This window comes from Pelobates fuscus, chromosome 1 (assembly GCF_036172605.1).
Source record: "Pelobates fuscus isolate aPelFus1 chromosome 1, aPelFus1.pri, whole genome shotgun sequence".
NCBI lineage: Eukaryota > Metazoa > Chordata > Amphibia > Anura > Pelobatidae > Pelobates > Pelobates fuscus.
The window spans coordinates 416,660,438-416,935,012 of NC_086317.1; the positions used below are offsets into that span (position 1 = coordinate 416,660,438).

Sequence of the window (274,575 nt, forward strand, 5' to 3'; positions counted from 1 at the left end):
CATATTCTGCAACACTGTACAATAGGTAAACAAGGCAAACATTTAATTTTGACAAAACATGTATGATGCACTGGAACAGTAGATGAAGAGGGCTCTGACCAAGCTGGCTTAGAATCTAAAGAGACAAATACAAAAAGGGACCTGAAAAAAATCAAGTGATTTGAAAGAACCTGATAAGGCAGGCCGAAAACTAGCCAGGAAAAGGTACATGTATGAGTGAGGGGAGTGTAGTATTAGAGCAGAGAAGGTCTTTAGTATGCATGGGGGGGTGGAGCCCTGTTTAAGGGGTGGTGATTATATATATAGGTGGCCATTTTCTATAAAGGGTTCAGCCATCTTAATAATCACAGCTTGGAACAGCTTCCCTCCCTCCCTCCCTCCCTCCCTCTCTTTGTTTTATGGTTTGTGTTTGTTTTCTAACGTATGTTTCTTGTCACAGCCTTCGGCGGAAAAGGTCCCTTGTCAATCAGGGTAGGACCAGCGGTCCAGTGGAAACATGATTGGGGCTGATCCCTCCCCTAATCTCTGAGATGTTTATGGGTAGGGTACGTGCCCACTGAGCCAGAGGCAGACCTGTGGTTAGCATGGAAGTTAATGTTAGGCCAATTGTAAGGCCAGTTGGTGTATAAGGACGAGGAGGAAAGGCAAGTGCCAAGGATCAGCAGGAATTGGGTTAAATAATGTGTTTTTATGGATCACAGTGGTACTACAGTAGGTAGTGGTAATACAACAAGCAGTAAGATAATTAATATAATAAATCATAAGCTGTAGTGGTATGTCAATTGAACAGGAGCAGAGCAGCAGTACTACTAGATCCCCATTTTACATTTTCAAGCAGAAGCAGGTCTACAGAAAAATTGAAAAGTGTGGGATAATTTTAATAATGTGGGAGATGGGTATTTGACAAAATGGAGGCTCTGTGGCAAGGAGGTTAGCAAGGAAATGTTTGGGGACCTTTGACAAGCGCAGAAATGAACAATCATCTCCACACACATCACAAGGCTGTTCTGTTGCAGGAGGAGAAAGAAGGTTCAGCAGCAGCACCCTCTGCTCACGACCGTCTTTAAAGCCAGGCAAACGGGGCAGCTGCCCTGGGTCCCATTACTTCTGGGGGGCCCAAAGCAGCTACCCCGTGGGCTCCGCTTTCGGCCCCAAAAATGTTTATTCTCCCATGGGCTGCCGGTGCTGCGGCTGCACCGGGAGCCCACACACTAAGAGGGCCCAGTCGGCCCTCTTAACAGTGCGCCTGGGCCCCCTTTTTTCACGGCAGCAGGCTGGGAGGAAGTGACTGCCATGAGTAACTTCCTCCCAGATTGAATGAAGCCGTGCGGGATGGAGGAGAAGTCCGTCAGGAGGGAGCTGGAGTGCCAGAGCCTCACACTCACAACTACCTCAGCCTGCCACTGGACCCCAGGGAACCACCCTCCTGAACCCATAAGGTAGGGCTGGAGGGTTGCTTTATAAATGTAAACTTTGGATGTGTGTCAGTATGTATGTGTGTGTGTCAGTATTTCTGTGAGTCAGTATGTCTGTGTGTCTTAGTATGTGTGTGAGTATGTCTGTCAGGGTGTCTCTGTGTGTGTGTCAATATGTCTGTGTGTGTGTGTCAGTATGTCTGTGTGTGTTACTATGTCTGTGCGTCAGTATGTCTGTCAGGGCGTATGTGTGTGTGGCAGTATGTATGTGTCAATATGTCTGTGTGTGTCAGCATGTGTTTCAGTGTGTGTGTGTGTGTGTGTATGTGTGGCAGTGAATGTGGACATGTGCATACATCTCATCATTCAAATCACCAACATTACATACAAGTACACCCCTGCATTTAAACTTCAACACTTCAGTATGCCTGTCAGGGCGTATGTGTGTGTGTCACTATGTTTGTGTGTCAGTATGTCTCTGTGTGTGTCAGTATTTCTGTCAGTGTGTAAAAATTTAAACTTTGAGTGTGTGTCAGTATATCTGTGTGTGTCTTGGTATGTCTGTGTGTGAGTATGTCTGTCAGGGTGTCTGTGTGTGTGTCACTATTTCTCTGTGTGTGTGCATATCAGTATGTCTGTCAGTGTGTGTCACTGTATCAGTATGTCTATCAGTTTGTATCTCTATGTTGTCAGTATGTATATCTGTGTGTGTGTCAGTGTTTATATCCGTATTTAATATATCTATGTTCTCTATGTGGTCTGTGTGTATCTGTATCTGCATGTGTGTCAGGTTGTGTATCTGCGTGTCTGTATGTGTCAGTGTGTGTATCTGTATGTTATAATTGTATGTTTTTGTGTATCTGTATGTTGTCAGTGTGTGTACCTGCATGTGTATGTCTGTGTGTGCATCTGTATATAGTCAGTGTTTAAATCTGTGTATCTGCATGTGTGTCAGTATATGCATCAGTGTGTCTTAGTATCCATCCATCTATCTACACAAACATTCTGTATTCACAGTACACACACTACGGGCCAGGGGGAGGTGGGGGGGGGTGGGGTAGAGGAGGAGGGGGTTCCAGACCTTGTGCTTTGTCAGGGGCCCCAAAATTTCTGGTGGCAGCTCTGCTACAAAAAAAAACTCTGCTAAAAAAAAACTACACACAGATGCATTCAAACACCAACACAACATACAAAACACATCCCTACATTTACACATACATATTCCACACAAAAAACATGCTTCCATTCAAACACACAAACACAGCTCAGTGCTAAATACAGCTCTGTAAGCATGGGAAAATGGTTCCGCTACTGCATTGGGAAGTGGAGAGCGTGATTGCATGTCAGGGAGTAGGGGTCATGGGGCCCCATCGAATGAATGCCCAGGGCCCAATCAATATTAAAAACGGCCCTGCCTCTGCAAAACATGAGGAGGAAGCTCAAGTTACTCAACAGAGACAGGAGGAAATAAAACAACAATGCCATCAGCTGACCCTTGAAGAATTTGGTGCTGTACATATAAGGAACATCTAAAAAAAAAAAAAAAAAGCAGTCGAATTAGGTGACAAGATTGATAGGCCAGCTTGTTGCTGTTGGGGGAGCTTCTTTGCCATAGTAGAAGGGAGGCCATTCAAAAATCTGATACAAATCCTAACTCCCGATTGCCACCTGCCTTTCCAAACAAAATTTTACAGGAAAGTACCCTCTCTATGCCACTTGTGTGTAACACACACAAAGTTGGAGTTGTCTAGGGAGGTGGACACATGTGCACTTCACCACAGACATATGGAGTGCACCTAATGTGAAGCACGCTCTCTTGTACACATTTGTGGAAGCAAAACATACCTTGTGCAGCAACAGGCACATCAGTTGACAAAAGCCAACACAGTATAGGGATCAGATCTTTTCTGAGATTATGGATCAGCAGCAATGCTAGAATTGGACAGACAACAGGCAAAGCAATACATAAAGCAATGACATTGTAGTGAGTGGTGCCCAGAACCATCTTAAAAGCATTATATACCTCCGGGCAAACAGTGGAGACTCTAGGAATAATATATAGGGGGAGCACATAAGATTCCACAGTCAAAATTGGGGGTGGGGGTGGGTGGGGGGCACTAATAACTTCCACCACTAAATTATACAACTATAAAAAGAGAAGTGTGTGTCTGTAAGCAGTGACAATGTGTGTTTAGGGGGTGACAGTGTGTGTAGGGGAAGGCAATGTCTGTATAGAGGGTGACAGTGTGTGTGTGTGTAAGGGGTGACATTGTGTGTGTAGGTGGTGACAGTGTGTGTATGTTTAGGGGGTTGACCATGTGTGTGTAGGGAGGTGACAGTGTGTGTGTGTATGTGTGTGGGTGACAATGAGTTGGGGGATGATTGTGTGTGTAGAGGGGTGACAGTGTAATTGTGTGTGTGGGGGTTAACAGTGTGTATGTGTGTGTAGGGGGGGCTGTCATTGTGTGTGACAGGTTAGGGGTGTGCGTGTGTGTGGGGGGTGATAATGTGTGATATGGCAGGTGCAAGGGGGTGACAAGTGGGAGGAGGGTAACACTACAGTTTTGGGGAGGCTGTTTCAGTGAGCAGCCTCCCCACACTAAAATACCTTCTTCTTTTTTTAACCCCTTAAGGACACATGACATGTGTGACATGTCATGATTCCCTTTTATTCCAGAAGTTTGGTCCTTAAGGGGTTAAAGAAATCCGTTCCCTGGTGTCCCAGTGGCCATGATTTTCAGTCTGCAGTTCTGCCGGGTGCAGGACTGCAGACCATGTGTCTCGCCAGGGACAATGCAGGCTGGCTGCTGTGGCTGGTTGGCGGGCAGGCTGGCTGCTGTGGCTAGCCAGCTGGCTTCCGCTGACAGCTGTAGATGACTGGCAGGCCTCTTTCTTCAGCCAACAGGTGTCTGGTTCTAGCCCCAATCCCTTTGTGTGTCTCTTTTCCCCCCAGCCCTTTGTGAATCTGTTTCTCCCTCAACTTCTTTGTGTGTATCTTTTCCCCTTCCTTAGCCATTCTGTGTGTCTCTTCCCACCCCCCCCAGTGCTTCTAGGTTTCTCTTTGTCCCACCAGCCCATCTGTGTGTCTCTTTGTGCCCCCAGCCCCTCTGTATGTCTATGTGACCACCAGCCCCTCTGTGTGTCTTTGTCTCCCCTCAGCCCCAAACACTCGATTGGTCACACACAACTTTTATGCATAACCCTGTGCAAGGGGTTTCCCACACAAACAGACAAGGTCACATCCCAAGATCCTCCCCCTCCCTGGGACCCTAGCGTGGGAATGGAGTTTATTCCTTTTGTCGCCAAAGCCCGTCACTGTGAACACAGGGTTTCCCACACTAGCGGCCAGGGGGTCCTCTGTGCCTGGGAGTTCAGGCGTGGGAAAGAGGGACCTTTGTCTCCCAGGCATAGAAAAGCCCGCCCGTGGGAAAAGAGCTGGTCTCTTTGTCCCTGCAGGCACCGACAAGCCTGCCAACCTAGCCAGTATCCCATGAGTGTCCACACCAACCTCAGGGGACCTCGCAGCAGTGCCTTCTTTGACCAGGCTCCACTCGCAAGGTCTCTGCGTGAAACCCGGCAAGGGAAGCATCTCCATACGGGATACGTTCTAACCTAACATTCTAAATGAGATATTGGGGTGGTGCCCGTTCGGGAGGTGAATGGATTCCGTTCATGGAAGACCTCCTGAACAGGGAGCGGGCACAATAAATTAAAGAATGGGGAGAACACACATAATATAGAGAAAGGCAATTCACTGATAGGCAGTGGTTCCGCCACAGCCTTCTGTGCCCTCTTTAGCCCCTCTCCCCTCCTGTAGCCCCCCTTTCTTCCTCTGCTCTTCAGTAACCCTATCCCCTCCTGTGCCCTTATGTAGCCCCCTTCCCTCCTGTGCTCTTCTTTAGCCCCTCCCTCCTGTGCCCTATTTAGCCTCTCTCCCCTGAGCCCTTATGTACCCCCTCCCGTTTTCTTCTTTTCTAGCCCCTCCTCTCCTGTGCCCTTTTGCCTCTTCCTTTGCCACTCTTTTGTCCCATCCTCTTCCTGTGGCCTCTTTAGCCCACCACCCCTCCTGTGCCCTTCTTAGCCCTCCTCCTCTCCTGTGCCCTTATGTAGCTCTCCTCCCCTGTGTCTGCTCACCTGCTTCAAGCCCAGCCAGCCTTCCAGGAGCTCGGAGGGCTGTCAGGAAGGGGGTGGGGCTTTAAAAGGAGGACGTGGCTCAGTACGTCAGGCAGAGCCTATGACCGTAATGCGCCTCTACTCATGGAGGTCAGTAAGACATTTAAATTGGGGGGGGACAAAATAATGTAGGAGGGGCACTGCCTACACAACCACTCACAGTCAATTTCCTCCCAAGAATCTGTTACAATATTTAAACATTCTGCTAACAAATTACTTATCACATCTGGACGGTTATCCTATACTTGTAACTGTTTATATGGAGTATATTTAAATTTGGTTTTGATTTTATGTTTTTTGCTGTAGTTTTAAATCTCGTGTACCCTGTGAACCACTTATTTTTTCTGTAGGAGTATTATGTGAGATGTAGTCTACAAAATCTAGAGTGCTAAAGGTTGCCTTCCCCTGTTTTAAATGTTGCAGATTAAAGTCAAACTACCTTAGTCACCTGTTCTAGGACATACACTCATCCAGTTCTGCACTCCATGAATGGAGTTTCTAGATACACTGATACACAAAGAACGAGATGAAGTGGCCATATGGAGTTGGCCATTTTTATGTTTACACTGCATTCTTCACATATTGTTAAACTGACAATCTGAAATATCATTATAAATACTTGTAATTTACTCGTGCATTTTTAAGCAACTCTATCATGTTTTGGTTTATGCCCCCAATTCCTTTTTTTTTCTATGCATATTTGGAGTAGTAACAAGACTGTTTTGATTGATCACCCCAGGTATCCCATTAGAAATAATCACATAAAAGCATACATGTGAAGGTCCAATTGAAGCTGTTAAATTAGTACTTTTTCAATGCAGACTGCCTTTGTCAAAGACTATGATTAAAGTTTCCCGGTCGCAGGATACAGAGGCGTGTATTTCTAGAATTAATTCTTTCACACCTCACAAATACATAATATTAAAAATACTGGATAGTAACAGTCCCTCTTTAACATATATATATATATATATGTACGACAAGTTATATAATAAGATTTAATTTGTAGTTTAGTAAAATAAAAAATAAATAACCAGGGGCGTGGCCGAGCGGCGGACCAGAATGGCGGCTTATACCTTGTGCTCCTCCAATCCCAAACTGCCTGTCCTGCGATCGCAACCACAGAGCACACAATGGGGAAGAACTACAAAGCAACGGGTACCCCCAAACCTGCGGGGCCCTGTCATCCTTGCTTCACTCCTCTTTGAGGCAATATTTAGCCATGCCGGTGGGCATCGCCTCCCAGGCGCTGTTTGAGGCCTGCCTCTGCTCAGAGGCCTCAATGTCGCACTCGACCTCACTGGGCCGAGATGAGCCCCAGCCTCATCATCACTGGACTGGCTTGCTCTATTCAAGTCGCTGCCTACCCGGGCGGACCTCAAGGAGGCGACGTCAAAGCTGCATGCCTCCATCCGGGTGAACCTCAAGCTGATTAGGTCAGATCTTCAACACGTCCCAGGTTGAAGCTGACCATGACAACTTCCTGGCTGCCCAAACTGCCACTACATCAACCCTGGACTTCCTGGCAGCCCAGCTACAACTCGTGGTGCGGCACATTGAAGACCTTGAAAACCGAGGCAGCAGACAAAACCTGAGGGTCAGGGGCCTACCAGAATGTGAGGAGACCGTCAACCAACTTAAAGGCTTACTCACTTCAATCTTTAATGGCCTCCTACAACACCTATATTGAGTATATTGAGGCCCTCCTGAAATTCCCGAGATGTGATCTGTTGCCTGACCCTATATCCCCTTAAAGAAGAAATATTGCAGGCCATATAGGTGCAGGTGGCATGCAGAGCGGGCGACATTGCCCACAAAGGACACTCCATCCAACTATTCCATGACCTATGCCCGGCTGCATTGGGCTACCGCAAGGCCATCAACCATCTTACCCACTCCCTGGTGGCTCAGAAAGTGCATATAGATGGACATTCCCGATGGGACTAGTAGCCTTAACTACCGGGGGCCTCAGGCAGGTTCACAACCAACAGGACCTCCTGGATCTATCAGAGGAACTGCAACTACCAGCCTCCACCTAAATTGGTTCGATTCCTTGGACTTTTACAAGTTCCCCACACCGTAACCGATGGCACCAAGCCCATCCCAGAGAAGGAACTGGACCAGAATGGAGACGAGACTTGCTTTCACAGCACATTTACCAATCTGCTACGGCACTCGACAAGGTTGACCCTTGTGGTCTTTGTCCTTGCCCTCAAAACCATTCTGAACGCGATTTGGAGCAACCCTGATATTTCGGTCTGCAGGAGGGGAGGCAATTGGTTGCGGCACATGCAGATGATTTATTATTTTTCATCACCAGTCCCGAAACCTCCCTACCGGTCATTATGGCAGAATTCGTGTAATATGGTTCATTGTCTAACTTTAAAATGAACTACACAAAATCAACCATCCTCAACGTATCCATTCCACAAGTAAGGGGCACAGGCCCTTAAACAAAGATTTACTTTCCTATGGTCTGACATAGCCCTGAAATACCTGGGCATTGTGATCACCAGAGACCTTATCTAGCTGTATTAATACAATTTTCAACCACTTCTGACCATACTCCGTAAAGACCTTGAGGAGTGTTCTAGGCTTCGGCTCTCCTGGTTTGGCAGGGTGGGAGTCATAAAAGTGAACATCCTACCAAGGATCGTGTATCTGTACCAGATATTACCCATCACCATACCAAAGGCATTTTTTACCGCACTCCACTCACTAACCCTTCGATTTATTCGGCATAAACTCAAGGCACAAATTAAACACAATACCCTCACGCTGCCAAATAACGGGGGAGGCCTGGCTTTGACAGGCTTTTGGGTACACCACAGAGCGACACACAGGAATGGAGGGTGGAATCTTCAAAGACCTACTGGGGCAGGAGCTGCTCCAGATCTGCCATGCCCATAATGAAGGAAAAATTAAGCCACTGTAAAATTTTGCGCCGATCTAAAGGTCGCACTGCATGCTACGCTTTAGACATTGGCAACTTTCAGAATTCATATCCTCTATCGTCCCAGAAAACTCCACCTCGAGAAACCTCACAGAATTAGAATCACTATGTATTGACCCTAACCTGCTGGTAAGGGGCCTGTCCATCCTCTACGGCATGCTCCTGAGACTGAAGAGAACACCGCCACCGGGCTTCATGGTAAAGTGGAAAGAAGCACTAGATACCACTTTCTCACCTACATAGTGGTCCAAAATCTGCAAACCTTACATTACATTGTGCGCCCTCTCGCGGGGTAAAGGAAACTGCCTATAAATTGCTTGCACTCTGATATCGGACACTACAAAACATGCAAGCCTATGACCCCTCTGCAGACGACAAGTGCTGGAGCTGTGGTGGGGAAACGGGTACCTTTATACACTTATGGTGGGAATGCTCACTGATGCGACCATACTAGACAGACATCCACAAACGTATCCAACGGTTCTTGGATGACCCGCCACCACTGAAACCAGCGCCATTTCTTTTGCACCACACCAAAATACGCTCCTCGGCTTATAAACAGTCATTAACAAGTAGAATCCTCAATGTAGCTAAAAGCCCGATTCCACTTTACTGAAGAAAAAAAAACAGGCACCCCAGCCAATAACCTTATGGTACCAATGAATGGAGGAGCTCCGAGCACTAGAGGAACTCTCCTTACAGGCAGAGGGGAGATCACAAACATGCATGACAATTTGGACACACTGGATCGTCTCCACCGACGAGGCTGATTTCCAAGCCCTTATTCATAAAGCAGGGGGTCCCCTACAAGACTGGCACTAGGGAATACAGGGAGGGACATTGACCATCTGTACCCTAGACCAGACAACCTCTCTTCAACACATTATTTAATTTTTTAAAATTGGCCACGACTGCCTACAGCTTGACTAATCAACTCTTACTCACTGTGCGATAAACATGGGCCTAGCCTGGGTGACACACAATCTTCAAAATTGACAGGTACCCCTCTTGTTCAAGACACCGTGACATGAGGAACAGGAATTAATACAACCAGGGGACCCCTGGTACTGCCTGGTTCACATAGGACCCCTGACTGGTTTACAGCTAAGACATGCCCAGTGGAAGGACCAGAGGTGCCACACCAATTAGGGAGACAAAGGGCATTACACGGACTAGGTCCCGACGGCAACTATCCCTTGTTCACTGTACCCTACCTGACTCTCAAGAACAGCAGAACACGCCGCTTGAGACACTGCACCAGAGGGGTTGCTAGGGTTCCTACCAGGCTGGCCCTCTGCAACATCACCATGCACAATCCTCCCCACCACCAGTACCACCCTGAGATGCAGTCACATTAATGAACAGGCAACGCGACACCACTCCCCCCTTTTTGCTTTATTTTCCTTTTTTCTTGCTCTCTCCCTCCCCACCAGCATTATACTGGTTAATATATTTATGGCACCCGATATAACCCGAGTAACAACACAATTCGCCATGCCATACAAGCCAACAGCCTTTCTTTTCGATCCGACCACCACTACAGCCGGGAAGGTGTACCGCATACCTCGGCTCGCTATCGCTGTACATCACTCATGATCTCAGAACATAGCCAATGTACTTCTAAGGTTAATAAGACATAACCCCCGCATAGGGGACCATAACCTAACACTCCAATTAGCCTTTTTTGTCAGCGCTGTATCGGAGACCTGTGTGCCTCCATCTACTTATACCGGATCTGCGTATCCAACCTTTTACTTACCTGCATGTAGCACTTTGCTCCATGCCCACGTTACATTTCTTGGATTGTTACCGAATGGTAAAAATTTTACATTTTATGAAATGTACAAATAAAAAAAACCTACTAGTAATTTTACTCTAAAAAGGGAAACAATCATTAAAGTATCAAAAACACAAGTTTATTTAAATATTCTAACCACAGTTGCAAGAAGGGAAAGAAAAGAAAATATAACTGTACAGTGTTTAAAAAAACAAGCAAAAGAAATACATACAATTCTGCCTCTCTGCTCAAAACAACATTTTGGAGAAATATATATATATAAAATAAATCTTAATATCCCCAGATTTATAACGTGGTCATTTTTTTCCAAAGTTAATTGAAGGAGTTTCTGATTTTTTTTTTAACTGGGGATCTTTTTCTGAGAAATCATACAGAAGTTTTACTTTAAAGCTGCAGTTCACCAGATTTAATTGGCAGTGGTGTTACAGATCTAGGCGAAACACATATGCAATTAAACAAATATCCAAGCACCATAACCACTAGAGCACACTGTGTGTCCTAGCGTCCCCCTGATGTAAGTAATCAAACTATTTAGTAACGATTTAACTGTTGGTCTCCACGGCTCTGATCCACACTCTGCCGGCAGTTGAGCTATAGACACCTGATCACTCTCGGCCAAAGTAGAAAGCTTCCAGCAGAGAGGAGGTGTGCAGCAGCACCTGGCAAAAACCCAAATAAGAAGTCAAACTATTACAAAACTATTCGGCTTGTTACATTTGGGGATAAGGAGCAAGGCACTCTTGGCACCATAACCACTATAGCATGCTGTAGTGGATATGGTGTTTAGAATGTTCCTTTATGTAGTAATAAACAGACACATACCCAACATTGACTTTTGGCCAATCCCTGGGTTCATCTACCTCTGCAGAAGACAGAAATTAGTTGGTGCCAGCAGCCAATCTCTAGGCTCCAAACGGAATTTATGGGAGTAGCACTCGCAAGCATGTGTTGCTTCCTCCTTTTTAAGCATCGACTGCTTGTATTTATGCAGTACACCAGCAATGGTTTCTGCTGAACTGAATGGAAGCCAGTTGCAGAGATGCCGTCTGCCTGCCATTAATTTCAGTGTGAAAAATGTTCACATCTGCTATAGTGAGCGCACAGTTGTACTCTCACTACATATGCTCTTATAAAGGGAAACCTTTTTTTTTCTTCTTTCACAAAATTTACTGGCATGCGAAATTATCTTGATTACTTATTCCAAGATGGTTTATATTGGCTAGTAATAAGTGTACCCAACACACTTTAAGAGTATTTTTGTGCTTTGGTAATTGATGCAAAAGGTTTATTTTTTTCAATAGAATTTTTTTTATTTTTTTACTTTCCTAGTGGAAGGACTTTTTCACTGCCAAGCATCGTGGTTAATCCAAGTGTCACTGACTGTTACACAGTGAGTAACTTTTATATAGAACTGACAGATATAACCTGAGCACGTGATCTAACAATTAAGTGATTTTTTCAATGACTTCCAGTGCTGATTGGCCAAGATGTACACTTGTGTAGTCGTCACATACCTACAGATAAGCTGTAATGCAGAGCAGGACAACTGACATACTTGTCACCATGTGCCTATTGATTAAAATGGGACAATAGTGAAACACAAGTATGAAAATAGACCATGTTTATTAAAAATATTTGGTAACAGTTAAATTTCATATGCGACTAAAACTAGACTTAAAGTTTGCCTATAGTGACTTGGTTTCATTTTAAAGAGCATTAAATGCCATCCATACATAGTGCTAGACAAATGACTAGCAAATATGTTGATGTAGCCTGTCATTTTACTTACTGCATATTCTTTTAACAGCAGTATTCACAAGTGGGTATTTGCCCCACTTTAGTTTAAGAAGCGGCTGGACTTAGGTTTTATTTTTTAATCTCCCAGGTCCAGAGGAGTAGTACCTGTCCATCAGCCAAGGTAAGATCTATGAAGCAAATACTTAATTGTTAAGTACCAACGCGATTATGCTTGGGAAAAAAATATTTATAAGTGTTTTGCTCATTTTAATTTCTGGGATACACCACTATGCAATCAGCATAGCACATTAGAAATTGTGGTATTCTAAATTAGAATGGAGTACCATGCTGTTTATGAAAGAAGCGAATCTCAGACAAGTATACATTTGTATCTATACATTTGATGGTAATTTTACAAGCATAATGTATATTCCTACCTGATGTTTCCACAAAATTTCTGGAAGACAAGTTCACTTCAAGAAAAATTCATTGAGGGACTTAAAACGCAGTAACTTTGGCTAAGAAAAGGGAAAAATATGTGTATCTCAGCAAGATGCCAAGAATTACATCCAAAATAACTGGCTCATGATTCAGGGAACTGAAAGGCAGTTAACTAGTAGTTAAAAAATTATGTACAAGCATATTGAACTGTGTGGTACTAAAATAAACAAAATAAAAAAACAATGACTTTAGATAAATCCATTCAACATTTCCATCTAGCTTATCTCATAACATGTATTACACAACTACACATCTTATAAGATAGACAATTGGTTTGGATTTCTTTAAATCAAATTAAAAATGTTAATTGAATTATAATAATAATGCACTAAAAAATTCAATGTGTTAATTTTACAAATCAGTTAAAAAGGTGGGCAACAATATTTTCCATATTTTTCAGGACTCTTCTATAATTTCTACAGAAAAAAAAAGTTGCCTTTTAGATTTCGGTTTGTGGGGTTAGTAAACTCATATAACAAACATATTCATAGGTTAGTTAAAAATGCAATTGCAATTATTTTATGATATATATATATATATGAGAGACACTATTTATGACACCTTACAATCCATATGCAACATAATCTGGAAATGCATATGTTGGAGCTTTTCAAATACAATTTCCAGGAGCTCTCCCCAATGGGATCAGAAAGAGGTTGGGGGCAATAAGACAGGGTACCTTAAAAGGGATGGTACAGCTTGTAAATCAGGTGAGATTTCATGGTTTTCGGCTGAAGTACACAGGCTTCTCTCACTCTCAGAGAAAATAGATTTTCATGGAAACCCTCAGATAGATTTTCTTTTAAACTAAGCAATATTTTCTAGAAGGGAAAAAGGTAACAGGACTTTTTTTTTTATTATTATTTGTGATGAACTGCTTCTTTCAAAGTATAGTTAAAAATATTATGTAAAAAAACTGTACAGTAAAATGCATTTTGACTCCTCAGGAAATCCTCAGAATGATGCCATCGTGAACACCCCGACCCACCTACCCACACACACACCAAGGACAATACATATAGCTGTTGACAGAACCATCCTGGGTGCCTGAGTATCAAGGTGTTGAGATTAAATGTTGCTTTCTTGAAAGATGTTGAGTTGTCCACGTGGCTAGATCTTCTGTAGACGAGAAGTAGTCCATCAAAAGAAAACAGTCTTCTTTTGCGAGAGTCATGAAATGTTGAGAAATGTTCAAACTTGGGGTCAATCAATTCTAAGGGATAGAGATGGGTTGCTGGATGTGCACCTGCAAATATTCCCAATTCACGCCACATATTCTGTCTTCACAATTTTGGAGTGGCAACCTTGGCACATTCGTTTATGCCTCAGAAGTCTGTCAGTCCGTGAAAAGGCCTAAAAAAAATAATCAAAACAGTAATGCACAGCAATTAAAACTTAACTTTTAGTTCATTTATTTAGCACAATTAAAAACTATTCCCAAAATATGAAGGGAGCATATCACAATTTTTTTTTTTTAAGGAACAATATAGGATCTGGAACACAAACATGTATTCCTGACCCTATAGTGTTGTAAACACCATCCATCCCCTTCGACCCCCCCCCCCCCCCGCCCCCATAATATCGCAAAACCGTACCCTTTATTTCAGTCTGCTGCTGCTGGCTTTGACCCTGATCTGCCTGCATGGCTGACATCATCAGAAGTGGTGTTCTGAGACAATCAAAATTCTTTCACATAGGAGTCCAGCGCCGATGTCTCGATGCTGACTCGGACTCTGCCTCCGGTCCTTCCCCACCAACAGCAGCCAACAACTATTCCCATGGGACATGCTTTCCTATGAGGTTTAGGGTGACACTGGACATCCTCATGCATAGCGTGAGGATGCCCAGAGTCACATAGGCGACCAAAAGTTGCCTAGAGACCCGGACGTCCCTCTAGTGGCCTGGGAAATGCACCCAAACCACTTCAATGAGCTGCAGTGGTCTGGGTGCCAATGGAGTACCTTTAAACATGGATATAAAACAGTGGGTTAAGTGCTAATACTGAGGTCTCTGGCACAAAACTGCTTTAAGATTTAAACACAGACAAGCTTACTTAATAAAATGTGTTCTTCGTTACAAATCCCAGATTAGTTTGTTCTGGGCCAGGTGACAAATGTATGTAGGTGGGTAGATATTATAAGAGGAACAAAAAATTTGCATATTACATTAGCCAAGATCTCATCATGGGCAAATAACAGAATATTAAGAGTGACGGTTACATTTCTTACACTGTAATATTTTTCAATGAGCTGAAGTGGTCTGGGTGCCTACAGTGTCGCTTTAATTGATGTTTGATGAGAATAACTTTTCATCATAAACAAACAAATCTGCAAAAAAAAAAAGTCTGTGACAATAATTACCTGCTGGCATCGTTCACACTGGTAAGGTTTTTCCCCACTGTGGACCCGTTTGTGTCTGTCCAAGTGATACTTTTGGATAAACTTCATGTCACACATGTCACACTCGTATGGTCTTTCTCCTAGGAGATAAGGAATAGATATGATTTGATGTCCACCATTTTCATTCATGTGTCTGTTAAAGAGATAGGCAACTTGTTATGAACTCCAGTTCCCACCGATGATCTTTCAAGTAGAAGAACATGGAAAGTGTAATCCAAAGACATAAGAGACTGCATAAAGTTAGACATTTACTCTTTACTTACAAGTGAACCTATAGGTGCTAACTACCCATTCCTTAATGGAACACTCTGAACACCCTAAGAACTCCATGTGAATTAAGATGTTACAGTGATATGAGGTACTCGGGCATCGGCCTACCTTAAAGGGGCTAAACCATTAACAAATGGCATAACCTAAAGTCTTCAATCTTGTGCCGTTCAGCTCTGCCCCTGAACTTTCTTTGCAGCCAACAGCCAACACTCTCAGTAGTTTCCCAATAACAAAATTGAGCAACAAAAGGTACGCATCTTTTTCACTACATATTGTGAATGGGGAGCTATTGATGGGAAACGAGCGTCAGCTGAAGCACTCAGACTATCAGCGTCTCCTAGTTCGAGATCTTCTGATTCAAGCATTGGATTGTATTTGAATTAGCTGAGCAGAGTTAACAGGAGCTGGATTTAAGCCTTTAAAAGGAGGACTGGTTTAATCCCTTGAGGAAAGATTGTGCCCAAGGACCTTCTTGCACCATAGCAACTTCATTCTGCTGACATGGTTATGGTGCCTGAAGTGTCATTTTAAGGATGTCCTGTCATCTATAAAGCTTGTTTAAGATAGGTCATAAAATATAATCTATATACTTTTCTAACTGAATTGCTGTATAATATACAGATTTAAGGGACACTATAGTCATTTAAAAAAAAAAACTTCAGCTTAATGAAGTATAGTTTGTGTATAGATCATGTCTCTGATGTCTCACTGCTATATAGGAGTTAAATCACTTTTGTTTCTGTTTATGCAGCCCTAGCCAGTCCCCTGACTGTGACTGACACAGCCTACATGAAAAAAATAAATGGTTTAATTTTCAATCTTAATTTAAAACTTTTTACCTCCTACTCTGTAAATTGAACTTACATACAGGGTCTTGCAAGTTTTCAACAGTGCAGGAGATAAGACACTCTAAATTAAACAGAATATGCAACAAAGGAAATGCAAACATTAGGTCTCACTTTACAGGAAGTGTTTAGGAAGGCTGTGCAAGTTACATGCACGGAGGTATGACAATTGCTGCATAAACAAAGTGATTTAACTCCTAAATGGCAGATAATTGAGCAGTGAGACTGCACGGGCATGATCTATACACCAAAACTACTTAATTAAACTAAAGTTGTTTTGGTGACTATAGTGTCCTTTTAACCCCTTAAGGACCAAACTTCTGGAATAAAAGGGAATCATGACGTGTCACACACGTCATGTGTCCTTAAGGGGTTAAAGAAATACTAAAAAGTTTGGATCTGGGTATGTGCTCTCAGGTGCTGTATTCAGCATGGTGAGAGCATTCAGATTAGAATGCAACCCACAGCAACCAACATTTTTGGGAGCAACAGAAATAAACATATAAAAATAATATATCTTACAATTTTATGTTTAACACAAAACGTCTAGAAAAGAATACAAATCAAATATGACCTGATTTCAAAGAATAACTATTTATCGAATAGGGAGTATAATATAAACGGAAATTCTTTAACAAATGACTAAACTTATGAAAGGGGTTGGTGTAGTTATGAAGGATGTGACGGAGGGCAGGAGTTTGGTTATGTTGGGAGGGAGGTATGGCTTTTGGGAAATTTGCGATGATGGAAAGGTTTCAATTACCCCCATTGCACAGCGCTACGTAATCTGATGGCGCTACATAAATAACAAAATAAATATAATAATCAAATTCCTACTTTCCAGCCTTTTCTCGATAAATACCACTTCTGTATTCCATCATTTAGTATTTTAAAAATGCTACTTAGCAGAACGTAGCATTCCCTTCCAGAGGGAAAAAAATATATAAAATACATCAATGCTTTTTAAAACTATTTGCCCATGATGGAAAACATTGGTCTTTTGTACAGAACAAGTTATTTTTTTTACTGTTTCTTTACCTGTGTGGATATACAAATGCCTCTTGAGGTGATAGCTACTCCTGAAGGCCCCAAAACAATGTTCACATATAAAATTCTTGGGTATGCCAAGAGAAAATGAATCGTTCTCCAATGGAAGGACAGCCTGGAAAACAGAAATTTTACTCAGCCATGGAAGAAATAATGCTATGAAATACAGGACAAGTGCAATGCTCCATCCATACCTTTTTATGGCTTTTACTGGCCTGGGAGAGCAAGGAAACTTTCTCTATTTCTTTCTGTTGACTCTGCAACAAACACACATGACTCTAAAATATTTAAAATGTTAAAGCAGAAAATGAGAATGGACATAATACAGTTTATATTTTACATGGTTTAACAAACTGAATTCACGTTACAAAGTAACATGGGTATTGATTTAGGTGATATGAAAACTCAAAACACTTGTGATTCTAAATTGGATCCCGTATGGAGGGATCATTTTCCAAGTGTGCAATGTCTCCTTCAGATAAGTTATGTAAGTTTAAAAGGAACATGCATCATTTTGTGACAACTGTCTCTTTCTAAAGCTTTAGCTGTGAATGAGACAGCTGCCATAGTCCACAGCCTGAAAAAAGAAACAGGTACATATGATTTTTTTTTTCATAGTTACCTGCTTCTTCTTTCTTTTGCTTCCCACACCCACTCCAGGTGGGACATTAATCTAACCTATCAGTGTCCTATCCCTAGGAATGCTGGAAAAGTGCATTGGGCATGCCTGACAAATTTACACATGTGCACTGGAAAAATCTCTTCATTTTGCAGCATCCTGACAGGGGGAGAAAACAGGGAGTCTGATCAGTGTGATTCATGCAAAGAAGGCTCTGGTTTCGGGTTTTATCTCTCCGGCTGCTGCACAATGATGCCCTGTTTCTGTCATTACTTGACTGGTCTGAAACTGAAATAGGCGGGTAAAGGGGAGAGCTGAAGAAACTCCCCTGAGATACTAATGCAATCAGATTAAGTTTATACAGTTTATTACACCCTTTTCAAAGTTTTTATTGCTTTATTTTGGTTTGTATATCTGTTTAAAAGTGTTTGTTAAAAACACGATTGTCAAGTGATGCATGTCTCTTTAACCCATCGTATGTGCTAGAGGAGAACTGTAACATTTCTGGCAAGAGCACCACAGACTAAAACCTTGCAAATCACCAAAACTAAAGATATAAAAATTGTCATTGTGATCGTACTCAGAAGGCATGGGAGAAGTCAAGATATTGTTTCTGTATGTCTTCCTTGTCATTATTTTCACCTCCGTGGAGATATGTGATGCACTTTATGGGGAGGGCTCTATATTGATCGACAAATGTTGAGGTTGTTTTTAATTTTTTAAATTACAGAAAAGGGCAGAGCTTTTAGCAGTGCTTGATATGTTGCCAAGATGAGACACTATGTTCCCTGACATAGGTAGGCACAATAGAGTAAACATTTCCACAACTAACTTTCTTTTTCAGATTTCAAAAATACCTACTTCTTAACTGTAGCGCATAAGTAAATAGAATATGAAAAACCCTAGGTTTCAATTGTAGAAGTTTACATATATCTCAGCATAGCTATAGTCTATACCAGCCCACAAATGTCTAAATCTCAGACTGAAGCTTTGTCTACATCAAAATGTCAGTAGAATAGATACCTGTAAAGCTTCTATGTTTTCTCATGTTAAAATGATTTGGCTAGAAGAATTCATTAAAGCGGTCATGTTTTTTTTATTTTGGTTTTCCATTTGTTAAATGTATATAGATTAAAGGGACTCTCCAGTGCCAGGAAACAAACCGTTTTCCTGGCACTGCAGGTCCCCTCTCCCTCCCACCCCCGGTTGCTGAAGGTGTTAAAACCTCTTCAGTGACTTACCTGTATCCAGCGCCAATGTCCCTCAGCGCTGGTTCAGGGTCCGCCCATACTCCTCCCCCGCCGACGTCATCAGTGGGGGAGACCTATTGCGCATGCCCGGCATGCGCGGCAATGACGAGCACGCACATTAGACCTCCCCATAGGAAAGCATTAAAAATGCTTTCAATGCTTTCTTATGGGGATTTCAGCGACACTGGAGGTCCTCACATAGCGTGAGGACGTCCAGCGACGCTATAGCACAGAAAATCTGTGCTATAAACCTGGAAGTGCCCTCTAGTGGCTGTCTAGTAGACAGCCACTAGAGGAGGAGTTACCGTAACGCTGCAAGGTAAATATTGAAGTTTGTGAAAGGTTGGGTGCCTGGAGTGTCCCTTTAAGTATGTTTTCTTTCACTTTTGCGTGATTGGTAGAATCACACATCTTCCTTCTCTGAAATGCTGCATGCAGCATCCCCAACAATACCTAGGTGTCTGTCCATATTTACATGCCATTAGGTAAGTATTGAGAATCTTTCAGAGATGATATGCCAAAGACAATTTTATTTTTAAACTTGCCTTATGATATATTTGACAACATTACACTAATCAGTAAGGATTTTTTATTTCTTACCATAAATGTGTTAGCTTGATTTTGACAAAATACATTATACCAATTATATAACTGCCAAATGAGAGTATGGGGAGCTGAGGTTTAACCCCTTAAGGACAAACTTCTGGAATAAAAGGGAATCATGGCATGTCACACATGTCATGTGTCCTTAAGGGGTTAAACAGCTGTTCATGCCAGATAGCCCTATTAAAGGGACACTCCAGACCCTAATGCACTTTAACTTGCTTAAAAGCCTTACGAGTGAAGACTGTGACCTATTTTTTCCATTTAGCAAAAAGTCCACGTTTCAATAGAATAAAAATGCATAATTAAATGCATTCAAGGTTTTATTTGTTGTGTATCTATGAAACTGCATTTTATTTATTTTGTATTTGGGCAGTGGAGTGTCCCTTTCAGAACAATTTGAGAAGACTCTTACCACATGTGATGTGCCCTGTTGCCATCTGTCAAAATTGCACTTTACAATTTTCTGGTATTTTCTCTTGCGTTTCAGAGTGCTGAGATAGAAAAATAACCTAAAGATGTTGAGATAGGGATCCAAAATCAGGGCCGTCCAGCTATATCTGGGACATTACTGATGTTTTCAGTAAACCCTTTTTAATAGGGGACATATCTATGCAATAATATAAGAAGTATTGGAAAAGAAATGAATGTAGCTTTCCTCAAATCCAAAAACAAGAAAAAACAAAATGAAAACATATTGCTCGCCCCATACACTGTATTTTTAACTGCAAGTCTAGCCCATTGGTAAGATGTAATGTAGTGTCTGGTAATTGCCTCAAAGGTCTGGAGGACAAATGCAATCATACCAAAGTGTTGCAACTCGGACTTTGGGATATCCCCACATCCCCTACTTCTTCTACTTCATCGTCATCATCGTCGTCACTGTCATCATCATCATCTTCAATATCTTCCTCCTCTGGTTCTTGATTTTGCAAACTACGGGAAAGGCGAGCACTTAACATCTCCAGCTTTTTGCTTGCTGCAGTCTGCAGAAGTCCTAACCCAGAAATAGGACTGCAGCCAAGGAGACGGCGCTGCTACAAAATGAGATAAATGCAAATATTAGTGGAAATAACCTAACACGTAAAAAATATACACTACAAATAAGGACACAGATAAAACATTGAAATGCACAGTGCTTCTCATTTTAATATATTAATCATTTAATCCTTACATTGTACTAGCAGTTTGTCAAGCAAGAGTATGGATGAACAAATATAAATATTTTTCCTGTCTTTGTTAGTAATTTAAGATCTTCCAAGACCCGCTCCTGATATGATGATGAGGATGCTACATGTCTGGGATACACTGAAAAGGATGCTATGATAACATGATATTTAGGGTGTTTTTTTTTTTTTTTAAATACAACCCATGTAATTAATTGTTTACTTTAAAAGAATACTCTAAGCACAAAAACATGTTTAGCTTAATAAAGCAGTTTTATTGACCCTGCAGTATCACTACTCAATTCTCAGTAATATAGGAATTAAATACCATTGAATTCTGTTTATACAGCCCTAGCCACACCTCCCCTGGCTGTGACTCACACAGCCTACATGAAAACAATTATTAAATTTTCAATCAGATGTGAGAGCACAGTGTGTTTACTTCAGAATTATTATTTTTTTTTTATCTCCCTTTGATTGAACTTTAGTCACACACAGAAGACCCCTGCAGGCTCCAGCAGGCAATTAACAGAACAAGAGATACGATATTCTAAATTAACCTAATTGTGCAATAAAATAAGTTTGAACATTAATTCCCTCTCTACAGAAGTGTGCAGGGAGGCTGTGTGAGTTACAGCCAGGGTATGTGTGGCTAGGACTGCATAAACAGATAAAAGTGATTTAACTCCTAAATGACAGACTTTAGCAGTTATCTCCACACCAAAACCACTCAATTAAGCTAAAGTTTTTTTGAAGTCTAGAGTGTCCTTTTAATTAAACAATGTTAATTGTATGGGTTATATTTGTAAATGAACACATACCCTGATGTTTAAAGGAACACTATAGGGTTAAACTTATTTATGCAGTACTAAACACACCTCCCTTGGCTGAGACTCACAAAGCCTACCTACACACCTTATAAATAAATAAAAAGCTTAATAGTAACTTTATCTCTTGCTATTTTAATTGTCTGGTAGAGTCTACAGCACCCTCCTGTGTGTGATTTAAGTTAAATTAATGGGAGATAAAAACTTGTAAAGTAAATGCACTGAGCAGAAAAAAATGAAACCCTTTTTCATACAGAAGATTAATTAGAAATGTTACAGCAGTAATGAGTCAGTGCTCTTGAAAATATGGTATGAGAGATGAAGGCTATATGAGTAGAGATACATTAACGCAGGGGGTACTGACTGTGTTGCTGTGTACATGAGCCATTCTTTTGTCACTCATCAATGTCCTATGCAGGGAGGGAGAAGGCCACAAGTTTCTGTCCTTCCGCTTCTCGCCACGATCATTCATGAATCCACCTGAAACAAAAATACAGGGCTGAGGGTGAATTAGCGGTCTGCCATACAATTACTAATAAAACAGCTTCGTATGCTGCCATGCTGTACAATATAAGCAAAGTTTAAGCGGGGAAAAAGTGGTCAGGGTAGGGACTGCAAAGACAGCTTATGATAGAAAATTAAATTGACGTGTTTCTGCTGATTGACAGAATAACACACACCTAGACTGTACATATACTCTTGGCTGTCACAGGTCATATCAGACAAAGCTGATCAGTAATTCAAAAATGAATATAAATGGCCAGCCAGTTGAATAGCTTGTCACAGTACTCAAAACTGCCACACAAAATGTATATTTTTAGACCGAATAAACCACAGAAATATTAGTTTGGGTAATGTGAAACTTTTCATGCTGCCATTTTATTGTCAATCTCTTTCAACATGCGCAGTAAAATTTGGTTTGTGTTTCGCTTACACATATAAATTGCATCATTGGTATGACTGGGTTCAAACACAGGACAAATCTGCATTTGCCTCATATAGAGTTTTGTGGTTTTAAAAAAATTAGAAACATTTCTATTCCAGTTTTCAATTATTGCATCTTGAAAGATTCCTTTGCTGTCTGTTCTGTCAAGACAATTTAGCAACCAACCAATTCAAATGACCTCTACAAAAATATAGACGTTTAAAAGTAGACAATCCAAAAGGTATTTGACATGCCATATTTCAAAATAGTTTTTTTATGGCCATTTCGACATTTTCTGACAAAATGTGGGATGATCTTTTTATTTGAGGAGTTTTCACAGGCAAGGACAGGTTTAGAGGTGTAGCCTACTTACTATGCGGCTTACTGCAACTGCAAACTGTTAATCAACAAAAACCATTGTCAAGAATGTAAACCCAATCTTGGTGGGCTAAAACATTTTTATGCAGGAGATGAAAGAGACATTTATCAGAATTTCTTGCAAATGTATAGATCTTTCTAAATTATTAAGTAAATATTACTCCTTTTCTCATCTTTCAATCATTCCTCTGCATGAGTTCTTTAAGCATGTTGAAAGGTTGTGGCATCAGACGTTATATTATTCACAACTTGGTGTGCTTCCAACAAAGCCTGCATGTCTTCGCCCGAGATCGAGAAGTGCACCCTACTTCGGGAAGCCTAGCTTTGATACGGTCTGAAATTTGATAAGTTCGAAGAAGAGTTAAAGAAACTCCATAGGCTGGCAGTGTCTTACAAAGAACCACAATGAGGGCCCACCCTACAGAATACATTCACCTCCAACCAAACCTTACGACAGCAGGGTTCAAATGACCCAAACTGCTTACTTTCAAGAAACAAAAGAGAGGGAAGGCATTCTCTGTAGTTTGAGAAAGGGCAGCTATTATGACTCCACATCCCTAAGCCTTCATCATAAGGTTCCTCTACACAAAAGTACACATTTACCTATTCATTTTCCCACTCCAACTTTATACTGACTCCCGTATCTTATGCCTAGCACATAGAAACATGAATATCCCTGTTTAAAAACTTGATAAATACACACAGAAGACATGGCACCAGTCTCATGAATAGTAAAACAGCAAAGGCAAAAGAGGAGAGAAAACAAACCAGATGAGTAGAAATAAATTAATAGCAACCATATGGTGTTTTTTAGCCTTTTGACCATTTTGTGTACACAGTTGTAAATTGTGAGTGTGTGTCCATACATGCACGGCTCAGGCACTCTCACAGACCCAGTTATAGAGGTGGGTGCTGGCTATACAAATATTTGTATGAGCAGATAAAAAATGTATAGTTTCCTCCTCTCATGTCTGGGGCATGCAGCAAATCCTGTAAATTGTTGCAGTTATAAAAGAAAACTGTGGGCAAGGAGGCATATCATTTCCCTGCAACATAACTTGTGCAATGAGCATAAAATATGGTGATATAAATTTCACTTAAGAAAAAAATTGTCACTTCTTCACTTTTAACACAACCAAAAAAACAACTATATGTAGCTATTGGCTATGCGAAAAGTATACTTTTTTGTAAAATAATTTTCTCTCTCCTTTTTGAAAGTGGCACTGTTACCATCTGGGGACTTTGCAGAACTCGCAAAAAAACCCAATGGTAGCATCATCGCTGCAGTCCAGCTGGCAGGTAAAGGTGAGATTTAATTGCCGGAACTTGTCTCTCACGAGCGCGGCCATCTTCCTCCAGACTGGTGCTCTTCAGCAGGAGCCGACATCACTGCTGCACATGCATGAGGGTACAGCATTGAGAACTATGGAGAATCCTGCAAAATCCTCCACAGACAAAGCCAGTTCCCTGCAGCCGTCACTGGTGACTGTTGTCGGGACTGACACTGTAGCGCCACTCAGTGTCTAAGAAAATCAGGTGGAGGCAATACACAGAAACATAGTAGTCTTGCATACTTCATGACTGGCTTGGAATTTCAGTGAAATTCCAACACAGTCAACATGAGTATTTCATAAAGATTCTATATTTACAAAATACTAAATTTTCAGAGGAGGTGACAGTGCCGCTTTAACTTCCATATTTTGACGGCCAAAGCATGTGAATTAGTTAATTCTATATGTACTGTACACAAAATGTATGCATGTATCCAGCAATGTAAGAGAGAATACCAAGCGTGCATGCATGCATACAGAATTTGGTCAGGACTCTTTATTAACTCTAACGTATCCATAGAGCGAGGTTAACTGAAAGGTCATTCCATTGGCCCTTTCTAGCTGGCTGGTTATCTGGGGGAAACATTCGATTTATTCACATATTTATAAATTAAAGGGTTACTCCAAGCTCAATGTCCAGTGTTACACTCTCTGGATTGTAAGCTTGTTTGAGCAGATTGCTCATCAACCTATTGTTCCTGTAACATTTTTAAACTCATTTATGGTTAAAATTTCCCCTTTGCAATACTGTAAACTGCTGCGGAATATGTTGGTGCTACAAAACCACCAACAATAATAATGTCATCAATTTGGCACTATATAGATGCCAATAACAATGTAAATTCTTTGCATAGAGGGCTGACTCTCTCCGCCAATGAATTAGCAGCAGGATTGGAACCTGGCTTCTACAAAAGTTGGACGCATGTTATTTGGCAAGATAAAAGGCTCAGTGCCCATCACAACCCAGGTAAGGGGGCAAACTGTTAGAAACTCGTGGGATTAGCACCAAGGGTAGTCCTGGTATCTTACAGGACCACTATAGGCACCCAGACCACTTCAGCTTAATGAAGTGTTCTGGGTGCCAGGTCCATCTAGGATTAACCCTTTCTGCTGTAAACATAGCAGTTTTAGAGAAACTGCTATGTTTACCTATGGGTTAATTCAGCCTCTAGTGGCTGTCTCATTGACAGCCGCTAGAGGTGCTTCTCACTGTGATTTTCACAGTGAGAAGACGCCAGCGTCCATAGGAAAGCATTGAGAATGCTTTCCTATGAGACTGGCTGAATGAGCGCGCGGCTCTTGCCGCGCATGCGCATTCAGCCGATGACGGCGAAAAGGAGGAGGAGAGTTCCCCGCACCGATGGGGGAAAACAGGTCAAATTTAACCCCTTCCTCACCCTAGAGCCCGGCGGGAGGGGTAACCTTGAGACCCTATAGTGCCAGGAAAATGAGTATGTTTTCCTAGCACTATAGTGGTCCTTTAAACGACCACTCTAGGCACCCAGACCACTTCAGCTTAATGAGGTGGTCTGGGTGCCAGGTCCTTCTAGGGTTAACCCATTTTTTCATAAACATAGCAGTTTCAGAGAAACTGCTATGTTTATGAATGGGTTAAGCCTTCCCCCTATGTCCTCTAGTGGCTGTCTCATTGACAGCCGCTAGAGGCGCTTGCGTGCTTCTCACTGTGATTTTCACAGTGAGAGCACGCCAGCGTCCATAGGAAAGCATTATGAATGCTTTCCTATGTGACCGGCTGAATGCGCGCGCAGCTCTTGCCGCGCGTGCGCATTCAGCCGACGGGGAGGAGAAGAGGAGGATCGGAGGAGGAGAGCAGGAGTAGATCTCTCCACCCAGCGCTGGAAAAAGGTAAGATTTAACCCCTTTCCCCTTTCCAGAGCCGGGCGGGAGGGGGTCCCTGAGGGTGGGGGCACCCTCAGGGCACTCTAGTGCCAGGAAAACGAGTATGTTTTCCTGGCACTAGAGTGGTCCTTTAACCATTTCAGTGTGCTGTAGTGGTTATAATGCTTGATTCAAACCTTTCAATCCAAACTGACATTCAATTTAATAACATGTGTGCAGTGCACGGCTGCTATATTATTATACGACTAACCAACTGAATTGTATTCATTTTATCAAATTCATTAAGATACCAATGCAGCAAATACATATTCCTTGTTGCATTGGGCAAGAAACATCGTAAACATTTATCAACATGTGGCCTCAGTAGAAAATAAATAAATAAATAAAAACTGGAATGAGTTGCTCCCAGAGTCAATTACTTTAAACTGAGACTAGTACTCTCAGCAAGCACCATGAGTAAATAATGTATACAATGCAGAGGAAAAAAAAGAAAAAGAGATAATGTGCTGTCTCTTTACCCTATCAGTTATTAGGACTACAAGAAAATATTAACAAAAATTAAAACAAACAATTCCAGGGAAGCAAATCTATAAACCTTTCTGCATTTTTGTTTTTTCTGAACCTGGCCTGCAACACATTGATACTATCACAGGGATAGATGTGGATTGGACACCATCTAAACAAACCCTTAGTTTACATCTGACTGTCTATGGGGGGTGGAGGGGTGCACACAATGAACCAGTCCCTTTAACAAGTTGGGGGGAGGGTATTCACTCCTACAAGGCACTTTCAGGGAGGGTCAAGAGAAGTTTTAGGAAGAGTGCAAGTACCGGTAAAGTAGGTTAAAATGTTGCCTGTGTTGCACGCAGACTGGAGGCAGGGGATTTAAACCAATATGTTAGGAGACTGCCTATGGGGGGAGGCATGTTTACTGCTCCAGCCCATCTCTAGTGATTAGAGCTCTTCAGGCATTAAAGGGGAAAATGTATATTTATGGTAAATTGTGCAGAAAGTACCCCATTTTTTTTTTTTTTTTTTTAGCACAGGCCCTCAGACCCTCTCTTTATATACCTGTCCTGCCGCTGCCTGCTTCGTACCCTACTTCTCGCGCTGCTCCGGAATCTTTTCGTCCATCACTTCCGGTCGCTGTGCGCATGCGCTCAGCGTTGCTGTCCGGTTCTCGACGCCATCTTACTAGAGGCAGCTCTCGGAAGGAAACTAAACTAACAAAGGTTTTAAGTAGAAACGTCAGAGTACACGGGCAGTAATGCTGTAGATTAAAGTACTGAGGGTTATGGGGATTAAACAATAATAAACAATGTAAAAAAAAAAAAAAGTGGAAGAAGTGGGGTTATTAGATGCATCACATTTTTATGGACTCCCATTATTTTCTTTACAGGGCAATAGGGGGCTCATGGACTTTAAGCTAAGCTCATCTCAGCCAAACGTTAATTAAACCGTTAAATAATTGCTTCCAGGCTAAAGTGCCTAGACTGGAAACATAGGTTGGAGATATTCTGGAGATAAACTGGAGGTAATCTGAGGTATTCAGGAGGATAAATAAAAAAGTTAATATTCTTTTGATTTAAATAATTGATCTCATTGGAATGGCAGACTTAGTTCAGTGTAATAGTTGCAATGCATTTGTTTCGCGTTCCACTTTTTGGAGGTTTAGTTGTTGTCTAATCTGTAGACAGTTCTCTATCTTGCGGCAGGAGATTGTATTTTTGAAGTCTGAGATTTGTAAATTATCTGGTAAACAAACTCAGACTGGAACTGCTGCAAAGCCACTGCCACAGAGACATACTAGGAATGGCAGATGGATTACTGTAGGATCTGGTAGACTTAGAGTTGTGGATAAAAGGCATATTGCACAGTCTGTTGTTCTACATAATTCATTTTCGGCACTTTCAGAGTGTAATGGTGTCATGGAGACAGGCACTGAGGCTAGTGGTGTTGTGCAGAGAGGCACTGAGGCTAGTGGTGTTGTGCAGAGAGGTACTGAGGCTAGTGGTGTTGTGCAGAGAGGCACTGAGGCTAGTGGTGTTGTGCAGAGAGGCACTGAGGCTAGTGGTGTTGTGCAGAGAGGCACTGAGGCTAGAGGTGTTGTGGAGAGAGGCACTGAGGCTAGAGGTGTTGTGGAGAGAGGCACTGAGGCTAGTGCTGTTGTGGAGAGAGGCATTGAGGCCAGTGGTGTTGTGAAGAGAGGCACTGAGGCTAGTGGTATTGTGCAGAGAGGCTTGAAGACTATGGTGAGGCCTAATAGAAAGCAGTTGTTGTTGGGGGATTCCATCATAAGAGGTGTGGAGATGGACAATGGTGGTCTTGTGAGGTGTCTTCCCGGAGCTACTGCTCACAGAGACAGGAGACGTATCTGTAATATTGTTAAGCAAGCAAAGCAGGAAGGGGAATTGGATGTACTTGTCCATTTAGGGACAAATGGCTTGGCTTGCAATGAGGTTTCAGAGGTTAAGGAAGTTTTTAGTGTTTTTGCCAATGATATACGGCAGGTTGCTTCCACACTGTCATTCTCTGAAGTTCTGCCTGTGCATAACACTCAGAATGATAGGCGGATGCGTATTAGGGACTTTAACTTGTGGCTTGGTGAATGGTGTCGGGAGCAAGGATTTGGCTTTATTGCTCATGGTAGCTCTGTTTGGAATGGAAATAAACTGTACAAAAAAGATGGTTTGCATCTTTCTCAAAAGGGAACAAATGTTCTCAGTGAGCAGTTCAGAGGTTTTGCTAAGATGTATTTAAACTAGGAGGGGGGGGGGCAAAAGGGTGATAAAACATCAATCCAATTGTCCCCCAAAACAAGGACAGAAGGTGCCTGTAGCAAGTGTGTTAAAAAATGATAAGCTTAGAGTCATGTCTACAAATGCTCGCAGTTTAGGGAATAAGATCCATGAACTTGTGGCAATAATGGCAACTGATAGTGTAGATTTAGTCGCTGTTACTGAGACATGGTATAATGAAAAAAATGACTGGGACATAGCAATACCAGGGTACTCTTTATATAGAAAAGACAGGGAAGGCAAGAAAGGGGGAGGGGTGGCCCTGTATGTGAAGGATAGCATAAAATCTAGCCTAATAAAGGTTAGTGAGACGAACATAGAGTCCATTTGGGTTACGTTAGAATTTGGTAAACACACAGTAATTCGTGTAGGTGTGATTTATAGGCCCCCAGGACAAATTGAAGAGTTAGATAATCTACTAGTTGAAGAAATAGCTAAAATGACAATGAAGGGGGAAGTTATCACCATGGGTGACTTTAATCTTCCTGATGTGAATTGGAAAACAAAAATAGCTACTTCTGCCAGAAGCACACATATTCTAAACTCCCTACTGGGATTGTCTCTAAAACAAGTCGTTGAGGAGCCAACTCGTAAAGAGGCCATATTAGATTTAGTGTTAACAAATGGAGATTTGGTATCAGATATTACTGTAGGTGAAAGTTTAGGATCCAGTGATCATCAGTCAGTGTGGTTTAATATAAGAACAGTGACTGAGTCACACCACACAAAAACAAAGTTTTAGACTTTAGAAAAACAGACTTTTCTAAAATTAGAATATGTGTAAAGGAGTCATTATCAGACTGGAGCAACTTAAATGGAGTCCAAAAGAAATGGGATAATTTAAAAGCTGCACTACTGAAGGCAACAGAAAATTGCATTAGGCTTGTCAGTAAAAGCAAAAAATTCAAGAAACCACTGTGGTACTCCGCAGATGTGGCCAAAATAGTAAAAAACAAAAAGTTAGCATTTAGTAATTATAAAAAAACCCAGAGTGAGGAAGACAGAATGACCTATAAGATTAGGCAGAAAGAGGCTAAGCAAGTTATAAGAGCTTCCAAATCACACACAGAAGAGAAAATAGCACAGTCAGTAAAAAAGGGGGACAAAACTTTTTTTAGATACATAAATGAGAAAAGAAAAGTAAAACAAGGATTAGTTAGATTAAAAACAAAAGAAGGAAGGTATGTAGATGAGGATAAAGGTCTAGCTGACTGCCTCAATGAATATTTTTGTTTGGTATTTACAGCTGAAAATGAAGGAAAGGGACCTCTGTTAAAAAAAAGGATAAATGAGTCATTTATTACACGTGAGTTTACAGAGGAAGAGGTTCTATTTCAACTGTCAAAAGTAAAGACAAATAAGTCAATGGGACCTGATGGAATACACCCAAAGCTATTAAAAGAGCTTAGTGGTGTACTAGCAAAACCATTAACAGATTTATTTAACCAATCATTGTTAACAGGAGTAGTCCCAGAAGATTGGAAGTTAGCGAATGTTGTGCCCATTCACAAGAAAGGTAATAGGGAGGAGTCGGGCAACTATAGGCCAGTAAGCCTTACTTCAGTAGTGGGGAAAGTGATGGAAACCATGTTAAAGGATAGGATTGTTGAACATCTAAAAACACATGGATTTCAAGATCAGAGACAACATGGGTTTACTTCAGGGAGATCATGCCAAACTAATCTTATTGATTTTTTTGATTAGGTAACTAAAATTATAGATCAGGGTGGTGCAGTAGACATTGCTTACCTAGATTTCAGTAAGGCTTTTGACACTGTTGCACATAGAAGGCTTATCAATAAACTGCAATCTTTGAGTTTGGATTCCAATATTGTTGAATGGGTAAGGCAGTGGCTGAGTGACAGGCAACAGAGGGTTGTAGTCAATGGAGTATATTCGAAGCTTGGGCTTGTCACCAGTGGGGTACCTCAGGGATCTGTACTTGGACCCATTCTCTTTAATATTTTTATTAGTGATATTGCAGAAGGTCTTGATGGTAAGGTGTGTGTTTTTGCGGATGATACTAAGATATGTAACAGGGTTGATGTTCCAGGAGGGATAAGCCAAATGGCAAATGATTTAGGTAAACTAGAAAAATGGTCAGAGTTGTGGCAACTGACATTTAATGTGGATAAGTGCAAGATAATGCATCTTGGACGTAAAAACCCAAGGGCAGAGTACAGAATATTTGATAGAGTCCTAACCTCAACATCTGAGAAAAGGGATTTAGGGGTGATTATTTCTGAGGACTTAAAGGTAGGCAGACAATGTAATAGAGCAGCAGGAAATGCTAGCAGAATGCTTGGTTGTATAGGGAGAGGTATTAGCAGTAGAAAGAGGGAAGTGCTCATGCCATTGTACAGAACACTGGTGAGACCTCACTTGGAGTATAGTACGCAGTACTGGAGACCCTATCTTCAGAAGGATATTGATACCTTAGAGAGAGTTCAAAGAAGGGCTACTAAACTGGTTCATGGATTGCAGGATAAAACTTACCAGGAAAGGTTAAAGGATCTTAACATGTATAGCTTGGAGGAAAGACGAGACAGGGGGGATATGATAGAAACATTTAAATACATAAAGGGAATCAACACAGTAAAGGAGGAGACTATATTTAAAAGAAGAAAAACTACCACAACAAGAGGACATAGTCTTAAATTAGAGGGACAAAGGTTTAAAAATAATATCAGGAAGTATTACTTTACTGAGAGGGTAGTGGATGCATGGAATAGCCTTCCAGCTGAAGTGGTAGAGGTTAACACAGTAAAGGAGTTTAAGCATGCGTGGGATAGGCATAAGGCTATCCTAACTATAAGATAATGCCAGGGACTAATGAAAGTATTTAGAAAACTGGGCAGACTAGATGGGCCGAATGGTTCTTATCTGCCGTCACATTCTATGTTTCTATGTTTCTATAGGTAGCTTGATTTTCCCTGTTTAGCTATATTGATTATATAGGCCTGTGCCTCACACCAAAATGCAGGTTCTAGCATTCCTAGGTACTATAGGAAGTTTATCCCCAATTCACCTGACAGGTCCTCCAAATGTGATGCAACCTTCTAACATTTAACGATTGCTATTACCCAAGCCCCAGTACTAGCCTCTCCTGACCCTTTAAATGTTTTGTTGTCCATACAGATGTCTCCATGTTTTGGGTTACGAGCGGTGCTGAGCCAAGTGCCAGATGATGGAGGAGGACACCCAGTAGCCCACCTTAGCCACAAGCTACAACGCTGAGAGGTTGGTTACGCAGCAGTCGAAAATAAATGCCCTGGTGTGGGCACTGAAGAAGCTTCAACCATACCTTTATGGTCGCTCTTTTATTGTGCTCACTGACCACAACTCCCTTGTATGGCTTAACCGGGTGTATGGGGACAATGGACGTTTGTTGCGCTGGAGCTTGGCTCTGCAGCCCTATAATTTTACAGTACAGTATCAGCCTGGCAGACACACAGCAACGCGGATGGCCTATCGGAACATGAGGGGTAACTTGTGCACCTGGACAGCCACAGGCTGACCCGTTAGGATTTGACCCGGTATGCTGGACTATAGGTCAGGAGGGATGCAGTGCAACGGAACCCTATTCCAACACGGACTAAAAAGGGCTATTATCACTATGGAAAGGGGGATGGAGAGCACCTGGATGCTTATTCTGCTTCCCAGCTGGAAATGGGGACCTCTGGTGATTGCCCACATTCAGGGCCTGACACAGAAATACTCTGGAACTGTTTGCAGGATCAAGACTGTGCTGTGATCCAGTGAATCTTTGATCAGATATCTCTCGATCAGGCACTCAATACTCTCCTTCCCTAGTGATAATAGCCCTGTTTACTCCATATTGGAATGATGTTCCATGACAATATCTCATAAATTAAATAACAAATTCAGTTTTGTTATAACTTTATTACGCCACATGAGGTAGATAGTATTACTTCAGTGCAGCATATAGGAGAGTTGAACAAATAAAGGAAGTGGGTAAAAAATTTAAAATATATATATAGTCATTATTATTATTACTGGCATTTATAAAGCGCCAACAAATTCCACAGCGCTGTACAATTGGGAAAAAGACAAACACAATAAGAACAGACCGATACAACAGGTAGAGGGCCCTGCCCGTGAGCTTACAATCTAAAGTCATGTGAAAGGTCTAATAAAGAGTAAAGCTGCAATTTGCCATCAGAACAACTTCAGTCATTTTTGGAGTGTTATCCTGAATTGTGTTCAGTGGTTAAGAATCATCATTCACAAATATATAAGTCCAGTACTTTAATGGAACACTCCAGGTACCAATACAACTTAAAGGAACGCAGAGTCTCTCTGCCTCCGCACCCCCCAGCCTTGAAAAGGTTAAAAACCCTTTTAATCACTTACCTGGTTCCAGCGTCGAGGCCTCTTGGCACTGAATTGCATTTTGACAACAACGACAGCACATGCACAGCATGTTGACTTAATCCTTAATGAGGACGTCCACAGTCATTTCATGCAGTTAAACTCTGTGAAACTGCAGGAAGCGCCTCTAGTGGTTGTCTGGTAGACAGCCTCTAGGGGCAGTCTTAACCATGGAATGTAAACAGTTTCTCTAAAACATAGTCACTGCACAAAGACCACTTCAATGAGAGAAGGTGATTTGCTTACCTATAGTGTCCATTTAAGTGCATTTCACATGTAATTACCTCACAATCATGCTGTATTTTTATCCATGTTCAAATCTTTATATTTTTGGTAAAAAAAAAATTAAGGTTTTCCAGATTTATGTAGCATAACCCCACCGTTTTAGCCACACTTTCCATTTTCACAAAATTTGTTCCTGATTGACATCAACTTCAGAGTGCTAACATAGGTCCGAAAATGAGAGAGATCAGTGTGAGCTTAGCTGTTAATATAATTCTGTCCCACAGCCAATCACTGTCCTCCTATTATCTTTAGAACTCTGAAGATGGCTTTGAAATATCTTTCTTCATTCATAAAATAGTAAATGTTTCTCAAATGCAAACTGCTAACGCTAATTGGCAATCTATATCTATCTTATGATTTAACTTTGCATCTATGTTATTGTAATTGAGTTACCTAAAACTTAAGTTCCTTGCGCATGTTGTGTTCTGTCTAGTATCATAATGCCATATCAAATATATTCCCTAACTGGTTGCTATATTTTCTATATAATTAATAAATTAACACAAAAATAATTGTTGGAAATGCTAAGACTAATTTTAAAGATTCTCTCCCAGTCTTTCTATTTCATTTAAGAAGAAGTCCAGGTCTTCTTTAGTGGTCTCTGGATTAACCACTATCTGTCTGAAGAAATTCACTTGATTTTCATGAGGCTGGTAACCAATCATCATTGATCCTTTCTTTATCATCCTCTCTTTTAGTATCGGTGCCACCTATTGAGATATTAATTAAGCACATTACTCATATTTTCGAGCAAAGCATTTCAGAAAGTAAATATATATTACACTTCTTAATAAAACAAATTCGTATTGACGATAATGTGTGCTAGCAGGGCCAACTTTAAAGGGACACTCCAGGCACCCAGACCACTTCTGCCCATTTAAGTGGTCTGGGTACCAACTCCCATCACCCTTTTATAAACTGCAATAATTACCTTGCAGGGTTAAGTCCTCCTCTAGTGGCTTGTGCATTAGGTCACCCCCGCCGGCTGATGTCGGCAGGGGAGGAGCGTGGGCAGAGCCTGACACAGCGCTGAGGGACATCAGCGCTGGATTAAGGTAAGTCACTGAAGTGGTTTTAACCCCTTCAGCAACACGGGATAGGGGGTGGGAGGGAATGGGGCACTGCAGGATTCCGCAGTGCCAGGAACACTGATTTGTTTTCCTGGCACTGGAGATTCCCTTTAAAATCATTGCAGCCCTGAGCAAACCTTCATTAGCACACACTTCTGAAAGGATTCCCTCACAGTAATGACATACATACAATTGCTAAAGTTACAGTTACAGAATAGATTAACACACACATTATTTAAAACATTTTTGTTAATTGGCTTTCTTGTCTTGGGATGTCTGGGCAGAGGTGGTGTGGAGGACAAATGGGATGGGTCGAAAGGGTGGGGGTTTGTCCGAGAATTTAATTATTGTATGAAGACTTCCCAATATCAATGGGCATTCCCACTATGTTTGTAAGAATGTGCCTGTGCAGAGTGGCATTGCAAGCAGTCACTGTCCAGACTGGGGTTAATAGTCTTGAGAAGTTGTGGTGGTTTATCGTTTCAAGTGTTCATACCTGAGTTTGTGTAGGAACATGTCCAAGGTGCCCTCAAGAATGCTTCTTAGTGGTTGCGTTCTACTCCCTCCACCATATAGGAAATCTGTAGGTTAGCCTGGGAAAGAAGGCCTACATATCTCCAGTCCTGGTCAGAATTCAGTCAAGAGATATAGGGGTGAGAGAAGGAGCAGAGGCCCCTGCCTAGTGCCAGCTTGTGCCAAGCCTTAAGGGTGGCACATACAAAAGGCTGTAGAGCCACCAATCTCCAGCTTTCTGCAGGGTTCATCCATATCAGTGATCCATTTGTCTGGGTTTGCTCAGTTCCCACTTCCAGAGTTTATTCACTCTTTCTTTAGCCATTCAATAAGTGCAAGTGGGAGGAGTGGACCAGTCCCCCCTCTGAGTTTGGCCTCATTAGAATGTGATATTGTAGTCTTGTTTTTTTTTTTTTTTTAAAGAACTCTATATGTATCTAATTTTATGTCAAGACACGGAGGCTCATATTTCTTAACCCTTTCTTTACTGTCCACCAATAGCAGCAAAGTATATTAACAGTAAGAAAAAACAGTAACCATAGAGATAGGACACTCCCATATCCAATCCCAGTATAATAGGCAGCACCTCCTCCTCCAATTCCTCTTTCTTTGCTGCTACCAGACAGATAAGTACCTCACTAATTATTTTTCTCTGCTGACATTTTGTACCATTTTCTGTTAATGTATGATGGTATAAACTCGCCTCCGTGTCTTTTATAAAATCATGACTTTTCGTCATGAAATAGCAAAATCATGTAATTAACACTGATCAGAGTGATGCAAAATATGCTGCTGGGATCTGTACTGGTAGATCTTGGAAAAGGTAAAGGATGTGCAACAATAGGTTCATCTTTGCCACTGCAATGTGGCCCAACCAGGATATGTGGGGCACTCTGCCAAATTCTTTCTGAAGGTGATGAGCATGGGGAGAAAGTTGGCTTGCTATAGTTGGGAGAGGTCTCTCGTGGGCCACATCCCTAAATACATTATTGCCCTGTTCAACCGTTGGACTAGATTGTGTCTAGTCTCTTATTTGGCATGGACAAAATTAAACATGCTTAATATCAACATGCCAACTAAGAGACAAGCTTATTTCTAGTCTCTTAGATGGCATGTTGATATTAAGCATGTTTGATTTTGAGTAATTTATGCTAAAATTAGAGAGCCCTCCGTATTTTTAGAACTCCCTCATTACATTGGGGAGGGTCGTTTCCAACTAAGATAAAGAATGTTAAGTAATCTGGGTAGACAGCCACCTTATTCATAGTATGCCGTACCTGCATTGGGGGGGCAAGGACAAAGACCAATGGCGACAGGAGGCAGCCCTGTCTGGTCCTGTTGTGTATAGTGAAGGGCTCAGTAAAAACTCTGCTAATGCATACCTTGCTGTAAGGGTAGTGTACAATTATTTTATGACAAAGGCTTCTCTGCCTCAGTAGACAACAGGGAGAATACCCTTGTTACTTCTTTGTAATTATTGCAGTTTTTATAAACTGCAATAATTACAAAGAAGTAGTGTTATCTCTGGCCTCTCAATGTGGAATAAACTCCACTTGGTTGGTTTGTATGAGGGTGGTGGCTAGGTAGTTTAGTAATCTGGAGGCCAGGATTTTTGTAAATAATTTTTGAGTTGCCATTAAAGAGAGCAGTGTGCCAACTTCAGAACTATTTCTCTAAGTTTTTGCCCTCTTTGGGTATTAGGGCTATATTGGCCTCCAAAGTGTGAGTGGGTATTGTGATGGACCGCCTGGCACCCCGACCGGGTACCTCCGTCAATCGCTGCTTCCTAGTAATACTTCTGTAAAATAAGCACCGCACCGGACACCATAACCACCGTAAGCCCACAAACAGCTGTAGCTTGGTTGGGGTCTCGCTGTCCTCCACCCACCCTGGACCCAAGACCAGGATCCAGTGGGGTTAGACCTCTCCTAGTCCAGAGTATGAAGCAAGTTGCTCTTACAAGAATAAGTGTTGTGATCCAAGGGAGTATAGTGATTATAGCAATCCCCAGAGTATATATAGCTCTCCAATCCCCAAAACATGAGTCTAGACTTCATGAAAGGTAAAATTAATCTGTTTAATGGCAGCCACAACTGGCCTTATATGCAGGTCCCTATGCAAGGGGCACTCCTCCCTGGACCTGAGAGTAAACTACAGTAAAAAACACACAAAAAACAGTAAAAACACACAAATACATTGGCTCTCAGGTCCAGGATACTCCCAAACAAAATAGGTCAATCCCTCCCCTGTGCTTTGGAGATAATTGAGTCAAGCACTGTATTAAACTTAATTATCTCCAGGCACAAAAAACACACATTTCCCAAATAGTGATGTCCCGGACGGTTCGCTGGCGAATAGTTCCCGGCGAACATAGCGTGTTCGCGGCGGCGGGCGAACATATGCGATGTTCGGTCCGCCCCCTATTCGTCATCATTGAGTGAACTTTGACCCTGTACCTCACATTCAGCAGACGCATTCCAGCCAATCAACAGCAGACCCTCCCTTCCAGACCCTCCCACCTCCTGGACAGCATCCATTTAAGATTCATTTGGAAGCTGCATTAATTTTTTATTTTTTTTTCAATTTATTATTTATTTATTTATTTTTATTTTTCAGTGCATATAAATGTTACAAGCAGATACTCCCCCCAGACACTCTGTATTACTGCAGATACTCCCCCCAGACACTCTGTATTACTGCAGATACTCCCCCCAGAGACTCTGTGTTACTGCAGATACTCCCTCCAGACACTCTGTGTTACTGCAGATACTCCCCCCAGCAGGCCCGGACTGGCCATCGGACTGGCCATCTCCCCTGCCGGTCGAGCGCCGGCCCCGCTGTGTGCCATGACCGGGTGGTGGGGAGATCAAAGATCTCCCTCACCGGCCCACTTAAATAGACCTGCGGCACATGCGGCTGGGGAGGGAGGGAGAGGACCCGGCGGAGCTCTATCTTGCAGCTCCGCCGGGTTCCTCTCGCGAGATCCGGTGCGTTGCCATGCCAACGACCTGATCTCGCGAGAGTTCACTCACCCACTGGACCACCAGGGAAGGTGTCACCGTGCCGGTCCCCCCTCCCACTCACCACCATGCCGGACCCCCCCTCCCCTCCCAGGCTAAAGGTAAGAAGGGAGAGGGGGGGGGGGAGTATAATGCATGCTTATTAGATTTTTTCTTTTTTCCCAACACAAAATCCCTTTTAACATTCACTCTCAGCACCCTCACACACATCACTCTCAGCACTCTCACCCACATCACACTCAGCACCCTCACACACATCACACTCAGCACCCTCACACACATCACTCTCAGCACCCTCACACACATCACACTCAGCACTCTCACACACATCACACTCAGCACTCTCACCCACATCACACTCAGCACCCTCACCCACATCACACACATCACACTCAGCACCATCACACTCAGCACCCTCACACTCAGCACCCTCACACTCAGCACCCTCACACACATCACACTCATCACCCTCACACACATCACACTCAGCACCCTCACACACATCACACTCAGCACCCTCACACACATCACACTCAGCACCCTCACACACATCACACTCAGCACTCTCACCCACATCACACTCAGCACCCTCACACACATCACACTCAGCACCCTCACACACATCACTCTCAGCACCCTCACACACATCACTCTCAGCACCCTCACACACATCACACTCAGCACCCCCACACACATCACTCTCACACACATCACTCGCAGCACTACCACACACAGCACTCTCACACACATCACACTCAGCACCGTCACACACATCACACTCAGCACCGTCACACACATCACACTCAGCACCGTCACACACATCACACTCAGCACCATCACACACATCACACTCAGCACCCTCACACACATCACACAGCACCCTCACACACGTCACACTCAGCACCCTCACACACGTCACACTCAGCACCCTCACACACATCACTCTCAGCACCCTCACACACATCACTCTCAGCACCCTCACACACATCACTCTCACACACATCACTCTCACACACATCACTCGCAGCACTCTCACACACAGCACTCTCACACACAGCACTCTCACACACAGCACACTCAGCACCGTCACACGCATCACACTCAGCACCGTCACACACATCACACTCAGCACCCTCACACACATCACACTCAGCACCCTCACACACATCACACATCACTCTCAGCACTCTCACCCACATCACGCTCAGCACCCTCACACACATCACTCTCACACACATCACTCGCAGCACTATCACACACATCACACTCGGCACCGTCACACAAATCACACACAGCACCCACACACACCTCACACACAGTACACTCTCACACATCACCCACACACACAAATCACACACAGCACCCCCACAAATCACACAGCACCCTCACACACAAAACACACACACAGCACCCTCACAAATCACACATAGGACCCTCACACACACAGCACCCTCAAACACAACACCCTCACACACAGCACCCTCACACACAGCACCCTCACACACAGCACCCTTAAACACATCACACACAGCACCCCCACACACATACAGATACACGGCACCCTCACACACATACACAGCATCATCACACACAGCACCCCCCAAACACAGCACCCTCAAACACAGCATCCATCACAAACACATACTGCACCCTTCACGTACACACCACACCCCTCACAGACACTCATTGCACCTCTCACACATACACACAGAACCCCAACACACTGCATCAAACACACACACAATACTTTCAAACATATTTATATATTATATATATATATATATATATATATATATACACACACTACAGCACCCCTCACACACATATTGCACCCCTAAACACATTACATTCCAGACACACACTAGATCCCTTACCCAACTCTGGATCATATACACACACTAGATCCCTATATACACTCTGATTCCGTTATATACACACACTCACTAGATCTCCTATACATTCTGGGTCCTTCAAACACACACTAGACTCCTGTATACACACACACACACACACTGCACCACCTACACACACACACTACATTCCTAACATACACACTCTGGATCCCTTATACACACACTAGATTCCTTGTAAACAAACACATGCTACACCCCTAAACACACACTCTCTACAACCACTACATCACCTATACACACACACACTATAGCCTGTATGCACACACTTACTACATCCCCTATACACACATTCTCTACAGCCCCTAGGCACATATGCATTACATTACACCACAAACACAACACGACTAAAACCGACCTTATTACACAATACCACACCACAATCAACTCACTCTACACACACACAATCCCACAAGCAGGCTCCAAACACATGCACAATACTCTTTCCTGGCCCTTTTATCTCCTGGTATCCATTTATAGAGACACCGGCGACAAGTTGCAAGGAAACTCAGTGCAAATGTCCTTGCACTGTGCAGAACAAATACAGGTTTTTTTTTTTCTCGTGCTAGAGCTCTTTAGCAGAGCTCTGCCCTGGAAGATGATTGACCTAACGCTCACTTTGAGAGGGGGCGTGTTTGTCATTGGTGATGACGAAACACACCCTCTCTGCCCAGCCCCCTTCTTAGTGGGCCACTGTGCTAAAAAAATGCCCGGGCCTAATTTTTCTCCCTGTCCGGCCCTGCCCCCCAGACACTGTGTTACTGCAGATACTCCCCCCAGACACTCTGTGTTACTGCAGATACTCCCCCAGACACTCTGTGTTACTGCAGATACTCCCCCCAGACACTCTGTGTTACTGCAGATACTCCCCCCAGACACTCTGTGTTACTGCAGATACTCCCTCCAGACACTCTGTGTTACTGCAGATACTCCCTCCAGACACTGACACAGAGCAGAATAGGGACTGTTCCTCCTACATAGGGTCACTTGGCAGATATGGATTGACACCTATCCTAAGGATCCCTGATACACACTGACACAGAGCAGAATAGGGACTGTTCCCCCTACATAGGGTCACTTGGCAGATATGGATTGACACCTATCCTAAGGATACCTGATACAAACTGACACAGAGCAGAATAGGGACTGTTTCCCCTACATAGGGTCACTTGGCAGATATGGATTGACACCTATCCTAAGTATCCCTGATACACACTGACACAGAGCAGAATAGGGACTGTTCCCCCTACATAGGGTCACTTGGCAGATATGGATTGACACCTATCCTAAGGATACCTGATACAAACTGACACAGAGCAGAATAGGGACTGTTTCCCCTACATAGGGTCACTTGGCAGATATGGATTGACACCTATCCTAAGTATCCCTGATACACACTGACACAGAGCAGAATAGGGACTGTTCCCCCTACATAGGGTCATTTGGCAGATATGGATTGACACCTATCCTAAGGATCCCTGATACACACTGACACAGAGCATAATAGGGACTGTTCCCCCTACATAGGGTCACTTGGCAGATATGGATTGACACCTATCCTAAGGATCCCTGATAGGGGGCCATAAAAATAATGAGGGGGGGGACCTACAGCCCTCTGACACTCTGTGTTACTGCAGATACTCCCTCCAGACACTGACACAGAGCAGAATAGGGACTGTTCCTCCTACATAGGGTCACTTGGCAGATATGGATTGACACCTATCCTAAGGATCCCTGATACACACTGACACAGAGCAGAATAGGGACTGTTCCCCCTACATAGGGTCACTTGGCAGATATGGATTGACACCTATCCTAAGGATACCTGATACAAACTGACACAGAGCAGAATAGGGACTGTTTCCCCTACATAGGGTCACTTGGCAGATATGGATTGACACCTATCCTAAGTATCCCTGATACACACTGACACAGAGCAGAATAGGGACTGTTCCCCCTACATAGGGTCATTTGGCAAATATGGATTGACACCTATCCTAAGGATCCCTGATACACACTGACACAGAGCATAATAGGGACTGTTCCCCCTACATAGGGTCACTTGGCAGATATGGATTGACACCTATCCTAAGGATCCCTGATAGGGGGCCATAAAAATAATGAGGGGGGGGGACCTACAGCCCCCACCCACCACGCAGGGGTGGGGGCCATAAAAATAATGAGGGGGGACCCCCCTGGCCCCCACCCACCCCTGCGCGGTGGGTGGGCGCCATAAAAATAATGAGGGGGCGACCTACTGTCCTCCCCCCTGGCCCCCACCCCTGCGCGGTGGGTGGGGGCCATGAAAATAATGAGGGGGGACCTACTGTCCTCTCCCCGGCCCCCACCCCTGCGCGGTGGGTGGGGGCTGTAAAGGATCCTGCTATCCGTGCAGCGCTGATGCTTGTAGCGTCTCCCGAAATCCAAGCTGAAAAGAGTGAAGTAGTGATTATAGCTCCCAATCCCCCAAACATGAGTCGAGACTTCATGAAGGGGTAAAACAAATGTGTTTATTGATGGCCAAAATCCGCCCTTTTATGATGGTCTCCCAGCAAGGGAACTCCCACATGGGACCTTGTGGAAGACTGTAACAATATATGCAGAACCAATCAGTATACAGTACAATTCTTATACACACCCACAGGAAGAGTGTAACCCCTCCTCTGTATCCTGGAGATAATTAACTTACCCCTCCTCTCTATCCTGGAGATAATTAACTTAAGTGGTTGCAGAGAACCTAATTATCTCCGGGCAGAGAGAAACATGTGCTTTTTACCTTTTAACAAAACTGTATTAAAATCAATAACTCATGTTTCGCTGAACGAAGTCCCCATGTTCCACACACCCCCAGATAGCTTGGATCTGAGCGCATATTATAGGCGAATAGCGCTCAGATCCCACAAACACAGTTCTCAATAACGTCGTGTAAAGTTTAAGTTCACCAGCTGTAATGGAAGTTAAACTGCACGAACCCACATACGAGTGTAACAGGGGAAATGTACAATCCAAGCAAGTAAGGCGAATGATGTGATCCAGAGACAGAGGGCTCTGTCCCAAGTGCCTTAAGACCCCATGACTTAACGGGCCAGCATCCCAGGGTAAGAGGCTAGCAATCCGGCTCCTCCAAGAGATAGGGGGGCAGGGCAGTTTGTCACATGCAGACCCAGTGACAAAAGCCATTTTGTCACAGGGGCCATAAAAATAATGAGGGGGGGACCTACTGTTCTCCCCTCCAAAGAACTTTCCCATGCTGTGTAAACTGACACAGAGCACTGTGATTGGTGGGCTTGGAATCTAACCAATCAGAGTGCTCTGTGTCGTTTTACACAGCGTGGGAAAGCTCTTTAAAATTTCCCCAAGCTGTGTAAAATGACAAAGAGCACTCTGATTGGCTTAAACCAGCCAATCAGAGTGTTCTTAGCCTAATTGCAGGGCGTGGCAAGGCTTTATAAGCCTTCCCCCGCCCTGCAGAGCTCAGTCTGCGCGGAGCCCTCAATGGGTGAAGATGGATTATTTTTTTTTTGCACTCTGTTTTTTTTTTTTTAATTTGCAGTAGGTCCTCCCCCCATTGTGATTTATGGCCCCCACCCACCGCACAGGGATGGGGGCTGGGGGGAGGACAAGAGGCCCCCCTCATTATTTTTATGGCCCCCACCCACAGCGCAGGGCTGGGGGCCAGGGGGAAGGACAGTAGGATCCCCCCTCATTATTTTTATGGCCCCCACCCACCACGCAGGGGTGGGGGTGGGGGGAGGACAGTAGGTCCTCCCCCCATTGTGATTCATGGCCCCTACCCACCGCGCAGGGGTGGGTGCCGGGGGGGAGGACAGTAGGTCCCCCCCTCATTATTTTTATGGCCCCCACCCACCGCGCAGGGGTGGGGGCCGGGGTGGGGAGGACAGTAGGTCCCCCCTCATTTTTTTTATGGCCCCCACCCAACGCTCACGGGTGGGGGTGGAGGGGAGGACAGTAGGTCCCCCCCCAGTGTGTATCAGGGTCTCTGAGGACAGGTGTCAATCCATATCTTCCAAGTGACCCTATGTAGGGGGAACAGTCTCTATTCTGCTCTGTGTCAGTGTGTATCAGGGTCTCTGAGGACAGGTGTCAATCCATATCTGCCAAGTGACCCTATGTAGGGGGAACAGTCCCTATTCTGCTCTGTGTCAGTGTGTATCAGGGATCCTTAGGGTGGGGGCCATGAAAATAATGAGGGGGGACCTACTGTCCTCTCCCCGGCCCCCACCCCTGCGCGGTGGGTGGGGGCTGTAAAGGATCCTGCTATCCGTGCAGCGCTGATGCTTGTAGCGTCTCCCGAAATCCAAGCTGAAAAGAGTGAAGTAGTGATTATAGTTCCCAATCCCCCAAACATGAGTCGAGACTTCATGAAGGGGTAAAACAAATGTGTTTATTGATGGCCAAAATCAGCCCTTTTATGATGGTCTCCCAGCAAGGGAACTCCCACATGGGACCTTGTGGAAGACTGTAACAATATATGCAGAACCAATCAGTATACAGTACAATTCTTATACACACCCACAGGAAGAGTGTAACCCCTCCTCTGTATCCTGGAGATAATTAACTTACCCCTCCTCTCTATCCTGGAGATAATTAACTTAAGTGGTTGCAGAGAACCTAATTATCTCCGGGCAGAGAGAAACATGTGCTTTTTACCTTTTAACAAAACTGTATTAAAATCAATAACTCATGTTTCGCTGAACGAAGTCCCCATGTTCCACACACCCCCAGATAGCTTGGATCTGAGCGCATATTATAGGCGAATAGCGCTCAGATCCCACAAACACAGTTCTCAATAACGTCGTGTAAAGTTTAAGTTCACCAGCTGTAATGGAAGTTAAACTGCACGAACCCACATACGAGTGTAACAGGGGAAATGTACAATCCAAGCAAGTAAGGCGAATGATGTGATCCAGAGACAGAGGGCTCTGTCCCAAATGCCTTAAGACCCCATGACTTAACGGGCCAGCATCCCAGGGTAAGAGGCTAGCAATCCGGCTCCTCCAAGAGATAGGGGGGCAGGGCAGTTTGTCACATGCAGACCCAGTGACAAAAGCCATTTTGTCACAGGGGCCATAAAAATAATGAGGGGGGGACCTACTGTCCTCCCCTCCAAAGAACTTTCCCATGCTGTGTAAACTGACACAGAGCACTGTGATTGGTGGGCTTGGAATCTAACCAATCAGAGTGCTCTGTGTCGTTTTACACAGCGTGGGAAAGCTCTTTAAAATTTCCCCAAGCTGTGTAAAATGACAAAGAGCACTCTGATTGGCTTAAACCAGCCAATCAGAGTGTTCTTAGCCTAATTGCAGGGCGTGGCAAGGCTTTATAAGCCTTCCCCCGCCCTGCAGAGCTCAGTCTGCGCGGAGCCCTCAATGGGTGAAGATGGATTATTTTTTTTTTGCACTCTGTTTTTTTTTTTTTAAATTGCAGTAGGTCCTCCCCCCATTGTGATTTATGGCCCCCACCCACCGCACAGGGATGGGGGCTGGGGGGAGGACAAGAGGCCCCCCTCATTATTTTTATGGCCCCCACCCACAGCGCAGGGCTGGGGGCCAGGGGGAAGGACAGTAGGATCCCCCCTCATTATTTTTATGGCCCCCACCCACCACGCAGGGGTGGGGGTGGGGGGAGGACAGTAGGTCCTCCCCCCATTGTGATTCATGGCCCCTACCCACCGCGCAGGGGTGGGTGCCGGGGGGGAGGACAGTAGGTCCCCCCCTCATTACTTTTATGGCCCCCACCCACCGCGCAGGGGTGGGGGCCGGGGTGGGGAGGACAGTAGGTCCCCCCTCATTTTTTTTATGGCCCCCACCCAACGCTCACGGGTGGGGGTGGAGGGGAGGACAGTAGGTCCCCCCCCAGTGTGTATCAGGGTCTCTGAGGACAGGTGTCAATCCATATCTTCCAAGTGACCCTATGTAGGGGGAACAGTCTCTATTCTGCTCTGTGTCAGTGTGTATCAGGGTCTCTGAGGACAGGTGTCAATCCATATCTGCCAAGTGACCCTATGTAGGGGGAACAGTCCCTATTCTGCTCTGTGTCAGTGTGTATCAGGGATCCTTAGGATAGGTGTCAATCCATATCTGCCAAGTGACCCTATGTAGGGGGAACAGTCCCTATTCTGCTCTGTGTCAGTGTGTATCAGGGATCCTTAGGATAGGGGTCAATCCATATCTGCCAAGTGACCCTATGTAGGGGGAACAGTCCCTATTCTGCTCTGTGTCAGTGTGTATCAGGGTCCCTGAGGACAGGTGTCAATCCATATCTGCCAAGTGACCCTATGTAGGGGGAACAGCCACTATTCTGCTCTGTGTCAGTGTGTATCAGGGTCTCTGAGGACAGGTGTCAATCCATATCTGCCAAGTGACCCTATGTAGGGGGAATAGTCCCTATTCTGCTCTGTGTCAGTGTGTATCAGGGATCCTTAGGATAGGTGTCAATCCATATCTGCCAAGTGACCCTATGTAGGGGGAACAGTCCCTATTCTGCTCTGTGTCAGTTTGTAACAGGGTCTCTGAGGACAGGTGTCAATCCATATGTCAAGGTGTCAATATGTCATATGTCAGGTGTCAATCCATGTCCATTGTGATTTAGGAATGTTAGGTGATTTATGCCCTTTATGGATTAAAACCAGACTCTTCATCAACTGTGTAATTTTCCATGGGAGTTTTGCCATGGATCCCCCTCCGGCATGCCACAGTCCAGGTGTTAGTCCCCTTGAAACAACTTTTCCATCACTATTGTGGCCAGAAAGAGTCCCTGTGGGTTTTAAAATTCGCCTGCCCATTGAAGTCTATGGCGGTTTCCCTGGTTCGCCAGTTCGCGAACGTTTGCGGAAGTTCGCGTTCGCCATTCGCGAACCGAAAATTTTATGTTCGCGACATCACTATTCCCAAACACCCCAAATGTACCTAAAAATACATTTAAAACCCCCCACAAATGTTACATTCCCTGATAGCCCCGATCTGGCTGAACAACATATCCAAAAATCACCCAGATCGATTCAGGGGTTCAGGATTTTCCTGGGAGTCATAATTTGACCGACCGCACGCATGGTTCCCATGCCGAAAATAGTTCCATATAATCGCAGCTAAGTGCCGCTGGGGACCGACCGGAAACGGCAAAGTCTTCATGCGGAAAATAGCTCCATAGAATCGCGGCTATGTCCCGCTGGGGACCAACCGGGAACCGCAAAGTCTTCATGCCAAAAATAGTTCCAGGGCATTCGCGGCTAAGCCCCCCTGAAGTCTATTCGCGGTTTTGGTCCAAGCAAACGGCTGCCAGGGAGCTAGTGTTCGGTTCTATGCACATGAATGGAAAGTGCTGAAACAGGGGGAATAAAATATGGGTCTTTACAGTCGCTGACCTGGCCCATATTGAAGTTGGCCAGCAGGCCCCTCCAAGAACACGTGACGAGGCTCAGTTCATCACAGGTATTGCCTGGCCCTGAGTGTGAGTTGTTGGAAAATGTAGATATAAAATGTTGCGTATTTTTTTGTAGTAGTGAATTGGGAGTCCATCTGAGAAAGGGCTATTGCCTGTTTTTGTCATTTTAACAGTGCTAGCTAGATCCCCCATCGTCAGGGAGCCTCCAATGCCTCCAGTGCATCACATGGCCGTTTCAAGTGGATATAAGACTCCAACTAGTCCTGGATAGTTACGTTCATCAATGTGTTGGGTGAGGATGAGGAGTGCATCTTTGATCAGTATACGTTTTTGTAGTAGTTGTGCAGCTTGAGCTATATGGTCTGGCATGTGTTGTCAGTGTCTGTGGGAATCAGACATACATGTGATGTATGTTTTTGGTAATCGTGAGAGCAAGTAGTCGCTTTTTGTGTAGAAATATGTTTTGGTGTGTGTTAATGACTTTTGGTAGTGTCTAAAACAGTTTGGATAATTTGCTTCTCTGCTCTGCTAGTTCTTGGAAGGTGGTTAGGTTTGAATTTGCTTCTGTGTTTTATGTATTTATATATCTTCAGTGAGCCTACATATATCTGCCACATGTGATTTTTTTTTTTTGAGAGCTGCCTCTTTTGCATTTAAAAAAAAAAAACCCTCATTACGCATTTATGAGCCTCCCATATCACTTGGACAGCGATATCGGACATTGTATCTTCATTAAAGTAGTGTGTCAGAGTAGTTGCTGTAAGTGTAGTGGGTTTCTCAAGAGTGTCTTGTTGAGTAGCCAGTTGGTGGTCCTTGGTTTGTTAAGGGGGGAGGTTAAGCTCATGGTCAATGGGGTGTGGTCTGTCCAGGTCACTGTGCCCATTTCAATCTTTAGAATTGTGGTCAGGTAATAGTATGTTACAAAGAAATAATAAAAGCAAGAGTAACTGGTGTGGGGTATAGAATAGTGGGAATAGTGCCTATTAGTTTGGTGCATGGCTTACCAACAGTCAGTAAAGTGGTGGGTATGGAAAAGCTTTCAGGTCATTTGAAGGATGTTGTCAGGATCTGCAGAGGTGACCAAATAAGTGATACCTGTGGGTTGAGGACCCCCTACTCCCCAGAGTCAGGTAACCTTCCATGAATTGTAGTCTTCAGGAATTTCATTTGTCGTGCTTTGGGGCATAGATGTTTGCCAGGGTGTATGTCTATCCTAAGTTAGCATTGATTTATGGATGACGATTGCCATCTTCTTCGATTCACTCTCTAGGTTGTTACCACAATAGCCTTGTTTATAGATGTGATTGTTCAATTTTGGTGTGCTGCTATCTCTAAAGTGTTTTTCTTTTATATAGATTATGTGAGGTCTATGAGCCTTAAAGTCTCTCAGAGCAATGGAGCATTTTTCAGGGGTGTTAAGTCCTCTGGCGTTTTATAGAGAGGAGTTTCAGGTCAGCCGGGGAGAAAGGTGTGGTCTGTCATTTCTGTTTACCTTCTAAAAGTCATTATCGTCCGAGCCATGAAACAGGTCCCAAGTCACTGGGTGTATTGAGCCCACAAGTCATCAGACACTGCTTGAACACCTAATAATAATAAGAAAAAAAACCTTTTTACAGTATAAAAGAGAGAGGAAATGTGTAATAGTAGCTTCAGATATTTTGGCAAAGAGAGTATCCGAACGTCCTGTCCCAATATTAAGTGGACCAGGGAGAATCGGTCCAGTAGTTAGTAGGTGGTTTAGTGCCTATCGTGCTGTCTTAGTTCAGCCTAGGGTTGTTGTTTGTCACTATCCTCCTGTTATATCCTGGTCAATAGTTAAAGGGTTGCAGGAGCCGAGTGCTGCATGAATGCGACCAAGTCGGTTGGGTTGTCTCTGAGCTCTTGTGAGTGGCCAGTAGGAAAGGGAAGTCACAGTGTTAGAGTCGGGTCTACATGGTTAATTCTTCACAGCAGTCCCTCCAGATCCTTGTGATGGCCCCTTTTGGGGATAAGTAATAAATTTCTCCCTCCTTGCTTCCTCCTCCCCTTCTCTCAGGTGTCACTGGAAATATTGAGCAGTCCATACCTATTGGTGAGCAGCCCTCTGTGTATGGTAAATAAGCAGGTTCCCATATGTAGCAAATTAAGCAAATTAACCACTTATAAAATAGAGGAACCTAAAATAAGCGTATTACTAAAATAAACTCTCGTAGTTGTGCTCTGTGGTGCTGTCTGTCTTCAGGAGTCTGCTGGGCGAGCAGTTACTCCAGTAATTCCATGTTGATGTATACTGTGCAGTCCGGTGCAGTAGTTTCTAGTGCTAGGTATTGAGTGGGTTCTGATGTGGTTCTCCTGTGTACACTGTAAAAAAGCAGTTCCCTACTCCATTCTAACTCCTGAGAGAGTAGGTAAATAGGTTACAACAATGTCTTGGTGGGCTGCAAAGCAGTTTGCTGTCCTCTGTCTTGCCTGCTGGGTGCATATGTGTTTGTAGAACTCTTTCCTATACTAACTATAACGGAATCACCCGTACTCCGACCAGGTACCTTCCATTGATGGACACTTCCTAGCTTGCGCTGAGGACCACAAGCACCGCACCAGACACCACAACTACCGCAGACTCCACAACCACCGTAGCTTAACTGGTAGTCTCGCCGTCTTCCTTCCACCCTGGATCAGCCTCTGTCCTCCAGGACCGTGTGGGAAAGACCTCTCTTTCAGGAGAGCGTATCAGGAACAGCTCTTAAAAGAGCTAAGTGATTAAAGCTCAGGGGAGTATACAAGGTATAGCAATCCCCAGTGTGATTATAGCAGTTCCCCTCCAATCACGAGACAAGACTACGTGTTGAGGGTCAAACAGGAACAGAACTGGTTAATGAGCACCAAAGGACTTTCTTTTATGCAGGTTTTCCCACAAGGTTACCACCCATGTGGACCTAGTGGTACACAGGACATGCAATTACAATAGCCAATCAAAACATTACAGTACAGTCAGACACTCCCAGCCAAGGCACACAACCCCCCCCCCCTCTGCCTGTGATATAATTACTGAACACAATGGGTTAACTCAATTATCACAGGCAGGAAAATATACCGTTTTATACAATATTCATAACTTCCAAACCATACATGCAATTCACATATTCTGAACCAGCATAAGCAGTATACAAACATATTTCAAAATCATACAAATTGGTCCAGTGGTTCAAAAGTTAGGTGGCAGTCCTATTTGACCGACTGCAAACATGGCTTTCCTGTCTAAAACAGTTCCACAGATTTAGGCTGTGCAGCCGGTCTATCTTCTCCTCTATCCTGGAGATAATTGGCTTAAGTGGGTGTGGTAACTTAATTATCTCCAGTAACAGGGAATATCTCCATTTACAACAACAGTAAAAATACCTAAAATACAAAATTCCTATTATACTGAACACAACCCCCACATTCAACCTATCCCCAGATAGCTTGGATCTGAGCGCTCAATATATCCGAACAGCGCTCAGATCCCACAAACAGAATAAAATCACCATGCAGTTAAAGTTTAGCAAGGGCTGATGAGAGATTGAGGAGGGACAAAGCAGCCAGTTTCAACTCGTCTGGCAGTGTCCCTGGGACAACACCCTGCTGGAGAACAATGGGACAGGAAAGAGGGAGGGGAAGAGGCACATTCTCCCATGGAATCAAAGGGGCAGAAAAGTGTTTTCAAAATCCAATAAGCCCAAATAATGTTTTTAAAGGGCAAACTCTCCCAGGGGCCATAGTCACCAGGCAAGAGGCTGGCAAGTAGGCCTCTCCAAGACCAAGTGGCAAAGGGCACTTCGTCACACCATCTGCATTTTATAACTGACCCAACATACAAACAGCCCTGACACACATATTATAATGCACATACAGTACAGCATAGTCAACTGGCACATTGTATCAGAATTATATCTCTCTGTGTTACATGCATGAGCTCAAATGCATACGCACATGTTCAATCACAATCAAGTATAGTCATACACATATAACAACCTATACACATACTCTACAACACAGCCAGAAAAGCATATATAAACTCATACACAAAAATAAGAAGAGTCAGGCACACATAGTACACAGACATCACACACAAATACATTCTCAATCAAAATAACATGCACAAGCATGGCAAATTCACAAAGCGTTTGGAAACACAAATATAACTCCTGTACCCCCATTTTAACTTCCAATCTACAATGGAGAAGCACTGTAGCTTGGGGATGCAGGCTAACCAGGGGAGGATGCAATCATGTCTCTCTTTGGATGTCCTGAATATTATCCTTAGCTGCCTTGTATCTAACACTCTCTTCTTTGGTCCTAGCTTACCTGTATGCCAGTAACATAGACAGGTATAAAGGGCCCAAGGAACAGTTGGTGTGGGCACTTGAAGAATGGCCCAGAGCACATTTTACCTTCTGTTAAATACAACTAAAGTACGTGGATCTTATGTCAGAAAACTGTTGAAACAAACTATGAAGATGAAATTACCGTCAAAGTTATTGATGAAATGCTTTGTCCCTGGATACAGGAGCACATGCTATCTCCTAAGAGATGCCAGGGGCTTTGGACAAGTGTGTGGCTAATCAAGTTAACTTGGGAATGAGTGGAACAGTATATAAGACTGGTGGTTTGGAGACTTCCTGGAATATATTGCCTGGGGTTGTGAATTTAACTGGGCAGGACAAGCAGACCGGGAAACCTCTGGCTTTGAGTATGTTGGCCAGAAGGCTCATACCACCCAATACATGTACAGTTTGTATATTTAAAGGCATACTATCAAATACAGTTTATGTTTTAAATAATTCTAATGATAGATATAATGACATAAAAAAATATTACCTTTCCAAGCTTTTCCCAGAAATCTGGAGAATGCTTTTGAGCCCGAAGACTTGGTGGCACATACCAAAAGCATAAATTCACAAATTCTGGCTGTGAAAATTAGATGTAATTAGGAAATGATGCGAAAAACAATGAACATTTTAGAGCAATGAGGTAAATAAACAAGCTGATTTTTTTTTTTAATTATGTATGGAGATTGTGTGAGCCAGAGGAGGTGTGGCTGAGGCTGCATTAACACTGTGATATAACCCATGAATCTGCAGATGACTGCATGGTCTATACACAAAAACTGCTTAATTAAGCTGAAGTTGTTTTGGTATTTAGTGTCTCTTATAGTAAGGTGTCAAAAGCCTATGGATTTCCCGGGGGCGGGGCCGAGCGGCCATGCCGACAGGCTGCACATCACACGGGCTCCCGATCCTACAGAGGAAATTGGGGAATATACCCACACTACCAGGCTTTTACAGACCCGGGGGTCCGTGGTACCAAGCTCTGGAGTGTCCCGGTGTAGCTGGGGCACCCGCTGCAGGGTGACCCTGGGTCCTGGTATGAGACTCTGGGGCTCGAAGATTGAGGCCTACCCGGGAGGGGAGAGGGGCGGACGGCCGCTGCCTCGCTCTCCACCCTGACTACGGCAAACCAACACCTACCTAGTGCCTTCCTGGTCCCGTTTCCCCCCCCCCCTGTGGGCCGGGGGGGTCATCCCAGTCCCCACCAGGCGGGCTACCACCTAAAAATCCCACTTGGATGGCCCAAAGCCGGAGGAGTGAGACTCCCACGCGGTCTCATTAAAATGGCCGCCGGCTGCACAGCAACTGCTCCAGCTGAGACGGTGATCCCTCACAAACTGAGCTGCTATCATGGATGTCCCTGAGGGCCCTCAAGCCGACACGTAACGACTTTGGAACACACAAGCTGACAGGCGAGAACCATCACAGCCAGCACATCCTCTACATGCCCATATCAAAGCGGCAACCCCAGTATTGCAATCTACAGGCAAGCTCCACTACTGACCAGGGCTGGAAGAACAAGCAGGACAACCAGCTTCACCAACTGACCGCACGTTGCTACAACCTTCGACAGCTCACCAAGGCAAGGCAAACTTACCCAGCAACCGGGAAGACACAGTGGGACATTAGGACCCAGTGGAACTCAAGGGGTAATCTCAAGGGACTCTCCACACGCATGGGCATGGAACACGACCCCACTGCCTCAAGCTTTGCACGGGGATGGAGCTGGCAGTGACCCCAGCCGTTCATAGCACACAATGTTCACAATGTATGGCATACCATGAATAGACACACCATATATCACTGTAGTTGCAGTCATTGAATAAGGTGCACATCCTCTGCATATGACCTTGTATGTAGTTAATCTTTATTGGAGCTTTATATGTATAGAAGGAAATAGCGGAATGTATACTGCTTTGCCTGGTGGCACCCTGCTTTACTGAGAATCTTAGCTAAGCTGGAAACCCTAATAGCTTGTTAGACAGCACTGCATAATCTACCATAACCTGAAATGCAAACTTACTGTCTCATCTACTGCATGTCATGACTACTTAGACCAGCTGTTATTGTACTAAATGTATGTCCCTCATTTAAGCATAGTCAAATGTAACCATGTCAATGTCTAGATATTGAAGCGATGTCAGGCGACATAAATATTAACCCTAAGCTACATAGCCTATAATTTACCAATCGTCTACTCTTGTAATTACTACTCAACTAAGCATGACCAGCTCAGATATAATTGTTTTATATATCTCTAGCTAGCGACTAACAAACATAAGAAAAATCCCACTGTAATAAATGCTGAAACGTATTCATCGTATATTATAAAAATGTGCATTGACATAATAGCCATGTTTTAAATTTCTACTGAAAAATGTGAACGTGAGCTGTTGTGGCTAAGTTTACAACGATGTTAACCATGTGCACGCAAAAAATAAAGAATTTAAAAAAAAAAAAGCCTATGGCTTTCAATCAATGCATATGCATTAACGCTTATGACAAAACTTGTACCTCATTAATGTTGCTATGTATAGTGCCTATTTTGGGCCCAAATCCACATGATCCTATTTTCTATCCTATTTCCCTCTTTGTACAAGCTCCATATTGTTGGTGTGTCTGAGTGTATAACAGAGCTCCACAGCAATAAACATATGGTAATGTGTCTTTCTGCTACAATAATTGTATTTAGAAATCAGTATGTGTAAACAATACTTGTTCTAAATTACATTTTAGTTGCATAAATTGCATTTAGTAAGTTGCTGAATTAAAAAAAAATAAAAATCCACCTTTAACCATCCCCCCCCCTCACATATATTCTATCTTTATGAGATACTCATTTTTCAGGGTGGGAGGTGACAATGCCGCTTTAACATATTTTAGCAGGTGTAAAAGCATTTTAAAAGATAACAAAGAATTGCTAAATTCCCAGTAATGTCATCATAAGGTTGTAATGCCAAACAAAGGCAGCAATTATGCTCACAGTGGTATGTTTAATGCATCTAGTCGTTAATCCCTTCACTCCAAAATTCTGTATGTATGGTTTTACATTAATTTACTGGAAAACAAACTTTAGTCGATTAAATCTCACTCCCCTTCATTTATACACCAAGATTTATTACCAGCCTGTGTAGAGGAACACATTTCTCTGTAAGAACCTCATTCCACTTGTTTATTGTCTGCAAATTTGCTGAAAATGTCAGCTCTCCTCTCCTTCCGAACAATGAAGGACTTTTTAGTCGATCATACTATTATTTATGGTAGGATGTGGAACTGCACTCTATCCCTTTAAGCAGTATGTAGCTGGGTGCACTCAGACAGTCTCAGTACCAGAGACCAAAATGCTGAATAACAAAATAGAAAAGTCGAGGCACTCCAAGGTACAAATCAGGCAATTTTATTGAACCCACTCCATCGCAACGTTTCGACCTACACGGTCGACAAAGACCGTGTAGGTCGAAACGTTGCGATGGAGTGGGTTCAATAAAATTGCCTGATTAGTACCTTGGAGTGCCTCGACTTTTCTATTTTGTTATTGATCATACTATTATTGTCACTACCACATTGCCTAAATTATAAAGTATTATCTGATAAAGTTCTAAAACAGTAGCCTCTCTACGTAGGACACAATTTTCATTACAGATAAAAAAAAGTTCCTTACCTCCATGACAAGGATGAATCCATCTCTCGTCTTCATCTCCTCAACCAGATACCTTACACAAATAAAGGACAAACTTGTAATTTTTCATACAACACCAAAATCAATGTAGTAAAGTGGGCACTCTCAATAATAAATGTGCAAATATTAAATACCGTATTTATCGGCGTATAACACGCACCGGCGTATAACACGCACCTCATTTTTAGAAAGAAATTCCAGGAAATTTCCCCCCCTCCCATAGTATTCCCCCCCCTCATCCCATAGTATTCCCCCCTCATCCCATAGTGTCCCCCCCCCTTTCCATAGTATTCTCCCCCCCTCCCCTACCATAGTATTCTCCCCCCCTCCACTCCCATAGTATTCTCCCCCCCTCCCCTCCCATAGTATTCTCCCCCCCTCCCCTCCCATAGTATTCTCCCCCCTCCCCTCCCATAGAAATTCTCCCCCCCTCCCCTCCCATAGTATTCTCCCCCCTCCCCTCCCATAGTATTCTCCCCCCCTCCCCTCCCATAGTATTCTCCCCCCCTCCCCTCCCATAGTATTTCCCCCCATCCCCTCCCATAGTATTTCCCCCCATCCCCTCCCATAGTATTTCCCCCCATCCCCTCCCATAGTATTTCCCCCCATCCCCTCCCATAGTATTTCCCCCCCTCCCCTCCCATAGTATTTCCCCCCCTCCCCTCCCATAGTATTTCCCCCCCTCCCCTCCCATAGTATTTCCCCCCCCTCCCCTCCCATAGTGTACTTCCCCCCCTCCCCTCCCATAGTGTACTTTCCCCCCTCCCCTCCCATAGTGTACTTCCCCCTCCTCCCCTCCCATAGTGTACTTCTTCCCCCCCTCCCCTCCCATAGTGTACTTTCCTCCCCCTCACCTCCCATAGTGTACTTCCCCCCCCTCCCCTCCCATAGTGTACTTTCCTCCCCCTCCCCTCCCCTCCCATAGTGTACTTTCCTCCCCCTCCCCTCCCATAGTGTACTTTCCTCCCCTCCCATAATTACTTACCTGTCCTGAAGCGTGGGCCGGCTTCACAGCGCGCACCGCGGTACAGGAACTTTAATTTCAGGTTCCGGTTTCCGGCGGGACTGAAAGGAAGTGTGCACACTATTGTGCACACTTCCTTTCAGTCCCGCCGGAAACCGGAACCTGAAATTAAAGTTCCTGTACCGCGGTGCGCGCTGTGAAGCCGGCCCACGCTTCAGGACAGGTAAGTAATTATGGGATATCGGCGTATAACACGCACCCACGATTTTTCCCCTATTTTCAGGGGAAAAAAGTGCGTGTTATACGCCGATAAATACGGTAAATACAAGAGTGAAGTTAGATCACCAGTGAAATAAATCACTCAAATTTCACCACCATTACAATAAAAATATAGGATAATATAAGTTCTAGCTGCACTTTTGTAATATATATATTACAAAATACTCTGGTATTTTGGCATCTAATATATATATATATATATGTATATATAAAAGATGCAAAAATACCAGAGTATTGCAGTATGCAATGATACATTTTTTATTAGACTAACATAATATTTGAAAGACAAGCTTTCAGGTGGTTTCCGGTCTTCCTCAGGTCTGAAGCAATACTGATCAATCTGATAGTTTAACACTTAAAACAACTGATGTTAGAGAAGAGGAGGGAGGGGGAGGGGGGTGTCATAAATATCAGATGTGCCTGAAAGTGAAATGTGCAGATTGGCTGAGAATAGCCAGAAAAGGTAAATAAACAGAGGAGAGTAAATAAGCTAGTTGAAAAGAAAAAACAAACAAGAAAACAGCGAGTAGGGCATGCACATATATAGTTGCATATATGCATGTATATAAATTGATCCAATAGAGGTGAAACGAGAATATTGAAAAAGTACTATATAAGACATTGAGATGTGTGTGTGTGTGTATATATATATATATATATATTTATTTATTTATTTATTTTTAACTAAAATTAGAATTATGGGGAACTGACAGACATTGTGCCTAAAAAAAAAAGCTGATTCCCTTTTGATAATCCCAATTATATTTATGCAAAGTCCTTGAAATAAACTATATGCTTCACATCAGGAAAATGTGTTAATTTGTCAACATATTTACTAAAGGAAGTTTAAACATTAGATCTCTCTTTTCAGGAAGTGTTTAGGAAGGCTGTGCAAGTCACATGCAGGGAGGTGTGACTAGGGCTGTTTAAACAAGGTAACTTAAAGTCTACATGGCACAGAATGGAACAGTGAGACTGCAGAGGCATGATCTATACATCAAAACCTCTCCATTAAGCTAAATTTGTTTTGATGTCTATAGTGTCTCTTTAATGGATTATTCCAAGTTTTAGATTTACTTTTTTCTGATGCTTAGATGCATGGCCCTGAATTTGAATGCAAACATAAAATAAACTATTGAGAAAAGATATTAAAAGAAAACCTGAAAAAAGGTGGAGATATTTAGTGAGACAGCTGCTCAGATTAAGATTATAGTACCAGCTAACGTTTAAAGCGCAACTTTAAATAGCTTTTAGATGAAATGGATACTTTACTTTTTTGAAAAGTAAGAATTGCTGAGAAATTGAATTGAATTTCAAATTTAAGGCCAAAATAGCCAAATTTAAAACAGAAGTGACTTGGATGTTTGTTTGTTTTTTATTTAATTGGCTATTTTGGTTAAACTTTCAAATTCACTTTGAATTCCCAGCAGTTCTCACTTTAGTGAATAACCCTGTCTGAGTAAAGGCTTACCTTGTGTTTAGTGATTAATATGTTGTGAGTAATGAAAACTTAAAGAGTGCCAGTTACTAGTGATGTCCCGAACGGTTCGCAGGCGAATAGTTCCTGGCGAACATAGCATGTTCGTGTCCGCCACCGTGGGCGAACACATGCGGTGTTCGGTCCGCCCCCTATTCGTCATCATTGAGTAAACTTTGACCCTGTACCTCACAGTCAGCAGACACATTACAGCCAATCAGCAGCACACCCTCCCTAGCAGACCCTCCCACCTACTGGACAGCATCCATTTTAGATTAATTCTGAAGCTGCAACCATTTTTTTTTCAATTTATTATTATTTTTTAATTATTTTTTTTTTAGTGCATATAAATGTTACAAGCAGATACTCCCCCCAGACACTCTGTATTACTGCAGATACTCCCTCCAGACACCATGTGTTACTGCAGATACTCCCTCCAGACACCCTGTGTTACTGCAGATACTCCCCCCAGACACTCTGTGTTACTGCAGATACTCCCTCCAGACACTGACACAGAGCAGAATAGGGACTGTTCCCCCTACAAAGGGTCACTTGGCAGATATGGATTGACACCTATCCTAAGGATCCCTGATAAACACTGACACGGAGCACTCCATGGGTGAAGATGGATTAATTTTTTTTTGCGCTCGGGTTTTTTATTTTATTTTTAAGTTCGACGGGTATGATGGCTTTTTATTTGGCCTTTTTTGGGGCTGAAAAATGAAGATTTTAGAAAAAAGAAGACGTTGAATAGTGTGAAGAAATGACTATATTGTTCGGTATTTTTTTTGCATAGTTCCTGCTTTTTTGTGTATTTTTCATTCGGCAGATGGGACTGCCGAACAGAGACCACCCCTGGCTCACTTAACTTCAAAGCCGGCATCACTTTCACCCTCTATGTGTGCGGTCAGCGTTCGTACTGTCGAACGCCACGTGGCAGAGAAAACCGCGGCCATCTTTTTTTCGTCAAACAAAGGCAGCGGGACTTGGTCGTCGAGTGTCTGGAACTAAAATCGGACACTCGCCTTCCCAAACACCGGTCTCCATCATACGAACGCTGGAACTAGTGATACCGATTAGCTAGGAGAGCGCTATTCGGTACAAATATGCACACGAATGAGGGGAACAATCGCTGCTAGGAGCCAGGGGAATTCATTCGGTACTTTTATTCATTTTTCCCTTTTTCTCAAGTGACCGGCAAAACCACACGAACCTCTGGAACTATTCTGGGCAGTCCACCCACAGTGAACCGGTCACAAAGGACTTCCATACTTTTTGAGAACCCCTGAACCGATCCGGGTGAAATTTGGATATGTTGGTCCCCCGGATCGGGGCTATCAGGGGACATAGGATTTGTGGGGATACCCCAGGTATAAAGGGGTGTTCCAGAAATTGGGGAAAATAGTGAATTTGCAGCCTGGAGATAATTAGGTTGTTACTATATCAGACCTGATTATCTCCAGGACTAGGGGAGGGAATTGCCTGTTTGTATTGGGTGTGTTTTATATTTTTACTGTTCGGGATTGGATAAATGTTACTCCTCCCTGTGGGATGTCCCCTTGCATGGGGACCTGCATAAAAAGCCATGTGTGTGAATAAACGTTAGTTCTGCTTGTATCCTGAACCTGGACTCTGACTGTTATTTGGAATTCGTATGCTGTAACAAGGGAATTATCTTATGCAGCTGTTATATTCCATATGGATTTCGTTCCTGTAACTACCGAACCGGACTCTCGCTACCTTAGGCTCTGACTGTCCGGGAGGAAACTACCGAACTCGGTTTGGTTAAACTTGGTTTCCTTACAACTGGTGGCAAGCGGAGGGATTCGAATCCCGAATGGACATTGCAAACCAAGCAAGGGAATGAATGGCTCAGCAGTACCAGCTACTTAAAAGAACCACACTAAAGGATTTACTGGAAGCTCGAGGCAGAGTGGCAAGTAACAAGACAAAAGCCACGTTAATTGCAGAATTAATACAGAGCGATAATACCAGCAATACAGAAATGGATCAAGAGGAAGAAAACGTGATGCAAAAGGACATCCGATGGATGCTCAGTCTGTTGGGACCCAACCCAACTACAGAGGCGGTTCTGCAGGTCATGGCACAAGCCAGACAATCGCAAAAAGAGCGAGAGGACCGGGACAGACCGTCACAGGGAGATTTACTACACTCCCCGGGAAGTACTGGGGAAATACCAAAGAAAGTAAATTATGCAGCCTTTAAATCTTTTAATGACAATGAGATGGAAATTGACAGTTACTTGCAAGACTTTGAACGCCAATGTGCACTGGAGGGATTAGACTCCACGAAATGGGCTGCAGTCATTAGCAGTAAATTGTCAGGTAGAGCAGCCGAGGCGCTGCGAGCAGTACCTGAGGGGGACATACATAATTATGAAAAAATAAAAGACATTTTGTTGGCCAGATATGCTGTAACTCCGGAGGCATACCGGAAAAAGTTTAGAGATCTGAGGAAGACTGGGAGAGATTCCCATACGGAATGGGCGTTTCGGCTACAACGGGCGGCCCGCAATTGGATGAAGGGCTGCCAAGCAACCACCCTGGAGGATGCTTTGCAACTGAAAAAATAAACAACAGGCTGGAAAAACCAGACTAGTTGAATATGTTACTGGAAATAATGATAATCGCTATACAAACTGAAACAGTAGTAACGTAGAAAACAAATAGAGTAGATAGAATCACATCTAATTCAAAGTGCAGTCTTGCCTTAGTGGCTCACCTCCAAATGTGTCTCTCTAATGGATACCGCTATCCCACTAGACCCAACGCTAGCTACTGTCTAATGACTTTATTAAAAGCTAAGTGCAGTGTCAAGACTAGTGGCTTGTGGGTCTATTAGTAGGTCAAACGTCATGCAACTGACGTGGGTATTTAGCATAAGGTTACACTCGGTCCTATAAAACTTACTCCGAGCTATAGCTGGTTAGAGTATTGAATAATCTGTAAAAATTGCAGATTGAACCGTCCTAAGTTCAAGCTAGCGACTAAGTGGAACGGCATATACAGGATAGCTAGGATAAATGCATATATCCCTCTCAATTTGTCGCTGTGGAGGTTAATGATATGCTTATCAGAGCTAAAGCCAGACAGTTATAACTTAAGGCATAGAAATTGTGCCCATTTAGCGAGGGCAAAAAAGATATGCAAGTACGCTGGGTATCTTTATATACCCCCTAACAGATAAGTTGGGGATAATATATATGTAATATCCAGAGTGAGGTATTTAGCCACTATAGAGGGCAAACAGGTACCTCTGGAAATATACCTCTCTCTATACTTGGACTTCCACAAAATATAGGGAATAAACTGCGAGTTAGCAGCTAATTTACATATATACAAAGTTATTCAAATAGGCATATCAAGTGTAACCAACAAGAGAGAAGGTGGAGGTGAAAAAATAAATAAATAAAGTTTAGAGTGCCTCTATGTGCAGAACCATACTTAGAATGTTGGTTGCCTGCACATAGTGATAGATAACCTAGTGAGGAAAGCACACAGTGAAAAGAAAAATGAGCCCAAAAGAGCCCGACGCGCGTTTCGGTGCTGGGATGCACCTTCGTCAGGGGCTAACTGGAGACTGCGTCTCGATCTCCTTTTAAGAGGGTTTAGGTCCCAGTGTCTCAAATTCTGTCCTATCAGAGGGTTGCTGTCATGCGCACTACGGGTCCCGGCCATCACGTGGTTATTATGCAAATAATGGTATTGAATGGGCTTGTATGAGCCGTTTTAACCGGCTCGGCGCTGGCAAACTTCGAGCACGTCCTTAAACCTCCGTAAACTAAGGGGGTAAGGACTGTTTGCGTACCGCCAGGGTACAAAGTATCGTGAGGATACGCCGTGGTAACGGCTTTAGTTAACTCATTACGTGCTGGGAAGAAGACTGAGCGGCTAATGTACACATTTTGGGGCTTAGCGTAGGTAGCGATCATGCCCTGTATTTGGCTCATGTCTATCCACAAATTGGGATATCCCTAGTTTGGTAGTAAGTTTAGGTATCCTGACCACGGAGAATTGGTAATTTAGGATAGTAGTAGGTTTGGGTATCCTGACCACGGAGAATTAATATTAGGGATGGAATCGAACATGGATGTTGGATAATAGGACAGAGGATCCATATACCCATAGGGACTTAATGTAGGAAAAAGGATCAATAAATAAATCGAAAAGGGAAAAAGGGAACTAAAAAAAGATACAGATTCTATATATACATATTAACATATTTACAAAAATGTACAGTTTGCATGTAATGCTTAATGCAAAAATGAGGTAACGCTTGCTCGAATGTGTATGGCATTAATCAATTGTATTCTTGAGGGGGAAACCATCCCCAAATCATAATAATTGTGACTAGAGGGATGTGGTACACGCTATAAATCATAGAGACAGGTTATAGCTCTTTAATGAATAAAGAAACTAATGTTGTTTAGGTTGGTTTATATGAACGAAGTATAGGAGAATCCTTCATTAAGGCCAGAAGGGGAAAGGGTTTTTAATGTAAAAATCCAATAACTCTCTCTTTGGAGTAGTTTAGTATCTATATCACCCTTCCTCGGGCCTAATTTCATTTTTTCGATCCCATTAAACCTTATACCCTGGGCTGTGCCTCCATGTTTAAGTTTAAGATGTCTCGAAATGACAGTGTCTAAGTGTCTGGAGGGATTTACCGAATTTACGTGTTCAAGAATTCTTTTCTTGAACGGCCTAAAGGTCTTACCCACATACATGAGGCCACAGCTGCAGGTTAGGAGATAAATAAGACCTGTTGTTTGGCAATTAAAGAAGGTATTGACTTCATGTGTCTGTGTATTGGTGGAATTTGAAAATATTTTGGATTTCCTCCGAATATACCTGCATGCCTTACAGCGGCCACATTGAAATGTGCCTACTGCTGGTGTTCTTAGCCACGTGTTGTCTACTTTGGGTGATGAAAGATGACTAGGTACCAGTAGATCTTTTAGATTACGGCCTCTCCTGGCTGTGAGTGATACGCTTGGTGACAGGACTTCCCTAAGGTGCTGATCTTGGTAGATCAGTGGCCAGTATCTATTCAGAATGCCCTTGACTGGGTCCCAGCCTGCATCGAACGTGCCAATGCATCTAATCAGGTTTGGGGTCTTGTCCCTGAGAGGGTTGTCTTCTAGTAGGTCTTTACGCTCAGTCGTAAGTGCTCTTGAGTATGCCGCTTTAAGACATCTATTTGAGTATCCCTTGACCTTGAACTGCGATCTTAATAGCTTGGCTTTAATTTTAAATTCCTCAATGGTGGAACAATTTCTTCTAACGCGGAGATATTGTCCCACCGGGATTCCATATTTTAATGGTGTTGGATGGTGGCTTTGCCAGTTTAATAAATTGTTGGTCGCTGTGGGCTTCCTGAAAAGAGTGGTGGAGATATGTTTATTGTCACTTTCCATGATTTGTAAAGTCAAATCCAAAAAGTTAATTTTGTTATCTCCCACCTCATGAGTCAATTTCAGGTTTTGGTCATTCAAATTAAGAGCCTTGACGAAATCTTCAAACACCTCAGTTGGTCCTGTCCACACAATCAGTACGTCATCTATATAACGTTTCCAGAGACTGATATAGTCCTGATAGGCGGCAAATTTGGAACTAAATACTACATTTTGTTCCCACCACCCCAGGTGGAGGTTGGCGTATGATGGGGCACAAGTCGTCCCCATCGCATTCCCTCTCACCTGGTGGTAGTGGGTGCCCTCAAAGAGGAAATAGTTATGTGTTAAAACGAATTGTAGTAATTGCAGCACAAACTGATTATGGTCATGGAGGGATATGTCCCGTGTTTGAAGGAACCATCTAATATTGTTGAGACCTATCTCGTGGGGTATAGAGCTGTATAAACCCTCTACGTCGAGACTACATAGTTTAGCCCCAATGGGTATTGTCAGGTCGTCCAGTATTTTCAAAATTTGCTTTGTATCCCTGACGTACGAGGGAAGTGCCCTAACCAGGCCATTCAAGATTTGTTCCACATACATACTGCAATTTTGGGTAAGATTGTTGTTCCCTGATACTATAGGCCTCCCTGTTAGTATTTTCTGTTGCTTATGTATCTTGGGCAGCGAGTAGAAGGTAGCGATGGTGGGTCTCTTGTTGAACATATACTTATATTCATCAATGCTAATCAGGTTGGTTTGGAATGCCTGATCCAGAATCTTTTTGAGCTCAAGTAGGAATCTGTTAGTGGGATCTGAGGGGAGTGCCACATAGGTGTCCTTATCTTCAAGTGTGATGTTCACCATTTGGACATACTTGTCCCTATCTAGTATTACTAGGTTCCCCCCTTTGTCCGAAGGCTTTATGATAATTGTCTCATTGGCCCTCAGTTTAGCCAGTGCTCTGTTCTCTTGTGCCTTCAAGTTATTTGGATGGAACCCAGGCTCTGAGTTAATATCCATTGCTTCAATTTCTTTGCACGATAATTCGACAAATAGGTCAATGTATTTGTATTCAGGTATGTGTGGAGTGAACTTGCTTTTAGGTTTTAACTTGGTGAATGGAGCTACTTGAGTGTTAGATGGATCATTACAGCCAAGTAGTTCCACCAAATTGTCAAGTAGATTCATGTCCCTGGCTTCTAGACCCAATCTAAGTGCTTGCTTAGTTTTTTGAATGCAATGGTATTTGTGCAGAGCCAGCTTCCTGGCGAATAGGTGAATGTCCTTTGTCCACCCAAACTTGTCAAATTTGGGTGTAGGGACAAAGGACAAGCCCCTCCTGAGAAGCTGAGTTTCTGAAGTGGTGAGTTGATAGGAGGAAAGATTAATAATTTGACTCTCTGTAGTTAGTATGCTTTCCTCCGTTGGAAACCTCTTGTGGATTTGCTCCTCGTATTTCTCTGGGGTCTTGCTTCTTGGTTCGCCTTGGCTAAAAAATTGATTCCCTTTTTTAAGATACTTCTGGGATTCGGTTCAGGTAGGGTGGAGGCGTTATCTGAACCAAGTTCTGGGTCAGAGCCACTCGTATCGTATTCCGATGTGGAGAACTGATCGAATTCTACCCTCCTGCTCTGTTTGGACCTCTGGTATATATTGCCTGTTTGGAAGTCCTTTGTGTCTCGTAGAAATTTAGAGTGTTTCCTAGATTTAATTGAGGATTGAAATCTCTCTAATTGACTTTTTAATTTTATTTCAAGTTGTGCGAAATTACTCTCTGTCTTGAAAACCTCAATTTTCTCTATTTCGTCATCGACTTCTTTATTAATTTTGTCGAGTCTCTGTTTCTCGGATCTAGTTAAGATGTTCATAAACTTCCGGGAACAAGTGCTTGCTGCCTCTTCCCACTCCTTTATGAATTCTGTTCCTTCAATGTGGGGACCCGGGATATTCTGAACTCTAAGGCCCCTTGGTATTAGTTCTTTGCTCAAATATTTTTCGAGTGAAGCAACTTCCCAACCAGCTTTAATCTGTTGTTTGAACAGGTATGTAAGGTGGTTAAATGCAGCGTTAATGTTAGTGTATGTTACGCTCTCATTGAGGTGACCCTCTGAGAACACTGAGTCAATGTCCGTATACCAAGCATCCCTAGTAGCTTTATCGGATAGAAAACCGGCCATATCCGAGCAATGTTTAAAGGTGATGGGTACTAAAACCCGGATTAGACAAACAAAACGGAAGAATTGCCACTTATGAAAATAGGCCCAAAAAGATGGGACTATCTCACTGGTGGAAATACACCTTAATGGACACTCCAGAGGATGTCCTGGGGCTTTGCAACTGATGTTACTGGAGCAGTTTTTTAATCACTCTGCAGAGGACATAAAAGACTGGGTTAAAGACAGAAAACCAAAAACTGTGGAGGAAGCCGCCAGGCTAGCGGATGAGTACCAGGATAACAGGAGGAAGGAGCAAGGGGTGAGCAGACCACCTTTTAAGCCTCACTACACCGCTCCAATAACCCCTACTCCTCCTAGACCCTCCATGAGTAACCCCTCACCGAACCCAGCAAACACACCTCGACCCCCTGCAGTGTGCCATTATTGCAAGCAACCAGGACATTATAAGAATCAGTGCCCTCGCTTAAACCGGGGAAGCTGGGAAAGGCAACCCCCACAACAACCCAAGGCAGCTGCTCATTGTGTGCAGCAAGAAAGCACAACCAGTGTCCCTAACCAAGAAGAACAGTGGAGTGTGTTACACGAGGTCAACCCAGTGCAAGCTGGGGGTGACAACCGGGACCACCACCGCCAATGGATTACCGTAGATGGCGTGGGGGCCCGGGCTCTGAGAGACTCTGGGGCTACTTTGACTGTGGTGCAACCTCACACGATCAGAGCGCAAGCTCGCACCGGACGCACAGTCGCTGTGAGGGTGGCTGGGGGCGCTATCCACAAACTGCCCACCGCCAATATCCTTGTTGATTGGGGTTCTGGGTCCAAACAGCTGGAGGTTGGGATTATGCAAGAACTACCCGCCGAGGTTTTGTTGGGAAATGATGTGGGATGCTTAACCTCCCAACTAGCCCGAGACCCCCCTGCCGAGGCATACCCGGTTACCACCCGAGCTCAAGCCAGACTGGAAGCTCCGCTGCACTCTGAGGAAAACCAGGTAAGAGTCGAAATACCCCCCTTACCCGATCCTCCCTGTCCCTTCTGGGATACCCCCCAGGGGTTTGAACAAGAACAGCGTACCGACCCCACATTAGAGGGTTATAGGAAGGCAGCGACCGTTACCCCAGGGAACAACCCGCACGAAAAGTTTGAGTGGTATAAGGGATTGCTGTATAGAGTGACCGAGGGGGTGGGACAGGGGGCCACCCAGGTCATCAAAAGACAGTTAATTGTACCCCGTAAATTCCGGGCTGAGTTGTTAAAGCTCAGTCATGACATTCCCCTAGCAGGACATTTAGGGGTTAAAAAGACAAGGGACAGGTTAACCCAAACATTCTTCTGGCCCAGGGTCACCCAGGACCTCAAGTATTATTGCAGGACGTGCGACGTCTGCCAAAGGGTAGGGAAAAGGGGAGACCTTCGGAAGGCCAAACTTCACCCATTGCCCATTATAGAACAGCCCTTTCACCGAGTAGCGGTAGATTTAATAGGACCCCTCAGCCGACCCAGCCAGTCGGGCAAAAAGTTCATACTAACCGTGGTCGACTACGCCACTAGATACCCGGAGGCAGTCGCCCTCCCCAATATAGAGGCAGAAACCGTGGCAGAGGCCCTTATTCAAATATTCACCCGAGTAGGTTTCCCACAGGAGATCCTTTCCGATCGGGGAACTCAGTTCACGGCTACCCTGACACAACAATTGTGGCAGAGCTGTGGAGTGAAACCCCTGTTCAGCGCCCCGTACCATCCCCAGACTAACGGGCTCTGTGAACGTTTCAATGGCACTCTAAAACAGATGCTAAAAACCTTTACGGAGTCCCACAAGAATTGGGAAAAGTTCCTTCCCCACCTTCTGTTTGCCTACCGTGAGGTGCCCCAGGCCTCCACTGGGTTTTCCCCCTTCGAACTCCTGTACGGGAGAAAAGTTCGGGGCCCACTGGAGCTCGTACGGGAACACTGGGAGGGCAATACAGATGAGGGGGGAGTCCCTATCGTCCAGTATGTCCTGGAGTTCCGGGACCGTCTGCGGGCGCTCACCGCATCGGTTCGGGAGAACCTGCAGACGGCCCAGGAGGACCAGAGGAAATGGTACGATAGGGGAGCCCAAGATAGAGTGCTGGAATTAGGGCAGAAGGTATTGGCTTTGAGACCAGTTAAAAAGGATAAGCTGCAAGCAGCCTGGCAGGGACCATTCAAGGTAGTAGAACGGGTTAGCGAGACTACCTACATCGTGAGCAAATGCTCAGATGAAAGGCTGACCAAAGCCTTCCATGTGAATATGCTCAAACCATATTTTGAGAGAACAGAAGATGTGGGCGCCGTGTGTGCCCCCGCCACGGAAGATAGTGAGGGACTACCCCTCCCAGATTTACTAGACACCGCCCCCTGTACTATTGACCAAGTAAGCTTGGGTCAAAATTTAAACCCCCTAGAGAAGGGTGAGGCCACGCAACTGCTGCAGAGATACCGAGAGATGTTTTCAGCCACCCCCGGCTATACCTCCGCTGCGGTACACCGCGTGGAAACCCAGGGAGAGACGCCACTGCGGCAACAACCATATCGAATCCCAGAAGCAGTGCGTGAGGGTATGCTCACCGAGTTAAGGGATATGTTACAGTTAGGGGTAATAGAACCCTCGCAAAGTCCTTGGGCCTCCCCGGTAGTACTAGCACCACGCGCTTCTGTGTAGACTATCGGAGGCTTAACGATCGTACCATAACAGACGCCTACCCCATGCCCAGAATAGATGAGCTCTTAGACCGTATGGCGGGGGGGAACTACTTGACTACCCTGGACCTGTGCAAAGGTTATTGGCAGATCCCCTTGGAGCCTGCGGCCATCCCCAAGTCGGCATTCGTCACCCCTTTCGGGCTATACCAATTCAAGGTTATGCCCTTTGGGATGAAGAATGCCCCGGCTACGTTTCAGAGGATGGCCGATAGGCTCCTGGAGGGGTTTCAGGACTTCGCATGCGCGTATCTAGATGACATTGCCGTCTACAGCCGCACATGGGGAGACCATCTGGGTCATGTGTCCAGGGTACTCCAACGAATTCACCTCGCAGGGCTCACGTTACATTTTTTATTAGACTAACATAATATTTGAAAGACAAGCTTTCAGGTGGTTTCCGGTCTTCCTCAGGTCTGAAGCAATACTGATCAATCTGATAGTTTAACACTTAAAACAACTGATGTTAGAGAAGAGGAGGGAGGGGGAGGGGGGTGTCATAAATATCAGATGTGCCTGAAAGTGAAATGTGCAGATTGGCTGAGAATAGCCAGAAAAGGTAAATAAACAGAGGAGAGTAAATAAGCTAGTTGAAAAGAAAAAACAAACAAGAAAACAGCGAGTAGGGCATGCACATATATAGTTGCATATATGCATGTATATAAATTGATCCAATAGAGGTGAAACGAGAATATTGAAAAAGTACTATATAAGACATTGAGATGTGTGTGTGTGTGTATATATATATATATATATATATATATATTTATTTATTTATTTATTTTTAACTAAAATTAGAATTATGGGGAACTGACAGACATTGTGCCTAAAAAAAAAAGCTGATTCCCTTTTGATAATCCCAATTATATTTATGCAAAGTCCTTGAAATAAACTATATGCTTCACATCAGGAAAATGTGTTAATTTGTCAACATATTTACTAAAGGAAGTTTAAACATTAGATCTCTCTTTTCAGGAAGTGTTTAGGAAGGCTGTGCAAGTCACATGCAGGGAGGTGTGACTAGGGCTGTTTAAACAAGGTAACTTAAAGTCTACATGGCACAGAATGGAACAGTGAGACTGCAGAGGCATGATCTATACATCAAAACCTCTCCATTAAGCTAAATTTGTTTTGATGTCTATAGTGTCTCTTTAATGGATTATTCCAAGTTTTAGATTTACTTTTTTCTGATGCTTAGATGCATGGCCCTGAATTTGAATGCAAACATAAAATAAACTATTGAGAAAAGATATTAAAAGAAAACCTGAAAAAAGGTGGAGGTATTTAGTGAGACAGCTGCTCAGATTAAGATTATAGTACCAGCTAACGTTTAAAGCGCAACTTTAAATAGCTTTTAGATGAAATGGATACTTTACTTTTTTGAAAAGTAAGAATTGCTGAGAAATTGAAGTGAATTTCAAATTTAAGGCCAAAATAGCCAAATTTAAAACAGAAGTGACTTGGATGTTTGTTTGTTTTTTATTTAATTGGCTATTTTGGTTAAACTTTCAAATTCACTTTGAATTCCCAGCAGTTCTCACTTTAGTGAATAACCCTGTCTGAGTAAAGGCTTACCTTGTGTTTAGTGATTAATATGTTGTGAGTAATGAAAACTTAAAGAGTGCCAGTTACTAGTGATGTCCCGAACGGTTCGCAGGCGAATAGTTCCTGGCGAACATAGCATGTTCGTGTCCGCCACCGTGGGCGAACACATGCGGTGTTCGGTCCGCCCCCTATTCGTCATCATTGAGTAAACTTTGACCCTGTACCTCACAGTCAGCAGACACATTACAGCCAATCAGCAGCACACCCTCCCTAGCAGACCCTCCCACCTACTGGACAGCATCCATTTTAGATTAATTCTGAAGCTGCAACCATTTTTTTTTCAATTTATTATTATTTTTTAATTATTTTTTTTTAGTGCATATAAATGTTACAAGCAGATACTCCCCCCAGACACTCTGTATTACTGCAGATACTCCCTCCAGACACCATGTGTTACTGCAGATACTCCCTCCAGACACCCTGTGTTACTGCAGATACTCCCCCCAGACACTCTGTGTTACTGCAGATACTCCCTCCAGACACTGACACAGAGCAGAATAGGGACTGTTCCCCCTACAAAGGGTCACTTGGCAGATATGGATTGACACCTATCCTAAGGATCCCTGATAAACACTGACACGGAGCACTCCATGGGTGAAGATGGATTAATTTTTTTTTGCGCTCGGGTTTTTTATTTTATTTTAAAGTTTGACGGGTATGATGGCTTTTTATTTGGCCTTTTTTGGGGCTGAAAAATGAAGATTTTAGAAAAAAAGAAGACGTTGAATAGTGTGAAGAAATGACTATATTGTTCGGTATTTTTTTTGCATAGTTCCTGCTTTTTTGTGTATTTTTCATTCGGCAGATGGGACTGCCGAACAGAGACCACCCCTGGCTCACTTAACTTCAAAGCCGGCATCACTTTCACCCTCTATGTGTGCGGTCAGCGTTCGTACTGTCGAACGCCACGTGGCAGAGAAAACCGCGGCCATCTTTTTTTCGTCAAACAAAGGCAGCGGGACTTGGTCGTCGAGTGTCTGGAACTAAAATCGGACACTCGCCTTCCCAAACACCGGTCTCCATCATACGAACGCTGGAACTAGTGATACCGATTAGCTAGGAGAGCGCTATTCGGTACAAATATGCACACGAATGAGGGGAACAATCGCTGCTAGGAGCCAGGGGAATTCATTCGGTACTTTTATTCATTTTTCCCTTTTTCTCAAGTGACCGGCAAAACCACACGAACCTCTGGAACTATTCTGGGCAGTCCACCCACAGTGAACCGGTCACAAAGGACTTCCATACTTTTTGCGAACCCCTGAACCGATCCGGGTGAAATTTGGATATGTTGGTCCCCCGGATCGGGGCTATCAGGGGACATAGGATTTGTGGGGATACCCCAGGTATAAAGGGGTGTTCCAGAAATTGGGGAAAATAGTGAATTTGCAGCCTGGAGATAATTAGGTTGTTACTATATCAGACCTGATTATCTCCAGGACTAGGGGAGGGAATTGCCTGTTTGTATTGGGTGTGTTTTATATTTTTACTGTTCGGGATTGGATAAATGTTACTCCTCCCTGTGGGATGTCCCCTTGCATGGGGACCTGCATAAAAAGCCATGTGTGTGAATAAACGTTAGTTCTGCTTGTATCCTGAACCTGGACTCTGACTGTTATTTGGAATTCGTATGCTGTAACAAGGGAATTATCTTATGCAGCTGTTATATTCCATATGGATTTCGTTCCTGTAACTACCGAACCGGACTCTCGCTACCTTAGGCTCTGACTGTCCGGGAGGAAACTACCGAACTCGGTTTGGTTAAACTTGGTTTCCTTACAACTGGTGGCAAGCGGAGGGATTCGAATCCCGAATGGACATTGCAAACCAAGCAAGGGAATGAATGGCTCAGCAGTACCAGCTACTTAAAAGAACCACACTAAAGGATTTACTGGAAGCTCGAGGCAGAGTGGCAAGTAACAAGACAAAAGCCACGTTAATTGCAGAATTAATACAGAGCGATAATACCAGCAATACAGAAATGGATCAAGAGGAAGAAAACGTGATGCAAAAGGACATCCGATGGATGCTCAGTCTGTTGGGACCCAACCCAACTACAGAGGCGGTTCTGCAGGTCATGGCACAAGCCAGACAATCGCAAAAAGAGCGAGAGGACCGGGACAGACCGTCACAGGGAGATTTACTACACTCCCCGGGAAGTACTGGGGAAATACCAAAGAAGGTAAATTATGCAGCCTTTAAATCTTTTAATGACAATGAGATGGAAATTGACAGTTACTTGCAAGACTTTGAACGCCAATGTGCACTGGAGGGATTAGACTCCACGAAATGGGCTGCAGTCATTAGCAGTAAATTGTCAGGTAGAGCAGCCGAGGCGCTGCGAGCAGTACCTGAGGGGGACATACATAATTATGAAAAAATAAAAGACATTTTGTTGGCCAGATATGCTGTAACTCCGGAGGCATACCGGAAAAAGTTTAGAGATCTGAGGAAGACTGGGAGAGATTCCCATACGGAATGGGCGTTTCGGCTACAACGGGCGGCCCGCAATTGGATGAAGGGCTGCCAAGCAACCACCCTGGAGGATGCTTTGCAACTGATGTTACTGGAGCAGTTTTTTAATCACTCTGCAGAGGACATAAAAGACTGGGTTAAAGACAGAAAACCAAAAACTGTGGAGGAAGCCGCCAGGCTAGCGGATGAGTACCAGGATAACAGGAGGAAGGAGCAAGGGGTGAGCAGACCACCTTTTAAGCCTCACTACACCGCTCCAATAACCCCTACTCCTCCTAGACCCTCCATGAGTAACCCCTCACCGAACCCAGCAAACACACCTCGACCCCCTGCAGTGTGCCATTATTGCAAGCAACCAGGACATTATAAGAATCAGTGCCCTCGCTTAAACCGGGGAAGCTGGGAAAGGCAACCCCCACAACAACCCAAGGCAGCTGCTCATTGTGTGCAGCAAGAAAGCACAACCAGTGTCCCTAACCAAGAAGAACAGTGGAGTGTGTTACACGAGGTCAACCCAGTGCAAGCTGGGGGTGACAACCGGGACCACCACCGCCAATGGATTACCGTAGATGGCGTGGGGGCCCGGGCTCTGAGAGACTCTGGGGCTACTTTGACTGTGGTGCAACCTCACACGATCAGAGCGCAAGCTCGCACCGGACGCACAGTCGCTGTGAGGGTGGCTGGGGGCGCTATCCACAAACTGCCCACCGCCAATATCCTTGTTGATTGGGGTTCTGGGTCCAAACAGCTGGAGGTTGGGATTATGCAAGAACTACCCGCCGAGGTTTTGTTGGGAAATGATGTGGGATGCTTAACCTCCCAACTAGCCCGAGACCCCCCTGCCGAGGCATACCCGGTTACCACCCGAGCTCAAGCCAGACTGGAAGCTCCGCTGCACTCTGAGGAAAACCAGGTAAGAGTCGAAATACCCCCCTTACCCGATCCTCCCTGTCCCTTCTGGGATACCCCCCAGGGGTTTGAACAAGAACAGCGTACCGACCCCACATTAGAGGGTTATAGGAAGGCAGCGACCGTTACCCCAGGGAACAACCCGCACGAAAAGTTTGAGTGGTATAAGGGATTGCTGTATAGAGTGACCGAGGGGGTGGGACAGGGGGCCACCCAGGTCATCAAAAGACAGTTAATTGTACCCCGTAAATTCCGGGCTGAGTTGTTAAAGCTCAGTCATGACATTCCCCTAGCAGGACATTTAGGGGTTAAAAAGACAAGGGACAGGTTAACCCAAACATTCTTCTGGCCCAGGGTCACCCAGGACCTCAAGTATTATTGCAGGACGTGCGACGTCTGCCAAAGGGTAGGGAAAAGGGGAGACCTTCGGAAGGCCAAACTTCACCCATTGCCCATTATAGAACAGCCCTTTCACCGAGTAGCGGTAGATTTAATAGGACCCCTCAGCCGACCCAGCCAGTCGGGCAAAAAGTTCATACTAACCGTGGTCGACTACGCCACTAGATACCCGGAGGCAGTCGCCCTCCCCAATATAGAGGCAGAAACCGTGGCAGAGGCCCTTATTCAAATATTCACCCGAGTAGGTTTCCCACAGGAGATCCTTTCCGATCGGGGAACTCAGTTCACGGCTACCCTGACACAACAATTGTGGCAGAGCTGTGGAGTGAAACCCCTGTTCAGCGCCCCGTACCATCCCCAGACTAACGGGCTCTGTGAACGTTTCAATGGCACTCTAAAACAGATGCTAAAAACCTTTACGGAGTCCCACAAGAATTGGGAAAAGTTCCTTCCCCACCTTCTGTTTGCCTACCGTGAGGTGCCCCAGGCCTCCACTGGGTTTTCCCCCTTCGAACTCCTGTACGGGAGAAAAGTTCGGGGCCCACTGGAGCTCGTACGGGAACACTGGGAGGGCAATACAGATGAGGGGGGAGTCCCTATCGTCCAGTATGTCCTGGAGTTCCGGGACCGTCTGCGGGCGCTCACCGCATCGGTTCGGGAGAACCTGCAGACGGCCCAGGAGGACCAGAGGAAATGGTACGATAGGGGAGCCCAAGATAGAGTGCTGGAATTAGGGCAGAAGGTATTGGCTTTGAGACCAGTTAAAAAGGATAAGCTGCAAGCAGCCTGGCAGGGACCATTCAAGGTAGTAGAACGGGTTAGCGAGACTACCTACATCGTGAGCAAATGCTCAGATGAAAGGCTGACCAAAGCCTTCCATGTGAATATGCTCAAACCATATTTTGAGAGAACAGAAGATGTGGGCGCCGTGTGTGCCCCCGCCACGGAAGATAGTGAGGGACTACCCCTCCCAGATTTACTAGACACCGCCCCCTGTACTATTGACCAAGTAAGCTTGGGTCAAAATTTAAACCCCCTAGAGAAGGGTGAGGCCACGCAACTGCTGCAGAGATACCGAGAGATGTTTTCAGCCACCCCCGGCTATACCTCCGCTGCGGTACACCGCGTGGAAACCCAGGGAGAGACGCCACTGCGGCAACAACCATATCGAATCCCGGAAGCAGTGCGTGAGGGTATGCTCACCGAGTTAAGGGATATGTTACAGTTAGGGGTAATAGAACCCTCGCAAAGTCCTTGGGCCTCCCCGGTAGTACTAGCACCACGCGCTTCTGTGTAGACTATCGGAGGCTTAACGATCGTACCATAACAGACGCCTACCCCATGCCCAGAATAGATGAGCTCTTAGACCGTATGGCGGGGGGGAACTACTTGACTACCCTGGACCTGTGCAAAGGTTATTGGCAGATCCCCTTGGAGCCTGCGGCCATCCCCAAGTCGGCATTCGTCACCCCTTTCGGGCTATACCAATTCAAGGTTATGCCCTTTGGGATGAAGAATGCCCCGGCTACGTTTCAGAGGATGGCCGATAGGCTCCTGGAGGGGTTTCAGGACTTCGCATGCGCGTATCTAGATGACATTGCCGTCTACAGCCGCACATGGGGAGACCATCTGGGTCATGTGTCCAGGGTACTCCAACGAATTCACCTCGCAGGGCTCACGTTAAAACCCGACAAATGTCACGTAGGACTAGCCGAGGTGCAGTATCTCGGCCACTGGGTGGGCTCCGGTAGACAGCGTCCAGAACCAGCTAAGGTAGAGGCCATAGCGAACTGGCCCCAACCTCGGACCAAAACCCAGGTACTAGCCTTCTTAGGGACGGCCGGTTATTATAGAAAGTTTGTCCCAGAGTACAGCGCCCTGGCCAAACCCCTCACCGACCTGACCAAGAAGGCCCTTCCCAAACAGGTTTCCTGGACCCCAGAGTGCACGGATGCTTTCCAGAAGCTTAAAGCGGCATTGAGTGAGGCTCCTGTGTTGGCAGCACCCGACTACACTAAACAATTTCTTGTACACACAGATGCCTCCATGTTCGGACTGGGAGCCGTGCTAAGCCAAGTGGGAACAGACGGCATGGAGCACCCGGTGGCATACCTCAGTCGTAAACTGTTACCCCGAGAAGTCAGCTATGCCACCGTAGAAAAAGAATGCTTGGCCCTCGTGTGGGCACTCAAGAAGCTACAGCCCTATTTGTATGGGCGGGCATTTACCCTTATGACTGACCACAACCCCCTGGTATGGCTTAACCGGGTAGCTGGAGACAATCCCAGGCTATTGCGGTGGAGCCTAGCTCTTCAACCTTATAATTTTACTATGCAGTACCGGCCCGGCAAACAAAATGGTAATGCGGATGGCCTGTCACGCCAGACCGAACTGGACTCCTAAACCTCTACTTTTCTCGGACATCCCCAAGCCAACCCGACAGGGTCTAGGCGGGTATGCCGACTTATGGACTTATAGGGGAGCAGTGTGAAGAAATGACTATATTGTTCGGTATTTTTTTTGCATAGTTCCTGCTTTTTTGTGTATTTTTCATTCGGCAGATGGGACTGCCGAACAGAGACCACACCTGGCTCACTTAACTTCAAAGCCGGCATCACTTTCACCCTCTATGTGTGCGGTCAGCGTTCGTACTGTCGAACGCCACGTGGCAGAGAAAACCGCGGCCATCTTTTTTTCGTCAAACAAAGGCAGCGGGACTTGGTCGTCGAGTGTCTGGAACTAAAATCGGACACTCGACTTCCCAAACACCGGTCTCCATCATACGAACGCTGGAACTAGTGATACCGATTAGCTAGGAGAGCGCTATTCGGTACAAATATGCACACGAATGAGGGGAACAATCGCTGCTAGGAGCCAGGGGAATTCATTCGGTACTTTTATTCATTTTTCCCTTTTTCTCAAGTGACCGGCAAAACCACACGAACCTCTGGAACTATTCTGGGCAGTCCACCCACAGTGAACCGGTCACAAAGGACTTCCATACTTTTTGCGAACCCCTGAACCGATCCGGGTGAAATTTGGATATGTTGGTCCCCCGGATCGGGGCTATCAGGGGACATAGGATTTGTGGGGATACCCCAGGTATAAAGGGGTGTTCCAGAAATTGGGGAAAATAGTGAATTTGCAGCCTGGAGATAATTAGGTTGTTACTATATCAGACCTGATTATCTCCAGGACTAGGGGAGGGAATTGCCTGTTTGTATTGGGTGTGTTTTATATTTTTACTGTTCGGGATTGGATAAATGTTACTCCTCCCTGTGGGATGTCCCCTTGCATGGGGACCTGCATAAAAAGCCATGTGTGTGAATAAACGTTAGTTCTGCTTGTATCCTGAACCTGGACTCTGACTGTTATTTGGAATTCGTATACTGTAACAAGGGAATTATCTTATGCAGCTGTTATATTCCGTATGGATTTCGTTCCTGTAACTACCGAACCGGACTCTCGCTACCTTAGGCTCTGACTGTCCGGGAGGAAACTACCAAACTCGGTTTGGTTAAACTTGGTTTCCTTACAAATAGTAAGTTGAATTTTACTTTACAGGGTAGTAATTTTATTCCCCCCTCACTATTTTTTAGGGTAGGTAGGGGCTTTTTTATTTGGTTGTGTGACTAGGGGCTCTCGTCACCTTTGATGTGGGAGGGGGAATTTTCATTTAGGGCCCCCACACATTGCACACACTATGCACACACATTGCATACACTATGCACACACATTGCATACACTATGCACACTCTACACACACTGCATACACACTGCATACACTATACACACACTGCACACACTGCACACACACTGCATACACTACACACACTGCATACACACTATACACACACTGCATACACACTATACACACACTGCATACACTATACACACACTGCACTAACTATACACACACTACACACACTATACACACACTGCATACACTATGCACACACTGCACACACTCTACACACACTGCATACACTATACACACTCTACACACACTGCATACACACTGCACACACTGCATACACTATACACACACTGCATACACCCTATACACACACTGCATACACCCTATACACACACTGCATACACACTATATCCACACTATACACACACTGCACACACTATAAACACACACTGTGCACACTATACACATACTGTACACACTGCATACACTATGCACACACTATACACACACACTACACACACTGCATACACACTGCACACAATATACACACACTACACACACTGCACATACTATACACACTGCACACACTATACACACACTGCACACACTATACACACACTGCACACACTGCACACACACTGCATACACTATACACACTCTACACACACTGCACACACTGCATACACTATACACACACTGCACACACTAGACACACACTGCATACACCCTATACACACACTGCATACACACTATATACACACTATACACACTGCACACACTATACACACACTATACACACACTGCACACACTATGCACACACACTGTACACACTATACACACACTGTACACACTATGCACACACTGTACACACACTGAACACACTGCACACACAATATACCCACACTGTACACACTATACACACACTACATAAACATACATTTAAAAAAATTGCAGTTGTTTTTTACATTTCAAAGTTGGGGAGGGGGGTGCCAAATAAAGGATCCGCCCCGGGTGCCAAATGCTCCAGGTACGCCCCTGTATAGAGGGGAGCCATGTTTACACGGTATATAGAGAGGAGCCATGTTTACACTGTTTATAGAGGGAGCCATGTTATTCTGTATATAGAGGGAGCCATGTTTACACTGTATATAGAGGGAAGCCATGTTACTTTGTATATAGAGAGGAGCCATGTTTACTCTGTATATAGAGGGAGCCATGTTACTATCTGAGGTGGTTAACTATGATTGGCCCTGGCATGTTTGTTAGTCTGGCCTGCATGGTTGTATGGCATGAATAAAAGTAGCATGTTTCAACTATATTAGTAGTTAGACTAGTTTGCACTAAAACATGTGCAAATGGAGTTTGCGGTTGTGCAAATGGACTGTTTGCGGTTGTTTACGGTGCGTTAATCGGGGAGTTTGGTCTGTCACTGTGAAGCGGGCGTAACCCTTACACTACCTGATCGATACAACATCATACCTGATGTTTTAAAGCACGTTATTCCAAACAATTTAGGAATGTTAGGTGATTTCTGCCCTTTATGGATTAAAACCAGACTCTGCATCAACTGTGTAATTTTCCATGGGAGTTTTGCCATGGATCCCCCTCCGGCATGCCACAGTCAAGGTGTTAGTCCCCTTGAAACAACTTTTCCATCACTTTTGTGGCCAGAAACAGTCCCTGTGGGTTTTAAAATTCGCCTGCCCATTGAAGACTATGGCGGTTCGCCCGGTTCGCCGGTTCGCGAACCGAAAATTTCGTGTTCGCGACATCACTACCAGTTACCAATTAAATTGAATTGAATTGTGCAACAGTGAAAGTTTCTTTATATATGTTATGTTGATAGTTAAAGGAAAACGCTAAGCTACAAAACAGTTCAATTAAGTGGGTTTGGTGTAAAGATCATGCCTCTGCAGCCTAAATGCTCAGTTTTCAGTTTGTAATTTGCAACAAAGGAGCCGGGAGGTGAACTAAGATGGCCGTTGCGTCATTTCGGATGCCGATAGTGATGAGATAGCCTAACAGCTTAGATATGGCTGATAGAGCTGTTCCGGCGGAACCCGGAAATGACACGGTACACCCATAAGGTATACCAACATGGCCTCGATACCTTGTGGATGGAATCGGAAGTGACATGATAGATGACCTCTGCCCCCTGGCGGAAACCGGAAGAGGAAGGTACACCTCCGGTGTATCAAGATGACTTCAAAATCAGGACAACGAAACCGGATGTGACATCAATTTATGGGTAATCAGCAGTTTTGGCACCAATTTCGCCGTTTTAAAAAGTAGATGGGTACAGTACCAAGTATACTCCACCTGAGGAAGACGCAGATTGTGTCAAAACGCGTTGTGCTAAGACTGAAGACTTTCTATGGCACCATATCAAATAGAATGTAAGATTTTTATATTTATTATGTAATAAAAGGTAATCTTTTATCTTACAACTGGTGCCTCTCTCTGATATTTTATCCTGAGAGTGAAAGCTCCTACAAATAAGATCATGTGAGACCTTGGGAGGTCATTCTACATATCACACTCTACTTACCTGAGCCAGTTTTGCATACAGGCTCTGGAAAATGTGAGTGTGATATCTACACGTGTTTTTTTATATATATTCACTTATTTTACTAGCTATATTGCCTTATGAGATTATATGTCTGATTTTTCCTAGGGAATACCCAGGAACCTCCATAGGGTATACACCTCTTTTTTATTGTAGTAACACTATTTGTGGTACACTGTTACTTTTTATTGCGCTGTTCATGTTAACATTTAAAGTAAACACACTGTGCTGTAAGATACAATTGAAAATTAAACTTTTTTAAAAGTAGATTTTCAGTGCAAAATATAATTGGACCTGCTCGGGAACTAATTATGTGATAGCACGTGTCTAAACCATCTATTTCTTGTGTATGGCCTGGGGCAATATAAAAAGAGAAAAGAGAGAGAGTTCAGAAATATTCCTGCACTGGGTCTCATTGCAAGCTTGCGCTGCCATTTATGTAGGTTACTGTAATAGAAAATTATAGGAATCATGAAATTTCTTATTTGGAAATTCCTGGTAGCTGGTAGAAGTTTATCAGATTCCTTTCAGCAAGTCTGGCAGAAAATGACAAACACTGAAACAGCAGTTAAGATAATATTTTCTGTTGTCTCATACATTCTTGTCCTTTGGTGGGTATGACAAACCTTGTATGTGCCAATGCGTCATCCACTCGTCTCTCTAGCCCTTCAGATCCAAGCGCCTTCCACATCAGCCAAAGTTTCAAACAATCCACCCTTTGACCACATTGAATGGATTTGTCTCCTGTATCGTATTTCACACTGTAGAATTTGTCGGTTTGGAATAGATAAGTAGCATTGGCTGCATGGCATTGTTTTAGCAATCCCTATAGGAAAGATTTCACTGTAAGGCCATTTATTTTTAGCTATAGTATTTGGCATGGTTGAATGACCTTATCACCACCCTTACATCTTACCCAAGAACAGTCAACAGACATTCAAGACCAGAATGATCTAGATTTTCAACAGTATATCACTTTGGGTTTGAATGGAACATTAAAGCTTACCTAAATCATATACTTTATACTATTATGCCCAAGAAACCATGGAAAAGACCAAGAAGACAAACAGCCAATGGTATTTAGATCACATGCCTTTGTAAGTTGTAATTTATACAATTTTAGTCCACCTTTGACTATACAAAGACGCAGGATTACCATTGCACTTTTCTTAATGGATAGGACATGTTTAAAATAATAGAACTTAGTAACATAATATAACAATTGTATTTTTTGTACTCATGGGCTTTGCTAGGTGCAAAACGACCATGACCATATTGTCCCTTTGTCTGTTTGGGGTTGGGCATGCTCAGTCTCATGGAGCAGAAACACCACTTAGACATGGACAAGCACTCTACCCAGATGAGCAGTGCCTATGAGTCCCTATAAGTTAGCACTGGAAGACCAGGCTGTAGATGTGACCTGTGTTTATGATTCCTAGTAGGGTCCATTTAAGACGCTCTTAAAGCTGAAATGATTATGGTTCCAAGAAGGTCCCTATAATGTACCACCCTAGTTGCATTACATATTTTACAACAACATTATCCTGTAGTCCCTCAAATTCTGAATATGTATTTTACATTGTATAATCTTTTCAAATAACACGCTTAGATTAAATGTTTTAATCTACTTCTATTTTTTTTATCACCAAATCAACTTACAGTTGTGTCTTTAAGGAGGAAAGCTGAACACTGCAGACCGACCCCTAGCATTTTATGTGGATTCCATGTGACAGAATCTGCCCTAAAACGAGAACACATTGTATTTACAAAGGCCTCAGAAGCTGTCATCAGTTTGTTGTTCATTTAACAGTAACTAGCTGTGTATTGGCAGAGGAACCCAAAACTGGAAAATTCTCTAACTCAGCTGTATTGTTCAACTTTGGCATTTTGGTTTATAGGAGCACTATAGTCACCCTAAATTACTTTAGCTAAATAAAGCAGTTTTAGTGTATAGATCATTCCCCTGCAATTTCACTGCTCAATTCATTGTCATTTAGGAGTTAAATCACTTTTTCTGTTTATGCAGCCCTAGCCACACCTCCCCTGGCTATGATTGACAGAGCCTGCATGAAAAAAAAAACTGGTTTCACTTTCAAACAGATGTATTTTACCTTAAATAATTGTATCTCAATCTCTAAATTGAACTTTAATCACATACAGGAGGCTCTTGCAGGGTCTAGCAAGCTATTAACATAGCAGGGGATAAGAAAATCTTAATTAACCCCTTAAGGACCAAAACTTCTGGAATAAAAGGGAATCATGACATGTCACACATGTCATGTGTCCTTAAGGGGTTAAACAGAACTTGCAATAAAGAAAGCCTAAATAGGGCTCTATTTACAGGAAGTGATTATGGAAGGCTGTGCAAGTCACATGCAGGGAGGTGTGACTAGGGTTCATAAACAAAGGGACTTAACTCCTAAATGGCAGAGGATTGAGCAGTGAGGCTGCAGGGGCATGTTCTATACACCAAAACTGCTTCATTAAGCTAAAGTTGTTCAAGTGACTATGGTGTCCCTTTAAATGGATCAACTGGATTCTCAATTCACTACAAGTTACTGTTTAGTGAATAAAGCATCAAATATTTCGTCCCTGTGATAAAACTATATAAGAAAGCAAAAGCTAATCAGTGAAGACTATCGGTGGCAATCTGTTTTCTTTTGATAAACCTGTTAGTTGATTGAACATCATTAAAGTTATTATCCAGAGCGAAATCTAATGTCACTTGTTCTATAGAATCAAAATTATTCAATTATTTTAGATAGCACACTATAAGTAGTGGCATTCACAGAAAATTATGACCAACTTTTTGTAACTTTTTTTAAATTGAGCTTTTACATGGAGAGATACATCAGACATAAGTATTACATTCTGATACATAATAGCATATTAGGGTAATCAGATTTGCATTAAAACATTCAGTTTTTAACAACTAACAAGAGTGGAGAAAGCCTAGCTAGGAGGAGAAGAGAAGAGAAAGACGCCAACTGCGGTAATGGCCATCATTGCATTCAATCACTGAATTTAATATAATTTTGTAAGCATCTCGGTTGCCTAGAATTGTGATGGGGGCAGACATTAGACTTTGTTGTGCCAACCCCTCTAGGAGTAAGTATCGTAGAAATCAGTAGCTACTCTCATTGGTGCATTCGGGAGGAACCCGTTGCTGATTTATGAGGTCAAAGAAAAGACCTCACAGCTTGGGGCCAGTATTCTTTTTTCTTTATTATTCTTTTTTTTTTGTGTGCAGCAGGGTATAACAAATCAAACGTTTGTTGTCATGCCATTTGTTCTAACGTTGTGGAACATAATGTACATGCACATTTTTGTAAAAAGGTAAGAAATAAACATACGCAGGTACTTATCAATTCTAAGTCATATGAAAAAATTAGGTATGCAAGAGCGAGGACCAACCTTATAATATGCTTGAATCATAGGGTGGGGACAGCGATTTCTGCCGCCTGGGTGTTGACAGTAGTGCACCATATACGTGTAGCAGGAGACGGCAAGTTGTGGCTTGGGCTATAACTACACCTCCATCACACCGAGGTAACCAAACTCTGAAACTCTGGGGTCTATAATGTCAGAGGTGAGGGGGGAGGGAAAGATGGCAGGGCCTGACTTAGGGCCAGGTAGAAACTGGGTGTGTCTGACCTGTGGTGCGGGCAGGTGGGCTACTAAAAATAAAAATTAAAAGGGAGAAAGGTCCAGAAAGAACAGTCTAACCAACTTCGAACCGCAGTGTGAGTGAGTCCCATGCATTAGAGGAGGTAAGTTCCTGGTGCCTACTTCACCATTTCAGGTAGTTGCTGTAGCGGCTGTCGCAGGCATGGTTTTCCTTGGAATTAATGACCCCCTAGTAGGCCCAGTTTGGTGAGGAGTGTGGTTGCTTCGGAGATATCCGTGATGGAGTATACTGCGTCTCCTTGTCTTATTTGTAAGGCCCGTGGAGATCTCCAGCGGTATTCTTTGCCGTGGCTGCGGAGCAGGGCTGTGAGAGGTTGTAGCGTTTTGCACCATTGTAGTGTCTTACCGGAGAGAGCCGCAAAGAAAGAGAGAGCCATGTTATCAAAGTTGAGTGGTGTAGTCCCCTTAAGCGCCGCTTGCACCAGTGTCATATCTGCTACGTTGCGAAACCGCACTATCAGGTCTCTGGGTGCCGACCCAGGCGCTTTCTTGGGTTTCGGAGCCCGGAATATGACATCCAGGTTTAAATTTCCAGACTGCTTGGGCTCCAGTAGATGAGCCGCAAGCCGCCGGATGAGATGTGGGAGCACTGCCCTCCGGCATTCCCAGTATTTTCAAATTATTGCGGCGTCTCAAGTATGGCAAAACGCAGATCAGAGTCTGCTTGACGTTTTGTAAGCATTTGGATGTCATGCTGGAGCTGCGCTATGGTTTGAGTGTGCTGCTCAGAAGTGACCTCCACTGCGCCTATGCGGCCTAACAGTCCTGTGATGTCAGTGTGGTGCAGGGCCACATCTGCCTGTATGGACCTCTGGAGGGTCCCCAGCATGTCTGCCGTCACTGGTCTGGAGCCGCCGGTCTTGTGCTTGGGTTGAGGCTGTGGGGACGGTCTCAATCCGCCTCTATTTTCGTCTGGGGACAGCTCGTACGAGTCATCATAGAAATCCCCTAGATCGGCGGCCATCTTGGACCCATATGCGCCATGTGCTTGGCGGAGAAGATCACATATATTCATACCTGGCTTTTGTGTCTCGGGTTTCAGTTTCTTGGTTTTACTGCCCATGCTCATTAGGGGCTATGGGGCTGCAGTATGGAGGCTCGCAAATTGGTTATTGTCGCCGGGTTATGGTAGATTAGCCCGGAGTTCATCAATCGTGCATCCGCTCAGGTCAGTTGTTTGGTTCCGCCCCCTGCTAGTATCCTATACAAGGGTTCCATGTACAAGGGTCCCTTTGTTTCCTTCTACTGCCCAATGCCACTCTTCTATTTCTCTAGTTTTTTATCACCCACTGCTCCACTGCCAGGATTTTTTTTTTCAGAGCACTGGCATTGTAGGTGTTTGCCATCCCCAGAAGTAACTAGATAAGTCTCTGTTTATTTTGGTTAGAAAAGGAATTGGACCATCCTGTAAGAATTTGGCTAGGAGTCAGTGTGAAAAGGAGTGAGAGTATTAACTATTGCTGAGACAAGGAAAAGAAGAGTGGAGGATGGCTGGGATCCTGTACCACCTAGTTACCCTTTTAGACATGCTCACTAGAGCTGACATGCCTCTCTGGAAAATAAATTACCAGTCTCTGGGTGAGAGATGTATATGGAGAACTGATGTCCAGGCCCTTTGAAAGGGAGCTGGGGTATCAGAGGCAGAACTCTACTGAACTAAGATATAGGGTTTCAAGAGTGGTCTCTCAATGGCATATGGGGTCGAGCAAGTACTCTCAAAGTCAGTCAGTTTTCTGTTATCCCAATTGGATATAACTGATTTTGATTAAAGATGCGAGTGTATTATAGTATCCAATAGAGTGGCATGTCTGTTTGGACATAAAATATCTCCAATTGAAGGAATATTTCCATCCTTTAGATTCTTACCCAGAGTTGTACGTCCGTTGCCAACTAAGTGAGATAAGGTGCATGCACACCCACCAGGTTGTTTTTTACAGAAACTGATAGTGCTGATAAAAAAACAGGCAGTAAGATTTTAGATCTTCATCAAACAACAGCTACTTTATTATGCTCCACCATCTAACAGAAAAACTTAAACTGAGATTCGTAGGTGCACATTCATTAAAACACCTGCAACACCATACGTTTGTGTTCCAAGTTAAAGCTTCCATCAGCTCCTAAGTTACCTAGTTCTTTTTTCACAGCATCTCTATTAAAACAAATATGTTACAACTACTTTCTAAGAAGTCAAGTGTAGTTAGTGATGTTTATAAAGCTCATATTGTCCAACAAATTCATGAAAATCTAGGACTCGGTTCAATAATTTGTACAGGGGAAAAATGTTGGTCTTGATGACAGAAGCTGGGTTGCCACCTCTAAAGGGCACACTCCTACAATATTGTGCATTTCATATTCTTCAGAGACGCTTGGCGCACAACAAAAAGGGGCAAACCTTAGAGAGTAGTTTTACAACTCTTCATATCAATCAATCCAACTTGCTGCCATGTGCACAACTTAATGCTTCCAGTAAATTACATAATTTCCTTTTTTTTCCCCCAACAACACTCAATACTTTCTTCATTGTCCATTACTTAAAGTTATATACACATGATTTTAACATTCTCAGTAATAAACTTTATACCTTTATGTAATTAGGGATATCACTGACCTGTCAATGCCATTTAGGAGATGCCTGTGCTTATTGGAAAGAAGGGCACTACCTCCCCAAGCAGCCTTCCAGATGTATAGAGGAAGCAAATATAGAGAAAAAATATATATATTTTAATTTTCGGCTACAACTGTTAAAAGGTAACCTTAGATAACCTTGCAAAATTCCTAATTTACCTTACCCTGGTGTCTTATTTATTATTTTCTACTAATTTCTGTATTTTGTTTTTATTTTTGTTTATGTAAACTCTTTACCCATACCTTTCTGTGACATGGCGACTATCCTGAATTTGCACAGTCACATTTAGTATTCCCCTCTACTTTTAATATAAAAAGAGACAGACTGACAAGGAATATAATTTTTAAAAAATCAAAATAAAACATACCAAGGAAACTTTATTGATATAATATATAACTCACATGGGGGACTATGTGAAAAAAAACTATAAACTTCACCTTGAGAGAGAAAAACTATTAAATAGGTTGTAATACCTAAAGCAGGTGCTAGCTATCCGGTTTAGTCAACTCCATGACAGTCTAGGCCCTTACTATCTGCTGAAGACTTACGTCTATCTTCTGTCCGTACTCCCACCTCTGATGCTCGCCTTCAAGATTTCTCGAGGGCTGCACCGTTCCTGTGGAACTCACTTCCCTCCTCAGTTAGATGCTCACCCAGTCTCCACTCCTTCAAAAAATCATTAAAAACCCACTTCTTCAAAAAAGCGTATCAATTAAACTGTTAATAGCTCCCAACTGATTCCTCTTCTGCAACTGTCACTAGTCTAATACTATCCTTACCTTTTTGTGTCATTTTACCCCACTCCCTCTAGCATGTAAGCTCATTGAGCAGGGCCCTCAACCCCTCTGTTCCTGTGTGTCCAACTTGTCTGGTTACAACTTCATGTCTGTTCGTCCACCCATTGTAAAGCGTTGCGGAATTTGATGGCATTTGAATTTGATGGCGCTATATAAATAACATAATAATAATAATAATAATAATAATAATAATAATAATAATAATAAAACGCAACAAATACATACAATCAGTTTGCCAAAAACAGAAAGCGACAATGTTGCAATATAATGTTACAATATAACAGTAGAGTGACACCTAGTGGTAGTTGCAGCAGTCATTGTGTTATAAACATGCCTGGTTACATTAACATGTATAGCACAGATTTATCATGTGCAGCTATTCACCCTTGGGAAAAAAAAAAAGAAGCTAATAAGTCAGCCTCCCTGCCTGTAAGTCAGATTTAAAAAATACTCTGTGGCCTATATATCTGGTATTTCTAGTATCACTCTGTCCCTTATCTGTATATATTGTTATTAAAAGGCTAGCTCATACCTTGATCTCATAATGCATCAATCTATCATTACTGCTACAAACAGCTATCATATCTTTTGAAGGCAAAAGACAAAGTGCCCCGTAAGTTACCTCAATTCTGCAAACACGAACTACTCATCTAATTCAATGCACCCAGTCGCTCCAAACCTGCAATCTACATATAGCCTGACAGAACCTCAATTTGTTTTACTTAGTCACCTGTGTGTTTTGTAATCTCAATGAATTTTCCTTTGTTTCTGTTATATATATATATATATATATATATATATATATATATATATATATATATATATATATATATACACACACACACACTGAACAAAATTATAAACGCAACACTTTTGTTTTTGCCCCCATTTTTCAGGAGCTGAACTCAAAGATCTAAGACTTTTTTTTATTTACACAAAAGGCCTATTTCTCTCAAATATTGTTCACAAATCTGTCTAAATCTGTGTTAGTGAACACTTCTCCTTTGCCGAGATAATCCATCTACCTCACAGGTGTGGCATATCAAGATGCTGATTAGACAGCATGATTATTGCACTTGTGTGCCTTAGGCTGGCTACAATAAAAGGCCACTCTAAAATGTGCAGTTTTACTGTAATGAGAGGTTCGGGGGTGGGGGAGGGGTTCGTAAACCAGTCAGTATCTGGTGTGACCACCATTTGCCTCACACAGTGCAACACATCTCCTTCGCATAGAGTTGATCAGGTTGTTGATTGTGGACTGTGGAATGTTGGTCCACTCCTCTTCAATGTGCGAAGTTGCTGGATATTGGCAGGACCTGGAATACAATGTCGTATACACCGATCCAGAGCATCCCAAACATGCTCAATGGGTGACAAGTCCGGTGAGTTTGCTGGCCATGCAAGAACTGGGATGTTTTCAACTTCCAGGAACTGTGGACAGATCCTTGCAACATGGGGCCGTGCATTGTCATGCTGCAACATAAGGTAATGGTAGTGGATGAATGGCACAACAATGGCCTTTAGGTATCTCTGTGCATTCAAAATGCCATCAATAAAATGTACCTGTGTTCGTTGCCTGCCCATACCACAACCCCACCGCCACCATGGGCCACTCGCAAAACAATGTGGACATCAGCAAACCGCTCACCCACACAACGACATACACACTGTCTGCCATCTGCCCTGTACAGTGAAAACCAGAATTAATCCGTGAAAAGAACACCTCTCCAAAGTTCCAGACACCATCGACTGTGAGCATTTGCCCACTCAAGTCAGTTATGATGACGAACTGCAGTCAGATCGACACCCCGATGAGGACGACGAGCATGCAGATGAGCTTTCCTGAGACGGTTTCTGACAGTTTGTGCAAACATTCTTTGGTTATGCAAACCGATTGTTGCAGCAGCTGTCCGGCTGGTCTCAGACGATCTTGGAGGTGAAGATGCTGGATGTGGAGGTCCTGGGCTGGTGTGGTCTGCGGTTGTGAGACCGATTGGATGTACTGCCAAATTCTCTGAAATGCCTTTGGAGACTGCTTATGGTAGAGAAATGAACATTCAATTCACAGGCAACAGCCCTGGTGAACATTCCTGCAGTCAGCATGCCAATTGCACGCTCCGTCAAAACTTGTGACATCTGTGGCATTGTGCTGTGTGCTAAAACTGCACATTTTAGAGTGGCCTATTATTGCGGCCAGCATGGGAAAAATATTCGGTTTGGCTCGGCATTCTGAAATTCGGGACTTTAGTACTTCGGCACTTCGGTTCAGTTCGGCACTTCGGAACTTCAGGACTTTGGGTAAGTGTAGGGTTAGGGTAGGGTTAACCCCTAACCCTACCCCAACCACTAACCCTTAACACTACCTTTAAACCTAACCCTTCATCTACCCCAACCACTAACCCTACCCTAATCCTCCCCTACCCCGACCCCTAACCCCAACCCTCTCCTGTTTTTCAGGACTTCGGCACTTCCAAAAATCGGCACTTTGGCAATTCGGTTCGCATTCATAAATATGGAACTTCGGCAATTCGGTTCGGCATTCCAAAATTCGGCACTTCGGAAATTCGGCACTTTGGAAGCATCTGAATGTCTGAATTTCCGAAATTCGTCCAAAATTGCATTCGGAACGAAACAAATTGCACATGTCTAATAATCATGCTGTCTAATCAGCATCTGTGAGGTGGATGGATTATCTCGGCAAAGGAGAAGTGCTCACTAACACAGATTTAGACAAATTTGTGAACAATATTTCAGAGAAATAGGCCTTTTGTGTACATAGAATAAGACTTAGATCTTTGGTTTCAGCTCATAAAAAATGGGGGCAAAAACATAAATGTTGCATTTATAATTTTGTCCAGTGTATTAATCCCTTTCAGTGCCTTTTTACATTCAAGTAGAGGGGGAATAGTATATGTTACTACTAGTCATTTAGGTCAGGGGTGCCAAAAAGGTAGAACCCCAGATGTTTAAAAACTACAGCTTCCATGATTCTTTATCAGTCTAATGGCATGCAAAGGCATACAAAGCTTCATGGGAGTTGTGGTTCTAAAACATCTGGGGAACTACCTTTTGGACACCCCTGATTTAGGTTATGCCCCCAAGATATAGAGCCACTAATTTATCATTTCTGTTGTATAAAAATTATTTGCACAAGATTTTTAAACAAGTCATTCTTCTGATTGTTGACATGTCCACTGTTTGCATACAGAATGTGTACAGATTCTAGAAGTTGTATCAGTTAGTGTGAAAGTTAGTATATTTATGTTATTACTTACATCAATATGGAGCCATACCCCGTGTCGCTTGCACACATCAGCAACACTTTGAAGAGGATCAAAAGCACCAAAAACCGTTGTTCCACAGGTTGCGCTAACTAAGAATGGGACCGAACCCTAAAAATGGATACATATACATATGTACTTAAATGTTTACACAACTCCATCATTCTGGTGGCTACTCTTATTACTGGAAAGGCTTATGATGAACTACATTTCCAATACACCATCCAGCCCTCATGCTAAACAATGTGTTGGTTACAGTGAATAACAGCAAGAATTGCCTTTAAATCAAACGAGTTTTATTTTGAACATGGCTTCCACCAAATGACACATCAGTGCATCTATTGAAATGATTAGAGTGAGAGAAACTGGATTAGAGCATTGTCAATGCATTAAGAACTGTTAGAAAAAAAGAGGACATTATAGGGCAGGGTTTGGCAACCTTCGGCACTCCAGATGTTGTGGACTACATCTATTATGCTCTCACGCCATAATGCTGTTAAAGCATCAGGGGAGATGTGGTCCACAACACCTGGAGTGCCAAAGGTTGTCTACCGCTGGTATCAGGATAGGCTAGAACAGTGGTTTCCAAGCTTTTTAGGTTCAAGGCACCCTTAATATTTCAATACTTTTCCAAGGCACCCCAAGTCAAAATTTCTAAGTTGTATAGCGCTGCAGTATTTACTGGCGCTATAGTGTAATGTACAGTGTTTATGTTTGAAGGGATGCTTGTATATAGTTATTGTGTTTTAATACAGGGGTACACACACACTCAAACATACATACACTCACACACATACAAACACTCATACACATACACACACCCATACACATATGTACATACACATACACACACACTCACACACATTTAAACACTCAAACACATACACACACTCATACACATACACACACTCATACTTACACTAATATACAAACTTACACTAATACACACACTCACACACACACTCAAACTCATACAAACACTCACACACAAGTGATTTTTTTTATATCTCCAGCCACCCTCCTGTTAGCTTACCTTGTGTGTCCTTATGGGTGGCTTGGACTCCTGGTCTGGCTGGGGGGAGTGAAGGGGTCTGGAGCTCTTTGTGCTCCTCTCCCCTCACGCTGTTGCTGCCTCCTCTCCCTCCCACACCGTCTCTCTGCATGACGCTGGGAGGAAGTGACAAGCTGTCACTTCCTCCCAGCTGGCCGACATTACAGGGGCCTGGTCGTGGTCTTAAAGGACCGCTGCACTCAACCAGGTCCCTGTTGAGCAGTAATGTTTCCTCGGTGCTATATTCATAGCATCATCAAAACATTCCCCGGCACCCCTGTGCGCTGCAGCACACAGTTTGGGAACCGCTGGTGTAATGTATAGTGTAAATGCTTGAAGGGGTGCTTGCATATAGTTATTGTGTTTTAATACAGGGGTGTGTTTGTATGTAATGTGTGTGTTTGATTTCAGGGGTGTGTTTGAATGTAATGTTCACTTTCAAATGCGGATGTACATTTGTCATTTGAGGGAAGTATTTGTGTTTGAGTGAATGGGTGTATTTGTATAACTTTTGGAGTTTGAATGCAGGAGTGTGTTTGTATGTAATATAGACACCTGTGGGACACCACGGCACACAATTTGGGAACCGCTGAGTTAGAAGGAAAATTTGTCATGAGTAATATTAGGGGGGGAAAAAAAATATTTGCAGCAATGAACCCATTTAGTTTGGTAGTGATGAGTGAAAATTAAATCATGTCAGTTAATGCTTGTACAGCGGGATGCCTTTTCTTTCACCTTTTATCTATTATTAACAATTGGATAACATTTATATCCACTGGTTGGATTTAAATTTAATTTAAAATTTTCCGATTTTAATTTTTATTTCCTGTGTGGTCTTGCAAGATATTGAAGGGAAATAAAAAGACATGGTGCCTGTCTAAGTACTCAGCAAAGACATCTTGCCATGTATACTACTAGAGTTACAATGTTGCACGCAGCAGGGTGATACCACAGAGGTTATAAGGCTAGCCAGTACACAAAGATAGACAACAGTCCTGTAGCATCAAACCTATGTCAGATTAACAGCCCACTCTATCTCTAATAAATCACTGATCAACAAAATATAAGCTTGCTTTGTTCAGAAGATTTATGTAGCGGAATAGTGAGAGGGTGTTAGGGGGAGAACACTGGGTTAAGAGGAATTTATGTGTTATATGAAGGAGTTGTAGGACACATACCTGTTTAATAGGCAGGCAATCAACAATTAACAACATTTTTAGAAAAACACCCCACTAATTAGTAAGTGGGGCATGCTATCCTACATTACCTCCAACTTTGCTTTCAATATTTTGGTCTCCAGATCTTCAGGTATCATCTTCCCCCTGTTATCCAACATAAAAATATCACATGCTCACTGATCCATGTGTACAAGGTATTTCATGCTCTAAGAAGGCTTTCTTCATCACTTGGAAGCAAAAGACACAATCTAAATATCTTGGTAAAGCCGATAATTGGATGGATGAATGTATACAATTAATGTATTGCTACCTGTCCATTATCAGCCATGTAGACAGCTCTCCAATTGTACAAAGGAAATAAGCACATAAAACTTGCTCAGAATACACAACTGAACATGAGGTTTTCAAATCTTTTCGCCTAAATAAATTCTTCTTTACTAGAGTTGATTGAATCTGAACTGTAAAGTTCGGGTTCGTATCCAACATTACGATTTTTGTACCCCAAACCAGAACCTGGACATTTCAGTAACAGTTCGAGTTCGGTGTTCGGCAATTTAATGGCGCGTTTTGAAAAGCTGCAGGGCAGCCAATCAACAAGCGTTTGACTCGTGTGCCCTTAGAAGCCATCACAGCCATGCCTACTAATGGCATGGCTGTGATTGGCCAGTGCAGCATGTGACCCAGCCTCTATATAAAAAATGGGTAGAGGATCAGCGCTGAGTGATCTAAAGGGAAAGGAACAAATTGAAAGCTGCAACCTATGGGTATGAGGTTCCCTCCAATGTCCCCAAAGAAGCAGTTCACCTACCCTGGGCATCGGGTAGACGTCAGTGATGGTCTTCTCATTGAGGCACCTGTAGACCACGCAGAACCGGGTGCTCCCATCTTTCTTAGGCACCAGGACTACAGACGAGGCCCAAGGACTGTCTGAGTGCTCGATGACCCCTAACTGGGTCATCTCCTGTATTTCCTTCTGCATTCCTTCTCGGACTGCTTCAGGGATACAGTAAGGGGGCTGTCGCAGGGGTGTCTGTCCAGGGGTCTCTACCCTGTGCACAGCTAGGGTCGTATAGCCTGGTTCTTGGGAGAAAGTCGCCTGTTTCTCCCACAGAAGCCTGTCCCATCTCGGTGTGGCTTAACCGGTCCCATAGCTGTACAAGGCTAGTAAGGTCAGTCTGGGGATCTCTCTCTAGTAAATCAGGGAGAGGTAAGCTTTCTGAGTTGTCTGCTGCAGGGGCACACACTGCAGCGACATCCTCCAGTCTTTCTTGGTACTCCCTTAGCATGTTCACATGAAAGGATCGCTGGATATTACAAATCACCCCAAAAACATAGGTAAATATTACAGGAACCCCACAAGTCCGATATCCCTGAATAGCTTTGTTTGAGCGCCCAACATATCCAAAAAGTGTTCAGATCTGTTAAAACGAAATCGCCATACGAGTGAAGTGTTGACCGTTCTAGGGTTCCTGTATGAAAACCGACGAACGCTCCCCCTGGCTCTTAGGTAGCGAATGATCCCCCAGTCGGCAGTTCCTATCTCCTGAACATGGTTCATGTAGTTGGTCGGGAAAGTGTGCGGGCAGTGGTACCATCTTTGCCGAGGCTCACAAGGTCGTGTAGCCGAAATGAGTTCCACGCGCTCGACGATCAAGTACCACTGCCTGTGTTCGCGAGAAAAAATGACCGCCATGCACTGGACCACGTGCGTTCAGTTATACGAATGGCGGCCACCCATTGAATGCACTTGAGTAAATATCTTAATTGCGGTTTACAGCCAGGGGTGGTCGGTGTTCTGAGCCAATAAAGAGGGGGACCACACAAGTTCTGTCCGTTTCACGAACAGGGGGATTCATATTAGTTCGGACAATTAAACATGGGTTTGGGCAACCTCAGGGAATGTTACCAGGTCTGCCAAAATCAGCACTTTAAAAAGTCCCTTGGGAGGGCAGAGCCTGACCTACGAGCAGCTCAGATGCATGGTGCACAAGCTCCAGACCATTTGGCCAATTTGGGGGTGCCTAACCCAGCCAACAAGCCATTATACCTGACATAAGTGCACAGCTTGCGTCAGGGACTCCTGAACGAGCATGTGGAGTCGTTACTTGCCTTGGTGCGCCACAACAGCGACATCAGGGTACGTTTGTGAACATTTGCATTACAGGTTGTGGTAATTGATTATCAGGCACATTTTTTTAGTTAGAAATAACAAAATTGCAGTAGTTTGGGTTCTCGATTAGCATAAACATTTGGGTGTTAAGTGCAATTATAAATTATAAACACGTTTAACTCAGTAGCTTAAGATGAGTGTTCATGAAGAGTGTCATCTTTTTAGTTTCTCGATATTGGTTTTATTATGCTCAGCTATGCTTATCTGTGCTTGAAAGAGGGGCATGCATTCTATACAGTGACATCTAGTCTAAATAATCATACATTTATCCTATATAGGATTACATGTCTATCTGAGTATGAGTATATGAATGAGTTAGGTGAATGGAAGCATGCCTATATATATGTTAGGCTATATTTGCGTGTAACAATACTAGTTGCGCTTAAGATTTATTTCAGATTTTTGTTTTCCCCCAGGAGGCCCCCCATTAAGTGTGCCTTTTAGATATTACTGGTATTTCCAACATTATATATAGGTGATAGGCACCTGCACCGCCGTGTAGACAAGTTGTGACAGCGAGCAGCTAGTGGCCTTACTCACGGCTCAGCCTATGCCAGCCAGGGGTACAGCACAGTCCCACCTCGAGCAGTCACACTGCATGGCGAAGCCTCTAATTGCGGGCAAGTAAGTCGGTGCTTTGGTCATTTTTGCGGTTCCTTTACTCTTCTCCGGCTGCAGTTTTGACCTTGTGTGCACTTTCCTGAGTGGCCTCCGTGGTGCCGCTTTGCGTCTGGGTGAGGCGCGTTGCTTGAACCGCTGCCATGTTGGGAGATCTCCCTCTTTGCCGTGTCGTGCCGCTTCGTTACTGCCTCGGGTGTTGTCCGGGCCCAGATTTTCATGTACATGAGCCGCTTTCACTGACCTTGGAGGAATGTTGCGGGGTCTTGGGCGGCGACATCGCATTCTGGTGCGTGGGCTACGGGTGGTGTCGTGGACCTTCTGGGTCTTCCTCTCAAGGGTGAGGCATCGGGCCGAAGCTCTTACTGTAGGCTGTGCCGTCGGTGCAAGCATTTCAGGTGGCTTTCGATGATGCTCCCAAGTGCTCCAATACCGCTGGCACATAGCGTTGAATCTTTTCTGGAATTCTGTTTCCCAGTTGCAGAGTTGCAGGCAGGTTTATGTAGTATTGCAGTCGGCCATTTTGTGGGACCGAGTGTAGGCTGTTTTCACTAGTGTCGCTCAGAAGTGTTCTGGAGGTTAGTTCTCGCTTAGTGGAGGCCGGGATGACCTTCGCCGGCCCAGAGGGGGGGGGAGTACGAGGCTCAGACTGTCTACAGGAGTAAAAAGCCCACGTCACCCTGGGCGCAAAGATCGGCCGTTTCTCCCGCCGGGGCAGCACCAGGCTGCTTTAGTGTTTAGGCCGCAGCTGCCGTTGGCAAACGAGGTGAGTTGAAAGTTCACTGGGTTACTCCGGTGATGCGGGAGAGGGTTTGTTGTGTGAAGATTATTTGTGTTGGGGTATTTTCCCCCTTTTAAGACACTTTTAAGTCGATTTTTGTGAGGAGCTCAATCTACCTTCCAGGATGGTGTCCAAGCCTCGCCCCCCGTTACTTGCCTCTTAACTCTACCGGGAACCCGAAAAACTCTGTTGCGGCCTGCTGGGGAAAGAGCAGGGGAGAGAGGTGGATGATCTTCTCTCTCTTACACCCACAGCGCGGACCTGCTGCACTCCTACCCCACCCCTCCTCGGACCGGTGGGGGTTATCCTGGTCCCCACTAAAACCCAACAAGCAGGTTATGCTACACCTGCCCAGTGCTTTGCTTTGAACCCTGATAGCAGGACTCAGTCTCCCACAATCAACAATGGCTGTGTCTTAGCCCACTTCTCAGGGCCTGGGCCCATCATGGCAGCCGACTCACAGTGCTGTAGAGAGCACTTTGCAATGCCTGGATGAGATTTTCCAGATATTCTGGCAGCGAATGTGCACGAGCACTACTGCCTAAATCAAGGATGGAAAAGCGGATTTCTGATTTGCCGTGGAAGAGGAGACTCCCTCGAGGAAACTCGAACCCACAAGAGACACACTCTCCTACTATAAACCTACCTGGGCCGAGAGCACCACGATGTATTGAAGAAGATACCAACTGATTCAGCGGACTGCCCCAGAAGGGGGAAAGACTTGGCAATGATAGTGTCTCCAAGTCTGTGGACTACGGATGCCAGTTCTCATACGAGCTCGGGGCTGGAGGGGGTTCCAGATCTGGCGAAATGGAGCATCCCTCATGCTGGTGATAGGTTTATCAATGTTCTTAGCCAACAACATTAGATTCACATGCCTCTCTGCTAATAGTCACCATATGACTTCCACAAAGCTACCTAGGCAACATGTTTTATTTCTGCTGCTACTCTTTTTCTTTTACCCTACTTTATTACCTTGTTTGATGCAGCAACTTGAAGCCAACTTAACTTTTTATGCCTACTTTTGTCTCTTATGCCTCATGTGTAGTTAAAATGTTCAGCCTAGCCTTCACTTATGAGTACAGTCTTAGACATGATTGTTTTAGTTTATTGCTTACTATGTAAAAAAAACTGTGCTAGACCTTCACAATGTGACATGCTACAACTTTTTCTGCTAAGCCTGATATGTGTTGCTATGTTTTTGGTTGCATATTGTTAGTGCTGTTGTGGCATTGCAAGATTCTGTGTAATTAAACCTGCTATAGCAAATATGGCTGAACATGTGATAACTTACCTGTCATCACTCAGCACATGAATCACATTATCTGTTCCAATACCCATGAACGCTGCCCCTTTTCTCACGGAATAATGACTCTGAAAGGTGGCAATATTCATAAATTGAGATGGATGTCTCTTCGTAACACACCTATACACTTAGTATTATATTGAAGAATAATTTATTATGAATGAAATGTTACACAAATGAAACCCAGACTATAATCTATAAAACATTTTAATATACTATCTATTCAAGTGGAAATTGTTGGCAAAATTCACTTTGCATTCACTTTGACTTCCCAAAAATCCTAACTTCAGTATATATCCTGTAAGAATTGAATAATAATTGTTGGACATTGTTGTAACAAACAGAGAAAAATGTTTATAAAAACTCCAAAAAAGGGGGTGGGTCCTGTCAGCCATGCCAGCAGGACGCATCGAGAGTGGGCCCCAGCACTTAAACTCCTAAATCGGCATAGTTCCACAGTTTATACTACCACTGACAACTCTACTTGCCCCTAAAATACTCCTGAACTGAGTGGGGATGTACCTGATCATGTCTGATGTCTCTTGGTGTCCACGCCAATTAGGGCCAGACTGGGAAAAAAATTAGGCCCGGGCATTTTACAATCAAAGTGGCCCCCTAAGAAGGGGGCGGGGCCAGAGAGGGTGTGTTTTGTCATCACTAATGACAAGCATGCCCCCTCTCAAAGTGAGCATGTTGGTTCAATGCGCTGAAGAGCTCTGGCATTAGAAAAAGGCCCTGTATTTGTTCTGCGCAATGCAAGCAAATTTAATAACATGCTTGCGCTGTGTTTGCTTTTAAATTGTCTCTGGTGTCTCCACAAGTGGGATACCAGAGGGCAAAAGGGCCAGGAAAGTGTATGGTGCATGCGTTTGGAGCCTGCTTATGGGATTGCGTGTGTGTATAGTGTGGTGTGGTATTGTGTAAATAGGTAAATTTAATTTGTGTTTGTGGTGTAATATGTGTGGCTAGGGGCTGTAGAGAGTGTGTGTATAAGGGGCATAGTGTTATAGGGGATGTAGCGAGTGTGTGCATAAGGGCTGTAGTGTGTGTGTATAGGTGACGTAGTGTGTGTAGGGGTTGCAGAGAGGGTGTGTTTAGAGAATGTTGTATGTGTTTGCTGACAAGGAATGTAGTGTGTGTGTAGGTGGTGCAGTGTGTGTGTGTAGGAGATCTAGTGTGTAAAGGACCCAGAGTGTGTATAGGAGATTGTGTGTGTGTGTGTTTGTGTGTATAGAGGATTAAGAGTGCATATAGGGTAAGGGATCTAACGTGTATCTGAAGCGTAATGTGTGTAGTGCTGTAGTGTGTGTGTGTGTATATATGTATGTGTATATATATATATATATATATTTTTTTTTTTTTTTTGATTCGTTGTATGTGTGAGGGGTGCTGTGTGTGAGGGTGTTTTTATCTGCCGTAACATTCTAATTTTTTTGTCTGTTAACTCACTGAGGGGTATTTATATATTATATATATATATGTAAATATATATATGTGTGTGTGTGTGAGCGAGGGTGCTGTCTGTCTGAGGGTGCTGTGTGTGAGTGAGGGTGCTGTGTGTGTCTGGGGGTGGTGTGTGTGTCTGGGGGTGCTAATAATAATAATAATAATAATAATAAAAAAGTTATATCCCCCCCTCCCTGGGAGTTCCTGGCAGGGTAGAGAAGCAGCCGATCTCCGCTCCCGACTGCTCGGCTGTTAGGTGCCCAGTTCCTCCACCTTTTGGCCAGTAAGGGTGATCCCGGTCCACTCCACGGAGACTCCCACATTAAAGGGACACTATAGTCAACTGAACAACTTCAGCTTAATGAGGTTGTTCAGGTGAGTACAATAGATCCCTGCAGGCTCTTTCATGTAAACACTATATTTTCAGAGAAAATACAGTATTTACCTTAGAGCCTAGGAACACCTCCAGTGGCAATCATTAAGACGGCCACCAGAGGGACTTCCTAGTTAAGTCCTGCCTGATGCGCAGTACTCACATTTGACTTCTTCACGTTTAGCTGATAACATCAAACGTGCTATCAGGACACAGCAGGCACTGTGAACACGCCTGCTGGTTCCTGTAGTAACCGCGGGGCTGTCAGCAGTCAGAGCCGACTGTGTAGGGGAAAAGGATCTCCTGGATGACAGGCAGCTGAAGGCAGGAGACACAGCAGGAGGATCCAGAGATCTACTCGAATTCAAACAGTAAGTAAACTTATTTTAAAAATAAGTGAGTTAGAGAGTGAGAGAGATTGAGTGAGTGAGTGAAAGTGAGTGTGTGAGAGAGATTGAGTGAGTGAGTGAGTGAGTGAGAGTGGGTGTGTGAGAGAGTGAAAGTGAGAGAGAAAGAGTTAGAGTAAAAGATAGTTAGATAGTGATAGATATACGATAGATACAGATAGAAAGATAGAAATAGATAGATAGCTAAAGATAGATAGATATATAGATAGAGATCAAGATATACAAATAAATAGGTAGATGGATAGATAGATGAATAGATATAGATAGAGAGATACATATATATAGATGCAGATAGATAGCTACATAGATAGAAATATATATATGGATACAATGTCCCTTTATATCCTTGCACACATACTTTAATGCAGTATTGCCTGGTGCACTTTTTAGCCAATGCCATAGATTGATATACAAATATTGAAAAAGAGGCTTGCACGCACGGTCTTTGTTTCTTTAAAACGATTTCCTTTTTATTTCATTCCTTTAAAATATGATCGACGTTTCAGCCAGCGTCCGTGGCTTTCATCAGGATCTTTACAGCTCAAATTCACATTACAAATGACATGCTTATATAGCTATTCAAACTAAACATTCAATCAATAAAACACTCACCACCTGTAAGGCTGACAAATGCGCATGCGCCAGTATGCCGCTACCCGGAAGTAGCATACTGATGTACCCGTTGCTATGGTTACCCGGTATGCATAATCGGCTCCATAGCAACCTAGTGAAACAACTTCTCTCTCTATATGCCGATCGTTCAGCCTTACAGATCTGACTTACATATTTATACACAACGTTAAACATTAAAATTCAATACTCCTGTTAACAAATTGAGGTTCCTCTTCTCATGAGTTTCTTATTACTTAACTCAACTCACAATGATCTCTATGTAGTATGTAAAATTACAAAGAGCTATTCTACTATACTCTCCTTAATTATATTTAAAATTACATAACCATTCCCTATGTTCGGATTATGTTCTATGTATTGTATTATAAAGTGACTTAGTGTTGATTATGTACAGTAAAGTGCTATAAAGTGTATTTGATTAAAGTGATACATGTGCTTTTATGTACAATAAAGTGATAACAATTACTATGTGACATTAATCATATATACATTAATGTACTAAGAAATTCTCTCTATTTAAAGTGATACACCTGCTTTTATGTACATTAAAGTGCTAAAAAGTGCTTCACATCATATGTACATTAATGCAATAAACCTTTTATTTAAAGTGATACATTTACTATTATGTACATTAAAGTGCATTCCTATAACGAAAGTGATCTATATCTTTATATGTAGTGATATTTACATTTAATTTAACACACTACCTTATCATAATGGATTCACCACTAATATTTAAAGTGAACCCATCCCTTATTAATTACTCGGTAGTGATAATTACATATCAGAGTGTATGGAATGGTACATATCTATAATTCCTGCATATCTTGCTTAAATTGAGCTATTATTACTCTTTGCTATATTTTACCATAGGTCCATCTATGCCTCCTAATCATCATTTTCTAACTCCAATATCATATCTTGATATTAAAACATATTTGGTTCCAAGTAATATCTTCCTCTAATTCTACTAACAGTATTTCTGATAAAAATTATTCATAACTCAACAAGGCCAGTCCATTCATTTAAAGTTATTCATATAAATGGATGATATGTTATCATTTCATTCAGTCCTCTGGGTGCAACTGTATCCAATTCTTGTATCCAAAATGTCTCTCTTCTCAAAAAATGCATTGCCTCTATCTCCTCCTCTTCTGGAACATGGTATCCAATCTATTGCTACAAATTTTAACATAGTCAAGGGGTGTTTTTGTTCTAAAAAGTGTTTCGCCACAGGTTTGTCCGTATATCCATCTATATACGCTGTTCTGATATTTGATCTATGACCCCTGATTCGGTCACATAGTTGTGTTTCAGTTTTCCCTATGTAGACCAAGCCACAAGGACATGATATTTTATATACTACATGGGTCATTCTGCATGTGATGGTATATCGAATATTATATATCGCATTTTTATGTGGATGGTTAAAGTTTCGTGCTGGAACCATGTGGCTGCATGTCACACACCCTAGACAGTGTACACTGCCCCTTAATTGTATTTTCTTCTGCTCAATATAGCTCTCTTCCGGGTCTGTCTTCATTAGTATATCCTTTAAATTTCTATTTCTTCGATAGCAAATTCTCAGCAATTCTTTAAACTCTTTCGGTAAGCTATTATCACATGCTAACATGTTCCAGTTTCTTTTCACAATGTTAGATACTTTCTGTGATTTGTTATGAAACGTCATAGGAAAAACTAATTTGGGACTTGTGATGATGTCTTGTGGCGTGGTCGCTTTCTTCTTTGCTTCCTCCAATGCTTTATTTAAGACTCTTTCACTATATCCTCTACCCAAGAATTTTATTTTCATTTCAAGTATTTGTTGCTGTTTTGTTGTTTCTTTTGAGTTATTTCTCATAACCCTGAAGTATAGCCTCTAGGTATAGAATTTTTCAAATTTGTTGGATGTGCACTAGAATAGTGTAGTATAGTGTTCCTATCCGTAGGCTTGGAGTAGAGGCTATAAGCCATTCTGTGGTCTTCCACGGATAACTCTACATCTAAAAATTGTACCTTCTCTGTGCTCACATTGGCTGTCATCCTTATCGGTGTCGGTAGTTGGTTAATATATTCCACCATTTCTTGGGCCTGCATTGTGGTACCCCGCCAAATTATCAAAATATCATCTGTGAAGTGAAAATATTTTATAACATTTTGTTTAAATGGTTTCAATATATATTCTGTCTCAAAAACGTACATGGCGCCATGGCTGCTCCCATAGATGTTCCCGATATTTGCATGTACCACTGTTGTTCGAAACGAAAATAATTGTTTTTCAACGCTACTTCCAGTAATTCTAAGGTGTATTCTATGGGAGGGCCTTCATATTTTGATGAGGCACAGATGACTTGTCTCATAGCCTCTATACCACCATCATGCGGGATGATGGTATACTAACATCCATCGTTATAAGCACTGGTAGTTCTTCCTCTATATACAGTTGTTCAAGAGTTGCTAATAGTGAAGGAGTGTCCTTAATACATGTATATAGATTTTGAACTGTGTCTTTGAACATAGAATCCAGCCATTTTCCTATTGGTTGTAAAACTCCTCCTATGGCTCACACTAAAGTCCTGGGGGGTCTGTTTGGCTTTTGTGTATTTTTGGTATTGTATACATGATAGGCGTCCTCTGATTTTTTTGTATCAAATATGAGTATAAATTCTGGTCTATATAGTTAGCTCTCAGCCCCATATTTAGGACTTCTTCTATTCTTGCTTGTATTTCCCTCGTAGGGTGATCCTTAAGTGGTTTATAGGTGCTCTTATCTTGTAGTTGTCCTCTTACTTCCACTGCATATTTCTCAAATATGCAGTGGAAGTAAGAGGACAACTACAAGATAAGAGCACCTATAAACCACTTAAGGATGACCCTACGAGGGAAATAGATCAAATATTAGAACAGCGTATAGAGATGGATATACGGACAAACCTGTGGCGAAACACTTTTTAGAAAACAAACACCCCTTGACTATGTTAAAATTTGTAGCAATAGATTGGATACCATGTTCCAGAAGAGGAGGAGATAGAGGAAATGCATTTTCTGAGAAGAGAGACATTTTGGATACAGTTGCACCCAGAGGACTGAATGAAATGATAACATATCATCCATTTATATGAATAACTTTAAATGAATGGACTGGCCTTGTTGAGTTATGAATAATTTTTATCAGAAATACTGTTAGTAGAATTAGAGGAAGATATTACTTGGAACCAAATATGTTTTAATATCAAGATATGATATTGGAGTTAGAAAATGATGATTAGGAGGCATAGATGGACCTATGGTAAAATACAGCAAAGAGTAATAATAGCTCAATTTAAGCAAGATATGCAGGAATTATAGATATGTACCATTCCATACACTCTGATATGTAATTATCACTACCGAGTAATTAATAAGGGATGGGTTCACTTTAAATATTAGTGGTGAATCCATTATGATAAGGTAGTGTGTTAAATTAAATGTAAATATCACTACATATAAAGATATAGATCACTTTCGTTGCAGAAATGCACTTTAATGTACATAATAGTAAATGTATCACTTTAAATAAAAGGTTTATTGCATTAATGTACATATGATGTGAAGCACTTTTTAGCACTTTAATGTACATAAAAGCAGGTGTATCACTTTAAATAGAGAGAATTTCTTAGTACATTAATGTATATATGATTTGATCATGCTCTCCTTCTTCAAACTCTTTAATCGCTTGGTCTCTGTGACTCTGTCCTCTCGTGGTTTTCCTCTTATCTCTCCCAACGCTCATTCAGTGTCTCCTTTTCTAATGATACCTCCTCCCCCCCGCCCTGTCTCGGTTGGAGTGCCCCAAGGCTCCGTCCTTGGTCCCCTTCTATTTTCTCTTTATACTGCCTCTCTTGGCAAACGTATTACCTCTTTTGGATTCCACTACCACCTGTACGCTGATGACACCCAGCTATATCTCTCCTCCCCGGACCTCTCCCATGCCGTCCTGCAACGTGTCACTGCTTGCCTTTCTTCCATCTCTGACTGGATGTCCTCCCGCTTTCTGAAACTCAATCTCTCAAAAACTGAGCTTCTTGTCTTTCCTCCTCCTAATACTGATCCTCCTCTTTCGCTCTCCCTTCAAGTTTGTGGTACCAACATCAGTCCATCCTTGCAAGCGCGCTGTCTTGGCGTCATACTTGACTCTGGTCTCACCTTTGAGCCTCACATCCAGCATGTTGCCAAATCCTGTAGATTCCATCTTAAAAACATAGCCCGCATCCGCTCCTTTCTTGCACCAGATACTACCAAAGAGCTTGTCCATGCTCTAGTAATTTCCCGCATGGATTATTGTAACCCTCTCCTGATTGGTCTTCCCAATAGCCATACTGCACCCCTACAGTCCGTAATGAACGCTGCTGCTAGATTGATTTTCCTCTCTAGTCGTTTCTCTCACACCTCACCCCTCTGCCAGTCCTTACATTGGCTTCCTGTATGCTATAGGAGTCAATTCAAGGTACTAACTCACACCTATAAAGCACTGAACAACTCTAGCCCCTCTTATATCTCCTCACAGATCCATAGGTATGTCCCTTCTCGGTCTCTCCGCTCTGCCTGTGACCACCTCCTGTCCGTTGTCCGCACTCGTACGGCCAACTCGCGCTTGCAGGACTTCTCGCGGGCGGCTCCCTTCCTATGGAATAGCCTGCCTACCGCCATCAGACTCTCCCCTAGTCTTGCATCTTTTAAGAAGTGCCTTAAAACCCATCTCTTTAGGAAAGCTTATGGCCTCCAAGACTAACCCCTACCTCACATAGTTGTTTCTTGCCCTCTCCTAAAGGGCCGCCCACCTTATTTAATTGCAAATTCCTGTCCTAATGTGTTTTACACCCCACCTCCTATAGAATGTAAGCTCGATTGAGCAGGGTCCTCTTCAACCTATTGTTCCTGTAAGTTTATTTGTAATTGTCCTATGTATAGTTAAATCCCCTCTCATAATATTGTAAAGCGCTACGGAATCTGTTGGCGCTATATAAATGGCAATAATAATAATAATAATAATAATAAATGTCACATAGTAATTGTTAGCACTTTATTGTACATAAAAGCACATGTATCACTTCAATCAAATACACTTTATAGCACTTTACTGTACATAATCAACACTAAGCAATTGTCTCCACCTTAATGTACATAATTAACCCATGTATCACTTTAATCAAATACACTTTATAGCACTTTACTGTACATAATCAACACTAAGTCACTTTATAATACAATACATAGAACATAATCCAAACATAGGGAATGATTATGTCATTTTTAATATAATTAAGGAGAGTATGATAGAATAGCTCGTTGTAATTTTACATACTACATAGAGATCATTGTGAGTTGAGTTAAGTAATAAGAAACTCATGAGAAGAGGAACCTCAATTTGTTAACAGGAGTATTGAATTTTAATGTTTAACGTTGTGTATAAATATGTAAGTCAGATCTGTAAGGCTGAACGATCGGCATATAGAGAGAGAAGTTGTTTCGCTAGGGTGCTATGGAGCCGGTTATGCATACCGGGTAACCATAGCAACGGGTACGTCAGTACGCTATTCCGGGTAGCGGCATACTGGTGCATGCGCAGTTGTAGCTGATGGACGCCGAGGAGGAGAGTCCGCCTTACAGGTGGTGAGTGTTTTATTGATTGAATGTTTAGTTTGACTAGCTATATAAGCATGTCATTTGTAATGTGAATTTGAGCTGTAAAGATCCTGATGAAAGCCACGGACGCTGGCTGAAACGTCGATCATATTTTAAAGGAATGAAATAAAAAGGAAATCATTTTAAAGAAACAAAGACCGTGAGTGCAAGCCTCTTTTTCAATATTTGTATATATATGGATAGATATAGATAGAATTAGATGGATAAATATAGATAGAGTGTGTGTTTACACTATTTACAATTTGTGTGTTTTTACACAAACGCTATATATAGAGATATCTCAAAATATAGTGTTTGTATACACACAATCTTTGGGCTTTGGAGGGTTGCGGTACGAGGGGGGCGGGCATAGACAGCGAGCTGAGCTGTCAGGGGAAATTAATATAAAAGTAAAGAAGAAGGCTAGGGGACCTGTCTTTCTTGCTTTTATATTTTGACTATAGTGCTCCTTTAAGCTAAGTGCGCGCAGCATTACGGCAGGCACAACACCGCACTCAAGATGGTGCACGCAGCATGCTCCCCTGATCCCTGTACAGCATATTTTGCAGGTCAGCTACAACTATATGGAGCATGAGTCCTAATGGGCAGAGAAGAAATCTTCGGTGGGACCTGTGACACCGAAGACCACGTCCACTGGCTTACCTCAGGGGGCTACGGTGTCAGGCTGTGCAGAGGGCGGTGAAACCTTTCTTTACTATTCTGGGCCAACACATCGCAAAGCTGTGAGAGATGCCACACATGTCATCTGAATCCAGCAACAAGCCTGGGATGTTCTCTCTCTGGCCAGGGGGCAGCATTTTACCATCAGTCTACAGGACAAACATTTCTTACCTGAAAGGGGACCTCCTGGAGGTTTCACTCTAAGCCAACGCTACCCAATCTCTCTTACAGTTTCTACCCTACTTTCTTTTGATGTTTCTTCTCCGTGCATATAATTTTCCTACTTATTCATCTCATATTCTCAAGCCTACCACTGGGTTAATTCTATTTTTTTTCAAACAAAAAATGCATACTGTTTCATACATACACATTATTTGCAATTTATGACTCTCTGTTACTGAACGTATATTGTCTGCTATGTCATTGTTGTACCTACTTAGCACATCAAAATAAAGAAATAACTAGTGCCAAAGACTTCACTGGAATTTGTGATTTACTATCAATAGTATTTATGAAAAAGCACAGAAAAACTGACAAACTTTAAAGCATAGTTGGGCTAGTCTAATGGCAATTATAATATATATCTGGGACCTAAATTCAACAGTAACAGCCAAGCCTTGCAGGTCACCATATGGTGGAAATAATGCATGATTTAGCAATTGCTTACAATATAATAAGGGACAGGTAAGTCTCGTTTACTACCTCACCTCTTGCGATGTGAAGATTGCTAAACGTGGTAGACCACTCAGTCCCGTCTCTTTGCAATGTGGAAAGCGGTGAAATCTGGCTAAATTTATAGCATACATGTTTGAGAGGGATCCACCTAGAAAGAAATTCTAATTAAAAATTATTTGAAAATAATTCTTTACTTATATCCTTATAGAACTTTTGGAGATACATAGGAGCTTTCTTGTGTTAAATCCAGATCTCCTCCTAAGAATAAAAAAAGAAAAAGAACCCAAACTCAGTGGCTCAATGGATAACCCTTTGCCATTTGTGAAAGGGTGAATAATTGTCCCAGAAGGAGTAGGCTGTGGGACAAACTACCTCTTTTTTCTGATCAAGTGGTGCCATGGTTTGACAGTGCAGTAAGCATGAACGTGGCCATGGAGGCGTCAAGCAACATTTACTGTGCCACATTCACAAATATAAAAAGCCAGGGGATTCCCAGTTCTCTAGTCCTAAGAGTAAACCCCAGTAGTCATAGATTCTAAGCTCTTGATCACATAAACTAATAATAACATCACTTTAATCTCTCCATCCCATTCCCCAGAATTACTTATAAATAAAAATGTTATAAAGTAAGTATCAATCTCTCATGTGGAGCATCATAACCACTATGCTTTAAACATAATAATGATCTAAAATGGATGTAAAATGAAAAACTCATATTCTGTATAATGTAATATGCAATATGTTCTTAAAATAAAAAATAAATCCAAAACAAAACATGTAAGTCACATGTTACTACCTTCTGCAAAGTGACATGATTTAATCAACATTTATTTATTTAAGTTATGTCTGGTGAGAGGATACTTTGTAAGGGTAAATTGGCATGAGCTTGGAGGCTCTGACCACACTTTTAGCAGAAAAGAGGGTGTCCTAGGGATATGAAGAGTGCTTACCTGGGCAGAATATCCCATCTCCTGTTGTCCAACCAATAAAATGTCTTAGTGTTCTGAGTACTTCTTGTTCCATGAGTACAAACACGGGAGCCACCTCATAGGTATACCTATGAGAATAGAAGGTTTGCATTGATAAACATTTGTTTTTAAATAGAATTTCTAACAAATTTGTTTACTTCCTTTGTATAAAAAAATATGAATATGTAAACCTTGTTTTTGTTCTCTGAATGTCTTATTGATAGAATTTAAAATATGCCATGGACCTTCCAAACATTTATGTTGACCATAAGTATCTATGATTCTCCAGTGAATGACAATAGTTAAGTAACTGCCTTGCATTTCTGTTTGGACATCACCAGATGGCTGTCCCTTTCATCGTTTTGGTGGACTTCATTAAGGAGTTACATTTTAGCCCCATGTTGCACTGGTAAACCTGCCATTGGATACTGGTGAATTGCTCTGCTCTTGAAATGCAGGTTAGTGTTCCTGTTTGAATAAGTCACTTTATGGATCCTGTTAGACACAAACTCAATATACTTTTTCACCCAGTTGTGGGCTACTAGCTAGTAATGTATTTTTTTTCTTTATCATTTTCAATTAGGGACTTATGTTTTTCTATTATTCCATTTTTTGGGGCAAAATTTATTTAAGTATTTACTAATCTGAAGCTGTTGCAGTATATGAAATTCCATATGAGGTATGAAAATATACATGTTTATACTGGCTTGTTTAAAATGATACCTTTTCCTGTTTGGCCATAATATATTATATCCACTATTCAAATAGATCCAAGTGGAATTTGGCAAACAAGATATGGTCAACACACCACTTTGCCTAGATTTTACTAAGGGTAGACTTTACAGACTCAAGAGCTCTACTATTAGCCAAAGAAAGACGTGCCTGAATTTTTTTTAGCCATTTGCTGTGGGTTTCTTGAGCCCTAAGAATGTTATTGGAGTCATTTTATATTAATGCTCATTGCTGGAAAGAGGAACAGTGAACAATGTATTCCATTTGTACACTGTCTGTTATGGACCCAAGTAACTCTTTCCAGGTTTACAAGTAAAGACAACACATTTCTGAAGTTCTCTCAAATCTTCGTTGATTAGGTGTTGATTTGGGAACTTGGGAGGAGTAGTCTCTGATGGCAACAACTAAAGGTATGTGTTTCTTTTATAGCCGACACAAAACTGACAGATTACCCCTCAACAGAGCTTATACTAAAGATTCTTAATTTTTCCAACAAAGGTCTTGATTTAAGATTTTTTAAATGATTCAATGCTTTTCAAATTATTTAATATTTTTTGGATAAACTGTTAAATATATCAATTATATCAATAAATACAAAAATATAAAAATATATTTTTTCAAAGCATCCCATTCTTTTAAAGGTTTATCCGAATATAATAATAAATAGAAGCCAAAGACAATAAATGTTAGATGTTAGATCAACTGGATAGGCTAATTGTTAGACTTCCACCCTATACATGTATTAGACTTGTCCATTCTGTTTAAAATGAATTAAAACTCATCCACATTTTGGGTGATCAGCAGATTGTCTGATTTCAATATCCCCAAATCACCATATGGACGCATCATAAAACAACCAAAACAGGCAATGAATGATCAGTTTCTTTGATTCATGATTCGGAGTTCTGCCCGTGGCGCCAAATAAAAAAAAGATTACGGATGAGAAAAAAGATGATTGATGATAGGGGACAGGCACTGAATGTTGATTTTATTTGCATATAAAGTAAGTAATGATCGACAGAGTGGATAAAAAGAAGCAGCAGTAAAAAAATATAAATATAAATGTTTTTTTTTCACTGTTTTTTACTTTTTCCACTCTCGTGGTTACTACTTCTCATTTAATCTATGATCCAAATGGTGGAAAAAATGCACCTATCAGTGTACTGCAAAACATAAACGTAATCTTTATATTGTGTGTATATTTTACAGTAAACTGACTGGCTCGATTTCTCGCCCTTTTGTTTTGTCCAAATCATTTTTCCAAAAACTTAGCAAGTTCGATATTCATCCAAACTGAAATTCATACACACTAGATTCGGTTGCACCAAACCTTTTCGCCATGCACAAATCTAATATATACCCCCCTGCATTCACACACACCTTAAATACATTCTTTGGATTAACACACAGAAACTCCACACACATATACCTTGTCATATGTACACACTCTCCACACAAATATATCCCTGCATTCACACACCCACAGACAGGTATCTAAATCAAAATGTTTTTGTCTGTTTTGTAGTGGCAAGTAAATGATAGGCCCGGCTTGTAGCTCAAGTATATATATATATATATATATATATATATATATATATATATATATTGATAACAGATCAATGTGTCAATCCATGTTATGAATTCATGCCCCTGTTTGCACTTACTGGCTGGTGTTCAATGTTTCACTTAAGATCCTACCAGTCAAAGCATGTCTGTCTAATCCAGAGAAGAGTTGGTTAAAGAAGCGAGGATGTCCTAAATATATATAAAAAAAATTGTAAACAAAACAAAAAAAGCAAGGTAAGTTAGGGTATTGTGAATAAATGAATATCATACATCAAGAAGGTTGAAGGGTACCTGTCTTGACACTGAACCTAATGATGTCTTTACAGTAACTCAAAAGCACTTCTTGGGATTCTCCATGAGCTTTAAGTTTTAAGTCCAGAATTCTCTGTAGATCCTCTGGTTCCATCCATTCACACACCTGTATTGGATCCATTGCATAAACAGAAGTAAGCCAAAGCTTAAAAGTTGGAACAATCACTGACTAGTATAGAAAATGTAACATGCTAGAATAATAGAATCAGAATATCATAGATTATTGCATGTTACAAAGGAAAGACTATTACCAAATATTCATAACATGTATCATTAGACAGCCACTAGAGGCACTCTTAAGACTGCAATGTAAACATTGCAATTTCTCTAAAACTACAGTGTTTTACAGAACAGGGTTAAGGGGATAGAGATACTGTGGCCAGACAACTTCAATGAGAATTTAACACCTAAATGACAGAGAATTGTGCAGTAAGACTGCAAGGGCATCATCAATACTCCAAAAACAGCTTCATTAAGCTAAAGTTGTTTTGGTGACTATACTGTCCCTTTAAATATAGTTTGTGTGCAATACATGGAAGAGGGTATGGTTCTAATTGTGTAATTTATACTGGTAGTCATGTTATTTGTTATGTTACCTTGTTGTTTCGATCAGTGCCCTTTATCACTGCATCCTGCATTAAAATATCCAATGCCTTTCTCAGGAATTCATTTCCTTTGTCATCTTTTGGAATTGTAGAACTTCCTTCTGCCATTAGAATATTTGCAGCTTTATCTGTACAATAGATAAAAAAGACAAACACTTAATTGTCACAATACATGATTGACACACTGGAACAGTAGGTGAAGAGAGCCCTGCTCAAACAAGATTGTATTTAACAGTAATTAGATTTTGAAGTATGCCATTACTATTTTTCTATTTTAATATACGTCTGACAATGATATCTGCTATAACTATACACATATCCAGAGCCAATTACTCATGATATACTAAAGCCAATTAAGAGTTGGATTACATATAATATGGCTAATAAAATGTAAGTCCTACATTACTAGCCAGTTTGTAGTGTACACGCTTGTAGTGTCAATGGCATATTTCCAGGCCCAGGGCTACCATAAAACAGTACAGCAGGCAGCCTTAGAGCACACCAGCCCAGTGGGGCGCAAAGTGCAGGTGAACGGCATCATGGTGCAGGGCCGCCATCAGGGGGTGACAACCATAACGGTTGTCACGGGCCCGGCGGCCCTGGGGGGCCCGGCCGCCCGGGCCCCACGTGTAGCGCACGCTAATGGGGCCCATCAGGTGGCCCACTCACTTAGGGCCACCCGATGGGCCCTGTATCTTCAGGGGCCCGGTCAGCGCTACGGCCGTGCAATAGCGCGACCGGGCCCCTTTAAAAAAATCTCAGCCGCACAGTACTGCTGGGAGGAAGTGCCCGTCACTTCCTCCCCTCCTCTCAGCGCCGCGCGGGAGGGAAGAAAGACAACCGCCGCTGGAGTCACGCCGACTCCCATCAGCCACAGCCTTCCACCTGCAAAAAAAGGTAAGAAAAATGTGCTGTATTTGTGTATGTTAGTATGTATCTATGTCAGAATGTATGTATGTATGTATGTCTGTATGTCAGTATGTCTGTATGTATGTCAGAATGTCTGTGTGTATGTCAGTATGTCTGTGTTTATGTCAGTATGTCTGTGTGTATGTCAGTATGTCTGTATGTCTGTATGTATGTCAGTATGTCTGCATGTATGTCAGAATGTCTGCATGTATGTCAGAATGTCTGTGTGTATGTCAGAATGTCTCTATGTATGTCAGAATGTCTGTGTGTATGTCAGTATGTCTGTGTGTATGTCAGTATGTCTGTGTGTATATCAGTATGTCTGTGTGTATGTCAGTATGTCTGTGTGTATGTCAGTATGTCTGTGTGTATATCAGTATGTCTGTATGTATGTCAGAATGTCAGTATGTCTTTGTGTATGTCAGTATGTCAGTATGTCTCTATGTATGTCAGTATGTCTGTGTGTATGTCAGTATGTCTGTGTGTATGTCAGTATGTCTGTATGTATGTCAGAATGTCTGTGTGTATGTCAGTATGTCTGTGTGTATGTCAGTATGTCTGTGTGTATGTCAGTATGTCAGTATGTCTGTATGTATGTCAGTATGTCTGTATGTATGTCAGAATGTCTGTGTGTATATCAGTATGTCTGTATGTATGTCAGAATGTCTGTGTGTATGTCAGTATGTCAGTATGTCAGTATGTCAGTATGTCAGTATGTCTGTGTGTATGTCAGTATGTCTGTGTGTATGTCAGTATGTCAGTATGTCTGTGTGTATGTCAGTATGTCTGTGTGTATGTCAGTATGTCTGTGTGTATGTCAGTATGTCTCTGTGTATGTCAGTATGTCTGTGTGTATGTCAGTATGTCTCTGTGTATGTCAGTATGTCTGTGTGTATGTCTGTGTGTATGTCAGTATGTCTGTGTGTATAGCAGTATGTCTGTATGTATGTCAGTATGTCTGTGTGTATGTCAGTATGTCAGTATGTCTCTATGTATGTCAGTATGTCTGTATGTATGTCAGTATGTCAGTATGTCTCTATGTATGTCTGTGTGTATATCAGTATGTCTGTGTGTATGTCAGTATGTCTGTATGTATGTCAGTATGTCTGTGTGTATGTCAGTATGTCTGTATGTATGTCAGTATGTCTGTATGTATGTCAGTATGTCTGTGTGTATATCAGTATGTCTGTATGTATGTCAGAATGTCTGTGTGTATGTCAGAATGTCTGTGTGTATGTCAGTATGTCAGTATGTATGTCAGTATGTCAGTATGTATGTCAGTATGTCAGTATGTCAGTATGTCTGTATGTCTGTATGTCTGTGTGTATATCAGTATGTCTGTGTGTATATCAGTATGTCTGTGTGTATGTCAGAATGTCTGTGTGTATGTCAGTATGTCTGTGTGTATGTCAGTATGTCTGTGTGTATGTCAGAATGTCTGTGTGTATGTCAGTATGTCTGTGTGTATGTCAGTATGTCAGTATGTCTGTATGTATGTCAGTATGTCTGTGTGTATGTCAGTATGTCTGTGTGTATGTCAGTATGTCAGTATGTCTGTGTGTATATCAGTATGTCAGTATGTCTGTGTGTATATGAGTATGTCTGTGTGTATGTCAGTATGTCTGTATGTATGTCAGAATGTCTGTGTGTATATCAGTATGTCTGTATGTATGTCAGAATGTCTGTGTGTATGTCAGAATGTCTGTGTGTATGTCAGTATGCCTGTGTGTATGTCAGTATGTCAGTATGTCTGTATGTATGTCAGTATGTCTGTGTGTATGTCAGTATGTCAGTATGTCTGTGTGTATATCAGTATGTCAGTATGTCTGTGTGTATATCAGTATGTCTGTGTGTATGTCAGTATGTCTGTATGTATGTCAGAATGTCTGTGTGTATATCAGTATGTCTGTATGTATGTCAGAATGTCTGTGTGTATGTCAGAATGTCTGTGTGTATGTCAGTATGTCAGTATGTATGTCAGTATGTCAGTATGTCAGTATGTCTGTATGTCAGTATGTCAGTATGTCTGTATGTCTGTATGTCAGTATGTATGTGTGTATATCAGTATGTCTGTGTGTATATCAGTATGTCTGTGTGTATGTCAGAATGTCTGTGTGTATGTCAGTATGTCTGTGTGTATGTCAGTATGTCAGTGTGTCTGTATGTATGTCAGTATGTCTGTGTGTATGTCAGTATGTCTGTGTGTATGTCAGTATGTCAGTATGTCTGTATGTATGTCAGTATGTCTGTGTGTATGTCAGTATGTCTGTGTGTATGTCAGTATGTCAGTATGTCTGTGTGTATATCAGTATGTCTGTGTGTATATCAGTATGTCTGTGTGTATGTCAGAATGTCTGTGTGTATGTCAGTATGTCTGTGTGTATATCAGTATGTCTGTGTGTATATCAGTATGTCTGTATGTATGTCAGTATGTCTGCATGTATGTCAGAATGTCTGTGTGTATGTCAGTATGTCTGTATGTATGTCAGTATGTCTGTATGTATGTCAGTATGTCTGTGTGTATATCAGTATGTCTGTATGTATGTCAGAATGTCTGTGTGTATGTCAGAATGTCTGTGTGTATGTCAGTATGTCTGTGTGTATGTCAGTATGTCAGTATGTATGTCAGTATGTCTGTATGTCTGTATGTCTGTATGTCTGTATGTATATCAGTATGTCTGTATGTATGTCAGAATGTCTGTGTGTATGTCAGTATGTCAGTATGTATGTCAGTATGTCAGTATGTCAGTATGTCTGTATGTCTGTATGTATATCAGTATGTCTGTATGTCTGTCTGTATGTCAGTATGTCTGTCAGTATGTCAGTATGTCTGTCAGTATGTCAGTATGTCAGTATGTATGTCAGTATGTCAGTCAGTATGTCAGTATGTCAGTATGTCAGTATGTCAGTATGTCAGTATGTCAGTATGTCTGTATGTCTGTATGTCTGTATGTCTGTATGTCAGTATGTCAGTATGTCTGTATGTATATCAGTATGTCTGTATGTCTGTCAGTATGTCTGTATGTCTGTCAGTATGTCAGTATGTATGTGTGTATGTGTAAGTCCTCATGCATGTGTGTCTGTCACTATGTATGCCTGTGTGTCTGTATATGTGTGTGTGTGTGTGTCAGTACGTATGCCTATATGCGTGTATTTCTGTTTCAGTATGTGTGTCTGTTAGTATGTTTCTTTGTGTGTGTGTGTGTGTGTGTGTGTGTCTGTGTCCTTTTGTATCAGTGTGTGTTTTTGTGTCTGTGTGTGTATTCCTGTGGGCGGGATTTGTGAGGCGGACCCTGTGGGCGGGATTGAAGGCGGTCCCCAGGGGGCCCAGACCCTGAGCTGAGTTAGGGGCCCCAAAATTTCTGGTGGCGGCTCTGTCATGGTGCCACCCATGTAGCCTGGCATCAGGGGCCGCAGTATCTTACCAGAGAGCAGCTTCGTTTCAGACCATGTAGTGGCTAAAGAAGACAAACTGCTGCGGTCTATAACGCCACAGTGCAGGATGTAGGCAGGCACATGGAGAGGGGGGAGGGGAGGGGGTTAGAGAGACACAAATAGTACACAGTTATACAAACAATTAGAGTTGGCAAGAATCATCATAATGTAGTGGCATATGCAATATGATAACATATTGTGTACAGTAACGAACCCTGTCAAGTCTCTTCTGGAAATCATGGCAGATTTCGACAGGTATAGTGATCTCGACAGGTAATCTCGTTAGATTATTTATTTCAAATCAGAAATCTTATACGTGACTCTTTCCCTGACACTGTCTTACTCACCAGCAACCCGTCCATTGGTGCCCAGCACAGTTGCGCTACCCGGGGATATATGACTTACGAGAAACCCTGCTAAGTTAAACATGGCAAATTTTGTCCCACTCCTTCGTTACATATCTCATGACCTGGCAAAATGGAATCCATGGTTTATATCTTAGCTTGATCAACACCGTTAAGATGACAATTCTGCATAGATTGTTGTTTCTCTTTTAGATCATTCCGATATACAGTTGTGCTAAAAAGTTTCGAAAACCTGGCAAAAACTGTGAAACTTTGGCATTGATTTTGAAAATATTAAAATATGATCATGCAAAAAAAATGGCTTCTATTGAAGGATAGTGATCATATGAAGCCATTTATTATCACATAGTTGTTTGGCTCCTATTAAAATCATAATGATAACAGAAATCACCCAAATGGCCCTGATTAAAAAAGTTTACATACCCTTGAATGTTTGGCTTTGTTACAGACACACAAGGTGACACATACCAGTAAAATTGGCAATTAAAGGTTAATTTCCCACACCTGTGGCTTTTTAAATTGCAATTAATGCCTGTGTATAAATAGTCAATGAGTTTGTTAGGTCTCACGTGGATACACTGAGCAGGCTTGATACTGGGCCATGGGAAGCAGAAAAGAACTGTCAAAAGACCTGTGTAACAAGGTAATGGAACTTTATAAAGATGGAAAATGATATAAAAAGATATTCAAAGCCTTGAAAATGCCAGTCAGTACTGTTAAATCATTTATTGAGAAGTGTAAAATCTGGGAATCTCTTGCCAAGGTCAGGTAGACCAAGAAAGATTTCAGCCACAACTGCCAGAAGAATTGTTCGGGATACAACGAAAAACCTACAGGTAACCTCTGGAGAAATACAGGCTGCTCTGGAAAAAGACAGTGTAGTTGGTTCAAGGAGCACAATACGACAATACTTGAACAAAAATAAGCTGCATGGTTGAGTTGACAGAGAGAAGCCTTTACTGCACCAATGCCACAAAAAAGCCTGGTTACAATATCCCCGACCACACCTTGACATGCCTCACCGCTTCTGGCACACTCTAATTTGGAGTGGCAAGACCAAAATAGAGCTTTATGGTCACAACCACAAGTGCTATGTTTGGAGTGGGGTCAACAAGGCCTATAGGGAAAAGTATACCATCCCCACTGTGAAGCATGGTGGTGGCTCACTGTTGTTTTGGGGTTGTGTGAGCTGTAAAGGCACAAGGAATCTTGCGAAAATTGATGGCATGGTGAATGCAGCATGTTATCAGAAAATACTGGCAGACAAATTGCATTCTTCTGCACGAAGGCTGCTCATGGAATGCTCTTGGACTTTCCATCATGACAATGACTCTAAGCACAAGGCAAAGTTGACCCTCCAGTGGTTACAGGAGAAAAGGGTAAAGGTTCTGGAGTGGCCATCACAGTCTCCTGACCTTAATAGAATTGAGCCACACTGGAGAGATCTCAAACGAGTGGTTTATGTAAGATGACCAAAGACTTTGCATGTCCTGGAGGAATTTTGCCAGGAAGAATGAGCAGCTATACCATCTGCAAGAATTAGGGGCCTCATAGACAACTATTACAAAAGACTGCATGCCTTCATTGATGCTAAATGGGGCAATACACAGTATTAAGAACTAAGGGCAGACTTTTGAGCAGGGGTCATTTCTTTTTTTTTCTTTGTTGCCTTGTTTTGTTTTATGATTGTACCATTCTGTTATAACCTACAGTTGAATATGAATCCCATAAGAAATAAAAGAAATGTGTTTTGCCTGCTTACTCATGTTTTCTTTAAAAAATCTACATATATTACAATTTCTCCAATGGTATGTAAACTATTGAGCATTGTACAACCTACTGGCATACTTCAAATCCTTATGGATGTTGATGTGGAAATTTATATGATTCCCTGAGAATAGTTTTGATGCCAAACTGAGGGGGGCTAACTTCTCCCAGATTTTATAAAAATACCATGAGGCTATGCACTTCACGAGTGTCATGAGCTGGACACTGGCAGGTGGTGGCAAGCTATGGGTGGTATTAGAGTTGGAAAGCATCAAGCTGCATTTGTGGACTTTGTCATGGATCAGAGTACAGGTGAGTTGAAGCTTGGCCATTCCTAACCCATTCGTCAAGGTGACAATCTCTTAAAGGGTTATTTAACTCTTTCATGAGCAGGGGGGCAAGTGGGAAGAGGGACACTTTAGTGTTAGGAATACATCTTTGTATTACTTTAAGTGAATATGAAAACTGTCAAGACTGAGAAAAGCACAAGCTGTATGTATGATTTTGTTTCCTGCTCTCTTGCACTGACTTTAATGTAAATGTAATTGTTCTGGTGTCTATAGCCTGTCCCTATTGGTATTTTAATGTAAACACTGGCTTTTCATAGAAAAGAGAAAAGGCATTGTTTACATTACTACCTAGGGACACCCCCAGTGGCAGTCACAACATGCAGCACTGACATTCAGCATCTCTACACTCTGCATGAAGACACAAAAATTTCCCCACAGAGCTGCACTGATGCAAATTCACCTCTATGAGGAGATGCTGATTGGCACAGAGAAGCATTTTGCCGCGCATGCACAATAGCCTCCCAATACTTTCCTCTACCACTTCAGCTGGAAGACTATTCCATGCATCCACTATCCTCTCAGTAAAGATTTGATGCCCCACCACCCCCTCTGTTAACCCTCCAAAAAGCACCCTGATTGCTGGTCTGGGAACTGAGAGAACTTTGGTTGAAATTTTAGCAGACTGCGGCGACTACACAATATGCTTTAGAGTTCCAGAGGAGTTCGAGGTTACTGCCAGTCAGTTGCACCATGTCTCAGCAGCCCCCTGGCTGGGAAAGCCCAACACTACTTGTTCCTGGCACCAGAGTCACCTTTTCCCAGTCAGGGGGCTGCTGAGACATGGTGCGCCTGACCGACAGTAACTTCGAACTCCTCTGAAACTCTAAAGCAGATCAAGGAGCCGCCACAGTCTGCTAAGATTTCAACCAGAGCACTCTCGATCCCTGGACCAGCAATCAGGGAGAGTGAGACAGCGATTTACTACTGCAAAAGACTATAATCACGCTGAGCTTTAAACACACAAGAGAAAGGGGACATGGTGGTGACTACCCAGTGACTTATGGGTATACTGCCACAATACTTATATACATGGTTTCTAAAAGCACCATCATCATTGTAGCTTTTTGTAGTGGTTACGATGCAAGGAGACTATGTGTAAATTCCCCCCATTGCTTTTTTCAAACCATTTTCATAAAGGTTAATTAAACTTAAAACCCACCTACTCTGTTGGAAAGGTCATCATGAGGGTATTCACGTTCTCAACATCAGAGCTGGATTACTCTTTTGGTGAGCAAGGTAGCCACCTAGGGTTTGGGGCTCAGACAGTGCTCTGACTCTTTTTGATTGGTTTATCTGCATAGCCTTGTGCTTCTTCACTTTATTGAGGGAGCGATGTCGTCTGTGCATATATCAGGTACTGCACCTTTCTGGTTCCCCTGGCACTCTGAGTAATTGGCTGAGCGCTGCTCATAAAATAGTTTTCCTCTGATACTGGTACAGTCCAGACAATGGAGCTCATTCTCCACTGTACCCAGGGCCGGACTGGGAAAAAAATTGGGCCCGGGCATTTTTCAATCAGAGCGGCCCCCTAAGAAGGGGGCAGGGCCAGAGAGGGTGTGTTTTGTCATCACTAATGACAAGCACGCCCCCTCTCAAAGTGAGCAAGTTGGTTCAATGCGCAGAGCCCCGCTGAAGAGCTCTGGCATTAGAAAAAGGCCCTGTATTTGTTCTACGCAGCGCAAGCAAATTTAATAACATGCTTGCGCTGTGTTTGCTTTTAAATTGTCTCTGGTGTCTCCAAAAGTGGGATACCAGAGGACAAAAGGGCCAGGAAAGTGTATGGTGCATGCGTTTGGAGCCTGCTTGTGGGATTGCGTGTGTGTAGAGTGTGGTGTGGTATTGTGTAAATAGGTCAATTTAATTTGTAGAGAGTGTGTGTATAGGGGACATAGTGTTATAGGGGATGTAGCGAGTGTGTGCATACGGGCTGTAGTGTGTGTGTATAGGTGACGTAGTGTGTGTAGGGGTTGTAGAGAGGGTGTGTTTAGAGAATGTGGTATGTGTTTGCTGACAAGGAATGTAGTGTGTGTGTAGGTGGTGCAGTGTGTGTGTGTGTAGGAGATCTAGTGTGTAAAGGACCCATAGTGTGTATAGGAGATTGTGTGTGTGTGTGTGTATAGAGGAATAAGAGTGCATATAGGGTAAGGGATCTAGCGTGTATCTGGAGCGTAATGTGTTTAGTGGTGCAGTGTGTGGGGTGCTGTAGTGTGTGTGTGCATATATATATATATATATATATATATATATTTGGACGTATTGTATGTGTGAGGGGCGCAGTGTGTGTGTATGTAAGAGGGGTGCTGTGTGTGAGGGTGTTTTTATCTGCCGTCACATTCTAGGTTTCTAATTTTCTTTGTCTGTTAACTCACTGAGGGTTATTTTATATATAAGATGAGATGAGGTTGCTTGCTGGGGTGTGAGGGAGGGAGGAGAGGACCGGCGGAGCTCTAGCCAGCAGCTCCGCCGGATCCTCTTGCAAGGTCTGAGCGTTTCCGTGGTTACCGCGGCAACGCTCAGATCTCGCGAGAGTGAACTCTAGCCTGCAGGGGCTAGCGTTCACTCTCACCACTGGACTACCAGGGAAGGCAGCATGGTCCCCCTCCCAGGCAGAACGGCTCCCCACACCCAGGCAGACCGCCCCAGGCTAAAGGTAAGGAGGGAGGGAGGGGGATAACTTTTTTTTTTTTTTTTTTTTTTTACTTATTAATAAAAAACATATTTAAATTGAAATTAAAAAAAATAACACTAACAGCCCTCTCACACACACACATCACCCCCAGACACACACAGCACCCAGACACACACATCACCCCCAGACACACACAGCACTCCAAGACACACACAGCACCCCCAGACACACACACAGCACCCCCAGACACACACACAGCACCCAGACACACACACAGCACCCCCAGACACACACACAGCACCCAGACACACACAGCACCCCCAGACACACACAGCACCCAGACACACACAGCACCCAGACACACACAGCACCCAGACACACACACAGCACCCAGACACACACACAGCACCCAGACACACACAGCACCCAGACACACACAGCACCCCAGACACACACAGCACCCCCAGACACACACAACACCCCCAGACACACACAGCAACCCCAGACACACACAGCAACCCCAGACACACACAGCACCCAGACACACACATCACCCTCACTCACAGACAGACAGCACCCTCAGACAGACAGCACCCTCGCACACACACACACACACACACACACACACACATATATATATTTTCTTTGTCTGTTAACTCACTGAGGGTTATTTTATATATATTTTACACTTTCCTGGCCCTTTTGTCCTCCGGTATCCCACTTGAGGAAACACCAGAGACAATTTAAAAGCAAACACAGTGCAAGCATGTTATTAAATTTGCTTGCGCTGTGCAGAACAAATACAGGGCCTTTTTCTAATGCCAGAGCTCTTCAGCGGGGCTCTGCGCATTGAACCAACTTGCTCACTTTGAGAGGGGGCGTGCTTGTCATTAGTGATGACAAAACAAACCCTCTCTGGCCCCGCCCCCTTCTTAGGGGGCCGCTCTGATTTAACAATGCCCGGGCCTAATTTTTTTCCCAGTCCGGCCCTGCACTCAACCATCACAAACAGACACACGCAGCTCCCCTACCCCCCATACAGCCTTGTCTACATACATTACACTCAGCAACTACACACACTCTCAAATGCACAACACTCAATCAACACATACACTCACTACTCACAGAAACAACAGGGGGTCCTGTCTGACATACTGTCTAAGGTGCTGGGGAACCTTAATCCAGCTCTGCTCAGCACACATCCAAATATATGTACAGCATACATTTTTTTTAGAGCCAAATCTCTGTGAAATTGCATGGGGGCATGTAATCCAGCAAGGGAACCACTTTTGCAGGTCTATAGGGAGGGTGGGGTTATGCATACTGCATTGGCATTCTAAAGAAACAACAATACATTTTTTAAAAGGGTTAGAGTAACCCCTAAAAAGGAACACCTTAAGTACTATAAAATGCATATAATTGAAGTGGTTATAATGCCTGTAGAACCCTGACACCTACCCTCCATTCAGTTTTTTGATTAGTTTAACACTGAATTAAGATCCCCTGGTGTCGGTAGACTTGCCCATCTTTGCTGCTTGGACTAAGGCATCCACATTAGCAGCAGTGAAGGCATAGGCGTGCGCACGGGGTGTGCCGGGTGTGCCTGGGCACACCCTAATCCCCGCGGCACATCTATGGATTGTCCTGCAGGAACAGCGTTCCTGCACTGTTATTTGCGCAGGAACGCCATTCCTGCAGGCACTCAGCGCAACTTAATGTCCCCCTTCCTCCCCCTGTGTCCCCCCTGTCCTTATCAGCCTCTCTCTCTCCATATCAGCCGCGGCGAGGGAGCTGTGAGCTGTGAGCTGTGTGCTCTCTGCTTCCTCTCGCCGCGCGCTGTTTGCTGATGATGGGAGCCGGAATATGACATCATATTCCGGCTCCCAGCTACTGTAGACAGCCCGCGCGGCGAGAGGGAGCAGAGAGCACACAGCTCACAGCTCACAGCTCCCTCGCCGCGGCTGATATGGAGAGAGAGGCTGATATGGAGAGAGGCGCCCGCCCCACTGGACCCCAGGGACAAGTCCATGCCAGCACTCCAGGTAGGGAGGCTGGGTGGACAATTTTTTTTTTTTTTTTTTTATTAAAAAAATAATTTGTGAATGTGTGTCTGTGAATGTATGTATGTGTGTGTGTGTCTGTGAGTGTGTGTGTGTGTGTGTGTGTATGTGTGAGTGTATGTGTGTGTGTGTGTGTGTGTGTGAATGTGTGTGTGTGTGTGTGTGTGTGTGAGTGTATGTGAGTGTGTGTGTGTGTCAATGTCTGTGAGTGTATGTGTGTGTGTCTGTGAGTGTATGTGTTTGTAAGTGTGTATGTGTCTGTGAATATATGTGTGTCTGTAAGTGTGTGTGTGTGTCTGTGAATGTATGTGTGTGTGTGCCTGTAAGTGTGTGTGTGTGTGTGTGTCTGTGAATGTATGTGTGAGTGTATGTAATTGTGTGTATGTGTCTGTGAATATATGTGTGTGAGTGTATGTGTGTGTACGCGTGTGTGTGTGTATATATATATATATATATATATATATATATACATACACACACACACACAAGTGTATATTATTTTTTTTGAGGGGGTGGGAATCTTGGGAGAGATCCCACATATTATTCCCCAGGACTTGACCCCTGCCGGCAGGGGAGATCTCCAGATCTCCCCTGTCGGCTCATGCAGAGCTGGCGCTATCTGAGTGCCGGCTCTGCTCTTAGCCTCCATGTGCCGGCGGGGAGATCAACGATGTACCTCACCAGCCACAGCAGCATGGAGGGAGGAAGGAGAGGACCCGGGGAGCTCTAGACAGAAGCTCCGCCAGGTTCCTCTCGCGAGATCTGAGCTTTGCCGCGGCAATGCTCAGATCTCGCGAGAGTGAACTCTAGCCCCGCAGGCTAGAGTTCACTCTCCCTTGGACAGCAAGGATCCCCCCTCCCTACATAAGGTAAGAAGGGAGGGGGGTTATTTACTAATCTGCCCCCACCTTCACAATCCCTCCAAACATACAGCACCCACACACACATACAGCACCCACACACACACACACAGCACCTACACACATACAGCACCCTAACACAAACAGCGCGCGCACACGGCACCCTCACATACACAGCACACAAACAGCACCCTCACACACACAGCACACAAACAGCACCCACACACATACAGCACCCACACACACAGCACACATACAGCACCCTCACACACAGAGCATCTTCACACACACACACACACACAGCACACTAAGAGCACCCTCACAAACACACACACACACACACACAGCACCCTTACAAACACACAGCACACTAACAGCACCCTCACAAACACATACAGCACCCTCACACAAACAGCACACTCACACACAGCACACTAACAGCACCCTCACAAATACACGACACAAACAGCACCCTCACACACACATATCACACAAACAGCACCCTCACACACAGCACACTACCAGCACCCTCACCCACATAGCACACTACAAACACCCTCTCACACACACACACACACACATCAGTATATGTATGTGTGTGTATGTATATATATATATATATATATATATACATGCGCCGTGTGTTTGTGCTTTAGGGTGCACACCCTAATGCAATTGGCTGCGCACGCCTATGAGTGAAGGTCAGTAGTAATTCGCTGAGAGTGTCACCTGACCTATCTTAGCCTATCACAGCTGTACATTGCTAGTGTGAATTTGCATGGCGATGGCAGAATGTAATGTCCACCTTAGCTATGCCTCCAGTGGTGACCAGGGTGCTGGCTGCTGGTGATGCTCATTTACTGTCAATTGTTCGAAAATAGCTTTACGCTGCATGAAGGAGTGGCCTCTAGGGACTCCAGTAACTATAACTACGTCAGATGAGTGTCTCTTTAACAGACAGCATACCGGCGAGAGACAATAGAAGTGAAAAGGGCCCTGCTCAAACAAGCTCACAATTTAGGAGTAGGTATGTTATAGTGGCACTACCAGCAGTTTAGCTTCAAATTTGCAGTAAATACAGGATTGCCCAAAAGTAGGTATACAGTATATGTAACTTTGAATTATAAGTTCTAAATTCTTTTATTTTCCCTCTACTATTCTTTCTAACTGCCACACTGATAATTCAATGCTTGAAAATTAACTGCCACTTTGCTGTGCGTATGTGTATCCATATAACCTGATGTGGTTAATTTCATTGATCAACTGTATACCTTCTTTTGGGCCACCCAGTATATTAATATTTTTTTTTATTTACATAGAGCACCACAAACTATGAAGTAAAAGTTACTTCACTTTTCCTAGCTTCCATTTTGTATGTATTTCCAATAACAGCTGCAGTCCAAATGTAAAGCATTCGTTTGGGATATGACCACAAGTCACCTTTCTTAATCAACCAATAACTATCAACCAATAACTATCAACCAATAACTATACAATATCCACGTAATTCTGAGGGGTGAACTGAACCTGGTTGCCTTTTGACCTGCCTGTTCATAATAACTGGTTGAGGGTTTCTACTCTTTTAGGTTTGGCTGTTGGTGTGGCCCCCTGACTGTTCACAATGACCCCTCTAATCGTAAGCACAATTTTTAAGCATTACTTGCCACTGGACATCCAATGGCCTGGGGGACTCTGCTTCAGTGATAAATGATTTGAAAACTATTTAACACTTGAAAGTCAAACGGCGTCATAGGACTCCAGTCACCATAACAACTTCATTACTTTACAACCAAACTGTCCCCTTAACAATTCCAGCAGTTAATGGAAACAAGACAAATACTGTAGCAAGTAGTGAAATGGTCTCGGACATCAAAATAGACAAGGAAATATTACAAATCTATAATTTTCACAAAGAAAATGTTACCTGTTTAGGGAACATGCATCTGTCAGTGGCAGAGAAGAAGGAAAAAGGAAAACATAGAGGACAAAGTACAATTACGCATAATGACATAATGACATAATGACAGAGTCCAGAAGATCCATATGTTTATGATCTATATTGTATTTTATTGATGGGTTTTAAATAGCACAGTCATAGACTGTGTATGCCATAAACTGTCTGACACACAAGTATCACACACTACTTGAAAATGCATAAAAGAGAACCACTATGCTGTAATGGAGAATTTAGATCATTAAAGAAACACTATAGTGTCAGGAATACAAATGTGTATGCCTGACAATATAAGTCTAAACAAGGTGTATAGTCTCCATGCCCTCCATAGCTGCACTTAAAAAGGTAACCTACTGACCTTTTCACAGCGTTGTGCAGGTCCGGTTGTGATTTTATTTAGAAAATATTTTACCAGAAAGGATACATTGAGATTTTTCTCGTTTTCAAGTATGTCCTGGGTCCACAAAACATTGCATAGATACAATAGGGTACAATAAAATACAAAAACAATATTAATACACAATATATAGAAAATTTAACATAGAACAGGTAAGACATATATAATTAACCATGACAGATGCATTCTGTTTTGAGATATGTAGAGAGGGATCTCTTAAGGTATATTAGGACTGGGGAAGATTCGAAAGTGTGCGAGACGTCGTTCCATAATTGTGGTGCTCTGTAGGAAAAGGAGGATTCAGCCGCTTTCTTTTTGTATTGAGGTAGACTAAAAAAAGTGCTAGTACTGGATCGGAGGTTTAGGAGGTGGGAACAGCCCAAGGAGAGCATTCTGCTCAAGTAGGGTGGGAGCTTCCCAGAAAAGCTCTTAACACTTTAGTGACCAGTTTTTCAATTTGCTTACCGTTAAGGACCAGGGCTGTTTTTACATTTCTGTAGTGTTTGTATTTAGCTTTCATTTTCCTCTTGCTCATTTACTGTACCCACACATATTATATACTGTTTTTCTCACCATTTAATGCTCTTTCTATAGATACCATTTTTTTCATCATATCATATATAATTTACTATAAAAACAAATATAAAAAATAAAAAATAAAACTTTTTCTAACTTTGACCCTCAAAATCTGTTACGCCTCTCAAACCGCCAAAAAACACCCATGCTAAATAGTTTCTAAATGTTGTCCTGAGTTTAGAAATACCCAATGTTAACATGTTCTTAGCTTTTGTTTGCAAGTTATAGGGCTATAAGTACATGTAGGACATTGCTGTTTCAAAATATATATATTTAAAATGTATGAATAGTAACATTCAATCACACCTCACATGTACATTTTTTTAAAGTAGACAACCCAGGGTATTCAATATGGGGTATGTCCAGTCTTTTTTAGTAGCCACTTAGTCACAAACACTGGGCAAAGTTTGTATTTATATTTGTGTGTTAAAAATGCAAAAAACAATTATGAACGCTAACTTTGGCCAGTTTTTGTGACTAAGTGGCAACTAAAAAATACTGAACATGCCCCATTTGCAATACTTGGGTTATCTTCTTTTGGAAATGGTATGCCATTGATGTGGGATTATTAAAAATCTTTATTGTACTTGTATTGAATTATTGTATTAACTCCATTTTAACTTTATACTGTGACAATCCTCCATTTTGTCCTCCTAACCTGACTTCTTCAGTCCTCCATTTTGTCCTCATGACTTAACTTGTTCATTTTAAAACCACCTTACGTGACTGAATTTCTCAACCCAATTAGTATAATAGACAAAGACTGTATTTCCTGCAAAGACATGATTAACACAGGAGTTGCTGACTACTCCTTAAACTTGTAAGATAGTATAGTTTGAAGGCCATGAGAACACAGTAGTAATGAAATGTTCTATTCATAAGAGACCTTGCACCTGGACATGAGGCCTGATATCACTGACCGTGAAAAATGACGCTCAAGACCCCCTTATCCCCACCCGTGTCCAGAACAATCCCACCTCTGGTGGGTGGGCACGGGACTAACCTCTTAATTTTTTGAACCAATAAGTAAGACACTAACCCCGACACTTAACAATTAATCCAATTGATGATGTTTATTTGCTGATATTCTAATAATCAATGATGACGCAAAATGTCTCTTAAAAGGGCCTGCGCGCCCGCTTTTTACTCACTTGCCAACAAACTTTCTCGAAGTTATTTTAACCTGAACCTTGTGTGTCAGACTTAATTACTTCAGCGTATATACGCAATTCAATTTTATTAATTTGGACAGGAACAGATAGACATTTAAACATTTTGGTTTACTTTTAAAAAGTACCATAACAACTTGGCGCCCAACGTGGGGCATCGGGCTATGTCCGGCCGGTGAGCCGTCCTAAGGAAGACAAGGGTGGACGGAGGAATCCAGGGGGAAGGAAAGGAGATTGATCACCTCCAGGTACACGGTAGAGACTTCTGCAGAGCCACCGGTATGTTCCGGCCCCTTTGATTGACCCGTCCACGTGTCTGTGACTGCTTCCCGGGAGGACATCAAAGACAGGTAATATCTTGCCCGGTGTCTCGTTACTCACTTGTTTACCTGCATTTTAGTCTATCTGTTGCCTGGGTGTGTTTGAATTGTTTGCCTGTTTCCCCATTTTGAGATAAAGGGGGGTGGACCTGCAGGGGATTTGCCTGGGGTTCTCTGTTTTGCTTGTTTTCCCCTTTTTGGGATAAAGGGGGGTGGACCTGAGGGGATTTGCCTGGGTCTTCAGTTTGTCTGTCTATCTGTTTGTATTTTACCCCTTTTGGGATAAAGTGGGGTGGACCTGTGGATGCGTTCCTGGGGGTCTTCTGTTGCCTGTTTTACTCCTTTTAGGAACCACGGTGCTGTGGTTGTAGGGAAAAAGGGGGGTTGACCTGTGGATGCGTTCCTGGGGGTCTTCTTTGCCTGTTTACCTCTTTTAGGAGCCTCGTGGCTGTGGCTGTAAGGAAAAAGGGGATTGTTGGAACTGTGGATTTTGTGTAGACTCATAATTTCCTGTGATCCTTCTTGTGTCACTTTGAGAGCCTAGCTAGCTTCCTTGTGCACGTGGTAACCCGCAGCTTCAAGTGTGGAGGCTGAGGGAATTCCAATTTTCTTTTGGTAACCACAACCCCGAGCGCTGGGGCTGGTGGAATTCCAGTTTTCTGTTTATTTGTGGTAGGGGACTTAGTCTTGCAGGGGACTCTGTTTCCTGAGGGGATTCAAGTAGGCATTGCTTGTTTTCCGCATCACGAGGTAGTGAGACCTATAAGTGGGTTTTATAGGGGCACTACGGGAGTGAGGATAGAGGTGGCCACATTCTTGTGGACTACTGTGTAGAGGGAGGCTGACGGAATTCGGACCGGTGTCAGTTGTTTTCCGTGGCCGCTGGTAGTGAGACTTATGAAAGTCGTTCTCCGAGCGGAGACACTACGGGGTTGAGGGAGGTGACTTTGGAGTAAGCACACGAGTAAAGGAAAGGGATTATTGTTGATTTCATTTGAACTGTCATGCATGCACTGTATTTCAATTGTATTGCTGTCTTGTTTGTCTAATTAGGAGTCTCATGCACTCCTGTGTCTGTCTCTAAGGATTTTCCTTGCCTTTCATCTTTCCTACACTTCCTATATTATTATACTATCCACTCCTATTTCTCTTAAAAGAGAAGTGATTGGTCACACACTTCTCACCTCGCTCCAATCCGTGTCTACCACCCCGGGTAGGCGGATTCAGTGACTAGTCTACGTTTTGGGAAGACGCACCTGAGAAAGTCCCACGGTTCTCGGGTGGCAGTCGAGCATTGTAGACGTTCTTGTTCAGTTTTCCTTCTCTCTCCCTGTATCTAGGACGCTGGTATAGGGGGAAAGGGATTATGGGGCAGGATTTAAGCAAGCCCAGTAAGGGCTGGTTAGCATGTGATTTAGTTGAGGACAGAGAGGGCGAGGAGATGGTTAAAGGTGTTGAAAAGATTGCAAAAGTATGTAAAATTGCTGTACCAACATGTGGAAGATTGCAACCAGAAAGTTGGCGTAGGTTATTGACAGAAAAGAAAGGCAAACTTACAGATAATGGTTTATTAAAGACTGCTGAAGCATGGTACAGAGTAGCGAAGGCTATTCAGCTAGAAGGTTGGGTTGAGGAAGAAATAAATCACAAAGGTGGGAAATTGTTTGTGTATCATAATAATTGTGTTACTGGGGTTTACCCTCAGCCAGCGCCCCAAAATGGCGCCCAGGGAATGTCTATCCCCAAGGTTCAGTCAGCAATAAGTGATAGCCAGCTGACTATGTTCCCCATTCCCAATCCTCCTAACACCCATCCCGTCACCTCCCCTGTCTGCCCGGTCCTGAATTCTGATGGATCTTTCTTTTCCCCTTCCCCGTCTCTAACATTCCCATCATCCTCACCCATCCCTACGCTACCTGCTGTACCTCCTCCTAACATTTCACCTGCCATTCCTTCCCTACATTCTCTCTCCGTTAATGATCCCCTCTCTTCATCCGCCCAGCTAACCACCTCCTCCACCCTTGCCCCGGCTCCTCCCTCTACACCCACCTCTACCAATCCCTCTCCGTCCCCTCCCATCTCCACCCCAGTCCAATACCCCACCTCCTTCCCCTCCCCAGCCTGGCCCTACCCCTTCCCATATCCCATGGCCCTGCCCTATCCCGGGTATCCACTACCCCTTCCCCAAGCCACTCCCCAGGTTCCGGTCATGCCCAGTCCGGCACAGTCTGCCCCGGATGTGCCCACATCCAACATGGCCGCCACTTCTTCCCTTAATCCTAATGCAGTACCTTTTCCGGCCACCAATATGGCGGCCCCCAGTACAGCCCTGATGCCGGTAATTCCCGGTGACTACCTGTCCCCAGGTTATGACTCGCTAGCCACCCCTGCATCTGGGACCCCCTCTCATCCTCCGGTCCTGTCACCTCACCCGGGCCCTGCACGTAAGAGCGCCCAGATCATAGAATTAGATGAGGAAGAGGAGGATAGGCTATCCCAGGACTCATTGGAGGCTGCAGGAGCCGCTGCAGGAGCCTCAGCTCATCATTCCATCGATGATCCCTTTGGACACAAGGGTCGGGGAGAACGGACCCCTCCTAAGTATGTTGCTTTTAACCCCACTCAAGCTAGTGCATTAATGAAATCGCTCCCTGACCCAGAAAAACAGCCTATGCCTTTTTACCGAGGGATAGTTCAAATTCAAAAGACTTATTCCGCCGCATGGCGTGATTTACTGAGCATTTGTGCTATTAAAGCAGGGGATGCATACTGGCCGAGCATGGCCCGTCACCTCAGTACAGATCTGCTTTCCAGTGATGTTGATTACCCCTCCGGGGTAACCTTTTGCACCCAATTAAGAGAATGGGCTAAGGACAAACTTGCAGACCAGGCTGCTGGCCTTACTGATGTTATTCAAGATAAAGGAGAATCAGTGGAAAGGTTTCATGCAAGACTGTATCAAATGTTTACAGATTTGGGGTTTGATCTTACTGACAAAATTCATTCACAAATGCTGTCAGGTGCGTTTGTCCAAGGCGTTAAAGACTCTATACGCAAGGGAATCATTGCTGCACGCCCTGAATATAAGGTTGTTCCCCTGGATACCCTGCTTTTAGTTGCTAGAGGTTTGGAATCTGTTCAGACCCCAAGAAGACCCACTTCAGCTCCTCTCATGGTATCCCGCTCCACTCCAGTCCCAAGAGGTACCAGACCGGAGGAGGGGGGACATTGCTTTAATTGTGGAGCAAAAGGGCACTTTAGAAGTGACTGCCCAGAACCAAAAAAGGAGCAAAGGGAACCCAGAAAGCCACCCAAGCCTGCCCCGGCTCCCAAAGCCACCAAACAGGTTCCAATAGTTGAGGAACCCGATGACTAGGAGATTGGCAAGCCTGTGTCCGTAACCCCTGTCATGGCAGTGTCTACAGGGGATAAGGGGGGGCCACTTGCCACAGTGACTTTACCCATTGAAGGCCACCCTACCACATTTCTAGTTGACACAGGTGCAGCCCGTAGTGTTCTGCGAGAACAAGACCTGCCAGACCCATCCTTCCTGTCAAATATTGATGTCTCTTGTGTTGGAGTGGATGGCCAGCCAAGACATAGCCCTTTAACAACTCCACTACGAGTTGGCTCTAGCCTGCTTGCTCGCTTTGTGGTATCCTCCACATGCCCAATTAACCTGTTAGGTGCTGATGTTCTCTCACGCCTGCAAGCATCCATCACCTTCACCCCAGACGGGCAGGTAGAAATGTTTACACCTCTATCTGTATCAGACACCTCAGCCCTGTGCTCCTTGCCTCTGATGCTGCATTTAGAAAAGCCCCGTGAGGAAGCAGCAGAATTAAGGTCCAATTTCCCAGAGGAATTAAAAACACAGGTGCCCGCCAAGTTATGGTCCTCAGGCCCAGAGGACATAGGTCACCTAAATGTTCCCCCTGTGGTGGTAAAGCTTATTCCAGGAGCTAAATTACCAAGAAAGCCACAATATCCATTAAAACCAGCACAGTCTGCTGCCATTTCTATCCACATCAAGGCACTCTTAGAGAAGGGTGCCCTGGTAAAATGTAAATCTGAATGCAACACCCCATTATTTCCTGTGAAAAAGAAAACTCCAAAAGGTGAGCCAGAGAAGTACAGGATGGTCCAGGATCTCCGTGCTGTCAATGAAGCTACCGTCCTGGACACCCCTCTTGTACCAAATCCCCATACTCTGCTCTCTGGAGTCCCACCATCTGCAAAATTTTTCACAGTCATTGACCTGGCCAATGCCTTTTTCAGTGTCCCACTGGACCCATCCTGTCAATACCTGTTTGCTTTCACTCATGAGATGCAACAGTATACCTGGACTGTCATGCCCCAAGGGGCACAAAATTCTCCAAGTCAATTTGCAAAGGCCATGGGTACCATCCTTGACCCATGGCAAGCTGAGCACCCAGAAGTTGTCTTGCTCCAGTATGTGGATGATCTACTGCTCTGTGGAGATGATATACCCACTACTGAAAGGTGTTCAATTAGTCTTCTTTCCTATTTGGCAGAACAGGGATGCAAAGCTTCACTCATCAAGCTGCAATTCTGCCAATCTTCAGTGATTTTCCTTGGACATTGCCTATCCCAAGGCACCAGACACCTTACTCGGGACCGGGTAAGAGCTGTACTGGACATTCCACCTCCAAGGACTTCAAAGTCTCTTCATGCCTTCCTAGGCCTCATTTCCTACTGCAGAGCATGGATCCCAGAAGCCTCCCTGCTTATGCAACCTCTCTATGATGCACTTAAGTCTGACCCATTCTGTCTGACCAATGAAGCTCTGGACAATTTCAATGCTCTCAAACGTGCCATTGCTTCTGCTCCTGCCTTGGGCCTACCTGACTACACCAAACCTTTCAAATTATTTGTCTCTGAAAGACAAGGCCATGCAACAGGAGTTCTCACCCAAACTAATGACTTAAGAGGCCGCCAGAGGCCTATTGGATATTTCTCATGTCAACTGGACATTGTGGCCAGAGGGACCCCTTCCTGTCTCAGGGCTGTTTTTGCTGCAAGAGAGCTCATAGAAAGAACCTCAGACCTGGTCCTTGGCCACCCTCTGGTTGTTTTGGCCCCTCATGACATTTCTGCCATCATCAACCAAGTCCAGCTCAAGCACGTGTCTCCAGCCAGACACCTACGCCTACAGTGTCATCTTCTTTTGCCTGACAACATTTCCATCCAGAGATGTCAAGTGCTTAATCCATCCACTCTTCTTCCACTCCCTGAGGGGGGTATCTATTATGGATTTATCACGGATGAAACCTACATTTACCTGCTCTGTGGATGTATCAAGAAAGTCATGCATCCACATTTGTCATTTTATGAAGATGAGACACCTCTTTGTGAAGGCCCGGATTACGCCTTCTGTACCATGTGGTACAAGCCGAACATTACTCCTGAACCTTGCTATGAAGATGAGCTTTACCACTGGACCGATGTAAAGCTCACTGCACAAGATTTCTATTGTGACTCTGAAGGCAATAGCATGGTCTTGGTCCAACTACCTCAACAACTCAACTACCTCTACCGCCATTGGGATACTGCTATCCCACATATTCCTGTTACCAAGTTGAAGACAAGGTCATGGAATGATCTTGGGCCCATGGCAAAGCTATGGGCCACCATGGATGAAGAACAGCTACAGGAAAATGGTATTGCCAAATACCCAACAACTGACCTTCTAGAAGCATGGCCACGCCATTTCCTGGAAAGGGAATTTCAAGATCTGGTCATAAAGAATGATTATGACCCAGAAACACCTCATGACTGTTTCGAACAGATGAAAATGGAAACAGTGCACTTACCAACTGTACATGAGAATCCATTACCAGATCCGGATTTTACCCTGTTTGTGGACGGTTCAAGATATGCTGATGAAGAAGGAAGATATCATACAGGATATGCCGTAACCACAACAGACGAAGTCATCAAATCATCATCCTTACCGCCAGCAATGTCTGCGCAAGAAGCTGAATTACAGGCTCTGACTTCAGCATGCAAAATTTCCGAAGGAAAACGTGCCAACATCTATACAGATTCAAGATATGCTCTGGGCGTGGCACATGACTTCGGCCTAATTTGGAAGACAAGAGGATTTCTCACCACCGCCGGTACACCAGTCAAACATAGTACTGCAATCAAGGAGCTAATGGATGCCCTCCTACTCCCTAAAGAAGTGGCCGTTTTGAAAGTCAAGGCCCATGGGAAATTGGATACAGATGAAGCAAAGGGCAACCATTTGGCTGATCAGGCTGCTAAGCTAGCAGCCAGGGATCTGCAGGAAGTGGATGAAGAAGTGTCCGGACAAGAAGAAGAAGAAGTCCCTATTTTTGCTCTGCAAACTCTTCCTACTGATTTGCGAATTTTACGAGAACAGCAAGCTGCAGTCACTCCTGAAGAAATCCAGAAATGGAAAAAGAAAGGAGCTGTCCAAAAGGACGGAATATATTACAACAACTTCAAATTTTGTCTTCCCAGAAATTTGTATCCAGCAGTTGTCCAATGGGCACATGGGCCTGCACACCTGTAAAAAGAATTGATGGCCGCCCTCATACAAAAGTATTATGAAGCACCTGGAGTAACAACATTGATCAATAGCTTCTGCAAAGCTTGTGTCATTTGTGCGAAATGCAATCCAGGAAAACCAATCAAGGTGCCTGCAAAACACCTGGCAAAGCCCATGTACCCCTTCCAGCGAATTCAAATTGACCACATCCAAATGCCCAAGAGTGGGCCCCATGAATATGCACTAGTCATAGTGGACATGTTCTCAGGATGGCCAGAGGCCTACCCAGTGGCCAATATCACTGCAAAAACAACCGCAAGACGCCTACTTACAGAGATAGTATGTAGGTTCGGACTCCCAGAAGTCATTGAAAGTGATCAAGGCCCAGCTTTCACAGCAACAGTGACTAAAGAAATTTGGACTGCTCTAGGGGTGACTCTAGCCTTCCACACCCCTTACCACCCACAAAGTAGTGGTAAAGTGGAGCGCATGAATGGCACTTTAAAAACCAGAATGTTAAAAATGTCACAAGAAACAAAGATGCCCTGGCCAGAAAGCCTGCCAATAGCTTTATTTAGTGTTAGGCACACACCTAGAGGGAAGCATTCACTGTCCCCATATGAGGTTCTATTTGGGACAGCACCCAGACTAGGTTGTTATTATCCGCAGCAGTTGCAGCTCCAATCAGATGTTTTAGTAGACTATGTAACTGAACTTGCAAGTGTTTTAAACAAAATACATGCCCAAGTTTTCTCTTCAATTCCAGATCCCGAATTGGATACAGGTACCCATAACCTGCTTCCCGGAGATTGGGTCCTGGTCAAGAAGTTTGTGCCGAAAAATACTCTGGAACCAGTCTCTATGGACTTGTTGCAGTTTCACACCAGGTCATTAGGGGATATTTACTGGTTGTGTGGGGATTTACAGCTAAGATCCAGAATGAACTATGCCTATTATGCCTATACATATCATCTCTGACACACACCTCGTCACCCATGGGTCCAAGCACACTAAGGTTAAGCGTGACGCCCCAGTGAAAGGAAGTTTTGATCCTCATGTGTATATTGATGCCATTGGAGTGCCTAGGGGGGTGCCCAATGAGTTTAAAGCAAGGGATGAAGTTGCTGCAGGATTTGAATCAATTTTTACCATAGTTTCCGCAAACAAGAATTCCAATTGGATAAATTACATTTATTATAATCAACAGCGTTTTGTTAATTATACCAGAGACGCCCTCCAGGGGTTGGCCGAACAGCTGCAGGCCACATCCCAAATGGCTTTCCAGAATAGAATGGCCCTAGATATGATCTTAGCCGAAAAAGGAGGGGTTTGTAAAATTTTGCCCGACACCATGACATGTTGTACCTATATCCCAGAAAACACAGGCCCTAATGGTAAAGTTACATTAGCCATAGAGAAATTAAATGACCTGTCTGAAGAATTAAAAAGGAATTCTGGGATAAAAGATCCCTGGGAAAGATGGTTTGGTTGGATGACAGGATGGCAAAAGGCTTTAATGCATATTGGTATGGCTATACTAATTTTCCTTTTTATCTTTGCTCTTCTCTTTTGTTGTATCCTCCCATGTCTGAGAAAATCCCTCATGAAGACTGTTGACCAAGCGGCACCCACTTTCACCCATCTCGAAGTTGATGACCAAGAATTCCAAGACATCAACTCACCCTGTCTGCCGCTGCAAACGATCCCTTTTGTTGATAAAGTGCAGGAATTCTAGGAAGGGACTAGCTTAGGGACAGCATCTGTCAGTGAATGGTAAAGGCCCCGTGTGGAGAAGTGGTGGGTTAGCTGCCATGGGACACCCATGGGTGTGAAGTGTTCGAGAGCCATACTGACGGATGAGTTAGCCTATTAGGGTCAGCTCTAGGGACAGACTTGCACTTTGCATTAACACCTAGCTAGCGGCCACGGGGTTTCTGTGCCTTTGGGTTAACACGTCTTCTGATACTAACAAATAAAGTTTTATCTCTTAGAATCTAACATTTCATAGGGGGGACTGATGTGGGATTATTAAAAATCTTTATTGTACTTGTATTGAATTATTGTATTAACTCCATTTTAACTTTATACTGTGACAATCCTCCATTTTGTCCTCCTAACCTGACTTCTTCAGTCCTCCATTTTGTCCTCATGACTTAACTTGTTCATTTTAAAACCACCTTACGTGACTGAATTTCTCAACCCAATTAGTATAATAGACAAAGACTGTATTTCCTGCAAAGACATGATTAACACAGGAGTTGCTGACTACTCCTTAAACTTGTAAGATAGTATAGTTTGAAGGCCATGAGAACACAGTAGTAATGAAATGTTCTATTCATAAGAGACCTTGCACCTGGACATGAGGCCTGATATCACTGACCGTGTAAAATGACGCTCAAGACCCCCTTATCCCCACCCGTGTCCAGAACAATCCCACCTCTGGTGGGTGGGCACGGGACTAACCTCTTAATTTTTTGAACCAATAAGTAAGACACTAACCCCGACACTTAACAATTAATCCAATTGATGATGTTTATTTGCTGATATTCTAATAATCAATGATGACGCAAAATGTCTCTTAAAAGGGCCTGCGCGCCCGCTTTTTACTCACTTGCCAATAAACTTTCTCGAAGTTATTTTAACCTGAACCTTGTGTGTCAGACTTAATTACTTCAGCGTATATACGCAATTCAATTTTATTAATTTGGACAGGAACAGATAGACATTTAAACATTTTGGTTTACTTTTAAAAAGTACCATAACACCATCATGGGGGTAATTCTCATTCTTGGGCTACCATACGCTTTCATAGGCAACATAACTAATCTGGCAAATTTAAATGTGAAAAGACGGAAATTCAAGCCTTATATTTGGCCCCTTAACTTTCAAAAACACTATAAAACCTGTACATGGGGGTACTGTTATACTCGGTAGACTTTGCTGAACACAAATATTAATGTTTCAAAACAGTAATACGTATTACAACAATGATATCATCAATTAAAGTGCCGTTTGTGTGTGAAAAATGCAAAAAGCGTCACTTTCACTGACAATATCATCGCTGTGATATGTTTTACTTAAAAACACTAATATTTGTGTTCAGCAAAGTCTTCTGAGTAGAACAATATCCCCCCATGTAAAGGTTTTAGGGTGTCTTGGAAAGTTACAGGGTTAAATCTAGTACAAGCAAATTTAATTTTCTTGACTTTTGGCCTGGGTTGTCAGACAGGTCCCCCAAATTGCAATCAATAAAATTACTTAAATATGTAAAAATAATAAATTTTCACGTAAAATTTACATATATACATATTTATATATTTGAAGTTTACATGAATATCTATGAAATTATTTATGTAATTATGTATATGGACATATGTATATTTGGTATTATTTTTATTTATTTATTTATATATACATAGATAAATGTATAATTTCCTTCTAAGTGTATTTTGATATAAATATATATAAGCAGCAGCACAAGTTTAATCCTGTCAGAGTCTACTGTAGCAGGAGCGGCGCGGACGTACTCTTGGAAAGTTACCCAGCTCAATAATAGAATTTGCTAAAATGGTAAAGCAAAATAAATTTTCACGAAAATCTAGTCCATCGCAGACTTGGGGTAGTGTGAATAGCAGTTTAAAAATTAAATACTAACAGCTCTGCCATCTTAATATTCAAAGTTAGGATTCTATTGAATAATAAAAAAACATGTTAAAGGGGGCATGGTCGGACCGTGCATGGGAGCAGACGTGTAGTGCCTGTGCTCCGAGCCCTCGGTCTAATAATTAGCGACTAATTAGCGGATACCTGCCTTATTATGGTCCGGACAAAGAAGCTCCTGCTACAGGGGACACCCTCCACCGGCTCACCTCGTAAATACAGCGGCACGATGGACGATTATGTGTCCACGCCGGCGGATCTGAGGGGAGCCGGGCCTGCAGCCAAAATGGTGCCGGCCTCCCCCTGGCGCCGAAAGTGCAGGAATCTCGTCTGAGGAAGAAGAACAGAGCGACGCGCTGACCCTGATCCGCCAAGAACTCACCTGATTTCGTCGAGAATGCTCACAAAGGCTGACTCCAGCGGCATGCTGCAAGAGTTCCGGGTGGCTGTGCGGGAGGAGATCACCGCACTACGCACAGACCTGTCTGCAGTGGAGTTGAGAGTAGATGCCCTTCCTCACTTTCCTCCCTCTCCCCACCCCCCTCCTCCCCTCCCCTTGCTGCAAAGAGGACTTGGGACACTATAATGTAGAGAGACGCGTTCAACCCCCCCTCCCCTCCTTGTACCCTGTTCCCCCCCCGCTCCCCCGGGGCGGGGTGCATAGCATAGAAGGAGCTCCCTCATCGGGGTTTTGGGTGGGAGGACCCGGGACTCGTGGACTCTGGGGAGCCCAGCGGAACTTGGTGACTCTGGTCTCTGGGGGGTGGCGGGGCTACGCTGGTACGCTAAAGCTTCTGCTGGGGGGTGGTGGGGATGGGGGGCTGGTTCGCAGTAGAGGTGGGAGACTTGGCTGGGGGGATGGGGGCGATGGCCAGCTATACGTAGAGGAAGTAGGAGCGGACACGGCAGGCGCCCAGGGCGACACGGTTTTGAGGCATAACCCCGGGGGCGGTCTGGCGGGATGCGGGTTTCCCTCCATCTCATAACGCCCACCCCGAAACTTATTTTGTAAATAGCTACCAATCCATCCCATGTTAGACAGGCGGAGGGCTGATAGGAGTTGGTCAATCCTATTCGGGTACCTCTTCACTCCTTGACAGAAAGACACGGCCCTCTGCACGGGCACTGCGCACGTCCCCTCGGACAGACTGAGGGTTACAGACGGGAGGGTCGCAGGAGACTGAGTCAACTAAGGGCTTGGGGACTCAGACCTGACGAGTTCTTCCCGTACAGTCACGTCCTACTTACCCCTGAGAGGGTAGACCTATGGGGTTACAAACTCCTCCCCCGCCGGACGGACGTTACCTTCCCTACCTGACAGATCCCCTCAGACAGAGCCTCCCCTTCTCCATCTCCCCTCCTTCCCCCTCCATTCCCTGCTCACCCCCCTTCCCTTCTTGGTCGACCATGGCTGGGCCGCGGGGTGGGGGGTTCTGCCCTGCTCCTCTGCGCCTCTGGACCAACAACGTTAGGGGCCTGAACACCCTGGAAAGGAGGTCACACCTGCTTCGGTCCCTGTGGGAGGAGACCCACTTCAGAGGTGAGGCAGGACCCCTCCTTAGAGATAAGAGGTTCCCTACTGGATATTTTGCGAATCACCAGCTAGCAAAGAAGGCAGGGGTGGCGATTCTAATTGCACAGCACGTGCCGTTCTGCTGCTTGGAGAAGAGGGCGGACCCTAATGGCCGCTATCTACTCCTTAAAGGCACGATTGCTAACAAAACATACACACTGGCGTCTATATACGCCCCGAACACGGGCCAACACCGCTTCCTTTCCAAGACCCTCCGACAGCTGGACCAGTTCAGAGAGGGAGTCCTCCTTGTGGCGGGAGACATTAATGTCCCTCTGGACCCACGCATGGACACCTCAAGAGGACGCAGCTCGCACTCCGACTTATGTATTCGAAAGGTGGGAAAAACGTTACGGGAAACGGGGCGGGACGATAATTGGAGAGTACTTCACCCGGAAGACAGGGACTTCTCGTTTTACTCGCAGGTGCTGGCCGATACTTGGAGAGTACTTCACCCGGAAGACAGGGACTTCTCGTTTTACTCGCAGGTGCTGGCCGATACTTGGAGAGTACTTCACCCGGAAGACAGGGACTTCTCGTTTTACTCGCAGGTGCACAGCCATCTAGATTATATCCTGATCGCGCAGGAATATCTGCATCTTCTTCAGACCTGTGACATCCAAACGGTGGTCTGGTCAGACCACGCCTCGGTCCTGGCCATGATGCGCTCACCTCTATTTAAACCCAGCTGTAGACAATGGAGACTGAATGAACAAGTCCTGGGGGACACCTTACTTCAGGCGGAGACGAGAGAGGTCCTCCATCAATACTTCGCTGACAATCATGCCACGGACACCTCGCCTCAGATAAGGTGGGAAGCCCACAAATGCGTCCTGCGTGGTTATTTCATCAAGACCTGCTCAAAACGTAAACAAGAACAAAACGCAAGACTGAAAGATTTATATGCCCGAGCTTCGCAGTTGGAACAGACGCACAGGTCAGACCCGATGGAGGACAACTACCGATCTTTACTGGAGGCGAGGAGAGACCTGAAGAGTCTGCTATCCAGGAACCTATCACATACGCTCCGTAAATCCCGAAGATTCTTTTATGAGCATTCAAACAAATGTGGGCGTATGCTAGCTAGAATGCTACAAAAGAAGCGACGACTGTCACAAATAACCATACTGCGCCCCCCATACGAAGACCAGATGGCATAATGTCGGAATTCCAAGAGTTCTACACCAAGCTATACAACCTGCCGAAAGACGCTAGGGAGGAGGCATCTCGGCGGCGACTGGGCAAGATCCGGGAATACTTGGAGCAGCATGTGTCCCGGAAGCTTACACAGGCGCAGGCCGAGGATCTAGATGCCCCCATCACATTAGAGGAGCTCACGGGTGCCCTCAAGGCCGCTAAGATGAACAAAGCCCCGGGACCGGATGGCTTTCCTGTACGATACATATGGACCTTCGGGGAGATCCTCCTGCCAGAGCTGCTAGAGAGCCTCAATTCCATTTTGGAGGGAGGGAGGTTCCCAGAGGATACCCTCATGGCATCCCACCTCGTGCGCTGGCTATAGACCTATCTCCCTACTCAATGCGGACCTCAAGCTATTCACGAAGATCCTCGCCCGCCGAGTGGGGGAGGTGGCTCCGGACCTGGTACACCCAGATCAGACTGGATTCATCCCGGGACGAGAGGCGAAGGATAATACAATTAGGGCTCTCAATCTCATACATGCCACCAAGGAAACTGCACGCGGGGGCCTCCTACTCTCTACAGATGCCGAGAAGGCTTTTCATAGAGTGGACTGGCAGTTCATGAGGGAGACCCTACGGGTAATGGGCTTCGGCCCCAAACATCCAGACCTGGATAGCGGCCCTATATATGACCCCGAGGGCCCACCTGAGGATAAACGGAGCCCTGTCTCCTGTCTTCTCGATTAGCAATTGGACGCGACAGGGGTGCCCCCTGGCCCCCCTCCTGTTTGCCCTCACGCTAGAACTGTTCCTGGCGGCGGTCAGACAGGATGGGGGTATCACAGGGTTCGCCGCGGGGGTGGGAGAACATAAGGTAGCGGCTTACGCAGACGACCTGCTATTTTTTATTGCAAACCCAACGGTGACACTACCGAATCTACTACGGGCCTTTCGGACATATGGGGCGCTCTCCAACTTGAAATTGAACACGGATAAGTCTGAGGCGCTTCCGCTCTGCCTTCCCCCTGGCCTGACGACCCAACTGAGGGCGAACTTCCCCTTCAGGTGGTGCTCACAGCGCATTAAATACCTTGGCATCTGGCTGACGAAGGACTTGACTAGGCTGTTCCCCGACAACTTTCTGCCCCTACTGGCGACGCTCGGGACGGATATGAAGAGATGGGGCGCAACATGTGTATCCTGGTTCGGGAGAATAAACGCGGTCAAAATGAACCTCCTGCCGCGGCTCCTGTATTTGTTCCAGACAATCCCGATCTATCTCCCCAGGACCTACTTCTGCTCCCTGACCATGGCTATCAGACAATTTGTGTGGGCAGCGGGCGCAGCCAGACTCAGACATACCCAGTTGATTCGTCCAAAATGCCAAGGTGGGGTAGCACTGCCTTCGCTTCAAACTTATTATCAGGCGGCACACCTCCTCAGAGTGGTGGACTGGCACGTACCTGACACAGATAAGCAGTGGGTCAACCTCGAACGCGCACAAGTCAGGGAGCGAATACCTTGGGTCACGTGGCTACTGAAACCCATACAGACAGGGGACATCCGGAGGCACCCGCTCATAGGGGCAACCCTGTAAGTGTGGTCCACTATACGCTACAAATTAGAACTAACGACTAACCCAGCCCCGCTGGTCCTGGTGATCGACAACCCTGAGATTGCGGGGGGGCTGTCGCCGAGAGACGTAGCTGGGCTGGGAAGCCCGGACAAACCATACTTGGGGGACTGGTGCACGGGGGGTCAGTTGAAACCCCTGGAAACTTTAACTTCCCTGACACCCGCAACTGGGTTGACCCAATTCAGATACCAACAAGTTCGGCATTTCTACCAATCCTTACCGGGCAAGCAGCTGGTGCAAAGGGCGTTGACCAGCTTCGAGGCCCTCTGCACGGAGGGGAGGCGACTATCGAAGGGCGTCTCCACGCTGTACTCCATGTTACTGACTGCAACTAGGAGCCCCCCGGCGACATACCAATCTCACTGGGAACAAGCCACGGGTGTCACTCTTACGATCCCGGGTTTGGGAGAAGATACACATCCTCACGCACCAGGGTACGATTAGTGCGAAATTACTACAAGCTACAAGAGATGAACTACAAGCTCATGACTTGCTGGTATAGGACGCCCTCCCGACTCTTCCGGATGTGCCTGGCAACAACGGCCAGCTGCTGGAGATGCGAGGCGGATGACGGCACGGACCTGCACATCTGGTGGTCATGCCCTCTCATAGAACCCTTTTGGCAACAAATACACATGAGGCTACGAGAGATACTAGATTCAGACATCCCGATGCAACCTCTACCGATGCTTCTTCACCACACTGCGATGCCCCTGGGGATGTACAAGAGATCGCTTACGAGACACTTCTTAAATGCAGCCAAGAGTCTGATCCCGGCCCGCTGGAAGACAACTACTATACCAACGGTGGCGAACTGGATGGGAAAGGTAGAGGAAATATACAGCATGGAGAGCCTCACGGCGGATCTGAGAGGGACGGGGGAGAAATGCACCCGCCTATGGGCTTCCTGGATCGAGTACATGGCCCGTAGGCCTGCTGGGCAGCTGGAGCGGGAGGCCGAAGAGACGGGTGACCAACGGCGCGCGCGGAGCTGGGACATGGGTTGCGGGGGTGCTGGCGGACTCCCCCCTCCCCTCCCTTCCCCCCGCCCTGGCCAACATCCCCCTTCCCTTCTTCCCTCCCTCCCCCCCTTTTTTTTTCTTCCCCCCTTTCCCACACATGACTGACCTTACACCAAAAATGCCCAGACAGTTAAAGGACACTGACCCGTTAACGCAGAGTGCGGGGCACGGGCTCCCGGGCGCACACCTGAACCGTACACGACAGCAGTACTACCACTGCATTAAGCTAAATAAATACACAATCAGGACAAAGGCGGAGGAAGGGGTTAGACTCCCCAGACAAGATACCCTTAACCCAATCTTCCCCTTTAGGGACGTATGGAAAACGTTCTAGAGTTTAGTTTGCGCAGTTGTACCCGGTTTTTCAGTTTACCACAGCTAGCATTACCGTATGTATTGATTTTGTAAGCTTTCAAGTTGTTTACTTCCTGTACTCATGTGTACTATACTTTAATAAAAACGAAGATTGCCCAAAAAAAAACAAACATATTAAAGACAAAAGTTTTTTTAAAAAATATGTTGAGTAATTATAATAATTGGTTTTAAGCTTTTGTATTTTCTCAGATGTGGTGTAAGAGAAAAAGTCAAGCTGATGTTGGTAGAGCTAAATTAGTTTTCATTGCTTGAAATGTCAAAGTTTTCTGGTACTAAAGAAGCTGAGCTTATGTAGTGAATTTTTTTCTACATTTAGAGCAGTGGTTCCTGGGCCGGTCCTCGTGGTCCACCGGCTGTCCGGGATTTATATATTCCCCTTTTTGTTCCAACATGGATGCAGATGAGAACTGGACTGTTGCTGGGTCATGGGGTCTTGTTTGGGGGCCACTGATTTATACGATTTACTTGAAGCCTATGAATGGTGAGGTTTAGTGTGATTACCTTCAATTGAATTTAAAGATACAAACTTGGGGTTCAATCATTCTTTAGATGGGTTATCAGGAGGTTGGCTGAATCTGATCTTGCCTCAAAGGGTGGCAGTCACACCAGCTGCTAGCATAGTGGAAACAAATATATATATACTGTACTGTATGTGTTTGGAAAATAAAAAAAACCTATGTTGGCCTTTTCATGAAGGTTATTGAATATAGCACAGGCTATGTAAACATAGATCCAATTAAAAAAAGGAACTAGATTTGAAAAAAAAAAGTATGGTGCCAGTGCAGCCAAATATTAATTCTTATCTTCATGTGTAGCAAAACAAAGAGTATGCTAAATTACTGTTTTATTAATTTATTTTGCTATAAGACTTTTTAATTACATCGTTTTGGGGTTCTGGTTGCATGTTTAAAATTTAAATCTGTTTTATTAGGATGTTCAACTGTTGGTTGTAGGTTGTAAGTTGAAAAGGGACTGCTACATTTTGGTAGAATAGATAGTTCTCTTGATTGCCTTTCTTTAGCTATTTTGGTTTGTCTCCTATCGGTTTAATTCCCAAACTGAGCTGGGGTAATTAAGGCTTATTCATCAGATGTCTTACTTGGCTGGCACTTGGTAAAATGATGATTAGTGTTGTCGCGAACCCGCCATAGACTTCAATGGACAGGCGAATTTTAAAACACACAGGGACTCTTTCTGGCCACAATAGTGATGGAAAAGTTGTTTCAAGGGGACTAACACCTGGACTGTGGCATGCCGGAGGGGGATCCATGGCAAAACTCCCATGGAAAATTACATAGTTGATGCAGAGTCTGGTTTTAATCCATAAAGGGCATAAATCACCTAACATTCCTAAATTGTTTGGAATAACGTGCTTTAAAACATCAGGTATGATGTTGTATCGATCAGGTAGTGTAAGGGTTACGCCCGCTTCACAGTGACAGACCAAACTCCCCGTTTAACGCACCGCAAACAGTCCTCTATATACAGAGTAAACATGGCTCCCTCTATATACAGAGTAACATGGCTCCCTCTGTATACTGTGTAAACATGGCTCCCCTCTATATACAGTGTAAACATGACTCCCTCTATATACAGAGTAACATGGCTCCCCTCTATATACAGAGTAACATGGCTCCCCTCTATATACAGTGTAAACATGGCTCATCTCTATATACAGAGTAACATGGCTCCTCTCTATATACAGAGTAACATGGCTTCCCTCTATATACCGTGTAAACATGGCTCCCTCTATATACAGAATAACATGGCTTCCCTCTATATACCGTGTAAACATGGCTCCCCTCTGTATATAGAGGGAGCCATGTTACTCTGTATATAGAGGGAGCCATGTTTCCACTGTATATAGTGTAACATGGCTCCCCTCTATATACAGAGTAACATGGCTCCCCTCTATATACAGTGTAAACATGGCTCCTCTCTATATACAGAGTAACATGGCTCCCCTCTATATACAGAGTAACATGGCTCCCCTCTATATACAGAGTAACATGGCTCCCCTCTATATACAGAGTAACATGGCTCCCCTCTATATACAGTGTAAACATGTCTCCCTCTATATACAGAGTAACATGGCTCCTCTCTATATACAGAGTAACATGGCTCCCCTCTATATACAGAGTAACATGGCTCCCCTCTATATACAGAGTAACATGGCTCCCCTCTATATACAGAGTAACATGGCTCCCCTCTATATACAGAGTAACATGGCTCCTCTCTATATACAGAGTAACATGGCTCCCCTCTATATACAGAGTAACATGGCTCCCCTCTATATACCGTGTAAACATGGCTCCTCTCTATATACAGAGTAACATGGCTTCCCTCTATATACCGTGTAAACATGGCTCCCTCTATATACAGAATAACATGGCTTCCCTCTATATACCGTGTAAACATGGCTCCCCTCTGTATATAGAGGGAGCCATGTTACTCTGTATATAGAGGGAGCCATGTTTCCACTGTATATAGTGTAACATGGCTCCCCTCTATATACAGAGTAACATGGCTCCCCTCTATATACAGTGTAAACATGGATCCTCTCTATATACAGAGTAACATGGCTCCCCTCTATACAGGGGCGTACCTGGAGCATTTGGCACCCGGGGTGGATCCTTTATTTGGCACCCCCCTCCCCAACTTTGAAATGTAAAAAACAGCTGCAATTTTTTTTAAATGTATGTTTATGCAGTGTGTGTATAGTGTGTAAAGTGTGTGTATATTGTGTGTATAGTGAGTGTGTTTAGTGTGTACAGTGTGTGTATATTGTGTGTATAGTGAGTGTGTATAGTGTGTGTGTATAGTGTGTATAGTGTGTGCAGTGTGTGTATAGAGTGTGTATAGTGTGTGTATGCAGTGTGTGTAGTGTGTGTGTATAGTGTGTGCATAGTGTATGCAGTGTGTGCAGTGTGTGCCTAGTGTGTACAGTGTGTGTGTATATTGTGTGTATAGTGTGTGTAGTGTGTGTATAATGTGTGCAGTGTGTATGTAGTGTGTGTGTACAGTGTGTGTGTGTAGTGTGTGTATAGTGTGTATAGTGTGTGTATAGTGTGTATGCAGTGTGTGTATAGTGTATGCAGTGTGTGTATAGTGTGTGCAGTGTGTGTATAGTTAGTGCAGTGTGTGTATAGTGTATGCAGTGTGTGCAGTGTGTATGCAGTGTGTGTAGAGTGTGTATAGTGTATGCAGTGTGTGTATAGTGTGTGCAGTGTGTGTATAGTTAGTGCAGTGTGTGTATAGTTAGTGCAGTGTGTGTATAGTGTATGCAGTGTGTGCAGTGTGTATGCAGTGTGTGTAGAGTGTGTATAGTGTATGCAGTGTGTGTATAGTGTGTGTATAGAGTGTGCAGTGTGTGTATAGTGTGTGCAGTGTGTGTATAGAGTGTGTATAGTGTGTGTATGCAGTGTGTGTAGTGTGTGTGTATAGTGTGTGCATAGTGTGTGCAGTGTGTGCAGTGTGTGCATCGTGTGTACAGTGTGTGTGTATATTGTGTGTATAGTGTGTGTAGTGTGTGTATAATGTGTGCAGTGTGTATGTAGTGTGTGTGTATAGTGTGTACAGTGTGTGTGTGTAGTGTGTGTAGTGTGTGTATAGTGTGTATAGTGTGTATGCAGTGTGTGTATAGTGTATGCAGTGTGTGTATAGTGTGTGCAGTGTGTGTATAGTTAGTGCAGTGTGTGTATAGTGTATGCAGTGTGTGCAGTGTGTATGCAGTGTGTGTATAGTGTGTATAGTGTATGCAGTGTGTGTATAGTGTGTGCAGTGTGTATAGTGTGTGCAGTGTGTATGCAGTGTGTGTAGTGTGTGTAGTGTGTGTGTGTGCATAGTGTGTACAGTGTGTGTATAGTGTGTACAGTGTGTGTGTGTAGTGTGTGTAGTGTGTGTATAGTGTGTATAGTGTGTGCAGTGTGTGTATAGTGTGTATGCAGTGTGTGTATAGTGTATGTGTGATGTAATTCCAGTAAAATACAAGTTTAGCAGGCTAAGATTGCCACAAGGCATATGTATGTATATGTGTTTGTAGTATCAGTTAGTTAATTACACGTAGCTAAGATACTGTTATCACTGTACTGACCAGGTGCAGGAATGTAAGAACTGGAATTACGCGTCCCTCTCCTTTGTATCAGATGAGCCACGTGGTTAGACCGGATGGATGAGTTTAGACTCTATTTATTAAATAGGTTAAGGGTATGTGTGGGTGTAGTTAATTGTGGGAGGAGCTACAGTGCTATATAAGGAATGTACTCTATGTATTCAGTACTCAGACTTTGCTGTATTTTGGTGACGCTAGTCCCTCTGAGTCCCGTTCGGTGATCCAATAAAGAATCTCTTCCTTCCTGAAGAAACCTGTGTCCATCTCTCTGTGCTTGGCTTCCGTCAGTTTCTCCGGTATCATTTGGTGCATTGGCCGGGAAGCTCATCGTTCAACGGTAGCTGAGAGGCAGAGGCGTGAGACGGTCTATCTTTGCCCACGTTCTCTACGGCTGCACCCCTGAACTTCTGCGTGGACCTCCCTTCGTCTCGGCGCCACTGGTCTGTTGTCCAGGAGATCATCGGCCTCTACGTGAGAAGTGCTGGGGTGTCCCCGTCGATGAGTGTGAACTCAGGTTCAGGAACGAGGAGGTAAGACAACTGCTGTTTTAGACGGCAGGACCCACTAGGGGTATACCGATTGTGCGGTAGGCCCAAAGGGGTTTTGAATCTGTGTATCTGCCCCCTCTGTCGGAGGGAAGGAGCGAAGGCGCACCGCTCGATCGAACGCTCTTTAGTCAGACCGTTTGATTTGGTTAGTCAGGCGGGGTCCTGGTGTAAATAGCCCTAGCCGGACACCGGTGTCTTGTCTAGACTAGCGTTCTAGGGTGTATATTACGTTCGCTAGGTCGGAGGGACCGGGAGACTAAGCGGCGCCTGTGTAAATTCGGTTCGCTAGTTCTCATCCTATCTGGGCTAAGTGGGAAGGCGTGTAAATTTGGAACCCACTAGACTTTTGATAGTGCGACTAAGAGGCGCCTGTGTAAATTCGGTTCTCTAGCTCGCTATATATGTGGTGATTGGGCAGTGTGGCTAACCAAAACGGGTGTATATAGTTTTAGGTAGTCCATTCAAGGTACTGGCCAATAGTTTAGTTGGGAATTGTAAATGTGTTAACGATTGTTTTAGTAAAGTGTATATCTTGTTAGATAGCGCGAGCTCAGCCGTCTAGCGAGAGTGTTAATAGTGTGTTGCTGTATTATAGTGCACGGTACCATAACCCTGTATATTTACTGACATTATATAATAAGTACTAATCATTGTCGTCCATTGCATGTTTAACACCATAACCACTAATAATTGTATTGTGACCTTAACTTGTGCTTTGACCTATGCTAACCGTACTGTAACCGCTATTTGTAAAAGACGATGTTACTGGGGTGTGTTATAGACGGGTAATTCGTATATAGAGAATTATAGCGTGGGTGACTGTATAGTTACGCCAAAGGGCATAATATTGATTATATAGTGACTGGTGTAACAGCTGTGTGTGTACGGGAATTCCCTGAGTGTTTATTGTTATTGTGTACGTTTCACTTGGTAACCGTACCACGTGGTGCTGTTGCCAGAGGAAACGGGTGTGTCTGATGAATAGTACGCGTGTATAGTATTCGTTGTCGACGACGTTCCATTGTTAAGTATGGGTGCGTCGCAGTCAACGATTCCGGATCCCTTAGGATGTATGGTTAAGAATTTTAAAAAGGGATTCAAAGTTTGTGATTTTGGGGTAAAGATGTCTCCTGTACGTTTGGTCACTTTGTGTACTAGGGAGTGGCCTACTTTGGTTGCGGCATGGCCGCCACGTGGCAGTTTGGATCCAACTCTGGTACAGCGCTTACACGTGGCTGTATCGGGTAGGCCTGAACTTTACGGCCAGTTTCCTTATATTGACTGTTGGAGACAGGCCGTAAATGACTCGCCAAAATGGCTCCAGACATGCCACGAGGAGCAGTGTCGCCTCATGGTAGCTAGGACTTGCTCGTCCACTAGGACTGGTGTTAGGCCCATTTTGGACACGCCCCCTGAGTCCGAGATCCCTTTGCCGCCCCCTTACTTTCCGTTAAGAAGAAGTGACGCAAACGCAGGAAGTCCTGCACCCCTCCCCTCATTACCCTCATCCACTTCCGCTTCCTCCTCCAGTACAGGATCCACCCCCCCTCGTACTAAATCTCCCCTTCCGGAACCAGAATCCACCCCCATTAGAAACGAATATCCTGATTTGGCGCCACTTCAGACTTCCGGTCAAGCTTCATCTAGCTCGGCTCGAAGTGTTTTATTTACGACCTTTTCCCAAAACCGACCTCCCACATCCCCATACCCTATCTCTCCCCGACCGGAACCCATGACTGACGCCTCTCTACGTAGCCCCATCCAAACCCGACAGTTGACTGGTGCCCAACAATTAAAGCACTATCAGATGCCTCTTCGTCTGAATCCCGGGTCAGCTTATATCGATGCCGCAGGTCAAATGGCACACGCTGACCCAGTCTTCGTATATGTCCCATTTACCACAACCGATCTTTTAAACTGGAAGACCCATAATTCCTCGTATACTGAGAAACCACAAGCTATGACTGATCTGTTCACCTCAATAGTACAGACGCATAATCCGACATGGGCTGATTGCCAGCAGTTACTAATGACTTTATTTAACAATGAGGAAAGGACAAGAATAAATCAAGCAGCCATTAAAGCATTAGAGGATAGAGCCCGTGCTTTGAACCAAGCCAATCCAGCAGCATGGGCCGCGACACACTATCCCAACACCGATCCCGATTGGAACGTAAATGGTGCTGATATGGTTCAACTCAGAGCCTATAGAGACGCTATAATTGCTGGCATGAAAGCCGGAGGAAAGAAAGCCATTAACATGTCGAAGACAGTTGAGGTGATCCAGAAAAGCGATGAAGCGCCCAGTGTCTTTTATGACCGATTATTGGAGGCATACCGCTTGTATACCCCCTTTAATCCGGAAGACGCAGACAATTCCCGAATGGTTAACTCCGCCTTTGTCAGCCAAGCATACGGAGATATTAAGCGCAAGCTACAAAAGTTAGAAGGGTTTGCAGGTATGTCCATCACCCAACTAATGGAGGTAGCAAATAAGGTCTATATGAACAGGGATACAGAAAGTAAGAAAGAGGAAGAGCGCAAGATGCGTAAAAAGGCTGATATGCTAGCGGTAGCGATCGCAGGCGTAGATAAACGGGGCCCAGATAGAGGCAATAATAGATGGAGTAGGGAGCCTTTGAGTAGGGATCAATGCGCGTATTGCAAGGAAGAAGGGCATTGGAGGAACGAATGTCCGCAAAGAGAGCAGTACGAGAGAGACCAACCCAGGGCAGGCTACGGAAACTTTAGAGGTAGAGCGAGAGGTAGAGGAGGCCCCGGAGGGAGTAATGGTTATAGAGGGAGTAATGGGAACAGAGGAAGTGTTAGGGAAGACAGGTATATTCCAGCAGCGCAAAGGTCCCGCGATAGAGAAGGTAGGGACTTTGTAGGATTGGCTGACACTGTCATGGAGGACTATTGATACCGACCGGGCTCCATCCCCCTTGGTCGAGCGGAGCCTATGGTCGATGTATCAATAGGGGGGAAAAGGAGTGCGTTCATGATCGACACTGGTGCTGAACATTCAGTGGTGACTAATCTAGTTGCTCCTCCATCTGGAAGGACTATTACTGTGATAGGAGCAACTGGAAGAAGTGCTGAAAAACCGGTTCTTAAAAGTCGACTCTGTACATTGGGAGGCCACGTAGTAAAACACCAATTCCTTTATATGCCTGAATGTCCAGTCCAATTGCTGGGACGTGATATGCTATCAAAATTACAAGCGCAGATTACGTTCCTACCAAATGGAACAACATCCTTAAAGTTTAATGGACCTTCAGGTATTATGACTTTATCCGTACCAAAGGAAGAAGAGTGGCGACTTTATACAGTGTTGACTAGCCAAAACCCTAGGAGTGATGAGACATTGTTTAACATACCAGGAGTTTGGGCAGAGAACAACCCACCAGGACTGGCCCGCAATATTCCACCAATAAAAATTGAACTGAAACATGGGGTTTATCCAGTGAGCCTAAGACAATATCACATTCCGCAGAAGGCTAAGAAGAACATCCAATCCTATCTGGATAAGTTCATACGGTATGGTATCCTAAAATTCTGTATTTCCCCCTGGAACACCCCATTGCTGCCTGTTCAAAAGCCCGATACAGATGAGTATCGACCTGTACAGGACTTAAGAGCAGTCAATGATGCGGTTGTTAGCATACATCCAGTTGTACCCAATCCATATAACCTGCTTGCTTTAATTCCGGGCGGGGCTACATACTTCACAGTCTTAGATCTCAAAGATGCCTTCTTTTGCCTCCGAATTGCCGCAGAAAGCCAATGTATTTTCGCTTTCCAATGGGAGAACGCTGTAACGGGCTCAAAACGCCAAATGACTTGGACAAGACTGCCCCAAGGGTTTAAAAATTCACCTACCCTATTTGGTTTAGCTCTAAGTCAAGATCTACTGGATTTCGAGTCTATCCCAGGAGAATGTGTATTGTTACAATATGTAGATGACTTGTTGATAGCAGCAGTTACAAAAGAAAAATGTCAGCAAGCAACGCACGATCTACTACATATTCTCTGGAAGGCAGGATACAAGGTGTCCAGGAAGAAGGCTCAGTTGTGTTTGCCAACTGTCAAGTATCTGGGATTCCATATCTCTGAAGGTCAAAGGATTATGGGGCCAGAGAGAAAAGAAGCTGTCTGCCAAATACCAATACCCAAGAATAGAAGACAAGTGCGAGAATTCTTGGGGGCAGCAGGCTTCTGTAGGATATGGATTCCCAGCTATGCGATACTGGCAAAACCTCTGTACGCAGCCATCAAAGGTACAGAGCACGACCCCTTCTTATGGACCCAAGAACAGCAAACGGCATTTGAAGATGTGAAGAAGGCTTTGATGAGTGCCCCAGCATTAGGTCTACCTGATCACACACGACCATTCTACTTATATGTACACGAGCAAAGAAGAATGGCTGTGGGAGTATTGACACAGTACTTGGGATCATGGCAAAGACCTGTTGCCTACATGTCTAAGCAACTGGATGCAGTGGCCAGCGGACTTCCACCTTGTCTAAGAGCCGTAGCTGCAGCCGCCCTGCTAGTAGCTGAAGCCGATAAACTCACTCTGGGTCAAGAACTTTATGTACGAGTCCCACATGCAGTACAGACGTTGTTGGATTACAAAGGAAATCATTGGTTTAGTAACAGCCGTATGACCAAGTATCAAGCAATGTTGTGTGAAAACCCAAGAGTGCATTTAGAGACTGTAAACACCTTAAATCCAGCTACCCTTTTGCCGCAACCTACTGAAAGTCAACATGATTGTTTGGAAGTAATGGATGAAGTATTTTCAAGTAGACCAGATCTTCGTGATTTTCCCATCCAGAACCCCGATGTTCAATATTACACCGACGGCAGTAGTTATGTGAAAGAAGGGATCCGCTATGCAGGATATGCAGTGACAACAATAGACAAGGTGATAGAAGCTCGGCCACTGGCGAAAGGAACATCAGCACAAAAGGCAGAATTAATAGCACTAACACGAGCGTTACAATTGGCTGAAGGTTTAAGAGTAAATATCTATACGGACTCTAAGTATGCGTTTTTAACAACTCATGCCCACGGAGCTTTGTATAAAGAAAGAGGACTACTGAATTCAGAAGGCAAAGAAATCAAGTACGCAGCTGAAATCCTACAACTATTGGAAGCAGTGTGGGAGCCGAAAGAAGTCGGTATCATACATTGTCGAGCGCATCTGAGAGGAGATGGTGATGTAACCAAGGGAAATCGGATGGCAGATAGTGCAGCTAAGCGTGCTGCTGAATCAGGAAGACAGGAGTATGTGGGGCATATAGCTGCTCTTATACCAACTCCACTGTCCCAATGGACTCCAGTTTATACAGCTCAAGAAGAGGAGTGGTTAAAGACTGAACCGGGAAAGTATTTGGAGAACAAGTGGTATCAGCTAGAAGATGGAAGAATAGTCATACCAGCATCACTAGCGGTAGAAATTGTCCAAAATTATCACAACGGGACACATTCTGGGAGAGACAGTACTGAAGAATCTCTCAGGAAACATTTCTACATACCAAGATTGTCCAACTTGACTCAGGCCATTGTACGCAGATGTGTAACGTGTGCTAAGAATAATGCAAGACAAGGACCAGTAAAGCCACCAGGAGTCCAGTTTATGGGGGGACTCCCCATGTCCGATCTACAAATAGACTTTACAGTAATGCCTAAATCGGGTGGACATCGTTACCTGTTGGTAATTGTGTGCACCTATTCAGGCTGGGTAGAAGCATGTCCTACTCGTACAGAGAAAGCAGGAGAAGTTGTAAGATTCCTGCTACGAGAAATAATACCCCGATATGGACTACCCTGTTCTATAGGATCGGACAATGGTCCAGCTTTTGTTCATCAGTGCCTACAACAACTGACTCATATGCTTGGTATAAAGTGGAGGCTTCATACTGCATATAGACCCCAGAGTTCTGGTAAGGTAGAGAGAATGAATAGAACTATAAAGAACCAGTTGGCTAAAATGTGTCAGGAAACCCAACTTAAGTGGAACGTTCTCTTACCCATAGCTTTATTGCGAATCCGCAGTACCCCTACCAGAAGGATGGGCCTCTCTCCTTTTGAAATCATGTATGGGCGACCACCTCCCGTACTTGGTAACTTAAGGGGGGACTTGAGTCAGTTGGGAGAAGGAATTACCCGGCAGCAGGTTGTAGAGTTGGGTAAGACTATGGAGGAGGTACAGAAATGGGTACAAGATAGATTACCTGTGAATATTTATCCCCCTGTTCATAGTTATCATCCAGGAGACCAAGTGTGGATTAAAGAGTGGAATAATGTACCGTTAGGGCCCAAGTGGAGAGGTCCTTATGTTGTTCTTTTGTCTACCCCTACAGCGATAAAAGTAGCCGAAGTAACTCCGTGGATACATCACTCCAGGGTTAAACCAGCAGCAGTCGATTCTTGGCAAATTACAGCAGATCCAGAGAATCCCTGCAAGATCCGGTTGAAACGCACTACTCAGTCGGAGTAACGAGGAATTATTGTGGATTACAAATTTTATTGTTACAGGTGTGAGTGAGAAGGCCATAATAAAGCCTGTCCGCTTACCAACACATAGTGTATAAGCCAGGAAAGTCTCGAAGGGACACCTGTGAAGACGAGCAGAACTCCATTCCCTGCAGCCCTCACATCCTGGAAGCTGAGGTTCCATCGCACGGACGAAGACTGAGGATGACGGCGAAAGATGTGCTTTTGATTGTGTTTATTTATATGTGTTTTTATATTCAGGAAGGTAGAGGTACCGACACTCCTAGCTGTGAGGTATGCATTAAGACTACGAGAACAGGTAACCATATTTCCCAAACCCTAATTTGGCATTCACAATACGAATGTAAAGGAGAGGTATCAAGATGTAGATACCTAAATATAGACTATAGTGTGTGCCATTTAGGAGTAGGAGAACCTAAGTGCTTCAGTCCAGAGTATCAACCTCGTACAATTTGGTTGACTCTCAGGAATGGAGATCCTCAGGGGACCCTAATTAATAAGACGGTGTTAGAATCCGTACATTCTTCGGGTGTTCTGCTATTTGATGCATGTAAGGCGATATCAAGTGGTAGAAAACCGTGGAATGTATGTGGGGATCTTAGATGGGAGAGGACGTATGGGTCTAATGATAAATATATTTGTCCCAGTAGTAAAAATAAATATGTGAGTCCTAGATGCCCAAATAAAGACTATAACTTTTGTCCATATTGGTCTTGTGTGGGGTGGGCGACTTGGGGACAGACAGTAGATAAAGACATGATAGTGACTAAGTTGCCGACTAGCCCTTATTGTAAGTCTATGGAATGCAACCCAGTCCATATACTTATTAATAACCCCGACAAGTTCCTAGATAAGTATGGAAATTTATTTGGGTTTCAGATATACGGGACGGGTTTAGATCCTGGGACATTATTGTTTATAGGAATAGAGACTGATACGGTATCCTCCCAGACTCATCAAGTATACCATTCCTTTTATGAAGAGATGAGTATAGATAATAAGATCCCCCATAACGCTAAAAACCTGTTCATTGACCTAGCTGAAAGTATTGCCGGTAGTCTTAATGTTACCAACTGCTATGTGTGTGGAGGTACTAACATGGGAGACCAATGGCCTTGGGAAGCAAAGGAGGTAATGTCCGGTTCTGAGGCAGTTGACCAACTAATATCTACACAAGCCGATTATCATTTGAGTGTTAGAGGTAAATCTGAGTGGAGATTAAAGACCTCCATCATAGGTTATGTTTGCATAGCAAGGAAAGGAATAATGTATAATACTTCTGTAGGAGAATTAACTTGTCTAGGGCAAAAAGCTTATGATGATGATACTAAAAATACAACTTGGTGGTCGGCTTCAAATGTCTCAGAACCATCTAACCCGTTTGCTAGATATGCCAGTTTAAAGGATGTGTGGTTTGATTTATCCATCACATCTACCTGGAGAGCCCCAGCAAATTTGTACTGGATCTGTGGTAAGAAAGCCTATTCGGAGTTGCCACAGGACTGGGAAGGGGCATGTGTGTTGGGTATGCTCAAACCATCCTTCTTCTTGTTACCGATTGAAACAGGTGAGACTTTAGGTGTTAAAGTGTATGATGTGAATCATAGGAAGAAAAGGGGACCCTTAGAGATAGGCACCTGGGAAGATAATGAATGGCCTCCCCAGCGTATCATAGATTATTATGGGCCAGCCACGTGGGCAGAAGATGGTACCTTTGGTTATAGAACCCCAATTTATATGCTCAACCGTATTATAAGATTACAGGCGGTGGTTGAGATTATTACTAATGAGACCTCACAAGCACTCAATCTTCTAGCGAAGCATAATACCAGGATGAGGACAGCAGTGTACCAAAATAGATTAGCCTTGGATTACCTTTTGGCAGTAGAGGGAGGTGTATGTGGGAAGTTTAACCTGAGCAATTGCTGTCTTCAAATAGATGACGAAGGGCAAGCAATAGCTGAGCTTACTAGCCATATGGTTAAACTAGTGCATGTGCCTACTCAGGTATGGAAAGGGTACAATCCAAGTAGTTGGTTTGGTAGCTGGTATGAGTGGTTTGGAGGGCTTAAGGCAGTGGTAGGTGGAGTCCTACTGATTTTACTGTTGTGTCTACTCCTACCGTGTCTTATACCCTTAGTAGTTAGGTCTGTGCAAAGCCTGATAGAAAATATAGCAGAGAGGAAGGCTGCTGCACAGATAATGGCAATATATAAATATAAGGCTCTAGATCAAGGAGAACCAATGCAGGAAGATGAGTGTTAAAAGATTCACATCATAAGATAAGTCTGGTCTGGTTCATGGTAACCTGAGGTATATGCAAACCAAGGTTAAGTGATGCCTCAAGTAATTGTGAAATATCAGAGGCATCAAAGGGGGGAATGTGATGTAATTCCAGTAAAATACAAGTTTAGCAGGCTAAGATTGCCACAAGGCATATGTATGTATATGTGTTTGTAGTATCAGTTAGTTAATTACACGTAGCTAAGATACTGTTATCACTGTACTGACCAGGTGCAGGAATGTAAGAACTGGAATTACGCGTCCCTCTCCTTTGTATCAGATGAGCCACGTGGTTAGACCGGATGGATGAGTTTAGACTCTATTTATTAAATAGGTTAAGGGTATGTGTGGGTGTAGTTAATTGTGGGAGGAGCTACAGTGCTATATAAGGAATGTACTCTATGTATTCAGTACTCAGACTTTGCTGTATTTTGGTGACGCTAGTCCCTCTGAGTCCCGATCGGTGATCCAATAAAGAATCTCTTCCTTCCTGAAGAAACCTGTGTCCATCTCTCTGTGCTTGGCTTCCGTCAGTTTCTCCGGTATCATATGCAGTGTGTGTATAGTGTGTGCAGTGTGTGTATAGTTAGTGCAGTGTGTGTATAGTTAGTGCAGTGTGTGTATAGTGTATGCAGTGTGTGCAGTGTGTATGCAGTGTGTGTAGAGTGTGTATAGTGTATGCAGTGTGTGTATAGAGTGTGCAGTGTGTGTATAGTGTGTGCAGTGTGTATAGTGTGTGCAGTGTGTGTAGTGTGTGTATGCAGTGTGTGTATGCAGTGTGTGTAGTGTGTGTGTATAGTGTGTACAGTGTGTGTGTGTAGTGTGTGTAGTGTGTGTATAGTGTGTATAGTGTGTATGCAGTGTGTGTATAGTGTATGCAGTGTGTGTATAGTGTGTGCAGTGTGTGTATAGTTAGTGCAGTGTGTGTATAGTGTATGCAGTGTGTGCAGTGTGTATGCAGTGTGTGTATAGTGTGTATAGTGTATGCAGTGTGTGTATAGTGTGTGCAGTGTGTATAGTGTGTGCAGTGTGTATGCAGTGTGTGTAGTGTGTGTAGTGTGTGTGTGTGCATAGTGTGTACAGTGTGTGTATAGTGTGTACAGTGTGTGTGTGTAGTGTGTGTAGTGTGTGTATAGTGTGTATAGTGTGTGCAGTGTGTGTATAGTGTGTATGCAGTGTGTGTATAGTGTATGCAGTGTGTGTATAGTGTGTGCAGTGTGTGTATAGTTAGTGCAGTGTGTGTATAGTTAGTGCAGTGTGTGTATAGTGTATGCAGTGTGTGCAGTGTGTATGCAGTGTGTGTAGAGTGTGTATAGTGTATGCAGTGTGTGTATAGTGTGTGTATAGAGTGTGCAGTGTGTGTATAGTGTGTGCAGTGTGTATAGTGTGTGCAGTGTGTGTAGTGTGTGTATGCAGTGTGTGTATGCAGTGTGTGTAGTGTGTGTGTGCATAGTGTGTACAGTGTGCGTATAGTGTGTACAGTGTGTGTGTATATTGTGTGTATAGTGTGTGTATATTGTGTGTAGTGTGTGTATAGTGTGTGCAGTGTGTGTATAGTGTGTATGCAGTGTGTGTCCCCAAGCCCCTAGTCACACAACCAAATAAAAAAGCCCCTACCTACCCCCCTCACCCTAAAAAATAGTGAAGGGGGAATAAAATTACTACCCTGTAAAGTAAAATTCAACTTACTATTCAACGTCTTCTTCTTCTAAAATCTTCATTTTTTTAGCCCCAAAAAAGGCCAAATAAAAAGCCATCATACCCGTCGAACTTAAAAATAAAATAAAAAACCCGAGCACAAAAAAAAATTAATCCATCTTCACCCATGGAGGGCTCCGTGTCAGTGTTTATCAGGGATCCTTAGGATAGGTGTCAATCCATATCTGCCAAGTGACCCTATGTAGGGGGAACAGCCCCTATTCTGCTCTGTGTCAGTGTCTGGAGGGAGTATCTGCAGTAACACAGAGTGTCTGGGGGGAGTATCTGCAGTAACACAGGGTGTCTGGAGGGAGTATCTGCAGTAACACAGAGTGTCTGGGGGTAGTATCTACTTGTAACATTTATATGCACTAAAAAAAAAAAAATAATACATTGAAAAAAAAATAAAAAATGGTTGCAGCTTCCGAATTAATCTAAAATGGATGCTGTCCAGTAGGTGGGAGGGTCTGCTAGGGAGGGTGTGCTGCTGATTGGCTGTAATGTGTCTGCTGACTGTGAGGTACAGGGTCAAAGTTTACTCAATGATGACGAATAGGGGGCGGATCGAACACCGCATGTGTTGGCCCGCGGTGGCGGACGCGAACATGCTAAGTTCGCCGGGAACTATTCGCCGGCGAACAGTTCGGTACATCACTAATGATGATATGAACACTTGTTTTGCTAATTCAAACTTTAGCTATTCCATTGCTGTTAACCTTGGAAAATGTCAAGAGTCTGCAAAAAAAAATCTATATATATATATATATATATATATACACACCATACAGCTAAATGCATATCCATATTAAATATATATATATATATATATATATATATATATATATATATATATATATATATATATATCGAGATGATTGCACTTCTGGAATGTAGTTTCAATGCCCGGTGCTGGTCAGGCATAAAATGTAGAAAAACAAGCACACTCTGTACCAATGGAAGAATTGAGTCCATGCATCTCCGACATCCAGCCACACTTCCATGAAAGTAGTATCTTACAATGTAAAGGGGCTTAATTCCCCGAATAAAAGGAGCCTACTCTTTCAGACTTTGAAACACATATCGTGTTATAACATATCGATATAGCATGTATCCAAGAGACCCATTTCAAGTCGTCAATGGAACCAAGGTTATTTAATAGGCATTTCCCCACCAATTTCATGCTAAATCCGCTAACAAAGAAAATGGGTATTGATTCTCATCGGCAAAGACAATAAATTGACCCGCAAGGGAGATTCATCTCATTAGTGGGCCTTTTTAATGCAACACAATACACAATAGTTACAGCCTTCTTCCCTAACTCTGACTCCACAAATGTCCTAACCAAACTCCTCCAGATAGTGGAGGACCACTGCTAGGGAGGCCTTATACTGTGTGGGGATTTTAACTTTATTCAGTCGCCACAGTTGGACACATCTGCAAAGCCATCCCGCAATAGGGGTAGACGACTATCCAACACCTGAAAACACCTCACTACCCTCATCTCTAAACATGGTCTCAATGATGGTTGGAGGATCACACACCCTACGGAGAGGGACTACACATTCCACTCCGCAGTGCACAACACCTACTCCCACATAGACATGTTCCTGCTTGATAGCACGTCCCTAGCAAAATTAGCAGATTGCAAAATAGGATCATTTGCCTGGTAGGACCACTGTCCAGGTTACATTACATTACATGACACTTTCCAATTCAAGAGCAAAGGGAACTGGAGACTTAACGAGTCACTGGTCTCAGACGATTCCTCTGCCTCGCCTCCTGATTAAAACCTCTACCCATATAGGACAACACTACAAAACGTTATACAGGTGGTACATGGTACCGAGTAGGCTACATAGAATATACCCTAACACCTCCTACGTATGCTGGAAATGCAACGATGCAGAGGGCACTGCCCTACATATTTAGTGGTCAGACCTTCTGGGCAGGCATCCACAATGTGGTGCAAGCAGCAACTGGATGCTCCATTTCCTTAGCACCCCAACAGCTGTTGCTAACTGACCTACCAATGGGACCAGCAAGGGCCACACAAAAACTTCTACTACATATAGTACTGACAGCACAGCGATTAATCGCTCAAAACTGGAAACAAACCCCACCTTCTACCCCCCCGTGTATCAGGCGTTTACTTACTGACCTGGACACACAGTGCTCTTATGAGAAAGGACTAAAAACACTGTTCCCACCAAATTACACCTCCCTAAAAACATGGGATATGTGGGACTCGTGGAGATTGCGTAAATGTACCTATTAAATGGGTGAGAAAATGTGGGTCACCATGGAGAGAGAGATGTGGGAGAGCTTCTCAAACCCCCTACGGGGCTATACCAAATATACGTATAAAGCAAAATAACCCGTGTGGAGAGCGGAACACAATGTTCTTATGTGCATGACATGTATATTGTATATTATACATGTATTCATTGCCGGCTATGTAAAAGTCGATACTTTGAATCTTGTAATTAGTGATGTCGCGAACATAAAATGAGTGAGTGAGGCCGGCCGCATTCCACGCTGGAGCCGCCGGACCGGGTGGCAGCCTCGCCGGTCTGGCGGCACTCCTGTCACTAATGCTGACTCGCTGGGGGCTGAAGGAGGAGGGAGGAGCATGTCTCTCTACCACGCTCCCTCGCGGTTCCTGTGCTGGGAATTGTGGGAACTGCGAGGGATCATGGTAGAGAGACATGCTCCTCCCTCCTCCCTCAGCCCCCAGCGAGTCAGCATTAGTGACAGGAGTGCCGCCGGACCGGTGAGGCTGTCCCCCGGTCCGGCGGCTCCAGCGTGGAATGCGGCCGGTCCCCTCAGAGTGTGTGCCACCGGACCGGCCACCCTGTGGCACATACCTGTGCAGCCCCCAGGTGCCACGGCCCACCGGGAAATTTCCCGGTATCCCGGGGGGCCAGTCCGGCCCTGGATGCCCCCCTGCAGACAGGGCCCAGCATATCAGGGATGGTGGAATCATTCACTGGCAATGGTGCCTGTTCCCGTTTGTATCTCCAGTGTCTCCTTGGTTCTCCGTATTTTTCCATGCGCATTATACCGCAAGGTCACCCCTTCGTTTCTCAACTGCTCTGCCACTCCAGGTTTCCTACTGACAGAAGCACTATGACAGCACATGTTCAGGCAGACCTGTTCATGTGGTTAACGTAGTTCCCCACTGTAATGGGCAAGGCATGTTCATTCCCCCACTGACCAACTTTTCTCCTGTTATTACAGACTGGGTTTGCATCTATTATCAAGGACAACATGGCCTGCAGAGGCACAAAGCCTTCTCTTTTAGTAACCTTCAGCTCTCATTGTAGTATACTCCATCGCGGCTACTGCACAGGCCTGATGGGTCTCTATGGGGAGGAAGTCTGCCAATTACTACTCAAACACAGAAGTAGGCGAAGTTACTTGGCTGACAGCAACACAGCAATTTTACCTTGTCTGCATACACATACCAGCCTGTCACAACATAGCAGCTGAAGCCTTGTCTCAATCCAATTTCATTCAGGTATTCCTTCAAACACCCCCTTGCTGCTTAACCACATACTAAAACTCCTACAGTCCAAGGTCTCATTCTGGATTAGCTTATCTCATGGCCATGGCAGATTGCCGGCACACACTTATACCAACCGTTTATATACCAAAACTCTGTCCATTTTAATAAGTACTCCATCGATACCATGGTGACATTCACATCCTTTTGCCACCTCAACCTTAAATTAGCTGGCAAACACTTATCTCATACACACCTGCAGACATATACCTACATACTATTAACAATAAATTGTGCCCGGTCAACATACTAGACGAATTGTTCGACACTCACAGGACTACACAGGTATACGCTCTCTTTTAAGGTTACACAGTAACCACTCACTACATGAAATTCATCCTGTACATCAGGACACAATTAATAAAACTCGGATACGACCTTTCAACCAATCGTTTATATACCAGGTCATTCTTTTTCAGGTCATTCTTTTAGAATAAGCACTGCTTCTGCAGCCCTTAGTAAACATCCCAGCACACATCATAAACTGGGAAATTGGAATCATCTGCACTCACCAAATATCCCTCAAACGGAGAGAGAACTGAAAGAGGTATTGGTTACTTTTTGCCCTCTTTTACAGGCCTACCCGAACTTGGTTTAGTTACACCACAACCGACTTATACCACCATTACTATAACTCGGCTTATTGTCCCAGACTACGAATGAAAAGGCGGAGCCCGTCATTGTGGGAGAGATTACCAGGCCTATAAATTCACAGGACACCCCTTCCATTGGGCCAAGACTTCCTGGTCCAGCCCACCACCGCTTCCTTTGTTAATCATTCATTTAGTGGGCCCTTTTTTACTGGCCTACCCAAACATTGCTTTCAGCACACCACAAGCGACTTATACCACCACTACTAGAACTCAGCTTATTGTCCCCAACTACAAATATATATACACATTTATACATTTATATAAAATGTTAAAATTGCCAAACTGGCTCTCCAAGGACTTAAAAGTAATACTTAACTTTTATTCGTACATCTTAAAAAATGTCGACGTTTCAGTTCCTCCAGTGGAACTTTCATCAGGACAAGTACAGGAATATATATATTCGTTCATGCACAGACAGAGATACACATGTATATCCATATAGATACACTTATGCACAGAGACACATACAGGCATACATACACTAGTTAGTACATAGATTCATACAATTTGAGTGTTTTAAATGTTTTTTTTTAATAACTCTTCTAGTTCACTGTGTGTTTTTGTTCCCTATACTTGGTGCGTGCATACACACAAACACACACTGATATAAACCCAAAGATATGTACTGATATCTACACACTGAAATACATGATCATTTGTTATTATTATCGGCATTTGAATAAAAAAAATAGAAATAAAAAAAGATTGCGATTGTGGCACCCTTCAATATTAACCCCTTCACGACGGGTGACGGACGAGGTCCGTCATCCAGGGGATACCCTTAACGACGGATGACGGACCTCGTCCGTCACGCGGTAAAATTAACCCCAGATCGCCGCAATCGCGGCGATCGTGGGGTTAATGGTGCTCCGGTCTGCCTCTGTATTAGAGGCAGACCGGGAGCACCGGATCGGGCTGTCCCAGCACATGTGCCCGCTCTGACAGCATGTCTGAGCGGGCACATGTGCTCTGCATACTCACCTCCGCCTCCCTGCACTTCCGGGTTCAGTGTGAAGTGCAGGGAGACGGATCTTCAGTGATCCTGCCCCCTGGTGTGTAAAAAAAAAAGTTAAATTAAAATCCCACCCCCCTTTACCCATATTAATAAAAAATTAACCCCTTCCCTGCCAATTGATCACTGACTACAGTGATCAATTGGCAGGGATTACATTTTAATATGATCTGATTTTTTTTTTAACCCCTGAGGGTTAATTCTTTTTTTTTTAACCCTCAGGGGTTAAATTTATTTTATTAATTAATTTAAATATTTTAAAATTATAAATGTAGCTAGCTGGGGAGGGTGGAAGTTAGTGGGGAATTGGGGGATTTAGTGTTAGGCTAACTAGGGGTTAACGTTAAAAAAAGTTTTAAAATAAGCTTTAAAAAGTTAAAAAATTAAGTTAAAAAGAAGTTTTAATAACGTTTAAGTAAAAAAAAAAAAAAAAAAAAACCCTTTACCCAGTCCAAATAAAAATTAACCCCTTCCCTGCCAGTCTATCACTGCCTACAGTGATCAAAATACAGATCACGGTATTATACTGTGATCTAATTTTTTTTTTTAACCCCTGACGATTAACTTTTATTTTATTTTTTAACCCTCAGGGGTTAAATTAATTTAATTAACTAATTTAAATATTGTATAATTAAATATTTTGCTAGCTGGGGTGGGTGGGAGTTATGGGAAAATGGGGAATTTACTGTTAGTGCTGCTTACTGCTAGTTAGGGGTTAACGGTAAAAGAAAAAGCTTAGAAAAATGTTAAATCTGTAAAAAAAAGTTTTACGAAAGTTTAGGAAAGTTTAAAAAAATGAATAAGCAAAACAAAAGTTTAAAAAATAGTTTTAAAAAGTAAAAAAAGTTTTAAAAAGTTAAAAAATTAATTTAATAACGCTCATTACCACTACACCTGGTACAAGCTAGCGGAAAAATGATGCCACGCTAAGGTTCAAAATATGCCTTTTGAAATACCCTGGGATGTCTTCTTTAAGAAATGGTATGGCTTTATGGGGTATTTGGATTATATAGCCTGGTAAAATACTCTAAAATGGGACATGGGCACAGCGTAAAAATTTAAAGTTTGAAAAAAAATGGAATGGCTGTGTCCCAAATGTGCCCCTCCGATGTCCACATATACCTGGCAAAGGTACATACGGGGGTATTTTTGTACTCAGCCGACATAGCTGAGCAACATATAAAGTATTATAGAGTGGTGGTACACATAAGGTTTGCAAAATATACTGTGCAAACTCACTTTGTGTGTCAAAAAGGCAGAAAAAACGCTTATTACCACTACACCTGGTACAAGCTAGCGGAAAAATGATCCCACACTAAGGTTCAAAATATGCCTTTTGAAATACCCTGGGATGTCTTCTTTAAGAAATGGTATGGCTTTATGGGGTATTTGGATTATATAGCCTGGTAAAATACTCTAAAATGGGACATGGGCACAGCGTAAAAATTTAAAGTTTGAAAAAAACTGGAATGGCTATGTCCCAAATGTGCCCCACTGATGTCCACATATACCTGGCAAAGGTACATACGGGGGTATTTTTGTACTCAGCTGACATAGCTGAGCAACATATGAAGTATTGTACAGTCGTAGCACACATAAGGTTTGCTAAATATACTGTGTAAACTCACTTTGTGTGTCAAAAAGGCAGAAAAAACGCTTATTACCACTACACCTGGTACAAGCTAGCGGAAAAATGATACCACGCTAAGGTTCAAAATATGCCTTTTGAAATACCCTGGGGTGTCTACTTTAAGAAATGGTAGGCCTTTGTGGGGTAGTTTGAATTATATAGCCTGGTAAAATACTCTAAAATGGGACATGGGCACAGCGTAAAAATTTAAAGTTTGAAAAAAACTGGAATGGCTATGTCCCAAATGTGCCCCACTGATGTCCACATATACCTGGCAAAGGTACATACGGGGGTATTTTTGTACTCAGCTGACATAGCTGAGCAACATATGAAGTATTATACAGTCGTAGCACACATAAGGTTTGCAAAATATACTGTGTAAACTCACTTTGTGTGTCAAAAAGGCAGAAAAAACGCTTATTACCACTACACCTGGTACAAGCTAGCGGAAAAATGATACCACGCTAAGGTTCAAAATATGCCTTTTGAAATACCCTGGGGTGTCTACTTTAAGAAATGGTAGGCCTTTGTGGGGTAGTTTGAATTTAAAACTTACGAAGATGCTTGGAAATTGCACATAGGCCCAGCGTCAAAATTCAAAGTTCTGTAAAAACTGATATTCCTTGGTCTCCAATATGCCACTGTAGCTTCACAAAATAGTGCCAAAGACATTCATTGGGGGTGTCTTTTTACTCAGAAGACTTAGCTGAGCATAATTTGGAGGTTTTGAACTTAGTGGCACATGTGAAATATACAAAATGCCCAGCAAAAATGCAATCCGTATGTCAAAAAATGCACAAAATTGTTTTTTACCACATACTTTGGCATATATTGGTGAAAAAATGGGGGCATGCTAAGGCACAAAATGCACCTTATGATATACCCTGGAGTGTCTACTTTTACAAATGGTAGGCCTTTGTGGTTTTTTTTGAACAGTCAAACTGTTATAATACCCCAAATGGAAGCATAGGCTCATTAAATCCGTCTCTCAAAATTCTACTGTGAATACTGAAAAGGACAGGTCTCCTGTATGGCACTGTAGCTTCACGAAATAGTGCCATAGACATACAATGGGGGTGTCCTTTTACTCAGAAGACTTAGCTGAGCATAATTTGGGGGGTTTGAACTTAGTGGCACATATGAAATATACAAAATGCCCAGCAAAAATGCAATCCGTATGTAAAAAATGCACAAAATAATTTTTTACCACATACTTTGGCATGTAATGGTAAAAAAAGGGGGGCATGTTAAGGCACAATATGCCCCTTATGAGATACCGTGGAGTGTCTACTTTTACAAATGGTAGGCCTTTGTGGGGGTTTTTGAACAGTCAAACTGTTATAATACCCCAAATGGAAGCATAGGCTCATTAAATCCGTCTCTCAAAATTCTACTGTGAATACTGAAAAGGACAGGTCTCCTATATGGCACTGTAGCTTCACGAAATAGTGCCATAGACATACAATGGGGGTGTCCTTTTACTCAGAAGACTTAGCTGAGCATAATTTGGGGGGTTTGAACTTAGTGGCACATATGAAATATACAAAATGCCCAGCAAAAATGCAATCCGTATGTAAAAAATGCACAAAATAATTTTTTACCACATACTTTGGCATGTAATGGTAAAAAAAGGGGGGCATGTTAAGGCACAATATGCCCCTTATGAGATACCGTGGAGTGTCTACTTTTACAAATGGTAGGCCTTTGTGGGGGTTTTTGAACAGTCAAACTGTTATAATACCCCAAATGGAAGCATAGGCTCATTAAATCCGTCTCTCAAAATTCTACTGTGAATACTGAAAAGGACAGGTCTCCTATATGGCACTGTAGCTTCACGAAATAGTGCCAAAGACATACAATGGGGGTACCGTTGTACTCAGCAGAAGTAACTGAACACATAATAAAACTTTGTACAGGAATAGCACACACCAACTTTACAAAATACACATGAGAAGTTCTTTGTTATACGTTTGTGTGCGAAAACCCCCAAAAAACACAATTTTACTCCAATATTTAGCAGAGGTTGGCGGTAAAATGGCTACGTAGAAAGTGTCAAAACAACCTTAGGTAAATAGCCTGTGATGTCTACTTTATATAAATATATACTTTTGTGTGGCAATTTTGTTTTCTTTTATGGCTATTAGGCTTACAAGACAAACATACCAAATTCTAAAATCGCTCCACATTAAAAGTGTATTTTACTCCTTGTGCTTTGTGACCTGTAACTACCAAAAAAAACTGAAAATCCCAGACACATTATATATTCTGTAATTCAGAACAACTAAATGAATTTATTTTTAATTACTTTCCTTAACCTGCACTAATTATGCACACATTATTATTGCAAAAACTGTAAAAAAAAACAATATTTTTCATTTTTTTTGCATTTTTCTGTATTTTTTTTATAATAAGTAAGCATTTATATATATATATATGTTATATCAAATTAAAGCCCTTTCTGGCCTTTAAAAAACAGTATATAATATGTGTCGGTGCAATAAATGAGAGAGATGCAAATTGCAGTTGAACGCAAACAGCAAGAAAATGCAAAAATTGCTTGTGTCATTAAGCGTAAGTAAAGCTTCTGAAGCTCTGTCCTTAAGGGGTTAATATGCAGATGAGTTGGAAGAAATTGTCCCAACTTTGTTGCAGTCCTTGTGAATACACTTTAAACAATGGCCAGGAACATTAACAGTAAGTATGACAGACAGGTACATTTTCCACAGAAATAACAAGTTGAGGAATTAAGTCATTGCTCATTTAGTATAATGTGAAACAGCTGTCAGCCTAATCTGTAAGAAGTGGTTACCACACTCCTTTATTTGGCAAAAACATGCACTTTTTTTTTTTTTTTTTTTTTTTTTTACATATTTAGACCGTTAGTGTGAACACAATTTGTTATTAAAAGGCCCCATATGCAATTTCTACACAATGAGTCTAAAGTGACATAAGGTGCATGCAATTAACAGCATAACAATTCACCTTACAAATAATTATGTATAGAAAGAGCATTTTATTATTGTTTGATGGTTGATGTTGGATACATTCAATGCAATATATTTATGATCAGAGAGGGTGAGAAATTATTTAATTGAAATAAACAGAATATACTGAATACAGAATCTAGCCGCGCTTTGGTTAAAATAGACCTACGTGTTGTCTGCAAGGATATCCAGTCACAGGAGAAATTTGCTTTATAACAGGTCTGAAGTGTGGTCAGGGTATTAGTTATCCATGAACAGTGGGGACATTTGCTCCAGTTCCCCTAACAAAATGGGGCCCAAATATCATAGAAAAAATAACTACTATGAAGAGAGACTGGGAAAGAAGACAGAACAAGCTGAAATATTCTTAAATGTGTGCCCCAAGAGGCTTATTTTTACACAAGGCAGGCAGAGCACAATATAAGCTTGGAGAAAATAGGGGGATAGCTACTACCAGTTGTGCCAATAGCCCACCTTAATGGACAAATGTACAAGATGTTTTCTGGATGAACAAGTCAGTAACCAATAGCAGCAAATTGCTTCTACCAACTCTTTGGCTTAGGGGGGCAAATTAAAAAACTTCTGGACTTCTTCAGTCATTGAAACCCCACCTTTGTACCCACGCACATATCACAATTTTGAGTTACACCATGTGAAATGAACATCAGTTTGTATAGATTAGCCAGTTATTCCATTAAGCAATTTGTTTCAGATACATTGTAATCTGGAATATTGTCATTTCATATAATTCCTGGTATTACCAAATAAGAAACATTTAAGGTTTCATGAGATATGTGACCATGTAGCAGAACAACTCTGTAACTCTGCATTCTGTGTAAATGACAGCACTCTGGTGTCAGACAAACTCAAAGTCTCTCCAAAGTCCATAGAGATAATCACATAGAATTCTGGACAATGCTATCTTGATTTCTGGAACAGTACAGATTACATCTAGAGGATAAGGATTCTGCAGCCACATACATCCATATTTAGCCATGTAGTATTAAGGAATTTCCAGTGCAACACATATGCGTTCAACGTTTCACAGAACGCTAAACAGTACCATATTCATTAACTATATCTGACATGACCAAGAACGAGGAGTCACAAATCCCCAAAATGTTTTCTGTAAAGAGAGAAACATCAGTGAAAATACAGTATCTACCAACAATTGCAGTTTCAATGTGAAATAATACCAAGACTCCATCAAATAGCAGAAACTTAAAATATGAAACCAGGTAAAAAAAAACACCATTAAAAAAGTGAAAGAAAAGTTGTCGTCCCCCCACACACAAACAAACCCCAGAGTAGGGATAGACCGATTATCAGTTTGGCCTAGATTATCGGCCAATATTCCGGATTTTGTAAAATAACCGATAATGTGAGAGGCGTCAGTGGCCCAGCACACGCAGGGCCGGCGCGTCCATAAGGCGAAATATGTGGCAGTTTTAAGGGCGCACCGGCTTTGGGGGTGCAAGAATCAAGTGACCGAGAGGAAGTGCACAGCGCTCCCCCTATCAGTCACTCAGTGTAGCGTGGAGTCACAAATCCCCAGAATGTTTTCTGTGAAGATACATCAGTGAAAATACAGTATCTACCAACAATTGCAGTTTCAATGTGAAATAATACCAAGATTTTCCATCAATTTGCAGAACCTTAAAATATGAAACCATGAAAAACAAAAGTGAAAAAAGCCCTACCCACCCACCCAAACAAAAACAACAAAAAGAGAGCAAACATATATTGGACCCTAATAGAATATTCAGAAAATAGTTTTCCTGCTTGCAGCTATTATTTTTCCACCAATATTCCTCATCAGCCCCTACAATTTAATTACATACATGCCCAATCTAATATCCAGCATTCTAAAAGTATTACCAGATAATGCCTAAGAATGCTGTACTTTCTACCACTCACAAAGTTGCAAACATTCAATAATCATTAGCTATTCACTTGTGTGGGTTTTATTCACAAGAAATTGCTTTGTTTTGAACCTTTTGTTTCTTTCATTTGTGGCTGTGGCCAGAATATGTAAATGTATATAGCGAACAAAAAAAAAACAGTAGTGGTCATGACATGAAGCGTTCCACTGTGCAGGGTGGAATTAAAGGCAGGCCAAGGCCTTGTTTTAATAAGATTTACAAATGATTCAATACAGCTAGAAAAACGCTCCAAATTATTATCTACAGAATGGGGATTTCTGTAAAAAATTATTTAGACATTTTTTCTAACAGTTTTGGACCATTTGGAAATCACATTGAATCGAGGCCTTATTATCGTAAAATAATTTATATGAACGGAAAAAGAATACAAGTATAGGAGAATGCAGCAAAACAAAGAAACGAGCATATGAAAACACTGCATGATTGGAAAGCAACAGTGGTGGGTAACTTGAAAACATGACCATTTGGATTGCAGGTGTGGGTAAGTAAGCAGCAGATCGTTGAGTATAGCATTGTTTTGCCTGACATCACATAGAATGATCGATTATGAGCACCAGTAATTTTTTCAGCATGATCAATTGTTAACGTGGGCCAAAGTGGGGTTAGTTGTAGCCTGAAGTCAGTCCTTGTTTCCCCATCCTGTGAGTTTGAATCTCAGCTTACCTTAACCACAAATTGAATATTGCATGCTATAAACATAGATTATCACAATCAATTACCATGGTATAATTTTGAATAAGACAGATACACATTAGTTTCACTCAAATTATTTAAACATTAAATAAACTCCAAAATGGCAACATGTAGGACATGTGTAAACTGTCAACTCTGTGAGCATGTCAAGATTATTTAAGGATTGTTTTGATATATGATGAAATTTTAATCTTGATGTAAAATACTTTGCAGGAGAACACCTTCAGTGCTGGATTGTAGATAGCATTACTGTGGTAAGAAAGCTCTAGTGTTTCCCTTGTTATACATACCTCAGTGAGCGGGCAGTGTATTTGCGCATACCACTCCTGACAATATAAACACAACTGAATACCCTGGCCAATAAACAGGAAGGTCCAAACCATCACGTTCCAGAATGGGCTTGTTAGATTATCATTAATGACGAAGTTGAAGACAACTGGTTGTGATAAACAAAACAAAAAAATAAAAGAAATTATTAAAAAGAAATTAAAGTAATGCCTGATGTGATTTTGACAGACAGCCATCAGTTGTGTGATTGGGCACCTTCCACCAGGAATTCAACTATGACAATCTATATAATACTTTGGAAAGCTCAAAATACTTGAAAGCTACAGGTTTCATCTTGGTGTTTATTTTGACCTCTGTCATGAATTTGCAGAATAAGGCAGATAAATTATATGAAAAGACAATAACGTAAATAAAAAGTATTTTGAATGATTTTTTGTGGTTTGCTTAAAACAATGGCTCAGTATCAGGTATGGATTTTCAGAATATCCTTTTTAGATTTTACAATGAACAAAGAGTGTTACAATATCTACCAAAAATGTACAATAAACAAGTGGGAGCCCAAACTCAAACAATATGAATCTAACACTATTTTTCCATAAAGAACATGAACGTGTGAAGCCATTACCTCCAAAGATGGCAAACAGGCAAAACATGACCGGGTAGAAATAACCAAGTGACAATGTTAAGACATATTCGTGTACGATGGCCGACATGAAGAATACAGCCAGCATTGCTCCTGCGCGGAACCGCCGATTACACAGCTGCAAAGGAGATGTTGTGCTTAATAAACAGTTATTGAGATATTCATTACCACACAGTGGTGTTACCTCACCATGTAATGAGTTCTAGAATTGTCCCCAAATAACTAACTTTAAAAACTAGGATTTTATGTTTAAACCTAAAACAAAAGCATATGTTAAAAGGATACAATTTCCATTTGAATACTGTAGATGCGACACTACAGAGATAAATATCTGGAGCGAGAAAAATGCCTTCAACTATCACCATATTATAGACATGGTAGACAAATGATTTCCTTGACATATATTTACAGAGACCTACAATGCTGAGATCCACTGGATTTCTATATCTAAGAACCACAACAATGGAATTGTACCCAATCACAACCTGCAGTTTGCTTTTGAGTGCATTACATGTAAATGGTTTTAGGATGCACTAATGTTGCTTTGCCTATGTGCTTATCAGATTGAACCTTGGTTGTGATTTTATTTAATAGCAACTGAGGAAGATACAACTGAATACAAAAAAGGGAGGCATATAGGCTGTCAAAAATCACACAACTGAATAGATTTAATTCACAATCTGATACAAGCCATTGAGTGTACTGTCAGAGTCTACATTAACATTAGCCTCTGCTGGACATACAACAATGTGGTTTATTTGTGTAGTGTTTAAGAAACTTGCCATACAGGTCTCATTTTAACTGGCTACAATGAAGAAAGGGCTATTTTCAAACACGAAACAAAAAAGTTTATATAGATGAAAAGCCCAGATTTAAATAAATATGAATTAGTACACTGTATAATGGACTAAATGTGAGTTTAGGGCTCAACCCTAATTCTACTACAGTAAGAACACAGTGTAGGGAAAAAAAAGAGAGAAAATCTCACACCTACTCCATTGTCAAGATAAACCAATAAAATAACGTTAATAATTTTTTTTAACAGACCAATTCTTCAATAGGATAAAGAATATTTCTTGTGGTATTTTAACTTGTAAATCTTTATTATCTTGGATGAAAATAAAATACACAAACACCCATAAACTGGTTTGTACTGAAATATTTTTTAATTATTAAAGACACAGTAAACATCCTACATAGAAAGCCACAAACAAATGGAAACAATTTAGACATAGTGGGGAGGCAAAGTGCATATACCACAATGTGGTTCATTGGTTTATCTTGACAATGGACTAGGTGTGCATTTTTGTTGTTCTGGTCCTCCTGAAACAAAAAAGCACAAAAACAAAACATTGGTCAGGGGCCACCTCAAAATACTTACCCATAGAATGTCTCTGTAAACATAATAATACAACCAATCGTGGACAACGACATTCCATGTGCGGTAATAATTTGAAAATGATTTTGAATTCCACCAATCCTAGATAAGAGGAAGTAACATGGGTAAGTGGATTTATATACATATGTTATTAAAATAAAACTTCAATGTATATGGAAGAAAATTAGGTAACTAGTTGTCACGCTACCTTGTAGAACATACGATCTGCAAAGCGCAACATCTCTGCAAAAGCATTTAACCAGCAGTGCAGGAAGGCAAAGAACGAGATCAGCAGAACAAAGGTGCCTGTGAGAGACAGTAAGAGGGACAATGTGACATGGGAAAAAACTAGCTTCTTTGCAAATGGTAGAGATTAATAATTTTCTTCATCAAATTATTTGAAAATCTGGTCCATTCAGTGGCCACTGGTGATGTAGGGTGAGGCCTTCAAGACTTGTTGAGTTTATGAAAAGTGGGGAGTGAGTTAGGGATTTGTGAGTATCAACTAATAAAAATAAAAAAATGATTAAAAACATTTGATAAAAGAAACACTGGTGCTCAATGGCGGCTAGTTAAGTTTAAGGATGGTGGGGCATCTATCAAAGAAAGCAACGAGTCAGGGATAACAGGGAGGGTTCTAATACAGTGGAGGGAGGAGAGAGCTAGGCTTGGGATCATGCCTGCAAGGGAGAAGCTGATCACATCTTTCGCAAGTGTGCTTTGTACACGGACAACTAGACCCTTGCACACAAGTTCAAATATCACTATATGTGCAGCGTTTCAAGCCGAAACACTGCACATACAGGCTACTACCACCATGACCGCTTCTATAAGCAGAAGTGGTCATATTGGTTGGAGTAACTCTTTAAATATACTGGAGGTGAGGTGAGAGACGAGAGAGGGAGGGGAATTGTTGTAGGTAGCGGTAGGAAGAGAACCAAGGAGTGAAGGAGGAAGAGTGAGGATGGGTGGGAGGATGAGTAAGAGAAGGTGTGAGGGAGAGAGCAATTTTTTTTCTATAATTTTTTATTTATATTCAGCTCACATATATAATGAACGGCATTTGAGGTAGAATACAATGACAAAAATAAAGCAACATTATACAGTACATACGTAGGAACAGAATGCACAGTAATGACTAATACTGGGAGCCGAGGATGTTTTTTTTTTTTTACAGAGAGTTGACACTAAGCTAATAGAACTCACCAGTCGCTGGACATGAAGACAATCATTTAGGACTAAGGCAATAGGCCACTAGCTGGCTTGGGCATGGCCACCAGCTGACTGGCGAAAAAAGTAAATTTAAAATAATAAAAAAAGAAAAGGCCACAGTGAAGCTACCAGTAGTAGGTCATGTGCCTGTGGTCCGACAACAGCCAATGCTGGGTAGCGGGTAAGACTTGGCTCGAAGGTCGATGGCTAAAATGTTTTACACCTCTAGGACATATAATACAGGGCAAAGTAAATCACTCTGTTCAATCCACCAAACTAATGTAGCAATGTAGAAATATATAAAATGACAATCGCAACCCTTGAACAGTGAAACAGTGCAAATAAAAATTAGAATCAAACTTTCCTTATGCAGAAAAACTCTACCTGGAAAGCTATCTCAATCTTCAAACATAAATACAAAAAGTGTATGTGTGGAGGGTTTATCGGTTTTTGTGTATTTTTGAGGAGATAGGGAGTAGGCTGTTGTGTGAGTGTGTGAGTGTGTGTGTGTGTGTAATGGCTGTAGTATAGACTGTAGACTAATGGGAAGTAGGGAATTGTATTGAAAAAAATCTTTATTAATCATTTAACCCCTTAAGGACGGAGGACAGTTCAGGACCGTCATCGGCATTTTTGCGTTGCCGACCGGTGACGGTCCTGAACCGTCCTAACCGTCCAATGTACTTACCTTACTCTCCCGTTGTGGGGAGACTGCCTGCAGCCCAGACAGCCTCCCCATGGCGGTTTAGGACCCCTGTGGCCATGTGATCGCCCAACAGGGCGACCACATGGTCACAATAGGTGTCCATGTGTCTGCCTGCAGTGGGACTGTCTGTGCTGACAGGCAGTCTCCCTGCATGTGTAAAATCTGAAAAAAAATTATTATTATATATGTGTATATACGATATATAGACATATATTATACCTATATAATATATGTCTATATATCATATATATAATGTCATGCTAAGTTTATTTTTATATTAATATGTACATATATTAATATAAAAATACACTTATAATTAAATTACACACGTATATATATATAATATATATAATAACTATATAAGTATAGATGAAACCTTAAGGGACCAGAAAACAGGGAGGACAAAACCCTACCCTATTACCGTCTCTTAGGTAAGGGATGGTCACCGAGACTGGGTAGAAAGGGGGTAACCCTAGGGTAATGAAACAAAACAAAGAAAATAAATCCAAAGGTGGTCTAACTAAGAGACAACCATGAGGACAATTACCCAGTCCAATTCCAATAGTAAATGTTAACAGGAAAGAAAATAATAAATAACTTTATTAAGGTATATAATACAATGTATACATAAATACCAATCTAAATAGATAGAGTCAGTTAAGAGGAATAACCCACCATCAAAAATAGAGATAGGTGGCTAAATAGTAGCCTACTGTATATAATCCTTCTAAAAAGAAAAGAAAAATAATAATGACTCAATGATGCTTGGGCTAAGGGTATAGAAACACTCATATGGGTGGAGAGGCTAGGTGGAGAGTAGTGGGTAATGGAATGTATGGATCATAATCTCACATTCATATAGCCCCACATATAGTAAACTCCTCCACAAGTAGTCACCCTTAGTGTTCCAACCCTATACTCCTGGGAAACACCTTCAAGGGTGTTCCAATCCAGACTTATCTATAATAGAAAAATACACCAAACTTAAAATAAAAACTAATGGTAACCAGTCTAAATAGAGAGAGACAGAGAGGAAAGAGGAGAGGCCAGGCACGAAATGGAAGTGGCTAATTAATAGCCTACTAAGAGAGCTACCTTTCTAAAATAGAAAGGAGATTAACTAAATAGTGCTCTGGCTAAGAGTGTACAAGCAATAAGAGAGGAGGGGAGAAATAAAGGAGAGAGGTAAATGCATAAGCATATATAAACGTTTTAGGTAAGGTATCAAAAAACCAACCATATAATATAAACCTCTCCCCCCACTTATAGACTCCCAGCAAACAAACACTCTCTATGCTAAACCCTATACTCCTAAAGAAACACCTTCGAGGGTGTTCTAATCTCAGCTCAAACTAACATTAGAAAAGGTTCCAAGAGTTTAAATAAGTGACAAATCATCTGTGCAGAGTGCTCAAATCGTGAGTGAAAAAGTGGCTAAAACCCGACGCGCGTTTCAGCGTGTTCCACACGCCGTCATCAGGGGTAACGCTAATGCAGCTAGCCCAGCAGTCTGTTTTATACCGTGTATCAGTAAGTCCACCAATCAACGATCGTCCCACTAATGAGGCAAACGAGGCGTGTCTAGAAGCTCCGTTACATGACTCATTCGGCGATCAGGTGGAACTGAAAGCATAATAGCATTAACCGTTTGGGTGCCCAATTGAGGTCCAGGATTAACCCATAGAGTGTGCAATTATACACACCAACATAGAGAATGTGAAGTACACTATGTATCTGCAAGAATAACACTGAGGAAAAGATAGCAAATGAAGCTATATATCCAACTAATTATATAGTGTTATGCTTATACTAGTGTAAATAACAAGCTGTACCTACGTCAGTTTCAGATAGTATATACACTGTATATGATTGTGAATAACCTGATTACACAAGTTATGCCAGTATTGGTGTAACAAGTTGTACATATGTCAATTACACATGGCATGGATAGTGTATATAATAGTAACAAAACAGGTTAAACACAGTGTGCCAGAAAAACGTACATAACAGGCTGTGCATGTATAGAACAGTAGGCAAACAAATTATGCCTGTATAATGTGCATAGCTAACTGTACATGTACCTATTACAAATGGCATACTCAGTATATATAATTGTGGGGCAGGTTTAAACAGGTCAATGCTCCTTCAGAAAAGGGTATAAAAAAGAGAATTTTAAGATATCGGTGTTAAAGTGATATATACATATGTGAATAAACTTAACTCGAAATATCATTGTTAATCAGTTTGTCAAATAAATGGGGAATAGGAGAAGCCTTCATTTAACCCTGATGGTGACAGGGTTTTTAATTGGTAAATCCAAAAGGCTTCTCTCTGTCTCAATTTCAAATCCCAGTTCCCTTTTCGTGGCGGTTGTGGAACATGTTCAAGGCCCATGAACCGAATACCAGCAGAGGAGTGGTTATGGTGTAAATGCAGATGTCTTGACACGGGTGTCTCTAGGTGTCTCCTGACAGAGTTCACGTGCTCACGTATCCTAAACTTAAAGTGACGGAAGGTCTTGCCTACATATTTTAAACCACAGGAGCAAATTAGCAAATACACTACTCCTGTGGTTAAGCAATTGAAGAAGGAGCGAGGTTTGAAATGGCTCATGCCACTACTATCAATGGTTAATTTAGAGTGTCTCTTGATAAAGGGGCAAGCACTGCAACGGCCGCATTGAAATGTGCCTTACCTAAAACGTTTATTTATGCTTATGCATTTACCTCTCTCCTTTATTTCTCCCCTCCTCTCTTATTGCTTGTACACCCTTAGCCAGAGCACTATTTAGTTAATCTCCTTTCTATTTTAGAAAGGTAGCTCTCTTAGTAGGCTATTAATTAGCCACTTCCATTTCGTGCCTGGCCTCTCCTCTTTCCTCTCTGTCTCTCTCTATTTAGACTGGTTACCATTAGTTTTTATTTTATTTTAAGTTTGGTGTATTTTTCTATTATAGATAAGTCTGGATTGGAACACCCTTGAAGGTGTTTCCCAGGAGTATAGGGTTGGAACACTAAGGGTGACTACTTGTGGAGGAGTTTACTATATGTGGGGCTATATGAATGTGAGATTATGATCCATACATTCCATTACCCACTACTCTCCACCTAGCCTCTCCACCCATATGAGTGTTTCTATACCCTTAGCCCAAGCATCATTGAGTCATTATTATTTTTCTTTTCTTTTTAGAAGGATTATATACAGTAGGCTACTATTTAGCCACCTATCTCTATTTTTGATGGTGGGTTATTCCTCTTAACGGACTCTATCTATTTAGATTGGTATTTATGTATACATTGTATTATATACCTTAATAAAGTTATTTATTATTTTCTTTCCTGTTAACATTTACTATTGGAATTGGACTGGGTAATTGTCCTCATGGTTGTCTCTTAGTTAGACCACCTTTGGATTTATTTTCTTTGTTTTGTTATATAATAACTATATATATTGTATATATATATTATTATAAAATACGAATAATAAGTAATTTAAATTAAATTAAAAAAATTAAAAATAATAATAAAAATGTAAAAAAAATTATATATCTATACGAAATTTTATTCTAACTGTATTTTGATATTAATATATATATGATTTGAAAAATACAGGAGAGCGCACCTTTTAAAAAAGTAAATACAAACAAGATACAAGTAATAAAAGTAATAAATAATAAAAATAGTGGTATAAACGTTAGCAGCTAGACATAAAGCAAAACTCCTTAATGATCATGCCCTAGTATATAGAATTCAAAAATGTCAGCGCTATATATGGTAGCCTATACAATGAGGCAACCTGTAACAATGTGCAGAAAAAAATCGTCAACCAAAATTCTGTGAGTTCAATAGTAAATAGATAGAAGCACTTAAAATCCCACAGTAGTCTAGATTTATGCACTAGAAATATATAAAAACTTGTTTAAGAGTCCATATAGTCTTATAAGGGAGTCTTGAAGGGGTTAATCCTGTGTTGAGATGGGAGATACACTGTAGCTTTTACCTTTAAAAGATACAAAAGAAAACTTTCATAGTGTAAAACCGTTTTATTAAATCACAAGATACCCTTCCCCCCAAATAGGAACCCTTACTTGAACAAGTTGTGATAATTGTTTCCAATATATCACGAAAAACACTTTTGTAAAATCAGAGGCTGTGTAGCCGTTTACCGTCCGCTGCTACTCAGTGGTTTCAAACTTCCCGCCCGATCTCAGCGCTGATACGGTGGGTATTCTCCTGCAGCTTGGGAGCGTCAGTGTGTGGACGATGGTAAACCGGCTATGAGCATCAGACCTCTGCACCCGATATCACATCAACGCGTTTCGCCCCTTACACCGGGCTTTGTCAAGATAGTGAATCGGATGAGAACGGCATCTTTAAATACATTTTCTCTTGATCAGCTAGTCCAAAACTGCTGATCAAATTAATAGTCTAAAACATATTCAAAGTGGAGGATGAACAGTATCCTGTCATTGTTTAGCAATTTAGAAATTTTAAATCACATTTACGTATTTCATATCGATAAAAATATTAAATCACATCTAAAATCATAACGGAGGAGACATTATAGTGCAAAAGATTATGATAACATCAGGAACAATGAAATACATTATAAACTGAAACATGAAGTAAAGAATTTAATTCTTCTAGACATTTGTTAATAAAATATCAATTTCGAAAATCATGCTAATAAAAAAGTATTAAATATAAAACTGGAGTAGTGACATCTAATGTCTCTATCGATCTTTCAGAGGTGTACATATGGTAAAACAGGAATTTCTGTACCCTTAATAACAATACTTAACAGGAAAAAAATTACCTATATGCAAATGAAGGGGAACATAATAAATAATTTCTCAGAATGGAATAGAATTTCCTTTAACTTAAGGCGAGTCATTGGTGAATAATTGTCCATAAAGGAAATTCTATTCCATTCTGAGAAATTATTTTAAATTATCTATGGTTTCCATTTCCTCATTTCAAAGACCCTTTCAAATTTCTTTGGATAGAATTAATAACGATTTATCATTACACGGAGATTTGTGTTCCCCTTCATTTGCATATAGGTAATTTTTTTCCTGTTAAGTATTGTTATTAAGGGTACAGAAATTCCTGTTTTACCATATGTACACCTCTGAAAGATCGATAGAGACATTAGATGTCACTACTCCAGTTTTATATTTAATACTTTTTTATTAGCATGATTTTCGAAATTGATATTTTATTAACAAATGTCTAGAAGAATTAAATTCTTTACTTCATGTTTCAGTTTATAATGTATTTCATTGTTCCTGATGTTATCATAATCTTTTGCACTATAATGTCTCCTCCGTTATGATTTTAGATGTGATTTAATATTTTTATCGATATGAAATACGTAAATGTGATTTAAAATTTCTAAATTGCTAAACAATGACAGGATACTGTTCATCCTCCACTTTGAATATGCTTTAGACTATTAATTTGATCAGCAGTTTTGGACTAGCTGATCAAGAGAAAATGTATTTAAAGATGCCGTTCTCATCCGATTCACTATCTTGACAAAGCCCGGTGTAAGGGGCGAAACGCGTTGATGTGATATCGGGTGCAGAGGTCTGATGCTCATAGCCGGTTTACCATCGTCCACACACTGACGCTCCCAAGCTGCAGGAGAATACCCACCGTATCAGCGCTGAGATCGGGCGGGAAGTTTGAAACCACTGAGTAGCAGCGGACGGTAAACGGCTACACAGCCTCTGATTTTACAAAAGTGTTTTTCGTGATATATTGGAAACAATTATCACAACTTGTTCAAGTAAGGGTTCCTATTTGGGGGGAAGGGTATCTTGTGATTTAATAAAACGGTTTTACACTATGAAAGTTTTCTTTTGTATCTTTTAAAGGTAAAAGCTACAGTGTATCTCCCATCTCAACACAGGATTAACCCCTTCAAGACTCCCTTATAAGACTATATGGACTCTTAAACAAGTTTTTATATATTTCTAGTGCATAAATCTAGACTACTGTGGGATTTTAAGTGTTTCTATCTATTTACTATTGAACTCACAGAATTTTGGTTGACGATTTTTTTCTGCACATTGTTACAGGTTGCCTCATTGTATAGGCTACCATATATAGCGCTGACATTTTTGAATTCCATTAATATATATATATTTATATCAAAATACACTTAGAATGAAATTGTATATATATCTATGTATATATAAATAAATAAAAAGAATGCGAACTATTCATATGTCCATATACAAAATTACATAAATAATTATATAAATATACACGTAGACTTCAAATATATAAATATGCATATATATTTAAATTCTACGTGCGTATTTATGTAATATTTTTACATAATTAAGTTATTTTATTGATTGCAATTTAAGGGACCTGCCTGCCAACCCAGGCCGAAAGTCCAGAGAATTTAATTTGCTATCACTGTATTTTACCCTGTAACGTTCTACGACACCCTAAAACCTGTACATGGAGGGTACTGTTTTACTCGGGAGACTTCGCTGAACACAAATATTAGTGATTCAAAACAGTAAAACATATCACAGCGATGATATTGTCAGTGAAAGTGACTTTTTTTGCATTTTTCACACACAAACAGCACTTTTACTGATGATATAATTGTTGTGATACATTTTCCAGTTTTGAAACACTAATATTTGTATTCAGCAAAGTCTCCTGAGTAGAACAGGACCCCCCATGTACAGGTTTTATAGCGTTTTTGAAAGTTACAGGGTCAAATATATGGGTCAAATATTTTTACATTGAAAACGGACAGGTTGGTTACGTTGCCTTTGAGAGCGTATGGTAGCCCAGGAATGAGAATTACCCCCATGATGGCATACCATTTGCAAAAGAAGACAACCCAAGGTATTGCAAATGGGGTATGTCCAGTCTTTTTTAGTAACCACTTAGTCACAAACACTGGCCAAAATTAGCGTTCAATTTAGTTTTTTACTTTTTTCACACACAAACAAATATGAACCCTAACTTTGGCCAGTGTTTGCGACTAAGTGGCTACTAAAAAAGTCTGGACATACCCCATATTGAATACCCTGGGTTGTCTACTTTTAAAAAAATATGTACATGTGGGGTGTTATTTAGCGATTTATGACAGATAATAGTGTCACAATGTCACTATTGATACATTTTAAAAATGTATGTTTTGAATATCCTACTTGTACTTATAGCCCAATAACATGCAAAAAAATAGCAAAAAGCACGTAAACACTGGGTATTTTTAAACTCAGGACAAAATTTTGAATCTATTTAGCAGTTTTTTTCATTCGCTTTTGTAGATGAGTAAAAGATTTTTCACATAAAAGTAAAAAAACTTGTGTTTTTTTCAATTTTTCATCATATTTTTTCATTTTTTTAAAATTAAATTACATGAGATTATATAAATAATGGTATGTAAAGAAAGCCCATTTTGCCCTGAAAAAAACAATATATGGGGGGGCGTGGCCTGAACCTTCACCGGAGCGGACGCCATTCCTGCCTGCTCCTAACAAGCCTGAAACGAATCCGCAGACATCCGCAAACGGAACCGACCAAGTGCCTGACCCATACTGAAACCGGCATAAGGGTGACAAACCGCACACATTGATGCCTTTTTTCCAACCCCAGCGATCGGGAAAGGTAAAGCGGAGGCTCAAGGCCTACACCTCGCCGACAGCCGCCGGGCTTGAGTATTTCCTCGACGGAGTATACAGCCGAGGTGAGCCCCCACCCCTTAACGACCCTCTGTCAACCTACAACAATACCCCAACGAACATGGGGAGAAGAATACAGAAGGTACTAACCAGCCACCAGGCGGAGCAGACCGACATAGGGGCTCTGCTGCAGAGGCAAGCACAATCAAAGATGGCCGCGGAGGCCCCACAAACTCCGACAACGGCCCGGACAGAGTCCCACACACCTGCTCAAGCAGAGAACGAATGTGAGTACACCCTGACACCAACACAGGCACCACTTGACAATACACTGGCCACTAAACAAGACCTCCATAACTGGGTCCAAGACATTAAGGAGACACTGGCCGCGGACGTGGGCCTGCTTAAAGGGGAAGTACAGAAAGTAACTGAGAGAGTAAGGGTGACTGAGGAGAGCATTATGTCCTTCCACACAGAAATGACAGCAGTAAAGGAAGAAATAAAACAATTGCAGTCCAACCAACAGGGTCTCTCCCTACAACTAGCAACACACGAAGACCGAGCTCGCCGCAACCATGTCAAAATCCGCGGAGTACCCTCTGATATAACACCTGAAGAACTACCTCACTATGTGAGACGGCTCCTGGCCACTATCTTGCCGCCACTGACAGCACGGAAGATGCTCCTCGACGGGCTGTACAGACTCCCACCCTCCGCCACAATGCCTAGCACAACCCCCAGGGATGTTATTCTGCGCTGTGCCACCACACAGGACAAAGCCACCATTATGGCGGCAATACGGGACAAAACCCCCTTGGCCTTTGAGAATACACAGCTGCTTTTCTTTCAAGATCTGACCAGAGCCACACTTCAATGGCGCCGGACACTATCCCACTTTACGAGCTTACTACGCTCCGCGAAGTTGCCATACCGTTGGGGGACGCCTCGATCCCTGCTAATTACCCAAAACGGGACCACACACAGGGTCTCCGCGACCACAGAAATACCTGCAGTGCTCGCTAAATTGGGATTACAAGACAAAAATGACGCAACAGAGACCGCTGCTCAGAGATGGGACCCAAACAACACGGTGCCATTCATCCCGAGAAACAAGGGACCGACAAATCAGGACACTTGAAAAACAAGGACTGAAACAATTCCCACACGTCATACACAGTCCCTAGAATCACGGCGGACTTAAAACTTTCTTTTAAAACTTTCTTTTAGACTGACTGCCGCCCTTCTTCGTAATTTTTCCTTTTGTTATGTTTCTTTTTAACATTACTATTGTTGATTCCTTGAATGCTGATACCCTGCTTGACACATGTCTAAATGCTACCTATACGTGACAGCACGCATAGACACACTAACTCACAGTAGACCGCACACGCTGAGAGCCTCACGCAACAGATGGAGAGGCAGGAACTATAGGAGCTCCCTCTCCACCCCCCCCCGCCACCCCCTAGGTTAGGGGTACAAAGCCTCCCTCCGGGACACCCTAGACACACGGGCGTATAACCCGATGAAACCTGAACACAAGTTAGCCTACAGCCGTACTGAGACGCCCTGACAAAGGACTCTCCCCGCACGAAGCATGCTAAGCGATATTGCCACAGACGATCATTAAAGAGAATAGGTACAAAGAAAAAGGAGAAAGGTACTGTCCCTGTATGGTATTAGAAAAAATCTCAGAAATGGTAAAAGGAATGGGTCTTTTATTAATTAGAGTACTCAACACACGCACTGAAAATAACACAATCAGTGGTCATCGCTGCCTCAGTGATGGATAACTGGGGCAGAAACAGATGACTGAACCTTAACACTACTAAAGTGAGGAATATATACAGACGGGGAGTGAGGAAAATAAAGGGTATATTTACATAAGACAAACAACTTGGGGCATCAGTCACCGAATAACGGTGAAGTGGATAAGTCCCTAAACCAGTAAGCAGGGTGTACTAAACCGAAAGGTCTAAGCCTGGAGGTAATAGAGTAGCTAATAATCAATTAGTCGTCTTATTGAAACCTCTAGGTCTAAATAAATGTAGTACACCTGGTACATGGACAGCTCCGATTCTCACGGAGGTAGCTAGTATGTACACAAAGTATCTAATGTTACTGGTTTAGTCAGTGGCACAGCAGAGCGTCAGGACGGTGATCAATATAATTAGTAATGATCACAATAGTGTCTGGATACGTCCTTGCGCAGGGGTGCTGTGTGTACAGTATACTGTGTATGGACCGGGAACAACACAGTAACTTAGACGTCAGTCAGCCTGTGTCAGTCATGCGTTTAAATGTCGGCACCCATATCGGGATTACTATTCCCTAGGCATTACCTTCGCCCTGTATCAATATTGACCATCCAGAGCCACCGTACTCTCTGAAAGCTACCAATGACGTCATACCGGCGGCCTGTCCAATCAGGACCTGGGGTGGGCTTTTTAAGCTCACTCCGTTCGGGGAGTCAGTTCCCCCTGATGAGCCTGTGTGTTGGGTGAAACGCGCGTCGGGGCTCATGACACTGATCCGACTTGGTGTGATCTGATAACACTCGGTGTGCTACTATATACCTAGCCACCTCAGCTACGCTTACGTTCCTTCTTCTTACCGTACTGAAGTTGGATCGATAGACTACAGCCGTCTAAGACTCCTATTGCCACTCTGTTCTAATTTAGCCTAGCACCGTTAGCACTATAGACAGGTGCCCTCGAAGGCACAGATTAGGGCATTTGCTATTTCACTAACAGATAGTTATTCGAGATTTCTCTTTAGTCGTAGGTGCCCTTGAAGGCACAGCTTAAGGTTCTCTCACTATCTCACTGGGTGCTCTACAAAGGGGCACTATCTTACTGTCTCCTTAACGGTGCTACTGAGACACCTCACCTTGAATAGGGTGACTCTACCTGGCTTTAAACAGACTGCGCAACAATTTTAATCTATTGATAAGGGGCACACACTTCTGTTTACTCTCTTTGTTACTGAAACCGTTACTTACACGGTTAATTGACGACTAGTAACAGTGCTACCCTTGTTATTAATGCCATTTGTTGGCGATTAGTGGATCCTGTCCACAGTGTACCGGACCAAAGCATTTAAACGCATGACTGTCACAGGCTAATTTACGTTTAGTTATTGTGTGATTCCCGGTCCATATATAGGACCTAAGACATTTAAACGCATGACTGACACAGGCTGACTGACGTCTAAGTTACTGTGTTGTTCCCGGTCCATACACAGTATACTGTACACACAGCACCCCTGCGCAAGGACGTATCCAGACACTATTGTGATCATTACTAATTATATTGATCACCGTCCTGACGCTCTGCTGTGCCACTGACTAAACCAGTAACATTAGATACTTTGTGTACATACTAGCTACCTCCGTGAGAATCGGAGCTGTCCATGTACCAGGTGTACTACATTTATTTAGACCTAGAGGTTTCAATAAGACGACTAATTGATTATTAGCTACTCTATTACCTCCAGGCTTAGACCTTTCGGTTTAGTACACCCTGCTTACTGGTTTAGGGACTTATCCACTTCACCGTTATTCGGTGACTGATGCCCCAAGTTGTTTGTCTTATGTAAATATACCCTTTATTTTCCTCACTCCCCGTCTGTATATATTCCTCACTTTAGTAGTGTTAAGGTTCAGTCATCTGTTTCTGCCCCAGTTATCCATCACTGAGGCAGCGATGACCACTGATTGTGTTATTTTCAGTGCGTGTGTTGAGTACTCTAATTAATAAAAGACCCATTCCTTTTACCATTTCTGAGATTTTTTCTAATACCATACAGGGACAGTACCTTTCTCCTTTTTCTTTGTACCAATTTACTTAGGGTTATCCCCTCATCTGTCCCTCAGACTTAACTTACACCTCTATAGGGCCCACCCCTCAAAATCATTTATTCTCAAGGTTTCAGTACCTATTTTTGGCCCACATTTGGGAAATACGAGCCAACACCTAAGTATCCTCTTAGGCTCGGTACTTACCGGCTATTTCCCCATAACCAGACCGTGCTCACAGCTCATGACTGACCTGTTGGAAAAATTGGGTGATCCCAATTTTGGTCAGGATGAGATAACCAATGTCTTTTCTACCAACCCTCTCACAGACAAGGACATTACTAATAACGATATCAACATCTCTTTCTTTGCCATCCAAAAACTTTATCAAGAACAAACCAGGAGCTTCTGGGAGCTAACCAGTTTAAAACAGTACTCACAACAAAAACTAGTACCGAGGGGATTACGCCCCGATATTCTCCTGCCAGATAAAGTCCGGACCGACGAACAGATTGGGGAATGGAACACGATCCTCCTGGACTGTTCCTTCCGGTTGATGGACTATTTAATTAAATTAGAAACTACCAACTTTGACGAAACTAACCTGAAACTACAAAACGAAATCACAACAATAAAAAACTTTAAGTCAGATAATCTGTATGTCCCCATGGAAAACAAATTACAACAAAACATCACTAATTACAGACAACATTTAAAGATAAAAAAACACAATAAATTCCAAAGGGATTTTAAAGATTTCAGCAGTGGCGAGATCTTTAGGGAAAAAAGAAAGTACAATAGGAGACCCAGTAATTACAGAGGGTCATCCTCAGGTGAGACTGACTGGTCTGACCAGGACCAACCTCGTCGACCGAGACGCAATAATAAGAGCTCTGACAGGAAAAGAGACCCAAGTGTACAAACCCATCAAAACAAAGGCATCCTTAGGGGTACAGACAAATCTGTGTCTTTTCTCGACATTCCTCTTGAAACCAGTAATCCCCTTACACCTTCCACCACATCCTCGGCTACTTTTTTAGAGCAGGACTCTCCCCGCCAACAACGGGGGAGACTCCGGGACAGGGAACGCTGGGCATACAAAATACAGAATCGAACACAAAGGACATGACCAATAGAATCATCAACTGGTCAGACTTTACATTACAAACATACCACATTTCTCTCCTGAACAAAGGCCTTTCCTTTGTACCCACCCCTACCTGTAGTAAATTCAACTGGTCTAAAGACATACACTTATTTGGCAGGAAACTTGCATTAAACATCATGCACGCTAAAAAAGACCAACAGGCTGCTAACGATTTGGGCCTCTCCCTAAAGGACTATGAATTATCTAAAATATTAACTAGTCTCCAGGATGAACAGGATCTCAATAGACCTCTCACTGATTTCAAACCACCCAGTTACTTCACCCCCAATTTCAAAGACACCCCACATGTAGACCTATTTGTGGAAATGTCTTTAAACCAATTTGAAACGACCTCTCATTACCCCCCAACTCCAAACAATCTAAGCTCATTAGAACGCAGAGCACTAAAAGAACTCCAAGCATTGGACAACATTGTTATCAAACCTGCCGACAAGGGGGGAAACATCGTGTTATTGAACAGACAAGACTACATAGAAATGTGCATGAGTCATTTAAACGATTATCTATCCTACAAAACTCTTCCTTCTGATCCAACCACCGTGTTTCTCAATGAACTCAACACCCTGTTAACTGAAGCTAAAACACTCCAGATCATAACTCCAGAGGAATTCAAATTTTTACTACCCCATAACTATCCTACAATCGCAACTTTCTACTGTTTACCCAAAATACATAAGGGAATACGACCACCCCCGGGAAGACCCATAGTATCAGGGAACAACTGCTTAACAGAACGCCTGAGCCAATACATGGACAAAATTTTACATCCAATCGTACTAACGTTACCCTCCTACCTTCGGGACACTAAGACCACACTACAACTCTTACAAGACAAAACAGTCCCCCCTTATACCATGCTAGCCAGCCTGGATGTGGTTGCCCTGTACACCAACATACCACATCACTTTGGCCTTAGAGCATGCCAATTCTTTTTGGAGAACACTACATACAACGACTCCCAAAAGAAATTCTTTATCACAGCCCTTCAATTCATACTGACCCATAACTATTTTATTTTCAATGGGCAGTATTATCTGCAGGTATCTGGGACCGCTATGGGGACAACTTGCGCGCCAACATACGCCAACTTGTTCCTGGGATGGTGGGAGCAGCATGTCGTCAAATCAGCTAAATATGACCGATTTCACAGGTTCATCCTAAGCTGGCACAGATATATTGACGACGTGTTGCTCCTCTGGACAGGCCCCATTGATATCTTTGAGGAATTTGTAAAAACCCTCAACGATAATGAGATCAATCTCAAATTAACCCATGTAATCGATGAACGGGAACTCGTCTTCCTTGACCTAAAAATCCTACTCAGAGAAGATGGTACCATCCAAACCGAATTATTTCGGAAATCCACTGCAACCAATAGCCTCTTACATTGGGAGAGCCACCACCCCTACAGATTAAAAGCGTCCATACCTTTCGGCCAATACCTACGAGCCAGAAGAAATTGTTCTGAAGATTCCACCTTCTATAATGAATGCAAACTTCTAAAATTAAGATTTAAAGAATTAGGGTACCCTAATCGGGTTCTCAAGCAAGCATTCCAAAGGGCCAGCGGCATCAACAGACATCTGAGTCTTACCACAACCAAACCCAAAATGGAAACTAAAACACCCAGATGTATTGCCACGTTCGATCAGGGCTGGAACACTATGTCACACATACTACAGACCAACTGGCCCATCTTACTTCATAACCCTTCCTTGAGGAACAGCTTACCTGACCATCCACCATTGACAGCCCGCCGACCCACCAACCTACAAGATCTCCTTGTCCACAGTCACCTGGCCTCACCCTCCTCACCTGATAACTGGCTATCCAAGACCAAGGGAACCTACAGATGTGGCCACTGTAAGGCGTGCCAGTACATCACACCTTCAAAAACCGTCCAGTCTACACAAACCAATATTACCATCACGACCAATGCACTGGTGAACTGCAGCACTACACGCATCATCTATATCATCACATGCGTCTGCGGCACCCAGTACATAGGAAAGACTTTCCAGCAGTTTCGAAGAAGAATTCTCCAACACGTCAACTCCATCAACAATACTGTGACCCCGACACCGGTGTCCAGACACATTAATAACTTCCACGAAGGCAAACCAGAAAACCTAAAATTCCAGGCAATTGAAAGACTCACACCAAACCAAAGGAAAGGAAATTTTAACAAAATCCTTCTACAAAAAGAATCCAAATGGATCTACCTTTTTAAGACATTGGCCCCTTCAGGATTGAATGAAGAATTCAATTACACAGCATTCATTCACTGATGAGCACAATATACCTTCTTTTATGCCATCCAATATTCAGCACCCCTTGGTGCTGTCACGTAACATCAAAAAACTTAACTGTTATTATGCATTAAACCCCACCTCTTCTCACATGCATTCTAATATTTCTTAACATATGCCACATTACTAACCGCTGGCTGACATCCCTGGTAGGACATCTCCCTGACTATTATATTGTCCTAGGTACGTACACTAGGGATCTCATATTGTCCACGGTAGCATCCAGCTCGGCCAGGTGACTGTGGACAAGGAGATCTTGTAGGTTGGTGGGTCGGCGGGCTGTCAATGGTGGATGGTCAGGTAAGCTGTTCCTCAAGGAAGGGTTATGAAGTAAGATGGGCCAGTTGGTCTGTAGTATGTGTGACATAGTGTTCCAGCCCTGATCGAACGTGGCAATACATCTGGGTGTTTTAGTTTCCATTTTGGGTTTGGTTGTGGCTTTTTAAGCTCACTCCGTTCGGGGAGTCAGTTCCCCCTGATGAGCCTGTGTGTTGGGTGAAACGCGCGTCGGGGCTCATGACACTGATCCGACTTGGTGTGATCTGATAACACTCGGTGTGCTACTATATACCTAGCCACCTCAGCTACGCTTACGTTCCTTCTTCTTACCGTACTGAAGTTGGATCGATAGACTACAGCCGTCTAAGACTCCTATTGCCACTCTGTTCTAATTTAGCCTAGCACCGTTAGCACTATAGACAGGTGCCCTCGAAGGCACAGATTAGGGCATTTGCTATTTCACTAACAGATAGTTATTCGAGATTTCTCTTTAGTCGTAGGTGCCCTTGAAGGCACAGCTTAAGGTTCTCTCACTATCTCACTGGGTGCTCTACAAAGGGGCACTATCTTACTGTCTCCTTAACGGTGCTACTGAGACACCTCACCTTGAATAGGGTGACTCTACCTGGCTTTAAACAGACTGCGCAACAATTTTAATCTATTGATAAGGGGCACACACTTCTGTTTACTCTCTTTGTTACTGAAACCGTTACTTACACGGTTAATTGACGACTAGTAACAGTGCTACCCTTGTTATTAATGCCATTTGTTGGCGATTAGTGGATCCTGTCCACAGTGTACCGGACCAAAGCATTTAAACGCATGACTGTCACAGGCTAATTTACGTTTAGTTATTGTGTGATTCCCGGTCCATATATAGGACCTAAGACATTTAAACGCATGACTGACACAGGCTGACTGACGTCTAAGTTACTGTGTTGTTCCCGGTCCATACACAGTATACTGTACACACAGCACCCCTGCGCAAGGACGTATCCAGACACTATTGTGATCATTACTAATTATATTGATCACCGTCCTGACGCTCTGCTGTGCCACTGACTAAACCAGTAACATTAGATACTTTGTGTACATACTAGCTACCTCCGTGAGAATCGGAGCTGTCCATGTACCAGGTGTACTACATTTATTTAGACCTAGAGGTTTCAATAAGACGACTAATTGATTATTAGCTACTCTATTACCTCCAGGCTTAGACCTTTCGGTTTAGTACACCCTGCTTACTGGTTTAGGGACTTATCCACTTCACCGTTATTCGGTGACTGATGCCCCAAGTTGTTTGTCTTATGTAAATATACCCTTTATTTTCCTCACTCCCCGTCTGTATATATTCCTCACTTTAGTAGTGTTAAGGTTCAGTCATCTGTTTCTGCCCCAGTTATCCATCACTGAGGCAGCGATGACCACTGATTGTGTTATTTTCAGTGCGTGTGTTGAGTACTCTAATTAATAAGTGCCGAGCTGGATGCTACCGTGGACAATATGAGATCCCTAGTGTACGTACCTAGGACAATATAATAGTCAGGGAGATGTCCTACCAGGGATGTCAGCCAGCGGTTAGTAATGTGGCATATGTTAAGAAATATTAGAATGCATGTGAGAAGAGGTGGGGTTTAATGCATATAATAATGCATATGCAATAACAGTTAAGTTTTTTGATGTTACGTTACAGCACCAAGGGGTGCTGAATATTGGATGGCATAAAAGAAGGTATATTGTGCTCATCAGTGAATGAATGCTGTGTAATTGAATTCTTCATTCAATCCTGAAGGGGCCAATGTCTTAAAAAGGTAGATCCATTTGGATTCTTTTTGTAGAAGGATTTTGTTAAAATTTCCTTTCCTTTGGTTTGGTGTGAGTCTTTCAATTGCCTGGAATTTTAGGTTTTCTGGTTTGCCTTCGTGGAAGTTATTAATGTGTCTGGACACCGGTGTCGGGGTCACAGTATTGTTGATGGATTTGATGTGTTGGAGAATTCTTCTTCGAAACTGCTGGAAAGTCTTTCCTATGTACTGGGTGCCGCAGACGCATGTGATGATATAGATGATGTGTGTAGTGCTGCAGTTCACCAGTGCATTGGTCGTGATGGTAATATTGGTTTGTGTAGACTGGACGGTTTTTGAAGGTGAGATGAGATTCTGAGATTTTTTCTAATACCATACAGGGACAGTACCTTTCTCCTTTTTCTTTGTACCAATTTACTTAGGGTTATCCCCTCATCTGTCCCTCAGACTTAACTTACACCTCTATAGGGCCCACCCCTCAAAATCATTAAAGAGAATAGGGTCACACAGTACCATAAAAAGCCACGTACCCGGAGACATACACACCTGACCACGACAAACATAAACTTATCTAGTCTACCTGAATAGTGGACACCCTGACATGACACCACGTGAACGTCTGTACTAACAAAACTGTAACCATGAAGACTACAACCACTACCACTACCAGTCGCCACTACTGTAATCACACTTGCTACCACTCACTATCATACGCCACACTCGATTTGTGCGAAAGCACAATATAGAAATGTCCTGGTTCTTAATATAATGATACTGTTATGTTTTATCCTGTCTTATTGTTTATATATTTCCGCCTTGTGAAATACCGTGTTGTTCTCCACGATTTCAAAAAAAAAAATGTGCAGCATACCTGGACTATGTCCGCCCCAACATTGTCAATATACCTTGTGTTAAGAAACCAAAATGTAAACTGTACTAATCACTGCACACCCAAAATAAAGAATTAAAAAAAAACAAAACAAAAAAAAAACAATATATAATTTGTATGGGAACAGTAAATGAGAGAGCGGAAAATTACAGCCACAAAAGTGTAAAAAGATGCCTGGTCGGTCCTTAAAGGGTTAAAAAAAAAAAATTAATCACAACTTTTGAAAAAGATTCTCACCTCCTTCCTGTGACTTATGTTGGACAAAAGAGAGGAGAAAATTTCCCTTGTGTGCCACTCCAATGGGTGCAAACTGCAGCCTCCAAAGCATTGCTTTGGTATCCTGTGGCAACACTATAATTAGCTATCTGGAGTCTTGCAATTGGACTCCACCCACACTGGGCTCTGTCTTCCCGGCGTAAAACAGTGCTGGCTGGTTAGAGAGATATTTGATATTCCCACTCTGGGCATACACTGAAGTAGCACAGGCCTGCATGGGCTAGACAGAACGATCCTCTGATCTCCCCTGATGGTCCTGGCCTATGGCCAGCTTGACCCACCAAGCATTTGCACGGTTTGTCCAATGGGGTGTCTGTGCCTGGGAAGAATGCCATTTTAAATCCCTTATAAAAGAAAATCACTGTATGAGAGATTATATGCTTCTGATAAGCTCTCTGTATTGCCTCTTAACCAAGGAGAATGGCAATCTTTCAAGCCATGGAGGTTTTCTCCATAGGGAGTTTTTAGTTTCCCGAGTGCTGAAGGATTCTTCATTAATCCAGAGGTACCCAACATCTTGGTTGTTTTCTGGTCAAATTTATGATTATATCCAAGAATGACTTTGGCCCCTAAATCCCCTACCTCCATATTAAAAATAATATTTGTTCTGTAAAATATGCTTAATCAATATCAATTATGTTTGTTTTCCAAATGGAAATTTGTTGGTTTTGCAGGGAGTTGGGTGGGATCTAATATGAGCAGAGGGCATGTGTAGTGTGTAAAATGAAGTTCACAAAAGTGGGGAATTATATAGGGAGATGTGAGTATCAACTAATAAGTATCAAAGTAAATGGAAAACATTTGATGAAAGGAATACTGGTGATCAATAGAGTCTGGTGTTTAAAGATGGTGGGGCACTGATGGTGGGGCACTGACACTGTGCCCTGTTCAATGCCATAAACCTATAGGTACATGTATGTGGGAAATAACATCCACATTACATAGGTTCAGCAACACCTACTGGTGCTGTTACCCAATGACAGTCCTAATAGACAGGACGATAAGTAGGCCTGTCCTTTAGGGCATTAAGGCTATAACGTCCCATGCATAGCAAATGGCTTAAGATTTGTTTTGGGGGGTGGGGGGAGCAACAAGAGTGATGTAATGTTCCAAAGAAGCAGATCATATCCAATGGATTTCTTGAATAAGCATCAAGTATTTAAAAATGACCTGGACATGACTACAAATGTATGTAAAAACAAACAAACAAAAAAACGGCTATGATATAGGGGAACCAAAGCAAAAATAAATGTTTCTGTCAGGCAGAAATTTGAAGTGTTTGTCTACAAGCTACTGTTAATTTGACTATGAGCAACCCATTACCAGGTAAGGTAGCATGGAAAAAAGATAGCACCAAAGTCCTCATGTGGAATGGCTGCTTGCTCATATTAGTGAAGACAGGAATGCACAATGTGACCAATGTGAAATATCCAAAAAACAGACATCCCAAGAACTGGAAGTAAAAGAAAAACATATTAGACATATTTACATCTATCATATGTTATTATTGCACACCCTACTGAAAGTGGGAAAATTGTCCATTATTATTTTCCATTATTTTTCACATAGATAATGTAGGTAAGGTAACTGAAATATTGACACTAATATTTGGTCCAAAAAAAGAAAAGAAAAAAAAGAAAACAACAACAAAAAAAGTGTCAAGACAAAAACATTGTGGGTGCATGCACACACACACACACACGCACACCCACAAACACACACACACACGCATACACATGTGTATAGGAAGCAGGCACAGTGTTTATGTGTTGACATTAAATGCTGTAATTAAAAAAATGAAAGTCTCCATTCAACTATCATATCCGAACATTTTACTTTAGAACTTGCACAGACAAAGCTCAGTAGTTAGTAAGACAATGAGTCTCAGCATGGGTAAAAATTCATCTTTGAAGTGGTAGTAGAGGGAAACTGTTTTCTGGAGCATACCTGAGCAAAATTCCTAGCCACGTAACTCCATCTGATATACGGGGTTCTAAATAGATACAAGAAGAAATTAATAATTACATGTGAAACAGAAGAAATTAATAATATCATGATGGTTTATTGTAAATGTTAGTACAACAGACTGTTGAGATCCATCATTGTGATTGAATCCCATATAATCATTGTAATAAGGAAAAGTTTTACATTTTACTCAAAAGTTATATTTAAAAAATAAAATAAAATAAATAATTTGCTATTTCAGAGAAAATTGAGTTATTCTTTCGATCAAGATTATCTAGGCTAAATTTAATGATTATTATCACCCTATGAGTTACAAAGCATTATAATAGTTTACAATATGGCTACCTAGCCATCCGGAGCGGTTACCTGGGGTAGCTGTCTCTATATATTAGAGTTGGGCAGAATAGAAAATAGAGATAACTTGAAAGTTTGGGTAGTTGATCCGGATTCCCTACAAGATGAAGAAAGATGGCTTTTTGAAGTGGAAAAAGATCACTTTAGATCAGTATTTAAATGTGCAAAATCAGGTATTCTCTATGATAATTACTTTCTATTCCACTGAATAACCTTTACCATCAAACCATGTTATACCATCAATCCCAAATCCCCACTAGTATTTCAAGTTTGGCTGTATGTGTATCTGTGTGTCTGTATGTGTATCTGTGTCTGCATGTGTCTGTATGTTTATCTGTTTGCCTGCATGTGTGTCTTTATGTTTATCTGTTTGTCTATATGTGTGTCTGCATGTGTGTCTGTATGTTTATCTGTTTGTCTGTATATGTATCTGTATGTATATCTGTTTTTTTGCACGTGTCTGTATGTGTATCTGTTTGTCAGTGTGTGCCCCTATGTATCTGTATGTGTGTCACTGTTTGTATCTGTATGCGTGTTATTCTGTGTATCTGAATGTTTGTCATTAAGTGTGTCTTTGTACCTGCATGTGTGTCTATATGTGTACCTGTCTGTATGTGTGTCTGTGTATCCGCATGCGTGTCAGTGTCTGTCTGTGTATCTGTATGTGTGTCAATGTTTGTATCTGTAGAAGTGTCATTCTGTGTGTCTGTGGATCAGTATGTGTGTCCGTGTATGTATCTGTATGTATTATATTGTGTGTATCTGCATGTATGTCAGTTTATCTGTATGTGTGTCAGCTAGAAGCTGAACACAATAAAACTCCCCATACTGCAAATAGAATAAATATTGTAGTGCATCATCTGCATATCTAAAGTTGGACTTTGGAAAATCCTTCTTGGGCACAAATTGTGTGACTGATTATTCATAATTCCATCCAGTTTTGGTCAATTATCTATGCTTAAAGGGACACTGTAGGCACTTTAACAACTGCATCTTATGCACGTTGTTAAAGAGCCTGTAGTCCTGCCTCCCCCTTCTCCCCCATCCCCCCCCCATCCTACTCCTAAAACCTAATATTAAGCATGGCTTTGAGCCACACCTAAAAGCCAGCTGGGTATGAGAGCCAGGTATCTTACTTCCCGACTCTTGTACCATAACATACCATGCCGTCAAGTGCACATGCGTACTTTCTCTCTATGGAGACTTGGCGCTGGAGAAAAGGGGAGTAATTTATTTTCCATTTATTTTGATTTGATTTTTGTACAGTTGGTGAGGTGGGGGGGGGGGGGGGGGGACAAATTATAGGGGGCACCATAACTTTAGTGTTATGTAATCCTAACTCTACTGTATTCCTTTAAGGCTGAAGCCCTAAAATATGGGTTCATATGTAGGTCAGAGTATATTTATAAAATATGTACAATATGCACACGATCTTCAATAGAGATAAGAGATATTATATACATATATATATATATACACCATATGTAATCGAGTATAAGATGAGTTTTTCAGCACATTTTTTCTGCTGAAAAACCCCCACTCGTCTTATACTCGAGTGAGTGTCTGTATTATGGCAACTTACACTGCCATAATAAAGACAAGGGGCTGGAAGAGAGCTGTTACTTACCTTTCCTGTCGCTCCTGTCAGCTCCCTTCTCTCTCTTCCAGTCCGGTCAGCTCCCCTGTCAGCTCCACTGTAAATCTCGCGATAGCCACAGGGTCAGAGCGTTGCCACGGGTTACCGTGGCAATGCTCCGCGCGGCCGCAAGATTTATAGTAGAGCTGACAGGGGAGCTGAACGGATCGGCGCGGAGGAGAAGGGAGCTGACAGGAGCTGCAGGAAAGGTAAGTAAACGCTTCCTGCCAGCCTCCTCCTACACAGCCCATACACTGGACCATCAGGGAATGAGAGCCCCCCTCCCTGGCCATGTATTAAGCCAGGAGGGGGGACGAAAAAAAATAACAAACATTTTAATACAAAATAACAAAAATAATAATAATATATAAAAATATTAAAATAATAATAATATAAAAAATAATAATAAAAATGCCTACCCCCCACCAAGGCTCTGCATCACATACACATACACACACACACACACACACTGCACTCACACACACACTGCATTCATACACACACACTGCACTCACACACACTGCATTCATACACACACACACACACACACACACACACTGCACTCATACACACACTGCATTCATACACACACACACTGCACTCATACACACTGCACTCATACACACATTTACACACAGCATTCACACACACACACACTGCATTCATACACCCACACACTGCACTCATACACACACTACACTCATACACACACACACACTGCATTCATACACACACACTGCACTCATACACACACACTGCATTCATACACACACACTGCATGCATGCATTCATACACACACCGCACTCACACACACACACACACTGCATTCATACACACACACTGCACTCATACACACACACTGCACTCATACACACACACTGCAATCATACACACACACACTGCACTCATACACACACACTGCATTCATTATATACACACACTGTAAATAAATATTCAATTAATATAATTTTTTGGGGATCTAATTTTATTTAGAAATTTACCAGTAGCTGCTGCATTTCCCACCCTAGTGTTATACTAGAGTCAATAAGTTTTCCCAGTTTTTTGGGGTAAAATTAAGGGTCTCGACTTATATTCAGATCGACTTATACTCGAGTATTTACGGTATATATTCTATAAAATCTCTCTATATAAAAATCTCTCTCTCTCTCCCTCTCTCTATATATATATATACACATATACACACACACATATATATATATACACATACATAAATATATATATATATATATAATTTTTTGAGAAGTTTTGCCACTTATATAATTAGTTAATTTGTTTCCATCATTCCACAGTTTCCTTAGGATATTTTCTGTAATGTTATATTGTTCCACTGAAGACTTTTCTATATATCTATATTCCCTACAAATGACAAACCCTCCCTTCTCCATGACGTACTTTCTTTCCGAATCACAGATGGAACAGTTTCTCGTACAAAGGAGTAGGTCTTCATTAGAAAACGAACCTAAATGGAAAAAACAAGTGTAAATACAAAAAGATTGATGGTAGAAACAGGACTATCATCAAAAAGTACTCTACTTTTTTACTTTAAGAACTTTTGTGTTATTATCCCATGTAATCAGAGAATTAGGCACCTGAGGAACCAAGCAACAAAACTATTTACAGGTTATGAATGAAACCCTCTTCCGATCCTCAGAGCATTTACTGGAGAATATAAAAAATAAACTCTTTGGACTACCTAGGCAAGTCAAAAAATACATATAAATACATGCCGAATACATAGGGAGCGGAGGGCTGGTTGGTAGATCCCAGACCCTTCCTAATACTGGCTATAACCTCCCCCTGGGACACCTTACCACGATGGGAGACAAAGCTTGTGGAATCACACATTCCCTTGTCAGCATAGATCTTTTACAGAACGCACACGCACACTGAACGAACAACGACGCGGCGCCACATAACCCCACTCAAGGACCGTACGAACGGTTAACACATACCATGAACCTCAACATAGACTACAGAACACAGCACACCGACGGGCAACCAGAGGACCAACACCCAAAAGGGAAGACCCAACGCAACACACTAGACCAGACTCCCGACATTCCCATAATGGGAGATAGTAGCTCGACAGCGGACTAGACTGCATTATCTTGTATACACACCACAAGCCACTACAACACAACTTGACAAATTCCGAACATCACTGCGGAAACCAGGGAAGGACCCCTCTAGGCCTACATGGCCTTCCTCCTCCTTTCCTTTCTTCTATCTACAACAATTCTCTTCCCCCCACTCAACCTATTCATGACATAGGAACACAAGACCCACACTTGATGAATACAATCGGTATATACATGCACACAGAAGGTCATGCTAAGAACGTGGAACATAAACCACGGATACACACGGGGTTACGGCCTGAACCTGACCAACTGGAAAACACCCTCATATCGTATATATGTATGCACCGCATATACACCAGTCATGCCTTATACCTCTATCATCGCGCATTACCTTAAAGTCGTACACGCTATATACTGCAATAGACTGATGGATACTATCGGCTGATGGATAATATATGTTATAACTTGCCACAATGTTTTACATGGAGGCCTGCAAGCCTCACTTTCTATTTTTCCTTCTTAATGATCTTACCTCAATAAAATCAGATTTACAAAAAAAAATACATGCTGAATCTTCATATGGCTATATTTGGCATATCGGCATATATATTTGGATATATAAATATACATGAATTATTTGAATTTATATGTTTACATTGTTTGTCTAATTAAATAAAATAGCATAATACTAATTAAAGACAGTTGACATTTATGGGAAAGCCATCATTTAATTACAGATGCTTATCTTTTAAAATATAATGTAGTCCGCAGTTTGTAAACATTACTTTAATGAAATGGTGGGACAATGGAAAAAAAACTGTTGCATAAAGACTAAGCTTTAGTTTGCTTTTTCTTCCTTTACTGTACTAACTTAAAGCAGAACAGTCAGTGGTGAATAATACTGAAAAGGTAAGTAAAAAGAAACCTCTGGTGCACTTCCACTTTGTGAGCGACTTTGTCATCCCATGATGCCTTGGGTGCTATTGGACATCTACAGAAATTCTGTAGGAGTCCATCTCATGCAATGTCAAAAAGTGATTCTTTAAAAGCCTGTGACAATTTTACCCTCCCTCTGAATTTCTCCTCTCCTGTATTTTTTCCCCATTTCCATTCCTTACCCTTCTGCCACCCAATTAAAATATTTTTTGTGGTTTTGAACCTTTTTGAAACATACTTTTGATACCAATCCAAGCTCAGCCTCTGACACCAACTCGTCCATTAACCGAGTTTATTTTGGTTAGCGGGTGAAAACACCTCTAGTTGATGCCTGGGAGACCATCACTAGAGGCAAATTAAGCATTTCCAGTCCTCATTGAGATGAAGAGGTCTAGGTGCCCATAAAGTCTTTTTAATGTACCTTTTCCATGTTATAGAATTAAAGGGAATCTCTTAGCACCAAAACAAATTCTGTTTATTTAAATGATTTAGCGTATAGTTCATGCACTTGCATTCTCACTGTTCATTCTCCACCATTTAGTAGTTAAAGGGACACTATCAGCAGAAAAACAACTTCAGCCTAATGGAGTGTTTTTTGTGTACAGAACATGCTCCTGCAGTCTGGCTGCTCAATTCTCTGCCATATAGGAGTGAAATAACTCTGTTTGCAGCCCTAGCCACATTTCCCTTGTATGTGACCTGCATAATCTCCCTACACATTTCCTGCAAATCGAGTTCTACAGTTTAAACATCCCTTATTGTACAGTATGTTTAATTTAGAATTTTGTTTATTTCCCGCTCTGACAATAGCCTGCTAGAGTCTTTAGGAGCCTCCTTTGTGTGATTACAGTTCACTTAACATTGAAGGTGATCAAACATTTAAAGAATACACTCTGTGCTGTCAGATCTGATTCAAACTGAAACCATTTTGTTATGCAGGCTGTGTGTGTCGGGCAGGAGGTGTGGATAGGGCTGCATAAACAGAAACATAAGTGATTTAACTGCTAAATCTCAGATACTTGAGCAGTGAGGCTGCATGGACATGATCTATAAGCTAAAACTACTTAATTAAGCTAAAGTTGATTGGTGTTTAGAGTATTCCTTTAAACCACTTTGTTTTATGCAGCCCTAGCCACACCTTTAATTTTTAACCGTCCCTTAACTTCCCTTATTGCACACTGTGTTTAATTTAGAATGTATTATCTCCTGCTCTGGTAATTGTCTACTAAAGCCTGCAGGATCCTCAAGTACCATTAAAAGTACTGCTCTGTTAACTGAGCTATGAACACACTGTGCTGTAAAATTTGATTAAAAATGGAACCATTGTTTCAGGTGCCTGTGTAAAAAAAAAGTGATTTAATTTCTAATTGGTAGAATTTTTTAATGAGACTGCATGAGAATGAGCTATACACCAACAATGCTTCATTATGCTAAAGTTGTTTTTAATTATGGTATCCCTTTAAAGGTAAAATATGTATGTGCATTTTGTATAATACTAAAAAATAAAATCTTATCTGCCCATTTTAATTGAATAATTCATGTTTGCATACCTGTTCTAAGATCACTACGAAGCTGGAGGCTGGAGGCAATTTGTAATGTAGCACAATGTATGGGGGGAAAACACCCAATACACAAAACTGACAGATACTAAAAATGCTGATTACAGATGCAGTCAGCAGGAATGGATGTTTTGACTTGGAATAGCGAGATCCCCAGAAGTGCAAGGTTTTGTAGGGCAAGAAGAGAGCGTAGATAAAGAGACAGATCCACGACCATACCACGGTGCCAAACTGTCCAAAGGTGTAAAACAGCACATCAAACTCTAAAACCAATCTAAAAAAAATAAAAAATAAAAATAAAAAAGAATACCAGTAAAAAGGATTAATTATCATACCAAACCATGTTCTACCATCAATCCCAAATTCCCACTAGTATTTCAAAACTCCACTTGGATACAAATACTTCATAGGCAGAACAATAATACACAGTTAACGTATTTGCTTGAATTTGGCTTGTGTACAGAACTCGCCTTCTTCCAAGTGTTTAGCATTGAGATCAAGCCAACATGCTTGTACCAGTCCCATTGCCCCTGTATTCAGCACTTCAACAAGATTTTACATTCATAAGACTCTTAATTAATTCTATATCAGTTATTTTGTCTAAACTATATATCTATTGTATGTTTTCAAGTCTCTTGTAACAGCACAACGCGAACATTTTCTTATTTTGCTACAATAACCTTTTGTAATGTTTGTGGGAAAACACACATTTATAAGAGATAAACGAGAAGGCGCAGTAAATGTTACAGTGCCATCTTTCGTCCTTTCAATGTTTGCCTGTAGTAGTGACTCTGTTGGACTGGTATACTGAGGATCCCTGGGTCGATGGGTGACCGGAAATATTTCTAGTAGACTATTTCTAATATAGTATTAGTCTTTACTACATCAAGTGTAGAGGAAACCTGATTGAAATAGTTCAAGTAATTATAACTGTCATAGCAAGGAACAAACACAAGTCAGTTGAGCAAAAGTAATAAAATATTTATATACAGGGTAGATATTTAATCAATTACTATGTCACAGGGGTGCGCACATGGTTGCGTATGCTAGACTTACAGGGTTATGTACTAAAGTGAAATTTCCAAGTGAATTTTTAATTTAAGGTCAAATTAGCCAAACTGGAAAAATTCTCTGTCAGATATACTTTCAGTTCAGCTACTCTGTCCTTAAATCTGAAATTTACTTTGAATTCTCTATTTAGTAAATAACCCAGTTAGTGTCACCTAGATGTCTATGTACTGGTGGACACCACAGAGAGTAACGACAGATAACAGCTGGGAAACATGCCCTCTTTGGGAACACGACTCAGGGCCTTATCTACCCCATTACTAGCTATATATAAGCTTTTACCTGCCCTGGTCAATAAGATCCACAGCCACAGTGCTGATAACAAAGACGCACAACGCTGCCACAAACATGTGATAAATAGTGCGAAAGTGTTCCACCTCCATCAGTTCACTGAGATAAAACAGCAAAGAACAGAGATTATATTATTAGACATAAAAGCAAAGAGTGTGTGTATTGGCAGCATCCTAAACTGTGATGATACTTCAACTTTATATATTGGATGGTAATAGTTAGCGCTTTAAATCAGCAGGGATTCACGTAATTACGTTGCTTTTTAATATTCCACATTTAAAAAAATGTTTTCCTGTCAAATTAAATAGTGACATTCTTGAAAGATAATCCAATTAGCTATGCTAAAGGTAAGCATGTGAGGAGAGTCATCTCTGCAGAACTGTTTTTTATGATACCACTAAATATATAACAAAAATAAATAAAACAGTAACATTTTATAGGATGCAATCTGGCATCATATTTATATTTAAATCATGTAATTTGATGTATTAACAAGCCAATGCCCACCATAAATCAACTTGTAGACCTCTTGTAACATTGAATATATTCAATGCCACCACCAGGGTTTGGGGTAGAGCAGGAGAAATGTATTGGAAAAATATAGGAGATACCTTTAGATTTAAAATGGAATTTAAAACAATAGGTTGGTTTGATCAAAAAGTGGGGTACTTTGTTCCGGGGGGCAATGTGACAGAGGCGGCATTCTGCCCATTTGCACATATATAGAATATACATACATTGTTGGCTCCTGTTTATGTGTACAGTGAAGAGGGGACCAGGGAGTTTAATCTCAAGATTGTGCCTCCCGAGAGGGGAGGATATGCTGCTGGAGATGTAAGATTACACTCCTGGGTCCTTTCCTCATTTCTTCCAGCTCCAATGGACCACCAGGTAAGAGGCAAGGAGCGGCAGAATAAGAAACAACGAAAACAGAAAAAACAAAACAAAAACTGCTCAACCCCACATTTAAATTTTCACCACAAAAAAACACTGCATCCTCTATACAGACACACACACCTTGCATTAGCTATATACACACACACTCCGACTGCATCCGCTACACACACTGCATCCACTACACACACACACTGCATTTGCTACACACACACACACACTGCATCCACTATACACACACACACGCACACACACTCTGCATCCACTATACACACACACACACACACACACTCTGCATCCACTTTACACACACATGCAATGCACCCACCCTCCCGCCGCTCAGAGGTGAGGGCCGGGGGGTAGGACAGTAGGTCCCCCCCTTATCTTTATTTAGGGCCCCCACCTGCCGCTCAGGGGTGGGGGCTGGGGGGAGGACAGTAGGTTCCCGTTCCTGTTCGCATGCCCAAGTATTTAACTGGGCATGTGCAGGAATCTCACCGCACTATCTAGTGTGGGCAGATGACGTGTCCCACAGGGACTTCATCTACCCACACAAAGATGGCGGCGCCCTGAATATAGATCGGGCAGAAAATAAAGTTTAAAAATAGGTAATATGGGGGATTTAGGGGCATTTAGGGGTGACTAAGGGGTCTGTTAGATGTAGTGGAGTCAGGAGGGGGTATTAAAAAAAAAAAACGGGATTTGGCATGACAGTGCCGCTTTAAATCGCCGAACACCGAACTCGAACTGTTACTGAAATGTCCGGGTTCTGGTTCGGGGTAAAAAAAATCGTAATGTTCGGTACGAACCCGAACTTTACAGTTCGGTTTCGATCAACTCTAGTGACAAACACTTGACAGATATTTTTTACATGGTCTGTGTACATTCCATTGATGTAATATTTGTGACTTATATGCTTGGACTGGCTTTAAAGGGATCCTGGCTTTAAAGGGAAACAAACCCAGGAACAAACAAAGCTCCTGGAGTGCCCCCGTGCCTTGGGGCCCCCCTCCCGTGGGGTTGAATGGGGTTAAAACCCCTTCAGCCACTTACCTGAATCCAGCTCTGATGTCCCTTGGCGCTGGGTAGGTTCTGCCCACGCTCCTCCTCCGCCGATGTCAGCCGGTGGGGGAAACCTAATGCGCATGTGCGGCAATGGCCGCGCGCGCATTAGACTCCCCCCCCCCCATAGGAAAGCATTCAATGGCGTTGGAGATCTGTGAGGACATCCAGCTTCAGATAATGGACCAAAAGTATGTTTGGATTTCAGAAGCCCTCTATTGGCTGTCTATTAGACAGCCACAGAGGGCAGACTTAGAGCTGCAATATAAACAATTAGCTGAAGTGGTCTGGGTGCCTAAAGTGTCCCTTTAATGTGTTTAGAGATAAAACAAGCTGCGCTAGGATCTTACAATCACCATAGGCTCTGCCATAAGTCCTTCATCACTATCTGAAGATAAGGTCAACGTAAGTGTGTGGTAATTTTATTCTCATAAGGAAAATTGAATATCTGTGGCAATCCTGCTAATGTATGTGTCCATTGCTGCAATCTTTGAAAAGGTTCTGCTTTGAAAGTGCCATACATAGGGTATTTCATCAATATTTGATAAGGACATTAACTTCTGTTTTTGCCAAAATATGTTTATAATTTCTAGACCATGTCTTTGTGTTTTAATGGAGTCCTCCTCTAATCTATTTTATTATTCTCCATAGCAAGACAGATGCAAGACGGGTGTCTTATCTCTTACAGTGTTTGACTTGTATTAGTCTATATATTTTCCTTTTTATATGTTTGGTTATCACTACCTTAATTCCTACCTGGCACTATAATTCTCAGAAATTACCTATATTTGAATACCAGGGGTTTGCTGACCACCAGTGTCTGGGGTACAATAATTTGACTGAGCAGATATGATAACAACGTGCTCTTGATCACTTGTTAGGCATTTGATAATGCTTATTAGGTTTATGCAGCTAGGTTTTTATAACTATAAATCTGTCTCTGGCACTATACTGCTTGGGTATTATGCATGAGTAAATGCTGCCATGTTTGATCAGGAATAAGGAAAATGATGTCATACTTACTGTCATGATATTTTCCTGATCATTATACATGGCAGTATTATGTTCCCACCCATCTACTATGTGAGCTGTGAAGGTTACAAAGACTGCCTAATGAGGAGGGGGTGAATCTATTTATACCAATTTTAAAGTTCTATTCCCTGCCTTTCTGCTGTGAGAGGATGAGCTAACCCATAGGTTAATGCTGCCAGGGATAATGATCAGGAAAATAAAATTATGAAAAATATGATACAATTTTCCTTAATTAGAGTGGTGGGAAAAAAAAACCAAAAAAAACTTTATTCTTGTAGCCTGAAGATTTACAACAAATATAGAAACTTCAAGGGTTATCTTTTTATTTCTTTTACTTGTTTTTATGCATTATCTGTATAATGCATTACAAAGTATTGGAAGCTGTAGTGTCCATTTACAATCTCTACTTACTCCAGCAGAGAAGCACGTTGTATGAAACTTTTCCCTTTTTCAGAATCTTCATTTCTGAAATACAAAATAACCATCAAATGTTCACAGTAAATTCACACAATTAGAAAATAAAAACAAATCAACAAAATGCCATAAATATACATAATTTCTGTATTCAGTCGTGGAATATTCAATTTTAGTTAATGCAATCTAATCCTGAAATAGTCCAGTACGAGGTATACGAAGGTTGGCAGGGAGGTCAAGGACATAAGACACTGGATTGATCCGACTTCATAGAGAGCCACCTGAGTCTAATGTGTTTATGGACAGCCAAACCCTGTGCCCTACTTGATAAGAACGTGCAGCACTACGTATTTTATCAGCATATAGCTTAAAATGGGAAGCAGTGCAAGCTAAGGCAGTATGTACCTGATCCCATATTTTCCTCATTGAGATCAGATGTTCATCCAAAGTGGGGATATTGGTATCAGAGAACACAGAAGACAAGACAGCAGGGTGGAGACCATATACAACATAAAAAAGACTAAGCTTGGAAGAGTCATGCATAGCGTTGTTCCGGGCAAATTCTGCCCAGGGCAAGAGGTCAAACCGATTATCATGGGTATCGTTAACGAAACATAGTAGAAAAACCTCCAGAGACTGATTTGCCCTTTCGACTGCCCCGTTAGTATGGGGATAATAATATGAAGAAAAAGACAGTTCGATACCCAATTACTTACAAAACAATTTCCAGAATCAAGAAATGAACTGTGAACCCCTGTCAGAAACGATGTCTTGAGGAACCCCATGTAACCTTACTATTTCCTTTTTTTTTTTTTATAAATCTTTATTGGATTTTCATTAATACAAATACATATGTATACAAACATACTGACAAAAAATACGCACTCAAAAGACAACATATACATTGTTACACAATTACATACATCCTTCGACAGTTGTGGGATAAATACAGGACTGAAGCAAGGCTATTGCGTCTATAGTTTTATTCTTTTATATTGGTGATAACTCTAAAGTGCATGAATTGCTCAACTTATATACAAATCCTTAGCAAATCTAAAAAAAATTGTCCCAAGAGTTTGTATATATTTGAATTGCCTTTCCTCCAATATGAACTCATTTCATTATTTATTTGCAAAGTCAATTGGTTCACCCACTGGGTATAACTCATTTCAATTAGTTGTTTCCAATTTCTTGCGACCAAGATCTTTAAAGCCACAAAACAATGCGTGGCCAGAAAATACTGTGTAGGTGACAAATCTGGCCAATTCAAATTTACCAATGCAGTAACTGGGCTACCTTACTATTTCCTTAATAAAAATTTGAGCAAGTTCTTGTGAGAAAGGTAATTTTTTAAGCGGGACGAAATGGGCCATTTAAAAAAAAAAACAAATCGATCTATGATCTATAGTGTTATATCCCTTGGAGACAGGCAACTCCACAATGAAGTCCATGGCTATATAATACCATGGAATGAGAGGCACAGGCAGTGGTTGTAACAACCCACATTTTAATTTGTGCAGAACTTTAGAGAGAGCACAAGTCTGGCAAGTATTGACATAAGCGATAACATCGTCCTTAAGAGAGGGCCACCTGAACTGTCTGGTTACCGCTGAAATGGTTTTGCGTGTGCCTGCATGCCCAGCTGTAATCTTATGATGAAACAGTAAGAATTGCCCTTCTTTCTGATTCAGGAACAAACAGGAGACTTGAAGGTTTAGTACTTGGTGTCTGAGGTGAAGAAGAGGCGTGGACAAAGAAAGGACAGTGGAAGACAGAATACATTGAGGAGGGATAATAGGAGTGTTCTCTTGCTCATATAAGGCCTATAAGTTATAACATAATAAAATGGAAAAGAAACAGAGACCATCTAGCCTGTCTGGATGACATTCTTTTTGCCTCCCCGATATATATTCCAGGTTCTTAACATAGAAACATAGAATGTGATGGCAGATAAGAACCATTCGGCCCATCTAGTCTGCCCAATTTTTTAAATACTTTCATTAGTCCCTGGCCTTATCTTATAGTTAGGATAGCTTTATGCATATCCCATGCATGCTTAAACTCCTTTACTGTGTTAACCTCTACCACTTCAGCTGGAAGGCTATTCCATGCACCCAGTACCCTCTCAGTAAAGTAATACTTCCTTATATTATTTTTAAACCTTTGCCCCTCTAATTTAAGACTATGTCCCTTTGGTTGTGGTAGTTTTTATTCTTTTAAATATATCTCCTCCTTTACTGTGTTGATTCCCTTTATGTATTTAAATGTTTCTATCATATCCCCCCTGTCTCGTCTTTCCTCCAAGCTATACATGTTAAGTTCCTTTAACCTCTCCTTGTAAGTTTTATCCTGCAATCCATGAACCAGTTTTGTAGCCCTTCTCTAAACTCTCTCTAAAGTATCAATATCCTTCTGAAGATACGGTCTCCAGTACTGCGTACAATACTCCAAGTGAGGTCTCACCAGTGTTCTGTACAATGGCATAAACATCCAAGCATTCTGCTAGCATTTCCTGCTGCCATATTACATTGTCTGCCTACCTTTAAGTCATCAGAACTAATCACCCCTAAATCTCTTTCCACAGATGTTGAGGTTAGGACTCTATCATACCAGAAACACCACTACCCCCAGTGCCTGTCTCCATAACACCACTACACCTGGTGCCTGAGTATGTCTCCATAACACCATTACACTCTGAAAGTGCGGAAAATGAATTATGTAGAACAACAGACTGTGCAATATGCCTTTTATCCACAACTCCATGTCTACCAGATCCTACAGTAATCCATCTGCCATTCCTAGTACGTCTCTGCGGCAGTGGCTTTGCAGCAGTTCCAACCTGAGTTTGTGTACCAGATAATTTACAAATCTCAGACTTCAACAACACAATCTCCTGCCACAATATAGAGAACTGTCTACAGATTAGACAGCATCCAAATCTCCAAAAAGTGGAACGTGAAACAAATGCATAACAGCTATTACACTGAACTAAGTCTGCCATTTTAATGAGGTGAAAAATTTAAATCAAACTAATCTTAATTAATTTTTTTGTCCTCCTGAATACCTCAAATTACCTTCAGTTTATCTCCAGAATATCTCTAAACACACACTTAAAAGCAGCACTTAGATGTAGCAACCAAGATATATTAGCCAAGCTAATGACCACAACCCTTATATAACTCCTAAAATCACCATCCACTAGGAATGTTTAACACCTGGGTAGGCCTATGCTTATTTGCAAACAATAGCTAATTAACCAACAATCAATAACAAATACCTAGCTAATCAAATCAAATGCCTTACCAATTACCAACACCTTTACTGCCATCTACGGTCAAAAGTATTAACTGCATTAAACCCTAAACTGTTACCCACTGCTGTTATAACTTTAAACGGGCAAGCAAGATATGTGTTAATGTTACGATATGTTTAATTCTGGATAATAATCTGTTATATACTGTGGCGAAAGTAACCTCGCCACTGGTTCTTGAAGGGGCCTGTTTGCCAACCTCCTGCCTCTGAGTGGTTGCAATTCCTATAGACAACCACGGTTTTGTATGTTTTAAAGGTATTTTGTTTTTTTAATAAAAATGTTTGTTTTGTATTTGGAGATAATTGAGTTTAGTATAAGTGCTTAATTTGATTATCTCCCAGGTACAGAGGAGGGATTAACCTATTATGTGTGAGAGTGTCCTGGATCTGAGAGCCAATGTGATTGTGTAACATTTTATACTGTGTGTGGCGGGACACTGCCACTAAGTGCCATGCCTACTGAGTGTTCAGATGTTTGGTTTTATATGTTGTATCCCCAATGTGGATTGGTATGATTTTCCCTTGTTGAATATATGTTTCCCTTTGTATTTTACTCTTCAGCCACGCAGGGGCACACCACCCCGATACTCCATTTAGAATATGTGGTTAGAATGTTCCGCAGATCGGAAGGGAACGAGCGGCGCATGCTTCCCCTGGGTGGCCGCCGGTTCGTATAGCCGAACGTCATCAGGGGGCAGCATTCGTATCCCGAACAGGCCTGCGCACCCTGTCTTATGTCCCCATGTTGGGGGCCGTCCTACCCGCTCCCCAATGGAGCTATAATCACGGTTTTCCTTTCCCCTACCTGAAAGCCACGTGGCTAGGCTCGTGGCTGCCTACGAGAACGCTCTCTCTGTTGGATACCTGTGCGGGGATATCCACCGTAGAGAGGGACGCACGCCAGCAGGGAATCTCTAGAGCTGTGAGTCGTCTCATGGCCACAGAGTCCCGCTGGCCTCATGGAAGTCCATGCCAACCAATAGGAGAGGGAGCACCCATTTAAACTGGGTTCACGCCATTCTCCTGGTTGGTCGGCACGAGTGAGCGCTGATTGGTTGCTGCGGGGCACAGGCAACCAATTGGAGAAGGAGTGCTTGTTCAAACTGGGTTTCAAGCCCTTTCTTCTGATTGGGCGGCAAAACTCCTCTCGTCCCTGGGTGCTCATTGGCACAAATTGGTTTTGCGCCTTTCAGCGGATTGGTGCAACTGGGTTTTGCGCCCTTACCCCTGATCGGGTGGCAAAACCCCTCTCCTCCCCGAGCACCGATTGGTGCAACCAGGTTTCGTGCCCTTTCTTAGGATTGGGCAGCAAAACTCCTTCCTCCCCTGAATGCTGATTGGCGCGATTTGGTTCACGCTCTTTCAGCTGATTGGTTGCTGCTTGGTTTAGGCATGAAGTTTGAATTAGCCGGACTAAAGCAAGCAACGCTATGGAACTACTTTTGGGGATGGACAGAGCCTCGAGCCCCAGACCTTCGACGCTGATATCTCAGGCTCTGTACATCCGATTGCCCTGCTTTTTTCAGGGATCCCAGATGGGACCCAGGGTTATTTAGCAATGTTGGTTTCATCCCTGTAACCCCCTCCCATCCAGGGTGATAAAAGACCTGACATCGCTGGTAACAATAAAGTGGGGGCTGGAGCAGGACTACCAACACTTGCTCACCTCAATTTGGCCCCAATATATCCTGCAGGGAGAACAGGAGAGCTGGGTTGCAGACCCAGACCTGCCACCCTACAGCTGGGGAGACCCGACCGAAGTATCCCCTGCTTCACTACCAGCTGCAGAAGTAGGTGACCCCATAGACTGGTCCTGGGGAAAAAAAAACAGGCGGCATGTGGAGATGGGGCCAAGGTCTCTCCACCGGCCCTACAGGGATGCTGGGTAGCCAGACCAGATCCCCAACTACAGCCGGAGTTACCGGAATTAGGGACACTGGGTCCTAGTCCCCAGTGGCAGTGTACAATGCAGGGAGAGGAGACAACCAGTCTCTCTCACCAGCAGCAGCAGAAGTTACAGGTGGAGGAGCTGACCGGTCCCTCTACCGTACAGCAGAAAGCGTCCTGGGGAGTGGAGGCAACCGGCCTCACCCTCCAAAAGCAGCCAGAGATACCAGGAGAAAGACCTCCAATCCCTCCTAGGTTCTCTGAACTTCGCCATGAAAATAATTCCACAAAGTCGCCGTTTGTTTCCAGACTACTTAGTCTGTTACCAAACCTACCAAGCGACGAAAGTGTAGTCGCACTGGACGGACAGGCTAGGGCAGATCTGGCTATGTGGAGCAAATTTTTGGCTCACTGGAACGGCATAAACATGTTCATCCATTCATCCACCTTTTACAGAAAACTCCCAAGCAGGGCCGGCCTTAGGGGTGTGCAAGCTGTGCGGCCGCACAGGGCGCCATGGAGCAGGGGGCGCCGTGCGGCCGCACAGCCGATTTAAAAAAAAAAAAAAAAAATGTTTTTTTTTTTTTTTTTAAATTTGCAGCGGGGGCGGAGCTTACCGTGCGGCGGGGGCGGAGCTAAAAGCGCCGGAAAACTGCTGCAGGGGAAGCAGGAAGGAGTCCCTGCTTCCCCACCAAACAGTCACCAGGAGCTGCACTGCCTCAACAATGAACTCCACAGGTAACTGTGTGATTGCCAGGTGAGTGTGACTCTCTGCCTGTGTGTATGACTGTCTGCCTATGTGTGTGTGTGTGTGTGTGTATATGACTGTCTGCCTCTGTATGTCTGTGTGTATGACTGTCTGCCTGTGTGTGTCTGTGTGTGTGTGTGTGTGTATGTATGACTGTCTGCCTGTGTGTGTGTGTATGACTGTGTGTGTGTGTATATGACTGTCTGCCACTGTGTCTGTGTGTATTACTGTCTGCCTCTGTGTGTGTGTCTGTGTGTATGACTGTCTGCCTCTGTGTGTCTGTGTGTGTGTGTGTGTATATGACTGTCTGCCACTGTGTGTCTGTGTGTATTACTGTCTGCCTCTGTGTGTTTGTCTGTGTGTATTACTGTCTGCCCTCTGTGTGTGTGACTGTGCATGACTGCCTCTGTGTGTATGACTGTCTGCCTCTGTGTGTATGACTGTCTGCCTCTGTGTGTCTGTGTGTATGACTGTCTGCCTCTGTGTGTCTGTGTGTATGACTGTCTGTGTGTGTGTGTGTGTGTGTGTGTATATGACTGTCTGCCACTGTGTCTGTGTGTATTACTGTCTGCCTCTGTGTGTGTGTCTGTGTGTATGACTGTCTGCCTCTGTGTGTCTGTGTGTGTGTGTATATGACTGTCTGCCACTGTGTGTCTGTGTGTATTACTGTCTGCCTCTGTGTGTTTGTCTGTGTGTATTACTGTCTGCCCTCTGTGTGTGTGACTGTGCATGACTGCCTCTGTGTGTATGACTGTCTGCCTCTGTGTGTATGACTGTCTGCCTCTGTGTGTCTGTGTGTATGACTGTCTGCCTCTGTGTGTCTGTGTGTATGACTGTCTGCGTGTGTGTGTGTGTGTATATGACTGTCTGCCACTGTGTGTCTGTGTGTGTTACTGTCTGCATCTGTGTGTTTGTCTGTGTGTATTACTGTCTGCCTCTGTGTGTGTGACTGTGTATGACTGCCTCTGTGTGTATGACTGTCTGCCTCTGTGTGTATGACTGTCTGCCTGTGTGTGTCTGTGTGTATGACTGTCTGCCTGTGTGTGTCTGTGTGTATGACTGTCTGCGTGTGTGTGTGTGTATGACTGTCTGCCTCTGTGTGTGTCTGTGTATTACTGTCTGTGTGTGTCTGTGTGTATGACTGACTGTCTGCCTGTGTGTGTCTGTGTGTGTGTGTGTGACTGCCTGCCTGTGTGTGTCTGTGTGTGTGTGTGTGTATGACTGTCTGCTTGTGTGTGTGTGGATGTCTTCCTGTGTGTGTATGGCCGTCTGACTCTGTGTGTGTGTCTGTGTGTGTGTGTGTCACATACAACCAATACACGCATATCACACACTGTTAATATACCCATTACAATTTTCACACATAGCATACATATCACACACAGTCATCACACGTACTATTACATACACAGACAACACAAACATAACAGCATACATGGATGACGGGGGGGGCGCTGTGAAGATTTTTCGCACAGGGCGTCTAAATGCCTAAGGCCGGCCCTGCTCCCAAGTATTATGGACAGACACCACCTAAATCTAAAACTTGCGGACAATACAATAAAACTATATCTATATAACAGACATACAATACCACGTCATAAACACATAGCACTAACAGCTCTCTCAGCTAACATCAGATGCTCATACAGCCGAGCTCTCACCATTTTCAACAAGTTCATTTCCGAATACCAGATCAAGGACCCGTTGACATTAGATACTATTTTGGCATTTGCCTCCTTTTGCCACCTAAATCTAACACTCGCACATAATACGATAAAACTATATCTCTCTATACAATACCACGTGGTAAACACATACCCCAGTCACAGTACCTTCATGTCTTCAAACCCAATAAAGAATATCTTAAAAGGCATCCTACGATTAAAAGGTCACAATTCAATGAAACGACAACCTATAGATGGTAAGAAGTTCAGAGCATTATCCGACATATTGGATACGCAACCATTCGAAACAGAAACAAAACACCAAGAAAACCGCTATATTTCTGTCCTTCTATGGGTTCTTATGACCAAACACATTCACAGTAGAAGAGACAAATGATACCAAGAACATGCTAAAAATAGCTGACCTAAACAAAGTAGGGGACCACTATGTCCTAACACTATGGCAATCCAAAACAAATCAAATGGGAACGTCTGTCGACATACCACTATACCCCACAGGCAACAAATGGTGCCCAGTTCAATTACTTGACCATTTTCATCTGACCCTAATAAGTCAAGATAAAAGCGCCCCCTTCTGAGCTTACACGGTAACCCACTGACAACATAAAAATTCATGGTGTACATAAGAACTCTATTTTCAAAAACAGGATGCGATCCATCAGCCTTTACCGGCCACTCGTTTCGTATACGGGAGGCAACAGCAGCCTCTAGTCAAAACATACCAGTACACATAATCAAAAAACTTGGACGATGGAAATCATCAGCTTACAACCACTACATACCTCAACCAGAAAAATAACTCAGACATGCATTCAAAGAGTTAGCTAAAAAGTGATAAAAAACGTCATATCTTCACGGTTGTTATTAACGGTTACTTACGTATTAAAGTTGCTTTGTTAAATCTCTTTTTGCCCTTTTTATTTACAGGCCTGCCCGTACGTCGATTTCGGCGCACCACAACCGTATTTAGTAAATATAATGGTTAACGCTTACTCTGCTTTTTTCCCTGACCACAATGGGAAGGCAGAGCCTGGAGTTGTGGGAGGGGATGATCCGTCCTATAGAAGCCCAAACCTACCTCCACATACCGGGCTGACGTTGATTGGTCACACCACCCTACAGGGAGTGCAGAATTATTAGGCAAGTTATATTTTTGAGGATTAATTTTATTATTGAACAACAACCATGTTCTCAATGAACCCAAAAAACTAATTAATATCAAAGCTGAATATTTTTGGAAGTCGTTTTTAGTTTGTTTTTAGTTTGAGCTATTTTAGGGGGATATCTGTGTGTGCAGGTGACTATTACTGTGCATAATTATTAGGCAACTTAACAAAAAACAAATATATACCCATTTCAATTATTTATTTTTACCAGTGAAACCAATATAACATCTCAACATTCACAAATATACATTTCTGACATTCAAAAACAAAACAAAAACAAATCAGTGACCAATATAGCCACCTTTCTTTGCAAGGACACTCAAAAGCCTGCCATCCATGGATTCTGTCAGTGTTTTGATCTGTTCACCATCAACATTGCGTGCAGAAGCAACCACAGCCTCCCAGACACTGTTCAGAGAGGTGTACTGTTTTCCCTCCTTGTAAATCTCACATTTGATGATGGACCACAGGTTCTCAATGGGGTTCAGATCAGGTGAACAAGGAGGCCATGTCATTAGATTTTCTTCTTTTATACCCTTTCTTGACAGCCACGCTGTGGAGTACTTGGACGCGTGTGATGGAGCATTGTCCTGCATGAAAATCATGTTTTTCTTGAAGGATGCAGACTTCTTCCTGTACCACTGCTTGAAGAAGGTGTCTTCCAGAAACTGGCAGTAGGACTGGGAGTTGAGCTTGACTCCATCCTCAACCCGAAAAGGACCCACAAGCTCATCTTTGATGATACCAGCCCAAACCAGTACTCCACCTCCACCTTGCTGGCGTCTGAGTCGGACTGGAGCTCTCTGCCCTTTACCAATCCAGCCACGGGCCCATCCATCTGGCCCATCAAGACTCACTCTCATTTCATCAGTCCATAAAACCTTAGAAAAATCAGTCTTGAGATATTTCTTGGCCCAGTCTTGACGTTTCAGCTTGTGTGTCTTGTTCAGTGGTGGTCGTCTTTCAGCCTTTCTTACCTTGGCCATGTCTCTGAGTATTGCACACCTTGTGCTTTTGGGCACCCCAGTGATGTTGCAGCTCTGAAATATGGCCAAACTGGTGGCAAGTGGCATCTTGGCAGCTGCACGCTTGACTTTTCTCAGTTCATGGGCAGTTATTTTGCGCCTTGGTTTTTCCACACGCTTCTTGCGACCCTGTTGACTATTTTGAATGAAACGCTTGATTGTTCGATGATCACGCTTCAGAAGCTTTGCAATTTTAAGAGTGCTGCATCCCTCTGCAAGATATCTCACTATTTTTGACTTTTCTGAGCCTGTCAAGTCCTTCTTTTGACCCATTTTGCCAAAGGAAAGGAAGTTGCCTAATAATTATGCACACCTGATATAGGGTGTTGATGTCATTAGACCACACCCCTTCTCATTACAGAGATGCACATCACCTAATATGCTTAATTGGTAGTAGGCTTTCGAGCCTACACAGCTTGGAGTAAGACAACATGCATAAAGAGGATGATGTGGTCAAAATACTCATTTGCCTAATAATTCTGCACTCCCTGTATATATATACAAAGTCCATCTTGGTGGGCCCTCTTTATTTACAGGCCTGCCCGTATGTCCGTTTCGGCACACCACAACCGTATTTAGTAAATATAATGGTTAACGCTTACTCTGCTTTTATTCCTGACCACAAATATATATATATATATATATATATATATATATATATATAATAAAAATAATAAATAAATTGGAAAAAAAAATGTAAATTTAAAAAATAAAATGATATACCAGTTTAAATTTGTGCTAACTGTATTTTGATATTAATATACATTTCAGTGGCTAACATTCCACTCCAAGGGACCCCAGTTGGACAAGATCCTCCCATTTGCAGACTTCTTCGGGGCATGCGACTACGCCGTCCTACGGAACCCAAATATACACGCTTTGGGACGTTGGTATTGTCTTGCAATTTTTGCGTGATTGGCCTCTGACTGATAAGTTGTCCCTTCGCCAGCTTACGGCCAAATTTACCTTTCTCCTCTGCTTGGTCACCTTTTGACAGGTCTCGGATGTTCGCACTTTTGACACCAACCAGTTTACCTTTTGCCCGGCAGGGGGTTACCTTTCAGGTCTCACGCGGTACCAAATCTAACTCTTACTCAGTTTTCTATCCCTTTTTCCCCTTCAGATCCACAACTTTGTGTGGTCTCGACTCTACGTTGCTATGTGAAAGCTACCGCGACTTTGCGGTCTCCTTCCTCCCGTCAACTACTCGTCTCTTACGTTCGCCCGTATGGTCCAGTTTCGGTCACTACGTTGGCCAGATGGGTTTGCTGGCTGCTTTCTCTAGCTGGGATTGATTAGGCCTTTGGACTGATTCAGCTAAATTTCAATTCGTACCGAACTGACTTTCCACGTCTGGTAGGCAGCTGCTTGGGACTTGATGAATATGATATATCTTTTCCAGTCCACCCAGGAGTTAGGGACCACTGATCTACACTATTTAAAAAGTAAAACTGTTAGAGGAACATGGAATTCCACTTTTACTACTAGATGGTACGTATATAATGTTCAAATGTTCATAAAGACTCAACGCAATTGAAGATAGATTTGCATAGGACATAAAGAGTTTATAAGAGTAGGCCATTTCATAGATTCTATTTCTATAGTCATTGCATATAACCTTGAAGATAACTAACTATAGACTATAAAACATTTGCTTAGATTAAACATTTTTCTCATTCACCATGGCCTGACCTGCGCTTTTTGTCTGGAAGTGAGGTAACATTGTCTCGAGTGTATGATTGCAGAGAGTCTGTCACAGCTTTGTCAAGGAGGTCTTTCATCTGGCAGCTCATAGTCTCGACCATCTCTGCCTTCAAAACCTGGAAGAGATTACAATGAACATTCTCTGGCCATTTTCATTTTACACATAATTTTGAAACCAGTGCCATGATTACACTTTATTAAAGAGATGTGTCAAAATAAGCAGTGTGGAAATTAATTATGGTTATGTATCCAAAAAAACCCAAAATGATTTAGCATCCTACCTCCATATGTTTCTTCCATTCTACCAGACTTTTAACATGACCATGCGCAGCACCTGAGGGTAAAGAAATGCACTGATGTGAGACTCTTTCTATTGACCAGAGAGAATGGAAGTCCTGATTTGTTTTCTGTGAACATATGTAATAGCTTTTTTTTTTGTATCTATGGCACAGTAAATATTGTGATTTCTACTCCAAAGTTATAGATCCCATTAGAAAGTTAAGAGATTTTAATTTCTATAGTTAATATGTATTTAATGTAACATGGCCACTTGTAGTTCACTCTTGCAAAATACATGTGTGCTTCTACTGTACACAGAGATTGTGAGTATAAATGTAATCAATGCCTGTGCAAGGGGTTTGGACAGAGTCTAAACAGTCTAAACAATTTGTTTGTGTGCAATACAATATTTATCAGATGAGATTATAAGCAAACCATTGGATAAATAAGGAAGACATTGAAGCAGAAAGTGTTATTGAACAAACAGAGAAATGAGTGTCCTAACTAATAAAATATAACTTTTAATAGTAATATTTAAAACTAGTGAGAATAAAGTTATGGAAATGAAATATCCAGTTACTAAAGTATGTACAAACCAATATTCATAGGTATGGTGATAAACCAATGTATTTATAGTGTCTGATTGATAACTTGTCAATCAGAGGATATGTAGAGCTAATATGGATCCTATTAAAGGCTGTTCCAAACCATTATCTAGTGATAGCTGCCCTAAATCATATGTTGTCGGCAGTGGTTCATGGTTGGCCTAGAAATACAATAATGTGTATGCAAAAACATACACCAAACAATATATACAGTCATTGGGAAGTTCTGTTCAAAAGTTTTCAGAAATCTATTCCCTGTAAAGTGTGCAAAACTAGGTTTTGCAATCCACAGGGGCCAAATCAAATAGCACTTGCTGTGCAAATGATACAGAAATAATCTCAATGTTATAATGTAACCTGTCGGTAATCGAACATAATATAACAATTCTGTGACGCGCGCGTTTCGCCCACAACTCATCAGAGGGGAACCGATGTGTGGGAAATAACCAGAGTTATAAAGGAAGGTAGCAGTTCTGATAGGTAAGTTCAACAATCGTCATCATTTTGTAAACCAATAGGAAACATATTAGACAGTGACATGGAAGATTGTCAAAATTAACCCTAAACATTGTCTTTGAAAGGGATTTTAACCCTTTATGAGCTAAATGATTAAGCCTCAGAGTTTAAACTGCTAAACTGTATTCAGAAATATGAACCAAATCCTAACTTAAGGATATTAGTATGGGGTTTAATCTGTTGTTCTAGGAAATTATCGGCAAAGTATAGCCGGCTCACAAATATCCTTGTTGTGAGTGCTTAAGTTTTTCCTCAAACTAATGTCTCCTATAATAAGGAGATATTGATATTTGTTGAGAGTAAAAGAAATCAAAGGCTATAACTTAAACCATAATGTAAACCACCAAATACATTACCGACTCATGAAAAGTATCATGAGTCCGGCAATGCGTATGTCGTATATTAATTGGTCACTTGTCACAGAAGAAGAAGGGAGTAAGAACATGCACAATTATGGTATAACTGTCACTACACATGTATTACTAAATGTACTCATACATGGTAGTTCCGTCCTATCGGTTCGCCAAATGATTGTCACACAGGACTACAAAGTATTGGGCAATCATATAGGAATAAAAAGTCAAAAATATAAATCACATTAAATATAAAGCCTAAGATAGTCGATAGTTCATATGTGCAGGGCTTAACATAAGTTGCAAAGGAAGAAAGTTCCCCCCACCCCTTATTTTTTTTTTTATATTGATGAACACGGAGATTGTCACAGAGTTATTCTAACAGTCAGTATAGTTGTATTAGAAATGAAGATTTGTGCAAGTCATAAATGAAACTATTTCATATGAGTTTTGAATATGAGTTCTGAAGAGTTAAACACCATAACGGTAGATATATACAGTGCCCCACAACGGCAACTTTGTATACTGAATAGTACAGAGGGGTTCCAGAAAACCCCTACATATATTATGCCATGCAAATTAATTTGCTCGATTTAGATGTTACAGGCATAGTGGTAATATTCATGGATATATCATAAGCATAAAAATGATATTCGTGCGATATGTGTTGTCGTATGTACACCTTTTGTATGTACACGTTTAGATCATTCTGAGTTTAATGTATGAAGGGAGTAAAATTAAATTCCTTGTTGAGGCCATAGGGTGTTAAGGTTTGAAACTCGTAAATACAGCTGGACTCTTTCTGTAGTAGTATCCGATTAAAGTTTCCTTTTCTCGAATTAAGAATGACTCTTTCCAGAGTTATCGGTAAATTCCACAGAGGAGAGTAATTCCTATTTGGAGGTCTTATACGGATGGTTGCTTTAAAGAATCTAGCAATTAGAGGATCTGATGCCCATGACTTGTTGCAGAGAGCAGATAAAGCCGATGATTGGACTTTCAGAGTACTAAGACTCAGCCCCTTCTCCAGACCTGTATGAAGAAAATTTAGAATGTTGACGTTAGATGGCTGAAGAAAATCTACATTATTATCTTGAGACCAGGAACGAAAAACTTCCCATATTTTATGGTAGCAAGATGAAGTTGATACTTTTCTGGATTTAAGGAGAGCATTCACAACAGCTTCTGAGATCCCTTGAGCTAGTAGTCTCTCCTTTTCAAGAGCCATGCCCCCAATTTCAGCTGGCTGAGGTTGGGATGAACAGCCGGTCCCTGAGTCAAGATGTCTGGTCTGTGAGGAAGAGGCCAAGGAGGTTCCAGGCTCATTTTGTTCAGGAGGGGAAACCAAGGTCTGCGAGGCCAAATTGGGATGATGGCAATTACCTTGAGACCTTCCTTCCATATCTTTCTCAGCAGTCGGTAAATCATTGGTAGGGGAGGGAATGCGTACCCCAGATCGAATTTCCATGGAAGAGACAGGGCATCCTGTCCTTCTGCTCGATGATCCACATGTAGCGAGTAAAACCTTTTTACCTGAGTATTGTTGTATGATGCCATCAGATCGATCTGAGGTACTCCCCACCATAGGGTGATCAAATGAAATAAATCTGGGTGCAATTTCCATTCTCCTTGGAGAATCCTTCTGCTGAGATAGTCTGCCAATAAATTTTCTGGCCCCGGAAGATAAACCGCTTTCAAGCCTTGTAAATGGAGTTGCGCAAACCTCATTATCGGAGACAATTCCATCAGAAGAGAATAGCTTCGAGTGCCTCCCTGATGATTTATGTAAGAAGCCACTGCTCTGTTGTCTGTATGTGTTTTCACCCAGGCATCCCTCAAGAGAGGACGGAACCCCTTTAAAGCCCTGAGAACCGCTCTAATTTCTCTTCAATTTGAATGAAGTTTTGACTCCTTCCATGACCATGTTCCTTGAATCCATGAGTTGTTCAAGTGTGCTCCCCATCCCAGGAGGCTGGCATCTGTTGTTATAGTCATCCAATCCGGTTCTTCCAGGGGAAAGCCACGAAAGAGGTTTTCTTATTTTGTCCACCAATACAGATCTTTCGAAATCCTCAGGAGTAAACTAATCTTCTGATCCCAATTGCCGTTTTTGCCTTGAATTGTAAGAGAAACTGCCTCTGAATAGGTTGCATCCTCCACTGGGCCCATTTCACTAGGCCTATCGTGGAAGTAAGAGACCCTAATAGGCTCATAAAGTCTCTTGCTGAGATGTAGGATTTCTGACGCAGCTTCTGATTTTCTTCACAATTAGTTTTTTCCTTTCTGTAGACAGCAATACCAGGCCATTCGCTGAGTCTGTATTTGCTCCCAGGAATATCATCCTCTGGGAAGGCACCAATGAACTCTTTTTGGGATTTATCAACCAACCATGTTCTTAAAAAATCCAAAACCTCAGAAACCGGCGATGACTGATGTGAATAGGTATCTGATAGTAGGTGTCTTTGAGATCGATAGATGTCATCCAGTTCCCTGTCTTTATATTGGGCAGGATTGTGGTTATAGACTCCATCTTGAATGTTCTTGGAATCAAATATGTATTCAGACCTTTTAGGTCCAGAATTAGACGCTATTTCCCCTGAGGTTTTGGGGCCAAAAATATCGTAGAATAGTGGCCTCTGTAACGTTCTCCGTAAGGTACTTTCTCTATGACCTGGTTCTGCAGAAGTTGAGAAATATTGTTGTTCAGAGCAACTTCTTTTCTTTCTTTTGTAACTCTTGAACGGATAAAGGTGTTTTGAGAAGGGAATTCTTTGCATTCTATCTTGTATCCTTGCATAAGGATAGAAAGAACCCAAGTATCTTGAATACTTTTGGCCCAAACCGGATAAAATAAGCAAAGTCTGCCTCCTATAACATCTGTCTGGGCCAGCAAACGTTCAGAAGTTTTTATTTGCTGGTCTAGATCCTCTTCCTCTAACCGGTTTTGATGTAGTAGACTGATAGCTTCTCCAGTTAGAATTCCTGGAATATTCTCTGCCGGGTCTGTATGCTCTTCTCTCTCGAAAGGATCGATCTCGGAATTTGTTATCCTTCCAGTAAGAAGCACTAAATCTTCTTTTCCCTTGTGGAAGAAAAGCCTTTCTCCCATCAGCTGCTTTATGGATTGCATCTTCCAGGATTTTGCCAAACAGCAGGTCACCTTGAAAAGGGAGTGCACATAGAGAGGCCTTAGAGGCGTAATCTGCACCCCAAGAGTGAAGCCATAATGCTCTCCTAGAGGCTACAGACAGCGCCATACTTTTTGCTACCATCTTGGTAACATCCAGGGAAGCTTCAGAACAGAATTCTGTGGCTAGTTTTAAATCTTTAAGGCCCTCCATCAGGTGTTCTCTACGGACTCCTCTAGTAATATCCTCTTCTAGATTATCAATACATATTTTAAGAGCTCTGGACAAGGTGGTTAGGGCAATGGCTGGATGTAATGCTGATCCCAGGGCCAGGTATGCCTTGATAAGGTTAGCGTCCAATCACTTTTCCATTGGCTCTCTTAAATATGCCATTGAGTCTATGGGAAGAGTCGTTCTTTTCGCCATATGAATGACTGATGCATCAATTTTAGGAACAGAAATCCATGATTTGCAGTCCTCAGGTGCATACGGATATAATCTGGGAGTTTTACTTTTTAAAGTAACCTTTCTCTCAGGTCTATTCCATTCTTCATGTATGACCTCCTTGATAGCCGAATGAACTGGAAAAGTGGGTCTGTTAGACTACAGATCTTCAAAATATCTGTCAGACTCCTTCCTTTCCCTGCTCTCTTCAGGAATTCTTAAGGTTTCTCTGGTAAGATAAACCAATTTATCCACAGACCTGGAATCCAGGGATTTTGAGTCACTCTCATCATCTTCTTCCTCTGAATATTCTTCCATCATTTCAGATTCTTCCTCCGATTCTACATAACTTTCCACTCTGGGACGCTTAGAAGTAGTCATCTTACTTGAGGATTTGAAGCCTTCTGCAATTGCTTCTGATATCCATTTCTTTAAGTCAGCCTGTGGGGAACTTTTCTTATCCCATTCATTCGCTGCTTCCGCCAGGCAAGCTCTGAACAAATTATTCCCAGGAGGAGCCACTTGGTTGCAGTTTGCACATCTATTAGATTTCTCTCTATATTTTCTGGGAGAATTCTCTTGAGATTTTTCTGGGCTGAAACAGAGGCCAATATACAATATATTATATGCCTGTCATGGCACTCTTTTCCCCCCTTATAATAATTTATAAAGAAATTATGCGGCTCACCTATGTCTTCTAGAGCGAGATCTTGAGGCAGAGGGAGAAGCCATCTAGAATAATAAAATTTACTTAATACTGACAGATTAAGAAAAAGAAAGAAGAGAGAAAAAAATTATTTTTTTACAAGATTGAATAGGAAATTTACATTTAAAACAGAATCTGGATGTAAAAAGGCAGCTTTCCTTATCACCAGATGACCAGGTAAGAACATACAATCAATTCCGAATGAAATTTATCATTTTACATTTTTTTGCGCGATATACCTTTAACCCCTTAAGGACCAAACTTCTGGAATAAAAGGGAATCATGACATGTCAGACACGTCATGTGTCCTTAAGGGGTTAAGCGCAAAACTAATTCACACATGCGCAGATTGCCCGCCGGACGCCGCCGTTACTGCGCATGCGCCGGAATTCCGAACACAGAAGAGCCAGGATCGGAAGAAACTCTGCCTCTGCACGCCAGAATGACACAGAAGAAGAAGACTGACACAGGTAAGGACTACAACAAAGAGCTGACAGGCAAATTAATAGAAAGATAACCCACATAAATAAATATTGACTTCACAATTCGTCTGTAACAACATTAAAACACAGACTTACCCTAGCTTCTCCAAAATCTCTGCCCTCAGATCAGGGGGGTTTGATGCCATAAGGGGAATTTTTAAGGCAACAGCCGACCCCACATCATAATATAGAACTTTATGTATAATTTCTCCCATAATAGTACAGATGCTAATTTGTACTAAACTCAGTTAGTCCTGCCTGTGCAGGCTGTTTACTAAGTTCTTCAAATGAAGAGAGGCTGAACTTCATCTGAAAGCCCATGGTACACATGGGAAGGTGGCCCAAAATAAAATATCCTGTTTGTCCTGAAAGGACAGGAAAAAAGGATGGAAGGAGGAGGGACCTTTTATACCCCAGTCTGGTCCAGATTAATTGATATTTTCCTATCCTGTTCCTGATTAGGGCGGAGCTACCCATAAGTGATGCTGCCATGATTAGCCAGGAAAGAGGGTTTAACCCCTTAAGGACACAACATGTGTGACATGTCATGATTCCCTTTTATTCCAGAAGTTTGGTCCTTAAGGGGTTAAAGGTTCTAAATAAATCTCCTGGAATAATATACTGAAAAGTTAGAAAGCCTATGTTTTCCCCTATGCGGATTTGGCAATGGCCCAGCATACCCATGTGTGGCGAAACCGACCTCGCCACGTGTCCTTGGAGGGGGCTGCTTGCCCACCTCTTGCCTTTGGACTATGGACCCGACTTTATGTGAATGTGTTAACCCAGATAGCTAGGCCATGAAGCCCATTCGTGCACCATGTGCATAATGGAGTCTTGTCTCTGTCCTGGGAGATAATTGAATTACTTCTCAATTATCTCCAGGATAGAAGACTCTGAAACCGGTCTGGGCCGGAAAGCCATGCTGGCAGGGTTTTTTTAAAAGATACTTTACTAACTTTTGAACCCCTGGTCTGATTCATGCCATTTTTTAATATGTTGTTCCCCTGAATGGATTGATTGTGAATATGTAATTTATGTGTAATTTATGTGAATGTGATGTATGGTTTTAGAGTGGTTTAGAGTGGTTTTAGAGTTATGAAAGTTGGGTAAAAAGTATGTTTTAAACTGTATGTATAATTGGATTACCTTTCAGGCTAAGGGGAGGGAATCTGTGGGATGTAACCATTGTGTGATTGGTGTATTGTAAATCCCTCCCTTGCATGGGAGAATCCTTTATAAGATAGTGTGTGAATAAATCTTGAGTTCCTGTTTAACCCTCAAAGTGAAGTGTCGTCTCATTATTGGGGGAGAATTTATTTAATGCTGTTCCAGTTTGACTGCTAGGAGTGCAAACCTATTCGTATGGTTCCTATTCAACTGTCTACAGCATTCATAGGCTTGAGAGGATTCATATGCTTCTCTGATACGGTGATTGTGGTGTCTGCCAGAGTGCTTGGAGTTCTCAGGAAACGCTAGGAGCATCCTTTAACGGAGTTACTCAGTCGGGGTGCCAGGCGATCCGTTACACCATGCATTAAGATGGCTCTGCTGTGAGCATGTTTAAATATACTTTAAGAGATGCCAGTCCAAGATATTCATAAATTGGACAGATCCTGGATGGCAAAGGATGAAGTGAGTAACTGTCTGCGGTAATAATCCATTATGTTCTGTGACACAGTAACACGTGGAGGCCATTCACCAGGACCTTTGCAATAAAGCAAATCTATTATGGTGCTTACAGTGATATTTAACCACTTAAGGACACATGACATGTGTGACATGTCATGATTCCCTTTTATTCCAAAAGTTTGGTCCTTAAGTGGTTAAACTATTAGAAATTTTGCATATCATATATAAAAATATATTCTGATCTAGTCTTCAATGTAACTGAATTTAGAATTTCCAATTTAAAAAAAAAATGGATGTACTGTATCTCACAAAAGTGAATACACCCCTCACATATTTGTAAATATTTTATTATAACTTTTCATGCGACAACACTGAAGAAATGACACTCTGCTACAATGTAAAGTAGTAAGTGTACAGCCTGTATAACAGTGTAAATTTGCTGTCCCATCAAAATAAAACAACTCAAAGCCATTAATGTCTAATGTCTAATTAATGTCTGGGCCCAATTAGCCATTTCTCCATCCCTGGGGTCATGTGACTTGTTAGTGTTACAAGGTCTCAGGTGTGAATGCCGAGAAGGTGTGTTAAATTTGGTGTTATCGCTCTCACACTCTCTCATACTGGTCACTGGAAGTTCAACATGGCACCTCATGGCAAATAACTCTCTGAGGATATGAAAAAAAGAATTGTTGCTCTACATGAAGATGGCCTAGGCTATAAGGTGATTGCCAAGACCCTGAAACTGAGCTGCAGCACGGTGGGCAAGACCATACAGAAGTTTCACTCAGAACAGGCCTCGGCATTGTCGACCAAAGAAGTTGAGTGGACGTGCTCAGCGTCATATCCAGAGGTTGTCTTTGGGAAATAGACGTATGAGTGCTGCCAGCTTTGCTGCAGAGGTTGAAGGGGTAGGGGGTCAGCCTGTCAGTGCTCAGACCATATGCTGCACACTGCATCAAATTAGTCTGCATGGCTGTCTTCCCAGAAGGAAGATGATCTTCTAAAGATGATGCACAAGAAAGCCCGCAAACATTTTGCTGAAGACAAGCAGACTAAGGACATGGATTACTGACACCATGTCCTGTGGTCCGATGAGAACAAGATAAACTTATTTGGTTCAGATAGTGTCAAGCGTTTGTGGCGACAACTAGGTGAGGAGTACAAAGACAAGTGTGTCTTGCCTACAGTCAAGCATGGTGGTGGGAGTGTCATGGTCTGGGCCTGCATGAGTGCTGCCGGCACTGGGGAGCTACAGTTCATTGAGGGAACCATGAATGCCAACATGTACTGTGACATACTGAAGCAGAGCACGATGCCCTTCGGAGACTGGGCCGCAGGGCAGTATTCCAACATGATAACGACACCAAACACACCTCCAAGACGACCACTGCCTTGCCAAAGAAGCTGAAGGTAAAGGTGATGGACTGGCTAAGCATGTCTCCAGACCTAAACACTAGTGAGCATCTGTGGGCTAAGGGGAGGGAATCTGTGGGATGTAACCATTGTGTGATTGGTGTATTGTAAATCCCTCCCTTGCATGGGAGAATCCTTTATAAGATAGTGTGTGAATAAATCTTGAGTTCCTGTTTAACCCTCAAAGTGAAGTGTCGTCTCATTATTGGGGGAGAATTTATTTAATGCTGTTCCAGTTTGACTGCTAGGAGTGCAAACCTATTCGTATGGTTCCTATTCAACTGTCTACAGCATTCATAGGCTTGAGAGGATTCATATGCTTCTCTGATACGGTGATTGTGGTGTCTGCCAGAGTGCTTGGAGTTCTCAGGAAACGCTAGGAGCATCCTTTAACGGAGTTACCCAGTCGGGGTGCCAGGTGATCCGTTACACCATGCATTAAGATGGCTCTGCTGTGAGCATGTTTAAATATACTTTAAGAGATGCCAGTCCAAGATATTCATAAATTGGACAGATCCTGGATAGCAAAGGATGAAGTGAGTAACTGTCTGCGGTAATAATCCATTATGTTCTGTGACACAGTAACACGTGGAGGCCATTCACCAGGACCTTTGCAATAAAGCAAATCTATTATGGTGCTTACAGTGATATTTAACCACTTAAGGACACATGACATGTGTGACATGTCATGATTCCCTTTTATTCCAAAAGTTTGGTCCTTAAGTGGTTAAACTATTAGAAATTTTGCATATCATATATAAAAATATATTCTGATCTAGTCTTCAATGTAACTGAATTTAGAATTTCCAATTTAAAAAAAAATGGATGTACTGTATCTCACAAAAGTGAATACACCCCTCACATATTTGTAAATATTTTATTATAACTTTTCATGCGACAACACTGAAGAAATGACACTCTGCTACAATGTAAAGTAGTAAGTGTACAGCCTGTATAACAGTGTAAATTTGCTGTCCCATCAAAATAAAACAACTCAAAGCCATTAATGTCTAATGTCTAATTAATGTCTGGGCCCAATTAGCCATTTCTCCATCCCTGGGGTCATGTGACTTGTTAGTGTTACAAGGTCTCAGGTGTGAATGCCGAGAAGGTGTGTTAAATTTGGTGTTATCGCTCTCACACTCTCTCATACTGGTCACTGGAAGTTCAACATGGCACCTCATGGCAAAGAACTCTCTGAGGATATGAAAAAAAGAATTGTTGCTCTACATGAAGATGGCCTAGGCTATAAGATGATTGCCAAGACCCTGAAACTGAGCTGCAGCACGGTGGGCAAGACCATACAGAAGTTTCACTCAGAACAGGCCTCGCCATTGTCGACCAAAGAAGTTGAGTGGACGTGCTCAGCGTCATATCCAGAGGTTGTCTTTGGGAAATAGACGTATGAGTGCTGCCAGCTTTGCTGCAGAGGTTGAAGGGGTAGGGGGTCAGCCTGTCAGTGCTCAGACCATATGCTGCACACTGCATCAAATTAGTCTGCATGGCTGTCTTCCCAGAAGGAAGATGATCTTCTAAAGATGATGCACAAGAAAGCCCGCAAACATTTTGCTGAAGACAAGCAGACTAAGGACATGGATTACTGACACCATGTCCTGTGGTCCGATGAGACCAAGATAAACTTATTTGGTTCAGATAGTGTCAAGCGTTTGTGGCGACAACTAGGTGAGGAGTACAAAGACAAGTGTGTCTTGCCTACAGTCAAGCATGGTGGTGGGAGTGTCATGGTCTGGGCCTGCATGAGTGCTGCCGGCACTGGGGAGCTACAGTTCATTGAGGGAACCATGAATGCCAACATGTACTGTGACATACTGAAGCAGAGCACGATGCCCTTCAGAGACTGGGCCGCAGGGCAGTATTCCAACATGATAACGACACCAAACACACCTCCAAGACGACCACTGCCTTGCCAAAGAAGCTGAAGGTAAAGGTGATGGACTGGCTAAGCATGTCTCCAGACCTAAACCCTAGTGAGCATCTGTGGGGCATCCTCAAACGGAAGGTGGGGGAGCACAAGGTCTCTAATATCCACCAGCTCCATGATGTTGTCATGGAGGAGTGGAAGAGGTCTCCAGTGGCAACCTGTGAAGCTCTGGTCAACTCCTTCCCCATGAGAGTTAAGGCCGTGCTGGAAAATAATGGTGGCCACACTAAATATTTACACTTTGGGCCCAATTTGGACATTTCCACTGAGGGGTGTACTCACTTTTGTTGCCAACGGTTACACATTAATGGCTGTGTGTTGAGTTATTTTGAGGGGACAGCAAATTTATACTGTTATACAGACTGTACACTTACTACTTTACATTGTAGCAGAGTGTAATTTCTTCAGTGTTGTCACATGAATAGATATAATAAAATATTTACAAAAATGTGAATGGTGTACTCACTTTTGTGAGATACTGTATATGTCAAATGCCATCTTACATAGATGCAAAATATAAATATAACTTCATATGCGATAATTAAAACAATATTGGCAATGGTCCAGCATGGGTACAAATTGTAGACAATGGATTTGATTTTAAATATGTGGCTAGTATGCAAAGATATTTTAGGATTGCAAGTGAAAATGCATACTTCATAGATGTATTGGTTAAAATGAAGGCTGAAGATGGGTATATTTTATAATCTTCTTAAAATCATCAGTGGTACTGTCATTCATATTCAGGTAGCTCCCATACTGCATGTGTTTTGTAGACTTTATTTTACATTTATTTTTGTACTCAAATCTATTTGCACGCTAACTTTAGGTGTGGTTTTCTATTGATTTACTAATGAGGTTTAGACACTGAATTTTAAATTGAAACAAATTAAAATCCGAATGGCAATATGATGGAAATAACTGAAAATAAAGCTGTGACTATAGTAGACTTAGAGAACGTTTCCAGTTTGGCTAATTCTGTCTAATAGGGTTATTCACCAAAGTGAATTCAAAGAGAATTTAAAATTTCAGGCCAGAGCAGCCGAACTAAATGCATAGCTGACTTAGAGCATTTTTTACAGCTCAGCTATTTTGACCTTAAGTTTGAAATTCATTTTGAATTCACACTTTAGTGAATATTCCTGTACATTGTGTAATTCAGGTTACAAATCTGTTGAAATTCAGAGTTTAGAGTAAAACCCTGTAGGACAGAGTTACTGCATATTCACATAGCCTGATCACATACACAGCTATTCTCCTCACAATAATTAAAAAACAAACACCCGAATTCTGAATGTGAGATGTATTTACCAATTTCCTTTATATCGGTTTGGTCCAATAAACGATTTTCTTTTCTTTGCCTTATAGTATCTTCTGTACTCTTCTCTACAGGTGCCATGATTTATCAGTGACTTGATAAAGCCCAATCAGACGTTTTCATATATACAAAAATGCCCAAGTCCCGAGGAAGACAGCTGAACAGCTTTTACTCCTGCCAAACCACTTAGACGACAAAACTAACTAGAACACAGCTCAGTTAGTAGTGCTAAGTCACCTAGGGTCAAACGTTCACCAATATGCCTTGGGTTACTGCGGACTGGGTCATTTTCTCCCCTTTCCATGGAAGTGGTTGAAATAAGACTGACAAAAGTGAACTGTTAATTTTCCCCTGTTAACCTAACCTACTTAACCTTTGGAATTATTGCGAACTTTGCCCCAATAATGCAAACATCTGATAGCAAGGAAAATACATGCAAGCTAAGGTTGTGAGTAACAAGTCTGTATCTTATCTGTTACTTAAAATTTGTGTTACATAATGCAGCTTTCTTTGTAAAAGTTAGCTATAAAGTTTACACAAAAATACAAAGTTGCATCAAATAGGGTAGAATTCACTTAAATTCCCATTGTACTGCGCTATTGAATTTGCTGGTGCTATATAAATAATAAAATATTATAATAATAATAATACAGCCATACACTATTTTAACTAATGAAATATGGCAGCCCTAACTATAAAGCACCTGAATGAATGAGCTAACAAATGTATGTCATGTGCTGTAATTATAGTAGTGTATTTTGCTTTTCTTCCACAATGCTTATCACATACAGCCAATTAGATTACAGCTTCCATCACACTCAGCCAGAGGCTGCATTATGGTAGGTCTGAGGCAAAGCAAGGTTAAACCATTTCCCTTTTCCAATCCAACAAACAGGACCATTAAATATAAAGGCAAGAATGTCCAGAAAAAACTGCTCCAACATGCTGCTTAAGCAATTTGATTTATGTATCCCTCCTGGGAAATGTTTAAGTACTTTTTAGCTATGCTGTAATTAGGAATATTAGGACACAAAAAGGTAGCTTAAAGGGACACCCCCAGCGTAAACACAAGGGTTTATTCACTAAAGTCTGAATCTTGTCATTTCCTGGCTGCTCATACATTTTTAACCCAGTGGTTCCCAAACTGTTTAGGTTCAAGCACCCTTAAAGGGACACTCCAGGCACCCAGACCACTTCTGCCCATTGGAGTGGTCTGGGTGCCAACTCCTACTACCCTTCACCCTGCAACTGTAAGTATTGCAGTTTTCATAAACTGCAATAATTACATTGCAGGGTTAACTCCTCCTCTAGTGGCTGTCTACTAGACAGCCACTAGAGGGCACTTCCTGGTTTATAGCACAGGTTTTCTTTGCTATAGCGTCGCTGGACGTCCTCACGCTATGTGAGGACCTCCAGCATCGTTAAAATCCCCATAGGAAAGCATTGAAAGTATTTTCAATGCTTTCCTATGGAGAGGTCTAATGCGCGTGCGGGGCATTGCCGCGCATGCGCATTAGGTCTCCACCGCCGGTGGCCGCGTATGCGCAATCGGTCTCCCATGCCGGATGACGTCGGCGGGGTACAAGCGTGGGCGGACCCTAAACCAGCGCCGAGGGACATCGGCGCTGGTCTCAGGTATGTCACTGAAGGGGTTCTAACCCCTTCAGTGGGAGGGAGAGGGGACCTGCAGTGCCAGGAAAACGATTTGTTTTCCTGGCACTGGCGTGTGCCTTTAATATCTCAATATTTTTCCAAGGCACCCCAAGCTAAAACAATTTTCTAGGTTGCATAAATATACAGCACAGCGGCATATACTGGGCCCCTGTATGGCAGAAATGCTTGCCGTTCAGGTGCAGATAGAAAACCTAATCGTGGGAGTAGCACTGGAAGATTATTTAAATAAACAATCCAGGCACAATAACCACTACATTACATTGTAGTGGTTATGGTGCTAGTAGTGCCCTCCCAGGGTAAGTAGTCAAACTATTTAAAAACAGTTTGACAACTTACCTGGGGTCTGCCGGGACAGAGGCTGTACAGTGTGTGTGTGTGAGGGGTGCAATATGTGTATGTTTGTGTGTGAGGGTTGCAGTGTGCGTGTGTGTGTGTACAGGGGTCCATTGTGTTTGTGAGGGGTGCAGTTTGTGTGTGTATGTGGGGCAATTGGTGCATGAAGAGTACAGTGTGTGTGGGCAGGTTGTGTGGGGGGGTGCAGTGTGTGTGGGGAGTTGCAGTGTGTGTGTATGTGGGGCAGTTTGTGCATGAGGAGTACAGTGTGGGGGGGCAGGTTGTGTGAGGGGTAAGTATGTTGGGGTAGTTACAGTGTGTGTATGGAGGGGTAGTTTGTGTATGGGGCAGTGTGTGTATATGGGGGGGAGTTATTGTGTGGTGTCTGTGGGGGTAGGAGGGCAAATTAATAAATATATACTTTAGGTTTTTTTTAATTAAAAATAAAAATGATATCCCCCTCCCTCCTTACCTTTGCCTGGGAGGGGGAACATTCCCTGCAATCCCTGGTGGTCCGGTGGGGAATCCCTGGTGGTCCCATTGGTGACAGTGAACTCTAGCAGCCTCAGGAGCTGCTAGAGTTCAATCTCGCGAGATTTGGAGTGTTGCTCACGAGAGGAGAACCCGGCGGAGGTGCAGGTTAAAGCTCCCCTGGATTCTCTCCTTAACCCCCAGAGTCATTTATCTACTTTTTTTTGTGTGTCAGCTTGTTTATGAGAGCTTAAAGGAACACTATAGTATTAGGAATACAAACACGTATTCCTAATGCTATAGTGCTGGTTACCAACCCCCCTCGCTGTGAAGATAAACGGTAGTTTATTTTATTTTTGTCCATTGACACGGCCCGCCCTGCCTCCATGCTTGAGATGATCATGGGAATTGTATGATGCATGTAATACATAAATAAAAAGCAAACAACAAGAAATCTGTTGGGAAAAGCCCATGATCTTTATTGAACAGGGGTAGGGGTTAAGGGGTTAAACTACCTGACCCTTCCCTAAACACCAACGATTCCCTTATATATATCTGCTCTTACCAATCCTGATGATCTCAGACTATCCAATGCTTTCCAATGCACGGCAAAACACCACTCTGCGCCAATCAGCATCACTTATAGAGATGCATTAAATCAATGCATCTCTCTGGTAATGCATCTCTATGGGGAATGATCGGCATCTCTAGATAGTGCAGCACTGAACTAGGAAGCACCTCTAGTGGCCGTCTGTGTTACTGGGCAGTGTTTACATTGAAATGGGTGCTGGGCAGGGGAGTCACTACATCATGCAGTGCCCCCCAATTGAAATTAAAGTCGGGAGGACTGAGTCTCCCTTCACAAGTTGCAGCAGACTGTCACTGTGTAACAGTGTTACACCCTTTTCCCATGTGCGGCCAGAGGGGGCACTGTGCTGGGAGGACTTCCTCCTGGGTCATAGAGAGCAGCGTAGGGGAGAGACAAGGAGAGGAAGCTCAGCTCTGCACAGAGGCATCCAGGCAGCTGCTGGTAAGAGTGAGTCAGTGTGTGTGATTCGGTCTGTGTGTGGGGGAGGGTCAGTCTGTGTGTGGGTCAGGGTTTGTCTGTGGGGGGCTCAGTCTGTGTATGGGTCAGTCTGTGTGTGTATGGGGTCGTGTGTGTGTGTGTGTGTGTGTGTGTGTGTGTGTATGGGTCATGTATGTACGTAGCGGGGAATGTGGTGAAATCTAAGAGAAAATAACTTACCCCAATTCTCCCCCCAATAACGACAGACACCGAATATTGGATGAAACAGGCCACAGCATTTATTAAACATATAACTGTAGGACTCATCCGAACTTTATTAACTTTCAATTCAAATATAAATTAGCACATAAATATATATATACATAAACCATAACTTAACATATAAACTACCACCTATTGCCCTACAGCCTTTAGCTTAAATAACCGTCCTTGCCAACAAACTTAACCAGGTGCCTATGCACCAAAACTTGCCCACTGTGCTCTCGCCTCCCCCCTCATCCAAACCAAAATTCCCTTTTCCTTTCAATGCTCACCACCAGCCGGCTTTTTAGGTCGGTGGGCACGTCCAAGTCGGTAACTAAAAACCGGAGCAGAGAGAGGGAGGGGACCCAGGACAGAAGGGACTAGGGAGGAAGAGGGGACCACAGAGGGAGGGGGGGCAATAACGGAGGACACCACAGGGGGGGAGGGGAGGTAACTGTGGACTGAAACCGGGGGAGGAGAGGGGGACCCCCCGGCCGACACTCATCCCCAGAGGACCCACCAGAGCCTGGGGAGGACCCCCCTCCACCTCCTAATGGCGGCACAGACATGCCCCGCGGGGCCCACTCACCACCACCAGCCCAGCTCTGGATCCACCAGTGCGCCGACCACATGGGGGCTGGGAAGGCCTCCCAGACCCCCCAGGCTGACAGTAGATCTTCTAGCGCCCCCGGCCCGCTGTTCAAGGCCGGGGGGCATGCGGGAGTCTTCAGAGGTAGCAGGCCGCGTGTCAGGTGGAGCTATTGGTATTGGTATATTGGTACTATTATTCAGCATATCCAGGATTGATTATGCTTATCTTCTGATTTGGATATAGGTTTCATATGGATTGTATATGTATGGTCGTATCTATACTGAGATTTCCTGTTAGATATTGTGTGATACCTGTGATTTTTGTACCTGTATAATAAAGTGCATTTTATTTAAGTTGGTTGTGCTCCTCATTCATCATTTTATATATATATATATATATATATAAAACAGAACAAATTGAGAGCACTCAATGGATTTAATACATCAAAAAAGATGTATATTAAATAACACGCATATAAATCAACATTTCGACCGTCAATTCACACAACAGTCCGCGGTTTGCGGCTCTATTCACACAGCAGATTGGATACACAGGGAGCACTTGGTGATTGGGTAAGTTCAACACTTGTTAATGTATTTATTTGATAATTTTACATGTCACAGCATCTTGATAAAGACCGCTAGACGGTCGAAACGTTGATTTATATGCGTGTTATTTAATATACATCTTTTTTGATGTACTAAATCCATTGAGTGCTCTCAATTTGTTCTGTTTATATTATTGCACAGAGAAGCACCTGGTAGTTGCTATTCAAATTATTTTTGTTTGGGAAGAGTGCCAGAAATTGTTTTGTTTTATTTATATATATATATATATATATATATATATATATATATATTTGTGGTCAGGGAAAAAAGCCGAGTAAGCATTTACCTTTAAATATACTAAAGTCGGTTGTGGTGTGCTGAAACTGACGTTCGGGCAGGCCTGTTAATAAAGAAGGCCTGCCAAGATGGAATTTGTATAAAGGGAGTGGTGGGTGAGGTGACCAATCGACGTCAGCCCGGTATGTTTGGGCTTATATAGGCCGGATCAACCCCTCCCACAACACCAGGCTCCGCCTTCCAATTTGTGGTCAGGTAAAAAAGCAGAGTAAGCGTTAACCTTTAAATATACTAAAGTCAGTTGTGGTGTGCCAAAACCGACGTTCAGGCAGGCCTGTAAATAAAGAGGGCAAAAGGAGATATTCATGCAAATTTCAATAGGTAAGTAATCGTTAATAACAACCATGAAAACATTACGTAATTATCATTACTTGGCAAACTCTTTGAATGCTAGTCTAAGTTCTTTTTCTGGCTGTGGTATGTAGCGATTGTATGCTGACGACTTCCATCATCCCAGTCTTTTGATTACGTGCACTGGTATGTTTTGACTAGAGGCTGCTGTTGCTGCCCCTTTACGGAATGAATGGCCTGTGAAGGACCGATGGATGGCAACCTATTTTTGAAAATAGTGTTCTTTTGTGCACCATGAGTTTTGATGTTGTTAGTAGTTTGCCGTGTAAGTTAGGTAGAGGAGCGCTTTTGTCCTGACACAAAAGGGTCAGATGAAATTGGTCGAGTAATAGAACTGGGCACCATTTGTTGAATGTGGGGAATAATTGTATTTTGTCTGGTGGCCCTGTTTGATTTGTTTTTGACTGTCATAGTGCCAAAACATAGTGATCTCCTACTTTAGAAGGCCAGAAATATAGCTGTTTTGATCTGATAATGGTCTAAACTTGTTACCGTCTATTGGTTGTTGTTTTATGGGTTTGTCACCTTCTTATCGTAGGATGCCTTTTAAGATGTTCTTTATTGGGTTGTTTTTGTTTTTTTTGTAAATCTCTTTTTATTGAGGAACAGGTTTTTAGAAAGCAAGTAATGAGGCTCGCAGGCCTCTAGAGACAGCATTTTTAGTACATGGGAAAACAATTTATTGGGTTTGTTGACATAAAGGTACTGTGACTGGGGTATGTGTTTACCACGTGGTATTGCATAGAGAGATATAGTTTGTGAGATACAGTTTTATCGTATAATGTGCGCGTTTTAGATTTAGGTGGCAAAAGGAGGCAAATGCCAAAATAGCATCTAATGCCAACGGGTCCTTGATCTGGTATTCGGAAATGAACTTGTTGAAAATGGTGAGAGCTTGGCTGTATGAGCATCTGATGTTAGCTGAGAGAGCTGTTAGTGCTAGCATTCTCCTGTGTGCCATTAGCATCGTTAGTCCAGGATGAGTTCCTGGAATAGCGGTGGTCTGTTTGGGACTCTCTTGTCCGTGGGATGAACTTGGAAAAAACCTGTAGGTTGGAACGAGAGAGGGCATCAGCTGCTGTGTTGTGATTACCCAGTACGTGCTCACAAATCAGGTGAAAGTGTTGTGTTGCTGGCAACCACCTGAGTCTCCTGATGAGACTCATGAGAGTCAGGGAAGAGGACCTCTCCATTGTTAATAGTTTTGCATGCAGCAGTGTTTTCTGTGTAGCATTTTGTTGTCTTCCTTTTCCAAAGGCGGCACCACGCTAGGGCTGCAGCCACTATGGGGTAGATTTCAAAAAAGGGCGGAGGTAATGCTGAACGATGGCAGAGTTGCTTTCTCTATAGCCCATGCGTCTCTGAACCATTTGTCCCCCAAAATAGCTGCAAACACTGAGTGTGCCGCCACGTCTGTCAATAATATAGTTGAGTTTTCTGTTAAGGGCAGGATGAACATGTTTATGCCGTTCCAGTGTGTCAAGAATTGATGCCACATGTTTAAATCTGCTCTATCCTGTCCTTCCAACGTGACTATGCTGTCGTTGCTTGGTAGACTTGGCAATAGCCTAAGTAGTCTTGAAATAAACACGCAACCTTGTGGGATTATCCAAAAGTTCAGAGAGCAAAGTTCAGAGAGCACAGGTGGGATTGGCAGTCTTTCAGAGAAGTGGTCCATTAGCTTAGGAATAATTCGACCTCTGCTTTGATTCTCTGAACTCTGTTTTTGTTCCAAGCCTAAATTCACTGATACCTTCTGAGGAATTTTCTTTGCAGTATGCAGTATGTTACATATCTGCGCCTTGACCAAAAATATTATAGGTCTTCCAGGTCGTCTTTTAAACTTTTCTGTTCACTTTTACTTGTGCTAGGGGTGGCGTAGCTAGTGGTGGATAAACTGGGCTCACTGGCGCACAAGTTGGTAGAGTGAAAGTTTGAAGAGCAAATTGCTCAAGCCGGTGGTACTAGCCCGGCAAAGTGATGACAGAACAATTCAGTGTCCATGAGACTCCAGTCTATCCTGATGTTGAAATGCGCAAAGGTTGCTGCTGTTTTTGCCGAAAATGAAATGTGGTAATGTAAAAATTGGTACCACCGTACTTGTTCCAGAGATCTACCAACTTGTGCGTATACAAGTCCAATTCGTCTCTAAGTTGTGGGAAATTGAAGCACATCAAAGTCTGGAATGGATAACTTTTTGTTCAGTCTGGGATCTTTGGCTTTGAGCATCACTGACAGGTCATCGTAGTTGTATGTTTTGTTCCCTACTATGTCTTGAGATGCTATTAGTAAGGACATAAGGTTTACATCATATCCCTCCAGTATGTCTTTCTTGATATTAGGAGGGAACCATATGTGCTGGTGTGATGATATGTGTGGTGGAGCCCTGTGCCGTTTGTGTACCTGTGACAATACCCTGAGAAATGGTTTGGGCAATGATTTGTGTAGGTAGAATGTCTGAGGAAGTAGCGGGAACTGGTGCTGGGGATTCTAATTTTTCCATTCTCTGATTCAGATTGTTAATGGATGACAGGATAGACGTCATTGTGGCCTGTATCCCTGTCATGGTGTTGTTAATATTGTCCTGCATACTGGTCCCTGGTTGTGGATTCTCTGAATTGGTCATCATGATTCTGTATAATTCTGCCTGGCAGTGGCAGGATACGGTATCCCTCTACGTCTTAACTCTGCGGCGATCTTAGGAATCATCCATGATCTCAAGGAACAAGGACTTGAAGGGTCTTGGTTTTCGCCTGTAGTAGGGACAGTAGTTGGAGTGGGTGGTCTAGCTGGCGTGCTGGGTAGGGAGAAGTCCTCTTCTTGGTCTGACACGTGAGATATGCTGTGATGACATGAATGAGATTATTATGATATGTTTGTATGTAAGTTGCATTAACTGGTGTCAAATTAAATGCCGAAAGGCAAAGAACTTAGCTAAATGTGAGATGGTGAGGCCCTGCTAATTACCAAGTGTCTGGTAGAGGCGCTGTCTATGAATTGGCTCTGCACTGTGCCATGAAACGTTGGCAGGGTGTAGGCCTCTGGGGAACTTGACAAATGGATAATTAGGAAGGTGACGCCCATACTAAACCTCTTAGCAGAGTGTTGTGAGACTCTATCTATGATTTGGACCTATGGGCGAAGTACCTCTATGTGAGGATGGGTGTTGGTCTTGCAGGCATTATAAAAGTTTATTTAATCTTTGTACGGGCCGCTACTGTATCCTAACTGCCAGTTAGCGCTGCATGGGGTAAAAGGTATGAAGGAAATATACCTCTTGACTTTTGAAGATGCCTTCTGTCTTGACAGGATGTCTGATATACTAGTATGTATCACCTGTTGACAATCAAACTGTGGTTGGTAACTTTACCATGAATGTATTGGTGTTTTATATTAGTTAAACTGGGATACATATCTGGGTATATTGATACTCCTCTTAAGAGTTGTAACTAGTTTGGGTTACTTCTGGACCTAACAGATTGTAGGATTGAAATGAAGCTTGTTTAACTTTCAAACGATTCGGTGTGATTGTATTGTATGATTATCTATGTGTATCTGTTAAGCAGTTGTTTGTACTTATGAATTCTTTAAGCAGTGTACAAAAGTTTGGTGTTTATTGTAATTGTCGACTCCAGTTATTTGTATAACCTAATTATACGTAATGTGTAGTTGCATTACGGAGCTAAGTATGCTCATGACTGTGGGACTACGTTGGTTTAAGTGCCTACGAAAGTTAACATTTAACTCGTGTATAGCTTACTCTAGATCCGTGTTATGTATATGCCAGAAACAGTTGTAACACGAAAAGTAACTTACGGGTTTGTATATTGGGATACGGAAACGCGAATTCGGGGAGATGTTTAGCGTGCCTGTTTGTACAGGTACAGATGACTGATAGCAGTTCTGACTGGAATTTAACCGTATAATGATATATCAATACTTTTGACAGGATTATCTATAACTGTGTATACTGACATGAACCCCTATGCCGAAAGTATGAAAAATATTAAGAGCTAGGATTATGCCTAGTGTATATTATAGTTATGCTGCCAAGTTGTCAATGTAACTTTTCCCTCCCCCTCCCCTAAGCCAAGAACCGCACGAGATTTGACGTACTGTGTAAATCAATTTGACAGGTTGGCAAGTGGGAAGTTTTGATCTGTATTCTGAAAGTACAAAACAACAATAAGAGTGTATTTTTTGGTAGACGTAAGATAATTTCCGACTGATTGACCATATTTAAGTTTTCCAACGTAATTACCACTAACGTATACCTTTTGAATAGAATCAACAACATTGGATTAAAGAGCAATTAAATATATATTTTAATGATGATAATACATGTCATGTCATCTACACATTATGACAGCATTAGTGTAACAGTTATGGTAGTAATATGTAGTTAGTAATTTTAATTGTAGATGACCGTGTTGGTACCTGTTATTTACCTGCAGGTTTGTAACGTTGAAATATCCAAATGGAAAGTTAACTTTATGACTTTTTACACAATTTAATTTAAAGTAATTAACAAATCATCAACCGTAAATCAATTGCCTGTCCCGTCCCGTTCCCCTCCCCGTGCAGCCTGTTTATAATTAGCACATCGGTGTGTAACAGTTTAGGCTTTTACTGTAGTTAGTATTTTTGACAGCAGATGGCGGTCCTTGCCGTCCTTAATACTTACCCGATCGCCAGCGATCCCACGCCGGCGATCAAGGTTGGGGGACTCACCTGCCATGCCAGGATCTTGCGAGGATCTCATGATCACATGGACAGCTGTAAAATGTAAAATAAAAGTTTAAAACAGTTAAAAATTAAAAAATATATACTTAGATCTAAGAAAACTGCTCAAAAAAATAAAGGGAACACTTAAACAACACAATGTAACTCCAAGTCAATCACACTTCTGTGAAATCAAACTGTTCACTTAGGAAACAACACTGAGTGACAATCAATTTCACATGCTGTTGTGCAAATGGGATAGACAACAGGTGGAAATTATAGGAAATTAGCAAGACACCCCCAATAAAGGAGTGTTCTGCAGGTGGTGACCACAGACCTCAGTTCTCACAGATCTCAGTTCCTATGCTTCCTGGCTGATGTTTTGGTCACTTTTGAATGCTGGCGGTGCTTTCACTCTAGTGATAGCATGAGACAGAGTCTACAACTCACACAAGTGTCTCAGGTAGTGCAGCTCATCCAGGATGGCACATCAATGCGAGCTGTGGCAAGAATGTTTGCTGTGTCTGTCAGCGTAGAGTCCAGAGCATGGAGGTGCTACCAGGAGACAGGCCAGTACATCAGGAGACGTGGAGGAGGCCGTAGGAGGGCAATAACCCAGCAGCAGGACCGTTACCTCTGCCTTTGTGCAAGGAGGAACAGGAGGAGCACTGCCAGAGCCCTGCAAAATTACCTCCAGCAGGCCACAAATGTGCATGTGTCTGCTCAAACCGTCAGAAACGGACTCCATGAGGGTGTTATGAGGGCCTGACGTCCACAGTTGGGGGTTGTGCTTACAGCCCAACACCGTGCATGACGTTTGGCATTTGCCAGAGAACACCAAGATTGGCAAATTCGCCACTGGCGCCCTGTGCTCTTCACAGATAAAAGCAGGTTAACACTGAGCACATGTGACAGACGTGACAGAGTCTGAAGATGCCGTGTAGAACGTTCTGCTGCCTGCAACATCCTCCAACATGACCTGTTTGGCAGTGAGTCAGTAATGGTGTGGGGTGGCATTTCTTTGGGGGGCCGCACAGCCCTCCATGTGATCGCCAGAGGTAGCCTGACTGCCATTAGGTACCGAGATGAGATCCTCAGACCCCTTGTGAGACCATATGCTGGTGCGGTTTGCCCTGGGTTCCTCCTAATGCAAGACAATGCTAGACCTCATGTGTCAGCAGTTCCTGCAAGACGAAGGCATTAATGCTATGGACTGGCCCGCCCGTTCCCCAGACCTGAATCCAATTGAGTACATATGGGACATCATGTCTCGCTCCATCCACCAACGTCACTTTGCACCACAGACTATCCAGGAGTTGTCAGATGCTTTAGTCCAGGTCTGGGAGATATCCCTCAGGAGACCAACCGCCACCTCATCAGGAGCATGCACATGTGTTGTAGGGAGGTCATACAGGCACGTGGAGGCCACACACACTGAGCCTCATTTTGACTTGTTTTAAGGACATTACATCAAAGTTGGATCAGCCTGTAGTGTGTTTTTCCACTTTAATTTTGAGTGTGGCTCCAAATCAGACCCCCATGGGTTGAAAAATTTGATTTCCATTTTTTTATTTTTGTGTGATTTTGTTGTCCGCACATTCAACTATGTAAAGAACAAAGTATTTCAGAAGAATATTTAATTCACTCAGATCTAGGATGTGTTATTTTTGTGTTCCCTTTATTTTTTTGAGCATGTATACAGTTGCAAGAAAAAGTATGTGAACCCTTTGGAATGATATGGATTTCTGCACAAATTGGTCATAAAATGTGATCTGATCATCATCTAAGTCACAACAACAGACAATCACAGTCTGCTTAAACTAATAACACACAAAGAATGAAATGTTGCCAGATTTTATTGAACACACAATGTAAACATTCACAGTGCAGGTGGAAAAAGTATGTGAACCCTTGGATTTAATAACTGGTTGAACCTCCTTTGGCAGCGATAACTTCAACCAAACATTTCCTGTAGTTGCAGATCAGACGTGCACAACGGTCAGGAGTAATTCTTGACCATTCCTCTTAACAGAACTGTTTCAGTTCAGCAATATTCTTGGGATGTCTGGTGTGAATCGCTTTCTTGAGGTCATGCCACAGCATCTCAATCGAGTTGAGGTCAGGACTCTGACTTGGCCACTTCAGAAGGTGTATTTTCTTCTGTTTAAGCCATTCTGTTGTTGATTTACTTCTTTGCTCTGGGTCATTGTCCTGTTGTAACACCCATCTTCTGTTGAGCTTCAGCTGGTAGACAGATGGCCTTAAGTTCTCCTGCAAAATGTCTTGATAGACTTGGGAATTCATTTTTCCTTCAATGATAGCAATCCGTCCAGGCCCTGACGCAGCAAAGCAGCCCCAAATCATGATGCCCTCACCACCATACTTCACAGTTGGGATGAGGTTTTGATGTTGGTGTGCTGTGCCTCTTTTTTGCCACACATAGTGTTGTGTGTTTCTTCCAAACAACTCAACTTTGGTTTCATCTGTCCACAGAATATTTTGCCAGTAATGCCGGTGCTCTTGTGCAAACTGTAAATGTGCAGCAATGTTTTGTTTGGACAACAGTGGCTTCCTCTGTGGTATCCTCCAATGAAATCCATTCTTGTTTAGTGTTTTACGTATTGTAGATTCGCTAACAGGGATGTTAGCATTTGCTAGTGACTTTTTTAAGTCTTTAGCTGACACTCTAGGATTCTTCTTCACCTCATTGAGCAGTCTGCGCTGTGCTCTTGCAGTCATCTTTACAGGACGGCCACTCCTAGGGAGAGTAGCAGCAGTGCTGAACTTTCTCCTTTTTTAGACAATTTGTCTTACCGTGGACTGATGAACAGCAAGGCTTTTGGAGATACTTTTATAACCTATTCCAGCTTTATGCAAGTCAACAATTCTTAATTGTAGGTCTTCTGATAGCTCTTTTGTGCGAGGCATCATTCACATCAGGCAATGCTTCTTGTGAAAAGCAAACCCCAGAACTGGTGTGTGTTTTTTATAGGGCAGGGCCGGTTTAACCAACACCTCCAATCTCATCTCAATGATTGGACTCCAGTTGGCTGACATCTCACTCCAATTAGCTCTTGGAGATGTCATTAGTCTAGGGGTTCACATACTTTTTCCACCTGCACTGTGAATGTTTACATGGTGTGTTCAATAAAAACATGGCAACATTTAATTCTTTGTGTGTTATTAGTTTAAGCAGACTGTGATTGTCTATTGTTGTGACTTAGATAATGATCAGATCATATTTTATGACCAATTTGTGCAGAATCCATATCATTCCAAAGGGTTCACATACTTTTTCTTGCAACTGTAAATACATTTACACATACACACACATACACTAAGTGTATTTTAATATTAATATATATAATTATATATATATATTTATTAATATCAAAATACACGTAGAATTATTGATTAAATATATATATATATATATAATAGAAAATAGAATATGTATATGCGTTAAAAAATAAAAATAAATAATTAAAAAATATGTATATGCGTTCTAACTGTATTGTATTATGTTAAAACATAATCTTAGTCATCGATGACTAAGATTATGTTTTAACAAGCTTTGGAATAAAGAAGAAAGTTTTATCAAAGAAACAGACCATGAGTGCAAGCCTTTTTTCAGTATATTCTATATATATATATATATATATATATATATATATATATATATATATATTTATGTAATATTTTTACATAATTAGGCAATTTTATTAATTACAATTTGTGGGACCTGCCTGACAACGCAGGCAGAAAGTATAGGGAATTTAATTTTCTAGTCCTATATTTAGCCCTCTAACTTCCTAAGACACCATAAAACCTGTAGATGGGGGGTACTGTTTTACTCGGGAGACTTCGCTTAACTCATATTAGTGTTTGCAAAACAGTAAAATGTATTACAATGATGATATCGTCATTGAAAGTGACGTTTTTTGCATTTTTCACACGCAAACAGCACTTACACTGACTATATAATTGCTGTGATACTTTTTATTGTTTTGAAACACAAATATTTGTGTTCAGCGAAATCTCCTAAGTATAAATGTACCCCACATGTACAGGTTTTATGGTGTTTTCAAAAATTGCAGAGTCAAATATAAGGCTTGCGTTTGAGTTTTTTAACATTGAAATTCGCCAGATTGGTTACGTTGCCTTTGAGACCGTATGGTAGCCCTGGAATGAAAATTACCCTCATGATGGTATACCATTTGCAATAGTAGACAACCCAAGGTATTGCAAATGGGGTATGTCCAGTTTTTTTAGTAGCCACTTTGTCAAAAACACTGGCCAAAATTGGCGTTCAAATTCGTTTTTTGCATTTTTCACACACAAACAAACATTAATGTTAACTTAGTGCGAACGTTCTTAATTGGTGTTCAGCCGAGCCTTAGGATTCCGCAAGAAATACATTGGGGTAGAGCATTAATTTGCCCATTGGATGGCCTGCACTTAGGGCCACCTGATCGTTATCACTAAACAGGGGCACAGTCAGACGCCACGGCCGTTTAAGAGCGTGACCAGGAGTGCGCCCACTGGAGGGAGGGAAGGCAGGAAAAGGGAGAGAGCAGCAGCCAGCAGCACCTCAGCCCCAGCAGCAGCAAGCAGCACTTCAGCCCCTAGCAGCACTCCAAGCAAGTTACCCTCCTGCAGATAAAAGGTATTCTAATAGGAGGGTGACTGCAAGTATAAACATTATGACCTGTGTATATGTGTTTATGTATCTAGGTGTCAAGATGTGCATTTGTCGCTGTGTGTACCTGTGTGTGTGTGTATGTGTGTGTATGTTTGTGCCAGTGTGTCAGTGTATCTGCCAGTGTGTGTATCTGTGTGCATATGTGCCAGTGTGTGTGTGTCAGTGCATGCATCTGTTTGTCAGTGAATCTGTCAGTGTGTGTATCTGTGTGTATGTGCAAGTGTGTGGGTATCTGTGTGTCAGTGTGTATGTGTCAGTGTATATGTGCAGACATCACAGCAATCAAACACCAACACAACATGAAAACACACCCCTGTAAACACAAAAATGACATACAAAGACACCCCTGAACACGGGCTCTAAAATGATATACTAACACTCAAACACACCCTTCACTCAAACACCAATGCTACACACACTGGCAGAACTACCACGGTTGCAGGGGCCGCAGCTCTAGGGGCCAGGCCGCCCTGCGACCCCTGCGACAGGGGTGCCCACCGGCATTGTGGTGCAGCCCTGCTGCAGGCGCATTGAAGGGGCCCATCGGGTTCCTATCAGGTGGCCCATGCTCTTGGGGCCACCCGATGGCAATGGATTTCTTGGGGCCCGGTCAGCGCTGTGGCGCTTTAAGAGTGCGACCGGGCCCCAGCGCTGATGTCAGAGCTGGGAGGAAGCCATCACTTCCTTCCAGCTAACAGAGCGCCCACTGGGAGAAGACCGTTGTGGAGGTGAGGTGGGAGTCAGAGTGGGAACTCTGACTCCCATCAGCATGAGGCAACCACTGGACCCCAGGGAAGTCACCCTCCTGCACCTAAAAGTTAGGAAGCAGGAGGGTGGCTCATTTTTTTTTTTTTCAAACAGTTTGTGTGTGTGAGAGAATGTCTGTATCAGTATATATGTGTATCTGTCTGTGTGTGGATCTCTTTGTCTGCATGGGTATCTGCTTGTCTGTATGTGTATCTGAATGTTTGTCATTAAGTGTGTCTGTGTATCTGCATGCGTGTCTATATGTGTATCTATTTGTCTGCATGTGTGTCAGTGTGTGCCCCTATGCACCTGTATGTGTGTCACTGTTTATATCTGTATGAGTGTCATAAATATGTGTATGTGCATCTGCATGTGTGTCTATATGTGTGTCTTTCTGTATGTGTGTCTGTGTATCCGCATGTGTATCAGTGTGTGTCTGTATCTGTAGAAGTATCATTCTGTGTATCTGAATGTGTCTCATTCTGTGTATTAGCATGTGTGTATGTATCTGTATGTGTATGTGTTATACAAATGGAGGGGGCGGTGGAAGATGCATGGGTGGGCCCCAGGGCTCTTTTCGCACCGGGGCCCTGTGGCTTCTAGTTACGCCTCTGACTACACACAAATGTACATCCGCATTTAAAATCCAACACTACATCTAAACACACCACTGCACATAAATGCAAGCATAACATAGAAACAAACAAACACACCCCTGTATTAAAATGCTAAAACTATAAACAAACACCAACTCTACACACATAAGCATACCTGCTCCCAAGTACTACAATCTGTTAAACATTCTGTAGAAACTTGCCAAAAAAGAAAACATTACGCTCTATTAATTAAAAGGTTTGTGCTGTGGGGCTAAACTTTTTCGGGTGTTCCACGATGCTGATTCACTATATCAAAGGATTCCAAATTAATTGAGATTCCCTGCTCTAGACTATTCCTACCCCAGAATTGTAGCAAAGAGTTCTTGTAATATACACACTCATGTACTTTAATGACCGTATCCCTTGCCCTTGCCTATAATTAAGACTGTGTTCTACTTTATTCTTTTTGTCCTAGGATATCATCTTTATCTTCTTCTCATTTCTTTTAAGTCCCTTCCTTCCCTCCTCCATCCCCTATTTGTTGTGTCTGCACTCTCAATTATAAGTCTATTTTAGGGATTTTTTTTATGATTCAGCTTATGTTTCTAAAATATGGTATATATTATCAACTGTATTACCTATATTGGATGTAAACTTATGATGCTCCATTGTATTACTGGTTAATGACATGGAAATCAATAGTGTTTACTGAAAAGTTCTTAGACCCTTACTCTCTCTCTGGGGTATGGTTTAACCCCTACACTTTTTTTTTTTTTTTTTTAAATAAAGCACTGTTACACCCTCATTGTCTATACCCTTCACACTTTCATATTTCTCTTTTTATTTTTTTTTTATTTTTTTGGGGGGGGGGGGGGGGAAGGGGCAGGGAGCGATTCTGAAAGACTCAGCAAACAGTACGAAAGAACTAATGTGGAGAGAGATGAAATGGAGCATATAACAAAACTCTCCCTTTTAACGCTGGATTATGCTACATTGGCCACTCTTTTCCCTTTGCTGTCTGGTGCCAATGAATAGAAGGTTTTTTTTTGTTGTTTTTTTTACTATGCCATGTGACTTAAATCATTTGTTGTGGAATGTATTGCTTTATGAGCATTTGTCACTGGGGAGCGCAAACCATATTCAGTATAATATGTATCATTCAGACTAATCCTAACACCTAATCAAACTATCCTGCTGGGATAACCACCTCTTACAGAGTTACAGAGTTACAGAGTAGGCTGACAGCTGTTTCACATTATACTAAATGAGCAATTACTTAATTCCTCAACTCGTTATTTCTGTGGAAAATGTCCCAGTCACACTTACTGCCAATGTGCCTGGCCATTATTTATGTAATGTATACACACGGACTGCAACAAAGTTGGGCCCAATTTTTTCTAACTCATCTGCATATTAATATTTGAATAATGCCACAACAGCAAACTGTTTCTTTCCCCCAAATGTCAATAATAATAATGATAACAAATGATCTTAGCAATAATGTCACTGTATTTCAGTGTGTAGCTGTGCGTGTTTATATCAGTGCGTGTTTGTGTGTATGCACGCACCAAGTATAGGGAACAAAAACACACAGTGAACTAAAAAGGTAAAGAAAACAGTGAAATATAGAGATAGAAATAAACCTATCAGGGAGAAGGTATCAGGATACTCTGAACTAAAGAATAGAGAGAAGAAGCAAAATGGTGAACCTTTGAGTAGGTGAACCCTTCTGAAGGACGAATAACCCAGATAAAACATAACTTTTAATTAATATAGTGTAATAAATTGAATATAATAAATAATAAGAATGAGCAGAGTCAATATAGCTTCTGCTTAAATAGGAGTAAATAAAGCTCCTAAATCACATAAGGAAAAAATAAAATAATAAAGAAATGTAACCCTATTACTTGGATAACATAAAGAAATAACAGAAATAAATAAATAAATAAATAAGAGGAATTCAATATTATCACTCTGTGAGTGGTAGTAAGAAGCAAAATGAAATACTGCAAAAAGTAGATACAAAATAACAGCAAATGTAACTGCTAGCAAATGATACAAATGTTGCTAGTCTAATAACTAGAGAGGAGGCAAAAAGATAAATGCGGTTTAAAATACTAGAAGAACAGCAAACCCTGCAAAAGATCGTATATATAGGCAGGAGAGAAAGCTAAAAGTGGAGAGACTAGCTTCCCTACTCTGCTGAATGATGCTAAAAAGTGTATATGACTATGTGTTCAGGAGTGTAGTTGTGCGTGCTTGACTGTGACTGTAAAAGTGTCACTACCTGTGCATGTATTTCTCTCTGCATGTGGGATTCCAGATTACATATAAGTATCTGAGAAGAGATCACAGAGTAGGTCTAGGGAGCAAGAGAGTCGAGACTTGGGGTGTCAACCAGCAGATTATTTTGTTCATATTCCATGGTAGAGACTTGGATGGGGTTGAGATGTCTGGAAACAACTTTTGAGCCCGAGCTAAACCCCTGGTTTTTAACATAATCATGAACACACTGGAAGCAAGTTTAGAAGTTTAAATTTAACAGTTTTTCATTCTAAACATATTAAGCAAGTTTCACTATAGAGCTTGTAATTGAATGCTGAAATTTGAATAGAATCACAACAGGAAAGATGGGGATGTGATATTTGATAGCTAAACGTTTGAAGGATAATTAAAGAAATGCTGCAATTTGATTTACCTTGTTTAGGAAAGTGACATTGATAACCCTTCCATTAGATATCAAATAATGGTCATGACCCCCCCCCCCCCCTTCTTCCCATTTAATGTATGTATCTAATTTGAGCTGTCTCGCAAGCGTATGCACAGTCATATAGAACCATGTCTTGAAATTAGAAGACTGGAATAAAGGCTACTGAAACCAAAAATAGATCAAGGACTAGGGATCTCTATGATGACCCGGAACAAAATCTCTTATAAAGATGAGTAACTATAAATGAATCCTATATAAATGGGCCCAAAAATTAGTCCAGAAAACTAGAATAAATAATGAATTAAAAAAAATGATAAAAATCAATCTTAAAATGAAAAATGTTACCACAATGCTCTCTAGAGAATTAGTATGTCTATATATATATATATATATATATATATATATATATAGATATATATAGATATATATATATAGATATATATAGATATATATAGATATATATAGATATATAATGTGAAAAATGTAAAAAAATATGTAGTATAAAAAAATGTAAAAAACATATATAATATAAAAAATTATGTCCAAAATAAAATATATGTGTCAAAGTCATGATAAAGTGTCCTGTACAATTCTAATAAACACAAAAAATGTATAACCAAAAATTGTATGCAAATCATCACTCACCCACTCTATGGAATCCGAGAAGGTCCAACTCTGCAACTTAAAATTGGAATATGCATAAAAATCTTACGACACCTAATATATGTTATGAAGGAGAAGGAAAGAAAGGGAGAAGAAATGAACAACTGACTCATCAAAGGTCTAGATTTTGTTCCGGGTCATCAAAGAAATCCCTAGTCCTGTCAGGTGCTCTGCCTTCGCGCCGGCCTTGCTTACCCCATCACCGCGAGTGGCGCCATCTGGTCCCTGTCCACGGCGTGCGGCTGTCCCTGCTGCTGTGCTCCAGACTGACAGTGTTTCTGATGCTGCACGCTCCAGAGCAGCATCCTTATATATGTGCCAGACCCGTCATGTGACCCAGCACACAGTGATGACCTCCGAGACCACAAGGGAGGGAATAAACACCTAACACGTGTTGTGGCTAACACTAATTGGAGGTTAGCCAATCAGACACACCCTGTGTGTATATAATTAACCTCCTCCTTGCATCAGTGCCCTGTTGTGGTGTTTGTGTAGCCCAATAGCGCGTTACACTCTGTCTGATTAACTGTTTTGGGCATAGGACCATGTGCACGTTCAGTCAAAAATAAGACTTCCAGGAAACTCCTGAACCCCTGAACTGATCTGGGTGATTTTTGGATATGTTGGTCACCCAGATTAGGGCTATCAGGGAATGTAACATTGTGGGTTGTATGTATTTTTAGGGTACTTTTGGGGTGTTTTAAAAAGTATATTTTTTCTGTGCTTGGAGATAATTGGATAAGAATTAGCACAGTTACTGATTCAATTATCTAACCGGCAAAAGGGAGGGATTGTGTGCTATGTGTGGGAGTGCCTTACATTGTAAATGTGTCATTATTGGTTTGTAAGTTTGTGTCCCTGTCCCCAACAAGGTCCATGTGGGCATACACCTTGCTTAGGGGCTTGCATAAAAGACCAGTGTACCTCCCATTAAAGAGAGATGTGTTTACCGTTTCAAGAAGTCTTGGCTAATGTTTGGGGGATTGGTGAACTACATTCACTCTGGGGATTGCTTTATCACAATACTCCCCTGAGTATAATCATTAGCTCTTATAAGAGATGTTCCTGCTATGCTCTATAGGCTAGGAGAGGTCTACCCACTGGAAGCTGGATCCTGGTCTTGGGTCCTGGGTGGGTGGAGGATGGCGAGACCCCAAACAAGCTGCGGCTGTTCGTGGGATCCATGGTGGTTATGGTGTTCCAGTGCAGTGCTTATGGTACTCGCAAGAACTAGGAAGCAGCGATTGATGGAGATACCCGGTTGGGGTGCCAGGCGGTCCGTCACATTTGGTGGCAGCGGCGGGCCAGCTTCCTAGTCAGGAGAAGCATCCTGGAGACATCAGTATCATATGGATTTATAATTGAGGGCAACACTAGCATTCGTTCAGCGACCCTGGTTGCAGAGGAACTCAGGAGATGGAGCGAGCTGGCCCCTGGGCTGCATCCCCATATGAAGAGGAGTTCCAGTGGAGATTCCAATACGCACTGGCTCAGAAGTATGGCCCTGTTTCAGCCGAGGAGGAGCTGAGTGTTAGAGAATTTGTAATGCGGGACCTCTGGCAGGAGTCCATGGAGGTAGCACAGCTTTGCCGGAGAAAGAGGCTTCCAAGTACAGCGCACTGCCGGCAGGAAAAGAAATCCAATGCATGGGGATCCTGGGAGAGCAAGCCTGGACGGAGTGGGTAAGGCACCTTGAGTTCCTGGTCGAGGGAGCGATGATGCTGGATGACTGGTACCAGGCGCTATGGTGGTACGCAGTCCAGCGAGACCCTTGGGTATCAGAAGGCGTTCAGACAGAGGGGAAGGGCTATGATGGCCCCGGCCTGTTGTTAAGGGCCATGGAGGAGGACGATGACTTTGGGAGTCCAGAGGAGTTGCGGTTCTGGGCTATTTATTGTGACCGGGAAAAGATGCTGCCATTCCCAGAGCCAGAAGCTATTGAGCTGGGATGAGACCTCACCTATCTGGCTACTATAGAGAGGGAGTTGGATCAGAAATACCGGAACCCAATAGATTTGATTCAGCATCAGGGAAAGGAGATTGTCGGTCCCTCATCCCAGCAGCAGCAAGCAGCACTGGGGGTGGAGACGGTCGGTCTGACTCCCCAGCGGCAGTATGGGTTAAAGGGAGAAGTGACAACCAGTCTCTCTCCCCAGCAGCAGCCGGAGTTACAGGGAGAGGAGATTGTCGATCTCTCATCCCAGCAGCAGCAAGCAGCCCTGGGGGTGCGGACGGTAGGTCCCACTACCCAGCACCAGGCAGCATTACCGGGAGTCGAGACAGTCGGTCCGACACCCCAGCGGCAGTATAGGTTATTGGGAGTGGAGCATATCGCCCTCTCTCCCCAGTGGCAGCTTACCTACCAGGGAGAGGAGACAAATCGGTCTCTCTCCCCAATGGCAGGGCAAGTTACTGGGAGTGGAGATGGTTGGTCTCACTCCCCAGCGGCAGTATGAAACACAAGGAGTGGAAACAGCTGGTCCCCCTCACCAGCGGCAGTTGCATATATCAGAAGAGGAGACAACTGGTCCCTCTCCGCAACTACAGGGGGACAGCCTTCCTGACCCAAAGATGCAGATGGGACCGCGGTCTCTGCACCAGACCTACAGGGATGCTGGACGGCCGGTCCAGATCCACAACCAACACCACAGGAATGCCAGAAGGAGAAGGTAGGCGATCCCTCCTCTCCCCAGCAGACCCTCAACCAGGTCCTGGGGGTAGTATCCGCTGACCCCATCCCAGCAGAGGGGCTGGCATCATGGCAGAGCGCCACTGGCCTCTGCCCTACCTTCCCCCTTGTTACAGAGCAGGGCTATGTACCAGTCCACCCAGCGGAAGAGCTGGCATCTGGGCAGAGAGCAGTTGGCCTCTGCCCTCCCCTTTGTCCAGGGCCTGAATACCTGCCCGTTTGCCAGCAGAAGCGCTGGCAACAGGGCACAGTGCAGCTGGCCTCTGTCCTCCCCTTGTCCTCAGTCCAAGACCGGACGTCCCCCCTTACTTACCAAGCTGTAATGCTGGCTAAATGGCAGAACGCCGCTGGTCTCTGCCCACCAAGTACCTACAACTCCATGCCTGGGAGTACAAGGAAGACCAGGAGTACCAGATGCCCACTTTATCGCTGGGGACATACAGGACAGAAATGGGCTACAGAAGTCACCAGGTCCAGTATTTGCTTACGGGTGGGCTACTCGACTAACTTAGGTACTGACCGACAGGAGGTCAGGTACCAGCTTAGTCTCCCCTTGGGAGGGAAGATGTGTGACAAACTCCCCTTTTACTGTGAGTTTGCCACGAGTTTTTGGAGGGGCCTGTTTGCCAGCCTCCTACCCTGTGACTATGGCCCCTGAAATAGACCTGGCTAAAATACTTTAAAAAGGGAAAAAGAGGCACTTAAGGAACACCTACCCTGACCTTCAGGGAAACGCCAGCACCTAAGACCTAGTGAGGGTCTGGTCTTGGGTGTTATGATGTTATCCCCTCAAGGTGACTCAACTAGACCATATGTAATGGTCAAGCTGCTTGTAAAATATAATACCATCACCACCACTGCTCTGATCGATTCAGGTGCAGCAGTCTTTCACTGAAACCTCTTCCCTGACTGTGATCCGGAAAACCACACCCTTGGCAATTGAGACTCTCGATGGTAGACTGTTTACAACATCCAAAATTACACACGAAACCCAGGAACAGTGTATGTCCGTAGGTGCCCTGCATAAGGAACAAATCACGTTCCACATCTTATGTTCTCCATCATGCCCTATAGTCCTTGGTTTCCCTTGGTTGGAAAAGCATAATCCCGTTATCGATTGGGTTAACATGTGTGACAAACTCCCCTTTTACTGTGGTTTGCCTGTAACTGTGGCCCCTGCAATAGACCTGGCTAAAATACTTTAAAAGGGCTCTGTTCATGTGAGTTATGCACTTTTGTACTCCAGACAGAGAGACCGACCATAAGCCCTGATTCCCTGGAACTGTTTTGGGCATAGGACCATGTGCACGGTCAGTCAAAATAAGACTTTCAGGAAATTCTTAAACCCCTGAATTGATCTGGGTGATTTTCGGATGTGTTGGTCACCCAGATCAGGGCTATCAGGGGATGTAACATTTGTGGGGTTTTATGTATTTTTAGGGTACTTTTGGGGTTGGGGCATAAAAGGCCAGTGTGGCTCCCATTAAAGGGAAACTCCAGTGCCAGGAAAACAATCCGTTTTCCTGGCACTGCAGGTCCCCTCTCCCTCCCACCTCCCATCCCCGGTAGCTGAAGGGGTGAAAACCCCTTCATGTCACTTACCTGAGACCCTGGCGATGTCCCTCGGCAGTGGTTTCGGGTCGGCGTCGCTCCTCCCTGTAATCACGTCAGCCGGTGGGCGTGACTGATCCCACCCGCCGGCTGAGGTAACCTAATGCGCATGCAATCCTTTCCTATGGGGAATTGAGCAACGCTGGAGGTCCTCACACACATGGGCGTAGGAACCGGGGGGGATGGGAGGGGACGCATCCCCCCCAGCAAATCATGCGGGGGGGACAGGTAATGGGGAAATCCCCCCCAGCTCCGCCGGCCCCCCTTTTGCTGCAGCCGCACGAGCACTCTGCAGAGAGCCTCAGGCGGCTGCAGCTCTGCCCGGGCTGGTGCGTCCATGAGGGCGCACCGCCCGGGCGCAGCCAGAGGAGAGGGGCTGACAGGAGGGAAGCGCTCAGCGCTCCCTCCTGTCACTCCCTCAATGTAGCGTGGCCGAGCCCTGTATAGTCTGCCGGTACAGGGAGCATCTGTCTCCTGTACCCGGCCGGACTAAAAGGAAGTGAACACTGAGTGTGCACTTCCTGTTAGTCCGCCGGGTACAGGAAACAAAAGCTCCCTGTACCCGCGGACAGTACAGAGCTCGGCCACGCTACAACACAGGTAGGGGAGGGGGGGAAGAAAGAAACAGGGAGGGGGGGAAAGAAGGAGGGGGGAAGAAACAGGGAGGGGGGGAAGAAACAGGGATGGGGGGAAGAAACAGGGATGGGGGGAAGAAACAGGGAGGGAGGGGGGGGAAAGAAACAGGGAGGGAGGGGGGGAAAGAAACAGGGAGGGAGGGGGTCAGAAAGAAACAGGGAGGAAGGGGGTCAGAAAGAAACAGGGAGGGAGGGGGGGATAAAGAAACAGGGAGGGGGGATAAAGAAACAGGGAGGGAGGGGGGATAAAGAAACAGGGAGGGAGGGGGGATAAAGAAACAGGGAGGGAGGGGGGATAAAGAAACAGGGAGGGGGATAAAGAAACAGGGAGGGGGGATAAAGAAACAGGGAGGGGGGATAAAGAAACAGGGAGGGGGGATAAAGAAACAGGGTGGGAGGGGGGATAAAGAAACGGGGAGGGAGGGGGATAAAGAAACAGGGAGGGAAGGGGGATAAAGAAACAGGGAGGGGGGGATAAAGAAACAGGGAGGGAGGGGGGATAAAGAAACAGGGAGGGAGGGGGATAAAGAAACAGGGAGGGAGGGGGATAAAGAAACAGGGAGGGAAGGGGGATAAAGAAACAGGGAGGGGGGATAAAGAAACAGGGAGGGAGGGGGGATAAAGAAACAGGGAGGGGGGATAAAGAAACAGGAAGGGAGAGGGGGTAAGGAAACAGGGAGGGAGGGGGGATAAAGAAACAGGGAGGGAGGGGGGATAAAGAAACAGGGAGGGAGGGGGGATAAAGAAACAGGGAGGGAGGGGGGGATAAAGAAACGGAGGGGGGATAAAGAAACAGGGAGGGAGGGGGGGTAAAGAAACAGGGAGGGAGGGGGGTAAAGAAACAGGGAGGGGGGGGTAAAGAAACAGGGAGGGAGGGGGGTAAAGAAACAGGGAGGGAGGGGGATAAAGAAACAGGGAGGGAGGGGGATAAAGAAACAGGGAGGGAGGGGGATAAAGAAACAGGGAGGGGGGGATAAAGAAACAGGGAGGGAGGGGGATAAAGAAACAGGGAGGGAGGGGGGATAAAGAAACAGGGAGGGAGGGGGGATAAAGAAACAGGGAGGGGGAAGAAACAGGGAGGGGAGGGAGAAAGAAACAGGGAGGGAGGGGGGAAAGAAACAAGGAGGGAGGGGGGAAAGAAACAGGGAGGGGGGGAAAGAAACGGGGGGAAGAAACAGGGAGGGGGGAGGGGGGAGAAAGAGTGACAAGGGAGGGGGAGAGAGAGTGACAAGGGAGGGGGAGAGAGAGTGACAAGGGAGGGGGAGAGAGAGTGACAAGGGAGGGGGAGAGAGAGTGACAAGGGAGGGAGGGGGAGAAAGAGAGTGACGAGGGAGGGAGGGGGAGAAAGAGAGTGACGAGGGAGGGAGGGGGAGAAAGAGAGTGACGAGGGAGGGGGGGGGGAGAAAGAGAGTGACGAGGGAGGGGGGGGGGAGAAAGAGAGTGACGAGGGAGGGAGGGGGAGAAAGAGAGTGACGAGGGAGGGAGGGGGAGAAAGAGAGTGACGAGGGAGAGAGATTGACATCCATCACACACACACACACAATCACACAATCATGCCACCCTTACACACACAGAAACACACAATTCATCCTTACACACACTCAATGCACCCCGTACACACACTCAATGCACCCCTTACAGACGCACACACTGCATCCCGTACATACACAGAATCACACCTTGCAGCCCTTACACATACAAACACAGATTCACACAATGCATTCCTTACACACATCAGGACATCCCCTACACACTCCACCCCCTGTGAACAAACTCATTGGTGGAACGTGAAGGTGGACCCTGGGACCCAGACCTTGAGCTGTGTAAAGGGCCCCCAAAAAATGGAGCTGCTTCCCGTTCTCACAGAACATTGATTTTTGGGACCACAGTTACAAACAGCCTCCAGAGAACCAGACCAGTGGAGCCAGACTGCAGCTAGAGTCCATCATCATCCTCATCTGGTTGTAAGTAGGCAATCTAGCATATTATTCGTGGCACTAATCTCTAATTTACCTCACATTAAAGAAACACTATAGTCCCCAGAACCACTGCAGCTTAATGTAGTGGTTCTGGTGTCTATAGCCTGTCCCTGCAGGCCTTTTAATGTAAACACGGCGGCACTCCAGCACTGGCGTTAGTTAACATGGCAGAAAAATAATTGGAAAGGGTTAGGGGGGCTACTAATAAGGATAGGGGGAGAGGGGTAGGTAGAAAAATAATTGGAAGGGTTTAGGGGGGCTACTAATATTGATGGGAGGAGGGGAGGTAGAAAAATTATTGGAAGGGGTTAGGGGAGTACTAATATGAATGGAAGAGGTAGGGTGGGCTCTAATATGCATGGAAGGGGTTAGGTGGTACTAATATGCATGGAAGGGGTGGGGGGTTAATATGCATGGAAGGGGTAGGTGGGGTTCTTTTGTGCATGGAAGGGGTAGGGGTGGTTCTAATATTCATGGGAAGGGTAGGGGTGGTTCTAATCAGGAGGATCCCGGCGCTGTATCCGGGTAAGTAAAACCCCTTCCTTTTAGTGACCCTTTAATGTTATTATATAATCATTTATATAGCGACTGCAAATTCCGTAGCGCTGTACAATGGGATAAACAACTCCTAGTTTACGGAATAAGAATATACCCGGCGAGTAAAAATGCTATCCCCCCCAGATTTGTTTGGGTTCCTACGCCCATGCTCACACAGCGTGAGGATGTCCAGCGATGCTCTAGCAAAGAAAATCTTTGCTATAAACGCGGAAGTGCCCTCTAGTGGCTGTCTAGTAGACAGCCACTAGAGGTGGAGTTAACCCTGCAATGTAATTATTGCAGTTTATAAAAAACTGCAATAATTACAGTTGCAAGGTTAAGAGCAGTGGGAGTTGGCACCTAGACCACTCCTATGAGCAGAAGTGGTCTGGGTGCCTGGAGTGGCCCTTTAAAGAGAGATTCGTTCACCCCTTCATGAAGTCTTGGATCATGTTTGGGGGATTGGAGAACTACATTCACTCTGGGGATTGCTATATCACAATACTCCCCTGAGTATAATCACTAGCTTTTATAAGAGCTGTTCCTGCTACGCTCTCTGGACTAGGAGCGGTCTACCCACTGGAAGCTGGATCCTGGTCTTGGGTCCCGGGTGCGTGGAGGATGGCAAGACCCCAACCAAGCTGCTTCGGTCCGTGGGGTCTATGGTGGTTATGGTGTTCCAGTGCAATGCTTATGGTACTAGCAAGTACTAGGAAGCAGTGATTGATGGAGATAGCCGATCGGGGTGCCAGGCGGTCTGTCATAACATGGATATCCTTTCCTGGGGTACTTAGTGTCACTTAAACTGCCTATTGTAACGAGTATATACCCCTACACGCAGGATCCAGCCAAACAGAAGACAGCACAGAGGAGAGATACGTCTACCGGACCTTAGAGTGGCCGGACTCGACGTAATAGGAGAAGTACAGAGTCAGGAACGATCCGAGGTCAAGGGCACAAAGAGACAGCGTAAACGAGAACTAGCCGGGGTCTGGTACACAGGAATCAGCAAGCCGGCAAACAGTACAGACAAGGATAAAGCGAAAACGAAGTCAGAATACAAAGCCAAGGTCAAATACGGAGAAACACAACTGAACACAACAAGCACTAAAGGGAACTGTAGCAGAAACCACGATAGGGCAAGGAACTAAGGGAAAAGGGTGAGTATAAGTAGCCTTCAAACTAATGTGATTGGCTCCTGTCACTTCCACACCCCCAACAGGTAAGTGTATGGGGTGATTGGCATGACAGGAGCCAATGGGAGCCTTTTTGCAATTTAGGCTCCCACTGTCTCTTTAAGAGCGCGCCCGAGACTCGCGGCGCGCTCTTAGCTGCAGGCGGGACACGTGACCGCATCTCGCGGTCACTGCCCGTCTTCCTGTTAGGCGAGTCGGATGAGCCGCGCGCGGCTCGTGCAGCCGCAGGACCGCGCGCGGCTTGAAGAGAGGACCGCGGCCGCCCCCCGGATAAGGTAAGTAACGCTACAGTACCTCCCCCTGAGGACACGCCCTCCGGGCGGGCAGGACCAGGCCTGGCAGGAAAACGCGAATGGAAAGAACGTACAAGGCGGGGAGCATGAACAGCATCCGCAGAAATCCAACTGCGCTCCTCAGGCCCATAACCCTTCCAATGTACCAAGTACTGAAGCCGACCCCTAAGGAAACGAGAGTCAATAACAGCAGACACTTCGAACTCCTCATGACCCTCCACAGAGACAGGAGGGGGAGGGGGAGTATGCCGGGTAAAGCGGTTGCGTACGTAAGGCTTCAACAACGAGGTGTGAAATACATTAGGTATACGCAGATTCTTAGGCAGACCCAAGGCATAAGAAACGGGATTAACCTAATGTATAATGCGACAAGGACAATGAAGCGGGGAGCCAATTTCATAAAAGGCACCCGGAGGCGAATATTCCGTGTGGAAAGCAAAACCCAGTCCCCCACAACATAGGAAGGAGCCGCTCTGCGATGCTTGTCAGCCTGAGCCTTCTGGCGAGCAGCAGAGTCCACCAAAGAACGCTGAACCTGCTCCCAAGTATTACGCAAACCAGCCAAATGCTCATCCAGAACTGGCATGCCCTGTGAGGAGAACGCAGCCGGAAGAACCACGGGATGCTGGCCATAGACAACGTAAAAAGGGCTTTTGCCGGAAGAATCATGAGTGGCGTTATTCCGAGCAAACTCAGCCCAAGGAAGCAGGTCAGACCAATTGTCCTGATGGTGAGACACAAAACAACGGAGGTACTGCTCCAGAGACTGGTTGGCACGTTCAGCAGCTCCATTAGACTGGGGATGGTAAGCGGAAGAAAATGAGAGAGAAATACCCATCTCCGAACAAAAGGCTTTCCAGAACCTGGAAATAAATTGGCTACCCCTATCGGATACAATAGATAAGGGAATACCATGTAATCGAAACACTTCTCTAGCGAAGATAAGAGCCAGTTCCTTGGAAATGGGCAACTTGCGAAGAGACACAAAGTGAGCCATTTTGGAAAACCGATCTACTATCATTAGGATGACTGTGTTACCGTTCGAAGGGGGTAATTCAACAATAAAATCCATTGATAGATTAGACCAAGGTCTCTCGGGAACGGGTAACGGATGCAACAGCCCACAAGGAACTCTACGAGAGGATTTCATACATGCACAAGTAGTACAAGCACTTATATAGTCAGTAACATCCTTACGTAAGGTATCCCACCAGAAATACCGAGAAACGGCTGACACCGTTTTGGAAATACCAGGATGTCCAGCAGTCTTAGTATCATGATACAGTGACAGAATATCCCGTCTCTCGGGAACGTCAACGAACAATTTATCATTAGGCCTCTCGCTAGGTGCCATGCTTTGTTTCGCTTGTATGGCCTGCAAGAGGGACGAGGAAATAGACAATATAGTAGTTGCTACTATCCTGTCTGGGGGAATGACAGGAGTGACATCAATCTCCTGTTTGTCAATAGTCTCGAACTGTCTGGACAGAGCGTCCGCTTTAGTGTTCCGATCACCTGGCCTATAGGTGATTATATAATTAAAATGAGACAAGACCACCTAGCCTGCCTTGAAGACAATCTTTTAGCTTCGCTAAGGTAGGATAGGTTCTTATGATCCGTAAATATGAGGATAGGATCCTTAGTGCCCTCTAACAAATGTCTCCATTCTTTGAGTGCTAAAATGATAGCAAGGAGTTCGCGATTACCCACATCATAATTCCTTTCTGCTTTGGACATTTGTTTAGAAAAGAAGCCACAAGGATGCAATGGCTTGTCAGGAGACTCTCTTTGGGATAAGACAGCACCTACCCCTATATCGGAAGCATCAACCTCAAGTATATATGGCAATGAGGGGACAGGATGCTGTAAAATAGGTGCAGAGGCGAACGTAGTCTTAAGAAAGTCAAAAGCCTGAAGTGCCTCGGTAGACCAGGCACGTGTATTGCCATCCTTTTTAGTCATACGAGTAATAGGTGCTACGATAGACGAAAAACCTTTGATAAAACGTCTATAATAATTAGAGAAACCCAGAAAACGCTGGATGGCTTTCAGACCTTGCGGCAGAGGCCATTCTATGACCGCAGCGAGCTTCTGGGGATCCATCCGAAAACCCTTAGCGGAAATCAAATACCCTAAAAACTGGACCTCGGATTGGTCGAATAGACATTTTTCTAGTTTGCAATAAAGACCATTAGCAAGAAGGGTCTTCAGAACTGTCGTAACATGTCTGTGATGAGTGTGTAAGTCTGTAGAATATATTAAAATGTCATCCAAGTACACAATAACAAATGAGTGAATAAAGTCCCTTAAGACATCATTAATAAATTCTTGGAATACTGCTGGGGCATTGCAAAGCCCAAATGGCATGACGGTATACTCATAATGACCTGACCTAGTGTTAAAGGCTGTCTTCCATTCGTGGTCCTTTTTTATACGTATCAAATTGTATGCTCCTCTAAGATCTAATTTGGTGAATACCGTAGCATGTTTGAGCCTGTCAAACAATTATGTTATTAATGGTATAGGGTAAGCATTTTTGATGGTGATTTTATTAAGACCTCTATAATCAATGCAAGGTCTTAAATCACCTTTCTTTGATACAAAGAAGAACCCCGCTCCAGCCGGAGAAGAGGATCTCCTAATAAATCCCTTGTCTAATGATTCTTTAATGTACTCCTCCATGACACGGTTTTCTTGAACCCATAGAGGGTACACCCTGCCCTTGGGAGGTATAGTGCCAGGCAACAAGTCAATAGCACAATCGTAGGGTCTGTGAGGCGGTAATTTGTCAGCCTCTCTTTTATCAAAGACAGTCTTTAAAGATAAATACTGAGAGGGTATAGCCGTAGACAAAGGAGGAATGGTAGGAACATTAATAGAATTCACAGGCGTGACTTCAATAGTACATGACTCATGGCAGGCTTCACTCCATGATTTTATCTGCCCTGTCTCCCAGTCAAAAATGGGATTGTGGGCACGTAACCATGGATACCCTAACACCAACTGTGAAGAGGGAGAGGTGATGACCTGGAACCGAATGGTTTCATAGTGTAGAACCCCTGTGTACATGTGTAGCGGTGCAGTCTCGTGAGTAACAACTGGAGATATCAATGGTCTACCATCTATGGCCTCAACGGCCAAGGGTATCTCCTTCTCCCTGATGGGAATATTGTTTTTCTTTACAAAACCAGAGTCTATAAAATTCTCAGCTGCCCCAGAGTCAACCAGGGCATATATATTTTCAACTATACAACTCTCTCCCATATGTAAAGAAACAGGGAGAAGCAGTCGGTTAGGAGGCAATGTAGGAGACTTAGAAATCACACCCAAGGCCAGTCCCCTATAAGGTCTTAGGTGCGAGAGTTTTCCGGGAGCAAAGGACACTCCTTTACCATATGGTCTCTCTTACCACAATATAGGCAGAGTCCCTCCCTTCTCCTATGTAATTTTTCATTATCAGAGAGTTTGGCAACCCCTAACTGCATGGGTTCCTCTTCAGATACTTTTACACTCTCCGGTGTATTAACTCTGGGGTGAATAGGTGTAACAAAATGTCTATTCCTGTTCTTGGTATAGAGCCTGTCACGAATCCTATTATCTATATCGATGAGGTAGTCAATAAGGTCCTCTAAGGCAACAGGAAGCTCCCTAGCTGCTACCTCATCCAATATAGAGTCTGATAAGCCTTCCATGAAGGCAGTAGTTAACCCATTGTTGGTCCAATCTACCTGTGAGGCAAGGGTACGAAACTGATTAGCGTAATCAGCCACAGACCTAGAACCCTGTTTAACCCTCATTAATGCTCTTGCGGCATTCTTAGACCTTTTCATAGTGTCAAAAGTTCTGCGAAAAGCTGTAAGGAAACAGTGAAAGTCATGCACCATAGGTCCATTAGCCTCCCAAATAGGGTTTGCCCATTCAAGTGCTTTGTCGGTAAGTTGGTGCATAAAGAACCCAACTTTAGACCTCTCTGTGGGAAATGAACGTGGATACATCTCAAAATGAAACTCTATTTGGTTAATGAACCCTCTGCATGTCTTAGAATCCCCTCCATACCTAGGAGGAGGTGTTAAATGGGCCGTAACATTAGGCACAGTCGATACTTCAGGAAGCAGGGGTGTAGGAGGGTTAGGTGCGGTTGCTGGAATGGTTCTAGCTAAGAGCGTCTGGAGAGCCTGAGCTATCTGATCCATACGGTGATCCTGCTCTACAAATCTAGCCTCATGGGACGCCATCTGTTGAGCTAAATCTGCGGGGTCCATTGCCCTATCGTAATGTAACGAGTATATACCCCTACACGCAGGATCCAGCCAAACAGAAGACAGCACAGAGGAGATATACGTCTACTGGACCTTAGAGTGGCCGGACTCGACGTAATAGGAGAAGTACAGAGTCAGGAACGATCTGAGGTCAAGGGCACAAAGAGACAGCGTAAACGAGAACTAGCCGGGGTCTGGTACACAGGAATCAGCAAGCCGGCAAACAGTACAGACAAGGATAAAGCGAAAACGAAGTCAGAATACAAAGCCAAGGTCAAATACGGAGAAACACAACTGAACACAACAAGCACTAAAGGGAACTGTAGCAGAAACCACGATAGGGCAAGGAACTAAGGGAAAAGGGTGAGTATAAGTAGCCTTCAAACTAATGTGAACAGGAGCCAATGGGAGCCTTTTTGCAATTTAGGCTCCCACTGTCTCTTTAAGAGCGCGCCCGAGACTCGCGGCGCGCTCTTAGCTGCGGGCGGGACACGTGACCGCATCTCGCGGTCACTGCCCGTCTTCCTGTTAGGCGAGTCGGATGAGCCGCGCGCGGCTCGTGCAGCCGCAGGACCGCGCGCGGCTTGAAGAGAGGACCGCGGCCGGCCCCCGGATAAGGTAAGTAACGCTACACCTATAAACCCTGCATCCAATCTGTGCCTTGAACCTGCTTTCAGCCCCTCCTCTTTCTACCTCTGTGCCTCCACAGTATAAGGATCCGGCACAACTATTCGAGAAGACACAGGCTGACCAATTGCCCACGGATCATCCCTATGACTGTGCCATAGATCCACTGCCAGGGACAATGCCACCCAAGGGCAGAGTATATCCCCTTTCGGAGCTCGAAAACATGATTATGGAGGAGTACATCGAAGAATCTCGTAGGAAAGGTTTTATTAGGAGATCCTCCTCTTCGGCAGGTGCTGGCTTTTTCTTTGTCTCCAAGAAAGAGGGTGATCTGAGGCCCTGTATCGACTACAGGGCCTCAACAGGATCAAGGTACGCAACGCGTATCCCATTCCGCTTATTATGGAGCTCTTTGACCGTGTGAAGGGCTATAAATATTATACTATTTAATGGGGCTTACAAGTTGGTCAGGATAAGGGAATAGGATGAGTGGAAGACTGCTTTCAATACCCGTAGTGGTCATGAATACCTGGTAATGCCTTTTGGCCTATGTAACGCTCCCGCAGTCTTCCAGGACTTTATTCATGACGTCCTCCAGGATCTCCTGCATGTATGTGCAGTGGTGTATATGGGCAATATACTTGTTTATTCCCCAGACCTTGAAACCCACCATAAACACGTCAGATGAGTATTGAAGAAACTGCTGGACTGCTGGTCTTTATTGTAAGCTTGAGAAGTGTCTCTGCAACCATACCTCTGGGCAGTTCTTGGGTTACATCATATCTGAGGATGGGTTTAGTATGGGGTATGGGTCCTGTGATGAAATGCCTTTTGTCACTGGAGTTTTAGGTGACAAGCTGCCCTTTGCCCTTTGCCCCTGGCTGTTGGAGGAGCCTGATTGCCAGCCGCCTGCCTCATGACTATGGCCCTGGTTTGTATGTCCCTTTACAAACATTATTTGGGCTAATGCATTTATATTGTGCTGCTGCTGGCCATTTAAGAACTGCATTATGGCTTATGGACTTGTATTGGACCATGCTGGCCCTTTAAAAACCGTCTGGGGACATATTAAGACTTTGTGTGACAATGCCCCTTTAAGACGGTGTCCCCAGTGTCCCCAGACTTAATTAAAATATTTTGTTCATTGCTATTTTCCACTTGGTTCAGTAAATGGGGCTTACTGAACCAAGTACCACACAGGCGGACCACCCAGAAGTGGAAGTGTGCAGGCAATTTACCTCCCAGGCTGGGAGCCTGTTGTAGTTAAATTGCTGACCGCTGGGTGGCCGCAGTTCATGCAAATGAACACGTGGCGGCAGCCATCTTTGTTCATTCGAACAAGGTCAGCGGTATGTGTAGCCAAATTCATGGAACTGAAATCGGCTACACATTTCTCCGAACACCGCTGACCCTTACCTTCTCCTACACTGAATTTTCAGCTGCAGAGACTAAGTCCCGTTCGGCATAAAATTGACCAGCCACATAGCCCAAAGCTATGGAACTGTTTTGGGCAGGAAAATGTGCTGGCGGTCGGTCATAAAGGACTTCCACCTAACTTTTTATCCACTGGAGGGATTTGTGTTATTTTTGGTTATGTTTATATTTAAAGTATGCAGATTCTGAATATGTATGTTTTATGTGAATATGATACGTATTTTTAAAGTTACAGTGTATGTATAAAAAGTGTATTTTTCCTGTCTGTGATAAATTACATTAACCCATTGTGTTCAGTAATTATATCACAGGCAGAGGGGAGGGATTGTATGTTTGTGCTGGGTGTGTTTTACAGTTTTCCTGTTAATGATTGGTTGTACTGTGTCCCACCCTGTGGGATGTCCCCTTGCATGGGGACTTGCATAAAAGTCAGTGTGTGGTCATTAAAAGTTGAGATCATCTTGGACCTTCATGAAGTTTCGGCTCATGTTTGGGGGATTGGAGAACTACACTCTGGGGATTGCTATAATCCCTATACTCCCCAGGGTATGATCACTAAGCTCTGCTAAGAGCTTGTTCCTGTTCCTGCTCTCTGGAATTCGTAAAGGTCCACCTACTGGAAGCTGGACCCTGGTCTTGGGTCCAGAGTGGGTGGAGACGGCGAGACCCCAACCAAGCTGCGGCGGTTCGTGGGGTCTGCAGTGGTTATGGTGTCAGGCAGAGTGCTTTAGGCGGGCCCCGCACTGTAAGGAGTCCCACCGGGTGGCCCATGCACTTAGGGCCACCCAGTGGGCTTGTACTAGCAGGGGCCCGGTCGGGCGCTGTGGCCCTTTAACAGCGCGACCGGGCCCCTAGCTTTTCGGCAGCGATGGGAGGAAGTGAGTGCCGAGCGTCACTTCCTCCCATAAAGAGCTGCTGCGCGGGAGAAGAAGGACCTGCACGGGAGGGAGGAGGAGGAGGCAGTGAGGATGGGGGCTGCTCACTCACATCATCCTCAGGCAGCACACTGGATCCCAGGGATGCCACCCTCCAGCAAAAGGTAGGAAACTGGAGGGTGGGCTTAACATGTAAATTTTATATGTATGTCAGTTTGTCTGTCCGTGTATCTGTGTATGTGTCTGTGTGTGTCAGTATGTATGTGTGTGTGTGTGTATGTCAGTATGTCTGACAGTGTGTGTGTCAGTATGTCTGATAGTGTATGTGTCTGTATGTGTCAGTATGTCTGTCTGACAGTGTATGTGTGTGTGTGTATGTCAGTATGTCTGACAGTGTGTGTGTCAGTATGTCTGATAGTGTATGTGTCTGTGTGTGTCAGTATGTCTGATAGTGTATGTGTCTGTATGTGTCAGTATGTCTGTCTGACAGTGTATGTGTGTGTATGTCCGTATGTCTGACAGTGTGTGTGTCAGTATGTCTGATAGTGTATGTGTCTGTGTGTGTCAGTATGTCTGATTTCAATTTCAATAAGATAAGGGAAGCTTTACAATATATTGACTGGCATAAACTCTTTAGTGAAAAGAACACTGAGGATAAATGGATCATCTTCCAACAAATATTAGAAAGGTACATTTCTCAGTATGTACCATTGGGAAATAAGTATAAAAGAAACAAATTAAAACCAATGTGGCTTAGTAGAGAAGTAAAACAAGAGATTAAAAATAAGAAAAGGGCATTTAAACCATTTAAATCAGACAAATCAGATGCATCTTATAAAAGATATAAGAAAGCAAATAATGCGTGCAAAAAGGCAATTAAACTTGCTAAACTTCAAAATGAAAAAATGATAGCTAAAGAGAGCAAAACCAACCCCAAAGCATTTTTTAAGTACATAAATTCCAAAAAACCCAAAAATGAAAGTATAGGTACACTTAAAACTGAAACGGGGGTGTTGGTTAATGAAGACCAAGAAAAGGCAGGAATTCTAAATAACTATTTCTCCTCCGTATATATTAAAGAAGAACCAATGGCAATAGATGTGCAAATGATTGCTACTAAAAACTTGCAGAATAATTGTAATTGGTTAACTCAAGACAATGTGCTGCAGCAACTAAAGAAAGTTAATATAAACAAAGCTCCAGGGCCTGACGGTATCCATCCACGTGTACTTAAGGAACTAAGTGTAGAAATAAGTGAACCTCTGTTTTTAATCTTTCAAGATTCTTTTCTTTCAGGAAGTGTTCCGGAGGATTGGAGGAAGGCAGATGTGGTTCCTATATTCAAAAAGGGTTCAAAATCCTTGCCTGGAAATTATAGACCTGTGAGCTTAACTTCTGTGGCTGGTAAAATATTTGAAAGGTTATTAAGGGATAATATTCAAGAATTCCTTGAGAAGATTGGTTATCAGCAAAAATCAGCACGGTTTTATGAAGCACAGGTCATGTCAAACTAACTTGATTGCGTTCTACGAAGAAGTAAGTAGAAGTATAGATCAGGGTGTTGCAGTGGATGTGATCTATTTGGATTTTGCCAAGGCATTTGATACAGTTCCACACAAAAGATTAGTGTTCAAACTCAAGGAAATCGGTCTCGATGAAAATGCTTGTTCTTGGGTAGAGCATTGGCTTAAAAACAGAATACAAAGAGTTGTCGTTAATGGTAAATTTTCAAGCTGGACAGAGGTGGCAAGTGGTGTCCCTCAGGGGTCTGTTCTGGGACCCCTTCTATTTAACATTTTTATAAATGATCTTGAAGACAGCATTGAAAGTCATGTTTCAGTGTTTGCAGATGACACAAAACTTTGTAAAATAATACAATGTGAGCAAGATATTACTTTGCTGCAGAAGGATTTAGATAGACTGGAGGACTGGGCACTCAAATGGCAGATGAAATTTAATGTTGAAAAATGCAAAGTTATGCACTTCGGCATAAAGAATACACAAGCAACGTATACCCTTAATGGAAGTGAATTAGGGATAACAACACACGAAAAGGACTTGGGAATTGTTATAGACAACAAACTATGCAACAATGTGCAATGTCAATCAGCAGTGGCCAAGGCCAGTAAGGTATTGTCATGCATGAAAAAGGGCATTTATTCTCGGGACGAGAATATCATTTTGCCTCTCTATAAATCACTGGTAAGACCACATATTGAATATGCTGTGCAATTTTGGGCACCTGTTCTAAAGAAGGATATCATGGCACTAGAAAAAGTGCAGAGGCGGGCTACAAAATTAATAAAAGGAATGGAACATATCAGCTATGAAGAAAGGTTAACAAATTTAAACCTATTTAGTTTAGAAAAACGTCGCCTGAGAGGGGATATGATAACATTATACAAATATATTCGGGGCCAATACAAACCATTGTGTGGAAATCTATTCACAAACCGGACTTTACATAGGACACGAGGCCATGCGTTTAGACTGGAAGAAAGAAGATTTCGTCTAAGGCAAAGGAAAGGTTTTTTTACTGTAAGAACAATCAGGATGTGGAATTCTCTGCCTGAAGAAGTGGTTTTATCAAAGTCCATACAGATGTTCAAACAGCTACTAGATGCATACTTGCAAAGACAGAATATTCAAGGATATAATCTTTCAATGTAGGGTAATAACTGCTTGATTCAAGGATAAATCTGACTGCCATTCTGGGGTCAAGAAGGATTTTTTTGTCCTAGCTTGTTGCAAAATTGTGCTTCAAACTGGGTTTTTTTTTTTTTTGCCTTTTGGATCAACAGCAAAAAACAGGTGTGAGGAAGGCTGAACTTGATGGACGCAAGTCTCTTTTCAGCTATCTAACTATGTAATATGTAACTATGTATGTGTCTGTGTGTGTCAGTATATCTGTGTGTGTATGTCAGTATGTCTGCCAGTGTATTTGTCTGTGTGTGTCAGTATGTCTGACAGTGTATGTGTCTGTATGTCTATCAGTGTATGTGTCTGTGTGTGTCAGTATGTCTGCCAGTGTATGTGCCTGTGTGTCTGTGTGTGTGGGTGTGTGTGTGTGTCAGGCACATACACTGATATACATACTGACACAGGCACACTGGTAGACATACTGACACACACAGGCACATACAATGACAAACATACTGACACACAGATACATACACTGAAAGACATTCTGACACACACACATAGGCACATACACTGATAGACATACTGACACACACACATATACAGACATACTGACACACACACACAGGCACTTATGCTGATAGATATACTGACACACACACAGGCACATATACAGACATACTGACACACACATAGCCACCTACGCTGATAGAGATACTGTGTGTGTGTTAGTATGTCTGTATATGTGCCTGTGTGTGTCAGTAAATCTATCAGTGTTTGTGCCTGTGTGTGTGTCAGTATACGTATCTGTGTGTCAGTATGTTTGTCATCGTATGTGCCTGTGTGACAGTTTGTGTCAGTGTGTGTCAGTGTGTCTATCATTGTATGTTTTCATGTGTGTCAGTATGTCTCAGTTTAGTTTATCTGTGTGCGTATCTGTATGTAGTCAGTGTGTTTATCTGCTTGTGTGTCAGCGTGTTTACCTGTGTCTGAGCACCAACAAAAAAAACAAATACACCCCTCCATTCAAACTTCAACATTACATACAAACACACTCCTGCATTGAAAGTCAACACTTCATACAAACACACCTCTGTGTTAAACACCAAAATTATATATAAACAAACCCCTACATTCAAAAACCAGCACTATACTTAAATGTACACTTGCATTCAAACTCTAATACTACATACAAACACATTCACACAAACATACTCCATACAAAAAAAAAATGTTTACATACAAACACAGTGCTAAATACAACCCTGCAAGCATGGGAAATTGGTAGAGCCCCAGCTGTCAATACATTGTTGGAGTTGCACGACAGATAGGGTTCTACCTTCTTTCCAACCTTGCAATTGGGGGTCCAAATGAAATTCTTGCACCAGGACTCTTTCTACTTTAGTTCGTCCACTGCGTTGGGGTGGAGGCATGATTGCATGCCAGGGAGTGGGTCCAGGGGGCCTAAGCAAATGCTTGCCCAGGGCCCAATCAATATTAAAGACGGCCCTGCTGGCGGTCGGTCATAAAGGACTTCCACCTAACTTTTTATCCACTGGAGGGATTTGTGTTATTTTTGGTTATGTTTATATTTAAAGTGTGCTGATTCTGAATATGTATGCATATTTTTAAAGTTACAGTGTATGTATAAAAAGTGTATTTTTCCCGTCTGTGATAAATTACATTAACCCATTGTGTTCAGTAATTATATCACAGGCAGAGGGGAGGGATTGTATGTTTGTGCTGGGTGTGTTTTACAGTTTTCCTGTAAATGATTGGTTGTACTGTGTCCCACCCTGTGGGATGTCCCCTTGCATGGGGACTTGCATAAAAGCCAGTGTGTGGTCATTAAAAGTTGAGATCATCTTGGACTTTCATGAAGTTTTGGCTCATGTTTGGGGGATTGGAGAACTACACTCTGGGGATTGCTATAATCACTATACTCCCCAGGGTATGATCACTAAGCTCTGCTAAGAGCTTATTCCTGTTCCTGCTCTCTGTAATTCAGAGAGGTCCACCTACTGGAAGCTGGACCCTGGTCTTGAGCCCAGAGTGGGTGGGGACGGCGAGACCCCAACCAAGCTGCAGCGGTTTGTGGTGTCTGCAGTGGTTATGGTGTCAGGCAGAGTGCTTGGAGTCCTTGGAAAGCACTAGGAGCATCCGTCAGTGGAAGGTACCCGGGCGGGGTGCCAGCGGTTCCGTTAGAGGTCCGAATAAACTGGAGGCTATTAAGTCCTGGCGACTGCCGCAAGGGCTTAAGGATGTTATGGGCAAATGCAAATATTACAAGTTTTAGAATGAAATGTATTTCTCAAACTGTGTACTTTGTCTTTAAGAGATATTGCAAATTGACATGGTGTTAGAAATGGAACATATTGTTTTTCATAGATGTTTCTTTAAGCAATAACCTCAGTGCATAATATGTTTGCGCCATTTTGTCCCAGACGAATTACAATAACAATAATGCATAAACAAGCTTCAAGGCTATACTACGACTCTTTCAGTACACAATATACTGTGGTAACCCCAAGTTAATGGAACTTCCCCAAATCCGGGAATCTCCCACGACTGTGCACTTACGTCTTAGTATAAACAACAGATAAGCTATTCAGACTTTAAGATGCCATCTTGAACTAAGTCAGGAAAATTTCCATGACGTATGCACCCTTTAGTTATGGCCTTGTATCTTTGCCAAATTAAGGGAGGTCCTAAATTGATTTAAAGTAGACAAGTTACTTTTTCATATATGAACTATGGTGACTCTAAAATGGAGACACCTAAGGTATAAATAAGTGTACTTTTAAATGTTAAGAAACAGAGGAGAGACTTGGAGACAGACGCTGCTCCATCTTAAAATGACTGAGAGGCTGACATGATGACATGTTCAGAAGGGTATGTTAACCTATTAATGATATTTGCAAGCATTTAGTTTCATCTTATAAACTCTGCTTTAATGGATTTTATATGTCTATATTTATATTTTTATATAATAAATATCTAAAAGACAAAACTATTGCTTCCAAGACAATCCTTATTTTATATTGTATTCTCAATTATTTACATATGTTAAATAGAGGATCTCTTACTAACTATATAAAATTAAGATATCTGTATGGTTAGCCCTACTAAGTTCTATGCTTTAAGACATTATAGTGGTAAATAAGGGAACCGCCAGCGGTTACAAGGACATACAAAGATTCATAGGTTTTGCGAATATTACAGAAAGTTAATAAAGAACTTCTCTTCCATAGTTGCCCCTATTACCAAGTTAACCAAAAAGGGTACCAACCCACGTGAATGGGGTTCCCAAGGCTCTTGCGGCCTTCAAAATACTAAAGGAAGCTTTCACGTAAGCCCCTGTTTTGCACCATCCTGACCCACCACTGCCTTTCATAATTGAAGTGGATGTGTCTGAGTGAGGGGTTGGTGCAATCCTCTCCCAAAGGAAGATACACAACGATCCTCTCCACCCGTGTTGTTATTTCTCCAAGAAATGATCCGATGCAGAGAGGAACTATGATGTAGGAAACAGGGAACTGTTAACTATAGTTCTGGCTTTCAAGGAGTGGAGTCACCTCCTGGAGGGGTCCAGATACCCCATCTTGGTTATTACAGAACATAAAAACCTCTCCTATATAGCAGAGGCCAGACGACTATCCTCTCGCCAAGCTAGGTGGTCCTTATTCCTTTCACATATCCAATACACCAAACTGTATAGACATGGATATCTTAACACCAAGGCAGATGCCATATCCAGGCAACATGAGCCATTAGAAGTTGATCCTACTCCCCCTGAACCCATAGTCCCTCCCGCAAACATTGTTGCTGCTACCCAACTTGTGATTTCCTCCCTCTTCCTCGATTAGATAAAA

At 42.9% G+C, this 274,575-nt stretch overlaps 3 protein-coding genes across 3 annotated transcripts; all 3 read right to left on the bottom strand.

Annotated features, from left to right (window-relative positions):
* Positions 1-11,481: 11,481 nt before the first annotated feature.
* Positions 11,482-27,246, bottom strand: ZNF740 (zinc finger protein 740). Its single transcript, XM_063428466.1, has 7 exons — positions 27,169-27,246; positions 21,968-22,083; positions 20,417-20,647; positions 17,333-17,395; positions 17,130-17,253; positions 14,938-15,056; positions 11,482-13,930 (listed from the first exon to the last, which is right to left on the bottom strand). The coding sequence occupies exons 2-7, from the start codon at positions 22,073-22,075 to the stop codon at positions 13,841-13,843; spliced, it is 735 nt and encodes a 244-aa protein (XP_063284536.1). The 5' UTR covers positions 22,076-22,083; positions 27,169-27,246; the 3' UTR covers positions 11,482-13,840.
* Positions 27,247-33,712: 6,466 nt separating this feature from the next.
* CSAD (cysteine sulfinic acid decarboxylase) lies at positions 33,713-126,093 on the bottom strand. Its single transcript, XM_063444825.1, has 15 exons — positions 126,060-126,093; positions 111,752-111,888; positions 111,135-111,261; positions 110,942-111,032; positions 108,528-108,634; positions 107,610-107,725; positions 97,687-97,766; positions 92,913-92,967; positions 90,589-90,705; positions 86,499-86,563; positions 81,863-81,944; positions 80,830-81,029; positions 55,497-55,548; positions 52,326-52,415; positions 33,713-34,282 (listed from the first exon to the last, which is right to left on the bottom strand). Exons 2-15 carry the CDS (start codon positions 111,866-111,868, stop codon positions 34,109-34,111), a joined length of 1,473 nt encoding a protein of 490 aa, XP_063300895.1. The 5' UTR covers positions 111,869-111,888; positions 126,060-126,093; the 3' UTR covers positions 33,713-34,108.
* A 43,310-nt stretch (positions 126,094-169,403) lies between these two features.
* Positions 169,404-232,488, bottom strand: LOC134570021 (sterol O-acyltransferase 2-like). The gene is made up of 15 exons (XM_063428477.1): positions 232,186-232,488; positions 219,659-219,711; positions 219,366-219,493; positions 207,848-207,901; positions 204,440-204,547; positions 203,081-203,363; positions 199,906-199,972; positions 196,868-196,952; positions 196,484-196,529; positions 195,860-195,989; positions 174,654-174,751; positions 174,449-174,547; positions 173,050-173,185; positions 172,427-172,572; positions 169,404-170,626 (listed from the first exon to the last, which is right to left on the bottom strand). The coding sequence occupies exons 1-15, from the start codon at positions 232,271-232,273 to the stop codon at positions 170,576-170,578; spliced, it is 1,572 nt and encodes a 523-aa protein (XP_063284547.1). The 5' UTR covers positions 232,274-232,488; the 3' UTR covers positions 169,404-170,575.
* Between the last annotated feature and the right edge of the window lie 42,087 nt (positions 232,489-274,575).

Coding starts and splice junctions, on each gene's coding strand:
- LOC134570021 (XM_063428477.1), bottom strand. CDS start 232,273: ATGGCACCTGTAGAGAAGAGTACAGAAGATACTATAAGGCAAAGAAAA. Junction 174,752..195,859: donor TTTCCATGCTACCTTACCTG/GTAATGGGTTGC, acceptor TGTCTCTCACAG/GCACCTTTGTTCTGCTGATC. Junction 173,186..174,448: donor TTTACAGAGACATTCTATGG/GTAAGTATTTTG, acceptor TCTCCTTTGCAG/CTGTGTAATCGGCGGTTCCG.
- ZNF740 (XM_063428466.1), bottom strand. CDS start 22,075: ATGAATGATCGTGGCGAGAAGCGGAAGGACAGAAACTTGTGGCCTTCT. Junction 20,648..21,967: donor CTCATGTACACAGCAACACA/GTCAGTACCCCC, acceptor CTCATTTTGTAG/CAGCGCCGTCTCCTTGGCTG. Junction 13,931..14,937: donor AGTGTGAACGATGCCAGCAG/GTAATTATTGTC, acceptor TATTTTTTTTAG/GCCTTTTCACGGACTGACAG.
- CSAD (XM_063444825.1), bottom strand. CDS start 111,868: ATGGCAGAAGGAAGTTCTACAATTCCAAAAGATGACAAAGGAAATGAA. Junction 107,726..108,527: donor AGATGGGATATTCTGCCCAG/GTAAGCACTCTT, acceptor ATTTCTTTCTAG/GTGGATCCCTCTCAAACATG. Junction 81,030..81,862: donor TCCTCCTTAAAGACACAACT/GTAAGTTGATTT, acceptor TCTTTCCTATAG/GGATTGCTAAAACAATGCCA.